The sequence below is a fragment of the Mustela lutreola genome, chromosome 10 (genome assembly GCF_030435805.1).
Source record: "Mustela lutreola isolate mMusLut2 chromosome 10, mMusLut2.pri, whole genome shotgun sequence".
NCBI lineage: Eukaryota > Metazoa > Chordata > Mammalia > Carnivora > Mustelidae > Mustela > Mustela lutreola.
In genome coordinates this window covers 28,759,996-29,041,374 of record NC_081299.1, presented here as the reverse complement: position 1 = coordinate 29,041,374, position 281,379 = coordinate 28,759,996, and the positions used below count along the sequence as shown (strand labels likewise).

The 281,379-nt window shown below is 49.4% G+C and overlaps 9 protein-coding genes, 1 long non-coding RNA gene and 1 other non-coding gene across 21 annotated transcripts; 6 read left to right on the top strand and 5 right to left on the bottom strand.

Annotated features, from left to right (window-relative positions):
* Positions 1–13,027: 13,027 nt before the first annotated feature.
* On the bottom strand, positions 13,028–78,226 carry LOC131810144 (uncharacterized). Of its 2 annotated transcripts, none has more exons than XR_009345441.1 (3): positions 77,583–78,226; positions 18,613–19,007; positions 13,028–13,758 (listed from the first exon to the last, which is right to left on the bottom strand). It is a non-coding gene; the product is annotated as an uncharacterized LOC131810144 (long non-coding RNA). The 2 variants fall into 2 exon arrangements; XR_009345442.1 differs by lacking the exon at positions 77,583–78,226 and adding an exon at positions 27,724–27,805.
* A 214-nt stretch (positions 78,227–78,440) lies between these two features.
* Positions 78,441–81,357, top strand: POU3F1 (POU class 3 homeobox 1). Its single transcript, XM_059137821.1, has one exon. The coding sequence runs from the start codon at positions 78,466–78,468 to the stop codon at positions 79,822–79,824; it is 1,359 nt and encodes a 452-aa protein (XP_058993804.1). The 5' UTR covers positions 78,441–78,465; the 3' UTR covers positions 79,825–81,357.
* A 17,258-nt stretch (positions 81,358–98,615) lies between these two features.
* On the bottom strand, positions 98,616–107,984 carry UTP11 (UTP11 small subunit processome component). Its single transcript, XM_059137062.1, has 8 exons — positions 107,818–107,984; positions 104,615–104,676; positions 103,080–103,182; positions 102,577–102,690; positions 101,989–102,082; positions 101,768–101,898; positions 99,639–99,749; positions 98,616–98,938 (listed from the first exon to the last, which is right to left on the bottom strand). The coding sequence occupies exons 1-8, from the start codon at positions 107,878–107,880 to the stop codon at positions 98,855–98,857; spliced, it is 762 nt and encodes a 253-aa protein (XP_058993045.1). The 5' UTR covers positions 107,881–107,984; the 3' UTR covers positions 98,616–98,854.
* Positions 107,985–112,865: 4,881 nt separating this feature from the next.
* On the top strand, positions 112,866–120,479 carry FHL3 (four and a half LIM domains 3). 2 transcript variants are annotated; one of them, XM_059137222.1, is made up of 6 exons: positions 112,912–113,044; positions 117,691–117,864; positions 117,950–118,124; positions 119,086–119,255; positions 119,352–119,538; positions 119,671–120,479. In XM_059137222.1, exons 2-6 carry the CDS (start codon positions 117,709–117,711, stop codon positions 119,823–119,825), a joined length of 843 nt encoding a protein of 280 aa, XP_058993205.1. In that variant the 5' UTR covers positions 112,912–113,044; positions 117,691–117,708; the 3' UTR covers positions 119,826–120,479. The 2 variants fall into 2 exon arrangements, with proteins under 2 accessions (XP_058993206.1, XP_058993205.1); XM_059137223.1 differs by lacking the exons at positions 117,691–117,864; positions 117,950–118,124 and having other exon boundaries at positions 112,866–113,044.
* A 4,235-nt stretch (positions 120,480–124,714) lies between these two features.
* Positions 124,715–147,397, top strand: SF3A3 (splicing factor 3a subunit 3). Its single transcript, XM_059136586.1, has 17 exons — positions 124,715–124,931; positions 125,218–125,265; positions 126,688–126,740; positions 126,846–126,951; positions 129,450–129,522; positions 129,873–129,964; positions 131,214–131,296; positions 131,953–132,091; positions 132,587–132,655; positions 133,070–133,137; positions 133,292–133,399; positions 134,720–134,789; positions 138,076–138,240; positions 138,330–138,440; positions 139,853–139,943; positions 146,033–146,088; positions 147,091–147,397. Exons 1-17 carry the CDS (start codon positions 124,836–124,838, stop codon positions 147,166–147,168), a joined length of 1,506 nt encoding a protein of 501 aa, XP_058992569.1. The 5' UTR covers positions 124,715–124,835; the 3' UTR covers positions 147,169–147,397.
* An 8,142-nt stretch (positions 147,398–155,539) lies between these two features.
* Positions 155,540–203,843, top strand: INPP5B (inositol polyphosphate-5-phosphatase B). 6 transcript variants are annotated; one of them, XM_059135555.1, is made up of 24 exons: positions 155,540–155,652; positions 156,367–156,449; positions 156,841–156,935; positions 158,033–158,130; positions 158,247–158,276; positions 159,102–159,212; positions 163,964–164,071; positions 182,240–182,336; positions 184,110–184,277; positions 185,154–185,255; positions 187,063–187,177; positions 187,512–187,628; positions 188,606–188,793; positions 190,287–190,398; positions 193,036–193,145; positions 194,294–194,429; positions 195,929–196,039; positions 196,965–197,127; positions 197,964–198,199; positions 199,166–199,279; positions 200,755–200,839; positions 201,201–201,328; positions 202,634–202,745; positions 202,993–203,843. In XM_059135555.1, exons 2-24 carry the CDS (start codon positions 156,393–156,395, stop codon positions 203,106–203,108), a joined length of 2,709 nt encoding a protein of 902 aa, XP_058991538.1. In that variant the 5' UTR covers positions 155,540–155,652; positions 156,367–156,392; the 3' UTR covers positions 203,109–203,843. The 6 variants fall into 6 exon arrangements, with proteins under 6 accessions (XP_058991538.1, XP_058991537.1, XP_058991539.1 ...); XM_059135554.1 differs by having other exon boundaries at positions 163,964–164,104; XM_059135556.1 differs by lacking the exons at positions 155,540–155,652; positions 156,367–156,449 and having other exon boundaries at positions 156,838–156,935; positions 163,964–164,104.
* LOC131810675 (U6 spliceosomal RNA) lies at positions 200,018–200,124 on the bottom strand. The gene has a single exon (XR_009345656.1). It is a non-coding gene; the product is annotated as a U6 spliceosomal RNA (small nuclear RNA).
* A 1,693-nt stretch (positions 203,844–205,536) lies between the features above and the next one.
* On the top strand, positions 205,537–247,361 carry MTF1 (metal regulatory transcription factor 1). 2 transcript variants are annotated; one of them, XM_059135041.1, is made up of 11 exons: positions 205,537–205,617; positions 207,194–207,652; positions 222,096–222,334; positions 223,452–223,583; positions 226,189–226,262; positions 226,731–226,867; positions 231,343–231,417; positions 235,915–236,011; positions 236,737–237,326; positions 240,221–240,281; positions 241,538–247,361. In XM_059135041.1, the coding sequence occupies exons 2-11, from the start codon at positions 207,245–207,247 to the stop codon at positions 241,963–241,965; spliced, it is 2,241 nt and encodes a 746-aa protein (XP_058991024.1). In that variant the 5' UTR covers positions 205,537–205,617; positions 207,194–207,244; the 3' UTR covers positions 241,966–247,361. The 2 variants fall into 2 exon arrangements, with proteins under 2 accessions (XP_058991024.1, XP_058991023.1); XM_059135040.1 differs by having other exon boundaries at positions 240,218–240,281.
* Positions 247,362–247,488: 127 nt separating this feature from the next.
* C10H1orf122 (chromosome 10 C1orf122 homolog) lies at positions 247,489–248,761 on the bottom strand. Of its 2 annotated transcripts, none has more exons than XM_059135047.1 (3): positions 248,628–248,761; positions 248,201–248,402; positions 247,489–247,957 (listed from the first exon to the last, which is right to left on the bottom strand). In XM_059135047.1, exons 2-3 carry the CDS (start codon positions 248,246–248,248, stop codon positions 247,862–247,864), a joined length of 144 nt encoding a protein of 47 aa, XP_058991030.1. In that variant the 5' UTR covers positions 248,249–248,402; positions 248,628–248,761; the 3' UTR covers positions 247,489–247,861. The 2 variants fall into 2 exon arrangements, with proteins under 2 accessions (XP_058991030.1, XP_058991029.1); XM_059135046.1 differs by lacking the exon at positions 248,628–248,761 and adding an exon at positions 248,495–248,624.
* YRDC (yrdC N6-threonylcarbamoyltransferase domain containing) lies at positions 248,754–252,904 on the top strand. Its single transcript, XM_059135045.1, has 5 exons — positions 248,754–249,145; positions 249,702–249,816; positions 249,937–250,056; positions 251,650–251,792; positions 252,103–252,904. Exons 1-5 carry the CDS (start codon positions 248,754–248,756, stop codon positions 252,161–252,163), a joined length of 831 nt encoding a protein of 276 aa, XP_058991028.1. The 3' UTR covers positions 252,164–252,904.
* A 791-nt stretch (positions 252,905–253,695) lies between these two features.
* On the bottom strand, positions 253,696–259,230 carry MANEAL (mannosidase endo-alpha like). Of its 2 annotated transcripts, XM_059135043.1 has the most exons (4): positions 258,572–259,230; positions 257,228–257,337; positions 256,300–256,376; positions 253,696–255,246 (listed from the first exon to the last, which is right to left on the bottom strand). In XM_059135043.1, exons 1-4 carry the CDS (start codon positions 259,119–259,121, stop codon positions 254,610–254,612), a joined length of 1,374 nt encoding a protein of 457 aa, XP_058991026.1. In that variant the 5' UTR covers positions 259,122–259,230; the 3' UTR covers positions 253,696–254,609. The 2 variants fall into 2 exon arrangements, with proteins under 2 accessions (XP_058991026.1, XP_058991027.1); XM_059135044.1 differs by lacking the exons at positions 256,300–256,376; positions 258,572–259,230 and having other exon boundaries at positions 257,228–257,298.
* Positions 259,231–281,379: the final 22,149 nt, after the last annotated feature.

Sequence of the window (281,379 nt, the reverse complement as noted above, 5' to 3'; positions counted from 1 at the left end):
GGCCAGAAACACTCCTCTCCTCTCCCGTCCCGTCCCCGCGGTGGGGGCTGCGGCCGGCCCAGCTCCTCGGGGACCGGAGAGGCAACCCCCCCCCATCGCGGCCCTCCCCACCCCGCCTGGGCCGCCGCCCCCGTCCTGGCCGCGGGGAGCGTGCCTGGGCAGTCCTCGGGGAGCCGGCTCCCGCGTGGGGCCCGCTGACAGCGAGCCCGGTAGAATATTGTATTAGTTGGTTGTGAGCTGTGTTCTCGTCAGGGTATCTGAGTTTCACAGAACAGACGGGGTGAGAGTTTTTGTGCTATATCCAGATTGGCTTAAAATAATGCCGTTTTTGTAGCTTATTAAACCACAGAAACTACACCAAAGTCATCTACGCTGCTGCCAGCAAACTCTCGGAGTTGGGGTTGGGGTAAGAGCTGAGCTCAGCCTGGGGCTCAGGCCCTGCCGCCCAGTTGGGAGACCTGGGGGTGCAGAGGGGAGGAGAAGGGAAGTGGCCATCTTTTCCTGACACTTCCTTTGGGAGCCAGGTTGGGGGGGGTGGTCTGTGGCAACCCTGGGGCAGAACCCCAGAACCCCTCTGGGACATCTGAGAGAGCATGGGGCTGGGGGCCTGTAGGCACAGGGGCCCCTGGGGGCTGAGACACTGCGCTGAGACAAGAGAAGGTAGGTGGAGGAATGGCAGGTCCCAGACCCTATCTAGGCAGGGTGACGGGCACCTGAGTTTCAGCCTCTGTCCCAGGACTGCAGGAGACAGATGGGACCTGGGACACCAGGAAGGGGAAGGGTAAAGCCAAGCAGTAAAGGTTCGTCAGCACCCCTCCCTGGCCAGGAAGACCTCCCCTTTCTTGTCCCCTCTCCCAGACCCCAAAGAAAGCTGTATCCTCTCCCTGTGGAGAAGATGGAAATAAGGGGGAAGAGGTCCTACAAGAAATGCCAAAACAGCCTTGTTCTAGATCATCCTGCCCCAATCTGGGCAATCATAACCAGGGCTTAACTACTGTGAGCTTCACAACAAGCCTATAAGATATATGTCGTCATCATCCCTGATTCTCAGAAGAGGAAACTAAGGCTCAGAGAGGTGGAGTGATTTGCCCACGAACACCCAGCTACAGAGTGGTCCCATCGCAACTTGAATCCCCGAACGAACACAGAAGGAGAGCTCTAACCACTGTGCCCCAGTCCCTGAGCACTTGAGACTTAAAGATGAATCATGATCAGCTCTAGTTCTTGTACATTCCCATGTAACGTGTTTAGAAACGAGCACACCTAAAGACAATGAGAAGTATTTGAGGTGAAACCAACACTCCCCATTTCCCGATGGATGTGTCTGCTGGCCATGCCTCTGACCTCCTGGTTCCTCAGCCTAAAGTGATGGTTAGGAGAGAAAACGGGGCCCATCTGTATCTCTCCAGGGCCCAGGGATGCTCTGGCTACTTCTCACAGGCACCTTGGTCTCGGACCCCTGGGCCACAGGCTGCCCTGCCCTCCAGAGGGACCCATGGGTGTGGCAGGAGCTGCTCTCCCCCCATGCTCTCCCCCATCCCAGATGCCTGCAAACCTATGAGCCAATTCTCAGCAACTCCCCGCCCCCTCCCTCCCCACCAGATATCCAGGCTACCACCAGATAGGACGGCTTTGACCTCCCAGAGAGCAACCCCTTGACTTCCTCCACCACCACCCTATCCTGGTCCAAGCCCCACCGCCCTTTTACGTGGATGGTCACCTCCACTCAGCTCACCGCCCCTACCCCAGCTCCAGTCTTTCTTCTACGTGGTTGCCAGCGTGCCCCATGTAACCACACTACCCTCCCAACATAACGCCCTTCTTGAGGGCTCCCACCACCCACGCTATAGGCCGGAGGTCTTACCCCTCAACCTAGCCTGCCGAGACCCTTCACAAACCACACTACTCACCCCTGTGCCTCCAGTCCTGTGCACCCCCTACACCAACCATGCAGAGTACCCGGCCCCCCAAACCCGAGCTCCTTTGACACCTCCCTGCTGTGGCTCAGTTACAACCCCCTGCCTGATACTCAGGCTTTATAGATTTAACTTCGTATCCACCACCCCCCAAAAAAAAGTCCTGCAGAGAACAAGGAACCTGATACAGAGATAGAAAATCAAAATAGCGGTCCAAAGACTCCCCGTGTGAATCAGAGGCCACACCCTCCAGGTCCAGCAGGCAGTGCCTCTCAGGGGTTCAGATTTGGGCGCAATTCCCAGCCCTAGTATTTGGGCATATCATTTTTTTAAAGTGCCTCAGTTTCCCTATCTGTAAAATGGGGAGGATAATAATACCTAACTCCTCAATTGCTTGTGAAGATTAAAATAGGTGATCTATATAAAGGCTTGAAACAGGCTTCGCATACAGTAAGCATTATGTAAGTGTAGGCTGCCATTATTATTATTATATTATTATTCCCATCATCATCATCACCATCACCTCACATGGCCCATCCGAGCCCCGCTCCTTTTGACTTTGATCTCTGATGACCCTAACAAATTCTCCCTCCCTCTCCTCTCTTCTTCCCTCTCTCTCCCCCCCTCTCCATCTCTTTCACATGCCCACCTTCACACATGTATGTACCCAGATTCATATATTCAGATGTGCACGGGCACACACACGCATGCGTAGAAGCGCCCACATGCTCACACACCACCTCCTCACCCTCCGAACTGTCTTGCACGTTGAGGTCCTCTGCAGCCCCAGCCTCAGGGCCCTGGGCTCTACCTCTCTACGCCTTTGCCACATCCGAATTCAAAGTCAGGAGCTCCCTAAGAGCCCTGCCCAGGCTCTCACTGTGACCCAGAGAATTAGGCACAGCCTATCCCCAACCAGAACCCGGCCAGCTGCACTGCTCCACAGCTGGGGTACAGGTACCTGGTGGACAGGGGAGTAGGGCTGGGGCAGCATGTTCAGCAGGCACGTGGGCAGAGGGGGTCCCCAGGGGGATGTGGTTGCCTCCTTTTTCAGCTCCTGCTCCGGCACATCCCAGCCAGTCCTGCACGTCAAACCCTAGGGCAGGAGGTCCCACCGGAATCAGAAGTGTCTGTTTCCTGGGCAGTTGGCTGTGGTCTGCTCTACAAAGTGCTAAGGGCTTTGGAGACCTTCATTCGTTAGTGGTAGGCAGGACTTCCCTCCCGACCTCACAGAAGCTTCTAGACGAGGCCCTTTCCCACCAGGAACCTTTCATCACACCCAGCTAAGGCTCATTTCTATGCATCCAAGCCTCTCTTTGGGGGTGAGGGGCGGGGGATGGAGGACTTGGAGTGGGGCAGAACTGAGTTCAAACCATAACCTCCCTACTGTGTGATTTCCAGGACACCCCTCCATCTCTCTGAGCCTGTTTCCTCCTGGAGACAAGAATCTGTACGAGGTCTGTTGTGGGGAGTGACAAGGAAAATGAGTAAGAACGTGCCAGAGAATTCTGAAGCACCAGACCATAAAGGTTGTTTACCGTCACCTTGGGCGCTGCACTCGCGTCCTCCGTTTGCTCCCGGCGCGCAGATCCGTCTTCTGCCCTGCTCTGCGCCCCAGGAGCCTCACCAATACGAACGGTGTCACCCAGGACCCCCACCCACTGGCTTCCAGTCCAGACCAGCTAATATTCAGCACCAGCAGGAGATGGGAGGGCAGGAAAAGAGAGAGATAGGGAATGCATCTCTGTTTCTCCCCGGTCTCACCGGATCCCAGCACTGGCTATGATGGTCCATAGCCACGGCTCTGTCAAGTGGTCCCTCTTCTGTTCCTCCTTCTCTTGCCTCACCCCTAAAGGTAGCCACAGCTTCCTCTCCCAATTACTAATGTGCAGATGGTTCACTATCCTTTGTTCTTTCTCTTATACCTGCTCTCCCTCTCGAATCAAACCATCCTTGGCTAAGCCACTTGGGTGTGCCGATTGTCCCCTACCGATCCCAGTTCTGATTGTAACTGGACCTACCAGCATGTACCCTGCTCACTCCAGCTGTTCTATGTCTTAAAGACACCCTGGGCTCACAGCTCTGCCATCTCTGCTTGCTGAGTCTCTGTGGCTTTGGGTCACTGAGGACTCACAGGATAGAGTTAGAGAAGACAGGAAGGGCCTGGAAAAAATTCTAGGGTGGCCGCCCCACTATTCTCTGCAGGGGAAGGAGCTTCCACCATGCCCTTGCTGCCAATGCTGCCTCCAGGCAGAGTGGATAGCCTCTCTGGGTGAAGACCTGCCCAGACCCTGCAGCTCAAGGACAGCCTCTGGGAGACCCGTCCAGGAGAGGCCTTTGTCCCCAACACCTGGAGCTCAGCGTCTGCTTTGCCTGTGCAGGGGAAGCTCTGGTTTAATTAAGGATCTTAGGAGAGAATTCTTTCTTGTTATTTTCTGAATAAATTAAGGAAGTAACTTTGATGCAATATCATTTTCATCTAATCAGGAACATTCCGAAATTACCATATTGTTTTCCATTAGAAACCCCATCAGCCCCCAAATCAGATAACCAGCCTGGAGGTTGCCAAGGCCCCTCTGTCCTGGGGCTGTTGCGTGCTGCGGGGACAAAACAGGACTCGTAGCTCCTGACACAAGCCCTTACTGGGAGCCCGAGACTGCTCAGGCCTCCTGACAAGGCTTCTCAGCCCTGGCCAGGGCTGGGGAGGGGTCCGCCAGGCCGAGGGCAAAGGGGGAGGGGCCTGGGAGCCCTGCAGAGCAGGTTGAGTTGGATCAGAACCTGCCTTCTGATCAGAAGCTGATCAGAACCTGATCAGCTTCCTGGCAGTTGGGCTGGGAAGGAGGAGAGGTCAGGCTGCTAATCTCGGGCTCCCCGTCTCAGCCTGGGCAGCCTCACAGGGACGAGAGGAAGGGAACTTACGGAGTCCCAGCTGGCTGGCACCAAGGGCCAAGAGAAGGGGAACCTGGGGATACAGCTGCTAAGAAAGGGCTGAAGACCGCCCACATGAGGTGGGGCCAGAGGCTGCTGGGGATTTGCGAAATCTCCCCTGCAAAGCTGATTTCCCATCTCTGACAGCTCCCTGAAGGCTCAAGCTGAGGGTGTTGAGGCCACAGCCAGCCAGGGGCCCGTGGAGGGGAGATAGGAGGGTCCCAGGCTGGACTGCGGTCCACAGAGCCTTTGCCCTTCACAGCCGAATGGCAGCTGAGGCCGGCAGGAATCCGGGGCTGACCCCACCCACCTTTCTGAAGCTCCATGCGGTGTGGACAACATCCCAGCATGCACTGAGAAAGACCCAAGCCCACCCTTAAGAGAAGAGGGTGATTTTGTTAGACGTGCCTGGTGACCAGGTCAGAATCTCTTTCTGTTGGTCTGTTCCTCCCTGTGGCTCCTCTCAGTCTCTGTGACTTTCTTGAACTCCTATGTGTCTCTCCCTCCTCTCTCCCTTCCCCTCCCCTCCGTCCCTGTCTCCTCTCTCATTCTTTCCTGTGTCCCTTCCCACCATGCCCCGGGCCTTCCAGAAGCCAAGAAGAACCTTACCCAGAATGCAGTGGGGACACCCCACCATCACCCCCGTCCCACCCCTGCGACCGCCCGCGGGTTCTGCCTGGCTCCTCATCGCCCCGGGGCATTTTCCAAAGCTGGAAAGCGAAGGAAGGGAGAAGCTAGGGAGAGATGGGAGCCTCTCCACAACCCTCCTGATGCTGCCCCAGAACCAAAAAGTGATGTCATGCCAGTGTGAAGGAGGGAGACAAGGGGGTGCTAGAGAATGACAGGGAGGACGAGGGTGGCTGTCATGTGGCGGAGAAAAGTGTGTGTGAGGGCAGATGGGGGTGAACAGGTGGGGGAGGGTCCAGGGAGGATGCAACCCTGGGGCAGACTGGGAGCCTGCCTGAGGGTCTGGCTAAGCCCCAGATGCTCTTTGAAAGTGGTGAGCTATTCTCCTTGCCTCTGGGCCCCGGAGCTCAGCAGAGGGCCAGGCACATGGAAAGCCCAGGAAACACTTGCTGAGCTGAATCAGTAACTCAGAGAATAATACGAACTGCAACACACCATCCCTCATCAGCACGCGGAGGAAGGGGGCTCTGGAGTCTGGACGGCAGCTCTCATCCACGAGGCTGGGGAAGGCAGCCACCAGGAGGCACTGTGGGGAGCAAGGTTGTGGCCTTCGGCACAGGGACAACCATGGTCTGCCCTGCTGGGTTTGGGACTCCGAGCCCTCCGGAACCCAGCATGTCCAGAAAAGGCTAGCCGCTAACAGGTGGATCCATTCATTCGTTGTGCAAAGCTATCTCAAGGTGGCTGTTTGTGCAATGCTCTTGGGTGAGGTCCGCTTGCCTCCCTGTGCGTATGGGCGTGGGTTTGGGGTGTGCACGGAGGTAGTGGGCACAAGTGTAAGTCAGTCGGGAGTGGGCATGGCTGTAGACCAAGTGGGACGAGGAGCATGTGTGGGAAGGACCTGCGTGGGAAGGCTTAAATGGAAACAGCCGAGGGACAGGACAGAGTGGGGACAGTAGAAGGGGTCCGAGGGCAGCCCACAGCACCATGACTCAGGGCCAGCTCCCACAGCCGCTGTTTCGCTCACTTTCTGCTTTAGGCCATCAGAGGTGGGGGCATTTTCTCCTAGAGACCCCCACCGAGAATCTTGCTCGGCCCCCACCGCTCCTGGCGGGGAGGGGCCCCTCCCATCTGAGCCCACAGTTAACCACTTGGCACAAACCGCCCACTTTACCATATGGCCTCTATCCAGAGTTACCAAGAGGTGCTTTAATACATCTGGTTCTATGAATACTTCCCACAGTCTCTTCTGGGCTTCTTCAGCTTTGATTTCCAAATCAGCTCTCGCTAGCCAGCTGCCCGGCTGTCACGCACTGCCAGGAACCATCTTCCTGTTCTTTACCTCCTGCCCAGAGTTGAGCCAGGTCTCTAAGCTCCTTGGCCCCTGGGTAGTAACAACCTTCCTTCTTTCTTGACCCCCTCCCCAGCCTCAAGCCTCCCTCCCTGCTTCTCCAAATGCCCCAGCCCCAGGGAGCCAAAGAAGGTCCCTGGATCCCCTAAGAGACCACAGCATTGGCCCCCAGACAGCCTAGAGGAAGTGCCCAGAGAGGTACCTGGCCTGAGTCCTGGCTGGGACCCAGCCCGGCGCGTAGGGACGCCCTTGCTGTGGCTGGCTGAAGCTTGTTGGCAAAGCCGGCCTGGGGGTGCCTGGGAGCGGGCAGGGAGGGTGGCCTGACAAGGCTCAGAGAGCGGGCACACCCTGGGTGAGGTCATGCCTGCCTCACACCTCTGGTATTCTGGCTGATCGCTATCTCCTCCCCCAGCCCTCGGGGTTACTCTGCTGCCTCTGCCCAGATGGGGCTCCGAAGAGGTGCTGATAGGGCAGAGCCCCGCTGGAAGCCAGGGGGAGCCTCCACAAGCCCTGGCTGCTGGTCTGTGGTTCCCACCGCCACCCCCGCCATTCCTCCCGCCCCGGCAGATGGACAGAGTCAGGGCCGCCAGCCCGTGGGAGAGATGTCTGCTCCCCAGCACACCACCTCCACTATGGTAAACCCCGTCCCCTGGCTGGCTGTTCTCCCTCCCACCGCTCCCCTGGGAAGCCAGGCCGGGAGGAGGGAGCCCCACGGGCCAGGTTGCAGAGGGCTTCTCCCTTGGGAACACACCTAGTCACCTCCCACCCCGCCCTTGAGGCCCCGATCACCTCTACATCAACCAAATAGGGGAACCGTAGGGTTTATCACGTAAACTGGAGAGCGAGAGGGTGAGAATCACCCGCTGAGATCACACGCTGAGCTCGTCAAAGGCAAACTAGGTATGTGACCCACTGTGGGCTGGAGCCCCAAGAAGACACGTGGGCATTCCAGTGATTTGGCTCTGAGCAAACCTGACTCTTTGGCCTGGGGTTCTCGGGAACAAAGACATGTCCAGCTCTGGATCCTTTTTCTTTTAAATTCTTTTATTTTTCTTAATTTATTTTTTTTAAGTATCCCCTATATCCAACGTGGGGTTCAAATTCATGACTCTGAGGGGAAGAGCTGCAGGTTCTACCGACTACATCATCCAGGTGCCCCTTCTTAATTATTTCTTTTTCAGCCCTGGGCCCTTTTTCTTAACAGAATGGTGGGGTCGGGAGGGGGCTCCTTAGGGAACAGAAAGGGAGGACAAATTCCAGCCGCTCTCAGGAAACTCACTTATGCTTCCTGTTCTCTTTACGTTCCTCATCCCTAGACTTGTCCCTGCATCAGGGAAGCTGTGGACCTAAAATGAAGGCAGCCCACATTTTTCCAGGGGGACATGATCTTTCTGGGTGACTGCTGACTTCCCCCTTCCTTCCCACCCTCATACCCCCAACACACACACACCCCTCTACTCGGTCTCCTTCTATCTGCCTCCCTCATACACAACAGGGAAGCCAATGGGTCTCCAAGTGTGGTTCCCGATCAGTTGCGTTAGCATCGTCTGGGAGCTCCCTAGAAAACCAGATTCTTGGGCCCCACCCAGACCTACTAAGCCAGAAGCCTTTCGATCTGCATCAGTTGAGAAGCTCTGCTCTACTCCTCTCAAACTTGAATGGATGCAGAGATCACCTGGGGATCCCACTATAATAGAGATTCTGGAGCGGAGGCAGAATGTGGGACCCAATATTCTGCATTTCTTAGAAGCTCCCAGGTGAGGCAGGTGTTAGTCCACAGATTTCCCCCCACCCCACCCCATCCCAGCTTGGAATAGTAAAGCCCTGGACACCCTAACTCTCAACCCCGGCTGCACTTTCAAACCACCTGGGGCGTCTTTAAAACTTCCGCTGCCTGAGTCTTGTCTCCAGAGATTCTGGTTTCATTGATCTGAAGTGAGACTGAGGCACGGGTAGGTCTTTAAATCTCCACAGGTGATTCTAGTACAATCTGAAGTTCTTAGCCAAGGGCGGTAAGAAGTGCTCAGTGCACAGACACACACACACACCCCCACCCACCTACCGCCCTCACCCTCTGGGTTCCTCCTTCTCTCTCCAGTCTTCCGGATCCCCTTCCACCTCTGCCTGCCCATGTCTGGCAGACACTGGACACACAGAAGCACGTGGACACACAGAGAGATGTGAGGATAGACAGACTCTGCAGCAGAAGCAGCAGGCAGGAGAAGGCTGCAGGCACCGCAGACACAGGTAATCCATCTGTACAGTGTATGTGTTGTAAACCCCTGCAGGTGTGGAGAGAGAGACAGACACACACGGGCAAGCACATGCCTTCAGGAGCACACACCAGCCGCAGGAGAGTCAAAGACCTCCTCCGTCTGTCTCCAGTGCTATGACTCTTGGTCCTGTCATTGCTCCAGAGGAAGGGGCCTGGGTCTGTCCCTAACTATCAGCAAACGGGGGGAGCCCAGGCTTAGGCCCCCTCCTCTCCCTCAACACCACAGAAGTACTGTGGTGCGACCAGAAGTCTCCCAGGGAACCTGTTAGTGGCCGGCTGACTCAGCCTCAGGATCTCCTGGGGGGCTCAGGGGGGCTGATGCATCCTAGAGGCTGTGGGTGCCCTCCGCCCCTCAGCCCAGTGCAGTGCTGCTACGTTGGGGCCCCCTTTGAATTTCCAGTCGTGCGTCCTGCCCCCCACCCCGTGTGCCGGGGGGCGGGGGGGGGCCCGCAGACAGGCCTGATTGATGACTCAGGGGGTCTGTGGCTGCCGCAGGCCTATTTTATGATGTCATTAGGCAGCTCCGGCCGCGGGAAGGAATCCCTCCTGACATCATAAAGGACTTGATATTTCGCTAATGTTATCTTGGCGGCGTGTCGCCCTGACATTTTCTCTCTGCAGCGCTCCCCCCAGGACCGGGACTTGTCTAACTACAGCCTGGAAAAAATGCAAAACAGACAAATGCACCCTCGGGGGACAGCGGGAGAAAGCTAATAGACCAGTCCCCGGCTCCCCACCCACGGAGGTGGTTTAGGTGGGAAGCATGATGTGTTTGTCAAGGGGAACCCGAGGCTGCCTTCCTACGGCGGCGCTCCTGCCTTGGGCCCTGCCTGCTCAGCCGCGGGCGGAAGGCAGGTGCTGCTGCTCCAGGACCAGCTCGGCGGCCCAGAGGCTGTGGGACTTGGGCTAAGCCCTCACCCTCCTGCACCACAGTGGCCCCTTCCACGCCACAGGGGCTTGACCATTTCAGACCATCTTAGAAGGCTCTGGGGAGGGCAGCAGTGCCGCACAGGTACGGAGGGACGACGCCCTAGGCTCTGAGCTGAAACACTAGACACCTGCGGGGAGGCTGGGTGGTTTGGTTTGCAAGCTTCCCCCACCCCCGGGAATGGTTTTGGGGGCCAGACTCAGAATAGCAAGAGGTTTGGGGGACAGACTCAGCAGAAAGTGCCATCTTCTCCTTCCCAGGGTGGCACAGGTGGGTCAGGTCTTGGAAAAGGAGAAAGATCCAACAGCCACAGGTACCCTTCCTAGATCCACCTCCAAAAGGACCCCAGGCTAAATCAACCAAAAATCTTCTCCTACCTGAGCAGCAATCGCCCACAGCACCCAGACCCCAGAATCCCCGGCAGATGGGCCTCCAGCTGACCCTGACCACGCCTGGGGGCAGGGAGCTCATTCCTTCCCCCAGGCAGCCCAGTCATCTCCCTCCCCGTGGCTTCCCACAAAGGGTCCAGATTCTGTTTTGTGGGCATGGTGGGAAGGGGCTGCTCCCTCCACCTCAGGACAGCCCCGCCAAGACAGGCACAAACACCGTGCCCTGGCCCCACCCTCCAAGCGTGCCGGAGAAGCCCGGCTTTGTGCTCTTTTCAAAGACTGGAGTATCTTCAAAGAGCATAACCGACCATTTTAACCTGGGGTCCAGGGTTGGGACTGCAGTTCAATGGAATGAGTTTCTTCTGTAATCCTGTGTATCTTTTGCATTTAAAACACTGTTTGAGAAGGTTCTACAGGCTCCGCCAGACTGCTAAAGAAGTCCATGGCATTTGGGGGGGGAGAGTTAAGTCTGTTCCAGACTCTAGACAAAGCCACTTTTAGCCATGAATGCGTTCTTTGGAGAGCTTGCTCTGGCCTGGGTGTGTGTCTCACCTCTGGAGAAGCCCCGCCACCACCACCCATCTTTGAAGAAACTACTATAAAGAAAAGATGGGTAAGACCAAGACCCACTTCCAGGTGCGACCTTGACGATGGCGCTTTTTCTGTGCCCTCAGGTGACTATGCACTGCCAGATTCCTAGGCTCCTGGATCTGAGTAGGAATCAATGGCACCGCTGAGCACTGTTCAAGATGAGCAGGCAAAGAGGGACCAGACCCAATCCCAGCTTCGGAAATTTCCCACCGGGGAAGTAGGCTTACTCCAGCCACACCCCGCTGCCCACCCTTCCCTAGCACACCGAGGGCTCCCTGCGTGCTCAGCTCTGCGTGCACTGCTGCTCCCTGAGCCTGAGTGCCCATCCTATGCCCTTCTAGTAGCTAACCTTCCCTCAGCCTCCCAGTGCCTGGTTGTATTACTCACTTCACCCTGAGGGCCCATGTCCCAGGGAGAGACCCAGCTGAGCCTCCAAGAAGGACCACCTTGGCCTTGGATGCACTTGTAGCTATGGTGCATGGAGATAGAAGATAGCCAATGCCGGTGTTGACTCACCCATATCCAGGTGAGGCTGCCTGAGAATGGACTGGGGCAACTGGGCAGGGAGGTCCAGTCAGGGAAGCCTGGAATCCAAACCCAAATAGGTGGGGGAGGGCTGGGTCAGGAATCAGCACTTGGGCACTTCCTCCTGAGTTGGTGGCCCCCTACAGGACTGCTGCGGGGCAGAGGAGAGGGGGCAGTTTTCCTCCCAAGGGCCCCACTGCCTTGTTAAGGGAGTCATTCTGAAGCCACGCCCTTCCAGAGCCGCCAAACAAGGATAACCCCTGATTGCCCAAGCCGGTAGATGGCCACTCGACACTCTCCAAAACGATGAGCAGTTCATTCATTCAGCAAAAATGTATTGAGTTCCCATTATTTGCCAGATGATGGAAACGAAGACAAAAATTCTTGTTCTCAAAGAGCTTACATTCTCAGGGCGCCTGGGAGCTCCATCAGTTAAGCATTGACTCTTGATTTCGGCTCAGGTCATGATCTCAGGGTCTGTGTTCAGTGGGAAATCAGCTTGAGATTCTCTCTCTCCCTCTCCCTCTGCCTCTGCCCCCAACTCACATGCTCTCTCTCAAATAAATAAATCTTTTTTTAAAAAGCTTACATTCTCTTGGGAAGACAAGCAACATGGAAAATAAATAGGTAAAAAGTATAGTATGGTATTCCTAGAATGTTATACGAGGTGTAAATAAAACTAAGGAAGAGCAGGGTGTTTGTCAGAGAGAAGGTAACATTTGAATAAAGACCTAAACAGGGTGACAGAGGGAGCCAGGAAGAGATCTGGGGGAAGAGCATTCCAGCAAAGGACACAGCACATACAAAGGTCCTGAGGCAGGGACATGGCTGGCACATTTGGGGAACAGGGATTGTAATGCAGTTAGAGAGAAGTGAAAGGGAGGAAACAGAGACCCTCACACATAGGGAGATTGAGCATGTGAGGCTGGAAAAGCTGCTGTGATGACTTCGACTTTCCTCCACAGGAGGTGGAAGGAGTGAAGGTCCTAAGCAGGCAAGTGATGTGCTAGGACTTGAATGTTAACAGGATCAGCATGGCTGCTGTGAGGTACCAGACCACCGAGGAGCAGGGAGAATACTGATGCAGCCTTCTGCTGGGACAGTGGCGGTGGAGGTGGCGGTGTTCTAAAGGGGGAATACTGAACGCAGGCACTGCTGATGGCTCTGGCATTATTTCTGCACAACCGACCTATGAAGCACGTCATTTGTCCCCATCGTTGAAAAGGACAGAAAAGGAAACTCGGGTCCAGAAAGGTCACACAGCCAGTGAGTGAGTCAACACGGTCTTATCCCAGTCTGAAGCCCAACTTCTTCACACTCCGCTTCGGCGCCTGCCTGGGCAGGCTTCCAGCAAGGAGGACATCTAGCCAAAAGACCCCAAGAGAGGGGAACAAAGTCAGGATACTTACCAGCAGAGAAGTGTCCCTAAAATGTCATCTTACCCAGCTTTCTCTATACATTAAAGCTCGAATGATACTTATTGGTCTTAAGTGCTTTTATTTTCACTCACAGAGTTTCCAACTTTTAATCAATCTTTATTTTAAATTCCATCCAAAACCATCGGTGAAGGGAGAGGACTGTCAGGGGAGGGGAGGCATTTGATGACGGCAAGATAAGAGCTGAGGCACCGGAATGATCCATCACACTCCTGTTCCAGCACATCTGTGAGCTGGGGCTTGGGAGCCTGGGGCAGGTAGGGAAGACAGTCCCTATCCCTGCAGGACAGCCACACGTGCAGGGAACCATATCCAGGTGAGGCTGCCTGGGAATGGACTGAGGCAACTGGGCAGGGAGGTCTAGTCGGGGAAACCTAGAATCCAAACCCAGACAGGGGTCAGGGAGCCCCAAGTCACATCCCAGAAAAGTTCCAGTTGATGGCAGAGGGATCATCAACAAACAGTTGAGCTGGGGCACACATGCTCCAAAGACCAAGCCAACAGATCTTCCAGCAGGTGGTCAGGCCTCCCTTTAGCAGGAAAGAGGGCTGGGAGGGACACCACAAAGGAAAGGAGAAAAGGTCTTCTGATCTCGCTCTCACTGCTGCTGGGGGTGAGGATTAATATGCAGCGGGCGAGATGATAACTTTAAAAGGCCAGGAGCTTGTGTGGCTCTGAGGTTGAGTCCACATGGGAGATGGATGTAGGGAGCCCCCCTCCAGAGGCTGAAGTGGGCTTCCAAGTCTCATCTGTTATCGCCACAGCAGCCTGGGCCAGATCTACAAGAGCGAGCTGCATGAAGGAGAGAAAAGTGGAGAAAGGGAGTTAGGGCAGCTACATGCAAGAGTCCATCCTGCTCACCTTGATGCAGCCATGCCTGCATTCGGAAGTCGATACCAACACCCTCACAGGTAGATGTCCATACCCAGAAATGCACCTGCCGAGGGGCACAGCCAAGGAAGCACTCACTAATGCATGCAAAGGGCAGACTTCTAGATACTGACAATGCACACAGAAGTACAAGGGTCCCGGAGAGGATACACATGCTGAACAGCGATGCTTACATCGATGACAACAGAAAGGTGTGGAGTCATATCCACAGATCCTGGCAGAGGGGGCAGCCGTGCATCAGGACGGACACACAGCTGCACATGCAGTGAAAGATACATACACACAGACACCCGTTCATACAAGTGGATATGTATAAACACACATACACAGAAACTGACAGATGTGTACACGCAAGCTGTTCACCTACACACAGATGTGCAGACACACACACACCCAGACACACAGATGTGCACAACTACCTAGATCTATCTATCCTTATATTGATATGTGATGCATATATGCACATTATTAAGAACACATGTTCCCGGATGTACCCTGGGCTGCGTGCACACACACACAGGCACGCACAAGGACATAGTCAATATGCAGGCACATGCACAGGGGCTCAGCATCCCTGAGCTGACCAGCTTCAAGCCAGGTGCTCCCCTGACCCACCCCTGCCAGCTACCAAGCCCTGGTTGGCTCCTCCAGGTACTCAGGCCCTGCCACATCTCCTGTCCGCCTGCTGGCCCCCCGCCAGGCCCCAGGCTCCTGGAAGGCAATTGCCCCACTCTCCCAGGTGCCGACTCAGCCACATTTCACACCCAGCTGTGGAGCCAGGCCAGTGAAGCTTGCTGGAGCCTGCTTGGGGCAGCAGCGCGGGGGCGGCGGGAGGGAGCCAAGATCCTGTAGTGGCAGAGAGAAGAGCAGCCTCAGCTGCCGTGCAGGCCTGCCTGGCAAGGCTTGCTCCCTCAACTCCAAGTCATCCACCCTCTGTAGGCCTCGGCTTCCCCACCTCTGAAATGGGACAATGTGCCCGTTCCGCTGACGATGTCAAGTGTCCGTATCACGTCCCGGATGAAAGAGAGGTTTTGCTTCACCTTCTCTTGTCTTTGTCTTAAAGTAATTCGGAGACACAGGGCGAACTGCCCCTGTGTTACACTAGGGAGCAGAGCTCTAGAAGGGGAACTGCAGGGAGCAGACAGGACGGTAACCCCGGTGCCCGCTGCAAACTCCAGGTCGTTCCCGGTCAGGAAATACGCAGCGCAGAAGCTGCCGGTCCCATCCCTTGCCCACAGCAGACATCATTAATCGATCACAGTCTCTTCGGGGGAACCCAGACTTGGCCTGGACATCCTTCTCCGTGCACCGCTCCAGGCAGACATGCGTAATTGACCAGAGTTGGCAGCTAGGTTGACATTCGCTGCCGTGCTGTCGCTACCTCTAATTCATCTAATTCCGAGGGCGGATGGGGCAACTGAATGCTTTGGAAGAACATGGGCGGTGTGCCTATCAGAGGCATTTTAGCACTATTTCCAAAGGCTATTGACATCCTAGGTTCCCCCCACCTCCGCGATCTCATGACCTACACTGGGGTGCAGGTTCAGGGACAGGTCCCTGCCGTTGCTCTGTCTCACAGAGGGAGACACCGAAGTTCCGGCGAGTGCATCCAGGGTCACACAGCTAAGAGCCAGAGTGGGAGTGGGATTCAAGCCTCGACTCCTGTCTCAGTGCTCTTGGACCACCCCTGGCCCCCTGCCAGCTGGGCCAGGCCAGAGTGTGTGGGCCTGGGGGAGCCAGTGAAGCGGGGGGCGGGCAAGAGAGGCCAGTCTCCTCCCAGCAGAAAGGAATCTACCCTCCAACTAATTGGTTCAGAGTGCTTCTTTTGACCCTAATTAGCTATTTGTCATGTCCCCATTTGCATACCAGAAAAGATGCAAATTTGCATATTTGTAAATGAGGCTGAGCCTGGATGTGGGTTCTGGAAGAGCTCCGCGGTTGCTGGCAGGCGGGGAGGCAGCTGGCTCTTGCCACTGAAGCATGGGCCGTGGAATGAGGAGATTTGGAAGACAGCTCCTTGGCTTGGGTCTGCAAGGTGCTCTCAGAGGAGGTCAGACAAGATGGCCCGCTTCGCTCCCTCCCCTGGGGCCAAGTGGTGGGCAGGGAGAATGGGTGAGCCCAACGCTGCTATTTTGATTAGATGAAACAAGGAGGGGGGAATATAAAGTAATTTCAGGACGCTCTGTGCTGGGAAGCCTTCTGTTCCCGTCCTTGGATAGAATCTGTAACACTTGCAAAGGGGGGGATGTCTCCCTCCACCTCGCTAGAGAGGATGAGGTTTAGAAGGGAATGGAGGTCAGGGGGAATCGCACCCTTTCTCTCTCTCTCTCTCTCTCTCTCTCTCTCTCACACACACACACACACACACACACACACATACGCATACACACTCTCCCACACTCTCAGATGCACACATACACTTGTACACACATCTACAATTCACTTGGACATGCACGCACACACACCACACCCACAAGCCTCTGCCCCCCAGGAGCACCCTTACACACAACACCCCAGACCCACAGAGATACACACACAACTCTAACTAGAGAGGCACATTCGCACATGCAGACATTCCCAGACTTCCCGCCACATACACATTCACGCCCTTACACATACAGACACACACTCAAACACTTGAACATAGATGTAGGCATACAGACTCACTTAAGCTGTGCATAAATATTTACATACACACACACACACACACACACACAAGATATACACGAGAACATCCTTGCTAAGACCAAATTCCCTGGCAAATTCTGGAAATTCGGAGCCCTTTGCCAGAGCTTCTGATACCTCGATGGGAGACCAGAGAAGCGAGATGGACATCCTTCCTAGAAAGGGAGCAGGTGTAGCCCCAGGGAATCAGACCCCGAGGAGTGACTCGTTCTTTCTCTAGGAAAGCAACGACTAGCAAACGCCCTGGTGCCTTCTGGGTTTTTGTCTAGGGCTCAGAGCAGGGTCTGGGTGGGCCTTGACAAGCAGGAGAGCATGGCAGGGGGCTCGGGGGGAGCAATGCTACAGTGTTGGGGCCTGCTGTGCTTTGAGAAGGAAAGGATCACGCTTCCTCTGATTTCCATGCTGACCTCAGCGGCCAGCGCGGAATGAGGCGGCACAGAGCTGCCACCCCTTCGGGCACGTGGGCACCAAGAGGCCAAGCTCGAAGGGAGCCTCAGACCCATAAAGCTTCCCAGGATTTGGGGCCCGGGTGCTGGACACGGGGACCCAGCAGCCCAGAGTCAGGTACAGAAGGCTTCCACCACTGCTCCCGTCCCCAGCATCTCCTCCCCAATGCCCGCACCCCAAAAGGCAAGCTAAATAGCTCCGTATTTGTAAATTAAATATAGCTGTACTCCAGCTTTCCAAAGAGCTGGGAAGGAGAGAAGGAGAAAGAAAAAGAGAGAGAGGAAGAGAAGAAAAGCTGCCGCCCTCAGGAAAGTCTGGCTGGTACAGATTGCCTGAGTCATGAATATTCATCTGGCGAATGAGGAGAGCGGGAGTCTGCATAACAGCTCCACCCACCCAACTGAAAGAAATGTCACCGCCTTTGCCAATAAAGTGCCAAAGGAAGCCGGTGGAGGCTGCCAGCCAGACGGTGCCAAACTGCTGACTTCCACTCCCAGGCGTGGAGAAAGCACATTGTTTCCGGCCCAAGGAGCCGCCACTCGGGGCTGGGGGAACGGAGCTGGCTGCTCCGAGAGAACCAGGAAGAAAAGTGACACCCGCCACCCACGGGAAGCCTGGTGGGCAGCGCGCCTGGGGCCCAGCCCTCCCCAGCGCCCCTCCAAAGAGGGGCTCAAGCCAATCATTCAAGGGTGACCATTCTGGCCGACCACCGAGGACCCAGCTCCCGGCCGAGAGCTCCGGGAAGGAATCTCAAGAGGGTCTCCTGGATGGTGACCAGAGCCCAGAGGCTGGGGGACAAAATGGGTGTCACTTTGGGGCCTAGAAGTCCACGGTCACCTTGGCTCCATTTTGCAGAAGGGGACACCCCAAATGCAGGTGACTCTCCCCTCTTGGGGTCAATCCTATTATCTCTTCTTTCAGGAGCTCTTCTGTGACCCCTTTCCCTAGGACAGAGTCTGGCTCTCCGTCCCCAGCCTCCCCATCCTGAAAGCTTGCCTGGATGCCAGTCCTTTTCCTGCCCAAGGTTGCTTCCCCGCGCCCCTCCCCAGGGCTGTGAGCTTGGGGGGGTCCGGGGCCTTGGCTGACGAGACAGGCCAGTGTTCCAACCCAGCACAAGATTCAGAGATGGCCTCTTGAGCAGTTTGGCCAACAGAGGCATTCTCCTCCATCCATTCCCCTCCCAGGCCTTTTCCACATCCTGGGGTCCTTTCTGTTGCCCCGACCTTGCTCATCGTGCCCCCAGGAGGTCAGGCCTCCTGTTCCAGCAGCTCAGTCTGGGCCCGTTGAGATGAGGACAAGCGCTGAGTGGCTGGCCTCCTATCCCTAGGCCCTGCGCCCCATGAAGAGAGCAGAGACGTTTCAGCCCCCTCGGCACCCCATCCTCATGGCGGCACCCACTCCGTGGTGTTACACACCGGCCTCGCCTGCCCACCAGTCGGCCACAGCTGGCTCCGTCCCGTAATTGCCTAAATGAATGGAATAAGTGGAGCTGGAGAGAGGACGTTCTCTTAGTACAGAAAAGCAATTAGGGTTGTGGGCGTCTCCAGCTGCTGCTCCGATTATGTAAAGTTTGGGGATGTGTATTTGGGACTTAATGAGAATATTTATGTGTTCGCTTCTTACCTTCACAGAACTGCTCATTTCAAGCACTGCAAGTACTCTTGGGCTGAATACGTAGCAACATGAGCCAGGGGACAGGCTCCAAGGGAGCAGCACCACCTCTGGGGAGCTGCGCTCTCGGGGTTCATGGACCCCCCAGAAATCAAGGAGGACACCCATCTGGAGCCTGGCTCCCTTCTACAGCTTTCCTTGGCAAGTCCGTGTTCTGCTCAAGGTCTCCGGGGACTGAAACTCCTTTTTCGCCTCCTTCATGGTTAAAGTATCAGCAACTGTTGGAAAGTTCTTCCTGGAACTGAACCAAAATCTGCCTCTTCGCCACATGCCTGAATTGGCCCAAACCTCGTCCCTGGGACCGCACAGGACAGGTCACTCCATCTGTCCCAGGTCAACCACGAGTCCTGCAAAAGGTAAATGGGTGTTGAATTGAAAAATTTGCTGTGGTTAAGTAAGTTTGGGGAAATTCTACATCAGTTTCTTTGCTGCAGGACTTCTCTGAGCCATGGGGCCTCTGGGGTTCCTGGGCATCCGCCTTGGGCTCAGGTCATGATCCCAGGGTTCTAGGATCGAGCCCCGCTTCGGGCTCGCTGCTCGTCAGGGAGTCTCCTTCTCCTTCTGCTCCATCCCCCTGTTTGTGCTCCCCACCGCCTCTCTCTCTCAAATAAGTAAATAAAATATTTTTTTTTAAAAAGGACATACCTGAGCCTTTCCTGTGCTCACACGCATAAAGCTGAGGGTTAATGTCTTTGCTCACAGAAGCCTTTTCTGCAGAACAACCTCATCTAAAAAGCATATTTTAGGAAACACGGCTTCGGCACGTTAAGAGCAAACATTTAATTCCTTGGCCTGAGCTCCTTCAACATTTCTCCTCCACTGGGCATGATGCCTGGGCCTCTCCCCACTCTGGTCCCCCGCTACAAGTGAGCTCTGCCATGTGCCCACGTCCCTCCACAACTCCAGACAAGCTCTGGCCACCAACCATCCAGAAGAGCCTTTACCTTCACTCTCCAAGATTCCATTTTCCCACTGATGTGATCAAAACACCACCGGGAGGATAAGCGCTGAACCCCCCTGAGCGTCTCCCCTGAAAGTCCCCCCACAAGCCACAATTGAACCTCAATTCCTTATTCTGCTCTCGGACCCTGCTCTCAGACTCCCTCTATCCCTGCTGTTCCTGCCATGTCTTCCCTGGACAGCGTGATGGTAAGTCATGGTGTGCCCCCAAAATATCTGGGCACCAACTAGTAATTCCCATGCAGTCAGGCTTTTTCACGGCATCACCCAAAGAATACACTTGTCCCAGCATCTAGTCCCCACAGACTCACAGACAGAGCACCCCAGTCATGCTGGGCTCCAAGACCCGGAAGGCTTGCGGGGCCCAGGCCATAGCCCACACCTGCACCAGGGGACCCTGGCTCCACCAGGCCTCCCCTCTCCTGTACCTTTAATCACTCCTTCTGTGCCTGCCTTCTCATCATCCCTCAAGTATGTGTTCAAGCCCAGGCATGGAGAAGAGGCTCATCTCACTGGCCCAGTCCAATAGATTCTAGTGGTTCCCTGGCCTGGCTGTTGGGAAAAAGGCATCGTCGAAACTTCCTCAGGTTCTATAGGCTGGTTAGTGATGCCCGTTAGGGTTGGGGTTAGGGGCACGGCGGTGCCCACGCCGGTTCATGTCATTCCTCCAACAAAGCTCAGTCCCTTTCCCTCCAATCTACTTTCCCGAGCTAGCATGCTCTTTTCTCCCATAACAAACACCCACACATAATACGCCCACGCATGGCCCCATTCTCCCACCCAAACTGCTCCCTCCAAGGTCACCAACAGACTCCTTTTTATCAAGTCCTATACCGGACTTGCCCTGTTGCCAAGTGCCTCTGCAGCATTAGTTATGGTGGACCTTTCTCTGGAAATTCACCCCCCACCCCCGCCCGCCCCGTGGATTTCCAAGGCGATCTGTGTCCCCGGTGGTTCCTCACCTTCCCGACCATTCATACGGCTCTTCTCCCACTTCATCAATGCGGCCATGTTCCGGGCCCCGATTTTCCAGCCTTCTTCTGCTCCTACCGAGGCACACCCTCCCTCTGAGATCTCGTCCACAGCTTGGTCCTTGGTAAAAGCCCCCTGAGCCCCTCACATGTCCTCCTAGGATCAGTCCTGCTGCCTACAGGCCACCGCCAAGAGCCAAAGGTCTGAAAACCCAGCACCTTCTCTCTCCTCCAGAATGGGCTCCCACGCTGGGGTTTCCACAATGCATAATCAGGCTCAAGGATCACATTCCTGGCCTGCGTCTTGACTCCTTAACTGCATCCACGAAACCACCACGTACCAAGTCCTCTTATTTAATATTTATCTAATTTCCAAAATAAAAACATAGCTTTATCATTTATTCTGACTGAAGAACATGATATATCATCAGTATATAAAAAAAAAATCAAACCAATACTTAAAAGTATGAAAAAGAAAGTAAAAATCACTCAAAATCCTACCACCCAGATATAACCACTCCAGCATTTTGGTGAACAGCCTTCCAGACATATCTCTATGCATATATACACACTGAGATCTATGTATATAATTTATAAATGAGGGATTGTATTATACATACTGTTCTCACTGACACCTGCTTTTCTCTCTCAACAATATGTCATAGACATCTTTCTATGTCAATAAATAGAGCTCTACAAAATTATTTTAATTACTTTATAGTATTCCATTGTATGTAGTATCAGACTTTATTTAGCTGGGTCTCTATTGATCCTTTAGAATGTTGTCAAGACTTCATTGTTGTAAACAATATTGTAGTAAATATCCATGCGCTTATCTCTTTGTTTATCTTGTGCAATTACCTCCTTAGGATAAAGTCCTACAAATGAAATTGCTGCGATAAGAGTATGCTATTTCCAGGGTTCCTGAGTGGCTCAGTTGTTGAGTGTCTGCCTTTGTTTCAGGTCATGATCCCATGGTGCTGGAATCAAGTCCTACATCAGGCTCCCTGCTCAGTGGGAAGCCTGCTTTTCCCTCTCCCACTCCCCTGCTTGTGTTCCCTCCCTTAATGTATCTCTGTCAAATAAATGTGTTTTTTTTTTTTAAAGAATATGCTATTTCCAATTATGCCTCTCTGCCCTTTCAGCAAATGTACAACAATGTACTTCTCATTAACACCAGCATGTCTGCCCACACCCTCTCCAGCCCCGGGTTTCGATGTTTGGCCAAATTAGACAGCAAAAGACACTCATTTTTACTGTCTTTCCTTAAATTTTTAGTGAAAGTAAATGAGTATCTTTTCATGGGTTTTGTTGTTTGGGGGTTTTTTTGGTTTGTTTTTGTTTTTGTTTTTGGTCATTTGTAATTATTTTCTTTGTGAATTGCCTGTTCGTGTCTTTTGCCCATTTTTCTAATTAGATATTTATCTTTTTCTTAATGAATGGTAAGAGTTCTTTGCATATTTGAGATCAGATTAAACAATTATCTCTCATATATGCTTTCCCTTTCTTCAGTTTTCTTTTAATGGTCTTTCTGGTACTTAAATTTTTAATCTTCATATATTCAAATTTATCAATCTTTTCTTTTATGATTTCTGAGTATCCCAGCATGTTTAGAAGGAAAGTCCCTAACTTAAGATGACCAAAATAGTCATTCATATTTATTCATTTGTATTCATGAATACTCTGTAGTCTTCAGGGCTTGGTCTTATTGGAGTAAGACAGAAAACCAGCTTGCGTTGTAATGGCTGGCCCATGCCAGCACCATTTATAAAATAGCCTATATTAGGGATGCCTGGGTGGCTTAGTTGGTTAAAATAGCCCATATTTTCCCAACTCGATAGAAATACCATTTTATCATACACAAAATTCCCTTAAATACTTGTATCTTTTCCAAGCTCTGTATTCTGTCCCAGTGATCTATGCTTACATAAGAAGTTTAATTATTGTCCCTTTATAAAACATTTTAATACCTGAGAGGGTAAATATTCATTTTTCTTTTCAAAAATTTCCCTTAGCTACTCTACTTTTTTACTTTTTCAGATTAGCTTTATATTATTTTTGATAAATTTTTAAAAATCCTGTTGGAGTATTGATTGGATTATCTTAATTTTGTACATTCACTTAAGGAGCATGGACAGACTTATGGCATTAAATCTTTTCACCCAAGAACTAGGGATAATTATCCAAGTTTCTTTTCTTTATTTTTTTTTTTAAGATTTTATTTATTTATTCGTCAGAGAGAGAGCGAGAGCGAGCACAGGCAGACAGAGTGGCAGGCAGAGTCAGAGGGAGAAGCAGCCTCCCTGCGGAGCAAGGAGCCCGATGTGGGACTCGATCCCATGATGCTGGGATGATGACCTGAGCTGAAGGCAGCTGCTTAACCAACTGAGCCACCCAGGCGTCCCTCCAAGTTTCTTTTCTATCCCTCAGGAGGTCTTTCTGCTTTTCCTCATGCAAATTCTACATGTTTCTTATAAAGTTTATTTCCAGACATTTTGTGTTATTATTTTCTTCTTCATGGTATGGACAAGGCCTTTTATTTTACCTTCTAGGTAGTCATTTTGTAAATAGAAAAGCTATTAGTTTTTGTATATTGTTTTGTTACTGGCCATTTTACTAAACTTTATTTTTTCTGTCTGTTTTCAGGAAATTGTCTTGGGTTTTCCAGATAAATAATCATCTTATCTGCAAACTAGAATTATTTTCTCTCCTCTTCCAATATGTATCTTTTTTATTTCTTGTCTAATTATAATGCCTAGCAGTTTAGGGAAAGTGTTTTTTAAAATACTGATAACAACAGCTGCTATGGTCTAGTTTCTAACTTTAATAAGAATATATCTAGGGTTTCACCAACCTAATGTCTCCTGTGAATCCTTTCTACTCCTGTGACCACTATCCTGGTCCAGCCTGTATTAATTTGTCATCTGTGTCATCACAAACGGGATGAACAAGGGTACAGGCTTTGAAGTCAGATGACCTGGGTTCAGGTCCTGACGGTCATTTAGCAACCAGACAATCTTGTTAAGTTATTCAAGATCATTGAAATTCCAAAAAAGGAGGGGGGAAGTTGTGAGGACTAAGTTAGATAATCCACACGCTATGTGCAATATCTGTAAATGATGATGTTTTTAGGTCTTTGCCCCCAACTCCTCCTTCCAATCCTACCCCTATTCCATTCTTAGGTTGACCTTCCCAATACCACTGGGCTCATAGCACTCTACCACACCCTCCCCTGCTCACAAGACTGCAATTATCCCTCACTGCCTACAGAATGAAGGCCCAAACTCTAAACTCGTGTCTGAGATCTTCCATTATTCAACTCCAACTATCTTCCAGCCTGACTTCCTATAACCCCATACCACCCCCTCATCACACATCCCTCCCAAACCTTTACTCCATCCTAGATGTTCTCCTCACTAATGGCTGCCTAATACCACACAGGTCCTCACTCTACACTCAGATCCCTGTATCAGCATTTATATGTATCACAAGTACTACAAAATTAAAATCTAAATGGATTTAATAAAGTAGATTTAGCAGCTCACTTAATAGAATAGTCCAGATGCAACAGCCTTCAGGCACAGTTTGATCAGGGCTGGAGCAACATTTTTCTGTGATGTTTCAGGCTCTTCCCACCTCCATATGTTTATAATAGTCTCCGGTTGTGTTCCCAGTCACCAGATGCCTGCCAGGAATTAGATCCACAAGCTACCTCATTCAAATCCAGATAGAGAGATTGGATGTCTTTCTCTAGTCATCTAACAAAAATTCTGGCCTTCATCTCACTGGGCCAATATAAACCAATCCTTGTGACTGTGTGTTGACTGGTGTAGAAACAACCCGTGTGCCAAAAATGGGTCTGGGGGAGAAGGATTATCTTGATTGCCGCCCAGGACTCCCCTCCAGAGCCACACAACCATTGGATATGGGTCAGGGGTCAATGACCTCAACTGCATTACAACCTCTTCTGCCTCACTCTCCTGGGACTCGGGCTTCCTTTAAAGCCCCAGAGTTCTGATAATGTGCCCAATCCCTTTTAGTTCCCAGACTCTCTGCTCAACACATGGTAAGCACGGCCATATAGAATTTATTTATAGAGTCATTTGTCTGTTCTTCCCAATTAGTAATCACAGAACTGATTAATAAAGTCTACAAAACACTTTATACAAGGTAGCCCTTTCGACCTTCACAACAACCCTCTGAGACTCAGAGAGCTTAAGTGACTTGCCCTGTGTCACAAAGCCAGAAATGATGTTGCCCCAAATGCCACTGCAGTAAGCTTGCTCTCCCTCTCTCTCATACAGACATGCACCCCCACACACTCTGTCCTCTAACCACCCACTCAGGCCCAACCCAAAGATGCAAAAACCCAACCCCCTGGCACGACCTCCTTTTTCCCACTTCACCCCAATTTCTAGAGCTCTTAGACTTCCTCCAAAAAGTACAAAGAAAGTTTTCTTGCCAGACAGCAGTTTCTAAGATTTGTGTGACAAGGCTGGGTACAATTCAAATGACTCTGGGTGATTTAATCTGCTTGGGGCTGGGGTGGTAAATCAGTGCAGCCCAGGCTGCCACAGCCGTCCCAGAAACCCATGAGCCGAGCTGCTGGTAGGCGTTTATCTGCAGATCTGCAGGTGAGGGGCCTGGAAGCGTGAACCGCGGCCCAGGGAGTTCCCCTCTGCTGCACTCGGAATACATCTGGAGGGTCCTACGACCCACAGCCTCTTCCCGGCCTACATGTTCCACCAGGAAATAGCTTTCCCAAGGATGCGGCCCCGACTCCTCTTCTCACCTCCCCGCTGCTCCCCTCACCCTGCTGTCAGAACAGCCCCCAGCCCCCGCCCCCAAGTCCAAGCCCCCACTGGGTGTCTCAGGGAAGGAGAGCAGCGTCCTAGGTCAAGCTCCCACTGAAACTGCAGCCTGGCTGCCAGGTCCTCGCGCCCCCACACACACCCATTACCTCATTTCATCTCCACAACAACTTAATGAGCGAGGCATGTCCGTCCTCAGTTTACAGGTGACTTAATTGAGGTTCAGAGCGATTAAATAACTCGCCCAGGGTTATTACACACCGGGCAAGGGGGCAGAGCCAAGATTTAAATCCAGATGCCTCAGACTCCCAAATCCTCCTCCTGGGGCATCCGCCCCTCTGTGGAGGCCAAGGGGAAAGGAGACAGCAGTGTTCCCTGGAACTGTGTCCTTTGAGAAAAGAGCAGACAGTCCCCGACTGAAGGGGAGTTGTTGCTTGGAGTGAAGGAAACGAGAGTTTTTCCCATACACGAGAGATGTCAAAGGAGAAGGTAGGCACACGTAAGAGGCTCCTGCTGTATGCTGAGCAGGTGTGCCCACATGGGAGCCCTGTGCCAGGCATCCGACACCCAGCATCTTCCCCAGGAGTCCGGCAGCAGTGAGAGACGGATCAACATTCCCCAACACGCAGGCTGGAAGACACAAAGAGTCCCCATTTGCAGCATTTGCCCAGTTCTGGGATGTAAGTACTCCCACCATGGCCAGCTTGGAGCCACCCATGGGACGTCCCTGACCACAATGCTGAGAAGAGATCCCTTCGGTCGGTTCTGGAGCCAGCAGGAATGCACGCCAGCACACCACTGCTGTAAGTGAGGTTTATTAAACCCGCTCAACAGATGAGACTCTACAAAAAGGCACTCGGGCCTGAAATCCACTTCTTGGCAACTTTCGAAACCCACGTCTGTCCACAGCCTCATGCTCCCTGAACCAGGGGCAGCACAAAGGGAAGAAGGAGACCAGACAGCCGAAGTCCAGCAGACTGAGGTTCAACATCAGGAAGAACTTTCTGAATGTCCCTCCAGGCTGCCAGGAAGGCAGTGTCTCGCCAAGCCCGGCACGCACTGAATGCTCCAGAAAGAATCAATGAAGAAATGAGTCATCGAATAAATGACAAAGCCATTACATTGACTCTTCAAACTCACCAAATCCAAAACTGAATTCATTCATTTTCTTTCCCCAGAAACCTAACCCCCACCTCCCCCAGTGTTTCCTGTCTCGGTGAGGACCACCAAGCCAGAAACCCTGGGGTCCCTTGACTCTCCTTCTTCTTGCTCCTCACACATAAGCAATCAACAAATCCTATCTCATCCACATCCTGGTTCCTCCTGAACAGATGCTATCTGTAACATACCCGCTCTGTCCCACAGTTCAGACTGTCACCATGTCTCTCTGAGCGGACGCAGTATGCCCTAACTGCCCTCCTGGCACTCCCCCAGGCCTGTACCCACTCCCAGCCTGTGTCAATTGCATCATCAAAGCTGTCCACGTGATCTGTTAAAGTTGGCCCTCTGAGCATGTCCATGGCTCCTCATTACCCAGAGCATGGAATGGAAGTCCCTGGTCCTCCAAGGTCTGACCTCATCTCCCACTCCTATCTGATCCCTTTCCTCTTTGTCTACTACACATTGGTGCTGATTCTGGAACAACACCAGACTACACAGAGTCCTCTACATATCCTCCTGGCCCTGTCCATTTTACACTCCCTCCCCCTCCCACTTCCCTTCTCTTCACCTCGAAAACTCCTTTAAGACTGAAGTAAGATGATCTAGAAGATGATTCCTGGGGGCCTTTCAGACTAATATTTTATGATGACTCTAATGCCAAGTCCTCACAGTCAAAGCCTTCTGGATTTTACAGTCACCACCTCTCTTCGTGGGACCCTACAAGGGTCTTTAGGGGACTTCTAGTTCAAGTCCATCATTTTATAGAAAGAAAATCTCTGGCCCAGAGAGGGAAAGGCATTTGCCCAAGACCACACAGCAAGTCAGCAGTGGCAGAGGCAGGGCAAGGAGCAGGCACCTGCATCTCAGCCCAGGACTCTTTCAGCCACACACTCTCCACCCTGATCCCCTGATGCCAGCACAACCATCCTGACTGCCCCACCCCAACTCACCTCTGCACACCCAAGCTAGATTAGCATCTTTCCTGCCTCTGCTCACACAGCAACAAGGCCATTCCCTCACCCACCTCCATTCAGCTTCCAGGGCATTCCACCTCCAGGAAGCCCACCCTGTTTATCAAGCCAAACCCACCCACCTCCCACATCCTTTCCCAAACCCCCTGTATTGGTCAGAACCCAGCAAGTACAGTTTGACTCACTCACAGTGGTCAGTATCTTGTCCCATCTTGCCAGGTAGGACACACCAATATCTCATCTTCTTATTTTCCTTCTCCTTCTTCTCCTTCTACATCCTCCAGCTGATACCCAACTGTTCAAGATAACAGAGGATAGTGAAAAGAACATCTGAGGTCAGGCCCATGTAGGGTCAGATCCCAGTTTGGTAGATCCCTGACTGCTCAATCTTTATCCGTCTGTGCCTCGACCTTCCTTATCTCTAAAATGGGTCCTATCTCCCAGGGTTGCTCTACAGACTGAATGACGTCACCCATGTTACAGGTCTAGTACTTAGTGGGCTCTCAATAAATGACAGCTCCTTTCCCCACTGCCTTGCTCAGTGAATCCCCAAGACACTTGGAGAGAAAAGCTCCTCTGGGCTGGGAGGTGGGCAGACTTGTGGACATTTTCTCTCCCTCCCATTTCCAACAGGCGATGAGCAGCCTGTGTGCAGAAACACGGGGCGTATCCAACCCCCTTCCCCACCCCTAACAATTTGCTTTAACCTTCCTATCTCAAATGCCTTGTTTATTTTAATAGCACCCGTTTCACTTTTCTGTGCATGCAAAAAAGAAAAAAAAACTTATAAAAACAGATTTAAGAGGAAAAGAAGTATTTCATATCTGCAGCCCTGTTTCTCAGGAAAAAGTGGCTGTGATTCTGGCAGGAGAGAGGGAAGCTCAACAGCTTCACTTCACCGCAGCTGCCAGAAGAAGTGCATTTCAGAGTGGAACAGAACCTCCAAATTAAACAGTATGTCTCCCAGCCAGGCGCTTCCTGTGCCCGATTCAGCTTGGCAGGTGACACCCCAGCTCGAGCAGGGATCCAGCCCCGACATGAGCAACTCGCGAGGCTCTCTGTTCCTGCCCACCTCCAGCGCAGAAGATCTGGCCCGGCCCGGCCCGGCTTTCTGGCAGAATGCTGACCTCCAGGATGAGGCTCCAAGAGGGGAAGGAGACGCTGGAAAGGGAGTGGACATTCCTGGCCAGTGGCCAAGGGGACCAGGACCCCTCCCAGTCCCTGAACATTCAGGGACTGGCCCTTTCCTCTTCCCAGATGAGGGAGGTTTAGCATAAAGATCAGACCCAAGTTCAGGAAATCTGCGGCTATTTCCCCTCCTTCAAAGCTGTCATTTCAGAGGGCTACTCTGGGTGGAATCCAAGGGTCAAACTCCAGAAGGGCTCTGCTCCATCCCCCACAAACTCCCCCTGAAAAGATGAAGAACTGAGAAAGCAGAAAATAGCACTCGGCCTTCAAATATGCACACTCGAGACTACTCCAGGGCAGAAAGCTGGCTGGGCCAGGACAGTGGTCCCCCTCCCTTGTCCCAAACCCCATACCTTTATTAATGTAGCCTAGCGATTCATACTGAACTTACTGTCCTTTGAACTCCTAAATTGCTTTCTCATTTTTTCCAGTAGACAAAATGGGCTCCACATTTATCCCTATGACATTTCATCATGCTAAATTCGCCTTATCACTCTCCATTGTTGAGATCTTCCAGGATCCCGTCTGTGCTCTCTGAGTTTTGCTCTGTCCTTTTTCTCTGTTCTGTCACCTCCTGCTGTGACAGGTCTACACCCTTTATATCTCCTTCTGGGTCCTTGGCCTATACTGGTCAGAACAGGGTGAAGGCAGAGCCCCAAAGCTGCCTCTAAAGGCCTTCACAGACTGACCCAGTGCTCCCTCTCTGAACATCCCCGGGCCGCCATTTAGCCAGATGGGAGCCCCCTCCATGCCCTCACAGCCATCCACTGTGTCCTCGAGAGCTGGAGAGACCCTACGTAGCATCTCAGGAGGCAATGCGATGCTACAGAAAGATCCAGGCTAGAATTGTAGCCCCGTCAATCTTGGGAAAGTCATTTAAATTCCTGGATCCTCCATGCCTCAACTGTACAATGGAGACCATCGCCTCTAGCGCAGGACTTGTGAGATTAAGATCGTGTATGAGAAGTATTTAGCTCACAACCCAATAAATAACCTGTCCCTCTTCACTCCACACGAGCTCATTTCCTCACCCACCAGTCATGCAGCTGTCAAGAACCTGAAAGATTTGCCCGGTCTTAGTGAACCCAAGCTGGCTCTAGCCTTCTTCTGGCTCTGGCCTTCTTCTCTAAGCATCACAGATGCCACCATTCATACGAGCTCCTCATGCTAATCTGAAATCAGCCAAAGCCCTGGATCTGTTTTACTGAAGCTTCCCTTCCTGGACTTGTGTAACTGTTTATTCTTTTTAAAGATTTGTTTATTTGAGAAAGAGAGAGTTCAAGGGTGCACCCACGAGCAGGGGGAGGGACAGAGCGAGAGGGACACAAAGACTCTCAAGCAGACTCCCCATCGAGCACGGAGTCCCATGCCGGGCTTGATCTTACGACCCTGAGATCGTGAACTGAGCCAAAATCAAGAGTCAGACACTTAACTGACTGAGCCACCCAGGAGCCCCTGTGTCATGGTTAAAATAAACCAGTAACAGTAGTGATAACAGTCTAATCCTTCCAATCCCACTATGAAATAAAAAGGATCTCCATCTTACCCATAAAGAAACTAAGGTGCAGAGACCTTTGAAAGATTACGCAGTGGGCAAGAGTGAAAGCTAAGCACAGCTCTATCTGACCCCAAACACCATCCTCTCAATATTAGATCATTTTTCCTAAATGCCAGCCTAAGGGGGTGGAGGGCAGACTTTGTCTCTAACCCTCTTGCATTAGTCTTTTTTGGCCTTGGCCTTGAGTTGGTTGAGCAACTTTGGGTCCTGATATTGTCAGCCATAGGGGTGGGCATGCCTCATGCCCACCTCCCGGCAGCTCTGTGCCCACCACTTTCACATAATAAAAGAGACTGGACTGAGGCGCCAAGCCCATTGCTCCCTGTGACCAGGACAAGTGGGTTCCTTGTCTTGCCCACTGGAGCTGATCTCCACATGTACATCCTAAGCTCCTTGACTCCGTACCCTTAACTCCCCCACAGCCTAAGTACAGAGCCAGGCTGGCCCCTCTTCCCCAGCCCTTCACCAGGACACAACCACCTACCTGCTGCCCAGCCCTGACATCTCTGAACTGACCACTGAATCCCCAGTGGCCAGGATTCCCTCCATCCAAGAGGCACCCCAAGACCCCTCTTCCCAGCCACGTGTCCAGACTCTCCAGATGCCGAGCCCAGCCCCCCAGAATGGCTATCTCCCAGGACGGACCACTAGCCTTTACCCCCTGACTCCTCCTAGCCCAGGGGACAGACTGGTTGCAGGGAAAGGGAATTCCCTGTTTGGGGCCCAGTATGCCTATGGGAAAAGGAGGGAATGGACCCAGGAAGCTGCTAGGGCTGGGGCTCGGGCTAGGGCCACCAAAAGGGCAACCAGTCAAGGAAAGGACTCCTGGAGATCCCAGGGGAAGCTCTAGTGGGTCTGTGGGCAGACCCTTGATCATGTCCGGTCTGGATGCCCAGAATCTGGAGCCTCTCTCAGAAAACTGCCCAACAGTCCTCAGAGGATGGGGCTTTGGAGCAAACCCACGTGCCTCCCAAACACAGCCACCCCACAGTCAAAAACACAGCCCTTCTTCACGCACAACCCGCAAACACTTGCTTTACAAACCCATTCACAAAATACACTGTGAAAATCCACTCAAACAGAAGACCATCAAGTCACTGAGTACACAGGGACCAAGTACATGCCACCTGCCAGGCACCATCCTGGGCATGGGGGACACATCAGTAACCAAACCAGACAAAGGTCCTACCCTTTGAGAGGTCTCTCATTCTCACCGGGACACCAACAGTAAAAAATAAACTTAAATAAGTAAATCACATAGTGTACTGGAAGGTGATAAGGACAGGAGAGAAATTAAAACCAGGCAAGGGGAAACCGGGGGGGCCCTGGAGAGGGTGGGCAGCAATTTTAAGTAGGGTGGTCACGGCCTCATTGCGAAAGGGACACCTGAGAGTTCTTAGCCACAGCTGCACGGCCCGAGGCTTCTGGGTTGACAGCACAGTTCTAGACATTTGCATTCACGTTACCTCCCACAGTCAGGTAGATGTTCCCAGCCACAAACACCAGAAAACCTGTTTAGGGAACCAAACACCACAAACCTGGGCCACTCCCGGCAAGAAGGTTGATAAACGCCACCAAGTCCGTGGGGACGACCACAAGACCCACCTCTTCTGGCTCATGTCTTCTCTTTCTTCCTCCAAGTACTGCCTAAACCCACTGTCTTCACCTCGCCTTCTCCACCTCCCTCCCGGACACCCTGAAGTCTGTTCCTCCGTCCTCGGGGCTCCCTCAGAACCGCTCCTGGAAAGGGAGGCAATACTCTCTTTCGTAAGAAGTACCTTCCCCTCCTGCCTGGCTTTCCACCCTTGATCTGCTCCTTGCTGATGGCACCTGCTACTGGCCCATGCATGGGACTTTATGATTAACAGCATTTTCAGGCAAGGAAAGAAAGGGACACGTAGGAGAACGCTTGAAGGAGACGATAGAGTCATTCATTCATTTGTGCGTTTGTTGCATGAGTATGTATTGAACATTCACAAGGTCACCTGCGCCAGAGATGGTTCTAACGGGGTCGGGGGAGGGAGACACCTGTGAGCAGAGGAGCTGAACAGCATTATGGAGAAGATTCAAGTGGAAAAGGGTAGGGAGGGGACGCAATTTAAAATAAGGATGTCCTCTGACCCCAGGGTCCTGGAATCCGAGCCCTGCATCGGGGCTCTCTGCTCAGCAGGGAGCCTGCTTCCCTTCCTCTCTCTGCCTACCTCTCTGCCTACTTGTGACCCCTGTCTGTCAAATGAATAAATAAAATCTTAAAAAATAAGTAAATAAATAAGACAAAATAAAATAAGGATGTCCTCACTCTCACGAACACTTCCATTAAGCAAAACATACCCACAGATCACTTCTCAAACTCACTGTCTCTCTCACACACACACCCACGCACGCACACACACAAACACACATATAACACACCTCCCCCTAAACAGACACACCAACACACTCAGCACGCACACACAACCCCAAGCCCAGTTTACTCAGAAACACACCCTCAAGGTCACACAGAGACTAGAAAGTCAGAACAGGACCCTCGGTGGCCAGAAAGAAAGGCAGGCCAGCGAGAGACTGCTACTTGCCTGGGGCTAGCAGCGGGCCAGTGACACGCCAGGTATGACTCTGGCTCCAAGTTCTTTCCAATACACCACACTCTCCCCTGTCCATTGGCCACCACCCTCAGCATGTGACAGAGGTTCCCACACTTGTCAAGACGCACAGGGAGGCACACAGGCTTGCATGGGGACACACGCATGCGCACAGACATGCACATTCACACCCAAACGCAAGCCTCATCCCCTTCACGCTCAGCCTCTCCCACTGACCCCGTACATGCCAACTGTCCCCGCCACCACTGCATTTTCCTCCAGCCCGAACCCAGGGCCATGGGTGCCCCGGATGGCATGTGTGTCATACAAAAGCATCATATGTGAACATGTACATGTGTGGTTTGCTAATGCAGTGGACACATTTGTATATACATGCACTGGGGTGGGGGGAGGTTGCAGTGTGTGAGCATTGTATATGCATGTATACGTGTGTGCAGGTGCACGTCTATGCACGTGTGGGCACGCTCTCAGGAAGACAGAGAAATGTATCATCTAAATCTTGCTTCTCCGGGGGATGAAAGCAAAGCAAAGTTCAGGTTTAAATCACACCACCACGGGCAGGAGGGGTTCCCTTGCCTTCCATGATTTTCTGCATGTGGTGTGCAGCGGAATGGGCTGCCAGGCAGGAGGCAGCGAGCGACCTGTCAGCAGGGAGTCATTTGTTGTCTCCAGGCCCTCGGGACCTGCCGTGGCTGCTCCAGGAGCGGGAGACCCGGAGTGCAGGGGCAAGGAGCCCCTGCCTGTCCCAGGTGCTGGGAGATGGGATAGGAAGGGGCTGACATCCAACTCAGGCTTCCTTGTGCTACAGAAAAGCAGAGACCAGGAAAGAACCTCCAGGCCAGAGAGAAGCCCAGGTGCTTCTTGGCCTAGAAGGAGAAGGGGTCCCAGCAAAGGGTAGACCGGGCCCTAGGGCAGCCCTCGCTCCAGGCAACCTCTCCAGGAAGTCAGAGCCAGAGGCGGTTTACCTGACTTTCCTCCCTGGCTCGGCACCTCTTCCCCATCTCTATCTCCATCCCTCTTTGTCTTGGTGGGATTGCTCTTTGTCTCTCCCTATCTCTCAGTCTCTGGGATTCTTTTATCTCCTTGTGTCTGACCGGCCAGGCTTCTCCCTCCATCTGCCTGGCTGGCCCACTTCAAGTTCCTCCATCAGCTCTAACTTCAAGGCTTCCCCCTGTTGACCCCTGTCCCCTGTGGTCATGCTGGGGACACATCACACATCTCCCAGAGCATGTCATCCCCCTCGAGCCTCTCATCATTTGGGGGGACAGGCTGAGAGAGCCAGGACTAGAAATCCCATTGTACAGATGAGGAAACTGAGCCCCCTAAAACTAGGAAGCTTGCCCAACACCACACAGCAGACATGGAATTAAAAATCCAAGTGTGTTTCCTGGGCACTCAGCCTCCCCTAACTCCACACTGCCTGGAAGCATGAGCAGGTCTCCCCAGTACCCCCGCCGCTAAAGCGAAGAGAATTTAAGAACTTGGTGACAAAACAAAACCAAAACCAAAACCAAAAATAAAAACAACTCATCATCAGACCAAGCCTTGAAACTGCCTCCAACTCACTGGAAATTGTAGAAAACGTTAAGTGCCGAGATGGGAGGCACGGGGTGTCTGCATGTCCTCCCACAGACACCGCATCAGCACCCGGCTCTGCCTCCAAGTCCAAAGTGTCCTTATGTCCCACATTCCCTGGGCCCACCTGGAACAGATGGGCTTCCCGCTTCTTGACAAGGTGCCTCCAGAGGTCTCAGTCTCCCCATCTGTACAATGGGAACCGTGGGTCTTGCTCTCACGGCTGAGCCAGGCCCCTGCACCTGAAACAAAGCAGCTCCTCTTCTTCTCTGGGACCCTGGTCCCTAAAAGACCTCTGACTTCAGCCACCTCCAAAGGATCCCTGTGCTCCCGGGGGGGGGGGGGGGGGCTCATGGGCTTTGACCACGTGGCAGCCCGGCAGCGATAGCGAGGCTGCGGGCCCGGAAACCGAGCCCCATCTGCGGCAAGTCCACCAGCCTCCTGAAGCCTCCACCGCCGCCTCCAGCCCCCACCCGAGAGGCGTCAGCACCAACGACCCGCCAGGGCCTGCCCATTTTCCTTTCTTTTCATTGCTGGCTCCGCACACGGTTATAGAAGCAGGTCTCCACAGAGTAATTTACTGGCAGAATCTCTCCCAGAATCCAGCTTGAAACCAAGCTGTAAAAACAGCTTCGAGTGTAAATAATTCATGCAGACAATATGACTTTTTTATGTAAATTCGGTGCATTAACCCTCTATTATAATGATGGACGACAGATAGGGGCGACGTTGCCTTGGTAAGAGCTAATGGATGGCCGCCATAAATTCACAGCACATTTTATTGTGTTGCTGGAAATTGTGCCTTCAGGCAATGCTGTTTACTTTTATGTAAAACTCTAGGTTCCCTAAATATTACAAATATTTTACATCTAGCTCCTCAGCATTTGGGCTCTGCCCACAAATCAAGCTTTCTCCATGTGAGTTGTAATTAAAGGTTTGTTGTTTTTTTTTTTCCTGGGACAATTATCTCCAACTATAAAGAGAAATATTTTTCCCCTTTAGATGTTCCGTCATTGACTTATTAACAAATCCTTTGAAGAAGGAGGTGGGAAGCCACTCGCTGTGGTACTTGGCACGAGTGGATCAGCACAAGAAGGGGCGCTGTGGGTCCAAGAGCTTGGTGGCTGGCTTTTATGTCTGCCTGCCACTCTGGTTTATTTACACATATGATATTCTGGGCCTTCCTCCCACCCCCCCCCCCACTTTCCTTTCTATAATTCATGACCACTTTAGCAGGGTAATTCCTCCAGCCACCTTTGCAAGAGATTGGCCCCTTGCAAGCCCCCTGCCCACGCTCCTCTGGGGGTGTAGACGGCGGGACCTCACGCCTGTAAGGGTCAAAAGCAGAGTCTTCACAGTTGGCTGCCTGTACGCAAGCTGATTCACCCCTTTCTTGCCCCACCCCCACCCCGACCCGCTCACAGGGCCCAGAGTGCCTGGGACGGAAGCTCGGGCTGCCTGCGTTGATTCTCGTCCAGTCCAAAGTGCTGGAGATGCCTTTTTGGCCCTCGGTCCCAGCCCAGGCAGAAGTCATGAGGATGCCATGGAGTCTTGCATGAGGTCTGGGAAGAGGAAGGCCGAGAACCTCAGAAGCTTCTTAATGAAGGGAGGCAACAGCTGGAGCAGCAGCCCTCTTTAAAAATCACCCTCACCCCTGTTTGTTATCGTCATCAATATTAATGGCCACTCTGTTAATATTCATATAGCCACATTAAACATCATCCAGAAGCTCCTGGGATCTCGAAGCCCTTCTAATGGCACGTGGATTCTGCCTCCAGGGCCCCCACCCTCTCTGCCCGTCCCTCCCCACGGGCCTAACACCCATCCAACACCCATCCCAAACCACCCTCCTCTCGGAGCAGCACCTGGCTTCCGAAAGCCAGAGCCACAGGGGATTTGGAGTGATCTTAAAGTCCCAGGGGCTCTGCCGTGAGGATGGCAGGGGAGAGAGACGTTTCCTGCCTCTCCCAGGGGGCACAGGAAGGTTCTGACAAAGGTGGCTCAAGAAAGAAAGATAGTTCATTTCCCCCTAAGGGCTCATTTCCTGCAGAGTCCAAAAAAAAAAAAGCCACGTTGGTAAAAAACAAAGATGAGATATCATTTTTCATCCATTAGATTGGCAAAGATAATTATAATAATAATGGCAACAGCAGCGACCAGCTTGCTTCTTGTACATGGACGCTGTGCTTAACCCTCCGTGCCTGCTCTTAACTGAATCTCGTCACACCTTTACGGACAGCAGGATGTAGTGTGAGATGAAACGGAGACTCTGCTTACCCTCTGACTAGCAAGTCCAGTTTTAGGAATCACCTGCCTGTTCACAGTTGAAACCACCGCTCCCTCTAAGCGAAACCCTCTTGCCGTTCTCTTCCGCGTCCTCCTGTCCTTTCCCTCTCCCTCCCCTGACCCTGTCTCTTGCCCATTCATCTTTGGACCTCCTTGTCACCGCCTCAGAGAAGCCCTCCCTGACTCCCGAGTCTAGGTTACCTTCTCTTGTCTTACTCTCTCCCGGCTTGAACTTTTCTTTCATACTTTGAGCACTTTTCCTTTGTATTCCTTATCACGTGCTTATTGGATCATGATTTGTGTATAAGCGCTCAAGCCATAAGCTCATTGCACAAAACCACTGTCTCCCCTGCCGGCAGGGGCTGGAGGTCCCATCTACTCACTACATCACAAACTCTGTAAAAGCAAGTACTGACTGTGTTGTTTTACTCACCCTTTCGATCCCTAGCCTGGCACTGGATTGGCATGTAGGATGCACTGGATAACATCTGTGGTGGGAATGAACGAATGAATGAATGAGTGAATGAACGAATGAATGAATGAGTGATTGAATGAAAGAATGAATGAATGAACAAATGAATGAGTGAATGAATGAATGAACGAATGAATGAGTGACTGAATGAGTGAATGAAATTCATAAAGATACATGCACATGGAAGTTCATTGCAGGGATATTTGTAAAAGCCAAACAATTGGAGGAGTACACACCACTATTAGCTGGGGACTGGGTCAGTAAAGTGAGGTCCCTCCGTGCACACACGCAGGCATTCAAACTGAGAGGTGGGTCTCCGTGTATTGATATGAACGATGTCCATGACATATTGCTGAGTGGGGGAAAAAAAACAGGTGACAGAACAGCATGTGTCGTCTGATCTCACTCGGGGTAGAGCTGCATACGTAGAATCTATTTGTGTATATTTATGCACAGAGAGAAGTCTGGAAGGACGTTCACCAAAATGTTATGTGGTTATCTCTGGATGGTGAAATCTGAGGTGATTTTTACATTTTTCTTTGAACTTTTCCATATTGTCTGAATTTTTTGCAAGGAGCATATGTATCCTTTTTTACCAAATGATAAGGCTGCTTTCAAAAGAAAAAGTATAGGTACATTGGGTAAGAATGGGGGGTTGCCCTGGGAGGGGCTCCATCAGAGGTCGGGGGGTACCAGAGAGAAGCCGGGGCTAGGGGCTGACTGCCCTCTGGCATGGGCTGGACAACACCCCCCACTGAGGCCCCAACGGGGATGTGGGGGGAGACATTTCAGGCCAGAGCCCACCCCCACCACCCCAGCCCTTCTCCAGGCACACCATGCCTGTCCAGAGTGGAGTTTCTAAATAGGGATTTCCACATTTGATTCTTCTGACATGCTTTACCGCCTCAGAGCTGTTTTGCAAAATTCATAGCGGTTTTCACAGGCTCCGAGCTTCCCGGGACCAATTCCATTTTGAACAATAGTGGAGTGTCTGCTTACGGGCGGGGTCGGCCCACCCCAGAGCAGCCTCCCAGCCTCTGTGAGCTGGGACTATGGGGCTGAGTGTCGAGGCCACAGCATGAAAATACATGAGCTTGCCCTTGTCCTCACCCTCCTCCTGTGGAGGAGAGAGGAGCAGGAAAGCAGCTGCCCCCCTCCCTGCCCTCTGGTGCCGGAGGGGACTCTCCCCCCAGGAGGTAAGCGGAACAAAGCCCTTCCCAACATCCCTCCCTTCTGACGTGGATCACCTCCTGTGGGGGTTTCTTGACCTAAGAACCACCTAAAGCCCTCAGAAGCTAATTGACTTGGCCAAGTCAAGGTCGCAGGGCAAGAAAATGGCAGGGTGCAGGACGGAAACCAGAGCTCCTGCTGTTCGCCCAGTGCAAGCATGCCTTAATTTTAAAAAGGCTTGGTGCCCCATTCCTAAGATCAATCCATGAGGTTCAGCAGCACAGTCATTACCCCCAAACGAAGCCATAAAAGACCCATTCCTGGGCTCCCTGTCCTTAGCCCTGCCTTCCCTCACTCAGTACCCAGGATGATTTCTACACAATGTACTCACCAGCTATTCCTCTGCTTAAAAGGTTTCTATGGCTTCACACTGCCTATTGGTGGGGGGGCTCCTAAGCTTCTTAGCCTGACGCTTAAGGTCTTTTGTGATATGGCCCCAGTAGCACTCCAACCACACCTATCCCCACTCCTCCCCCTGCACCCCTGCTCCAAATGACTTCAAATTCCCCCAGCCTTCCCTGCTGTCCTACCTCCACACCTTAACCCATGTTGCTCCCTCCCTACTTCTCCCAGAAAACTCCTACTCATCCTCTAGGACCTGGGAGTCACCTCATCTGGGAAGTCTTACCTAATTCACCCCTGCTCCCAAGAAGATCCCATCCATCCGTCCCTCCCTCGGCTCCCCAGCCCCCTGTTACTATTCATTCAATTGAGACTTCATTCAACAAGTATTCATTGACTACCTACTATGCACTGGCCCTTCTCACGGCATCCACTACACATAGTGTGTGTTTCTGGAAGTTCCTTAAGGGCAAGAACGCATTACCAAGGTCCAGCCCCGTCCTGTTTCCTAACTATGTGGCAAAGGCACAGACCATCAGCCCCATTTCACAAATCCAAAAATCAGGGATCCCTTGGCAGGCCACGGGCATGGGCAAGAAAAGAAAGGGTTTCCTAAAAGGCAAACTTCACATGGCAACCCCCCGACTGTCAGTGACCCCCCCCTTCCACTGCTATCCCCAAACATGTCACCTGCTCAGCCCACCTCCAGGCCCCTGCAAGGGCAGGCCTGGCTCTTTCCCCTCTCCTACATTCTCCCGTCTTCCTAAGCTTTTCCTCATTTTACCCAGATTCCCCCTCTCTTCCCACTGGGCCTCTGCATCTGATTTTATCCCCATCTATGACACTCTTCTGCCTTGCTCATCTTGGTCTCTCAGATGCCTGATACATAGTGAATGCATGAATAAATGAATTAATGAATGATATCTCATAGGTGTTGCAGCCTCAAGATGTCTAAAACACACCATCTTCCCTCCAAAGAGAACACCTTCCTTCCTCCTTCTGTGTCCACAACCATCCAATCACTGGGGCCACAGATCCGGTGGCACCCCAGCTCTTCCCCTCCCCCCACCCATTATCTAATCAATTTCTGCCTACTATTGATGCTGATTCAGCAACCGTCTCTGAACCCCTCTCCTCCCCTTCATTCCCACTGCCTGGGCTCAGGGTTATCCCCCAGCAGCCCGGCCCCCATGTTTCCCTTCCAGAACTGCCTCCCACTCTAGTCCTCCCTCCCTGCAGAAGCTACAGCCACGCTCCACCCTGCCCCCTCCTTCTTAAAGGCCTTCACTGGCTCCCTATTGCCCTAGGAGGTGCCCCCCGTATGATCTGCTCCAGGTACCCCGACTCCTGCCAGCTCACTCCTGCGGGATCTCCCACCCATCAGAATGGAGCAGACTACTTCGTGTCTGCTCTCCCTCAGCCTGGCTCCTCCTCTGGGCATCAGCTAACCCCTCCTCATCCTCCAACATGTGCTCAACCATTGTCTCCCCAGAGCAGCTTTTCCTAACCCCACCTCTGACCCCACAGCATCTCCTTCTCAGGGCTGAGGGCCCTCCTCTGCGGCCCCCATGAGCCATCACCTATTCATGGGCTCATGTCCCCCACCGTGCTGGGAGCTCCCCGCGGGCAGGATATCTAGTGCCCGGGGAACATGGATCATTGTGGTTTGGGGCACGGGAGGTTTCGTTTCCCAGCTGACAGACAAGGAACTAGAGGGGCACAGTTGGCACCACTTTCCCAGGGCCTCAGAGCTGGCCAGCCGTGGAGCCTCAGCTGGACCCCAGCCGTCACTGTTTGCAGCGGGCTGTTCTTTCCACTGCATTTCACCTCCCTCTGTGAGCTGCCCTAGCAAGCATCACACATGCACACGTGCTCACACACACATGTGCGTGCACACACACACATCTACATGTATATGCGTGCACACGGGCACATCCAAACACTCACAGAGAGCAGACCCGACGGGCACACCTGATGACCCGCACACGGGCGCCTACGTGCAAGCGCCCCCTGATGTCTGCATATGAACGTGAACATACAGACGTGTGCACACAGTACGCGCATGCAGAACCCCCACAGAGGCACCCAGACACACAGACAGACACGCACACCTGCCCGCTCACAAACACTGAAACGCCTGCGGGCACAGCCTGCGGAGATGCATACGCATGCGCCTTCAGAGGTGCACGCGCGTAAACCCACCCACCTGAGACCGGCGCCCCGGCACACACAGACATGGAGACGCCCTCACGTACCCCACGTGGGCCTTCGTCCGTGCTCGGGCCACACGTGCACATGCACGCACACACAAGGACAGATAGGCTTACCCACGGGCCCCATGACAAGGCAGCACGCACATGGGCTGGCGTGCACAGAGAGCGGTTAGTGAACGCTAGTGAACGCTAGTGAAGGGCACGGGTCAATGGAGCTGTCTGCCAGGGGCGGGGGGCCTGTCTGAGGTACCTTGGGGCGCTCTCATTTTTGCAACTCAGGAAGGCAGCTGACATACCAGCCTGGCTGTGATGGTATTTTGCATAAATGCTAATGTATTAATTACCATGTACAGTACACAGAGCTGCCATTTAAAAGAAAAAGTTAAGACTTTTTAATTCAAAAGCCCCATTCGGGGTGGTGGGGGTGGGGGGCCTGCCCCACATGGTGAGTGGAAACAGGCAGGGCAGCCTGGCCCACCCCCACTGTCCCTGCACTCAAGTCCCCACCTGGGGGCTTCTCATCAGACCTCTGCCTCCGGGGGCTTAGTGCTCTTTGGGGGGACCACAATGGTGCCTCTGGAGCCCAGGGTCTGGAAGGGGGTGGTGGAGGGCATGTAATGCCTGAGCTGGCAGAGGTGTGGTCCTGGGGGGGGGGGGGGGGCGCTATTTCCTCCAGTTCATTCTCTGCAGGATAACTGGAGGAACCTTTTAAGCCAATGCAACAGCTTATGTCCTGGCCAGGCTTTAATCCTTTCAAAGGCCTCCCCTGGCTCCTGGAGTCAAGTTCACACTCCCTAGAAGGGCCTTGGGGTGGGGGGGCAGTGCCCAGGGACTATTTCTCTCCTACCTCCTGAGCCCACTGCTACCACACCCTTCTTTCCTCCCCAGACACCTAAGCTGCCAGCCCTCCCCCTCAGCGCCCCCAGGCTTCCGTCTTGGGCCACCATCCTGGGATGCCTCTGGATCACCCCCCAGGAGTCCCCTCTCTTCAGTCTCTCTCCTTACATCACTAGGGGTTCTTGGGACCCGCTTTGTAGGTTTTCCTTGCTCAGCACTACCCAGCGCCCCCACCGCAGAGGGAGTCCTGGGAAGCTGGGTCTCGGCTGTGCTCCCCTCATCTCTATACTGCAGCCCCTTGGACAGGGGTTGGCACTTGGTAGATGTTCCATTAACCACTTGTTAAATGAGGGAAGTTGCTGGAAGGAGAGGGCTGCCCTTTCCAGCCAGCATCCCTCGAGATGAGAGCTCAGGCAGGGGTATCATCTCTACCTGCCTGGCAGGACGGTCCTGGCTCTTCCACCTCCCACAGCGGGCTCACGTCCCAGAGCGGCAGGCATGTCCAGCATCCCGTGACACCTTGGACACCAGGGTCGAGGCCCCTCGACAGTCCCGTGAAGGGAGTGTACCCTCGAGTGGTACTATAAGCAGCGACAACAAGTCGCTCCTCAGCCTCTCCCTCTCCCTTCATAGCCACCGTCTCTCATGAGCCCTGCCAGGGAGGCACCGTTTCCCCAATTTCGAAAGAAATTCGGGCTCCGCGATGTGGGCTCCGAGATGTAGGCAATTCACCCAGAGTCCCACAGCTGGTCAAAGGAGGCAGAACTGAAATCCACGTTCGACGCCCGGCGTGTGGTTCCTCCACTATACCGCTGACCTCTCCCCTGCACCCTGCAGGCTCCTGGCAGCTGGGGCACAACAGCGACAGAAGGCCCTAAACAGGCCCCACACACACCACACCTCCTCCCCAATGGAGCAGGGGGGCCAAAGTGGTCCTGCCAGGCAGGCCAGGAAGGTACCTGGGACCAAGCTGGCTCCCCGGCCAACACAGATTGGAGCCCTCCTTCCCACACCCACTCAGCTGCCAGGATAGCAGCACACTAGCTGCTCCCTCCCTCCCAACCCCAACCTCTCTCCCCTCCATCCATCATCTCTCATTTATACTTCCATGATAGCCTCCGATCCAAACCCTCAGATCTGCCTACCGCCCAAAGCCATCTTCCCTCAGCTCAACTATTTCCCTCTCCGATGACTTCCCCACTCCCCACACCAGCTCCCCCAGTCACTGCCCTTAAAGCGGTTTGTAAATGTGCATCATTGTCTAAGAATGCACACTGGCTCTGCCATGTCCTAGCTGTGCCGCCTTGAGCGAGTCACCCAACCTCTCTGTGCCTCGACTGCCTGATCAATACGATGGGCAAGATCACCTTGTCCTCAGAGGGCTGTTGTAAGGCTAAAACGAGTTAAAATGTATAGAGCACCAAAAGCAGTGCCTAGAATCTAAAAAAAAAAAAAAAAAAAAAATAGATGTAAGAGTTTGTTGTTATTTATAATTGGTTTTCGTGGTATCTGGATTCCCGTCTTTCCCCTCCGTGAAATTATAAACTCTGTGAGGATGGGGCGGCTGTGCAGAATCTTCTTGGAAGCAACTCCAGCCCCTCACTGCCTGTGGCCTTTGTGCTACTCTCCCCCTTCTGCCTGGGTGTGGGCCCAGGGGGAGAAAAGGAGCATGCCCTCAGCAGGAAATGCTGTCAGCCTCAGAGTTCCAGCCCTGATGGGAATGACAGGCGGCAGCCAGAGAGGACGGCTCCCCGTGGAGGGCTGCGTGGAGGACTGCGTAGGGGCTGTACCCTGCAGAGCCCCAAGTTCCCGGGGAGGGCCTGCAGGGCCCCAGCTCCCTTTGTCCGGAGGTCAGGAGCAGCTGGCCAGCTGCAGGGGAGTTCCGCTGCCCTACTCCGGCCAGCGGCCCAGATGTGCGTGTTTGCACAGCCGAGTCCAGGCTCTGAAAGAGCCTTGTTGGGCATCATGAAAGGGGGTTTGTGTGAGGCAGACGGCCTCCGCACCCCAGCCTGCCTGCCTCCAAGACAGCGAGCAGGAATGCAGCCCGCAGGAAGCCCTTCCTACCAGGCTTGCCAAGTGCCTTTCTCATGCCTGAGAGGTCAGGGCCACGGCCAGGATCAGGTATGAGGATCGGGTGCCAATTGCAGACTAGATGCCTGGGTTCCTGTCCTTCCTCAGTTTCCTCTCCTGTAAGCCAGGGGGAGGCTCCAACCTCTCCTTCCACTCAGGGGCGGCGGCGGGGGATGGAGGGAGCATATGGGGAGGATGGGAAGCTTACGGCCTTATATGCAGAATAGCAGCATGACTAAGAGCTCTGGAGTCAGGAAGTCCAGCAAAGAATTTTCCCATCTGTGGACCTCGGTTTTTCACCTGTAAATGAGGATCATAGCTACTACCTCCCCCGGGTTGTCCTAGGGATGAAATGACATAACAGGAAGGGAGGACGGAGCATGTGCTGATGCATAATAGGTCCTCAATAGCTCTGTGTTCTCCTCCTTCTCTCTTCACTGGGCTCCAAAAGGGGGAATCTGAGGTTGTTGAGCGCATTGAGGATGTGGGCTCCTTCCTCCCACTGTTGCAGAAGAAAACCCGTGGCCGGAGGACCCCACACCAGGCACGGTGTCCAGCATCTGGGCAGACTGTGTGCCAGGCATAGGACTATTTCCAGGTAGAAAAGTTTCAGCGTAGTCCCTGGGCACAGGGAGTCCTGGATGCCCAGTTACAGCCCATCCTTGTGGCCAGTCCAGCCTTGGGCAGGGCCAGTCCCGTGTTCAGCTGGTTTGCTGGGCAGTGCTGTCCTTGAACACAGTTGGTCACTGGGCAGTGTTAGTCTCTGGACATAGATGGCCCCTGGAAACAGTCTTTGAGCACAGTCAGACGACATACAGTCAGTCCCTGGGCACAGACATTCTCTGGTATAGTCAGTCCCCGGGTATCAGTGGCCCATGGGTCCAGCCAGCCCTCAGGATGGCAGGGAAGACAGACTGAGTCCCAGGGCAAAGATGAGCTGCACACACCATAAATCCTCCAAGGGTCTCTGAGAGCAGTCATTCCCTTGAGAACAGTTGTTTCTGGGCTCAGTTGGTCCTTGGGCATGGGGTCCCTATGCCTCATCATTCCATAGGCATGGTCAGTCCCTGGAGATGGCTGCTTCCTGGGCCCTGTCGCCCCCCACCCCAGGGCACAGCAATCCCTAGGCATGGGCAGTGGTCAGTCTCTGGACACCATTGCTTCTGGGTTCAGTTGGTCGGAGACAGGTTTTGACCTTAGGACAAACTGGACCCCAACACAGTCCCTTGAGATCCCCCCCCCCTTGATTAACATGCTTAGACCCATCACCCCTCTCCTTTGGGGCCCAATCCCTCTTCTGAGGGCCTGAAGAACTGGGACCCACCACAGGGAGAGGAAGGATCCTCTGGAGTCCCAAGAGCCCTGGCATGGCCTGCTTCATGGCAGGTGGAGGTGGCAGGATAGAGAGTGGTGGAAAGAGAACCAGGCTGGGAGAAGCAGAGAACTAGCTCTCTCAAGCAGTTTGCCTCAATGCAGGAGAGGGGATAGAACACATGGTAGAAAAGGCCCTGGCCTGGAGCTGGAGACCCTCCTTCTCTCTGCCCTGCCCTCTCTGTGTTCTCTAGACATACAGGATGGATCCCACAGGCCTGTGGAAGGAGCACAGCTGGACTGCTACTGAATGTCGGCCTGCCCTTGGGTACAGGTGCTGGACGGGTTCCTTCTAGTTCTGAGGAATTCATTCCCAACCAGGTGGCCATCGCTGTTCAGTCCCCAGCATCTTCATAGCCTTGGGCATGGTACTGAAGGGGATCGGGAGGTGGCCAGACCTGGGTGCTATCAGCTCTGGGCAACCGCCCCTTCTAGCTTTCTGACTCTTCCTGGGTCTGATCAGTCCCGCAGCTCCATCACGACCCACTCCGGCTGGGAACAGAGCAGCAAGCTCCCGGGGTGGGGCTCTAGCCCACATGGAGGCCCTGTCCCCAAGCCCGTGTGGTACTCATTCCCTTCAGCCCCCATTATTCTCTGAAGGGGGCATGGTTTCTGCACGATGATAATGTGATGTGGCATCCCATTAGCCAGCACCTGCCTTTTTCTGCCCACCTTCCTCCCCCAGCCCCCACGCACATCAATGTTTAATTGAATTGCCAGCATAGTGGTGCAAGTCACATCTGTTTCGGGGTCGGGGAATGGAGTGAACGACACTTGCCAGTCCCCCATTACGGGGGGGCAGTACCCCCACACACGAACCCTGCCATCCCAGACAAGCCAGTGCTCGGGGACCATTCTAGATCAGCACACTGGGATCCCCGGGGTTTGCACCCTCAACAAGGAACTGAAGGCAAAGCTGACCTCTAGGACAGGAATGGGTGAGGGGAGAGCACGCGGCAAGGGGATTCTATGCCGATGGAGAAGGGAAATTGACGACAGGGTCAACTCTGGGGGAGTTGGCCCAGCCAGGGCTCCCCAGCTGAGGTCTTCCTGTTGCAGATCCCACAGGGGTGCAAGGGCTGGCCTCTGTAAGGTTAATAATAATCTACTTATACTTTCTCTCTCCCTGGTATCCCAACCAAAGCCATTTGACTGGGAGTCCGGGAGAAGAACCTCCACCAAGAGCCAAAACCCTAAGGCTGAAGAGACAAACGGACCTAAACTAGGTCAATCCAGTTCAGGCTGGTCCCAACTGACTGCAACTAGCTCTGACTGATCCAAGCTGGCTCAAGTCAAACCAGACCTGTCGGGGCCAATTCCAAACACATGGAGCTGGCCAAGACTCGATGAAGTTGAATCAAACTGGTTGTGACCTGCTCGCACCCCCTGGAGCCACGGGAAGACCGGCGATTCAACACCTACTTCTTTTGTGCTGTCTTCTGCGTCCTAGAGCTTTACGTGTCCCTTCCTCGGAAAACCACTGGAATCCTTCTCCTTCTGTGTTCGGTATGATTTGTTTTTATTTTAATTCCAGTATCACTAACATACAGCGTTGTAATGAATGTTTTAATCCAAGCATCACATCACAGTCAGAGGATGTAACACGTTTATCTTCCCTGCTATTAAGGTGATTACTTGGTTAAGTGCAAGAGCTGTCAACAACTTGGGTTGAAGTCCCCACTGCAGTTCCCTGGTGGGGAGATCTTGAGCAAGTTACCTACTCCTGCTTACTCGGTCTCTCGTGTAAAAAACTCAGCTCATTATAGAACTTGCCTCAGAGAGGACAGTTTTGAAAATTAAGATTATATATAGGGACGCTGTGCCTGGTATGTAATAACCAGTCAATACATAGAAGTTATTCATATCTTATTATTATTCCTTGGCTCTGACCTCACATGGCACAGCCTCGGATGACCAAGATTCAGAGTCCTACATGGCCACTACCTCGGTATGTGAACTTGAATAATTCACTTGAGTTCTCTAAAGCCTCAGTTTCCCCAGCTGAAAATGAGAGCACTGGGGCACCTGGGTGGCTGAGTGGGTTAAAGCCTCTGCCTTTGGCCTAGGTCATGATCTCAGGGTCCTGGGATCGAGCCCCACATCAGGCTCTCTGCTCACCAGGGACCCTGCTTCCCCCTCTCTCTCTGCCTGCCTCTCTGCCTACTTGTGATCTGTCTCTCTGTGAAATAAATAAATAAAAATCTTAAAAAAAAAAAAAAAAGAAAGAAAGAAAGAAAAAAAGAAAAGAAAATGAGAGCACTAACACCTGCTCCCCAAGGGTCATTTTGAGGAGGAAATAAAATGAGCAAAGCACTTAGCACCGTGTCTGGGACATGGTAAACACAGTACTCCATATATATTAGCTATTACTATATGAATGAGCAACACTTAAATAATGTTAATTCCACGCTAAATGTTCTATGTATGTTCATTCAATTAATCCTTAGAACAACCCTAAGAGGTAGAAACAATATGATCCCCAATTTCAGCAGAGGAAGCTAAGGTTCAAAACATACCACCATGCCTCATGACTCTGAAATATTTTAGGAAGGAGAGGAAATTGTGCATTTGTCAAGGTGGAGGGCGGTGAGAGATTGAGCAGAGGACAAGTACAAGTCTTGGGAGTCAGATGGTGGTCAAAAAGCAGGCAGGCTTTGAAGTCACATCTTCAACGCAGATAGTTTCTAGGCTCCTCATCTCTCCATGGGAATAATAATCCTTATCGGAGAGAATCGTGAGAATCAAATTAAATACCATCCATAGCTTGCACAGAGTAGGTGCTCTTCTTTCCTTCCACAACAACATTGGGCATTCAAAATGGTGTGCATGTGCACAGTGATATTTATCTGGGGTGACCCCTGGCTAGCACACCATCTTAACAGGACATCTGCCCATGTAAGCTACCCATCTCTAAGGTGGCATCTGACCCAAACTGCCTGTGTCTTACGGCAATAACATCTGGAACACATGGCCCCCAAGTCACCATGACAAGGAAAAAGAGCTGGAATGTCACTCACCAGCTCTCCAGTGTTTCCTTCCACAATGTCACATATAACTTCAGCTCACAGACCACTGGCCAGATCGGTCACATGGTTCTGCGGGGACACAAGGAAGCTGGGAAATACGAGGATCACATGAATTCAACAAGAAGTACATGTCTCTGCTATAAGGATGAAGCTATCCATCCCAGCTGGGCTGCACCATTAAAGGTCTAATATCCAACCTAAAGGAGCTGATGGTTCTGAAAGTTCTACCAGTCTTAAGCCATTTCTAGAGTGCTATATCCAGTTCTAGGTATTGACTTTTCAGAGACCCCCCACATGCATGAGATGCCCAGAAAAAGAGGATACCAAATCAAATATGGGCCTTGAAATCTACCCTTGTGAGGAAGAGTTGTGAAGATGCTTGGCCTGGAAGAGAAGAGGCCTCAGATATCTAGTTTCAGATTCTTTAAAAAGCTGTCATAGGATACAAAAGAATGAAACTACTCTGTGGGTCTCCATAAAGCAGAGCCCAGACCAGTGGAAGTTACATATACATGTCCATGAGGGAAAGTCAGGGCTGAGCACTTTTAAAAGATTAGCACAGGAGAGAGTGAATTCCCTGCCCCCAAGAAAATGCAGAATATACAAACAGAGACCAGAAACCATTTGGTTTGGATGCTGTGGAAGAATTTAGGTATCTAAAGGAGTTGGAATAGACATCCTGTAAGAGTCTTTACAGATAGACTTTAGATGGCAGGGGTTGGAATCACAGTTCATTCAGACTCTAAGCTCAGTCTCACAAGGAACCAGGAAGGATGCCAGACCCCAGAGCCCCTGTTAGGTTAGGCTAGGCTTTGCTACAGGAACAGCACCAAAAACGAAAAACAAAAGTTCTGTGGTTTAACGAATACAGGTTCATCTCTTTGGGGCAGGATGGACTGTCCAGATGCATTGTCCCTGGACTCTTCTCCCATGCCTCTGGTGAGAAGCCCTGATGTCTGGGTGCCTCCCACTCTCAGGGACACTTATGAAGGACACCCAACATGAAAACAAATAAAAGTAAATCACCCCATCAGAGCTATAAGTAATAATCAATAATTCAAAGCCTTGATAAAGTCTTGCTGGAGAGCGCTTCAGAGAGAAGGCACGGGCTGAGTTTCATGGTTAATTCAATGTCAATTAGCTGATTGCTAACTTCCCTCCAGCGAAATCGCATGCAGTGCAGGGGAGAGAAATCAAACGTGCTCTCGCTTTAACAAGCCTGGTGTTTCAATCATTCATCTCTGGCCGCGGGCTCAGAACCAATGCCAACAGACGTTCCTTCACAGTTTTATCAACCATTTCTGTGTGTCACTGTGTTTTCAGCTGCCCTTAATTGTCGCAGGACCATCTCTGGGAACCAAGACTTCTTGAAATCCAAAGTCAGGAGAGGAGCTTTCTACTTTCTGGAAGGTGTGGGACCCCCACAACTCCCGAAACTCAGTTTCCCCAAGATAATCTCTTCTTCCGAGGGATACTGGTATCAGTCTGTGTGACAATACAGGCAAAGTAAAGAGCAGACAGACTGGCACATAGTAGGTGCTCAATTAGGGTAGTTTTCATCTGCACTGACAAATCCTGGGGTGAGTACTTCGCTCACCTCCATACCTCCAAGCCCTTGTAGAGGCCGTGGCCGCCTTCAGCACCATGGCCAGAGTCTCTATCCAGAGGCTAGAGAAGAGAGGGGAGAAGCAGGATGAGAAGATGCTACAAAGCTCAGAGCTGGAGGACCAGGGTAAAAATCAGTGTGATGGGATCCTGGGAATCACTGAGGCATATTGCTTCCCTTTGCATAGGAGAAAACAGGCCAGAGAGGGTGAGGAACTCGCCCAGGTCTCCTGGCTCAGCATTTCCACATCTCATGCTGTTCTATAGATGGAAAGGTCAGGATTCTGAGTCCCCTTATCCTTCCTAGGAATCTCTAGATGGTAGAACCCAGGAGGAGAGTTATTAATGTGCAAAGAGACCTAGGAAAGGGCTGCCTGGGGGAACAGATGGCTTCAGGAGACCAGGGCTCTCCCTGGGGGTTCTGCCCTGGTCTGGAATTCCTGGAAAGTGCCCTTTGCTTATCTCTTCTTCCCACCGTTCTGAGCTGGAGATTTAATTGGTCATTCCCATGCCTAGCACTGTGCACAACACTGCAAAGTAGGTAGGAAGGCTCCTGACACACAGCCAGCACCTTCTCTTGGAAGGCAGATATATATCTCTCACAAATGTGTAGCATGCTGTGATGGTTAGTTTTATGTGTCAACTTGACTGGGCTAACGGATGCCCAGATAGATGGTGAGATATGATTTCTAGATGTGTCTCCCAGAAGAGATTAGCATTTGAATTGGCAGAGTAGAGAAGATCATCCTTACCTAGAAGTCGGAGGGGGGGACATCACCCAACCCACTGAGGGCCTGAATAGAACAAAAAGGCAGAAGAAGGGCAAATTTGCTCTCTGGTGAGCTCAGACATCCATCTTCTCCTGCCCTTGGACATCTGTGCTTCTGACTTTCAGGCCTTCAGACTTGGACTGGGACTTGGCTCTCCCACTTCTCAGGCCTCTGGGTTTGGACTAGAACTACTCCACCAACTTTTCTGGGCCTCCAGTCTCCAGGCGGCAGGCAGGGCATTGGACTTGGCCTCCATAACTGCATGAGCCAACCCGCCTAATGAATCTCTTTCTGTATATCTATATCTATCTATCTATCTATCTATCCATCCTACTCTTCAGTTTCTCCAAAGACCCCGACCAGTACACATGTCCAGACCTTGTGGACTGTGCCCAAGTGTGTAATGACTCAGATATTTTGTCCTGGACAAGACGGAAATGTTCCTTCTATGACACACAGGTCCTTGGGACCCCCATCCTTCCCCAGGGTATGCAGGAAGGCCACCATCCCCAATCTCCTCTCTCCCAGGCTGCCCTTGGGTTTGGATCCTAGCTCCACCATGTACTCGCTGAAGGATGCTGAAAAGCCACTGAATCTTTCAGAGTTCCAGATTCTTCATGTAAAAGGTGCGAATCGTGACAGTACCGAAATCATCAGTTGTTGAGGGGATTAAATGAGATAACTCATGCAACATGCTTACCACGGTACCCAGGAGAAAATATGTGTTTCATAAATAGTAGTGGCCTTTTTTTAAATTAAAGTTTCTCTTGGAAAAATTCCAAGCCTTCAGCATATCCCAGGAGTCTGTCCACAGTAAAATTAGTGTGAAAACACTCAAGGGGCCCCTGGGTCCCTGTACCCGCCCTGGGCCAGACAGTGTCAGGCTCAGTCTGAGGCCACGTTCAGGGGTTAGTGCTGGGCCAGGTTCAGGGCCAGTCTGGGCCTGGGCTAGGGCTCCGTGTAAGGTCAGAGTTCAGGCTCAGTCGGGGCCTAATCAGGAGTCCACTGCTGACTCATAACACAGCCTTGGGAAAGTGTCTTCCCTATTGGCCTCGGTTCCCTCACCGGTAAAATGGAACCACGATCCCAGCCCAGCGTGCCTCACGGAGGTGTCAGGAGGGTGCCATCAGATCATGCATGTGAAGCTTCACGTGCCCTCCGAGATCAGCGTCACTGCTCCGTGTTACCTGTGTTTCTCTGGACCCCAGACCTGCCAGGCAGGAGAGTGCTCTCCTTGTCTCCATGCGTCCCTGGTGGAAGCCATTCCCAGGATCAGATCAAGAAGGCAGAGGACTGGGGTGCAGGGCGGGGAGGCCCCCCAAGGCTCTGCTGCTCTTCCCGGGAGCTGGGAACAGAAGGCTTAGAATTCACGGCACACATATTTGCTGACTTCTCTGCACTCTGCCAGCTTCAGGCATTCACTTCCCAGAAGTTTATTTGAGGAGACGCAGATGAGCCGGATTTGGGTTCAGCAGACCTGCCCAGACAAACAGGCTGAGCCCTTTCTCACTCCCTCTCTCACACACATTATGCCTGGCTCCGTTTCTCTTTGTCTGTCTGTCCCTCCGTGACGACCTGCTCCGCGGTCTCTCTTGCTCCTGCCGCTCTTTATTCTCCATTTGATCCCCTGCTCCAGAGTCAATCCCTGCCCTTCTCAGCCCCGAGTTGTGCCCTGGGAGGCTGACCCCGGCAGACTGCGTGGCCCCGGTGCCCCTTGGTGGGGTTCAGCTAGCGGGAGGCACTGGCAGAGATTACCGGGAGGGGGAGGAGGTCAGGGATTCCGTCCCCACCCTCTCTTTCCCGAGCAACGAGCAACGTTTCTAGCAGTAGCTACGTTTCTCCATGACTACACTTTGCATGAGGCATCTGTGCTCCACAGCACCCGCCCTTGTTGGGCTGTGATAGTGCCCTCTCCCCCACCCCATCCTATCAGCCCTAAAGGTGGTTAGGGCTTCCCACTATTGCCAGCCTCTGGGGCCTCAGCTGCTCCCTAAGCTCCGCCCATGCCTTGTAAATAACCCATCTATTACAGTCTCTACATGTGAACCATTTGAGGTGAAATCTGCTTCCTGCCAGGACCCTAACCAAACACCCCTTCAACCCCATCCACAGTCTTCAGCACCCTCAATATTCCTCACCTTATCTCCGCTCAAGTTCTCCTAAACCCAGGGTGGGAGATATTAAGATTGCTTCTGTCACATGCCTTAGTGGAGGCCACTCCAGGGTGGTCCCTGCCTTAACAAACGTGCGCGTGCGCACACACACATACAGAACCAAGAGCCCCTTCTCTTCTTCCCAGCAGGTCAGGGAAAACTAAGGACAGCTTGGAACCCAGAGTCAGAAGTATTGAGCTCTAGCACCCCCTTTGCCACAAACCAGCTAAAGTATTTAATAACCTCCATCTCCGCCCATAGAACATAAAGAAACGCACACTTCTCAAGCTGTTCAAAGATCTGGTGGGCTGATGAATGTGTATGTGGTTTGCAAACTGTAAGCATGACACAGCAATGAGAAATTATTACTGAGTCACCACAAGGAGCCAACAGGACCACGGCTTCGGGAAGTGAGGCAAAGGACGGCAGACCTACAGGACAGCCGTCACCTGGGGACCACGGCTGCTCCCCACCCCAAGGGTAAAAAGGAACCACAGCTCTCCCAAGGCTAGCGATCTTGGGGTTAAGGTTGGAGCTGGACTAAGCTGAAATGGGGGGGTGAGGCTGTGCTTGAAATTCAGGCTGGGATCAGATTTAGGATGGGGCTGAGGTCTGGTTAGTGAGGCTGAAGTCAGGGCTGGATGTGTATTCTAACTGGGGCTGAGATCTGAGTTGGAGGTGGGTTAGGGGCTGTAGCTAGGACTGGACATTGAGCCAGGTCTGGGGATGAAGAAGCTGAGACCGGCACTGAGCTGGGCCCTGGGCACAAGCTGCCGGAACCCTCCCTACCCATGCAGACCTCCACTGGGCTGTGGAGATGTCGGAATACCGACAGCTCCTCCTCCCCACCCTGGGGTGACTACTTCATTCATTTATTATTTCATTCAATGAAAAATGTATTATTTGTCACCCATTACATGCCAAGTACTGTACCAGATGCTGGAAATGCACCGGTAAAGCCAAGCAGACATGGCCACTACCCTCCGGGAGCTTACATTTTAAAAAGGAAGAAAGAAGAAAGACAATAACCTGACAACCACAGAACCAGATGTGTAATTACAGGTGAGCAAAGAGCTATGAAGCAAAAGCCCAGGGAGCCACGTGTGAGAGATCACAGCAGAAGAAGAACCATGGAAGGCCACTGAATATTGATACGCCCAACATCTTTCAAAGTTCATACAGGGGAACAGATGACAGAGGGATTGACTCCAGCTGATATCTAAGGAAGGCTTCCTGGAAGAGGCGGCATTGTGTTGGGTTCTCCACAGTCTCCTCCATCCATGAAGTTAGGAGGCGTTGGATGCAGTGGCTCTGATGTCAGTAACCCTGGGCTCAAAGCCAGACTATCTAGGTACAAACCAGTTGAGCTGGGGAGCCTTCAACAAAGAACTTGCCCTCTCTGAGCCTCCATCCTACCCCCTACAGTGGAGACAGGAATTCCCACTTTGTGGGCTGTGTGAGGATTCAAGATGATATGTGTGAAGTTCCCAGCACATGTGAGTTGCTCAATGTTACCTCCTTCCCCCTTTCCAAGGCTAAGAGGCTAGCAGGAGCTCAGTGCAAGCAGCAGACCCCCCATAGGCGACCACACGGGGTCCAGATCTTCAGGCTCCAGCCGCCACCCCGACAGGCCCAGGCATGATTTCTCCCCAGAGTTCATGCTCCCCAGAGTGCAGGCATGATTTACACAGCCATCAGGACAACTCCAAATTGGACTAAAACCTAATGACTGGAAACGAGACGAGTAATGAAATTCTACGCAGAAAATTTACAGGGGAGATTTATTAGGTAGGTTTTATTTACGATGCTGAGCACTTAGGGCTCAGGGTGGGGTGTGGCATCAGAAGAATAAATCCAGTCCGCCTACCCCCAGCCCGCATCACCTCTGCTCAGCCATCCTAGACTCTTGATAGGTGGGAGACCTCGCAGCACCCCCTGTACCTACTGAATTCACAACCTCTCCTTGCTGGCCAGGCTCTTTCCTGCTTTACTGCCCCGTCTCTGTCCTGCTAGTCTCCCCAGACCCCAGAATTCTCACTATCTTTGGGAAGACACCTGTATCGTTCTGGGGCAGGCTGGACCTCAGAAATGCAGAGGGGAGTGGCTGGAAGGCAGAAGTTTCAGTGCTTAGTCCCTAATGAGTCTGATCTTGGAACAAGTCCTCCCTGAGGGGTGAGGGGGCAGGCAGAGCAGGCAGCAGAAACCCAAGGATGGTGCCCTTCCAGACTGGCAGTGGGCAGGGCTTTCTTACGATCAGGATGGTGGAGCAGCTTGTAGGAGTCTAGAGGGGAAACAGGCAATTCTGGGCTGCATCTGGGTCTACAAGTTGCCAAAACACCCAGTCAAGACTGCAAGACTGTTTTTAGCTACAGAAAGTGGAGTCCTCTCCTGCTGCCTCCCCTCACATCTGTCCCTCTCCTAAGTAGAGGGCAAAGTCACTGCCCCTCTTCACCCTCTCTGTGCCTCCTCCTCAAAAACTCCCACCAGCCTTTGCTTTCTCCCACCTGCTTCTCTAGGGTCCAATAACTCTAACCTATTTTCCCCTTTATTCACCTTACTCCAAGCACAGTGGCCTCCTTGTTGCTCAAACATGCCCAGTAAAGTTCCTGCCTCAGGACCTTTGCACTGCCCAGAATGCTCTCACTTCTTTCCCAAGAAACAACATAGTGTGCTCCCTCACTTCCCCAAACATCACTTTCTCAGAGAAGGCTGACAGGCTCCCTCACTTCCCCAAACATCACTTTCTCAGAGAAGGCTGACAGGCTCCCTCACTTCCCCAAACATCACTTTCTCAGAGAAGGCTGACAGGCTCCTGACTTACCAAAATTCCAACCTCCTCCTGGACACTCCCCATCCTCCTTCCCTGCTTTATTTTCTTCTCCTTAATATGTATCACTAAATGCTTTATATTTCTTTATCTTGTTCACTGCCTCCCCCATGAGAACACAAGCTCCAAGAGGACAAAGATTTTTGTCTCTTGTGCTTGCCACCATCATCCGCAGCTCCTAACGCAGAGCGTTTATGGAAGGCACCGGTACAAACTTTGCTCGCTGATCACGCCTTGCCTCTAACAACAGTAAGTGCCCCTTAGGGAGTGTACGAATGAGTCTGTGGTGTGCTAAGCACGGTGCCAAGGGGTGCCTGTGACAACTTCCATGAGTGGCTGCTCCAGGGCCGGTACTGGGGGCACTAGATGAATGAGACCCTGGCACAGTGTACGAGGAGCTGTTAATCTGGGTGGGGGCAGGAGAAACCCAGACTGGAGAAAAGCACTTCCATGTACTCAAAGCCCAGCCCCTGGCAGACAACAGTGGAAGCACAGAGCCAGGGAGGGGGCTCAGCTCTGCCATCTGCCAGCCGTGGGACTTCAGAGGCCCCTCCACCTTTCTGTACCTCATCTGTAAAATGGAAATAATACAGGCCAATCGTTGCATGGCTGTGAAGATGAATGGAGGGAGGAAAGCTGTTTGAACAGACCTAGAACATAGGAAGTATACAATAAATGCTAGCCATCATTATTACTACTTTTATTATTGTTAATGAAAATGGACAAAGTAGAAGAGAAAAGAGTTCTAGGGAGCAACCTGGGCAGAGGTTAAAGGCAGAAGTACAGGCACATTCCAGGTGAGAAGAGCCCTTCCATGCCAGCCTCAGGACCGCACTGGTCAAAGTCTACCCACGCACTTGGGGGTGGTGGGGGCCTGATTGTTAACAGGGATCCATTACTGTGGGGTAAATACTCCCACCAAGACCATTTTTAAATTACCAAATGTCATCATGGAAAGGAAGTTGGGAAGAGACGCACAGTGGGGCCCTGCAGGCCCACACAGTGACCTCAGCCTGCAGGAGGCTCAGAAGGACAGCCTCTGTCCACCCCAGCCCACCTCGATCCCTGATAGGGCCAGCACTATCTGTACCGGGCCCTTGGCCCTTGAGTTAGGCTCTAGAAGGGAAAATGATAAGGCTCTGGGGAGGGGGGTGGGAAGAGACCAGCTCCGATGCAGCTTGAGGTCCATGTGTGGCCAGACCTGAGAGGGCCCTGCTCCAGGAAATCTTGGGAACCAGTACCTGCGTGTGTGTGTGTGTGTGTGTGTGTGTGTGCGCGCGCGCGCGCGCGCGCGCGCGTCCTCTCTCTCTGGGACACACACACACACACACACACCGCCCCTGAAGCCTTAGCCCTGAGCCCCACGCCACCTGGATATGAGCACATCTGCCTCGGGGGAGGCCCGGGCGACCGGAGCCCTTGGAATCCTAGAGGAATCAGGGAGGGGTCTTCCCAGAGGCCCACCTCCCACACAAATTCCCCCGCAGAGAGCCCTAGTCTCCCCCTGTGGGCTCAGATCGGGGAAGCTCTGGAAAGCAACTTCAGAGGCTTGGGGCTGGGCCAGCCCCCGCAGAGCAGCTCTACTGACTGGGGAGGGGCCCTGGAGCTCCGGCTTTGCCACCTTGCTCCCTCCCTCCCACCCACCCTCCCCAGCAGGTTATCAGCGTGAAAACAGGAAGGCTGGCAGTGCTATTAATAATACATGAAGCCAGCTCTGCCCCCGATCCTGCGGGCAGGCAGAGGCGGGAGGCAGCTCCAGCCCCCAGGGAGGGAGAGTGCCAGGCTGCTGGGGGCCTGCCTGGCTGGGCCCCGGGGAGCAGGGGTGGGAGGGGGCGGGGGTAGGGGGAGCTGCTCTCTTCCTTCCCCCATTTGCTTTGTGCCTGTCCAACACCCAAGACTGGGCAGGGGCGCTCCCTCCGTTTTATTGACTGTCATTTCCCCTCCTCAGAAACACTGCCTGGGTCCTGTGGAAGCTGAGAACAGTGAAGAAAATCTTCCGGCCTGGGATACAGGAGAGGGTCAGAGGAGTAACACAAGATTTGGTGTCAAACGGATCAGGATCTGAAATCTTGGTCCAAGCCCACCTACTACTGTGTGACTTCAGAGAAATCAGTTTACTTCTCTGAACCTTGGATTCTTCATCCACAAAATCAGAGACTACTAAGGAACTGGTGAGAATAAACAAAAGGATAAGTGTAAAACCACAGTCTCCTGGTAGTTTTTCAGTACATGGCAGATGGGAAGTATTATTTCTGTGACCATGAACTTGAGCAAGTTTCTTTCTTCCCTGAGCCGAGCTCTTCACATCTATAAAATGAGGAGGCTGAACCAGGTGATCTCCAAGAGCCTTCCAAGTGCGGGTGGGATTTCCATGACTATAGGGTGAGAAACCCCAGGCCAGAGATGGGGTTCAGAAGCTCCAGAGACCCCCACAGCCCTCTGGTAGCCCCCTCTCTGAAAATGCTACCCCTCCCCCAGAATGCATCTGCACTAAGACTCAGGATGTCTGGCGTCTGGTCCACTCTGGCCTCCGTTTCCCTAGCTATGATATAGGGACAGCAATCCTGTCTTAGCACTCTGAGGAAGGGGTGAGCAGAGGGCAGGTCCAGGAGGGGAGAGGAAAGAGCCAGAGTGTCCTGGGAAGACTGAGGCAGCCTTGATTCTGAGTCATCAGCAGAGAATCACAGTGAGCTCAGGGTTTAGGGGATCACCAACTCTTTCCACCAGCACTTGCTCATTCATTCCCCAAATACTTCTGGGGCCCCTGAAGGTTTTGGTAGCAGCTCTCTGCCCTGATTCTGCCTCTACCTTCTGTTTACTCTGTAAGACTCCTTCACAAGCTCCCTTTCCTCTAACAGCCCTTTAAAGGAAGGGGTCCCCCGAGTTCTGTTCTTGACCCTTTCCTCTTCCATGCCCACTCCTACCGGACCTTCCTCTTCCCCCACAGACCCATCTCCCCCAACAACCCAGACCTCTTTCCCCAGAGTGGATTTCCCTCCAGCTCCAGACCTGTGGAAGCAACGGCCCCAGGGACTTTCCATGCTCATACTTGACCGGCATCTCAAACTCGGCAAGACCTGAGTCCAGCTCACCCTTGGCCCCAGCCCCTCCCTAATCTGGGACCCGCACTCGCTCTGAGCGAGTGGACTTCAGCCTGAGGACTCCCTTCTGCGCCACCCAGCTCCCCGCAGCTGCCTGCAGACTCACCCGAAGTACTGCCCAGAGAGAAGCAAAGGTCATTTCCGCCCTTGGTCCCGTAACACCAAGGGAACCCAGGCCCTGGAATCAGAAGATAAAGGTTCAAGCCCCAGCTGTGTGCTTACTAGCACCACCACCCAGAGAGCCTCAAAAAGCCTCTGCTTCTGCACATGGGGTGACAACACCCCTGCCTTGTGCTGTGGGGTTCTCGTGAGGATTAAGGGATAGGCTGCAGAGGATGCATTTAGAATGCCCCAAGAACACATCAACAAGCATCAAGTCGATGATGACCGGGGTGGGGGGGGGGGGGTCTGCTCACAACCAAGCCTCAGGCTGGAAACTAAGAAGTAAACACAGACCTAGCCCTTAAGGAGCCTGCAGTCAAGCAGGAGAGGTTGTCACACAAAATAATAATAATAAAAATAACTATAAAGCAAGCAATAAATGCTTACACACTTGTAGGATCAATGAGCCATTTGGGTGCTCAGAGGGTGGGATTAACTCTGCCTGAGAGTCAGGGGCTCTGTACTGGGAGAGGGCGTTTGAGCTGGGACCGCAGGAATAAGGTAACAGTTCCTCAAGCAGAGAAAAGGCAGAGCAGCCTCCCAGACACCAAAGCCCCACGCGTTCTGAACAAGGTGCCCCTTCTAAGGAATACAGAGGATAGAGAAACTAGTCAGAGCCCAGAGAGCACTCTTACCCCCACCCCATGTGGTAGGCAGGCGGGTGGGCCGGTGGGCACAGCCTGACCTGCCCCAGGTACCAAAGCAGCAGAGACCCTTACAGGTGGCTCAGCCAGCAGAGGACTCTGCAATTTGCTCCAAACCCATGTCAAGTTTCTGGGGTTCCTCTCTCCCTTCTGCTGTATTCCCAAATCCAAGGTCTGTCATGGCCACGACCTGCTCCCTGGGCCACTTGCTCGGCCCGACACCATGTGAGTAGTGTCCTAGCCTAGCAGCACCGTGCTCTTGCCTGAGCCCTGGGAAGACCACCCCTCCTTCCCCTCCAGTTTCATCTCCCCCTACCCCCATCCCAGGGTTTCCTAGGGGCCTCAGAGTCTGGATGCACAGGGGAGGGAACAACCAATGGACAGCGAGTCCCTGTGCATGGAACTCTCCAGCACTCAGAAAATCAGATGCCAGTGCTGCCTCCCCACAGCCAGGCCCCCTCTCCCCAACCTGACAACTATATTTCCTGTGACCTTGGGCACAATTTTATCTTTCTGAATCTCAGTGGTGTCATCAGTAACTCAGTCACTCAACCAAGATTCATTGACCATCTATTCTATTCTGGGTCTAATTCTAGGAACAGGGACTTTTTTGGTGAGTAAGACAGACCAAGTTCCAGCTTCATAAGGCTTACATTCTATTTTTTCTTTTTTTTTTTTTTTTCTTTTTTTTTTTAACGAGCAGAGTGAAAAGGAGAAGCAGGTTGCTGGATGAGCAGGGACCCTAAGGGGGTACCCAATCCCAAGACCCCAGGATCACGACCTGAGCCCAAGGCAGAAGCTTAACCAACTGAGTCACCCAGGTGCCTTGACAAGGCTTACATTCTAACTGGGAAAACAAACAATCAAAATGTAACCAATTGAATAGGTAATGTAATATTACATGAGGGTAAATGCTCTGCCCAGGGGATTAGAGAGGAACTGGGAGGCATGTGTTTTCTCGAGGGTGGACAGAAAAGGTCCACCTGAGAAGGAGACACTAGAGAAGAAATCTGAATTGAATGGGGGAGTGAGCATGTGAAGAGCTGGGGAAATCACTCTTGGCAGAGGGGATAGCAAGTGCAAAGGCCCTGAGGTAGGAACGAGCTTAGCCGGTTTAAGGAGTTCCAGGGTGGCCAGTGGGGCAGGAACAAGGGAACAAGGGAGAGAACAGTACGAATGAAGATCTGTAAGGAAGCAAGAGATGGCTCATCCAGGACCCCGAAAGCCATGACAAGCACTCAGGTTTCACATTGTGTGAGATGGGAGCATGCAAAGGTTGCAAGCAGAGGGGGAACATGACCCATCCAAGATTTTAAAGGATCCTTCTGACTATTTTTTCTTTTTTAAGATTTTATTTATTTATTTGACAGAGAGAGACACAGCAAGAGAGGAAACACAAGCAGGGGGAGTGGGAGTGGGAGGAGAAGCAGGCTCCCTGCTGAGCAGGGAGCCTGATGTGGGGCTCAATCCCAGGATCCTGGGACCATGACCTGAGCCAAAGGCAGATGCTTAACAACTGAGCCCTCCAGGCGCCCCAGGATCTTTCCGGCAATTATGTCAACAACAGACCCTGGGGCAGCATTGTCCAATGGAAATACTATGCAAGCACACATGTAATTTATAATTTTCTAACTGCCACTAACCAAAAAAGAAAGAAAGAAACAAGTGAAATTAATTTCAATAATATATTTTATTTTATCCAAAATATTATCATCTTAATATATCACCTATATTAAAAAATTATTAGAGATATCTTAAATTCTTCTTTTTCCTACCAAGTGTCTGACACCCAGTGAGTACTTTGTACTTGCAGCATATCTCCATTTGGACTAGTCACATTCCAAATCACACCAGCGACATGGGGACACTATGAGGGACAACAGAGTTCTAGAGGGTCAGGAGTGAAAACAGGACGGCCAGGTAAAAGGCAACTGCCAGGTGCAGAAAGGCGGGGCTTAGAATTGAGCGCTGACAGGGGAAGGAGCTAGATTCCTGGGCTCAGCGCCAGGGGCTCCTCCTTAGAACCTCATTGACCTCTCCTCTGATCGCTTTGAGACCCAAAGAGGCTAGCCCCTGGCACCCAACGACAAGACTGGGGTCAAGGGTATGATCTTGGAGCAGTTGTCACCTCTGAGATTGTCCCACCCTGAGCGAGCACAGCCCCATTGTCTGCAGATGCCACCAAGGCAGCTGGGACCTGTCTGATCCCCTGGCCCTGGCCCCCAAGATGGGGGGGAAAAGAGACTTGAGCTCAGCCGAGGAACTGGACACCAGAGCCTAGGGGCTCCCTCAGCCTAGGAGCACAGTCTGGCTGTGGGCAAACCCTCCCAGCCTTGTCTGCAAAGTGAGGGGCTAACCCAGTGCGAGGCATGCAGGGCAACACGTGAGACCCCTTGCCGACCCAAGGAAGTAAATGCTCGCCTCATGTGTGTGCGCCTCTTAGATGCGGGCCGTGCCATCTCACCAGCCTGCAGGGGCAAGTGCTCTTCTATGGATAACAAAGTCATACTTAACAACAGCGAACATTCACAGGCTACCGTCAAACAGCCTTTCCAAACCTGCTGAGCTCCTCCCCTGGGGCACGCTGGGGCCCCAGCCCTTTTGAGCTTACCCTCAAGAAACAGGTTTCCTGTGAGTGCTCTCCTGGGGTGGGGAGAGTGCCTGGGACGGACAACACCTCCTGCTCCTTCTTCTCCCAGATCTACACAGACACCCATGTGCCGAATCCAGACCAGAAGGAGGGCAATGAAGGGTCAGATGAAAACAAGGCTATTGGGGAGTGAGGCTGAGCGGTGCCCAGGCTGGGGCCCAATGGTTGGACTTAGTGCCACCACTGAGAGTCCCTGGAAATGCTCAGAGACTGTGAGCTTTTCACGAAGGAGATTTACTGTCCCACACTCTTGGGAACAACAGCAAGACAGGGAAGCAACACTAGGCAAAGGAAGAAATGCCCATGCAATGTATTCACACCCCGGAGCCGGGCTCATGGGCAGCTCTAGACCTGGGACAGCCCTTCCCAAGTGTCCCAGGCTGAAGCCAAAGGACCTGACCTTTGCATACCCCTCACCAACTGACCAGCTGCTCAATGCAGGCTGCCCCCAGGGAGGGGATAGAAGTCTGGGTGACCTGCCCCCTTCCACCAAGTCACTAAAAGCAATTCTTGGAGACAGCAGTCAACAGCTCACATGACTACAGTTAGGCAGCCTGGGGACAGGAGACGGAGGAAGAGAGAAGCCTCCTGATATGGATGGTGTCCTGCTTCTTGGATGAGGAGCCCTAATGTCATGGCGGCAGGAGCCTCAAGCATCAGCCGGCCAAGTCCATAAACGGCCACTGAGCACAGCCAGGAAAGGCTCTGTCCCCAGAGGGACGCAGGCCCAGCTATCCCAGCGGGGAGCTCTGTCTCTAAGTCACTCAGCCCACGGGGCCCCTCGTGCAGGTCCCAGGCCCTGATCCCAGCTCTGCAGCTCCCCTCCCCCACTGCTCCCCACAACAGAATGCGTCCCTGCCCCCATCCGAGTCCGAGTCCGTCTCAGCAGGCTATTGTGGGGCTTGAATGAGCTTAAGCAAGTGGAAAAGTTTTGTTCCTTGTCGCTGCTATCCACATGGGAGGGGCCGTTATTAAGCTCCACACTTCCTGCCTTTGGAAGAGCTGCTCCCCCACCCCCCGGCCCACAGCTTTCCTCCTTTGCCCTGGCCGTTCTCTCCACCCTTCAAATCTTCCTTCCCCCACCTGATGCTGTCTGCATCTTTCTGACTCTCTCTCTCTGCATCTCAATCTCTATATCCCTCTGCCTCTGCGCCTCACGCTGTCCTCCTTCGGATCTTTGTATGTGACCCCTCCTGTCCCCGTTTCACCTCCAACCACAGCAGCTCAGAGCCACCCCAAGATGTATGCCCGGGTCTGGCAGGATTGGGGACGGCGGGGGGGGGATGGGCCTCAACGCTTGGTTCCACAGCAGCTCCCCAGCTTAGAGCTCAGCAGGCCACCTCTCCTGTGTCCCTGCTGCCCCTCTCGGCTCCTGCTCTGCCCCTGGTTTCCCAGCCTGTTTGTTTAACTACAGTAGTGTGGAGAGGCTCCACAGCGACACAACTTTCCCACTCCCAACGCTTCAGGGGCTGGCAAGGGGCCAGCAGCTCCTGCAGCAGCCCAGGCAGGCTGCCAAGCAGCAAGACCCCGCCCTGGAGCAGCGCAGCCTCCTCTAGGCGGGGCCACAGTGAGGGTCCCAAGACTGGCCCAGCAGGGGTAGGAGCAGCTTTCGAGATCCCCCTTCCCCGGGGCCCCAGGGTGCCCACACCTGGCAGCTGCTGACAACCCCACCACCAAGACAGAGCTTTTCCTTTGTGGCTCAATAGAAATGGGAGCCCCACTTCTCAAGGAGCTTCTCTAAGAACCAGGTGGGGAGAGGAATTAACATAAACAGAAGGGTCACGAATGTATAAACACTGAAAAGCTCTCCAACAACATGCACTCAATAAGCATAGCTGAACTAGTGACTATGATAGGCATCCAGTCTGCAGTGTGCCAGGTAGATGGCGGGGGGGATGGGCGGATAGGTGGGTAGATGAGGGGATGGATGGGTGGGTGGGTGGGTGGGTGGGTGGATGGATGGACGGACGGACGAGTGAACAGGGGAATGGGTGGATGGATGGATGGATGGATGGGTAGATGGATGGGTAAGTACCTGGGTAGGTGGATGGATGGAGATAGGTAAGTGGGTGGGTGAGTGGGTGGGTGGATGGATGGATGGATGGATGAACAGGTGGATGGGTGGATGGACAGACAGATGAATAAATGGGGGAATAGGTGGGTGGGTGGGTGGATGGATGGATGGATGGATGGACAGACAGATGGGTGAATGGGGGAATAGGTGGATGGATGGATGGATGGATGGATGGACAGACAGATGGGTGAATGGGGGAATAGGTGGATGGATGGATGGATGGATGGATGGATGGATGGATGGATGTGTGTATGGATGGGTGGATGGAAGAATGGGTAGGTGCCTAGGTAGGTGGACAGATGAATAGGTGGGTGGGTGGGTGGATGGATGGACAGACAGTTGGGTGAATGAGGGAATAGGTGGTTGGATGGATGGGTAGGTGGGTGGGTGGGTGGATAGGTGGATGGGTAGGTGCCTGGGTAGGTGGGTGGGTGGGTGGGCAGGTAGATAGTGGATAGGTAAATGGTTTGCAGGTTAGCAAGCCAATCAGTATCAGACCTCCCTTTTCCTTCGACCCACCCAGAAAACCCCCTTTGCCAGATTTCTTTATTCACCAAAGACTGATTAAAGCACCAGACGCCCCCCTTGGCCTCTGAATTTCAAGCAACTTTTCTAATTCCTCTTCTCTGTCCCTTTTCCAATGGGAGAGAGTGAGGAGCCCAGGTCACAGACACAGGGGGGTGGGTGGTCAGGAACTAAGAGGCCCACAACAGCCAAGGCCTGTACTATACTCTGATTATCTTAAGGAAAGGACAGAGGGAGCCAGGTAGGGTAAGCACCACCCATGCTGCTTCCAGCAGAGTTAGCAAAGCACAGGGAGTGTTTTGGGACAGGGCCATCAGACAGCAGGAATGAAACCTTTTCTTCTCCCTGCCAGGAGGCTCACCCCAAGCTGAGACTGGGCTTACTGAGCAGAGCCCAGAGGACCGAGCTTGAGCTATGCAGGGGGCTGGAGGGCACCAGGACTGAGCAGTGGAGGCTTGGGAGTGGGGGAGTGTACCTGGAAGATGTGGCTGAGAGTCCCAAGGAGAGGAAATTCTGAGGCAGGCCAGGCTGGATGGGATTAACAAAGGCACCTCACCCTCTCTAGCTGTGGTCTGCTGGGAACCTTCCAGAAAGCTCAGGGCCTGACCCTGAGCAAGATCCAGCCAGAACCCAAAATAACTCTGGAGCAGCGATGTTCTCAGGACCACCCTGCCTCACCCATTGTGGCGATCCTGGTCTTTCTGGGTGGCAGAGGCTAGGGGCCCCCATATGGCTGGGAGATGGGAAGAGATTGGAGGAATCAAATGGAGCCCAACTCTCTCCCCAGGCTTCCTCACCACCACCCCTGCCGTGTTTTGCAGAGATTTTAAAAAGTAAGATATGGAAAATGCTTAAGAACAGAGTCTTCACCCAGTAAGTATTCAGCCATCAGTACCTAAGGATGGTACCTGGCACAGCGCAAGCACTAAATATTTGTTGAATTAGTGTATAAATGAATGTAGACCTGGAGGGCATTATGCTAAATAAAATAAATCAGACAGGGAAAAAATATATATGATTTTGCTTATACATGCAATCTAAAAAACAAAGCAAACGGGAGTGCCTGGGTGGCTCAGGTGGTTAAGTGTCTGCCTTCAGTTCAGGTCATGATCCCAGGGTCCTGGGATCCAGCCCCGCATTGGGCTCCCTGCTCAGTGGGGAGTCTGCTTCTCTTTCTCCCTCTGCCTGCCTCTCTGCCTACTTGTGCTCTCTCTGTCAAACAAATAAATAAAATCTTTAAGAATAATTAATTAATTAATTGAAAAATGGAAAACAAAGCAAATGAACAAACAAAACTCATAAACACAGAGAACAAAATAGTGGTTGCCGGGGGTGGCAGTAGGGGGCAGATGAGGTGGGTGACAGGGGTCAAGAGGTATAAGCTCCCAGCTGTAAAATAAGTAAGTCACAGGGATGTCATGTACAGCAGGATGACTACAGTCGATAATATTGGAGTGCATATTTCTAAGTTGCCGAGAGAGTAAAAGTTCTCATCACGAGAAAAAAAAATTGTAACTTTGCATGATAAAGAATGATAACTAGGCTTATTGTGGTGATCATGGCCCAGTGTATGCATATATTGAATCATTATGCTCTCTGAAATTAATATGTTCTATTTAAATTATGTCTCAATAAAATATATCCATATTATATATAGATACAGATATATAGAAATATATAAAGGAAATTTTCTGTACTATCCCCCCAAAAAGTATGAATGAATAAGTAAATCTTGCTCCCACTTAGCTACTCTACTTCAAATATTAGAAGATACAAATCAATATTGTCTCTATAGCTAGCAAGGAAGATGTATACATTAAGCTCATTCCAACCCCAGGGCCTTTGCACTTGTTGTCCCTTCTGCCAGCAGTGATTTCCCGCACATCTTTACAGGGTTCACGCCCTCACTTGACTCCAGTCTCTGCTGCTGGAAATGAGAAAGGGCCCTTATCACTGGTCTGCTCATGGAACTCCCCCTCTCCCCAAAGTTGTCTCTCCTTCCCCAGTCAAGGACTCTCACCAAGCACAAGCGCGCACATGCACATGTGTGTGCGTGCGTGCACACACACACACACATCTAGGCAAGCCTCACTAGACAGTTTCAGTGCCCTTACCCTATCCAGAGCTAGAACTTGAGCCAAAGGAGGTCTGGCCTGGCAGATGATCCCTCCTGTGCGCTGGTGACCATTTGTGTCTATTCATGACAAGGGCTCACTCAACCCACAGAGGAGGTCACGCTCTGTCCTCAATCACTCCTCCCTTCCCAATTAGCCTTCGCAAAAACCATGGTAGCATGCAAACAACAGAGTCCAATGGATCAGGATTTAAGAATCCTTGCTCTACCACTTAAGGAAAAAAAAGTATTTTATTGAGCACTTACTGTGAGCCCGCCTCTATGCTAATCTCCCTACACACCTGAGCTCTTTTAACCCCCATAACAATTAGGCAAGATAGCTGTTATCTTTATTTTACACCTGGCTGAGGCAGAAAAAACTGGCGAAGTGCTGCGGCTCTGGAATGAGGCGGAACTGGGTTCAAATCTGTCCTCCTCCACTTACTTGCTGTGTGGCCTTGGGCAAGTCACTGCAGCTCTCTGAGTCTCTGCTTCCTCCTCTGTAATGAGGAGATAAGATAGTCACTGCCTTTGATCCTGCTGAGGATCAAAGAAGGTAATGGATGAAAGCACCGCACGGTGCCAGTCAGGCAGCCTTCCATCAAGCTCAGGGCCTGCCCTTCCCTCCTTATCTCGCCAGCTCCCCTGCCAGCATTTGCAGGCTGGGACTGGTCTTCCCCAGGGTGCCAGGCACAGGGCTGGGCACAGCCAGCACACAGACTATTCTTGCTGATTGGCAGATTTTCCCAAGGCCTTGATTGCAGAGACCATGGCCTCTCCAGAGTACCCCAGTCAGGTACTCTTGCCCTGGGCAGCACCAGTGGGAGGGACTCTGGAGGGAGGCCCCCTCCTACCTCGGACCCTCTCCCTTGTTTGGAAGACCTTCGTCACCATGCATCCTATCCTGAACCCCGGATCCTACCCTAGTTCCCCGGAGTCTGAGTTCCTACCTAGACAGCTTGGCTGGCAGCTTGGCTTCTCCAAGACAGTGGACCTACAGGCTCACTGGTCACTCACCCCAGGGCTTGGAGCTCTGACCCTGCCCCAGGCCCTCAGCAGGACCCTGCCCTATGCGGACAGATACTCCCACTTCTATCAGCTGTCCAAATCACCCACGCCAGAACCCTGGGCTCTCGTCTGCCTACCACTCAACCCTCTGGCCACCACCCACCTACCCACAGCTGTCACTTTCATCCCACCCATGAGCCCACACGTGCACACCCCGAGCCCACAGCCAGCCTCCAGTAGCCATGCCCTCGCCAGGACCTGGAAGCCCAGCAGAAAAATCACTGAGGCACTTTGACATGCATCAAAGGCGCTCATAAATAAATATGTGTAAATTGCATGCAAACAAAGGTGGGAATTTACATCTTTCATTGCTCGGTCAGCATCTCCCAGTACCAGTGAGGCTGCCTGTGGCTCAGGGGCTTTGGAACAAGAGCCCTTGCATCTAGGGCTCCAAAGAACAATCCCAGATTCTCAAACTTCCGAGTCAAGCGCATCAGCCACCATTGGCTGAGTGCCTACTGCAGGCGTTCCCCCAGACCCGAGCTCCCGCACACACCCACCCAGCCTGTGAAGCGTTTTAGAGTCGCCCTGGGGGCCCAGGAAGCACCTTCCGCATTTGGACGACCATCACTAATCCTGCCTAGGAGCCCCAGTTTCTTCCGAGTGCTTTGGTGAGGCTGCCGTGTATGAACCCAGGTAGGAGCACTTAGCATAGTTCCTGCCCAGAGCGAACACTTGGTAAATCTTCACTATTATTAAAGAGAGTGTGTCTATGCAAACATATTCTGGAAAGACATAGCCAGGAGGAGTAGTTACGAGGGGTGAGGTAGAGAGATGAACGGAGGGCTTCCACTTCCTGTTTCAAGTATTTCTGAGGTAAAGGGTTTTTGCAAAGGAGACTGTATTGCCTTTATCATCAGCAAAAACTATAAAGATGTTCTAGTTTGGTGGAATAAAACACTACCAAGGCACAGATCTGTCCTGAGAACATTCACTTCTCAGCCACCTCCCCACCGTTCTGCACCTCTCCCCACTCTCCTGGGAATCCACATCCCTCTGAACCTGGGGGGTGGGCAGCTAGGTTCGACCAGGGGGAGCAGTTTGCTCTGGACACGACATTTATATTCATAACACGTCACGTGACATCCCCTGTCTGACAGGACAAGCGAACCTCGGAACCCTAGAACTTTTCTGAACACCAGCTCAGCCAGGCCTTGGTTCTCCCACCTGCCATCAAGGACTGCGCCCCGGGCAGAGGACTCCTTGCTCGGATTCAGTCCCAGCCCCACAGTTCACAGAGAGACTGTCACGTCTGGATTCACCTTTGCTGCTCTTGCCCACTCCCATTGGCAGCCACTGTGTAGGACCTTTAGATCCCATATAACTTCACTCTGGTCATGGATAGAGAACGTTGGGCAGGATCAGGCCCTTGCCCCGGGTGCCCTGGGCCTAGTATCCAGCACCCTGTAGCTTGAGTCGGCTCACAGGGACGAATAAGAAGATACACCCTCTTCTCTGAAGCCCACTTCTTCTAAAACTGAAGGCTAGCCTCTACTTCCTCCTGACAATAAAAGCCCGTATCTGCCATTTCCAAGTCCCCCTCCCCCCAATTTACAAAGAGAAGGAAATGAGATCACAGTGGAACAACCACGTGCTCATTCAGCCACATTCTTAACTGGTACCACTACAGACCAGGAACTGGGCTGGGTGCCGAAGAGACAGATGAAACAGAGCCAGCTGCCCCCAGGAGCTCCCGAGCCCATAGGAGAGACAGATGCACAGAAAGGAATGACACAGTGCAGGCCCAGAAATGCTCCCACCGAGGTGGTCTGTGCAATACGGTGTGGGAGCAAGGCCAAGGTCATGATTTCCTGTAGAATTAGAGCAAGAAGACTTCCCAGAGCATGGGACCCTTGAACTTGAACTTGAAGAATGGGGTGAGGGGGCATTCCACAGAGAGGGAACTGCGCGTGCAAAACTAGGATGCCCTCAAGACCCTGTGTTTTTGTGGGAACAGAAACTCCGTGCTGCTGGATTCAGAGGGTAGGCAGAGGCAGGACCCCTGGGGTTATTCACAGTAAAGAGCAATGGAGGCTTCCTGGGAGGCAAGCGACATGTCCAAGTTGTGTCTTGGGGGAGGACTCTGACTTGATTCAACACAAGACCTGGAGGAACAGAGACTCATACCAGACGTCCTCGGCCAGTTACCAGATTTTATGACTTACTCACTCCCCTCACACATTCTTTCAACCTCACTCTCCTGGAGCCACCAGGGTGTAGGCTTTGGCTCTCCCTTGAGGTACCCAGAGCCAACAGGCCAATGGGCCTACAAATAGAGGTAAACTGAGGCACTCTACCGAAGGGTCCTCACCTGGTCGAAAGGAGAGGAGGGCCGTGAGTCTGATGTACGCTCTTTTCTCAGCCAGAGACCAAAGTTGAGACGGAGGGTGATTTTATCTGCGATGACAAGTCCAGCCCCGGGCTCAGACAGGTATTGTTCCGGGCTCGGCAGACATCCCCAAGTCAGACAGATGTCCAGGGCTCAAACAGACATTGCCCCCAGGCCAGGAAGATGTTGCGCCAGGCCCGGGCAGATGCTGTGCCAGGTTCAGACACATGTCCTGGGCCCAGACAGAAGCTGTCCCGGGGCCAGATAATGTGCTGGGCTCAGCCAGGTGTCCCAGCCTCAAACAGATGTTGTCTCTAGCCCAGGCAGATGCTACCCTAAGCTCAGACAGATGCCTGCCACCAGACATACATAAAGATGCTAAGAGGTCCCTGGGAAAATATAATTCCTAAATCCTTCTTGGCCACTTCCACCCTCCACCTGCTACCCTCAAGAAAGCGGAGGACAGCCAGCACCGAGCCCGACCAACTCTCTCCGGAGGCCCCAACTTGTAACAGCCAAGGAACCCTCGTGTCCCTCCCTCAGACTCCAGGCAAGTCCACTACGCAGAGGGGAGGAAGGCACATAGAGCAGGGCAATTAGTGGGGCACACGCGCAGGAGTCCAGGGTATCTGTGCGAGCCTCGGCAAGCGTGCCCAGGCTCCCTGAGCTGACTACAGGCTGGGGCGGGGGGGAGAGGACTACAGTCCCCTGGAGGGGGTTGGGGGACTAAAGGAAGGAGCGGGTGGATGCGAGGACCAGGCCCACTAAGTCTTACCTCTAACCCACACTCTGAGCCTGGCTGGAGGGAAAAGGTCCTGTGACCTCATCCCCATACTCCTATCTCTGCCCAACACCCTAAGAAGATCATTACTTGCTCATTTGAGGGTAATGACTTCCTTCTCCAGAGCTGGGCAGCATGAGGCTAGGGAGAGGGGACCAGGAGGCTGGCCCAGGGTGGACAGAAAATGAGGGACAGGCCCATTCACCAGCAAAGCTGGAAGAATGACCCTCCGTCTCCAAGAGCCTTTACAGGGGCACCCTGGAGACCTTTCTCCTCATGACCACACAGCTCCTGTCAGGAGCTATCGTGGTGCACACTTCAGCTGTGCAGAAGTTGGTGTTCAGGAACCATGGAGTGCTGGATGTTCCTGGTCTATGGGTTGGGCAGGCAACCACTAGAGGTGGGAGGGGAAGAGGTGTTTCAGTGAGAGCCTAAACACCCCATCTGTCCTGGAAGGGGGGTCTGGGGGCAGGGGGGCTGGGGACTCCCTTCAGACTCAGTCACTCCGAGCAAAGCTGGGGACCAAGTGGTTCATGAACATGTAAATTAACCTTGAGCCAACCCCCAGCAGGTGAAGTTGGGACCTTCCTCCTGCTCTCCAGAGCTACCTGGAAGCTGAGAAGGGTCAGGGGTGATCTTTAAAAACCACTCTCAAACAGAAACTCCTGACACAATTACAAATGCTAATGCACACACATTAACACCAACCAAGCACAGGGACCTTAACACAAGCACACCAATACTTTAGGGAAATCCATTAAATACAAACACACGAATTCACAAAAGCCCACCAACATTGAGCCACCACACACACAAACACACTAAGCCCCCCACCCATGACTGTAAACGCTGTACCACACACAAACACAAGGGAACCCCCTTCCTCCTCTGCACCCCACCCAAGCTGCCCACTCCCCACCTTCAGTCAGGGCACAGAGTCAACATGGGGTCCAGGAGGTCACCTCACTCTTCTGATGAAGGTGACAAGGACTTCAATGACCATTCACTGATCTCACTCCACCCGGCGGTGGTGAATTTTGCAGCCACCCCGATGAAAAAGTGTGTTTAAAAAAAAATTTATAAAGAAAGGAAGAAACTCAAACCCAGCCCCAGCCTTTCAGAGTGATTAATCCCCGCTAATGATTTACCGATTTGCAGAGAGCGTGTTCTGCATAACCGGATTGTGGGCATTAACACCAGCTCAGACGCTGCCATTCTGCTAAAAATGAAAGTAAATTTTAAGAGCAATTGACCACCCCTAATTTGAATATTCTACTGATGCACTGGGAGGACCCCACCCCCACCCACATGGCTTAGGGGCTTGGGGGAGGTGGGGGCGGCGGGACACGGAAGCAGCAAGGAAAGGTTCGTCCCTAAGAGATATTTCACCTTCCATCCCTCTCTCCCTTAACCCAGATGGAGAAATAGGGAATCTTAGATTAAACTGAGGAGGCTGCTTCTTCCTCCTCTGCCACAGGCAGCAGAGCCCCTTCTACCCCTCCCCTCCTCTTCACCATCTTGCCATCACAGGCAGGACGGAAGGACAGAAGGGGCAGGTAGGACACCTGGAGGGGTTGAGTACAGAGGGGAAGAGGTGAGGGCTTGACAGCTCGGCAACAGTGATCCTACCCCATGTGGGAGAGCTTTCTGGATGATGGCAGGCATTGTGAATCTGGCACAGAGGAAGCGGATGGACACAGTGACCTCAGTACAGCCCTGGGGCGGGGGGGGCACCTGTGACCCTAGGACCCTGCCAGACTCTTTCAGTCAAAAACACGATCCAGCCCAGGAAGAGCAGGGTGTGGGCGTAGGCACTGCCGACGCCGCTGAGCGAGAACGGGTTGGAGAAGCAGGCAGGTTCCACTCCTGCTCACACAGGCTCTTACTCACCCCAAGCAGCCGGGGAAAAAACCCAGGCCCCACGTCCCAAATTCCCATCGGGGTGATGATCTCATCTCACCTTCACAAGCAACCCACCAGGGACCACCCTGCCCAGTTTACAGATGAGGACACTGAGGCTTAGACCGGTCCAACGTCATCCAGCAGGCCTGAGTTTGAGCCGAGATGGAACCCAGGACCCTTGACACTCTGAAAATGCAGGATCCAAGGCATAAAGAGAAGACTGGCAGAAGGGAAAAGAAGCAGCTGTAAGTGCCAGCCACGTCCTCTTCTCCCCACTCCCAGCTGGGTCTGTCCCCTACTCCCAAAAGCTCAAAGGCCATGCACGCAGGAGGGTATCCTAAGACACCTACTCCCCCAGGAGCCCTCCCCGTGGGCCCAGATCTGCCTCTCCTTAGCTTTTCTTGGCACTCATGACTTACAGTAAGGAATCCAGGGGGAGGGTCCTGGAGCTTGTCTTCCCCCCAAGCAGTGAAAGGCCTTGGATCTCCAGATGCAACCGCTCTCAGCGTTTCCCGAACTCCAAGTGCCCACTGATCGGACTGACAAGACGCAGCACAGGGACTCAGAGGCCAAGGGGGGAGGCAGCCAGACCCAGCTGCCCCCTCTGCCTCCCTCCCAGACCTTGCTCAGTGTGCCGTTGCGTTGGTTTGCCCATCTGGGGCATGTGTCTAGAATATTACAGAGCACAGGCGCTGGTAGGGAGTGTGCTTGTCTTCTAGAGGCCGCATCTGAATCTCTCAAGCAGGAACGTGAATGTAGATCACAGAGTTAGTGTCTGTGACTCAGGCCTTTGCAGAGAGAACACGTGGGGCTGGAGTTCACCCCTGCAGAGCCTCCCCTGCCGCCTGCCCCTCCCGGCAGTGCGACCCCCCACAGGGAGGGCCCCATCTGCTGGAGGCTCGGTGACCTGTGTCAAATGAGCAGGCGCTCGGTCACACTCCAGAGCCCGGAGGAGGCCGCCGGGCTCTGGGAAAGCCCAGGCAGCTCCAGGGCTGGGGGTGGGCTGAGCAGGGGCCCCGCTGGGGAGGGAGGGCCACAAGCTTCTGAGACTGGCGGCAGCCTGGCTGGGAGCTGCCCTCCGCAGACAAGGAAAGTGAAGAAGGAAAAAAAAAAAGGAAAAAAAGAAAGAAATATATATATATATATATATATGAAAAGAAAGGGCTTCCCTGCTTCCGTGGGACCAGCACTGCTGCCATAAGGCAAGGGCCAAACTCTGAGCTGGGCACGGGCCCCCCTCTGCCTTCTGACCCCTTGTGCGGGATATATTAGTTCCATGGTGGGGGGCAGGGAGATACATCTGTGTGTCTCCATGACGCGCAGGGTTGGCCTCTTTGTATCTGAGCACTGGGGGAGACAGTGTGAGTGTGTCTGTGTGTTCACATTTGCGGGTACAAGGGTGTACCTGTGTGTGGGAACTGGCCTGCCAGGTGAGAGCTTCCATGCTTGTAACCCCTGGGCCAGCAGGTCTCCGATATTTCTGTGTCACTGAAGCAATGCCTACTCGAGCCTCCTGCAGCCCGTGTGCACGTTCTGGGCACGTTTCCTTTGGGATGCATGTCTGTATTTATCGTTGTGTGTTGGTTTGTGTTGACTCTGAATTCCATCCTAATGGGATGACTCCATGTGTCCCTACTGTGAATCTGGGTGTTTGTCCCTAGGCTAAATTGCATGTCTATATCTGTGTGTTTTGTGTGTGAATGCATGGCCATCTGCATGCCTAAACCGTTCAGCATCTACATGGGTCAGGTGGTAGTCCGACTGCCATGCCCCAATTTCTCCCCGTCGGCTCTCTGGGGAAGGGGGGGTTCCCCTAGAGAGGGGCTGTTGAACTGTGGGCATCTCTGCCAATAGGTATGTCAGAGCCCCTGGGGTCCTACCCAAACCTCCAGAAGCAGAAGCAAGTTGGATATCAAGACCTCTGGGGGGAGCCCAACTCTCAAATACAAGAAACTGTTAACTCCAGACTAAATCCATGCATTATAGAGGGTCTAAAACTTCCAAAACGGAGAAAGGAATGTTATCCTTCCCTAATCCACACAGCCAGCCCCGAGGGTGCTAACACTGGAGCTTGGGCATCGTCCTGAGAAGCAGGGATTGCTCTCTTATTTTAAGATGACAAAACTGAAGCTAAAACCAGTGAAGCAGACCGGCCAATGTCACAGATGTGCTGGGGGATGGGGGTAGGGGGAACTGGGAAGGAGTCTTGCTGCCTGACAAACTGGTCACCTAGGAGCCAGGCTTTGCTGCAGACACCCCTCAATTCAGTACACACCTGAGAACCCGGCTTCAGAAGCCCCAGCTGACCCTGGTCTGTCCCCACAGAACTACCAGGGATGGGGCTGTGGTTTCTCTCTGCTGCGGCCGCCAAAGCCAGTGCCTCCACTGGCGCCCGCCCCCATCCCATAGCAGTGGGAGCAGGCGTGATGAAGAGTGGGACCTGCAGCCTCAGAGAAGCCCAGTTTCTTAAATTTTTTTTGTTTGTTTATTTATTTGACAGAGATCACAAGTAGGCAAGTAAGCAGAGAGGCAGGCGGGGGGCGGGGGGGGGGGGAGGAAGCAGGCTCCCTGCTGAGCAGAGAGCCCAATGCGGGGCTCATGACCCAAGCCAAAGGCAGAGGCTTAACCCACTGAGCCACCCAGGTGCCCCAACAAGCCCAGTTTCTTCATCTCTACTCCAGGAATAATAATCTCAGGGCCCTTCTACAGGGCTGAGAGGTGCAGATAAAATGTGAATAAATGCAGAAGCACTCGCTAAACCATCGTGCCCATGGGTCACTGTTCTTCAAGTCTCAGTGGCAGTTCAAAGGCTGAACATCATACACCTGACTGCTGTCCAGACACTTCCCTTCCTCTAACAGGAACTGAGAGATTCACAGAATCAGACAGCTACAAGAGCCTGAGAGGTCAGGCGGGCCAAACCTCCACAACCGCACTCTACAGATAAAGAAACGGAGATTTGCAGGGCGCCTGAGTGGCTCAGTGGGTTAAACCCTTTGCCTTTGGCTCAGGTCATGATTCCAAGGTCCTGGGATCGAGCCCCGCATCAGGCTCTCTGCTCAGCAGGGAGCCTGCTTCCTCCTCTCTCTGCCTGCCTCTCTGCCTACCTGTGATCTCTCTCTCTCTCTCTCCTCTCTCTCTCTCTCTGTCAAATAAATAAATAAAATCTAAAAAAAAAAAAAAAAAAAAAAGAGAGAGAGAGAGAGAGAGAAAGAAAGAAACTGAGATTTGCTTAGAAAGGGGGAAGTAACATGCCCATTCACTGGCCTTGCACAATAGAAAAAACCAGAGTAAAAGCCTTTTCTGAGAGCTTTTCACCCCCATTTTCTCAGACTACCCACTGACTCCCCTCAGGAGGCAGGTGGGCTGCCTACAGTACAGTTAGTCCCCATTTACAGGGAGGAAAACCCAGAGCCTCAGACACTGGACCAGAGCTATTCTTGCCCAGAAAGATAGAAGCAGGTCCAGGTTGGAAGCCCAAGCTTCGGGGTCATGCTGGTTGGGTTAGGGCTGGCGTGAGAGGCGCTTTCAATACAGAACTCCCACCTTGGCCCTACCTCCTGGGCTTGAGGAGGGGTCAGGAAGGCAAGTGCTTTATGGTCTTATGAAAGAAAGGTGACTCAAGGTGACCATGTCTTGGGCCAGAGTCCAGGAAAGCCAAGCATCCCCAGCTGGGTTCAGACACCGAGGGTCTAGAGGAGCAGTCTGTACCCAGTACGACCCCTGTCACCATGGACTCTGCCCCAGACACCCTGAGGACCATTCCCACTGCAACTGTTGTCTAAGCCCCCATTACCTTTATTCATTCACTGAGGCTCTATTTACAGTCCTAACTTGCCCAGTAGGGTCTAGCTGGGCCCCCAGCTCAGTTCTATGATCTGGGACCCCAGGGCTCTGGAATCTAGGGCTCCACTGGAGGTAAGACCAGAGGGGGAAAAAGAGTGGGCTGTCAGGTGGAAGCCTCAGAGCAGGAAAGTGGAGGCTACAACTCATTACACTTGGCCTCCAGCCCCGTGTGGGGCTTAGAGGCACGGAGTGGCTGCGTTGAGGTCCAAATCCACTGAGGCTCTTTCAAGGAGCCCTCTCACTGCTGGGGAGATGAGAAGATCCCGGAATTGCACACTCCGCCTTCCTAGCAAGGCTTCCTCCATCTCGGTTCCCTTTTCAGCAGGCCCCAACCAAGTCCGTTAAACTCCAGCTCAGAGCTCCAGCGAGGCTGGACAGCTCCTGGCCTGCATGCAGGATTTCTGAAGTGCCAGCCGCCCTTTCTCAAGTCCACGCCACTCCTCACCTGGAGCAAGTTTCGCGTGCGGGCATGACCCGGTCATGACCTCGGCCAGTGAGTCGGTCACGCAGAGGGAAGGAGCGAGAAGGCGGCAGCCGCGTGGGACAGATACCCAGGGGCGAGTATGTCCACCACCCCCATCGGCGGCGTTTTCCCCAAGCCTAGGTCTCCACCTCGAGGTCCTCTCACTCGGAAAGCCCGGAACGCGGCCTGGTTACGGGAGCTCGCGTCTCCCCGCAGCACCGCAGCATTGCTGCGGTGCGTACCCCCAGCCGCCCACGCAGTTCTCACCTGGTCCGCGTAGCCCGGAGGAAGGGGAACCTGCACCAGGCGGAAAGCCAGAGCCGGTCGGACTCGGCCCGCGCCGGACGCGCTCTCGGGGCCGCCGTACGTTGGCGGAGTTGCGACGCTAGGTCTAGAAGGAGAAGAGGGAAAACGGGACGGGTCCGGGAGGCGGGCAGAGGAGAGCTCCGTGCAGGCTGGAAGCGCGGGAGGCGAGGAGGCCGAGGGGAGCAACGGCGCCGGAACCGAGCCGGGACCCGCGCCGCCTCCCGCTCGCCGCCGCCGAGACCCGCGGGAATCCCGGCCCGCCGGCAGCGGCACTGCAGAGGGAGGAGAGCGGGGCTCCGCTGCTTCTCGGAGCCCTAGCGCCTCCCGGAGCCCGCAATCCCTGCCGCTGCCTCTTGGCCGCCCGGGCAGGAGACGGGCGGGAATTCAGTTCGCGTGGAGTGTGGGACCTGCCGGGCTCCGAGTCTCCTGCTCCGGGGGTAAGCGGGGCCCACGCAGCCAGGACGAGAGGGGGTGCGGTCCCAGTGCCACCCCCGCGCCACTCCCCACGTGGCGGCCGCGCCCCCGGGGCGTGAGTATGTACGCGGACGGTAGGGGGGCCGTGAATGAAGCCCCAGCGGCCAATCAGCACGGCGGGCGCGCGGGACCCCGGGAGCGAGGCCCAATGGCGAGCTCTGGGCGGCCGGGCCGGGCGGCGGGCGGACGCGGGGGGCGGGGGCCGTGGCCGGGGGGCGGGAGGCGGCTCCGCGGGCAGCCAATGGGCGGCGGGTGGGGTGGGGCTCCGGAGCGCCGAGCGGGTCGGGGCTTTAAGCCGGCGGAGCGCGGCGGCGGGGCCCGCAGACGGAGAGGAGCGGCGGCGGCGGCGCGGCGCAGGGCGCGGGGCGGCATGGCCACCACCGCGCAGTACCTGCCGCGGGGCCCCGGTGGCGGAGCCGGGGGCACGGGACCGCTTATGCACCCGGACGCCGCGGCGGCAGCGGCGGCGGCGGCGGCCGCCGAGCGGCTGCACGCGGGAGCCGCGTACCGCGAAGTGCAGAAGCTGATGCACCACGAGTGGCTGGGCGCGGGCGCGGGCCACCCCGTGGGCCTAGCGCACCCCCAGTGGCTACCCACGGGAGGAGGCGGCGGCGGCGACTGGGCCGGGGGCCCGCACCTGGAACACGGCAAGGCGGGCGGTGGCGGCACCGGCCGAGCCGACGACGGCGGCGGCGGAGGAGGAGGTTTCCACGCGCGCCTGGTGCACCAGGGGGCGGCCCACGCGGGCGCTGCATGGGCGCAGGGCGGCACGGCGCACCACTTGGGCCCGGCCATGTCGCCGTCCCCAGGGGCCGGCGGGGGCCACCAGCCCCAGCCGCTCGGGCTGTACGCGCAGGCGGCCTACCCGGGGGGCGGCGGCGGCGGCCTGGCCGGGATGCTGGCAGCAGGCGGCGGCGGTGCGGGACCCGGCCTGCACCACGCGCTGCACGAGGACGGCCACGAGGCGCAGCTGGAGCCGTCGCCTCCGCCGCACCTGGGCGCCCACGGACACGCACACGGACATGCACACGCGGGCGGCCTGCACGCGGCGGCGGCGCACCTGCACCCGGGCGCGGGCGGCGGTGGCTCGTCGGTGGGCGAGCACTCGGACGAGGACGCGCCCAGCTCGGACGACCTGGAGCAGTTCGCCAAGCAGTTCAAGCAGCGGCGCATCAAGCTGGGCTTCACACAGGCCGACGTGGGGCTGGCGCTGGGAACACTGTACGGTAACGTGTTCTCGCAGACCACCATCTGCCGCTTCGAGGCCCTGCAGCTGAGTTTCAAGAACATGTGCAAGCTCAAGCCGCTGCTCAACAAGTGGCTGGAGGAGACCGACTCGTCCAGCGGCAGCCCCACCAACCTGGACAAGATCGCGGCGCAGGGCCGCAAGCGAAAGAAGCGCACGTCCATCGAGGTGGGGGTGAAAGGCGCGCTCGAGAGCCACTTTCTCAAGTGTCCCAAGCCCTCGGCGCACGAGATCACCGGCCTGGCCGACAGCCTGCAGCTGGAGAAGGAGGTGGTGCGCGTCTGGTTCTGCAACCGGCGGCAGAAGGAGAAGCGCATGACCCCGGCGGCCGGCGCCGGCCACCCGCCCATGGACGACGTTTACGCCCCCGGCGAGCTGGGGCCGGGCGGGGGCGGTGCATCGCCGCCCTCGGCGCCCCCGCCGCCCCCGCCGGCCGCGCTGCACCACCACCACCACCACACACTGCCCGGCTCGGTGCAGTGACCCCGCGGGCCGGGCCCCCGCCGGCGCGCAGCGAGGCGCCGCGCGGCCTGAACTCTTTTTGTTCGGTTGCTTTGGATTTTACAAAAAGCCCAGAAACTTTCGAACAAAACCAAACACCCGGACGACCCTCTCTGGCGAGCGGCGAAGACAGCCGATAGGCTGAGTCGCCCGAGCCCCGGGAGAGAGGAGCGAAGATCCGGAACGCGCCAACTCACCCCGGGCATCCTGCCCGCCGCCTGCTCCCTGCCCCCATCCCCTCGACGACCCCCGCCCCTGCCCCACCCCGGGCTGTTCGGGGCCGGATCCCGGCAGCGGCCTCCCCACAGCGACAGGTAACGCGGTACGGGGTTAGGGATCCCCGGGAGAAAGGACGAAGAGAGGAGGGTTCCCTATCCCTCTCCCCGGCGCGGACTCCCAAGCCTGCGGGTCGAGGGTGGGGGACTGTCACTTAATTCGCTCCACGCCTCTTCTCTCCCACAAGGATGCGCCCCATCCCCTTACCCTTCCTCCGGGCTTGGTTTTTTACGGTTTTTATTTATTCATGGAGCCTCCCGGCTCCTGGGGTCCTTCTAACTCCGCCCGCGCCCTTAATTTAAATCGCTGTATACTGTATTTATCGGGGCCCCGGAGGGGAGGCCGCGAGAGCCGCGTCTGTGTATAAAAGCAGGAAATAGCCAAAGCTTTAATCTAGCCTAATTTATTTTTTTCCCTTATCTTCCCCTGCCCTACCCCCCAAAAAGCAAAACAAAAACAACAAAAAAAAAAAAAACTAACAAAAAAAAAAAATTCGAGTGTTCATTTTTCGTTTCGTTTTATCCGAGCTGCGATTCGGTTCCCGGCCACGCGGGAGGGGTCTGCGCTCCCACACATAGCCCACGGGAAGAGGCTCCTGCCCGGCTGCAGACTGACCGCTGCACAGCAGGGCCCCCGCTCCCCGCGGGGCCCTGCCCTCCTGGCCACCGACAAACGAAACTTGAAAAAGTTGGAGATATTTTTTGACCAGCTGTAGAAATAAGCCGTTCCCCTTAGAACCTTCTGCCTGATTCCTTGCAGCTTCCTCTTGCTCCCTTTCCGGCCCCACCTGGGATGCGGGATGCTGGGGCGGCCAGGAGAAAAATTCCCCAAGTTTGGGGTGAGGTGGGAACCATGTAAATATGTGAGATATGTACACACATTTTGTGCTTGGTTTTTATTTTTTGGTTTTTCCGGGCTGCCCTCCATCCCCATCCGAAAGGATTTTGTACACTGAATAATCCGAAAAAAAAAAATATTTTAATATGATTTCCAGATTTCTGACCCATCTCTATTTATTTTCTGGATGTGTTTGGAGCTTCCCCCTTCTCCATTTCTTGTTCTATTTGTTACCGTTTGGATTTAAATTTTGTTATTTTATTTTTCTTATTTTTCAGAACAATGTTTTGGTGCATTCTTTGTATCTTTATTGCAAAAAATAATAATAATAATAATGTAGACTGGGAAGTTCCCTTTATATTTATGTTATAGTAAATATTTTATTACTCACATAAACATGTACCCCAGGGCTGTGTCCTGTCCTTTTTACTGCCAGGGTTGGGTCGGTGTGCGGGTGAAGTGTTGGGATACCCTGGCTAACCTCCCCTGAAGTTCTGGCCACACTATCTGGGACAAAGGTGACCATGCAGACCTTCTTTCAGGCCCCTATGAGGACTGCCTGCTACTTGGGCAACGAGTGAGCGTAGGGGAGATGAAGCTGCCTCGTGTCCCCTCCTGTAAACAGACTATCCTGAGACCAAACCAGGGCCTCCGACACTGTAGACACCACACTGAATCTGGGACAAACAGCCATTCCTCAGGTACAACTCAAGACTGCTTCTCAGCCAAGGAAGAAGACTGCCTCACCTGGACCAGCAGCCTGGCACCTCTGAGTGCCCCGCCGCCCCCAAGACATCAGGCCCTGGCTTCAGTTTCACTTTGTGCTCCACGTGTGGAGTCCAGGCCAGCTCTATCCTTCCAAGTCAGGGGGCTGTTGGAAGCGGGGTCTGGCCACGCCAGTCCGCCCCAGCTGGCTCTCCACCCACAAACACACGATGCCCAAACCTAACCTGGATCCACGGGGAGTCCTAACAGCTTCCACATCGGCCCTGCAGGATGTAAGTGGGCCTGGGAAGGGAGTCCTGCCTGCTTGCTTAGGCAAAAGCCGGTCCCCTTCCTCTGCGAACAAACGGTCTGGCCCAACTTCCCTCTGTGGAGGAATGAGAACACAGACAACTGTGCCCCCACAAAGCCCTCCCATCTCTCCAGGGAGGGATACCCAAGGAACCCCCCAGCCCCAACACTCAGGGAGTGATGCGTATGCCAAAAGGAAGATTCGGCGGTTGTGCAGCCCTGACCTGGGGGTCAGGGGGAGACATAGTCTCAGACATCTCCCCCCTCAAGCTTTCAGCAGCAACGTCTCCCCCCTCCCCAGAATCCTGATGTGTGGAGGTGGATCGGGGTTCCAGGGCCAAAACCCAAGATTTACCTGTGTCCCCATCAAGATCCTCTTTTTCCTTTAAAACAACTTTTAAAGAGACGAATGAATTAGCTCTTCTTGCCTCCTCACTAGACGCAGTTCCTTTCCCTTCTCAGAAGAAACCTCATGAGGTTTCTTTCACTTTTCATGGACACAAAGCCTGAAGCAGCACGACTGCTTGATGGGGGTGGGGGGAGAAAGTTGTGTCCTTAATGAGTGTGTGTGTGTGTGTGTGTGTGTGTGTCCCCCTGCTTCCAGGGAAGCAGCCCAAGCCCAGGGCTGGAAGAGGCCTTGGCTCCAGCCGACGCATCCAGGCACCCAGACAGGTGTTCCCCCGGCCGCCAGCTTGGTGGTCCCCAACCAAACCGAAGCTCTGGGATGATGGCACCAGGCTGAGAGTTCCCAGTGACTTTCTGGGCTCTGACCCTCAGTCTCAGGAGGAACTGTCTCTGCAAGTACAACGGCCGCCAAGATTTTCCAAGGCTCTACTCACCGCTGCTTTCTTTTTCCTCCCTCCTTCTGTCCAGGCTAGTGGGCGCTGAGCCCTGTGATTGGCACCCGTGTCCCAGCCATCACCCACCCTGGCGGGCCAGTGAGAATCCTCAGGCTTACAGATGGGGCCGAGGATGTCACGGCCAGGTGATGGCATGGCCTCCATTTCCTGCTCCACTAAGTACAGAACTTCAAATCAGTCCTGCACTCCCCCACACTGTCTCCTTATTTCTCCATTCCTGGATTTGTCCCAACCTCGGGGCCCTGAAATGGAAGCAAGCGAATCTCAGGGCTCCCTGCTGCCTGCTCCGCCCTGAGCCTCAGCAGGTTTGGAGGTCGGGAAGGCGACAGGGAATACAGGGGCCTTTCACTGGCCTCTGTCTGCAGCTGACACCAATTGACTGATTGATTTCCTAATTGTCTGCTTAATCCCGTACAAGAGGGTGGATTTATTATTTAAGCAAGTCAACTCAAAAAACAGCAAAACAATGTGGCCTCCCAAGAACCAGCGGCAGCTGAGGAGAACAAAAAAATGGGAAGAAAAAAAAAGTGGAAACGAGGATGGAAGAAAAGCTTCCATGCTGTGAAGATTTTTACTTAATGAGACAGCAGCCTAGGACAGCTACCCAAGGACCAAGCCCTTGGTCAGAGAACTCCCCAGGGCTCCTTTCCCCAGTCTCCAGCCTGGGGTGACTATAGGACCCGCAGCACATTTGACTGTGGAAGGAGAAACCAGAGGGAGACAGATTTGGCCCTGGCGTCATCTTCCCTCCCTGGCTCGAGTATGGGTACGGTTTAGGAAAGGTCTCGCCATCCCGCATGGATGCGGAGCCACCGCTCCCAAGAGCCTCCGACTCACCCTCCTTCAAGGGAGGCAGACAGCCCTGGCCTCAGCATACAAGGAAACCCAAGCGTTCCCGAGCACAGAGCGTCCTCTGAGCCCATGTCTCTTCCCTTCTCTCTTGAAGAAAAGTATTGTCTATGATCATGTGGCCACAGATTGTGTTCATTAAGAGAGCATCTCTCTCCCCATAGGAACCTCAGTGTGTTGGTGTGTGAACCACTGTGCCTGCAAATCCAAGCCACTCCCAGAGATCCAGAAAGGAAGACCACACTACGCCACGAATGCTTGGAGCTGGGAGAACACTGCTAGTGTGTGGGGGGGGGTGGCTAAAACGGGAAGAAGGAAGGTGGCCACTGTGGTCACCTGTGCTCCCCAAGGCAAACGCAGAAGGTGCCTGGCCCTAAACCCCAAGGACGTCTGTATTCTCCCCCCCACCACCTCCTGCCCCAGGAGGTTGTGCTGGCTTCTATGTGGCATAGCTCAGGTCCTGTGCAATCACCCCTTGACTCCAGGACCCGACTGGGCACCCACAGGACTCGCTGACTCCCAACCACCGGTACCTACTCCCCAGAGCTGTTTGGAATCCAGTCTCCTCTGATGAGGCTCTGGGCCTGCATGGGAGGGTCAAGATCCCAGTGATGACCCAGGTTCAGGCTTTTCCCAGCAGGGCTTGGGCTCCAGAAAGCTCCAAATACAAGACCCATCTGAGCAAGGGTAGGAGTGAGGGCAGTAGGCTGGTTATCTGGCCCAGCTGCTCCCCTAAGCTTAGCGAACAGGAGTCACCCAGGGCCTCCAACTTAGTTACTGAAGCCAGAGGAGCCGACAGTCTTGTCCCTGGAGCTACTGTTTGGCCCGCCCTTCCGGGGCTCCATGTGGGAGGACTGCCCTCTATTGGTCTCTGAGCTGGGACATGGCCACAGTCACCAGGGCCAAGCTTACAGCTAAGGATCCTCCCGAAGTTCTGCTTCAAGTTGGCTACTCTATGGGGGGTCGGGTGCCAGGTAGAGCAGAGGCAACTGTCACCTCCAAGAAAGCAAGCCTGAGTCACACACACACACACACACACAGGCTTGCCCACACCCTTCCTTCGCCCATCACCCCACCCATTCCCCCAGCCATTCTCAGGAATTCGCCATCACACTGCCTCCTGTCTCTCTCCCACTCACACCCATCCTCAGCCCTCCTCCCCTCAGCCAACTGAAACCCCGAGCCCGCCCTTGCGAGCTTGCCCGCTCACACACTCGCGGTCACACCCGAACCACCGTAATGCTTCCCTGGGACCAACCCTGTGGTCTCCGGCACCGAGCTCTCCAGAGCTACCTGGCACTTGTAAACATTCGATTGAACACACACAACCATGCTTTGCAGCATTGGACCAGGGCCCTTTCTCTCAGAATTTGAAAGCACTTACCCCACAAACTGCTTTCCAATCCCTGCCCATCATTGTCCCCGGCTCCTCCCAGATCTCTCCTGCTCCCTTCAGATAATTAAAGTTAGGCCGTGTGTTTGTATGTATGTGTGATCTTATTTTTTAAACACACACCCCCACACGTACATATGCGTGTATATATACAAACACACACAGCAATTAGATCTATCCTTTCCTGCCGTCGTCCCTCTTGTGCAGCAAAACCTCAGCAATGCACATGTCCCCACATCACCACGCAATGAACCATCCCCTGGTCCTAGGCACCTGATGTCACTCACACACACACACGCACACGCACACGCACTACTCTCACAGTCGCACCCACCCCACAGCTCCCTGGTGTTTCTCCAGGGACACGACCCACCTCCCACCCACCTTCAGGGCATCTGAATGGGCTCCCTTCAGATGAGCTAAGTACCAGGAGGGCTCTGCTTCCACGCCCCCCAAGCACACAGCCAGTGGACATGTCTTTAGCTGAGCCTGACCAGGGTGGGTCTGGGTATTATTAGGCTGCACAGACAGCACGGAGGCATATGGTCTCGTACACAAGAAATAATGTTCATGTTAAATCAGACCTCATGCATAATGCATGGTGCCTGATCTCACATTATTTTGGGTGTTCGTCAAAATCAGTGTTCTTTCTTGTGAGGGCTCCTGAAAAGAAGGGGGAAAGACGTTTGCTAACTGCACCCACAGCCTGGACCCAGGGAGCCCAGAGTGCCCTGGGAGCACCCCTCTGGCCCCACGTCACCCACCGGTGGGGCTCGACCCTCTGTCCCCTCTGTTTTTCCCTGTGGAAGGAGGGGCTGACTGGGGTTTGTAGCAGGCGTGAGGCCCCGTGTTATTTTTATTTCTTTTCTCTCAGCTCTCTGTCCCCGGAGGGTTCTGGGGAATAGCGGTGGCTCCGTCATTCTCACACCCGATTCATTTGCCGTTTTATGAACTCCCCGTTGATTCATCGCCTCCCTAAGTCAATGATTCACTCCTGATGGCTTTTCAGAAATCCTTCTTCAAAGGCTCCAGATTATTCAGCTCTGAACAGGAGCAGACCCAGACCCTGCGCAGCTACTGCTCTCCCTGTTTTGGGTGGGAAATTGTCACGGTGTTTGGCTTTTCCCTGGGACTGGCCACCCTGACGGGAGGGTGTTTCCTCCATGTGGAAGCTGCTAGAGTTGACCCCAGGGAGCTTGTGGGCAGACCTGGCTCTCCAGGAAGACCTCCTCCAACCGTTGTGAGTCACCTGCCTTCTCCCATTGTCATTAAAGTGCCCAGGGAAGCTCTGCATCTTACATCTAATGGCAAGCAGACAGCAGAAGGGCGAAGCACAGGATCTGTAGCACCAGACAGATCGGGTACAAATCCTGGCTCTTCCTCTTTGCAGCTGTGTGACTTCAGGCCAGCTACTTACCCTTTCTGTGCCTTCGTTCCGTGATACCTTGACAAGGACAATTCCTACATCATAGAGCTATTTTGAGAATTAAGTGGGGTGACGCACAGAAAGTGCTTGGCATCAGTAGGTGATGAATGAAAGCTGCATGGGGCCCATGAAGGGCCTTGTACAGAAACAAGTGAACGGGAAAGACAACCAAAATGTAATGAACGTTGACCATGGCCCCCACCCTGCCCAACGCTTTCTGACACAATACTTATCCAGCACTTACTTTGTACTTACTTTCATTATTTCGCATTACTTACTCTTATTTTGCAGATGAGCAAACTGGGACCCAAAGAGTTTTAGTGACCTATTCAAGGCAGCATGACTAGTTAACAATCAAAGCTGCAATAAAACCTACTTTATCTGACACCTCGGTTCTATTTACATTCCCGGCTGGGGCAAAGAGCAGCAGCCAGTGCTTGGGGGCATGTACCCAAAGCAGAGGAGCTTCCAGAACTCAAGACTGGGCCAGAGAGAGAAGCTTGGGGATGAAGCGTGTGGGAGCTAATGGACTAGGATCTGCTCCTGTTCTCCACCACCTTGCCATCAGGTAAGTCCCATGAGGCCCAGGGCAGTTGGATGCCTTGCCTCAGATCACCCAAGAGGTCAGGAAGCCCTCCCGATGCATCCATTCGGAGAGCTGCATACTGAGCAATCACATATAGAGGCAAAGAAGGTGGGCCCTGGTGTCTGCTGCTTTCATTCTGGCTACACCACCTGCTGCCTGTACTGTGGGACCTCAGGCAAGCTGCTTATGCTCTCCATACCTCAGTTTCCCCATCTATCAAAAGAAAATGATAGTACCTGCCTGGCAGGACTGCTGAGAGATATACATAAACACTTCAAAGAGTGCCTGGCATGTTGTAAGTACACATTAAATGTCAGCTATAAAATTAATTTCATATGTACAATATATATTATTATATTAATGCTGGGCTGAATCAGTGTGGAAAAAATGATGCCTAGTGATTCCCCCGCCCCTAGAATTATTGCCCTTATTTCTCAAAACCGCTCTGGGAAGACAAGTACAAGGTCTCCATCCCCACTCCACAGATGAGGAAATAGAGACCCAAAGACATTGAGGGACTTGCCGAAAAGGACCCAGAAACTTAGTAGCAGGTGCAGTCTCCCAACTTATCCCTTACTTCTGCCTCTTCATGGTAACCCCATGTCCCCAAGAATGTGTACTGAGCTCCTTCTAAGGCTCTGTGTAGGATCTGGGGAGATAGCTCCCACATGGTCAGAGAAACCCTCATAGATGGTACCATCAATTAAGCTGGGTCATGAAGAATGAATACAAGTTTGTCTTGGAGCTCCCTGCTCAGGGCTTGATCCCAAGGGGGCAAAACCACTCAGCCCCAGTGCCCTCAAGACCCCACTCATTGCCCCTTCCTGAACTTTATCCTTCTTTCTCCCCTACCCAGGACCCTTCCACTAATGGGCTCTTACCTCCTCCTCCGATCCGAGCACAGAAGACTCAACTCGGGATTAAGGGTCCCCTTGACCCTGGGGAGCCACCTGCTATGAGACTAAGTCTGACTATAGATTCCTTCAGATCCCACCCTACTGAGAGGCTGACCACCAAACTATGCTACAGGGCATCCTTACATCAAAGATAGCATCCAGGTACCTGAGTCCAGGCCTCACTCCATTGTCCATCTTCCATATAACCCAAGTTGGGTCATCCCTGGAGTTCAATATGTGAAGTGGGCATTCCCTCATTTATCTTTCCATCTAGCCAGCCAGCCAGCCAGCCAGCCATCCTACATCCATCCACTAGCTCATCCATTCATCAATCCACCCATCACTCATCCATTCACCCATGAAACCCTCAACCACCTTCAACCAACCATCCATTCATCTACCCAACCATCCATCCACTCATTCAATCATCCAGTTTAACAATCAGGCCCTATGTTGAGCACTGAGAACACAGAGATAAATCAGACCAAGACCCCTGTCCTTAAAACACTCCTGGATTTGCTTCTTCTCCTCCCTACCTCTCAGTCATGTAGTGTAGCATGTGAGGGCCCAAGTGAAACCATTATTTGGGAGGAAACAATAAGGCTATTGTTACATCTATGCATCTTGGGTGTCAAAGCACCAAGAACCTCCACGCTCCATTAATTTCTTCAGGGCCCCATAGAAAATACAGTCAGTATGGCTTCTGTATGGCCCTAGGAGGCCTTAGGCTCTGATTTCTCACTCTAGGGATACAAAGCGCTGATCTGAACTAGAGAGATTTCAAAGGAAGTAGAGGACAGGAAGGCGCTTATGAACATAACTTCTGCTAAGGCCAAAGAGCACAACTGAGTCTCAGTTTTTCTACCAGAAATGGCAGCAGCATCTCAGCACCAGGGACATATGGAGAAATGTTCTGGTCCCAGGCCTGTCACCACCTAGCTGTGTGAATTTAAGTAGTCCCCGCGATTCTCCAGACCTCAATTTCCCCACCAGTGTAATGTGATTGGTGGTCCTCTCAGCTCTGAGGTAGACCCTCTCAATCACTGTTTCCCTTCTAGCCTGGGTGTGCCCGCCCCTCTGACAATGGGGCCTCTCTGAGTGGCCCACACATGAGGAAGGGTGGGAGATGATGTGGTGGGTGTCCACAGCCCAGAGTCCTCTGACTATTCAACATCCGCCACCGCCCACCACCCCCCCGCTGCGGGCACAAACAACCCTTAGTCGCCTCCCCCTCCCACCCCCCAGAATCTGGGCACAGCTGGGGCTTGCTATGCCCTGGCCACCCCATGAATCACCCCTCTATGGTCCCATGGGGGAGTGGTCCAGGGAGCATCCTACGCCCCCCATGGGGTGAGAGCCAGAATCACAGCCCTCAAGTAGGCAGTGTCCACAGGAACAATGGGGGCCTGTGGCTCACAGCAGGAATGCAGCCATTGTCCTGCCCTGGCCCCCAACCCCAGGGCCTCAGGTCCCCAGGCCAGGCAGGCTGGCGTGGGTCGGTGCGTCAGGCACTCGTGTGCCAGGGCCAGGACACATGGCCTGCTGGTTCCCCTCTCTGGGCAGGCGGGTGGGTGGGCCCATGGGCCGGACCCCATCCGCACACCCAGCCTCACAAAGGATCCCGTGCAAAGAGGGAAGAGAAGCAAGAGGGCCCAAAGAAGCCAAGGCAGCCTCCAACCAACCCATCCCTGGGGTACTTGGAGCAGACTCAGAGAAGGGGCCTCGCAGCTCTGAGACCTAAGCTATACATCACAGTGGGGAGGGGCACCACATTAGAATAATGCAGGATTGGAGTGGGGTTGCTATAGCGACGTATTAGGGCAATACATCTAGGGAGCCCCGGCCCCTTGGTGATGTATGACTCTGCTGAGCTGAGGGGAGCAGGGGGAGGGGATCTATCCCGCCCCTCCGAGGGGAGCACAGACACCAAACATTTTCTTCACTGGGGGAGAACATCTGCCTTGGACTCCAAAAATAGGCTTCTCTGAATCCTGTCAAGACTGAAAGAGATGCTCTGCCAACCCAACCTCCAACAACCCCACCTTCGTCCGTGCTCTACTCGGCCTCAACTGCAGATCCTGGCCTCAGCCTCCGCCCCAGCCTCAGCCCGGCTGTGCCCCGTGCCAACCTCAGCCCCAGCCTCCGTCCCAGCCGCCTCCAAGCTCTGTCCTTTCTGCTTCAGTGCGAAGGACCACTCCTGCACGATCTCCCCAGCATCCAGTGGGATTAACAGAACTATATTGGGGGGGGGGGGCAAAAAAAGGAATAGAGGAGGTGGAAATGTCCAGAAATGCTCCTCAGCCAAACCACTCAAAGCTGTTAATTTGAGAGATGCCTAGAGAATAAGTCTGAGGTCACGTATGCTGTCCCTTTCTCACCCACGGGCCTCCTCGTGCTAGTATCTGGGCACCCATCCCCATCTGATCCCAGGTCTGGAAATTTAACTTCCCTCCACATAGCACCAGGGCCACCAAGGGGATGCAGGGTAGACTAGCCCTGAAGAAAAAAAGTTTTACGGGGCTCCCCACAAAGGAGAGCTCATTTAAAAATCTTTGCGTAATGTTCATAATGTTATTTGGCAAAGTCAGGCCTTAGGCTCTCCTTCAAACTGCTGGGTCAAGTCATTCGTAGTGGCTTGCCCCAGCTCAGAGGTCCTGGCCCTCAATCCGCGGGAGACCTCAGGGAAAGACTCTCCTGGGAGAGCCTCCATTGGTACATCTGCCTGAGCATCTCAGTGAGGAAGAGGACAGATAACCCCACATAAGGATCAGAGGTATGCATATGAGCACCCCTGCCTCTATCAGGACTCTCCCTGCGCACACCCTTGTCTGTGGTTAGCTTTTACTGTATACGTGTATGTGTTGGTGCACACGTGTGCACGCACCTTGCCTCCTCACTGAAGAGTAATTTTTCCATTAACTTCATTGATCATGATCATTACACCACCCAAAAGAAGTCTTTTTTCCTTTGGAGAGTGCCCACGGCCCTGTGCCAGAGAGGGCGCTACGGCTCCCCAAGAGGTAGAAGATGCTTGCCAGAGAAGTCGCCCCCTCTCCCACAGATGACACAGGTCACACGGTAAGCCCAGGGAAGGAGCGCTGCTCTCCCCACGGACACACGTGTCCACCCTGCCCAAGAAGACACGTGCATAGACACACACGCATGCCCACTTTGGCCCTATACTGGCGTTGTCCCCACAGCAAAAACTAGGTTCATCCTTGATTGGAAAGAACCCACAAAGCGTGTTTCTCTCACTGTCCTTCATCCTCGGGATGCCTCCTTGCTCACACTCTCACACACATGCTCACACACAGTACACACACACACTCACACACAAATGGAGCAAAGAGAAAGGGAAGAGAGAGACTGAAAGAAGGTAGGTGAAGACAGAGTGTGTGTGCCCAGAGGGCAGTGCCTCGGGCGGGGGCGGCAGGGTGCCCAGGGCACTGAGTGGGCAGGAGAGCTTCATGGCTTCCTCTCTTCCCTAGCCAACGACCAAAGGTCAGCCCTGGCAGCTCAGCCACGTGCAGTCCATCCACCCCCATCAAGTCATGTGAGGCCAGAACCAAGTCCTCATCAACATGCCATTGTCCTACAGGGCCCCAGCCTTGGGCTGAACCGGACCAGCCCCCTCCAGCCCAACTAGTCAGTGCCCCTCCAGAACTGATGGTCTCCACCCAATGGGACCCTCTGAGGGGGGTTCTTTCAGCCCCTATCTTGAGAGTCTTTCAGCCCCTACCTGGGTGATGATCCCCAGAATTCTTTAGGGCTTTCCATCCCCTTCTGAGAAATGGGAAGAAGCCCGCTTTCCATTTGCACTGAGAGTGCCTGAGTGGGAGCCACAGAGTAGGGGGGAGGAAGGGCCCTCTTTCCCGTGTTCCCTCCGAGGGGCACATACACCATCCCATGTCACCCCTCCCTGCCCATTCCCCCAAATGCTCTGGAGGGGAGAGTGAAGCAGAGGGGGTTGAAAAGTTGCCCTGAAGGTCATCTTGAACGTCAGCACTGGGAGGGGCCTCACAGCCCCTTGTGCCCTGGCTCCTAGCCTGGACCACAACACAGGCTCCATTGACTCCTGGGCACCCTTTTTCCCAAGATGCACGCGAAGCTGTGGGCTTGTGGTTCCTGCCCACGGGCCCCTGTGCCCACAGGGCTCCATGGAGCCTGGGCCCACAGGACCCACCCAGGGAAAGAAGCCAGAGCTGGCTGGATGGCTGGCCGTGGGTGGACCCAGCTCCCAAGGGGCTGGCCTTCTTCCGAAGGAGGAAGGGATGGATACCGCACCAGCGCAAGAATCTCTTGGATCTGGGCTGAAGGCCCTCATGGCCAACCTCCAGACCCTGCCCTGGCATGGAACCAAAGATACTGGGAACCTGGCTGGGACAGATTCTTCGCCAGCACCACCTGTACCCATCCTGTATTCCTTGCAAAAACAGGGAACCCCCGGCCCCCATCCCCGAGACTAAACCTGGGGTAAAGCCGCCCTGGCCCACCCTCTGTCTCCTAGAAAGGGAGTCCAGGAGAGAGAAGATGGTGTGTCTGGGGGAGGGGGCTTGGAGGAAAGCTGGGGCAGGAAGGGGAGGGCTGTCCCAGCAGGATGACAGAGAGATGATTAAACCCACAGAGAAGATTGATAAGGGAGCTGAACAGCTGCAGCTCTGCAAGGTGGGATGGGGACAAATCTCATCTTGTCCTGGCAGCACTCAGAGCACTGGGGGGGCTGGGACAGCCAGGATGAGCTCATGACCTCCACAAGCTCCCAGGGCAGGGATTGCAGACGGCGGGAGGGCGGGGGGGGCTCCCACCTTCTTCCTCTCAAAGGCCTCTGATGGTGGCTCCCAGAACCCAGCCCCCATTCCTGCCACCCTCCCCACTTAACACCCCAGTGCACCTGGGCAGTGTGCCCCTTCTCACCGGCGCCCCCTTCACCCACAGCCTCTCACTCTCATTATTATTAGATGTGATTTACAGCGGAAACGCTGAGTCAGACAAACTCAGACTCCCCAGACGGAAGCAGTGGCAGAGGACAGTCCAGGGGAGGCAGCCCTCTCTGGACAACGTCCTCAGAAGCCAGCGAGCAGGTGAGGCTCCAGGAGGGGCTGGAGGTTCACCTCTCCCATTTCTCCTTGTTTGCTCCAGGCCCAAGATCCTCACCTGGGTCTCCTGGGACATCCAGATCCCCTTTCTGACCCCCACCCAGCCTCTTGGTCTATTCCTGTCCACCCAGATCTGCCTTGGCAAGTCTGGGAGAGCAGCCCAGGGATCCCAAAGTCTTAAAATCCGGGTGGTTCTACTGAGCCATTTCCTCAAACCAGGGCCCATGGTTCAGAAGGTAGCCCGATTCCCAGAGATGGAGACAGGCAGGAAAAGTGCACTGTTGGGGTCCCAGCCCCCCACTCTGCAAGCAGCAAACACGGGCACGGTGCGTTCATGTGGGCGTCCAAAGGCACAAGAACGAGCGGGGAGCACGCATTCCTGCTTCCACCTTGCTCAGAAGAGCTCAGTGGGCAGGTCCATCTTCACTCCCTGGGTCTCTGACTCCCTGGCAGGGAGGAACTGGGCATTGTTGCCAAAAATAAACGTTCCCTCTCCCGCTCCCTGGCTCTCAGCTCCCGCTCATTAGGATGCGTGGCGTTTGGCTGCGGTCCCACACCTTGCAGCTCATTATAAATATGCAGTCGCTGCTGGCGCTACCCCAATCATCTCTGCAATCAGAGCTTTTAATTAGGTTAATTAAATTGTATCAAATCTCGCAGGGACGCAGTTCACTGATGCTGATGAGGCAGCCAAAACAGACCCCAGCTCCCCCGCTAATGAAGGCCGCTGCCTGCCTGCGCAGTGAGGGAGCCCGAGCGCATAATAAACGGGCGCGTCCTTTGGGAGGAGCCGCTGCCCAGGCCCAGCTCTGGGGACCTAGCAGGAGGTCTGCCTCAAGCCCACCAGGCTCCAGCTGCAGCAGAGACTCCCATCCTGGGGACCATCCCCTTCACTTGAGAGCTAACTGGGGCAGCTCTGGGAGCCCGGGCAGGTGGGCAGTGTCAGGGCCCCGAGCCACTTCTACACAAGAAACTGGGTGTGCCCCCAAGACCCAATGATCTCATCTGAGGTTCCCTCTTTACCTCTCCCCCAGAATGACCCAACAAGGCCAGGACTCCCATCTCCTAAACACACACACACTTAGCCCTGTCACTTTCCCTCTCAATTGTCTTATTAGCCAGAGAGGCCAGGCTGGGACTGGAAAGCTCACCCAGCCATCGCTGGCCTAGTCTCCATCTGCCATGGAGGCCATCTGCCCCTGTCCGGGGTCAGGCAGGGAGTGGCTTATAATACTACCAGCCAGTAACAGGAGGAGGTGGCCCCCCAGTCTCCATGTGCCAGATGGACCCTGCAGCTTCCCACCTACCACCCCACCTAAAGAGCCCTCTCTGAGGGAGGGACTTGCCCTCGACCTCCTGGGATCAAATTAGCTAAAGATATGAGATGGTTTCCTCCCCTAGCCCCTGCCGCTCCGAACAGACTGGCCCCACCCCTTGGCAATACTACTGGCTCCAGAGCCAGAGGGCTCTGCAAAGGCTCTCCCCTGCCTTTAAGCAGGAAGGCAAATGCTGCCACCTCCAAAGGGGCTGTCCCCAATACTCTACACGCCCTAGCTCCAACCCCCACCTCTTAACCCCTCTGTCACTGGTCTCTGTGGCTGAGCAGATGAGGAGAGGGGATGGGGAAATTTCCAGTGCTCTTGGGACATGTTTCTGCTGTAAAAGCTGGGGGTTTTTGTTTTGTTTTGTTTTGGTTTTGGTTTGGAAAGGGTTTTTTTTCCACTCAGTAATGTAAAAACATGAAACCTGAAACCAACCCTCTACATTTGTCACCTCAAAAGAGAAGCCTTTGGGGTAACTGGGAGAAAGCTAAAAATGAGTCAGGCTGATTCAGGGCAGGGGGGGCGGGGGGCTGCCCAGCTGCCTCCAGGGCACCACAATTTTATTAATACTTATGATCGGAGCATGGCCATCAGGTGACAGATAACAGGAGGAATGGAAGGGCTTCCTTCCCACCCTTAACCCCAAACACAGCAGTCCCCAGATAGATTCCTCTTGCCTAGAAATAGCCAGGTCCAGCTCTGTTCTGGCCCAATGTCTACTACCACCAAAGCAGGGGACTCAGGACTGTACCACAGGCCTGGCACCAAACACTGTGCTCCCCGACACAAGAGAGGAAAGGGCTCTCAGCATTATCAGAGCTATCAAGTGAAGGAGACAAGACTGGTCAGAGACTACTAGGTAAACTTTGGTTACGAGAGATACAGAGGAGACAGAACTCTCCAAATGTAATGATGGTGGATCCAGGAAAGAAGAACACAGAGATTCCATAGAGTCTGAAGAAGCAGGAGAGATTTCTTTTTCTTCCTCTCCAACCGGAGCAGTTTAGGAAAGAACAAGAAGCATAACCTGTGCAGCCTCTTGAGCTTCCACACTCTACAGGGTGGACTTGGGAAAGCCAGCTCTGCCTCTCAGGCTGTCGAAGCTTCTCCCCAATCCTTCCATGCACTTTCTGCTGAGACAGACCCACAGAGCTGGGTGAGAACCCCGCCAACAGGGAGGTCTGGTGATGGGCTCGGTGAGAGAGCGCACACCCTCTGACCCCAGGAGGCAGCCACCCAAGCCCAAGAAACCTGCCGGCTCAGCCCCAATAGTACTCCAGGTCCACCCCCAGTTCCTCCACTCACCTGGGGCTTTGAGCCAAGACTCCCACCCAAGCTTTACACGCACCCACCCCTTGCCCAACACCCTGTGCATGAGGCTGTGAATGGCCACGCTGGGAGAGCTTGAGGAAGGAGGCCGGCACCACACACCCACTTGCCTCACCAGTGCAAGTCTCGACAGGCCCTGGCCTCACCGACCTCTACAGGCAGGCAGAGCAAGTCTGCGTTTGCTGGCTGCCTTCCCTGCTGGAGGACGTGCAGTTCCAATTGTTCACTGCCCCACAGCCAGCGGGGGGGAGAGCCAGACACAAACCCTCACAACTGCACATGGGGAGACCCCTACCATTTCCTGTTGAAACCACCCTCAATGTGGGACTCAACAATAAGCCTCCTCCATAGGCCTCACTAGAAATGAGGGGAAAGCCCTTTCCTGCCCAGGCCTTGTCTTGGGGCCACACTAATCTCAAAGTGGTGAAGCAAGCGTGGAGAATATCTTTTTTGCCAAGAGCTCTCCCCCATGGCATTAAATCCAATAAACAGGCACTGAGCACCAATGGAGCACGGGATGCTTCCAACAGAAGCCAAGAGTGCTAAGAGGGTAGACACCAGCACCCAGACAAATAACCCCAGCAAAGGGGCAGCAGCTCCACCTACTGGGCCTTTTCCTACCCTGTTGCCAATAATCAGTTCCCTCCAGAGTTAAAAAAAGATAAAATCCAAGAATAAAGCTAGGGCCTGACACTCTCCTGCTTGAGTCACAAGGGCTCTAAGAAGTGGCAACAGAGTGGGACTAAGGCAGGACAGCTGGGTTCTCTACTGGGGAGACCCGGGTGTCCCACAGCAGCTAACGTAGCTGACACTCTGGAGACCTCATCTGTACAAGAGACCTGAGCCACACAAGTTCTGACTCAGAGAAATGCTTTCCACCTCCGTAGGCTGCCCACGTTCATTCCCCTTGGCCTAGCCAGAACAGGCTCCACCAAGAGCCCAAAACAGCCGCTGGGCCTGGAGGGGTGGATCCTAAGGAAACAATAGTCTTTCCCCTTCCCAAGCAATGAGCCAGGAATCTGAAGCCCCGCTGAGCACCAAAGCATGAAGTCCTGGCCTGTTTTTAGGACGCATGAGGCTGGAGCATGTCTTGGGTTAGTCACAAGGGAAAGCCACTCTCTCCTAGGGCCTCAGAGACAGCCCTCAATAGAACAGCAGTTCAGGACACCCAGTTTTATCCCCTCACAGTTCTCTGCCTCTAACCTGGCACTTGCAGTACTCCAACTGGCCTGTGCACATACCTCTTCAGGTATCATTGTGTTCCTATGCAACATGTGAGGACCCCGTGTGTCACCTGTGGACGGGAGGCATGTTCGTGTACCAGAGGGTACACAGATGTGCATGCACCTGTGTTTATGAGGTCTGAGCTGCATCCTGTGTGTCAAGTACCTTTGTGTAATGTAAACTCCAACAAAAAGGAATCAGGTATACTCCTTACCTCCTACCCAGCAGAGACAAGTGATAGAGCAGCAGTACCAAGCTGTTCTGTGTCAAGAACAGATTTCTGCTTAGTCTGCCCACCCCTCTGTCCAACACCCATGGGATAAATCCCTTCCCTGGCTCAGAACTCAGTCCCCCAAACCCTTCATGTTTTAAGACCATCAACATGTACTTAGCTCACCACCCCCCAAGAGGGAAACACACAGACTGGGAAGCACTTCCTTCCTTAAGGCAAAAGCTGCTAGCTTCTATTCCCCAGCCCTCTTCCTCTTTTCCAGGGATCCCAGATCTAAATCCCACTGGGTACACCCTGAGGAAACAGGCTTTCATTTTACACTTTGTACAGGAGCCTAGCAGTCATAAGAACATACTGTTTTAACGATGATTTTTTTTCTTTTTCTTTTTTTTTTTTTTTTGACTCTTTAAAATCCAGGCACAGCTGTTCCTCCTCCAGGGGGTGAGGTGTAAGCAAGCCTCCCAGAACCCTGCTCCTCCCACCTTTGCTTTAAGCATGCTCAGCCCTGTCTTGACAGCCTCAGCCTACCTCCCCTCCATGGGCAGGGAGGGGTGAGACTCTGGGAAGAAAGCTGCTACACATGCCCTGGAGTCCCTATCACCAGGGCAAAGGCCTGAACCAAGCCATTTATAGCCTTGGAATCATGAGTTGGCCAGAAGTGCAGAGGGGAGGAACAGAAGGCCCTGTTTGACTGAGCTTCATCAATAAGGAGGTGCCACTGTGGCTTCCTAGTTCCAAGGTTTCTATCTGTAGCTATAAAGTATAAGAGAAAAAAAAAATTCCTCCTTGGCTAATTTATGAAGCCACCTGAACAGCCAATAAACACAGAAGGAAGGAGGGTAAAATTGGTCTACCCACTGGATAGGACATGCAAATAAATAATAAAAATATTTATTTTAATTTTTACTACGGACATATATTATTTTTTAAAAATTTAGTGATGTAACAAAATGGAAGGGCTAATTTAAGTAAAAAAGGTATAAAACTGTTTGCTATAATTATACTTACAGAACACAAAAATAAAGCAAAAAAACCAAAAAAAACAAAAAAAAAAGTACATGCCTTTACAGAAGGGAGAAAATAAAGCAGAACATTCACAATATTGTTCACTTCCAATGCCCTAGCTCCTAGCACTAATAACTATTTGGTGTTCTTCAGTAAGTACTGGGGTTAGAGAGGAATTCATTTTTTTCCAAAATTTGTCATAATGAGATTATAGAACGGTCAGCATGAAGAAAATACATAGGGGGCACCTGGGTGGCTCAGTGGGTTCAAGCCTCTGCCTTCGGCTCAGGTCATGATCCCAGGGTTCTGGGATCAAGCCCCGCATGGGGCTCTCTGCTCAGCGGGGAGCCTGCTTCCTCCTCTCTCTGCCTGCCTCTCCTGCCTACTTGTGATTTCTGTCTCTCAAATAAACGAATAAAATCTTTAAAAAAAAAAAAGAAAATACATAGGTATATAAAGATATATTGGGGCATGATTTCATACCCCAAAAAAAAGTAAGACAAAGGAAAGCGTTTAAATGTTGTTCGCAGAAAGATATCAAATGCCAGATCTGTAATAAATTAAAGTTACAAACAGGAAAAACCATGTCATTCAGACTAATGGAATGTGAAGTTAGGAAAAAAACAATTATTTTCCATGTGGAATGACAAAGCTTATCTCTACCACTTCAACGTTTTCGACGACTTTGGAATTTGTAAATAGCTGGAGAGTTCACAGTTTGTTTCTTCACCTTCACCTTCTGAGTTTTATCCTACAAAAGAGTAAAAAAGTTACCAGTAAACATCAGGAGAGGGTTTTGAAAAACAATTAGGTTAATAAACTACCATTAGAGAGGCCCTAGTTCAGTCCTTCTCAAAGTGCAGAAGAGAAGAAGCCCACCACCCCAAAGTATCCCCAAACACAATGAATCCTTTTCTCCCCCAGGGACCTAGAATGCTACCAGTGTGTAGAAGTTCTTGGAAAAACTGAGAGGAGAGGTACTCAAATTAATTTTTTTGTAGGGCATATTCTCACAGAACCCTAGCTGAGAAAGGCAGATCTGAAGGATCTGACATTTAAAGGAATGGTACGAATATGAACGGGACACCGCATAATCCTTAGTTGTGCTCTTTAACTACACAATGTTGTCTATTTTTAAACACCAGTGAGTGACACGCACTGTTTTGTTAACCTGTTTAAATGTTACACGTAGCTGCTCACAAGCTATAAAGTTCATGTGCTACCTGATCCTACCCTTGGCTGTTCCAGAGCACTGACTAATAAGCCCCTTATTACCCTTCTTAATCAAGGAACATTTCAACACTGTCAGAGTAACAGACACTGGCTCAAACCACTGCCCCTGAGGAGCAGACATTTTCACTGGGGTTGATTTACACACAGCTGAAATCCAGTTTCAGTTAAGACCTTTACAAGAGGAAGGGGGGGGGCGCCCTCAGGCTCTCTCTCCTCACCAGAAGATCTTTTCGTGTTTGAATTTTCTGTGCAATAACAAACAATTTCTTCTCACGTTCAATCCGCTGTGTCAGGCAGTTATACTGCTTTTGTCTTTCTTTAGCTATCCGCTGCGAAAAAAACACACACACATTTTCAATAAAATGAACAAGATATAAATGAATAAAAAACCTGCTTTTTAATCCACTTAAGTCCCAACGCATAAATGGTTTCATCAACTCCCTTCTCACTCAGAAATCAACATAACAAGGGACTATAAAATTGTCCATTTTAGGAACACCACATTCTAGAGCTAAGCAGAACCCTGGAGACTTGCCCAGGGACACGTGGTTCACCTGGAACAGAGTCAGGACTGTCCCGAGAGTCTCAGAGATCCCAGGAATCTTTCCACTACTACACTAAGCTGTTCAACCTCTATGTGAGCATCCCAGTTACCTAAGGCAATACAGGAATGAGCCAGACCTGGAAACCCTACACAATGTGAACAGAGGACAGAAAGGCCACTGGCCAGTGTGCTGATGTCTGAGAACCACAGAACTCAGAGAGAGGGACTTTTCTGGTGAGAGTGACCCAAGAACACTCCCTGCTGAATCCCCTTCAAAGGCCAGGGGTCCTTCAATTTGGGGGAATTATAAGCCCCTGAGAAACTCATGAAAGCTTTGGATTCTTCTTTTTTTTTTCATTCTTTCTTGAAATAAGCATGTATGTGTGTTGGTACAAATCTGTGCAAACATATATACCCATTTACACAAAGTATCAGAGTGGAAAGAGTGTTCACAGACTTCCTGAAGCCCATCCACAGACTGTCCACCCCTCCAAGTTACAGGTTAAAAATTCCCTTGCAATCACCCACCAGCAGACTTAATGAACATATTTTTGCTCTCAACAGAACCACCGAAAGAAACAATACCACTCGACAAAAATGGCAAGATCCAAACCTTCCCAACTTCTCAAAAGGCGTGTTGGTGAACTGTTTGTTCTGTTTGGAGCACTAATCTCTTTAGGGACTACCACAACACTTGAGAAGTGTTAGTGACACAGCTAATTGAAAATACAACTAATTGACAAACAGGGTTATCACGAGAACACTAGTCAGCCGGCTCCTCAGCTGGAAGTGTTATCTTCAAGAGGGGACTATGACTGGGCTTCAGATTTAAACAATTCACCAATTCTAGCACAGTCTCACAGCAGTGGTTTCAGACAGCTTTTGTTTTCACTTTATTACACAGACTGTCAAATTTATGGGATTACCCAATATAGTCAAACTAATTAGGGGTATTTATATTACTACAGCAAGTTTAGCTGCCTCTGAGCTAGAGAAACTGCTGTGAAATTAAACATTGGAAGCAAAGCTGATGCGGTGTAAATGATTCAAATCAAAACAGAACAGCTGTCTGCTTGAAACACATTGACAGCATTTTTTTAAATGAATCAGTCAGAAGTGAGAGTTCAACTCCAGAAGGCTTTGAGAAAAAAGCATGTCTTCTGCACAAATCCAGTTCCAGAGATGGAAGGCACCATAAGGAAAAGTCAATACAAAACTTTGGTTACAGGGCGCCTGGGTGCTCAGTGGGTTAAAGCCTCTGCCTTCGGCTCAGGTCATGATCCCAGGGTCCTGGGATCGAGCCCCACATCAGGCTCTCTGCTCTGCAGGGAGCCTGCTTCCTCCTCTCTCTCTCTGCCTGCCTCTCTGCCTATTTCTGATCTCTGTCTGTCAAATAAATAAATCTTAAACAAAACAAAACAAAACAAAACAAAAACTTTGGTTACAAATGCATAATACGTAAAGACTTTCTGACATATGGTTGGTGCTAAAGGTGCGGTATCAGAATATACCCATCCCTTAATCTTCAGTGTCCCCTCCTCTCTCTGCATCAGTCACAAGCCTTAAAAGCACAAAGCCCAGAGTGAGAGGTGGGATTCAAATGCAAATCTAAAAGCCAGACCCTAAACTACTGACCATTAGGCCACAAGTTCCCCAATCTTAAAAACCAAGGACCCAAAACCAAAAACAAAACCCCAAGGAACCCTCCTCCACTCCCATCCCCAATGCAGTGACAAAAACCAACCAACCAACCAACCCCAGATGCTCCTAAGCTCAGACTCAAAAAACAACAGAGGAAATTACCTTCAGTCGAGTCTGCTGGGTAACCCCCTTCACTTTCTCCTTCTGCAAAGTCTCTAGTGTTGGTCTATTAAAGACTCTGTCAACAAGTTCCGGGGCTGTTCGCAGGTGAGTGGCAACATCAAACTGCTCAACTGAAAGTCAAGACAATTCTTAAGGCACCCTGTAATGCCAAACACAGACCAACACGCTAGAAATCCCAGAAACCCTCATATATTTCATACCTTCCTTTTTGGTGTCCAAAAAAAACACATGCTTATTCTGCTGCTTCCCCTGGAAATCCAGCAGATGGAGCTCTGATTTTAGTCTTTCAATTTTCTAGAATACAGAACATGATCCCATTTTACATTGGGTTCATCAGGGTCTCAGAAATGAACATGCACAAGTTTAAACCATTTCACATCATTATCACGGGCCACCAAAAAATGTGCCTCATTTTTTTAAAGGAAAAGGTAACTAAAATTTACCAAGCACCAACCATATGTCAGGTACTGGGCTACACATTCCACAAAATTCACTTAACATTCCCATGAGATAGAAATAAGGCATCAATCTCTCAAAAAAGTTAATTTGTCCATAATCATGGGGCTAACAAATGGCAAAGCCAGAATTCAAACCTAAATAAGTCTCATTTCCAAACATGAACGCTTTTCACTCCACCATATTGACTATACTTCTAAATCACTACAACTATCAAGAAGCACTTTTAATCTGTAAATGCCAGAAGAAATCAACTTACAATTTGATACCAGTGAATTTTTATTTTTCTTCAATAACAAAAATACACCAGAACAACGGGTTTCAATTATTACCTTAGCTTCCGCAACCCTTTTCATTTCTATATATTTGACATCCTGGGTTCTCATCAGTTTCAGTTGTTCTGGAGTTACTTCCTCCTTAGTCTCCTTAATTACGTGAACTCCATCCTAAAATCCAAATTTAAAACATACATTGCCTATTAGATTAAAATCATGAATAAGTCATTAACACAGCTCATGACTATGAGCTATGGTATTCGGTTGAATACCATATGCAACAGCGGTCCAGTACACAAAGCCCAAGATGCGTGTTCAATTTAGCACCTTGTCATCCACTCTAAGAACAGCTCCAGACATAAAACAACTCAGATTCCGGAGCAGAAATGCATGCTGTCCATGAAGGGGCAATTTGCCTTGGACAGGGACCAAGAACACCTGGACTAACTAGAGAAGGGCTAAGTAAAGGCCAAGGATCCTTCCTCTCCATCTCTTCCCCCATCCTTATTTTCTTTAATGAGGTGGAGCTCGGAATACCAACTGATCCATTAGGCACCCACCTGGAGTTTAACCCGAGTCATTTTGTAGTAGAATTCATCTGGATTTTTTTCAAGAGCCTTCTTCCGGAGAGCTCTGAGGTATTCCTGTTTTTTTCGGTAGTCACTAAAAGGTTAAATGAGGTTCACAACAAAAACAACAAACTCACAATGAGCAAACTTTAGAAGCATCTAAAGTTTACTTAAAATGAAACCCAAAAAAGCCAAAGCAATGACTAGATTTGATCCAGACTCCACAGTCATTGATGTTGAGCTACTGTCTGTGTAGGCTCCTCTCCTATCCCAAAACTCCCTGAGATTAACATCTCACGTATTTTAGTGCCGTTTACCTCCTCACAGGGAAACACCAAACAAAGCACACATCAGAGCTCATTAGACAGGGTTCTCTTTTTTTCCCAAGATTTTATTTATTTGACAAAGAGAGAGAGAAAGAGAGATCACAAGTAGGCAGAGACGCAGGCAGAGGGAGGGGGGAAGCAGGCTCCCCGATGAGCAGAAAGCCTGATGCAGGCTTCAATCCCAGGACCCCAAGACCATGACCCGAGCCAAAGGCAGAGGCCCAACCCACTGAGCCACCCAGGTACCCCTAGACAGGGTTCTAAAGCAAACTTGGGCACCAAGTGACCAAATAAGATTCAGAAACTCCACAGTGCAATACAGCATATGGACTAGAATCATGGACTCTGGAGCCAGACTATTAGGATGAAAATCTGGACTCTACCACTTCTGGCTAAGTAATGTGGGTAAATTAGCTAACCAATCCATATCTCAATTTAATCTATAAAATGGGTATGATAGTAATAGCCTCCCAGAAGGTTACTGGGAGGAATGCATAAGTGTAAAAATTGCAAGTCTTCTAAAACACTGCCTGGTGCAGTAATAGCATTCAGTTATCATTATTAGCCTTAAAAACTCTGGGACGCAGAGCAATCCACTTAATCCATCACCATCTGTACCGGGAGCACAAAAGGACCTCAGCTGACAAGCATGGTTAACAAACAATTATAAAGTATTCTGCAAATAAAGTGCTAAAGGAAAAGAATGGGGGTAATTGTTTTATAAAATGTTTTCAGAGCTCATTATCACCCACGCTCAGTCTTATGAATCCATCTTTCACATCTCTTCATTCCACACCACACACGCAGTGATGTAAGAGACTCAATGACTGGAATTTTAGATTATATCTCGCATTTCAAGAAAAGGGAGAGGGAAAAAAAAGATTCAGCTTTTGGCTCACACACCAAGGCAGGAGCAAATCAAAGCCAATCTGAGAAAACTATCTAGAGCAACATAATTAAAAAAAGAAAAAAGAAAAAAGAAAAAAAAATTTCACAATGCAACTACAGTTAAATAAATTATGCTCTGCCCAACAAAGAGAAAAGGTTAGGGTCACAGACAAGTATGTAACAGGTTGCCAGAGTTTTGGCCATTTTGTCAATGGCAAGAAATTATCCCGTCAGACACTTGAACAATTCAGCTGCAGTGCAGGGAAGCTGTCAGCTTTCTCGGCAGCACCCCCACCAGAAAACTGAACTCACTCTGCACGAAGTTTGTAATCTTTCTTTTTCTCCAACAGGCCCAGATGTTTTCGAAAGCCAGGCTAGAAGACAAAAGGAAAAAAAAAAACTCTTAGTTTCCTCAGCAAAAACATACTGAAATCAACATAACACCTGACAGGAACAAGAGTCTCTGGAGTGCTCAGTAAATCCATGTCCTTGGAGCCAACTTGCTACCCTGTTCCCTCCCCTCCCCCAACTGGGCTCTGCCCAAGGATGAGAGGTACCATACAGCCGCCAGAGAGGTCACAAGCACTGCCATAGTAGGCTTCCTGGCCTATTAAGGACAGAGAGAGAGGCAACAATGACTCGGCACTAAGCAAGTAGTTGCCAGCTGTACTAAAATTACTACAGACTTAATCCAAGGGTTTATAAAATACTATGAAGGGAAAACATAATAACAGGGAGGCAACTGTGGCAAGGGCACTAAATTTAGTTTGGAGAATGAGGTTCAAATCTAAGCTTTACCTCTTAACAACCTGTGACCTTGGGCAAGTCACTTAACTTCTCTGAGCTGCTGGTTCCTAATTATAAAATGAGTAACAGTACCTGCTTCTCATGATTATCATGAGGATTAAATGAGCCTATATGAGTGGGAGTGTCTGCACATGGCCTGGCACAAAGCAGGTACCCAGTATATTACTATTATATCTTTGGTAAGAAATATCAGAGAAAAAGCCAAGTGTGACACAAAATACTTTTTCTTACACAGAACTTGGATAGTATGGAAGGACTGTATCTTGGCACCATCTTTCTACAAGCTATTTGTTGAGCAATTAATACATGTCAGTGTCTGTGCTAGATGTTTCTGCCCACACGGTAACAGGCCACAGTTATTAGACACCAACTCTGTTACAAAACAATCTGCTATGCTTGTTACAATCTCATTTAATCCCCACAACAAACAAGAGAAGTAGATAAAACACACAACTGTTATCCCAATTTTCCAAAAGGGGAATGAGGCTTGCCCAAGAACACAGAATAACTGGCAAAGCTAGAACTGGAACCCGTTCCATATGGGGCCACAGTCTGTGCTCTTCCTCACCACACGAAGACTGCATCTTCTGCTCTGAATAATCTCAACTTTTGAAGAAGTACATAATACCTCTCTCTGTTTAAACTTCTCCAATAATTTAGATGAGATTTTTAGTCACGTCTCTTATCCTTGAAATGAAATAATAAATAACTCAGTAATTAAAATAACACCAACACTAAAAAGAAATAATAGTAACAAACAGAACACAAGAACAGGTGCTGGTGAGGACATGGAGAAAAAGGAACCTTCTTACACTGGTGTTGGGAATGCAAACTGGTGCAGCCACTATGGAAAACAGTATGCAGCTTCCTCAAAAAGTTAAAAATAGAACTACTCTATGATCCAGGAATCACACTACTGGGTATCTATCCAAAAAATACAAAAACACTAATTCAAAGGGATCTGTCTTATAGGAGACCTGGCATTGTGTCATTAATAGCTCCTCTAAGTACACCTATCCCCTCCAATACAAAACACCAGCACCTCAGTAAAGGATCTAGAGAATAAAGTCTAAATTGACCCAAACATGGAGCTCTCTTGTCAACATGCTTACCCACCTCGCCAGCATGGCCTTCTCTTCATCTCTCCCACAAAGTCCCTCTATTCCTACTCAGACATGACCATGTCATGCTTATGGCCAGCCAAAGAAGCCCGGTCTTCTCTGTTAATCCAAATCAACTACTTACAACTGTGACTTTAGACACACTATTCAATCTCTTTAAGCATCAGAGTTCTCATCTGGAAAATGAGGATAATATCCACCTCACAGACATGCTGCAGATTTAAAGAACATGATCCTGTATAACTGTTGGGCTGTACCTAGCATACAGTAAGTGCTCAAAATGCTATTATCGTTGCCTTTCAAGTCCAGCAAGTTCCATCGTGATGATTTCCCTCATCATCTCTACTCTTTGCTTTCAAATTCCTCATTTGGCATTCTTCACGTGTCATCTCTTATAAAGGTGCCTCTTAATTCATCTTTTAGTGGCCTCTGGATTCAAAACATGGGGCCTGATTCCTGGCTTTGCTGCTTGTCAGTACGCACTGTATGTCTTTGGGCAAGTTAACCTATCTGAGCCTTAGCTTCCCCATCTCCATATGTGAGAAAATAGTAATACCTACTTCCACATGGTGTGAGAGTTAAATGAGATAATGACAGTAAAGCATTCTGCACTTTCTCTGGCTCTGGCATACAACAAACATTTTCTATCATTAGCTTTACACAAGTCCACGAATAGGTTCAGACAGGGTGGCAAACAAATTACACTACTGCTCCCAGCACACCACGGAGCACATAGCAAGTGCACAATAAATGTCTGATAAATGCTATTATGCAGGAAGACTGAACTGCAGTCAAGAGGCCTTAGTTCCATCCCATCAGTCAGAAACACAACCTTGCATGAGCCCTTCTCCCTCTTCCCCAACTGCCAAATGAAGCTGGACCAGATATCCCTAAGGGCCCTTCTGGATTGGTTACCATGTGATTTCTAAGCAAAGTGGAATGAATACACTGATTCTTCATATACTAAACGAATTTCTACTCAACCTTCTCAACACAGACACACCCTCCAAAGTCCTACAACTGTTTATCCACCTGAATTTGGTGTTTGTCACTAGGCAAGTCACTTCAGCTCCCTGGACCTCAGCTTGCTCATCTATATAATGGGGCTAGAAAACATCAACGTTACAGTGTGAGACATAAGCAAAAACGAATGTGGCGGAGCTTCACGGACTTTGCACAATGCCCACGCCAAACGGTGATAAAAACATTATCATCACCAACCTCTTGGGTCACAGACCCCCTATGCAGCGGGCAGGGCCCACAGATGGGATTCCAGTTCCAGCCCGTGTGCGCTTTGACCTCACCTTCCCCCCAGTCAAGCGCTTTATACAGTGTCTCACCCAACTCCCTCCCTGAAAACTCGCAAGACAGCCAATGCTCCCCCTAGAACGAGAACGACGACCCCCGACCCCGCCAAGTCGCGAGGCTCCGCCCCAGGCACGCCCGCGTCTTCAGCATACATTTGAGTTTATTTACGTGCCCCCTTGACGTTGGGAAGGTACCGGGGCCCGCAGGTGGAGAGAGGGAGGAGGCGAGGGTAGCACATGAGGCCACGGGCCAGCACTCGTGGGGCTTGTGCAGTCCTACCTGGCTTCGCTCTCGGTGTTCCCGCTGCCGGGATTTAGCCGCCTTCCGAAAAGCCGCCGCCATGTCTGCTCACGCCTGGAAAAACTCGAGTAGACAACGCCTTCCCCGCAAACCCTCGGCGGCCGCGTCCGCCGATCCTACCGGAAATAGGCCGGGGCGCCAGCTGCCTAGAACAGCCCACGTCCTATCCGCAGCCTATCCGGCGCCTGCTTTTCCGGAACTACGTCCTCCAGCGGAGGCGTCCAGCTCCAAGCTGCTTCTGGGAAGTGTAGTTTCCTGGGTCTAGTCCCGTGACTCTGCAAGAGTCTGTTCTCATTCGCCAGAACTTGTGCACGTGTACCGAGATCTCGTTTTCGCGCTCGGCTCCGCGTTGGCTCCTGGGAACACGTGGCTGGCACTGCCCTCGGGCTGAGCAGGGCTTGGGTGTGCGCATGCGCAGTCACCTACCGCTCCGCTCCAATTACCCGATTTATGCCGTGCGTGACAAGGTACGAGTCGTGTGAATTTTTTATCCTGTGCGGGAAAGCGCACCCTATAGACAGGAGAACTTAAAGCCATGTTTGGCTCTGCCATTTACCAGCTGTGTGACTTTTGACAGGTCTTTGATTTTAATGAGCATCATTTTTCTCGTCCATAAAACAAGGATAATAATAGCGTGTTCTGCTTGCTTCACAGGACTGTCGAGAGGCTCACAGCTGAATGCAGGAGTTCTCTCCCGGCGGTAGTTAAAAGCTTTGAGTCCCTCACACCCTGAAGGAATGGCTGGCTGACAGAATGAGTTTCAGAGGTGGTACAATGTAATGATTAGGACCAAAAACCACAGAGGTGTGTTCTGATCCTAACTGCCATCAGCCAAGGCAAAATTAGCTTCAATGAACCTCGATCTCCCCATCTGTAAAATAATAGTAATAATAGTATGTCCACGGAATTGTTGTAAGGATTAAAAGAACTAATACGTTTAAAGTGCTTAATGCTGTGTTCACCCCTTGAACGAGTTCACAATCAATTGGAGCAATGGTTGTTGTTGTTGTTACTAAAGCTACCAGTAAGGCTAGAGAGAGGGTTGGGCACCGTAGGGCACTTCAGAGGTGTTTGGTTTTCTTTTCTATCACATGAAGCTAACCCTCAGTGAGTTCAGCAATTGCACCCATTTGTCGTGACAGAGCTCACGCCTCACACTGAGGCTTTCCGAGGAAATTCTCTCCTCGGTCCCCGGAGGTGCCAGTCCAGCAGACGGGTGGGCATGACAAAGCTGAAAGTAGCTGAGATCTGCCATGTGAAAAGTTTTTTCCTGCCTCTCAATTTGAGCCTTTTGCCCAACTCAGGTCATAGACATTAACAAACTTGCACCGCATTTGTGACTTAATGCTTAACCGTTGAAAGACAAGGCCCTTCGTGATCTGATCCACCATTCCAGCCCCAGCTCCTTTAAGGGACCCAGGAATCAGCCTTGGGTTTGAATCGCACAGCCACTGCTATCAGCTTGGATTTAGGGCACGTGGTCAAATTCTCTGAGCTCCGCCTCCTATCCTATCAGACAGAAATAATAATATAACCAATTCATACCGCTTTTGTGAGAACCGAAGGAGGCAATGACTAACACTTAGCATGGTGCCTTGCTTGTAGAGGGCATTTAACAGGTTAATTCTCCCGCCCCACCCACCCCCAACCCTGCATACTCTTTAGAAGTCACTCACTTCACCCTCTACACCCACAGAGTATTGCGAGGCTTGGGTTCATGAGAATAGTGTTTCTGGGCAATCTGAAAGGGTGTCTGCTAAGCCATGAGGCCAGGCGGGGGCTCCAGGCAGCCCAGTGGGTAAGAGTGGGCAATACGCCCAGAGAAGGAAGGAAGTTTTCTCACTGGGGAAAGAAGGGCTTGTGATCACAAGCATCGGGGAGTGATTCAGCACCCACAGGAAACTAAGAGAGGCCTGTCAGTTGTCACTCAGGGGCTCCTCTTTAAAAAATGCTTCCAAGGTGAGAGAACAGCCAGAAGACCCAGAGTGAGACCTCCTCCAGCATGAGATAAGGAAGGGTGTGTGGGGGCTTCCTGAGGGGCGAAGGGATTGCCAGATCCCACTCACCCAAGGCTAGTCATCCAGCAATCAGGCTCTTCTTCCAGCCCCAGCTCAGACACACCTGTTCCCTAGAGAAGGGGGGGAGGACTGATGGGAAATGGGAACAGGGAGTCCATGTGGCTGATCCCTAGACCTCCCTGGGGCACGTAGTCCTCCTGGGCCAAGGGAAATGTGAGCCCACTGGAGAGCTAGAAATGGGGAGGGGAAAGGACACATAGCCCCTGCCCTCTACCAGTGTCCCTCCCCCAGGCTGGCCCAAGCCAAAAATCTAATTTTCTCTGGCCTCCTGACTCCCAATCCAAGCAGCAGAACCTTAACACTGGACCATGAAAGGGAATGTGTTGGGCCGAGTGAGTCCCACATACTCAATACCTACTGTGTACTCACCTCTAATACTCATGAGAATGCTGGGAGACAGGGAGTCAAGCACTCTTAAGGGATGAGCAAATGAAGCGTAAAGAGGTTGAGTGACAAAAGAGGCTGCAGGGCCTGCCGGTTAAGCCCTTTATAGCATAAGGAGCTCTGACATTTGATTGTGTGGATTTGAATCCAGCCTTTGCCATTATTAGCTCTGTCACCTTTGGCAGGTTACTTATTCTCTCTGTACCTCCATTTTCTCAACCTTAAAATGGGGATAAGAATACACATTTCATACAGTTGTGGGATAATCAAGTACATTAATGTATGCCAAGTGCTGGGGCGCCTGGGTGGCTCAGTCTTTGAGCATCTTCCTTCAGCTCAGGTATTGATCCAGGGTCCTGGGATGGAGCCCGGTGTCAGGCTCCTAACTCAGCAGGAGGCCTGCTTCTCCCTCTCCCACTCCCCCTACTTGTGTTCCTTCCCTCTCTCACTGTATCTCTCTCTGCCAAAAGATATAGATATTTATTTAAAATCTTTTAAATATATATATATGTTTTTTAAGATTTTATTTATTTATTTGACCTACAGAGATCACAAGTAGGCAGAGAGGCAGGCAGAGAGAGAGCAGGGAAGCAGACTCCCTGCTGAGCGGAGAGCCCGACTCGACTGGGGCTTGATCCCAGGAACCTGAGATCATGACCTGAGCCGAAGGCAGAGGCTTTAACCCACTGAGCCACCCAGGTGCCCCTAAAGCCCCTAAATATATATATTTTAAAGTGTATCTTCTAATATATATATATATATATATATATATATATATATATATATATGCAAAGTGTTTAGGCAGGGAGGGACTGGTGCAAAGAACTCAGGACATGCCAACTCTTATTAAGGCTGTTCAGCAGAGGTTCAAGCGTGAGGAAACACCAGAGACTCCAACTCTATCTTTGATCCGTCACCTTCCTTACTCAGTCTTAAGCCCTCCCTCTCTGAAAGCGGCTCATCTTTGCCCTCTCCTTACCCCAGATCAGACCCTGCCTTGTCATCTACTCCAACCAGGCAATCTTCCCTGCCCTCCCCAGGTCTAGGAGTCACCTACACCTTCAAGACAAAGCCCAGAGCAAGGGCCCACCCATGGGCGGGCTGCTTACTCCCTGGACTCTGGTTAGCAGGTACCTGTGGTCCAAACTGAGGTAGAGAGGAGTGCAAACTGAAGCAGTGCCATTCATTCATTCATCAGATATTTATTATGTGCCGACTTCAGAGTAAGTACTGGGAATGGGGTAGTGAACAAGAAGGACCTAGTCCCTGCCCTCATGGCACTTACAGTCCAGGTATCAGGAACAATAATAAAGCAATTAGTTTGATTTTGGAAGGAAACCTGGCCTCAAGGGTGACTTGGGATCCAGGAAGGCAAGCACATGATTCAGAGATGGGAGTGGAAGGAATTCAGGAGCTCCAGCCTGGATGGGAATGAGTCTCTGCTCTGAGAACTTGGCTGGATCCAGCCTGGGGGATGGGAGATCCTCTGTGGGCACCTGAATCTCGACTCTAGATGCTGAGGTTATTTCTAGGGTTGGTTTGTTGTCTCTTGTTTTGCAAACAGCACAGCAGAGCCTCCTCCTCCCTCCCCCACCCTTCTACATCGAGGCTATTTATGCCTAGTGACAAGCCTGAGGATCCCAGGGGAGTTGGCCTCAAGGACCTGGAGGGGCCTTGTGTCCCTGGCAGGCGCCAGTCCTCCCTCCCAGGCACAGGGAGGAAGCCAGAGGATTGGAAACTGTAGAGGTGGGGGAGGAGGGGTTCCCTCCACTTCCCTCCACCAACCCTGCAGTGCCCCATCTGAGCACACGCTTCACACCCCTCCCTGAGAAATCCAAAAACCATGAGGCCAAGGATTAGGGTCTCCCCTGGGCTTCAAAGGTCAAAACTATTCCTGGGCACTGTGGAAACCAAGGCCAAACTTCTCTGTCCCAGGACGCGGCTGGAGGTGAGGAGTTGGTTACTTCTGTTTTTGCCACTCAGAGCCCTGAAATCAAGCGCTTTGAAGGTCAAGGTCCTCTCCGGGGTTAGGGGATCTTCTCTTCACTGCTTGTTGCCAGAGAACACCTTGGTTCCCACTGGTAGGGCCCTGACGACAGAATCAAAACCACCCTCTCTCTCAGGCTCCATTAAGTACTCTTACAAACTCGGTCTAGGTGTGACCCCCGGGGTGGGAGTGGGGGGTAAGCTGGAAGCGGGGGGAGGGGCGCACTCACGAAGAGGCAGGGACTCTTGGTCCCCTAATGGACCTTGGTTTGGTCTGCTGGGTACTGTACCCCTTCCTTGAGATGGAGTAGAGCAGTCTCCCGCTGGCTGCCGGTAAGAGAGGGGAAGGCAGGGGGAGAGTAAGGCGAAAGCGAAGAGAGGACGGGGGCGGGGTCCTGGCCACCCGGGAAGGTTGGGAGAGCCAGGTTAAACTGGGCCAGCCGAGGGGACCTGGAGCGGGCTCCAGCGCAAAAAGGAGATGTGGGCGGGGTCTGGCCCCCAGCTTCTGGGATGCGGGGCCGGGGCGGGGTCCCCACCCCGCGGCCAGGGGCGGCCAGGGGGCGGGGTCCGGGCGGGGCGGGCCCCGCGCGCACTTCCTCGGGGAGGGGTTGGGGCAATGCTCCCACTCGCCCACACAGTCCGTGTGCAGCCGGCAGCCTCGCGGACGCCTTGCTCTGCCCCAGCCCTGCCCGGCCCGCAGGTACGAGCCGGCGAGGGACGCGCGGCCCGGCTTCCCCTCCGCCGCCGCCCGCTTCGAGGTGAGCTCCCCACCGAACCCGGCTCCGAATCCCCGCTCCCTGCCCCAGCCGCCGCCCCCTGCTCCCGACCCGGGTCCGGCCGAGATGACCCGGAGCGCGCTGGGAGCGGGCGGCGCGGGGGCGCTGAGCCCCGGAGGGTGCCTCCCGGATCGCACTGATCCTGGACTCCAAGCGGGGCGGAAGCTGCTCCGAGACTTGGGCGGGGGAGGGGGCCAAGTTTGAAACCGAGAAGCCAGAGTGAAGCGAGCCACCGGGAGGGTTCGAAAAACTGAGGCTCCCAGAAAGCCCGGTGGAGCGCGACCGAGACTGGGACAGGAGAGTCAGGCTTAGACAGGAGGCTGCAGGGATACCCGAGGAAGGGACAGAGGCTTGGCGGTAGAGTCACCGAGAGGCAGACCCGAGGCAGAGGGACCGACCCAGGTTTTGTGGAGCGGAGCATCTGAAGGAGAAGCGTGCATTGCCCCCCGTGGACACGTTGTAGCGACCTTCCCGGGGCTTTGCAGGGTCTTTGGCAAGTGAGGGGCGCTGAAGCCTAAGATTCGTTAGCCTCGTGATAGATTAGCCTCTGTGAGGCCTAGAGAACCCTCCAGAAACTGGAGACAGAGACACTCAGCAACAGAGGTGCTAAGTGAGAGAAGGGGTAGGAACCCCTTAGAGAGACTCAGATACCAAGATTTGGGTATCCAGGGGTAGAAACCCGCGGGGGTGTGCGGGGGCATTGGGAGCTAACCAGCCAGAGAGATAAACGCAAAACAGAAAGACCGCTCAAGTGTGCAGAGGAACTGACTGGCTGAGTGGGGCAGAGCTGGCTTTGATGGGGGCGCATTGACAGCTTCCCAGACAGACCTGTAAAGACTCTGGCCTGAAAGACTGGGAAGCAACAATGTGGGGAAACAGAAACTCTGGGCCAGCCAGACCCCTGTGAGGCAGAGGACCTGAGACAGACTGAGATCAAAAAGGAGCCCCAGGCATATACCAAGACAGCCCAACTTATTTTTAAACTCACATCTTGGAAGGGCTGCTTCAGCCCTGGGGGACTCAGGGTGAATGAACTGTTCCTCTGCTGTCCCCAAGGCAGCTGCTGGATCCTGCTTCCCACCCCCCTTCCCCTACACTCCTTTGACTCCTAGGCCCCATGGGGGGAGGAGAGGAGAGAAGGAAAAGTTTGGGGTTGGTGCCTGATAGCAGGAGGTGAGGGGGTGGGGGGAATTAGGTTTCTCCCCTTAAATCTCCTGTCAGTTCATGGGAGCTGGGGGAGGGGTCTGTTCTGATCCTAACTCACAGCTGTGGGACCTGGCCAGGGTCCTCCTGGACAGTGCATGGTGGAGGGGGGCGAAGGAGTTGAGCGGTTGGCATGGGTAGTTGGAAAGGCTTCTGGGTGTCTTCCAACAGCAGGGTTGGCAGCTGGGGGAGAAGAGTGAGGTTCCTGTGCTGGTGATGTCACCCCGTATCTCCCATACCCCTGCTCTTAAGTGTTGACCACCCCCTTTACTGCCACTGCAGCAATTTTAGGGAGAAAAACAGGAAAGGGCTCCAGGCTGGAAAGCAGGCCTTTCTGAGACCTGAGTGACCTTGGGCCTGGCTTGTCCCTGGTTTCTATGCTCAACTGTAAGATGGGAATGATCCCCTATCCTGCCTGTCTTCTGTGAGATATGGTGAAATGGTGGATAGGATGGCACTTCGTGCAAAGCAGGACATCGTGCAGGTACTTAGACCTGTGTACCTGGGTGACGAGTCTCTCTGGGGTCAGGCTGGTCCCACTGAGCTCCCTGGCCACGTCCTGGGCATCTTTACTTCTCCCAGCAGAACAGGGCTGGGGCAGCGGGGGGGCTCTTTGTTCTATCCGTGGGTCTACCCTGAGAACTTCCAGGTCAAAACCCAGGCCAGCTCCCTGACCCAGGCCTGGCTCAGAAACTTCTCTGACCCCTGGTGTGTGAGGGGCTAATAATAAAAACACCAACGGCTACCATTTTACTGACTACTCACTTTCTGCCAGGTGCTTTCCAAGCACCAACATTTCAGCCTGACAGCAACCGCAGGAGTAGGAGGTAAGCTTAGATAAGGAAACAGGCCCAGGGACCCTAAGTGACTTGCCCAAGATCACCCAGCTAGTAAGCGAAGAAGTCAGGATTCAGATCCACATGCCACATTTGAGCCTCTGTAAGCCAAATGCCTCAGCCATTTATCCAGCCGTTCTGAGCTCTGGAAGGTTCACCAGGATGTGTCAGATGTGTGTGTGTCTGGGTCAGGTGTAGGGGTGTGTGTGTGTTGGTGGAAGCAGGGACTGCAAACCATCTGGCAGACTGAGCAGTCTCCCCTTGCACCCCCCCCATACCCCACTAGCCATGAAGGAATATAAGACTGGCTGTCTTCAGTCCCCTAGCCCTGCCAGGGAAAGTAGGAGGGAGATGGTGAGGGAGGGGGATGGGCAGGGACAGGTGGGCCTTGATTGTGCCCTTCACTCTGTCCTCATTAGCATCCAGCTGGACAGACTAAGAGCCTGGGGGATTCTGGGAAGGAAACAGAAGCCATGCCCATACCCTATTTGGGGTGCCCCTGTTTCAGAGTGGTGACTGCCTCCCAGGGTGTGGCCCCAGGGCTAGCCTGGGCCCGGGAAGGTGATGGCTGCTGTGGGCCACGCCAGGAAGGAAGGAAAAGACTCGGGTCACTCCCGGACAGACCACAGCCACACGCTCCACCTGTGTTGCCCCCTGCTGCCCAGTGGCTGACAGCCCAGGCAACCCTCAGATGCTGGGCCAGAGGAAACCCAGCCTGACTGGTGGGGAGTGGACCAAGAAAGAGGTCTACCCTCTACTGTACAGCATAGCCCTCCTCCAGAATCTGCTCTCTGAAGATCCCAGCCCCTGGAGGCCTCACGGCCTGGCCTGGGGTATGAACTTTGTATTCCCCCCCAACACACACATTGTACAGAAGGGCAGCTTTGAGTTCACAGAACATCCCTTCAAGAGCCAGGCCCTCCAGGCTTGGGCGTTTGCTGGCACCTGGAATCTGAACTCCAAGCCAGAGCAATGCTTCTTGGCCAGAATTTCCCACTGGGGGTGGCCGAGAAAAGGAGCACTTTTCCTTCAGCTTGAGCCTGGGCAGGCTCTGGGGACTGCCAGTTAGTGGTGGCGGGGGGGGGGGGGTAGTGGGTTGGTGGGTTCCTTTGTCCTCTCCAGGCTCCTCTGCAGCTGTGAGAACATCCCCTTCCCATGAATCCTGGTGGTTCCTCTCCACCCAGCCAGGGATCCCAGCCCTTAGAAAGCAAGCTTCATGACGAGGACGCTGGGGGCGGGGAGCTCTGAACCTGGGGCTAGAGACTGGAGTCAGGGGCAGCAGAAGGGACTGGGAACCCCACTTCCCTGCCCCCCCACTCCCTATGCTCCTGTTCCAGAGGCAGCTGTGTGGATGACCTCATCCCGCAAACATGCTTTGTTCCTGAGAAAATGGAAAGTGTCTGAGGTTTAGTGGGGGCTGGGGCTGGGTTCTGCAGCAGCAGCTCTGAGGGCTCCCCCTTGCCTGACTCCCCACCCAAGAGGGGGCCTGATTGGGGAGAAAATGTCTTCTGTGGCTCCCATTCCCTCACCCTCTACTCCCCCTACCCCAAACCCTCAGAAACCAGAAAAGCTGGGGAGACGCTGTTTCTCCCAGAGGCAGGGGGAGGGAAATAATGACCCAGGGGACTGGAAAGATCTGCCAGGAGGGATGCCTGGCTGGAGATGGCAGGGGCATGCTGCGTAATCCCGTCTTCAGTTCCCCGTCCCTCCCCAGGCATCTCACTTCCTTTTTCTTGCCCCTGTTGCTGGACAAACCCGACATCTAGCCATCCTTCTGCCACAGCTGCTGCAGATGTGCAGGCCAAGGCTGCCCAGGCTGGTGTGACCAAGAGACCCAGCAGGGGCTGCATGGGGTGAGGGCAGAGGGTCCAGCTGGGGAAGCTTGGCTGTGTCCAGCTTACAGGATTTCCTTCCTGCTTAAACCTAGCCTGAGCCTCTGAAGTCCTTGCTTGGGCTGATTCTCCCGGACGGAAGGAGGCCCGAGGTGACTTCCACCTCCACCATTCATGGCCCAATATCCCTCTAACATTCCACTGGCTTCTAGACCGGGAGAGGGCGGGCACAGCCCATTCATATCCCTAAGCTCCTCACTCCAGGAGCTCTGAGTGGAGGTTCCTTTTTCCATATCCCTAAGGCCCCTTCCTGGGAGTCAGAAGAGGGCGGGAGTGCTCTTCACTCGCCATAGAGAGTGGGGTGACTCTCTGCCCCTGCTCCTGTCCCTTTGGGGACAGTAGGGACAGTAGAAGCTAAACTCAGGCTGGGGCAGGAAATGAGTCACTGACCCAGGAAAAGCCCCCTCCCCCCAGATCTGCCAAGGCTCAGATAAGAAAACAACTTCTGCTTCCTGATTTTTTCCTGACCCCTTCTCCCCCGCCTCACACGCCGTTAAATACAGAAGTAAACATGCACAACTGGCTTTCCAGAAGCACCCCCATCTTCATCATCTGCTGTTTGGACCCCACATTTCTTAGGCCTGGTCTCTTGGGCTTGTTGTTGTTATAGTTGTTGTTTTTTACACAAAGGGCTTTGGCAAGGGCCTAAGCCACAGCCCGACTGAGTGACCCATGCCCCACCTTTGGCACCTGGCAGGGCTCACTCACAGCCACCATGAGCGAGGCCTTTGACTGTGCAAAATGCAGTGAGAGCCTGTATGGCCGCAAATACATCCAGACGGACGATGGCCCCTACTGTGTGCCCTGCTATGACAGCACCTTTGCCAACACCTGTGCCGAGTGCCAGCAGCTTATCGGGCACGACTCCAGGGTAAGGACTGGACCAGACCGGGCAAGGAGTGGGTGGAGGCTGGCAGAGGGGCACGGGTGCCAGGCCCCTGCCATGCTCCCTGCAGGAGCTGTTCTATGAAGACCGCCACTTCCATGAGGGCTGCTTCCGCTGCTGCCGCTGTAAGCGCTCCCTGGCCGACGAGCCCTTCACCTGCCAGGACAACGAGCTGCTCTGCAATGATTGCTACTGCAGCGCCTTCTCATCACAGTGCTCCGCCTGCGGGGAGACCGTCATGCCCGGTACGTCCCTGGAGGCCCCGCCATGCACCTGCCACCCTGATGCCAGGCTTCTGCGCAGGCTCCGTGCATGGCCAAGGGACGGGCACGTGTACGGTGCATCCCGGGAGGCTTAGTATTACAAAGACCTGCACGCATGGCATCTTTTTGGAAATTGAGCACGTACAGGACCAGTCCTGCCTGTACACTCGTGGGAGATGAGCGTGCCCAGGGACTGGCATGCCCAGGGATACAAATGAGCGCTTAGCATGTGCAGGAACCCACATGCTTGGAATGTTCCTAAAGGTTTAACATGTGCCAGACCTGGTACAAACCTGTGGGCTTACCATGCATGGGCAGACTGACAAGCTTGAAACACACCTGTGTATTTAGTACACTAGGAGCGAGGAGTTCAGTGAGACCATCCTGCTGGGCGCATCAGGGCTTGGTAGAGATGGGTAAACAGGGCCTAACATGTATGGTGACCTTCATTCCTCGTAGATAGGTGAGGGCTGAGGACATGTGGACAATGACATGATTAGTAGATACCAAGGCTTCGCATGTACTGAATCCAGGTGCCCGGTATTAGAATCCAGTAGGGGCAGAGACTCGCTGGCGTAGTGCACCTGGGTCTTTGCAGGTGTGCTAAAGCTATCGTGTCTGGTGTGTAAGGGCTTAGCATGTGCTGAGTCATCGTGCCTGTGACATGGAGGCCTGGTGGATGCTGACGTGGTCCTATCTAGCACATGTGGGGACTTCACACATGCCAGACCCTCGTGTCTAGATTCTGGGGGCCTAGCATGTGTCGTCTTGGGGAGGAGCGGGTCGTGGGTGCCATACGGGTGGTGAGGGTCCTGATGTGTGTGTGTGTGGATGCTACCCAGCTTAGGCTTTGGGAACAGCGGGGTCTCTTCTCGGGGGCAGCAGAGGGCAGCCCTCAGGAGCTTGGGACCCAGCCTCTGAGAGGGACCCCTGTTCCCCACAGGGTCCCGGAAGCTGGAATATGGAGGCCAGACGTGGCACGAGCATTGCTTCCTGTGCAGCGGCTGTGAACAGCCTCTTGGCTCCCGTTCCTTCGTGCCGGACAAGGGTGCTCACTACTGCGTCCCCTGCTATGAGAACAAGTTTGCCCCTCGCTGTGCTCGCTGCAGCAAGGTGGGGGCAGGGCCGGTCGGTGGTGGGGAGTGAGCGAGGCTCTGTCCCAGGGTGGGGATCACCGCTCCCCACTGCTGACCGGTGCTGCCCCCACAGACGCTGACGCAAGGCGGCGTGACCTACCGTGACCAGCCCTGGCATCGAGAATGCCTGGTCTGCACGGGATGCCAGATGCCCCTGGCAGGGCAGCAGTTCACCTCCCGGGATGATGATCCCTACTGCGTGGCCTGTTTTGGAGAACTCTTTGCACCCAAGTGCAGCAGCTGCAAAAGCCCCATCACAGGTGCGACATGGGTCAACGAGCATGGCGGGTAGGGTGCAAGCAAGGGAACGGGATCGGGATCTGGAATGGGGTGAGTCTGAGGGACAGGACTACGCTCTGGATCCTCAGAGCTAACCTCCAGCCTCCCTCCAGGACTCGGCGGAGGCAAGTATGTGTCCTTTGAAGACCGCCACTGGCACCACAGCTGCTTCTCCTGCGCCCGCTGCTCCACCTCCCTGGTGGGCCAAGGCTTTGTGCCGGATGGAGACCAAGTGCTGTGCCAGGGTTGCAGCCAGGCAGGGCCCTGAGCCAGGACTCCGGGGCCCAGGGCCTCCCAAACCAGGGCTCCAAGGACTAAGGCTCCTTTTCCATACCATCTTTGGGACCCAGCCCCTCCTCAAATCAGGGCTCCTCCTGGGCTCCAGGATTTAGCTTCCCCACTCCAACACCCCCATACCGGTACTCCCTGACCCAGGGCCCCCAAACCTGGACCTTTATGGAGCCTCCATGGTTCAAATCCCTTTCGCCAGCCTGGACTTCAGGATTCAGCCCTTTCCCCACAGTCTGGTGCCCAGACCAAGACCTCTCCCCAGATCAGGGCTCTCTATCCAACCCTCCAAACCTGGACTCTGGGACCCAGGCCCCCTTCAATCTAGACTTCTTTCCAGAGACTTTAGGTCTTCTATGGGTGCCTGAGAAGCCCTCAGAAGTGGACTCTTCTCAGGCTTGATCCTCCCCACCCCCAATCCCACCGTATCCCCAGGGCTGGGGCTCTCTAGGCAGCAAATCAGGGGTTCACTGTTTAAGGGGATCCTAGAGCACAGGGTTTTGCCCAGTCCGTGTCTGTCGAGTGTTTTCTCATTTTGTTTGCGCTCCATTTTGCCCAGAGATGGGCAGAGGGGTGGAATTGGTTCATTCCCCCCTCTTCCAGATTCTGCAATAAAGCAGTGTGAGGAAGCAAAGGCCTCTCTGTGTTTGTCCGCGGGTGGTGGGGTGGGGGGTTCCCTCGCAGACCGGGAGACTCAGGCTCTTCCAGACCTCCTCCGTGCAGGGCAGAGGAGGAAGCTGCTGGGCCACGGGGTGGGAAATCTCCTGAGAACTGGGATCCCCGACGCTGCTACCGTCCCTCTCAGGCTTAACCAGCCTCCCCAGTGCTGGCGAAGGGCTTTTTCCTCCGGGTGGGGGTGGGAGGGGTTTGGGGGAGGTCCCGGACTCGAGTGGAGTTGGCGGTGGGTTCCCCGCTGCAGTACAAACCGCCCCCCTCTTTTAGCAGCCCTTCCCAAATCCCGCAGAGCACCCCGTGCGGATTCCCAGTCTGGACCCAGACCCCCAACCCCCTTCCCCCTCTTCCCGAGGATTAGCGGAGGCGGCCCGGGAACCGCTCGCGGCCGCACGTTTTTTGCCAAAAAAGGCAAGGATGCAGCTGCACGCGCCGCGGGAACATCTGGATCCGATTCCCGGCATGAATGGGTCACGGCCCCGCCCCCCCCGTGATTCAGGGGCGGAGGCGGGAATGAGAGAGGGGGGCTGTCCCCCGAAGTGGGGAGATGGGGCGGAGCGCTGCTCCCCTCTGCCGGCGTCCGACGCCGGCGGCCCCTGCCCCGCCCTCGGCCCCGAACGGTCGGTGGCACACTGGTGCGCCCTCGCCGGGCGCGCGGCTTAAGGAGCTCCTGGTCCCGCTCGCCGCCTCCTGGGGTGGGGACCGGCGCCACGGAGGGGCCCACGGGTCCGGCTGACCCGCGTGATCATCTGTATCTCACACTAAATGCTCCCAGAAATCCTGCGGGGCGCGCATTTTTCCACTTCACAGAGGTGGAGACTCCACTCGGCAGTTCCACAAAGTCACCTAGGTAGTCAAAGGTAGATTCCTTTCAGACTGCCTCCCGGGCGGATTCGAATCCTAAACTTTCTGGGGCTGTGGTTGACATGTTCAACAAACCTTTACAAATACCCACCACGCGTGCTTATAATTAATAATTACATGTTTACATTTTTGTCTCTCCCATCGGCTTCTTCGAGAACTGGGCTCGCGCCTGCCTTGCTCGCACTACTGTTCTCAGCTCCTGGTACTTACTACGTGTTCAATAAATACTTGTTGAGGAAGAGTCGTCCGAGCATAGAAAACAGCTGGTGCAAAGAAAGGGCGAGCTGAAAAAACATATGGCGCTTCGGGCAGCAGCAAATAATTTCATTCGGAGGAAGTGCCGAGAGACTAAAATGGCAGGCAGAGGCCAGGTCGCAAAAAATTTAATGCCAAGTGAAACAGACCTCACCCTACGGGTAAAGCAGCCAGTGGAAATGTTTAAGCAGGGGCATAAGTGATCACTCTGGCTACAGCATGAATAATGGATAGCAGGGGTAAGATGAGCAGGCTCTGTTGGAAGCTGGTGCACTGGTGGAGGAGAGAGGTAAAGAGGCATCCGGGTGGAAAAAAAGCAAGACTTGGTGACTGGCTCAAGGCAATGAAGGCTTTAAGGGAAAGAAGGTGAATGCTTTTGCTTAAGTGGTCCACCCCCCTAAGAGGAAAAGATACACAGTTACGGTGTCATTGATTTCAAGAGAAACATTTTTCAGATTTAACATCTTGGAAACCCAGATGCATTGTATAGTAGAAGATGTGACATAGTTTAACAATTTTTTCTTTCTTAGTGGAACATAAAATAATGGTGGAATTAACATTTGATGGCATCTCATATTTGATGAAATATGGTAGATTCCAAACCCTACCAAACACACACACACACACACACACACACACACACACAGATTGTCTTCAGTCTTTTTTTTTTTTTTTTTAAAGATTTTATTTATTTGATAGAGAGAAATCACAAGTAGATGGAGAGGCAGACAGAGAGAGAGAGGGGAAGCAGGCTCCCTGCTGAGCAGAGAGCCCAATGCAGGACTCGACCCCAGGACCCTGAGATCATGACCTGAGCCGAAGGCAGCGGCTTAACCCACTGAGCCACCCAGGTGCCCCTGTCTTCAGTCTTAAATAGAGATTTCCCACCTCTTTGGGGAGGGGTGGGGCACCTCTGGTGAATTTTGCCAGGGGTGCTCTCTTTAAGGTTGAAATCTTGCTTAAATTTTTAGGCATAAATATAACCCTCAAAACACCCCATGAGCCGGCAAGACAAGAGTCATTATCATCCTGTGTTATTTTTCAAACTTTAAAAAACAAAAAGCAACGCATTCCTATTTTAGAAAAATTGGAGACTTACAAAAAGTAAAGAGAATAGGTAAATCACTAATAATTCCTTGATATATTACAGCCTCCTGGTTCTTTTTTGTTAAGCATGCTTACGTACATACATATTTTCATTTTGAGTTTTAAGTTTATTTTTTAAAATGCGAAAGTGGGGTGGGTGGCTCAGACGGTTAAGCAGTTGCCTTCAGCTCAGGTTATGATCCCAGGGTTGGGCTCTCTGCTCAGTGCAGAGCCTGCTTCTCCCTCTCCCTCTGCCATTCCCTCTGCTTGTACTCTCTGGCTCTCTCTCTCTATCTGTGTGTGTGTGTGTGTGTCTGTGTGTGTGTGTGTCAAATAAATAAATAAACATTTTTCAAAAATGTGAAAGTAATACATGTACATGTTAAGAAAAAAACCTTTCATGCTGAGTACACACAAAGAAAAGTTTCCCGCCTGTACCAGATCTTCTGGGATATCTCCTCATAAACAACCATTGTTTACTGTTACTTGGATATCCTCACAGAAATAACCTCTTCATGCATCTATTTTTACACACACTATTAGGTGTCTAGATTTTTTTTCACTTTGTGTGGCCATCTTTCCATTGAGTTCATATAGATTTTTTTAAACAGCTTTATTGAGGGATAAGTTCCATAAAGTCCATAACATAAAATTCACCCGCTTTGAGTGTACAATTCAATTACTTTGAACAAATTTAATAGCATTGTGGAACTCTCTCCACAATCCAATTTTAAAACATATCTATCACCACCAAATTTGCTGTCACTTCCAATCTTATTTCCAGCCACAGACAACCACTCATCTACTTTCTGCCTCCATAAATTTGCCTTTCTGGACATTTCCTCTCAATATATCCTATGTTGTTTTTTGTGTATGGCTTCTTTTTCTTAGTATGATGTTTTCATGGTTCGTTTATATTGTAACATTCCTTTATTGCTGAATACTATCCCACTGTATGGATATACCACATTTTCATTCATCAGCTAATGGATGTTGGAGCTGGGACCAGTTTTGTTGATTATAAATAACACTGCTATGACCGTCTGAAAATATGGACATATCTTTTAATTTCTATACCTAGAAACTTGCTTCATTCTTTTTTTTATGGCTGTATAGCATTTCACTGCGTGAATGTACCATTTTTTTATTTAACCAGACCCCTTGCTTACAATTAGATTTTTCTCCACATGTGAACTTATTATTGTTTTTTAAAATATTTTATTTCAGAGAGAGAGAACGCCCCTGCTGGCGGGCATGGGGGGGAGGCGCGTGGGCAGAGGCAGAAGCAGACTCTTTGCTGAGCAGAGAACCTGATGTGGGGCTCGATCCCAAGACTCTGGGATCACGACCTGAGCCGAAGGCAAATGCTTAACTGACTGAGCTACCCAGGCAGCCCTCCACATGTGAATTTATTGAAGAAAAAAAAAAGAGAGAGATTTTTTTTAAAGATTTCATTTATTTATTTGACAGAGAGAGAGATCACAAGCAGACAGAGCAGCACGCAGAGAGAGAGAGGAGGAAGCAGGCTCCCTGCTGAGCAGAGAGCCCAATGTGGGACTCCATCCCAGGACCTTGAGATCATGACCTGAGCCGAAGGCAGAGGTTTAACCCACTGGGCCACCCAAGTGCTGAGAGAGAGAGAGAGATTATTAACAAGAAGGACCCCGAGGTCTAGAGAAGGAAAAAACGTTAACAGAAGTCACGCTGAAAGCTAAAGACTCAACGTCCGGTCCCCCAACTCCCATACAGGTTCTTCAACTACTCCTCAGTCAGGGAGGTCCCTGCCTGCCCCGCCCGCCTCATAAAAACTCCAGGAAGTCGGCCCCTTAACCTCAGATTCCTGAATTTCTGTACGCCCCCTAGAGGCACCGGGAAATTACTCTGCATCGCTCCACGACACCTCCGGCCAGCAGGGGGCACTGCTGCCACCTCGAGCACACCGGCTATGCTTACCTTGTGATGCTCCCTTTTCTTCGAGTCCCCGAGGCACTTCCGGCGTCCGCGGAACTTTGGTGCGCCCGGACGCTCAGTGTGGGGCGCGGGCGCGCAAAGTAGCAGGAGTCGTTTCCGGCCGTGTCGGTGGTCTGAATCGAGGTGCAGAGGCGGAGGAGAAATGGAGACAATTCTGGAGCAGCAGCGGAGGTATCATGAGGAAAAGGAACGGCTCATGGATGTCATGGCCAAAGAGATGCTCACTAAGAAGTCCACGGTGAGTGGGGCCTGGGCAAAGGCTACGTCGAGGCTGGGCCCCATCCCGGTGTTTAACCTCGGAGGCCTTTCTTTGGCCCCGAGACCCTCCCGCACCCCATCCCCGGCTCCCTCCCGGGCTTCCTCTCCGAGCTCGGGCCGTGGTAACCGCCCCCCGAAGCCCAGCACTCCCCAGGCCTCGGTGGCAGCCGCGGAGACCTGGGCGGTTAAGCTCCGCCCTCGGGCGGCCTTTCCAGCCTCAGAACTCCCGACTAACGGCGCCTGTGTCACCGTTTGCTTTTCTCCAGCTCCGGGACCAGATCAATTCTGACCACCGCACACGGGCCATGCAAGATGTGAGTGCTCCGTTGTCCGCCTCTCTTTGGGTCGGGACGAGCTGCGAAAGTGAGGGAAGGCGGGGTTCGGGGTCTCAGTATGAGACCAGTCCAGCTAAAGGTAGCCAGATGGACCAGTCGAGGGCTGTGTGACTGGAGAAGTCCTCGCGGCTTCCAAACCCGAGAGTGCTGAGCTGTCCTTCCTCACCCCTGAATGGGACCTCCTATTCATACCATCCTGTGCCCAATGATGTACAAAGAATAGTTAGGAGGAGTAAGTGGCCCGGGCACAAAAGGTACCATCCCTACCCCCGCCCCCCTCCCCAGTGTTGGGTATTAGTGTTTTCCTCCCAGAATACCGTTTTTTAAAAAAAAAAAATTATTTATTTGGGCGCCTGGGTGGCTCAGTGGGTTAAGCCACTGCCTTCAGCTCAGGTCATGATCTCAGGGTCCTGGGATCGAGTCCCGCATCGGGCTCTCTGCTCAGCAGGGAGCCTGCTTCCCTCTCTCTCTCTCTCTCTGCCTGCCTCTCCATCTACTTGTGATCTCTCTCTGTCGAATAAATAAATAAAATCTTTTTAAAAAATTATTTATTTATTTGACAGACAGAGATCTCAAGTAGGTGGAGAAGCAGGTAGAGAGAGAGGGGAACGCAGGCTTCCCGCTGAGCAGAGAGCCCTATGCGGGGCTGGATCCCAGGATTCTGAGATCATGACCTGAGCCAAAGGCAGAGGCTTTACCCCACTGAGCCACCCAGGCGCCCCTCCCAGAATACCATTTTGAAATTTTTACCTAGCAAACCAGGTTTGCTTAGTAATAGTTCAATTTTGTGCTTTTAGGAAATGAATCAAAATGTTGATGCTAACTGCTGAGTGATAGGTAAATGAAGGTTCATTATACACAATGTTTTCTATTCTTGCATGTATTTGAAGTCTGTTTAGAAAGGATTGAAAGACCTAATCAGAGTTTCCAATTCGCAGAAGATAATTAGTATTGTTAGCCTCTAGTTCCTTATTTAAATTCCCAAATCCGAAATACTGTGAAAACAAAGATTTTCTTTGTGATTTTGGGGGCGTGGGGGGATGTAATTACTTGGTGGCAACATCTGACTTGATCTCATTTGGCAGCAAAACCCTGACCTTAACAGATAAGCTTTGGATGGTCTTTAGCCCATTTATTAAATAATGCATAATTTTCACTGCAGAATTATTAATAGGTGTTCCAGATTCCAGCAGGGATGTTACATAATATATAATATTTTTCCCAACTTAGAAATTCCAAATTCTGAAGCAAATCTGGTCCCAAAAGTTTTGAAAAAGAGACTAGGAACTTTTAACATCTCTCAGGGTTTCCCTGGGCCTTGACTAGTGAGCTCTGTTGGTCGCTTAGCCCTATAGTTGTACAGATTGCTTTGTTCTGATGAGTTTTGTGTTTATCTTTCAGAGGTACATGGAAGTCAGTGGGAACCTGCGGGATTTGTATGATGATAAGGATGGGTAAGTGATAGTCACTTCTAGTCCAGGAGTTAGCGCCTCTGAAGAGCCATGCTTCAAGGACTGATTTTGTGCACTGTGTTCTTCGAATTTTTTCTGGTATTGCAGATTACGAAAGGAGGAACTCAATGCCATTTCAGGACCCAATGAATTTGCCGAGTTTTATAATAGACTCAAGCAAATAAAGGAATTCCATCGGAAACACCCAAATGAGGTATGATACTCAGAAAGTATTTTTTCCAAACCTGCTTGAAGAGCATACTAAAGGAAAGGCATAAGGAGGATGGAGGTGCACCATTCAGATGTCCCTTCAAAAGAGCTATTTAGGGGCGCCTGGGTGGCTCAGGGGGTTAAAGCCTCTGCCTTCAGTTCAGGTCATGATCTCAGGGTCCTGGGATGGAGCCCCGCATCGGGCTCTCTGCTCAGCAGGGAGCCTGCTTCCCCCCTCTCTCTCTGCCTGCCTCTCTGCCTACTTGTGATCTCTCTGTCAAATAATAAATAAAATCTTTAAAAAAAAAACCATTTAGGTGACATCTTGCAACTCCAGTACTTCCAGTTTCCCCCTCATCTTTAGGCCAAGGCCACACTCTTCCTGGGTAGCCCCAGCCAGGGATAGAGCACAAGTGAAGATACTGTGGCCTGGATATTTCCATTCAGTGCAGGACTCTTGTAATGAGCATTCTTTGCTCCTCAGCTCCCCACTGGGAAGGTAAAGACTTGGTCTGAATCACAGTGTAGGCTATCCCTGCCCAGTCATCCTCTCTCTTGGTTTTTATCTTTCCCAGGCATTACCCCCAATAAACTCCTTGCGCTCCTAACTCTGTCTTGAAATCTGCTAGCTAGGGGATCCATCTAACACAAAGACGCTGTACTTACTTAACAGTGATCATTATACTGTCAGCGTTTAGCCCAGAGGCCAACTTTTTCATGAAGTATATTTCCTTATCCAGTCCTCCCTTGAAATTAATCTTTATGATCTGATTATATTTTATGACAGTGAATGTGTACCTCACTGTATTGAAATAGTATAAGGAACAGGGATTATATCCCAGTTATCTAGAAGTGATTGAACATCTTGAGCAGCTGACCAGAGTTCTAGGGGGAGGAGATTTTTTGTTTTGTTTTGTTTTGTTTTGTTTATTTGACAGAGGCACAGTGAGAGAGGGAACACAAGTGGGGGATGGAGGAGGAAGAACTAGGCTTCCCACTGAGCAGGGAGCCCGATACCAGGCTCTGTCCTAGGACCCCAGGATCAAGACCTGAGCTGAAGGCAGATGCTTAACGAATGGGCCAACCAGGTGCCCCAGGAGAAGGAGTTCTAGGGGGGAAAGGGAGCAAGGCCATGGCTGTAGCAGATGTGGAAAGGGGTTGGTTATGGATTATTCTGAGCTTTCATGACTGTGTAACTGGGAAGTTGTTCCCTTGGGGGAGATAAAGAGGTAATCCACTTGCAGTGGGAATGAATTTTTATATATGTAGCTTTTCAAGTGATGTTATACATTATATAGGTAGACGTGTCCTGTGGGTAGAAGTGACGTGACTGGGGTTAGGCATGAAATAAAAAAAAAAAAAAAAAAAAAAAAAGCTTGTGATTTAGATCTGATAATTAGCTCATAGACTTAATGGTTGAGGTTGACTTGATGGATGAGGGCACTTTCTCACGCCAGCAGAAGTCTTCCCACCCCTTTAAGCATCAAGCGTGAAGCCTTTTGCTAAGAGAGAAGACATGAGTACCATTCCGGTATGTTAACCTTATTCTAGCCTTGGTAGAAAGGTGATGAGAAATAAATGGTTTGGTTTTATTTATTTGTTTGTTTGTTTGTTTGTTTGACGGAGACGGTGAACGAGGGAACACAACCAGGGGGAGCAGCAGAGGGAGAGGGAGAAGCAGGCTTCCCACAGAGCAGGGAGCCTGATGTGGGGCTTGATCCCAGGACCCTGGGATCCAGACACTTAATGACTGAGCCACCCAGGCGCCCCGAAATAGGTGGTTTTTAAAAAGGATTAGAAGGATGCTCAAGATATACTAAGGGGAAAAGGTCCAATTATGTGAAAAAATAAACACCTTACACTTGCCTGTAGGTGCATGTACATATGCATGTATTTAAATATACAGAATAGTGGTTTGCAAATTTTGTAGGATATGTTTAAATCCTTTGGGGATTTTTATATTTTAATTTTTTTTAAGATTTTTTTTTTTTTAAACACTCCCAGGTAATCCTAATGTTGAGCAAAATTTGGAAACAGATGGTATAAAAGGTCTCTTAACAGTGCTAAAGGGGGACTTTGGTTTTTGTGAGCATGTGTTACTTTAGGAGTTCTTAGGCAAATGATACCAAAAAAGGAAAAGAAAAAAGCAAGGTAACTGCGGAATAATAGTAGGCTCCTAATGAAAATCAAGTCTCAAACATCAGAAGTCTAACTTACTATACAGCCCATTTCTGCAGCATCGCAACTTTTTTGTTAAAAATCCACCTGAAGGGGTGCCTGGGTGGCTCAGTGGGTTAAAGCCTCTGCCTTCGGCTCAGGTCATGGTCCCAGGGTCCTGGGATCGAGCCCCCTCGTCAGGCTCTCTGCTCAGCAGGGAGCCTGCTTCCTCCTTTCTCTCTCTGCCTGCCTCTCTGCCTGCTTGTGATCTCTGTCTATCAAATAAATAAATAAAATCTTTAAAAAAAAAAAAAATCCACCTGAATTTTTCTTTCTTCCCTTCAGATCTGTGTGCCAATGTCAGTGGAATTTGAGGAGCTTCTGAAGGCTCGAGAGAATCCAAGTGAAGAAGCCCAAAGTAAGTAGGTTTCAATATTTCTCTCGAGCACTAACAAAAGTGCAGGTTCATGACAGAGCTCAGATTTTCCCTCCAAGCCCTGGAAAACAGAGCCCCAGAGAAATTTATTGCCATGTTCTCAGCTGGATTGACGTCCTAAATTGGACTTGAACAAAATACTCACTTTGTACTACCCTTGCTCAAGTTCACTGGCCTGGAAAACTGAGGTCTGTTGACTTCCTGAGCATAGGGAGGACATTTGGGTGAAGGGGTATGTCGTGTCACAGAGAACTAGCCATCCATTTGAAGAGCCACGTCCAAGAAAGTGGTCTTTAATGTCTGAATCACTGATACATCTTTGATTCTTTCAGACTTGGTCGAGTTCACAGATGAAGAGGGTTATGGTCGTTATCTTGATCTCCATGACTGTTACCTCAAATACATTAACCTAAAGGCCTCAGAGGTAGGGTCAGTGGTGGTGGTGGTCAGGTGTTGGGGACGGGGGACACACGGGATGACAGTGCTTCCGATTCTAGAGGTGGGTCAGGATGGCAGGCTGGGGCTTCTGGACAGAGAGCAATTACACTATCTTGTGTTTTGTAACCATTAGAAAAGACATAATGGGCTTTCTTGGAATGAAACAGTACGTAAAATGAAAGGTTTTTATAGTGGATACAACAGTCTTATTTATAGTTTTTAAATTTTTAAAAGATATATATTTAGAGAGAGAGTGCATGTTTGTGTACATGCACACACAGCGAAGGGACAGAGGCAGAGAATCTTAAGCAGGCTCCCTGCTGAACACTGACACCAGAGTCTGACACAGGCTCCATCTCACAGTCTTGAGATCATGACCTGAGCTAAAACCAAGAGTTGGACACTCAGCCGACTGAGCCACCTCGGTGCCCCTACTTATTTTTATTTTTTTGAGTGAACACTGCAGCCAACATGGGCCTTGACTAAAGACCCTGAGATCAAGAGTCACATGCTCTATAAACTGAGTCAGCCAGGTGCCCCAAGCATACTATTTTATAAACAAATTTTATTGCTTATTGATACATATTTTGCTTTTATAAACATATTTTTTTTTTAACTCACAGTGAGCCCCTGCAATAGACACATGTCTAGGTATGTGAAAAATATGAAAACATAATCTCTGCCTGCAAAAGTGTCTTTTATCACAAGATTTAGGATCCAGTGTGACAATCTCAGAAAGGTCACAAGAAGGTGTATGATTAAGATCCTCATGGAGGTGTGAGGAAATGTCCCGAAAGTTCAGTGACTGTACCTTAAGCTCCAAGAGTTCAGGTCCTATATCTGTCTTGTTCTCATCTGTATCCACGTACTTGGTCCAAAGATGCTCAGTAAGTGACGCTGTGAGTGAACAAATGGCACTTCAGAACCTTAGTTTAGGATGTAGTAGGTGTCAGAGCCTTCGGTTTGCATTCAGTTAGTGTTGGACAAATGTTTCTTTCATTTACTGTTGATTGATTTGATCTTTATTTTTCAGTTAGTTGCATGTCTGATAAGTCTGCTCAGTGCCATGGCATTCACACCCCAGGTCGTGTAGGAATTAAGTCATGGGCAAGCAAAGACCAAGATGAGCTGGTCCTTGTTATTAGACAACACTCAGTTTTGATCTCATTTATTAGAGACTGTAGTGCAACTTGGTGCAAACCCCTAACTGGATCTCTTGTCATTTCTTTTTTCAGAAGTTGGATTATATCACGTATCTCTCCATCTTTGACCAGTTATTTGACATTCCTAAAGAAAGGAAGAATGCTGAATATAAGAGGTAGGCATTGCTAGCCTCTAGGCCTCTCCTGGATTTAATTAGGTTATTTAATGTAAAGATTTGATGGCAGAGTTCTGAATTTTATTGCCTGAAATAAGGACACAAATGGCTTCCAGGTTTATTGAAGGAGCGAGATTTCGAATGCCAGTTTCAACATGTGTCTTACTCTGGCTCTGGAAGAATGTGCATCTGTTGGCACATCTGTGATTTTACACTGAGGCTGTTCTTAAATTTGTTTCATTGTAGAAAGAAGTCTCATTCAGGGATCTGTGTCTTGAGTTTAACAAGAAAAAGATTAGCATTTCTCATTGTGACCGAAGTGAGGTGCATGACTGATGTACAGATGGAAAGTTTTTTTGTGTGTTTTTATGCCCCCAGTTTGTGATCTGTCCTACTGACTTTCTCTCTTCCTCATTTTCTCTTTACCTAACATCTTTTATGTGAGTTAATTAAGATTTTATCATTTGAAATTATGATGATGAAATGAGATCATAAAGGTCAAAATCAAGATGACGTGTTAGGAAAAAATTCAATTGTAAGCTCATTCTAAAAATTAGTATTATTACTTTTAAAAACTGGTATCACTGGAATTTTATTTTACGGGACGTAACAGTATATAAAAAATACTCTGTTTTCTCTGTATTGTTCCTGTATAGATATTTGGAGATGCTGCTTGAGTACCTTCAAGATTACACAGATCGAGTGAAGCCCCTCCAAGATCAGAATGAACTTTTTGGGAAGATTCAGAATGAATTTGAGAAGAAGTGGGAGAATGGTACCTTTCCTGGATGGCCGGTAAGCTTTAGTGGGGTAGGGGAGAGAACATGCAGAGGAATTGGATTAATAGTTTTACTTGAATACTGAGCCTCTGCCTTAGGGCATTAGCTGCTGATCCCTCGGGATAAGTGTGACTGTGAGGTGTCCCCTGCCACATATGTCAGGCGTTCTTGCCTTGTATGCTTTGGAATGAGATTTGTCAGGGCCTCCTTGCCATTGGCCGAGCCTAGCATTTTCACCAGCTATGTCATTACTGCTGTGTGGTTCTTACTGACCCCAAACTGCAAAGATTATGTGCTAGAATTTGCATCATATGTTTTCAGTCCTTGGTGATAAACTTTTCCTGAAGTCTCAGGGAGAGAATGAACGATCTTGTCTTTGGCTCTGCTCTTATGGGAATTCAATTCATAGTCACACATGCATATAAGAAAGAGACCATCTGCCACCTGGTAACGTAGATAGATGGCTCCCTTGTCTTCATTTAAACCTGGATCTTACTGTTGTTCTTGCCAGAAAGAGACAAGCAGTGCCCTGACTCATGCTGGAGCCCATCTTGACCTTTCTGCATTCTCTTCCTGGGAGGTATGTTCTCTTTAGTAACTATACTGGCCCCACATGTTCACTCCTCAGAGAAACCACTCAATCTGTTTCTAATGCCATGGTAAGACACCAGTTCCTAGAACCAGGCATCTACAAAAAATATGGAAAGATAAAGCTAAAAAGAAAAAAGTTTACCCATCTACTTTGAAAAGTATAAACTTTATGAGACTTATAGTGGAGGTAGTCACTACCAGTATGATTGCATATGAACTAGACCACAGACTCAGACTTTGGAGAGTCTGAGCTGAGTGCTAGCTATTGGCTATGGAATGTATGGTCTTGCCACAGCTTCAAGAACACCCACACACCCACCTGTAAAGACCTAAGCTTAAGCATTTGTTGTTTCTCAAAGTCTATTTATATGAAATTGTAACTTGGCTCTTTTTTTTTATGTAGGAGTTGGCCTCCCTGGGTCTGGACAGATTGAAATCTGCACTCTTAGCGTTAGGCTTGAAGTGTGGTGGGTAAGAGACTGCTTTTTCAGAACTGTCCCAGTTTACTGTGTGTTTGCACAATAATGGACTCTGATGCCATTCTTTCTGTTATCCTGCACCGCCGAAGTATGCAGAACCATATGGTAGAGTAACTCTGATATCTTTATCCCTTCTGTCTTCTTAGGACCCTAGAAGAGCGAGCCCAGAGGCTCTTCAGCACCAAAGGAAAGTCCCTGGAGTCACTTGACACCTCCCTGTTTGCCAAAAATCCCAAGTCAAAAGGCACCAAGCGGTGAGTGGCTGGGGTGGCATCTCTGTGGACAGTTCTAAGATGTTATTCCCCGGAGAATTTTTACCGCAGCAACCAGGTTTATCGCCATTATTGATTCAGAGAGATACAGTTTGCCATTTTTCTGTGCAAATGGTAGAGAGCCCCATCATTGTTATACACCAAGAACAGTTTGTACGCCGGTGATTGAGAGTGGGTTAATGTTGAAACAGCTTTAGGTACTTTTTTTTTTTTTTTAAAGATTTTATTTATTTATTTGACAGAGAACACAAGTAGACAGAGAGGGAGAAGCAGGCTTCCTGCTTCCTACGATGACCCTGGGATCACGACCTGAGCCTAACCAACTGAGCCATCCACGTGCCTCTCTAGGTACTTTTTGTTACCTCAGGAGGCTATGGAAGCTAAATAGGTTCCAAAAATATTTTTTTAAGTTTGTTTTTACTAATGGTAATTGATTGAATCTTTTTAAAATCATAGCATAGTTGACACACAGTGTTACATTAGTTTGAGGTGTACAAGGTAGTGATCTGACAACTCTGTATGTTATGCCATGCACAAGCATACCTGCCTTCTGTTGCCACAGAACCTATTGCAGTGCCGTTGGCTGTGTTCCCTGTGCTGTACCTTTCATCCCTGTAGTTGAATCTCTTCTTGAGCCTCATGCTTGTACAGGGTATTTTTTTTTTAGTGTGCACTTTGTAATTCTGAAAAGTAGCTTTTAGGGGCACCTGAGTGACTCAGTGGGTTAAGCCTCTGCCTTCGATTCAGGTTATGATCTCGGGGTCCTGGGATCGAGCCCAGCATGGGACTGTCTGCTCAGCGGGGAGCCTGCTTCCCCCTCTTTCTCTCTGCCTACTTGGGATCTCTGTGTCAAATAAATCAAATCTTTTTTAAAAAAAAAAGAAAGAAAAGTAGCTTTTACCCTGATCTTTTGCAGATACGGACTTAGAAAAGTTAAGGCATATCCCCACTATCTCATAGTTACTAAGTACTAAGGGTCAGGATTTGGGCCTAAGTCTGTCCCAGAGATTGTCTCCTCTGCTACATTTTCTTTGGAGATTATAATGATGGAAATTTAAGTGTCTTGATGTGTTTTATGTCTTCTAAAATGAGATTAGAGAGGCAGCTTCCATGCATTCCAAGAAATAACCTTAATACTTCCATCAGCAAGTCCTGAGCTGAACAGAGCATTTGCTTTCACAGCATAACAGTTGTCACATGCTTGTAGTTTTTAATGCACACTTGGAATAAATGTTCCCAGATATGGGATAAGGCTTTGGGTGAAAGAATCCTTGAGTGATACACCTTTTTTCTTGTTTCCAGAGACACTGAGAGGAACAAAGACATTGCTTTCCTAGAAGCCCAGATCTATGAATATGTAGAGATTCTTGGGGTGAGTAATGGACTCTGCTGAGAGCAGTAAATACTGTAAGGTGTGGGAATCAGATAAATGTGAACTCACAGGATTTTTTTTTTAGGAACGAAAGAAGAAGGGTAGGTTTTAAACTAGTTCAGCAGAAAGTAAGGTTCTCTCAGGTACTTGACCCTTCAGTGAGGTTCCGTTCTCTTCGTAGGTGCCTGTTGTTGGGTGATATTCCCAAGGTTGCTCAGTTGCCATGAAGCCAAGCAGAAAGAACAGACAACCCTCTCAGCATAGTATCCAGAATGGTGCAGGTTCTTTGCATTCCAGAATATACCTAGAAGTTCCTGAATATATCTAGGAGATGGAAGCAGATATTCAAAAGGCATTAAAAGGAAGTCTGCTTAGAGTAGCGTTTCAGGTGTAACTTGCTATGAAAAAACATTACTTACATATTCAGAAGATAACAAGGAATTTGCTAGGGCTAGAATGCTAGTGGTATACAAAGCTTGCTATGAGCTGATTCTTGAATATTCTTTCAAGAAAGAGCCAAGGGTGGGTTGGGAGTGGGAAAAGGCCTCACCAGACAGGACGCTTATCTCAGAGAGAAAGGAAGTGGAATACAAGGGAAATCACTCTTTCAGGGAAGAGAAGATAGAAGAAAGGGCAGCACTCATCCAAAAAAGATGGGCACTATCTCTGGGAGTCCTGTAGAAGAGCAGCCTTTAAGAGTGTCTACAATTTTCAACTGCTCTCAGAGCCTTTCCCTTTATAGATGTTCAGATGGTGTTTTAAGTGATAGTTCTGGCTCAGATAGCTTGTTTACATGTCCCTGTCAGTTGTGTGGGTGTTTTCATTCTGCCTTTGTTTGAGGTATATAATATATATGTGTATAATATACATGCATATATTAGCTATATAACTAGTCACTTGTTGGTTCCCAACTGCTTTCACTAAAGGGCTAGTTAGAATGTTGGACACTAGGGCCACTAATATTCTCCACAGTGAACCTGGCTGTTACTATGGACAGCAGTCTGAGTGGCTAGTCCTCTAAAGATGATTGGGAGGCTAATCTGTACCTATGACCCAAGATGTTCTCTAACTTTTTGTTCTCTCCTTTGAGAGCATTTTGCCTTCCCTGCCAGGAGGTGGCACCACTCTCTAAAGTTTCAGCCAGAATGGTTTTTAGAAGTTGCTCCTGTTATGTACTGATAGGATTTTTACAATTGGCTTACCATTTATTGATGCCTGTTGGTTTCCAGACATTTTGCCCAATCCTTGGATACGATAGTGAATATGACATGCCTCTTGACCTTGAAAAGGCCACTTTGTGGTGGGGGGAGATAAGTGACTGTAGCAGAATAGATGTGTGCTGTGACACATTGAGACTGAGCTTTCTAGGGACACCTGGGTGGCTCAGTTGGTTGGACGACTGCCTTCGGCTCAGGTCATGATCCTGGAGTCCCGGGATTGAGTCCCACATCGGACTCCCAGCTCCACGGGGAGTCTGCTTCTCTCTCTGACCTTCTCCTCGTTCATGCTCTCTCTCACTGTCTCTCTCTCAAGTAAATAAATAAAATCTTAAAAAAAAAAAAAAAAAAAAAAGAAAGAGAGACTGAGCTTTCTAAGTAGAAAGAGGGAAAAAGAATGTTCTAGAAAGAAGAAACAGAAAGGATGAAGGTAAAAACATCATGGAGAGAAAACAGATATTAGGACATAATGAGAAGAAAACCAGTGTGTGTGGAGTGTACCTTGTAAGGGTGGGAGTGGTCAGAGAATAATTTGGACAGTTATGTTGGAGATTTGGACTTTGTTCTTTAAATAGTAGAAAGAGGGCATCTGGGTGGCTCAGGCATTAAGGGTCTGCCTTCTACTCAGGTCATGATCCTGGGGTCCTGGGATCGAGCCCCGAGTCAGGCTTCCTGCTCAGCAGGAGGCCTGCTTCTCCCTCTCCCACTCATCCCACTTATGTTCTCTCTTCCACTGTGTCTATCTCTGTCAAATAAATAAAAATATTTTTATAAATAAAACTGTAGAAAGACAGGAGGCGCCTGGGTGGCTCAGTTGTTAAGTGTCTGCCTTTGGCTCAGGTCATGATCCCAGGGTCCTGGAATTGAGCCCCGAATTGGGCTCCCTGCTCAGCAGGAAGACTGCCTCTCCCTCTCCCACTCCCCCTGCTTGTGTTCCCTCTCTCGCTAGCTATGTCTCTGTCAAATAAATAAAATCTTAAAAAAAAAAAAGGACAAAATGTTTTAAACAAAGTGTAACATTAGATTGGGGTGTTTTTTTTTTTTTAAAGATTTTATTTATTTATTTGACAGAGAGATCACAAATAGGCAGAGAGACAGACAGAGAGAGAGATGAGGAGAAGCAGGCTCCCTGCTGAGCAGAGAGCCCTATGCGGGACTCGATCCCAGGCCCCTGGGATCATGACCTGAGCCGAAGGTAGAGGCTTAACCCACTGAGCCACCCAGGCGCCCCAAGATTGAGGTTTTTTAAAAGTACATAAATTTGGCGGGAAAAATGGAAGTTGGACTGGAATGAGGAGAGACTCAGGGCAAGTTAGAAGGTTGTCTTGGTAAGGAAGGAGAAGAACAAACTGGGTAAGGAAATATTTTTAGAGACAGAGAAGACTTTGTTCTCTGTTGTTCTGCATTAGTCCATGGCCTAAGATGAGTATCTTAGGCAAGTGACCTAAAACTTTTGACTTTTTCCTTCAGGATCAGGGAGAGCCTATTGATAAGGAGTTTTGATAAGAAGGCAAGATTTTCCCTTTATTGTACAAGTATGAAAACCATATCCAGGGCACCTGGGTGGCTCAGTCGGTTAAACGGCTGCCTTCAGCTCAGGTCATGATCCCAGGGTCCTGGGATCAAGTACCTCATCCAGCTCCCTGCTTGGTGGGGAGCCTGCTTCTCCCTCTCCTCCCCCTTCTTGTGCTCGCTCGCTCTTTCTCTCTGTCTGTCAAATGATAAAATCTTTAAAAAAGAAAAAAAAGGGGACGCCTGGGTGGCTCAGTGGGTTAAGCCGCTGCCTTCGGCTCAGGTCATGATCTCAGAGTCCTGGGATCGAGCCCCGCATCGGGCTCTCTGCTCAGCAGGGAGCCTGCTTCCTCCTCTCTCTCTGCCTGCCTCTCTGCCTACTTGTGATCTCTGTCTGTCAAATAAATAAATAAAATCTTAAAAAAAAAAAAAAAAAAAAAAAAAAAGAAAACCATATCTTTGGAAGGTTGAGGGGTCAGCAAGAGTTGTAGAAAATTGCTCTTCTTGTTCTGCACTACTTTTCTCTGACTTCCCTTTCATTTCTGGACCTGACTTAGGAACAGCGACATCTCACTCATGAAAATGTACAACGTAAGCAGGCAAGGACCGGGGAAGAGCGAGAAGAAGAAGAGGAAGAGCAGATAAGTGAGAGTGAAAGTGAAGATGAAGAGAATGAGATCATTTACAACCCCAAGAACCTGCCCCTTGGCTGGGATGGCAAAGTACGTGCCTGCATTACCACCTTCCTTCCCATCGCCCGTTCAGGAAGCGGACAGGAGTCTAATACTGTTTCCTCTCTGATTTCTTTTAGCCTATTCCCTACTGGCTGTACAAGCTTCATGGTCTAAACATCAACTATAACTGTGAGATTTGTGGAAATTACACCTACCGAGGTCCCAAGGCTTTCCAGCGGCATTTTGCTGTAAGGAATTCAGAGCCATTTCTCCTGGAAATTAAAATGTGAAACATGCAGCTTTTAGAGAGGATAGGAACACCCTGAGAGTAGCACTCGTGTCCAGAGCTTAAGAGAAGCAAGGAGTGGATTTAAAGTCAAGCATGTGGCATTTGACCTTTGGCACCCTGCTAGCCTAGAATAATGCCTAAGATGGTTTCTGGAGGCATTCTGGCACTCTGCTATTTGAAATTCATTTCGGTTTGCTTGTGCTTATTATACTTCTCTCATTTTATCTTTCTGCCAGCACCTGAGACCATCCTCTGACTCCTTACTCAGCTCTCTACCCACTGCTAGTACACAGGACCAAAGAAGGGACTGACTGCCTCCTTTTTTGTGTCTTAAGTGGGTGTTTGCCTCTTTGAAAAATAGGAGCTAAGAGGATGACACTTATCAAGCAATTCTTGAGAAAAGGCCTTATCTGGGTAGTACTCCAGAAAGTGGATTCATCCTTATTATGTTTCTGCCTTTGATTCTTCGTACTTGGAAGGAAGTTTTACAAATGGAAAGATTTGCTAGACCCAGGGCAGAGAATGTATATGAACTCCTCGCTTCCTTCCTCAGACATCCATATCACTTGGGTCTTTTCTCTTGAGCCCGAGTCATATCTGAGTTTTTCTCAGTACTCCCTCCAGTACATTAGAATTGGCGGCCAAGATAAAGCCCATGCCATTTGCCATCTGCAAGCCCAAGCTGTCATTGCCTCTCGGTGCTCTCTTGCACATCCCTGCTTATGCCTAATGAGCAGTCTTCGCCCTTACTTACAGAGGTGACCTGCCGTCAGTAGTGCTTACTCACGCTGGTGGTGGGGGCTGTGTGGGAGGCCACTGGTTAATTAGAGTGCTGGTGTTTTGCTGTGGTCTTGACACAGGTTTTGTCTGGACTATTATTAGATCTGGATCTTGGTTTGAGAAACCAGCCCAGTGAAGAGAACAATGCAATGCTGCTTTGAAATAACTGCCCCTTATCAGTCATGGCCAGCTGTTTACAAACGGGAGCCGCAGAAGGAATGCTGCCATTAGGTGGAGTCTTCTTTTTTTTTTTTTTTTTTTTTTTTTTTAAAGATTTTATTTATTTATTTGACAGAGAGAAATCACAAGTAGGCAGAGAGGCAGGCAGAGAGAGAGAGAGAGGAGGAAGCAGGCTCCCTGCTGAGCAGTGAGCCCGATGCGGGACTCGATCCCAGGACCCTGAGATCATGACCTGAGCCGAAGGCAGCGGCTTAACCACTGAGCCACCCAGGCGCCCCAGGTGGAGTCTTCTGCAAAGGGTCAAGTTAAGGTTTATGAATAGAGTGGAGCTCGTGCCCTGTGTTCAGTTATTCCCATTTCACAACCTTTTACTTCTCATTTTCACGTCCTTTCTCTTCTCTCTTCTCCTAGGAGTGGCGTCATGCCCATGGCATGAGGTGTTTGGGCATCCCAAACACGGCCCACTTTGCTAATGTGACACAGATCGAAGATGCTGTCTCCTGTAAGTATGCTTTATTTCCCATTCCCTAGACACCAGATCAGTGGCCAGTCCTACAGCTCACTGCCCCCAGTACCCTGGTGTATCCAGGGCTAGGGGCAGCAGGTTGTGGATCAGTGTATATTTTTATGTCCTGCAATTTGCCTCATTCCTTGAGATTGATATTGATAACATTTTAAGCTTACACTCATGCCAACTGCTAAAACAAAAGTGATACTTTGATTAATTTTGTTTCATGTTTGTTTGTTCCATGGATAGGATCCTTATCATTTTCCCCAAGTCTTATGTTAAATTAAATAGAAGTAGGTGATAGGTCGTTCTTACCTGGCTGGTGTTTTCCAAGAGAATGATGCTTGTTCATCTACACTGATTTTAAGATTGGCTCATGGTTTTATTAATCACATTGCACAAGAGAAAGATTGCACCTTTACCACTCTTTTTTATCGGGCGTTGGATTAAACAGCATTCCTGGATTCTTTCGTATTGGGGGTGGATCCTCTCAATGCGTTATTTATCCTATTAGGATTCTCCTCAGAAGTTTTATATTTGTGTCTGTAAATCAAAGATGTGCTTCTTGTTTTCGTTTGAATCACTTGTCAGGTTTAAGGATCAAAACAGTATTGAGGACATAAAATGGATGGAATTACCGCTACATTCTCTTTTGTCATTTGAAACTATTTGTATTTAAATAGGTTATTTCTTCATACAAAGGGACCAGCATAGAAAGATTTTCCAGTTATAATAACCCATAAATGCCTTGATTCATCATGACAAAGTAGAAACCAAGTGCTTCATTTCTCTTGTGTTTTATATTCTTTTTCCTGCCAATACTTTCTGTAATCTCAGGGATTTTTTATTCCTTTCTTAAGTCTTTAGATGAGAACTTTCTTCTGTTTGTTTCTTTATTATTTTTAATAGAGGCATGTAGAACCAGATGTCATTCTTTCAGAAATCCATTAGGAATATCCATTATTGATATGTTATATTGAGACTTTATTAAAGATGTTATTTCTGACTCTTAAGAAATTATTTAAAAGAGTATTTTTAATTATATAGCTGATTGAGGTAGTAGGTCACCCGCATTTTCAGAAGAGGAAAGTTAGGTAACTTTTTCCAGGTCCCATACCTTGTAAATGGGAAAAACCCAGGGATCAAACCCATGTCCTATGGCAGAGTCTTTTCTCTTTCCACAGTGCTAGACTGCTTCCTTTCACTCACCCTCACCAATTAAAGAGTTCATGGTCAGGGCGCCTGGCTGGCTTCATTGAAAGAGCATGTGACTCTCAGGGTTGTGAATTTGAGCCCCATGTTGGGTGTTGAGATTACTTAAATAAACATAAAATTTTTTTAAAGTTTTTTTTTTTTTTAAGGCTTTATTTATTTATCTGACTGAGACACAGCAAGAGAGGGAACACAACCAGGGGGAGTGGGAGAGGGAGAAGCAGGTCTTCCGCCCAGCAGACGCCAAACGCAGATGCTTAGCAACTGAGACATCCAGGGGCCTCTTAAATAAATAAAATGTTTAAAAAATAAAAATAGTTGGGACACCTGGATCAAGTCCCACATTGGGCTCCTTGCTTACTGGAGAGCCTGCTTCTCCCTCTGTCTGTGCACACGCTCTCTTTATCTCTCTCTCTCTGATAGATAAATATTTTATTTCTTTTTAAGATTTGATTTATTAGGGGGAGGGATGGCGTGTCTGGGTTATGGACATTGGGGAGGGTATGTGCTATGGTGAGTGCTGTGAAATGTGTAAGACTGATGATTCACAGATCTGTACCCCCAAAGCAAATAATACATTATATGTTAATTTAAAGATTTTATTTATTTGAGAGACAGAACATGAGAGGGGGGTGGATCAAAGGGAGAAGCAGACTCCCCACCAAGCAGGGAGCCTGACATAGGGCTTGATCCTGGGACTCCAGGATCATGACCTGAGGCCAAGGCAGTCAGTCACTGAACCAACTGAGCCACCCAGGTGCCCAAATAAAATATTTTTAAAAAATAAATAAATAATAAATAAAAAAACATTAGAATAGTTGATCATTAAATTGATTCCAGGAAGAAATGTCATGGATTCTCTCCTTGGTCTTACCTAGATTTTTAGAAAAACTTATTTTTTTCCAAAACATTGTTGGCAGGCTCATGATTCCACCATCTTTCCATTAGCCAAATTATTTTCAGAATCTACCTCTTCTTTTTTTTTTTTTTTTTTTTTTAAATAGAGAGAGACAGAATGCAAGCTGGGGGCTAGGGCAGGGGCAAAAGGAGAGAGAGAGAATCTTAAGCAGACTCCATGCCCAGTTCGGAACCTCATGATCTCCCAACCCCGAGATCATGACCTGAGCTGAGATCAAGAGTTGGACTTGATCAGCTGAGCCACCCAGACACCTCCAAAATCTGTTCCTTTGATTCAGACGCCTCAATTAATCAGTCCCATACACATTTTTATTACTGCCACTTCTTTGATTTGTTGCAGTATTTCCATCCATCATGACTTTCCTTAATATTTTGTTTCTCTGTATAACATTTATGGTTTTACCTCTATCTCAATATCATTTTGTCCTTTAACTTTTTTACTCCACCCTCAGCAGATCATAGATTTACTATAAATTTATCATCACCTCTCCCCTTCTCATTTCCCCAAGCATTGTTCCTCCGTTTGAGTATCCTGGATTAACTCTCTGGCTTCCTTTCTGACTTTCATAGCAGATCAGTGGTTGTACACATATTCGCTCCCACTAGATGGTGACAGTCTTTATCCCAGATGTCTCACCAGTATTAAGCGATTAATTACTGAATGGAGGTTAATTCTTTCATGATACAGAGTTTCTATAATTATTTATTTATTTGACAGAGAGAGATCACAAGTAGGCAAAGAGACAGGCAGAGAGAGAGAGGAGGAGGCAGACTCCCTGTGGAGCAGAGAGCCCGATGTGGGACTCGATCCCAGGACCCTGAGATCATAACCTGAGCCGAAGGCAGAAGCTTACCCCACTGAGCCACTCAGGCGCCCCTAGAGTTTCTATAATTTTTTTTCATTTCCTGTTGGTGGTAGAATTCTTTCTTATTAAACCTGGATTGTCCTTTTTTTTTTTTTTCTTGAAGATTCCGAAGTAGACATCTTAGAAATGTTTGGTTATAAGGAAGAAAGCATATTAAAACTAACTGCATGCTCTCCACCCTTTTTGCAAGAATATGCTTATTCAGCTGTGCTTCTCTGTATATACACCTTCTCCACTTTCTTGTATCTTTTCACCTGAGTTCACATGCAGGCAACCGTAGCCCTGCTCTGATGCCCTTCCTCAGTTTTCAGAGACTGCTATCGTCCAGCTCCATGTAGGTCTCGGTGTCCCCATTTATAGGACTAGGGGGAGACACAGCTGGTCTAGTGCCATCTGTAGTCCAGTCTGCTGGGTGTCCAGGAGTCGGCAGCACAAGTGGTTACTGCTTCTTCTAGAACACATCAAAAAGATGTGTTCCCTAATAAGGGGGTGGGTAGGGAAGTAACTATTGGCATAGCTTTTATGCTGGATTAACTTGTTGGTCTTTGTTTTAGATTATTCTGGTGAAGTTTTTCTTCTGGAGTTTTTAGCCAGGAGGGAGGGATTTGGCACTCCCATTTAAACTATGGTTATTTGTTTTTGTTTTTGTTTTTTTTTTTAAGATTTTATTTATTTATTTGACAGAGAAATTACAAGTACACTGAGAGGCAGGCAGAGAGAGAGAGAAGGAAGCAGGCTCCCTGCTCCCTGTGATCTCTCTCTGTCAGCAGGCTCCATCGGGCTGAGCAGAGAGCCCGATGCGGGACTCGATCCCAGGACCCTGAGATCATGACCTGAGCCGAAGGCAGCGGCTTAACCCACTGAGCCACCCAGGAGCCCAATGGTTATTTGTTTTTAATCTAACTTTTATTTTTATCATCATCATCAATATTACTGTTTTAGAGAGAGAGGACACACATGCTCACACACAAATGGGTGGGGTGGGGTAGAGGGAGAGGAGCCCAGTGCAGGGCTTGATCTCAAGATCCTGAGATCGACCTGAGGAGAAATCAAAGCCGGACACTTAACCAGCTGAGCCACCCAGGTGCCCCTGTTTTTGTTTTCTTTTTTTAAGTTGTAGAAAAAACAGTTAAGAAAGAGCACTGTGAAATTGCCACCAGAGACCCCCATGATTTAGATGGGTGGTCACCACAGACCAGTATTCACTAGGTACAAATTTATCTAACTGATAAATTTACAGCATCAAGTTCAGTTACCACCATGTTATCTACAGTAATAGCATAAGAAATGTAAATGTTGTAATGAACTCTGGACGTTGCCAGTGAGAGGAATGACTTTGCTAAAATTGTGATATCCTATGTCTCTGGCTTTTTATTGGGTCAGCTAGCTCATCAAAAGCAGGAAAATCAATTCATTCACTTCACTTAGTGAATCCACACTGGCGCCCAAGGTGATCCCATTCTTTTCTAATTGTTTCCGGAACCCTCTGAAGAATAATATCCCCCTTACTGATCCGTAGTTTCCTACACATCCATTTCTTTTCTGAAAGAAAAATCACGACGGCTCCAAAAAAAAAAAAAAAAAAAGACAGTCATAACAGCATTTCCAGTCTCCATTATTATAGTACCACTCTGGACTGGATTCCTGAATGGCCTGGACATAGAATGTGACATGACACTGCCCTGGTTCCTTGTAGCACATGATAAATTTTCTGTTCACTTGTAATGTGTGTATTGCCTGGGCCTGAAGACTTGAGCTCATTTGAAGATTTGAAGCAATGAGCAAGGAAGGAAAGGCTGATGAGGCGAGCATCTGTACACAGAGCCAAGCACTTTCTCATCTGTTGTTTCCCTGTCATGTCCCCTGTGTTAGGATTCAACTTGCTCTCTATGGTATTTTTTCCACTCTTCTCAAGTATTTTTTTTTTAATATTTCAAGTTTTTAGTTAAATTTTAGTTGTTAACACATAGCGTCAAAGTAGTTTCAGGAGTAGAATTTAGTGATTCATCTCTTACACATAACACTCACTGCTTATCACAATATAATCTTGTCAAGTTTAGAGTCACTCTACTTGGTGGGAAATGTGGAAGCAGCTAGGAATCAATATTCCTAATACTGGTAATATTTAACCTCTCTCCCTCAGTGGGCCTGTCCTAGCTGTTCTGTGTGGATCTCTCTTCTGGGAGTGCACCTGTCCTCACCAGTCTATCAGAGTTAGGTCTCTCTTTCCTGGTTCAGTACCTGTCCTGCCTTGTGTATGTGTGCTTCCTCCCTTTGAATCTGTGGTCATTTCTGGACGTATCTGGTCCCTTTCCTCTTCATCGGAATACTTTTACTGAACTGTCAGTGTTCTCGTTTTAATATTTTAAATATTAGTGTTTGCTGAGCTATCTTATCTTTCGGATTTTTTGGTCATGATATTTCATCTTTTATTTTCCTCCTCTGAAGCTTTTGAAATCTACACACCAGGCTTTAAAAAAACATATTTGACCCAGCCTGGTGTTCCCTTTCTCTTCTGTAATGAACTTTAAGACCTTAAGGTCAGTTTGTCCCATAATTCCTGTAGGTTGTACACACTAACTTCTTTGAGGGCATATCAGTTCTGTGTTCTTTTTTTTTTTTTTTTTTTTTTTTTTTTTTTAATATTTTATTTATTTATTTGACAGAGAGAGATCACAAGTAGGCAGAGAGGCAGGCAGAGAGAGAGAGGAGGAAGCAGGCTCTCCGCTGAGCAAAGAGCCCGATGCGGGACTCGATCCCAGGACCCTGAGATCATGACCTGAGCCGAAGGCAGCGGCTTAACCCACTGAGCCACCCAGGAACCCTCAGTTCTGTGTTCTAAGAGGTCTTTGGTTATATTTGGTCCAACTTTTCTTTTACAGCAAAGCATAGATTGTGGTAAGAGTTGCCGTGGAGGGGGTTTTGTCTGTGGGTGGGCCAGAACTGAAATTCCAGTCCGGGGCAGGCAAAAGTCTCAAGCACAGTGTCATCCAGGAGAACTTTAATGGGGACAGGGATGTTGTAACCCCTGTCTGCCTGATGGATACTCAGTCCAGTCTTGACTGCTGCTCATTTCTCATCCTGCAGTGTGGGCCAAGCTGAAACTACAGAAGGCGTCAGAACGATGGCAGCCTGACACCGAGGTGGGTGCTAACGTAGCATTGGGAGAGTGTCAAGTGACCGCTCCCTCACCCTGTAGAAGGGAGGAGAAAGGCAGTCACAGTAGTGGCGAGTACTCTGTGCCAGTATCTGTAAATTGGCTCTTGACTTGTAAGCCTAGTTTATTTGTGATATTCACATGTGTCAGACTTGAAATGTGTGTCTTAAGACAGACTGTATTCTGCTCTTAAAATGTTGAAGTGGCAAGCAGGAGTACCCAATGCCTTGCCCTGCCACGAGGATTCACAGGCTAAGAAGTTGTGAATCCATATCATAGGTTAGGTCTCCTTTGAGGAAAGCACCCAGAGAGAGATGAGCCTGTCTCATGAGGTGGGGAAGCATCCTTGTTTCCTCGTTGGTCCTGAGATAGTCATCCCACAGAGCAGATTTCAGAGGTGAGGAATGATGTGTATGTGAGGTGTGGCAGCTGTTCCTTTTTTTGTTTTTTTTGTTTTTTTAGGTCAGTGATTTCCAATATTCCTTTTTCTTTTCTTTTTTTTTTTTAAAGCAGCGAAGTCATTTACAAACTAATGTAGAATTCTAGTATATAAAATAAAGGAGAATTATACTTGAAATGAGGAAGCTCAGCCTTCTCGGCCTCCCTTTCAACCCTTCAATGGTCTCGGGTAGAAAGGGCAGAAACCTAGGGTCTTGGGAGTAATTAGAGAACTGTTGCCTTTGGTCACCCTTTCTCAACCAGCGTTCATCATCTTAGATACAGAGAGTGATATGAACAGACTATTTTCTCGGGTATCCCAAAGGTAGGTCATAAATGGTAGCACGCTAGATGCCTCGGATATGTTAGATCATGGCGCGCGGTGGATGCCTGGAGCAGTCGGGTTGGATTCTCCGGCACACCCCTGTTGAGTAAGGCTGTCTTAGATGCATACCATGAGATCAAGCCAGGATGAGCTCAGGTACCCAGAGGCTGGTTCCAGACATTTCTCCCAGGAGACAAGGCTAATAGTGTGCCCCTTTCCTTCCAGGAGGAGTATGAAGACTCCAGTGGGAATGTTGTGAATAAGAAGACCTATGAGGATCTGAAAAGACAAGGACTGCTGTAGTGTTCAGGGACGAATCTCAGCTTTGGGTCTTGCCCAGACTTCCCTGGAATCTGCTTTTTCTATTTCTCCCAACCAAATGCTCCTAAAGACTCTGCTACTTAGTCTTAAGGTCTAGCGTGCTTCTTGTAAAGAACAAGGCGTGCTGGCAGATGGCAGGGTTGAGATGTGTTTTATCTTTGTTTTATATTAAAAGATTCCGTCAGAAAATAAACCCAGCCCTTCTTCGGAATGTGTCTTGTACTAAAGCCCAGGATCGTGGACTAACGCAATCCTTTAGTTCTTAACACTCCCTACCTCTTTCTCATCAATTTAAGTGGCAACTAAGGTTTGAAGAGCACTGGTTATGTTACATTTATTCTCTTAGGTAGATCTGACTTAACTTTGTTCCCCAGGCCCATTTTCTGTGCTATCCCCTAAGGTGCATCACCCCAGGATACGCCCTGCCCTAGTTGAGTCAGCCAGTTCTGCAGGTATTAGACAAAGATGGGGAGGGCAAGCCAGGGCCTCTGCTAAGGACAAGATTGTGGCACCAGGATTTGCCAGGAAGGAGTTGAGCTGTCCTGGAATGGGCCCGCAGCCCTGCGCTTGCCCCAGCCCCACACCTCAAGCGGCCTGGCACACAGTGGCTCTAAGACCAGCTGTGAATTCACCGGCTTGCTAGTTCAGTACAAGTCTTTGGTATCCTGTCTGTCTGTCTCTTCTGCAAGATCCCTACTTGACTAAGAAGTGGCTAATATGCTTGTGTACTCCAACCCCAAGTAACCAAGATTCGGGTGGCTTGAGCAGTTGCCCTGACATCTGAATCTGGTATCCCACATGGAAGGACCTAGAGGAGCCAAGGAGGCAGTGATCTGCCCACAGGCATGATTTTCTGAAGCCCAGAGCCTGCTCCAGAACAGGATTTCTCCAGAGGCCTCCTTTGGCCCTCAGCACTCAGACCTTCAGTTTGTCTGTCTGTACTTTTTTTTTTTTTTTTTAAATATTTTATTTTATTTATTTGAAAGAGACACAGCGAGAAAAGGAACACAAGCAGGGGGTAGTGGGAGAGGGAGAAGCAGGCTCTCTGCTAAAGCAGCGAGCTTGATGAGGGACTTGATCCTAGGACCCGGGGATTATGACCTGAGCAGAAGCAGATGCTTAACTGAGCCACCCAGGCGCCCCTGTCTGTAATCCATCTGCTTAAAAGTCCCAGCTCCGGAACTGGCACTCTTCCTCACGCTCCCATGTTGCCCTGGGGTCACCTCCACGGCAGTAAGGTCTCACCACCCCTGCTCTTGTGGCACGTCACTCTGGACTGCTGTTTCCCTCCTGGTTTAACCATCTCTTTCGGCACCTCCTCACCTGTTTCTGCTTTGACTCCTCCTGTTGCTTAAAACCCCAGTTGGACAAGCTCCCCAGGGACTGAGCTCCTGAAGCGCAGTGAGTGGATAATTAAATCTAATTGAGCAACTGGAAGCACTGAATACCAAAAACTGGCCTCCAGCGCAAGGAGACCCTGCCATGTGGGAAGAGAGCTGAACGAAGCCCTGGAAGTGGGAAACAGGAGAGCGCGTCCTCCAGCCTTCCTCCTGGCACACTGGGGCTCCCCTAGGATGTACCTGCTGCTTCCCAACTGTTACGGCCCTTGGAACCTCCTCTGTGGGAGTGGGTACCTGGATTCCAGGGTCAGTGCAAGGACCGGTCTTCTACTGCGGGGAGGGGAGGCAGATCAGGTTCTGAGGAGTCCCGCCATCACCCTTGCCCAGGTAACCACTGCCCTGCGAACTGGGCACCACAGCAGCCTCGGAGAAACCCCAGGGTCCTTCCCTGTGGCAGCTATGGATCCTTTTCTTCTTTGTTACATTCATCCAAATATTTTTTAGTGCCTTCTGTGTCCCGGCTTGTTTTACAAACCTTGAGAATTAGGTGGAGGTGAGATGGTGAGTGGGGGCAGAAGCAAGGGTCTGGAGGCCCAGTGCCAAGCTGGGCAGGGAGAAAGCCCCCTGGCCAACTGCATCAGGCCCAGGGGGCATGGAGCTATCAGCAGAGGCGAGCGAGCGTGTGCGTGGGCAGACTGGCAGAACCGGTTCTCACAGAGGGGACTCTTTGAAATCTGGACTTCAGGACTCTGCCATAGCAAAAACAGGGTGCACGCTCAGCGCCCTGACTGGCTTAGTGCCCTGACTGGCGGGATGGTTCTTCCCTGGCTTACAGCAGTAATCCTTCATCTTTCTGGGATCCTAGATTTCTTTGGAAAATACAAAGATGAGGACACCTGGGTGGCTCCACTGGGTGTCTGCCTTTGGCTCGGGTCATGATCTCAGGGTCCTGGGATTAAGCCCCTCATCAGGCTCTCTGATCAGCAAGGAGTCTGCTTCCTCTGCCTGCTCCTCTCCCAGCTTCTGTGTGCTCTCTCTCTGACAAATAAAATCTTAAAAAAAAAAAGAGGAAATACAAAGATAAAAATTGTGTGGATTTTCTCCCCAGGAAAATACATGTGCATAGGTACTATGCAGTCCATTTTTAAGGTTCACAAATGCCCTGAAATCCATTCTTGGTTCCTGAGTCTTACAGGACTCTCTCCCTTAGATGTGGAGTCTGAACCTCCACCTCCTGGTGGAGACCAGGGTGCTTCCTGCTGAGAACAGGTGACTCCGCTCCCTCTTCAAGAAGAAAGGCTGCTCATCAGAGAAGGAAGGCTGGCAGGAAACTGAACCCAGAGGCTGGTCCTGGGATGAAACTCCCAGAAATAGGAGTCTTCTTGGTCCCACCCCTGAGAGGAAAGCCCATTCATCTGTGTCAAGACCCAACTGGCCATCCCGTTTCTCCACTTTCCTTCTGATCTCTTCCTGGGGGTCAACTTGAGCTGGCGGGCTTCACAAGGAAGAGTACCATAAACGTAACCAATGTGCTGGGGAAGTGAGCAGGATTCCGCCATGTTTCCCCTCCCTCTGCATTACGTTATCCTTGGGACGATGGCTACCCCTCATTGTTTGGATCCTACCAGCAGCCTCACCCCAGAGTTCTCATGGTAGGAATGGACCTGTGGTCTCTCCCCGCACACCACCCTTTCGACCACCAGCCAGCCCAAGTTCTCCCATTCCAGGTGGGTTCTGGACAAACACGGCCTCCCCACCCTTCTGTCACTCCTGAGAGTCCTCTCTCCCCACCAGGCTTCTGATCTACACAAACAGGCATGTCCCAGTGGGACTCTGCGATGTGGGTCCTTCAATCTGCCAGTGCTGCCAACTGGCTTTAATTCCTCCATCTGGCTACGGTCTGGACATCCTACTGTGGCCCCCATGGCTCCAGTGGCGGCAATGTGGGAAGGAAGTCCCGGAGCTGACAAGTGATTCCAGCGGCTGCAGCATGCACACATAGCCTCAGGTGTGCAAGTAGGTCAATGGCGAGGGGAGTGGTATGGCACGGGGAATATTGAGAATGTGCTCTCTATGCATGGAGAGGTGCGCAATCTAAAGTAGATGGGCAAGAGCCAAAAGTAAGGCAGCTGAGCTAACCAGCCAGGTTTTCTGATTCTGCTGAGTGCCTGGCCCCCTCACAATCGAGCTGTCCCTCCAGCCTTATCTACCCAAACCAGGGAGGAGGAAAAGAGCCTTATGTGGGAAGCCCTTCCTTTCACATGGACACAGGCATCCGGAGAGCCTCTGGGCCTTTCTCTTGACCTATTCACTTTAGGAAACAGTTCCCCTTGGACAGGTGTTGATGTGAGAGCTGCCTCTTGCTTGTGGTGTTGGAGGGGAGGGGAGCAGCAGAGAGACTGAGGCGCCGGGTGGTAAGAAGAGGTGAAAGGGGCACCTGGCTGGCTTAGTACCTAGAGCGTGTGACTTTTGATCTCAGGGTCGTGAGTTCAAACCCCATGTTGGGAGTAGAGATTACTTAACAAAAGAAAAATAAAATTAGAAAGGGTGAAAGTAGAGAGTGACGTGGCCTCTCCGGCCAAGCCTCACGTCAGCACCTTGGACCCCAAGCACTGCCTCCGCCCCTCGTGTGTGTAGCCCTCAGCTGGGTCTTTCACTCTCTGGCTCCAGCAGCACCTCGACAGAAGATGCCTGTGGCCAGCAGTAGCCATTCGGCTGCTTTGCTCAGAAGTAGCTGTCCTCAGCCCAGAGAACCCAGCCCTTCCTGGACTCTGTGACCAACCCTAACTCATGACTGTTGCTGGACCTGGAACTGCCCCTCCTTTTCCCTGACCTCATGACTTCTTTCACTTGACCTTTCCTTGACTTGTGACCCTTGAACTGGCTGCCCCCTGCAGTGGTCTCCCCTCTCCTTCTCCTCCTCTCCTGCAGGTCTTAACTGGTAGCCCAGAACCTGGGGTGAAGCCAGCTGACCCCTGCTCCTGTCCAGGAGGAGACAGCCTCCTGATGCCTTCATCCCATGGGAATGGAGCCACAGGGTTCAAGCCTGTCCGCAGATATGCACAGCTCTGGAGGGCTACCAGGGCTACCAGGAGGCAAAGTTCAAGGGAACAGAGCGCAGGGAGCATCGTTGCTGGGAGGTGAGGGGCGGGGCTGCGCTGCTGCTGACCCTGCATGCAGTGGTAAGGCGATGGGAGAGAGATGCTGACGGGAAGAGGAGGAGTCGGTTGCTGGGGTTGGTGCAGGGGGTTGAGCTTGGTCCAGGACTGGGGATGGGGCAGGGGGTTGAGCTTGGTCCAGGACTAGCCATCCCTATTCCTCCCAGAATCCCCACACTCTATTCCTCCAGCTGATTCGACTCAGTGCTGCTCAATACATAGGCAGCCCAGTGCAACCTCAGTTATGGGGGAAATGAAACCAGTCCTAGCCCTTGCCTGCTGGGCCAACAGCAGGCTGCCAGCCCAGGCCCTTGCTGTGTGGGGCCACCGTGGCAGCCCACAGGGGACGGTACTTTCTGAGCCAGCCTCAGTAGAGCAGCCCCACCAGCCTGGGGCCAGAGCCATCGCCCCTGCTCTGACTTCTCCCATTGACCCCTTGAGCTCTGAGCCTTGCCCACCTACAAGCCCCCAACTCTGAACCCCACTCTTTGAAAAGCCGTTGAATCTGAGCTCAGTTTTCACCAACCCTCAGCCTCTAGCAACACCCTAACCTCTGAGCCTGGCCAGGCTGACCCTTCCTTACCTTTGGAATCTACTATCCTCACCACTCCCCAAGTTTGAGCTTTATACCTTTGGGGCTCCACCCCCCCTCCAGCTTCCCCCTCCCAGCCCCTCCTTCCCCCTCTCCCCACCAGCACTCCCCTTCCCACAAGCTCCGTGGAAGCTGGTCCAAGCTGGCAGCACAGTGGGGAGTTTCCGGTTGTGACTGCCCCCCTCCCAAATGTAAGCCATTTCTGGGGTGGGGGCTGGGACTTCCAAGAGCAGTTACCACCATACTCCCTTGCAGGAGTTACCACCATACTTCCCTAGGCCGCCCTGCTGGGCTTCCAGACCTAGGCCACTTGACCATTCCAGGGACAAGCTGCTTCCTACTAGGGAAGGGAGCCCCCTTCACACCTGCCTGCTCTGGGAGGCAGAGGCCAGGAAAAGAGTGGGGGCTTGGACCAACAGACAGACACATGAGTCTCCTTGCTTCTGGCAACATTCACGCCCTGTTCAGCCTGAACGGACTTCCCAGCCCCTCAGCCTGCCTTCACCTTCTCTTGCAGGGGAAAACCTATGCCACCTTCTCTTGCAAGGGAGGGACTTCTTCGAAGGGCAGAAAGCTGTGATCCTGGGCCCTGAGGGCTTGGATGGTTGTGCCATGAGCACTGGGAGTACTCCAAAGATTGCAGGGCTGTCCTCCCTCAGAACTGTGCCCTTTCTCCTCCTGCTTGCACAGAGGAGGTCAGCAGCTCAAGAATCTGGCTGGAGATAGACCTGCTGGGGGCTAGGCTGCCTGGGGTCCAGCATGCTTGTCCCTCTCAGCTCTGAGTTATACTAAATCCAGGGCAGCATCTGGGATTTTCCAAGTCTCCATGGTAGGCTTCCTTGTTTCTGCTCACCCTGTATGTTCTCTGGGGCCTGGCTGGTTGACCTTGTGGGGAGGGAGCTGGGGGACCAGGGAGGTTCAGCTCCACGCATGACCCACTTAGCACTTTCTGCCTCGGTGAGTGGGGGTCAGGGGCAAGTGGAGTATAAATGGTCCCATCTTTTCTTACAGCTCAACTGGTTCAGTTCAAGCCATACTGTGGGCTGCAGCCAAACCTGCATGGCAGGGACCCCTGGGGGGGTGGTCACAGGGCTGTGGCTCAGCCCTGCTAGGAGGGGTGCTGCCAAGCCTCAACCCCAGGCAACTGCCTCCAACTGGATGGGAATCTTCACTAGGAGCCCCCTGCGCTGGGCCATGGCTGGGTCCATGCTGCTGCTCCTCCACTCTGCCTTGCTCCCTTCCCACTCCTCTAGCTGGACCCAGCAGAGCCCGGGAGCAGCAGCTAAAAAGACCCCATAGTCCCTGCAAGCCCCCAGTCCCACCCCAGCTCGGATAACTGCAGCTATATCTTTAGTGAAAAGGACTGATGGAGTCCACAGCCTGGGTTCCAGGATCCTCACTTCTCCCTCCCAGGGCCTGGGCCTGAACTTGGTGTACTCCAAGGGGGCAGGACCTCAGCACCAGTTCCAGGGAGAGGCTGGGGTTTCTTCTGGAAAAACAGAACCTCTCTCCTGACCCCCATCAAATGGGAGGACACCAAAGTCTGGCCCCATCCACCTTTCCCAGACTTTCTTCCCTAGCTTTTGTCATTAAGAGTGGGGAGGAATTGGGGTTCCCGTACTTTCCTGGTGACCCCAACCGCTTTATCCCTAAGGGTCTGAATCAATTCACTTTCTCCTCATCCCCCACATAACTTTGAAATCAAATTCAAATAAACCTGAGGTCCATTTGAGTTGTGGATTTCTGGCAAAAGGAGACTGGGAAGAAGGCACCATCTGTTTCTGGAAGCTGTTTCCATGTGTAGAATTGGACTGGCCATTAGGGCAGCAACTCCCAGCTTAGTGAAAGAGAAGGGGCACTGGTTTGAGGTTACAGTGGCCACTCCTTCCCCAGGACTGACCCTTTCGTTTGGTGGGTCAAAGCTTAAGAGAAGATGTATTCATTCGGACAATTCATTAATTCCCTGACTCAGGAAACACAGTCTGCGGGCCAACTGTGCCAGAAACCGTACTGGGTGATATGGAAAAGACATAGCCCTCTCCTCAGGGAGCTTTCAGCTTACAGGGACATAGCCAACAGGGTGAGAGTCTCGTCCTGGACTCCCATATCGGAGCTGGCCCCTTTTTTCCATCTGGGGGAAACTCCTTATCCTAGATGCAGAAATCAAGGCCCAAAAGGAGAAAGTGCATACATCAGGGGAGGAGGCTTGAGAGTAATAGGCTGTTTTGAGAGCTGAGGGACTCCCTTCCAAGTCCTCTCTCCTCCCAGAGGTGGGGGAGAGGGAGAAGGAGAAGGAGGAGGATTGGGTCTCTGGGTCTCTTCCTGGCAGTGCCCAGAAACAGGGTAACCCCTTTACAAAGCACACTCACATCCATGGTCTTCCAGCAGTCCCACGAGGCAGGCAGGACCAGGTGCTCCCGTCACGCACACATCACGCACAGACACACAGACGTCACGCACACAGAAAGGAGGAAAGGTGGCAGTGTGTGGCAGGGTCAATCCATGGAAGCTGGAGCGAGACTTTAGCTGAGCCCAGTTTTGCCACTTGCTAGCTGCAGGGCTTTGGTCACGCCGTTTAACCTCTCTGATCTTCAGTTTCTCCACCTGGGAAACTGAGGCGATGGTTCTTCAACAGTGCTGTTCGTCAAGCTAGGACAAGGTAGTTCTGTGGGGAGAAAGCGTTCCAGTCGAGGCCCTGGCCAGGGGGGAAGAGAGGAATTAAGGACGTAATAGAGGAGAAAGAGAAAATGCATTCTTTTTTTCCCTTAAGGAAGACGTGGCTGTCTTCCTTCCCGGCCCTGGGCGGGGAGCTCTGGCCCCAAGACTTAGAGGGCCGGGATAGAGGTTGGAGCAGTCATTAAGAAAACCTTCCGAGGGCGCCTGGGTGGCTCAGTGGGTTGGGCCGCTGCCTTCGGCTCGGGTCATGGTCTCGGGGTCCTGGGATCGAGTCCCGCATCGGGCTCTCTGCTCAGCGGGAAGCCTGCTTCCTCCTCTCTCTCTCTCTGCCTGCCTCTCTGCCTACTTGTGATCTCTGTCTGTCAAATAAATAAATAAATAAATAAATAAATAAAAATCTTAAAAAAAAAAAAAAAAAAAAAAAAAAGAAAACCTTCCGAAACCGGGAACCAAGCGTAGCCCAGGACCTAAGGAGTTAATGGGGGTGGGGAGTGGAGAGGGGGTGCGGGAGGAGTGGAGAAGGTGGGGAGTGGAGGTGGGGGGGAGCCTTCCCCCCCACCAGCACCCCTGTGATTGGTGCGGGCATGCTGGGACTTGCAGGCTGGCTGACCATCTTGTGGCGCAAAGGCTACTGGGAAACGTAGTCCCTCGCCAGCCAGGGCCGCAGTGTCCCACGTACCCAGCGGTGACAACTCGGGAGGTAGGTGACAATGGTTGGGGGCTGGGAGCAGGTGCGGAGGGGGGAAGCCAGGGCAGAGCGGGGCAGGAGGGAGTGGGCAAACTGAGGGCTGAGACCCTTGTCCTGTGGCTGTCACTACTGGACACCCCCCTGGCCTGTGGCTGATGCAATGAGGCCTGCTGGGCGGGCGGGAGGACCAAGGAGCAATGGGATGTTTTTTCCTGTCTCCAACGAAAGAGGAACAGGACTGGGATCCTTGTCCAGGATGAGACACCTCCCTTCCTGGGAATAGGACATTTCCCCCAAACCCATGCAGACACACCATGGACACCTCCCAGAGAGGTGCCTCCCAGAGAGGACCACTACTGCTCCCCACAAAGGGAGACAGAGCCCTATCCACAGAGGCAGTGGGACTGTGTCTCCCTCTCCAGTAAGGGGACGAGGCGCCCACCTTCCAACTAGTTGACAGGACCCCACTCAGAAACAACTGAATGCCCTTCCAGACAAAGGGTGGTACAACAAATTGTACATCCCTCCAGGGCCAAAGAGATGGCTCCTCCCCCGGCAACTAAAAAGCCCATCTAAGGAGGAGGAAGAGGATGGTCAGGCCTCCTCTACCCTTTCCATTTACAAGGGCACCTCTTAGGGAAGGCTGCCCCCCAGCCTTCTGCAGCAGCTGCATCACCTCCTGGATAACATGTTGACCAAAGGGGGCTCCTATCTGCTGCTCTCCAGGGTGTGTCTGCCCAGCAGGGCCCAGCATGGACCAGTCTGTGGCGATCCAGGAGACCTTGGCTGAGGGGGAATACTGCATCATCATATCCTTCCCAGCATGGAGCTCCCAGCCCCAGCACCCACCCTGACCCTGGGCAGTGGAACGGACCTGTCTATGTATCTGTCTGCTCTCCTCCCTCTCTCTGCCATCCGGGAGAAGGAAACCAGTATTTACTAAGTACTTGCTCAGTCCTGGACTCTGCCCTATGCTTTAAATACTCTGTTATCCTCCCAACCTACTATTAATTGGGGGTTATCAGTCCCCATGTCACAGATGAGGAAGAATCAGAGAAGTGAAGTGACTCACCCAAGGTCACACAGTGAATCTGGGTGAGCGATGGAAAGGCAGGGAAGGTGGGCTGGGCTGGGCTGGGCTGGGCTGGCAGAGGCCTGGCCTCGGGTTTTGTTTTGGTTTCCCTTGACCCTACGCAGCAGGCACTACAAGGTGTGCTGTGTGAGGGAGACAGCAGACAGAGCCGCCTCCTGGGACTCGTGCGTCACCGCCTGAAACAAGGTGGCCAGGAACATGCGTAAGTGAGGGGTTTGGTCCTTGCCTGTCAGGCCTCAGGGTTATCCTTCACCATACCCTCCAGCTGGACTTCAGCCATCCCTGTGGGGCCCAGTGTTAAGTCTTAGAGATTAATTATACTAATGATATTTAAATACTTTGAACGTTATATTCTAAGCCCTTCATGTGTATTAGCTTATAAAATCCTCAACAGTCCGATGAAGGAACGCCTCACGCACAGATGACTTCATGTACTTGCCCGGATCTTGAGCTGCATGGTCTTTCTGCCTGGATTCAAATTCAGGTTTTATTACTTCTGAGCCACGTGACTTTTTTTTCTTTTTGTTTTAGGGAGAGAGCATGAGAGCCAGTGGGGTGGGAGAGGGGCAGAGGGAGAGGGCAAGAGAGCATCTCAAACAGGCTCCACAACATGGAGCCCCACTCAGGGTTCTATCTCTGAGAGTGTGACCTGAGTGTGGCTCAGGGTCACAACATCAAGAGTCGGACACTTAATCGAATGAGCCACCCATGCCCCTGAGCCCCATGATCTGGAGCAAGCAAACTCTGTCCCTCAGTTTGTCCAGATTAAAGATTAGAGTGGGTTAGTACACGTAACATGTCTCAGACCCTGTGAAGGACACAGAAAGTACCCAGTAAATGTTGCTACTAATGCCTACATATTACACAGAAGCAGAGAGAGAATGAAGACTTCTTATCAAAGGTCTCAGAGCCAGAAAGTGAGCCTCACGGTCTCAGAGCCAGGAGGGAGAGGCATGAGACATTTTCTAATCTACCACCCTCGCTTTGCAGATAGCAAAATTGTGGTCAGAGAGGGAAGGGGGCGGCTGAAGTTGTACTGTTGCTGTCACAGGCAATGGCTAGATCACGCATGTGTTTTACACACAAAGCAGGGATGTCCCCCAGATGAGACATGTTCAGCTTTGAGGACCTATCCATAGAATGGTGGTCTCTGATGGGTACCATGGACAGAGAGGCATGAGGACTATGCATCGGTGGGCACCACCAGCACGACCCTAGGGACCAAGGAGGGAATGTGAGCACGTAAGGCTTAAGGGACAGCTAGGGAGCCCCGTCTTCACTGCTGCTTCCTGCCCTTAGTCTCTTCCTGTATACGCACCGGAGGATGGCCATTACGGGGGACGATGTCTCTTTGGACCAGATAGTGCCAGTCTCACGGGATTTTACGCTGGAAGAAGGTGCTACAGGGGCTGGGCGGTATGAGTCCCTCTCCTCTGGGTCCTTGGGTCATGTCTGCCCTTGCAGGGGCTAGGGTGCTCCATGACTAAGGGCTTTTGCCTTTCCCTCCCCACAGTGTCCCCAGAAGGCGAACTCTACATTCTTGGTGAGTGGTCCTTTCAGCGTGAGTCCCAGCTGGGACAGGGGGTAGAGGAGCTGCAGAGAGAAGAATGGTGTAAAGTAAGAGCATGGAGATGTCCTTCCTGTGGCAAGCAGGACGCTGCAGGATCAGGCCCGCCCACCTCTCTGGCCTGGGTTCCACCATTTTCCTCCTCCTTGCTGTGCTTGGAATCCTCTGGATGGCTTCCATCACCTCGAACATGACACGCTCCCCGCCCCCTCCACCCCCCACCCCACCCCCACCAAGCCCCTGCCCATGCTGTTCCCTCCTCCTGAAAGACGCCACACCTGCTTTCGCTTAGCCTACTCATCCTTTGGGGCTTCAGTCCACACTGGGCTTTTTCCAGGAAGGTTGAGTTGAGCCCCCTGAAATTGTCTGAGCCTCACGCATACCCATTCCTTTTTCTCATCTTCGCCGGTCTGTGGCACTCACGGTGATTTAATTATCGCTGGTGAATCTGTTTAATGCTCATCTCCTTGGCTAGATTGCAGTAGTGGGGGCAGTGGTAAGAACAACAGGAATGAACATCTAATCCTTGGTTTTCTTGTGCCAGGCACTGTGCTAGGAGCTTCACAGGCATCATAGGCTGCTTTCCTCACAACTCTGTGAGGTTATTACTGTTGTCATCCCTAGTTTATGGACGAGGTAATGGAGGCCGAGAGAAATTAAGTAACTTCATATGGGTGAACTACTTACAGGCCAAAGGAGATTTGGGATCTAGGGGGACTGATTCTCTTCCATTTTGGGACCTCCAGCCTTAGCCCTTGGTTCCTGGAGGCCAAGGACTCAATTCCCACCTCCCCTGTGTAGGCTCAGATGTGACCGTCCAGCTGGACACGACGGAGCTCAGCCTCGTGTTCCTGCTGCCCTTCGGTTCGCACACCAGGATGTTTCTCCAAGAAGTTGCCAGGGCCTGTCCAGGTAGGTAAGACCCCAGGTTCTCTGGGGTGGGGTGGGGGCGTTGGCTGGGCACTGACCTACTTGCTGCCAGTTGACTTTCCACCCTTTGGCCCCATACTCCACAGTTTCTGTGCCTTCTCAAAGCTGCTGGCAGGAGGCCAGAGTGCCCTCAGGCCACGAACCAAACATGTGTTTGCATTTCTGGTTTCCCATTTCCAGACCCGAGTTTTACATCCAGCACAGTCCTCTTTGTCCTCCTGGCTCTGGGCAGGGCTGCACAGGGAAGGCTGTGGTTCTGATGCAGAATCTCTTACAAGTTGGCAGTTCAGAAGCTTGTAGAGACCCATCTTCCCTCTCTCTGGCAACCACAGCTGGAACCAAGAGAGGTTGGGTACATGGGCTCTTCTGCCCTTGAACCCTGCTCTCTCTCCCACTGCAGCGGAGGAACGAGTCTAGCTTTGGCTTAGCAATGAGAGGTTCATGGCTTCTGGGGAAAAATTTGTTTAGAGCAGGATTTCAGCCAGGCAGGGAAAGGAGAGTTTGTACAGAACAGAGGATTAGTCACAGAACATGCAAATTCCAGCCACCAGGTGCTGGCCTTAGGTGTTACCCAATACTGTTACTTGTTTCCTTTCCAGCCAACACCTTGTCTCTGTGGGAATAGGGTGGGGGACGCCTTCCTTCCATCATGGTCTCACCACAGACACTGAGCGTCCAGGGGGTTCCAACTTAACTACATGGTACGCCAGGAAGGAGACTGGCTTTTATTTATTTATTTTTTTAAAAAGATTTTATTTATTTATTTGACAGAGAGAGAGATCACAAGTAGGCAGAGAGGCAGGCAGGGGCCGGGGGTAGGGGAAGCAGGCTCCCTGCTGAGAAGAGAGCCCAATGTGGAGCTCTATCCCAGGACCTTGAGATCATGACCTGAGCAGAAGGCAGAGGCTCAACCCATTGAGCCACCCAGGTGCCCCAGGAGACTGGCTTTGGGTGCAACCTGGCATACGTGGGAAAAGGAAGTGGAAACAAAATTATGAGCCTTGAATGCCTGGTTAAGGGTTTTGTTGTTGTTGTTGTTGTTGTTTTAAAGATTTTATTTACTTATTTGATAGAGACCACAAGTAGGCAGAGAGGCAGGCACAGAGGGAGGAGGAAGCAGGCTCCCCACTGAGCAGAGAGCCCAATGTGGGGCTCAATCCCAGGACCCTGGGACCATGACCCAACCCGAAGGCAGAGGCCTCAACCCACTGAGCCACCCAGGCGCCCCCCTGGTTAAGGGGTTTAAAGTTTACCCTATGAGCAGGGTGAAATTTGTCTCCAAAGCTTCAACTAATATGGATAACTCATGGTTATCAGTAGTAGATGTAGGAGAGGTAATAGAAGTCCAGTCCGCTATCTGTTGTGCTATGGAGCCTGTAGGAGGGGTCATAATAGTTAATAGCAAAAAGCACGGACCTTGAAGCTACAGAGCCCCTTGCCTTTGAAACCTATCTTTGCGGATCCCTAGCTGTGTGTGACTTGGGGCAAACCACCTTACCTGTCTGAACCTTGACTTGTAGACTTGTGTATGTCAAGAATAGCTCCCTCATGAAGTATGAGAATTAAATAGCATAACACATGTGAGAGTGCCCAGCACACAGTAGGCCTCAGAAACCGGTTCATCCTTCTGTACGAGAGGGTCCATAACTTAGCCAACATTCACTGTTGACGCATGTGTTCGAGCCTTTTCATGCATTACACCATTTTCCTTACCACCGCTTCCAAGGTAGGGGTTAGCAATGCCTCCATTTTACAGATTGGGCACCTGAGGCTCAGAGAGGTGTCTTAGGTCACAGCTGGTAAACCATGGAGCCAGGATTAGACAGGACTAGATAGTCTTCTCCAGAGCTTGAGCTCTTTATGGGTTTTGTTTGCTTGTTGTCAGTATTTTATTTATTTGAGAGAGAGAGAGACAGAAAGAGAACACGAGCAGGGGGAAAGGAGGAGCAGAGGTAGAGACACAAGGGGCAGCTGACTCCCCATGGAGCACAAAGCCTGATGCAGGGCTCCACGTGGGGCTCAATCCCATGGCCCTGACATCATGACCCAAGTCAGATACTTAACGTACTGAGCCACCCAGGTGCCCCGAGCTCTTGTGATTTGATGCAGAATCTTTCACGAGTACTTCCTAAGCTCACGCCACTGTATCCCATATGAACGGCTCCATGAAGAAAAACTTTGTTCGGGGAGGTGATGTGTAAGCTGAGAGCGGAAAGATGAATGAGGTTTTTCCAGGCAGGCAACAAGGGGGAAAGGGCTGTCTGAGGGAAGAGAAGGTTGTTGGGTGGGATCCAATGTGGGGTAGGAGGGTGTGGAGGAAGCTGAGCCAGGAGAGGCCAGCGCAGACAGCTCAGGGAAGGGTTTTGACTAACCAGTAAAGACCCTTGGACTTTGCCCTACAGCTTGTGGGGATCTGTAGGAGTCTGAAACAAAGGAATGGCAAGGTAGGATTTGCATGTAGGAAAATGTGCCCATTTCCTGGAAAACTGGTGCTGAAGGGGAGAGCAGGGAGGTCAATGGAAGTGTATTGCAGGGGTTCAGGAGTAAAAAACTTAGGCTGGGAGGGGCGCTTGATAGCTCGGTCACTTGGTTTCAACTCTGGTCATGATCTCGGGGCTGGGGGATCAAGCCCCATGTTGGGCTCCACGCTCAGCAGGGAGACTGCTTAAGATTCTCTCTCCCTCTTTCTCTCCTCCCCCCCATAAATAAATCTTAAAAGAAAAAAACCCAAACAAACAAAACTGAGGCTTAGGCTAGGGCCTGGTAATGGGGACAGGGAGCAAAGTGTGCACCGGAGAGTTCAAACTGAAAGGAATGAAGGTTCCCCCCAGGGGGAGTGAGTTCGAGTTGTGTTCACAAATTTACCCCCAGTGTTTGGAACAGTGCTTGGCACTTGGTAGATCCTTCATGGATATATGTTGAATGCAAGAACAGAAATTGAGGCCGGCGTGAAGATGGAGAGAGAGGAGTCGAGGACGACTTCCCTCTTTAAGGCTTAAGTGTGTGTCTATCCACTGTCTTCCCTGTTCTGCCTTCTGGGGCCCACACTTGGGACAACCAGCAGGAACCTGCACTGAATCAATTTCTTCTCTGAGCAGTCAACCCATGTGGACTTCCTCAGGGAGGGGCCCAGAGAAGAGGGGACTCTCACTGCTGAAAGCTCTTGGGTGTCGTCTACAAGCCCAGCCCTTGCATTTTACAGATAACGGGACTGGAGTCCAGGATGAGGTCTGAGGTGAAAGGTGAAAGGAGATAGGTTTTCTCCACCCAGTCCTTGGTGGATAATGGGCAGCACAAAAGGCCAGGGAGTGGAACTACCTTGGTCAAGAAACCACAGCTAGGGAAAAGAAGCAGCTGATGAAATGAACACCTACTATGTCCCGGATATTTTCCTAGACATCTAGACAACGCACACCAACCATGTTCTCCTGTTCTTTCTTTTGAGCAATGCTGAAGAGTAGATACCCTGTTTTACAGATGAGTAAACTGACATAGAGAAGGTAAATAACTTACCTAAGCTCATTAATCGATGGAAGTACTATGATGAGATTTGCAACCCCAGGTTCTAACTCATGCCCACGGGGTCCAGAAATTTCAGTTCGGATCCCAGCTCCGCTACTTCCTAGTCATGAATGTGAACAGTATGTTTTATTTCTTTAGGCCTTGACTTTATCATTTGTACAGTGGAGATATGAACCTCCCTTCCCTACTATTCCAAGAGTTTTGTGAGGATCAGATGAGGCGCAGGATGGGTTAACAGTATGTAAATGCTGAAAAGAATTTAAAAGCTGTGTCTGGCAGTGCCACACTGGGACCTGGAACCCAAATGTCTTCAATTATCATGTTCTTGCAAATCCAATTCAGTTCGATCAGGTATGTGCAGTTTTACAAGACCAGGCAAAAGCGCATAGAAGACCAAAAGCATTTGGGGCTGAGACAGAACTGGGTTTGAGTGAGAGGCAGAAACATTCAAGACTTTCTAGGAAGGAGTGGCAGTCTGATTAAGCGGGAACCAGAAGGCTTGTCATTGAGAGGCCTTGTCTTGAAGGCATGTCCCAGAGTAAGCTCGCTGCTTTCACTTAGAGTGTGTGTTTATTTGGAGTAGTTTACAAGTCGCTGAGGGAGATTATGGGCCATTAAAGCACCCTACCCGCTCCCTACTACTGACAGATATTTGAATTCCCTCTGCCTGACCTTAGACTTAAGGTCTCCGAGTTCAGCTGCCATGGCGTAATTGTTCCCTACCTCCTGAAGTTAGTTGTGAGGATAAGGAGTAACACAAAGGGAAGCGCAGGCATTGGCACATAGTGGTGCGGATCTAGCCTGGAAGGTTTCTTTCTTTTTTTTTTTTTTTTTTAAAGATTTTATTTATTTATTTGACAGAGAGAAATCACAAGTAGATGGAGAGGCAGGCAGAGAGAGAGAGAGGGAAGCAGGCTCTCCGCTGAGCAGAGAGCCCGATGTGGGACTCGATCCCAGGACTCTGAGATCATGACCTGAGCCGAAGGCAGCGGCTTAACCCACTGAGCCACCCAGGCGCCCTAGCCTGGAAGGTTTCTTGTGTTTTCACATTTATTATTGCATTTGAATCTGAAACGCCCCGCGTCTGCCGGGAAGCGGGCTTAGGGACCCTCCCGGGAGGCTGAGCGACTTGCTCACCGGCATAGTCATGCAGAGGTGGAACAGGCCCTTCAAGCCCATGGCTCAGCATTCCCTCCATATTCCCGCCACAGGTTTCGACCCTGCGACTCCAGATCCTGAGTTCCTGTGGCTGTCTGCATACAGGTGCACCCGGCCGGAGCTCGAGCCGCCCACGCCTTTCGGTTGGAACTCGCCTCCAGGTACCGCGCCGCGGTTCGCCGGAATTGGCGGAGGCAGGTATCCGTCTCGAAACGGCTGGTAGGGATTGGAGGAGATGCGGCTACGGGGGCGGGCACTTTTTCTGTTTAGGGGCGGGGATATGGAAAAGATCGGCCTTCGATTGGCGGAGGTGACAAGCGGGGTGGGCCCCTCTGAGGGCGGAGCGGGTGGGGCGGTGCGGGCGGCGGGATGAAGAGCTTGAAGAAGCAGGCAGGGAAATGTCCGCCGCCGCCGGCTCTCGAGACTGCGACTCTGCAGGTCTTTGGCGGGCTGTGGGTAGCTGGGCTGGGGCTCGGGGCGGGGAGGGGCGACGGGCCCGGGCCTCGCGCCTCGGGCGCGCACGGTCTGCGGTTTGGCCGGTGGACGCACGGGGCAAAGACCAAGGTCCTGGCCCTTCGGAGGCGGGGACGCTGGGACTGAAGTTCCGTGGGGATATTATTCTTCGCCGGCGTGGTTGAGGGCAGGCGGATGGCTGTGTGGTGCTCAGGGATCCGGAGGCTGGGGTTGTAGTAAAGCTCCGTTCCTGACTCGCTGTGTGACCTGGGGCCGGTCGCTGCCCCTCTCTGAGCCTCGATTTCTCCATTCTGACCTTGCGTGTTTGGCTTGTGTTGGTGGTGCGCTCGCCATGACGGAGCTTTCCTTTGGGCGAGGAAGGGTATGTGTATTGGGGCTTCCCGGCTCTCTTGTCGGTCTTCGGCTCGCCCGAAGATAGATGGGGGTGATCGATGGGGGTGTGCACAGATCTGGAGTCCGAGAGAGCCCTGCCTACCCTGGGACTGGAGGCCAGGATGAGATTACAGGTGAAAGGGACTAGGTTCTTTAAACCGAGCCCTTACTGGGGAATGTTGTGCAGCACAAAAGGCCAATTGTTGAGCAGGAGGTAGTCTTTTGGAAAGCGAGAGGCCCAGGGCTGAAGTGTGGGTCAGTCTGGTGCTTTGGGAGGACCTGCAGACCTGGATTTTCTGTCCAGCTCCTGGATTTTCTGCAAGGGCCCTCTGGTATGTTTTTCTCCTGGGTGTGCCCATGCGGCACCAGTTACGTGTGAGCTCTGGCATGACCACTGGTACCCATTCGTGCCCCTTTTCTCAGCCATTTGCGAAAGATGAAGAGCCTGTCAAGTAGCTGTATAAGTGTGGCCAGCACTCCACTTGCTCTTATAAGGCTTGGAAACTATGAGGGGCTGGGTGGGGATAGCATGTTGCACAAAGTTTGTAAAATGAGAGGAAATTGGGTGAGCAAAGGACTTCCTTAGTGCTTATGCTTTTCCTTCATTGCAGCTGCTACCAGGCGCAGTTGAGGCACCTGAGGGTGCCGACAGTTTGCATCTTTCTTGGGCTTATCTCGTCTCACTTGAACTACTGCTCTTGAGAGGGCTGTTGCTTCAGTTCCCATGACATTCTGGGCTGTGGTGCTGGGGCTGGTGAGAGCCTACAACTGAGAACAGGCCCAGTGGCCACGGAAGGGGGTGGGTCGTGTGTTCTTGGCCAGCACCAGGTTGCTGGAGTTCTTCATTCCCTAAGTGGAGAGAGGTCTTCTAGAAGTCCGGACAGCTCTGAAGGCAGCTTGTCCGCCCATGGGTGATAAATGTGCAGGGATCTCAGAATCTTTCGTTTCCATTCACAGAACAAAACCTAGTCACATGCTGGTGAGGAATTATTGTCAAGGTTTTGGTTTTATTTTTGGTTTAAAATGACTTGGCCCCATCTTTGTACCTACAGTAAGTAGGGTTATGCGATTAATTGCTAAGTTGCTCATGGTAAGATTGGTAAGAGAACACCAAGCCCCTAGTTCTATCTCTCATCTCTGTTTCCAGAGTTGCTCTGGCCTCAGAGGAGAGTCCCTCTTTGGGCCTCCTCTGGATGTTCTGGATAGCCAGGGGCCCCAAGGGAAACAGGTAGTGGATTGGATTCTTCCGATATGCATATGATCAAAATATCCACTTCCTGATAGCCTGAGGAACCAACTCGAGGCAAAAGGCTGCTTTAAAAATGCTACTCAGGAGGCACTTCAGAAGAAACAGGGCTCCCTCAAGGAGCTGACGGTCTAACAGAGGGGTCTGACAGATGTGTTGCTGAAATGTGGGCTGCAGGTGGAGTGGTAGCCTGTTCATCTGATTCTCTTGGGCTAAGAAATTGCACTGGCCTCAGACAAGTAGCCCTCACAGGTGGGGACTTTTCTGCTTCACTTATTTGTTCTTCTTGATGAAGCTTTTTCATAAAAAGGAATAAGGACAAATGCCTTCTTAGTCCTATCCAGCAAGTGAAGGTGCTTTTATCCAGAAAGCTCCTTGGGGTATCCTGCATAGGCCTCTGCACTCATCACTGTCCTTCTGTAAAACATTCACCTGCATTTCATCCTGGGCACATGCAAAGACCTGGAGCTATGTTCTGGAAGATTCTAAGGTATGCGCTAGAAAGGGAAAGAACTACTCAGAAGTGCCATAGGGGCTCTTCTGGGCTGATTTAACAAAGTGGTAATAACAAACAAATTTTGGTCTTTTGAAGTGGTTTTCTTATTTCCATGGTTGATTCAAAATGAGGCAGCTTTGTAGTAACTCAGATTGCAAATGAGATGTGCTGTGAGTATTTTTTCCCCTGGACCCAGGAAACAAAGCATTAAAGTCTGTCTGGCCTGAGAAAGGAAATGAATGCTATTTATATCTCAGGGCAAGCCTAAAGGGTAACCTAGATCACTAGGGTAGAAGCCAGAGAGAATGTTGGAAAAATAACCCCTGGGATGGTCAGTTCCCTCACCCCATCCCCTCTCAGTAAGTGAAATCTCTGGGACCAACCTATCCTTTTAGCATGGAGAAAAGGAATTCTCTTAGATGTTTCTGCAGGTGGGAATATTGCCCATCCTCTCTCTCTGTGCCTTTGTGGGAAGCTCCACTGGCTTCTAAGCAAATGAGTTTGAATCACCTTGTTTCTTTAAACAAAGAGAACTGTGCTCTTTTTTCTTCCTTCTTTTGTTGTTCCCTTCTCTATTTTCCCTCTTTGTCCCATTTAACCTCATGTTCCTTTCCAGAACAGGAGAGCCCCCCCCACCCCTACTTTTCTTTCCCTCAGAAAACAGTTTCTGTTGGAATTCTACAGTGGGAGTCTAGAGCAAGAGAAGTGACCCACAAACATTCACTTAGAAGTAGAGCTCTGCACAGAAAATTCCTCAGGGACTGAAGGTTCAGGAAGAGAGGCATCAATATTTATTAGAGGGAAGACAGTGTTGGAACATAAAAGTTAGCTGACTTGCATGTTTTCTTTGCTGCTTAAAATATACTGTAACAAATTTGTAGGCTTTACCAGTGATGATGCTTAGGCTAGCTGGCAGAAGCTGGATGAATGATGAGGATTTGAACAAACTGTGTGGCTAAGTGGCCTGGATATTTTAATTTTTATTTTCCTTATATCACCTTGGTATAATATTAGCTGTGTCTCTTGATTTTCCTTTCTTCCATCTATACAAGGAGAGTAAATGTTTGTCTCTTAAAAGGTTACCTCTGAATTATTTAGTTAATTTATTTAAAGATTTTGTTTATTTATTTGACACAGAGAGAGCATGAGCAGGGGAGCAGCAGGCAGAGGGAGAGGGAGAAGCAGACTCCCTGTTGAGTAGAGAGCCTGATGCAGGGCTCAATCCCGGGACCCCGAGATCATGACCTGAGCCAAAGTTAGATGCCTTACCGACTGAGACACTCAGGCGTCCCTTTGTTTATTTACTTATAAATATTTATTTATTTGAGGAGAGGGTCAGAGGAAGAGGGAGGGAGAGAAACTCTGAATTATTTAGAGGTGCTTCCTTTTGGGAAACACATTCAGGAATTGCAAATGCGTACTTCCCAGAGCTTAGAAACTGGCTGCTCTCTTCAGGGCCTATCCTAGGCTGGTTTCTTCCAGGTAACCCCTCATCATCTTTCTTCTGCTCTCCCTCCTGTTTCCTTTCTGTTAATACAGTCACTAAAAAACCTCAGTCATCCTGGACTCTTCCCTCTCCTCTCCTAATAACCACATTCTATCCATTCTTTTTCTGCAATTAAAATTTTTTGAAAAATTAAAAAAAAATTTTTAATCCCATAATTCATATAAGTAGCCTCTTACCTGAATGAACCCAGTGGCTTCCCTACAAGCCTTCCTAACCTTAAGCCTTCTCCGTAGGGATCTCCTTAGACTCTAACTTTTATCTTACCCTACTATTTTGTATGTGAACTTGAGTGTTTTGCCACTTCCTCGTGTCCACATGGCTGTTCAAGTCCTGCACAGCCTGGCTTCAGCCCCCTGCTATCTTATCTCGTCTTATCTGCCCCAGCTCACCTTCATTTCCTCTTCTTCAAACTTGACTGCTGGTAATTTTTGGATAAAGCCCTTTGCGTTTTCATCTTTGTTGACTGATCGTTCAGCTACATTTTGACAAGCTTGAACTTGCTGTCTTAGCATTTTTGCATCCTCTCCCTCCCTCCCCCAAATGCCAGCCAGATTCAGCCTTGCACATCATAGGTACTCAAAAAATGCCTGTGACTTTGAGCTATAGCGACCCAGGCAGTTCATCCCTTGAAGTGCTTAGTCACGTGAGCAGCTCCTGCCCCCTTCCTCTCTGAGCATGCTCTGAACTCCTCTTCCCTCCCGTCCTGGTTTGGTCTTGCCACTTCTCTTTTAGCTGTATGGCCAGACGCAGTCAGTTCACAGAAGGTCCAGCGAAGGGAGAGTCTGGAGGGAAAAAGTTACGTCATCTGTCCAGTGGTCTGTTACCACTATAACCTACTGCTGTGAAGTGGTTGCACTGGAGTCTTCCTCCTTGAAAGCTGAACTGGGGGGCGCCTGGGTGGCTCAGTCGGTTAGGCATCTGCCTTTGGCTCAGGTCATGATCCCAAGGTCTTGGGATCGAGCTCCCTGCTCAGTGGGAAGCCTGCTTCTCTCTCTCCCTCTGCCTGTGGCTCTGCCTACTTGTGCTATCTCTCTGTCAAATAAATAAATAAAATATTTAAAAAAAAAAGAAAAGAAAGAAAGAAAGCTCAACTGGTCATGGTTAGCCCTTGCCAACCCAAGTCGGATTTGCACAGGGTACAGATTGGAGCTTGAAGCCAGGGCTTATCGGTTTGTAGGAAACAGGATATGTTTTTAGAGATCTCTAAAGGAAGAAAAGAAAAGAAGAGAAAATGAAAAAGCATAGTTATTCAACTTTTTTTTTTTTTTCTAAAGATTTTATTTATTTATTTGATAGACAGAGATCACAGTAGGCAGAGAGGCAGGCAGACAGCCTGATGCGGGGCTTTATCCCAGGACCCCAGGATCATGACCTGAGCTGAAGACCCACTGAGCCACCCAGGCGCCCCTAGTTATTCAACTTTTAATAAAGTAACCGAACTGTTTGGGTGGTGGTTAGGCTGAAATAGGAAAAATTGATTCTTTCCGTTGTTTGTAATGCTGGGTGCCCTGTGTTACAGGCTTTTCTCCAGGATTTCCTGCTTTGTGCGCTATTTACATAGCTCCTCCCACTTTTTTTTTTTTTTTTTAAATAGACTCCATGCCCCACATGAGGCTCAAACTCAGGACCCCAAGATCAGGAGTCGCCTGCTCTTCCTACAGCCAGCCAGGCGTCCCCTAGCTCCCGTTTATCATAGAGTAAAATCCAAGCTCTATATGGCATTCAAAGTCTTAACACCTTGGCTATATATTACTAGTATATATGTATTACTAACAAATCCTTTAAAATAAAAATTTGTTTATAAAAATGTATGTGAACTATTATTATTTTCAGTTACCACTTATTAAGTGCTTACTATGGGTCTGTGGGTCTCACATGTGCCATAAAAGTACAGTAAGAGGATATTCATTTCTCAGATGGATAGATTGAGGCTCAGAGAGGGTAGGTAACATGCCTGTGATCACTCACTGGTCAGTGACAGACTTGAGAACAGAACTGCAGCTGTCAGTTTGAATATAATGCTTGAGCCCTCATCCTTTCATCTCCCCTAATGCTTCTGAAACAAAATTTTTCCTTCCTACTTGTTTATCCTACTTATTATTCCTTTTTTCTGAGGATACCATAATGCCATATCATTGTACTGAAATTGTTTCTTTTGCTAGAAATGTTTTCTGAACTTCACGTTTTTCTGATAGTTAATATAGTTTACTGGTTAAAAGCACAAGCCCTGGACCCAGATTCCCTGGGTTTGACTCCTGGCTGTGCCATTTATTATTTCTGTGTTCTGGGGCAAGTTACTGAAGATCTTTGTATTTACTTTCTGGTCTGTAAAGTGCAGATAATAATAGCACTTACTGCTGGAGTAGCTGTGAAGATTAAATAAATGGAGAGCATTTAAAGCCATGCCTGGCATGTAGGAAGCCCTGAGTATTTGCTATTAATATCATTCACGATGTGGTTCTATCACTGTCATCATTAACACAGCCTTGACTTGGATTCTGGGTAGTTGGATCTGGATCTGTTTATCTTCCTGTCAGTTGAGCGTATCTCTCTCTCTCTCTCTCTCTTTTTTAAGATTTTATTTATTTATTAGACAGGAGAGAGATCACAAGTAGGCAGCGAGGCAGGCGGGGGACACAGGCTCCCTGCTCAGCAGGGCTCAATCCAGGACCCTGAGACCACCACCTGAGCCGAACGCAGAGGCTTAACCTACTGAGCCACCCAGGCACCCCAGCTGAGTGTATCCCTTGCCACTATGTGTTGCTGTTGTAGGCTGCGACAGTGCACAGTGTGGCCCCCTGTGTACGCAGTGCAGTGTCACTGATAAGCACTGAACCAGCTCACTCACTGCTGACAGTTTGAATTGTGAGGTATTTTTCTCCCATGGTTTTGCCGGTTCTTCTAGTGTGCTGGAAAAGGAATGCGAAGGCCAGTAGCTGAGAAGATAGGAAGGGTCCTCCCAGACCTGTCTGGTAGATGTTCAGCAAGGGTAGGGCATGGCCTCCATCCAGCACTAACAGCCACACACCCACACACCCGGTGGACGGTGGACACCATAGTAGTACTTTTGCTTTGTTATCCAGACAGACTCATAGAGAACTCACCTCTGCAAGTTGACAGTTTCATCGAAGATGTTGTGCTCGTGCTTGCAGAGGGGGAGACTGTGGAGGCAGGCAGATCTGGGCTTTAATGTCACTTGTGCCATTTACTGGCTTTGTTCTGTGTCCTTGGGTGCGTCTGCTCTCTGCTGTGGGCCTCAGTATCCTTATTTGCAAAAAGAAGCCAATAATTGGAAATAACAGAGAAGCACTTAGGAGAATCCATGGCAATTAGAGGGTACTTGATAAATGGTAGGCTTTATGATCAGGGCAGTGGGGGGTGAGGAGTGTTGTGGGGGCAAGTGGGAGAGGGAAAAGCACTAACTGTTTCTGCTGGTCTGCTGTGTACCAAGCATTGTGCTAGGCTCTTGACCCAGTTAGATTTCATTTGGTTATTCCTTTGGCTTCTCTGTAAGTTCGGTGGTCTCATCTGCATTTTGCAAATAAGGAAACAAATTAAGTAACTTGCTTGAGGTTTCATACAAGGTTATGAATGGAGTCAGTGACAAAGCCAGGGCTGTTTTATTCTAAAGCCCAAGACTTCTTTCCCCAAACACTCTAATTTCTCTTAGAAGGCCACACAAGTTCTATGGACAAGAAGGTCTCAAGATGTCGGAGAAATGAGACCGGGGACTAGGGGAGTGGGCCTTGTGAGGGAGAGGGGCTTCCCCCTAGAGGCAGGTGTGAGGGTGGCTTACACAATGAACCTGGCCGGATAACCTGGCCGCTGTGGCTGTTTTGATGGGGCTATTTCTAAGTGGTGGAGCTGAGAGCTGGGGAGGAGGGCCAGTTTGCAAAGGGCCTCATCTGCTAGTCCAACCAGTTTGCATCTTAACCTGCAGGCAGCAGTGCAGTGCTGAAAGCTTTGGAGCAGGGAGATAGGAAACCAGAATTCAGTCTGGCCACCTCCAGACACAAAGCTGGGTAGGGAGAAGGGAGAAGATCCTGTAGTGGGAGACTCTTGCGGTGACAAGTTGAGGAGAGGTTGGCCTGGGAGAAGGCAGCCTTAGGAACGAGGCCATCAGCTCTGGGGGCCCAGTGAGAGGGTTGAGCGAGGGGGTTGAGTGGATGGCAGGATTGTATCCCCACTGGGCTGGCAGGCACAGGGCAGGTGCAGGTGACAAGGGATAGCTCAGGGAGAGAGCGTCGAGCAGTCCAATGACCGCTTTCCCTGGGACGGATCAACATAGGACGGCGAGTGGAGGTGTAGACGGTGACAGGACTGCGCTCAGGCAGAGCTGGACAGCTCCGTTTGGAGTGGACTGTGATGATTGAGGATTCTCGTGGAAGAGAAGGAGTGCGACCATCTGCACGACTTTCTCTGGCAGCCACACGTGGCTATTTACATTTCATTTAGGTAAATAAGATAAAAATCCAGTTTCTCATTCGCTCTCTGAACATTTCAAGTGTTTCAGTGTGGCTAGTGGCTATTGTTTCAGGCAGTGAAGTTGCAGAACATTCCTGCCATCACGGGAAGTTCTGTCGGACTGTGCTGGTCTAGATCTTGGGGAGTACCTCCAGATAACTAGGGGACTTGTAGGAGGCAATGGAGCAAGAGGGTGTGATAGAAGGGGCAACCGAATTAAGAAATAATGTTGCTGGGGAAAAAGAAAAAAGAAAGAATGTTGCTGCCTCACAGACAATTCTGGAAAGAAGTCTGATACTTGGATTTGGGTTTGAATTTACTGTTTTTTCCTCCTGTGATGTCCTGTTTGAGAAAAAAGCCCCCTCTCCAGGTCAGTGATAGGCCTGGCCACAAGACATTGGCATTGAGACCTTGCCTCCTGTCTTGGTTTTGAAGATTGGGCCTTCAGTAGGTCTGGTTTGGCTTCCAGAGCTCCTTTTGGCCTTGCAGGGAGGGAGAGGCTCTCGTTAACCATAGGAAGAGAAGATGGCAACCATAGAGGGCAGATTCACTGTTATCTCTGGTCAGTGGAGGAGCCTAAGCTTAGAGAAGTTAGTGACTAGAAGTTAGTGACTTGCCCATAGTCATAGAGCTAATGACTGGCAGAGTCCAAAATGGAATCTGGGTCTTCGATTTCAAAGCCTGTGATAGATGTATATAAATAAAATACACATTGTAGCTAACTTTGAAAGTGCCTATAAGCAAAAAGCGAACGAAGTCCTACCTCGGAGAAATGACAACTCTCGACCCTTTGGTTTCTCCCCTTCCAGGCTCTCCAATGTGTGTACGTATATGTCTGTAAAATGTATGGGTATATTTATAAGCCTGTTTTATATGTGCACATACATATACTCTATTCCTTTCTGATGTGTGTAGCTTTGTCAGGCCATGCCCTTAACTACCATCTTCATTCCCTTATCAGCAGTTCTGAAGTCCTGAGAGCGTCAAAGACTGAAATTTTTTTTTTGCAAGTTTGGCCCAAGCTCAGTTTGGCAATAAGGCTTGCTTGGACTGACATGAGGCTATTTATAGGCTTTCTTTATCCCACCTCGTATGACTACTCCTAGGTTGCATTGTGGAATTAAAGTGCTTGATTCCTTGGTGTCGCCTCAGACTCTGCTGGGGGTGTTGTATTATAGGCAGCGTAGGGAACATATTAGTTTTCCAAAGTCCCCCAAATGATGGTGCACCAGGCTGGCTCATTCGGTTGAGCATCTGCCTTCGGCTCAGGTCATGATCCCAGGATCCTGGGATCGCATCCTGCATTGGGTTCCCTGCTCCATGAGGAACCTGCTTTTCCTTCTCCCTGCCCCCAACTAGTGCACCCTCTCTGTCTCTTTTTCTCTCTCTGTGTCAAATAAGTAAGTAAAAAATCTAAAATAAATAAATTAATAAAATCCCCCGAGTTTTGAATTCCAAGGTCACCTGGAATTTGGGTTTCAGATCAGGAATTGGGGGATCTGTTTTAGGCTCTGTTGCTGCTTGGGCTAAGGAAGGGGCCTCCAGGGGCATTGTCATCTGTTTAGCCACGCTTGGGAGAGGGGGTGTGGTCTCTAAGCTGTGCAGTGCAATGCACAGAATTTGCAAGAACAACACTTCTGCAGTTTTATACACCAGATCAAGCTGTTACTATGGTTGACCTACTTCCTCCATAGTCTCTTCAGGGACATGGTGTCACTTGTAGGTGTGAAAGATGGTCATCAGGAAAGCACCCAGAGGGCACCTGGGTGGCTCGGTTAAGTGTCTGCTGCCTTTGCCTCAGGTCACGATCGCAGGGTCCTGGGATTGAGACCCAGTCGGGCTCCCTGCTCAGGGGGGAGTCTGCTTCTCCCTCTCCCTCTGCCTGCCACTGTGTTCTCTCTCTCACTCTGCTCTCCCTCTCAAACAAATAGAAATCTTTAATTAAAAACAAAATTGAATTTAAATAAAAATAAATAAATAAACAAATAACCAGAAATAATGCTGCACTTGCTCTCTGCCCTGTGGCTGTTTGTTCAACGTGTGTCTACTGGCTGCCTGATATGTTCCATAAATTGTGGTGAGCCGAGGGCCACAGAGAAAAAGCAACTCCTGCTCCCGGGAAGCTTGTGGTCTAGCTAAAGAAGGGAGGCAGAAGGAGTTAAACAGTTTTGGTTCCGTTATGACAAATCCCTTGCCAGGGAAAACCCTGGGTGTGTGAAGATACGAGGGCCAGAGAAGACCTTTTGAAGGAGGTGAATCCCGAGCCGAGTCTGTAAGGATGACTGAAACCCACCCCATGGAGGTGGGATTGGGGGGTGGTTAGGGTCAGGGGTGTGGGTGAGGAGGCAGCGTGCAAAGAGAGAAGTCGTTTTGCTGTGACTCGTTTTGGGGAGGGTGGCAGGAGATGGGGCTGGAAAGGGAGTCTGGGCTGATTACAAAGGTCTTTGTATGTAATACCCTGAGGTTTGGGGTATATTGCACGGGTGATAGAAGTTATTGTGGGATTTGAGGCACAGGAATGACCTGCTCAGATTTGGGTTTTCTTCAAGATGGTGGCAGAATGGACTGGAGAGGGGAGATAGTGGAGGTGGGGAAGTCACTGAATGTGCTTTCCAGAAACAGTAAGAGCCTAACCTAAGGCATGACCGTAGGGATAGGGAAGAGGGTCAGATATAAAAATATTCAAGAGAGAGGATTTATAGAACTTGGACAAACATGGGAAGAAAGGAAAAACCCAGATGTCAGCTGTTAGATTGGCTGACAAAGAAATGGAGGTCTGAGGTCGGAAAAAGGGCAGAGTGGGAGTAGGGAAGCAGGAGAGGAGGAAGGACAGGAAGCTGTGGTCAAGAAGGAACCATGGGGCTACATGATGGTAAATTTGGCAAAGAGCCGCTGACAGCCAGCTTCCGTGCTAGATTCAGGGGAGAAGAGATTCCGAGAAGACTGCCTTGTGGCTGGAAATCCCCCAAATCATGCCTTAAAGTTTCCATGCACGGAGTGAGGAATGAAGATGTTCTTGTTCTTGCTGGACTGGGTCCTGCGGCAGACACAGTGATGTCGATCTGCAGAGCGATTTTCAAGTCCGCTCATGGACAGCAGCTGAATCCATCGGGACACACCACTTGTCCCCAGGAGATGTCCTTTCAATCTGGCTTTTGGTAGGAACCTCCCCCTCAAAACAAGATCCATAGGAAGCACATGCGGGAACAGAGCTCTAACCCTTAGTCCTTAATTTGCCTTGGCCCATCATAAAGCCCCTGAAGTTCCTACTTTGTAGACGAAGAAACTGAGACCCAAAGAAGGAACTTGTCACACAGGAAGATAATGCCACAACTAGGCTTCAGCTTACGTTTCCTGATACTTGTTTGCATTTAACACTGTAGTAGTTACTAAGCCAGGCGCTGATCCAGATACCTGGGAAAGAGCATGAGGACAAGGCCCCTGCCTTCCAGAGCTTACCTTTCAGGGGGCATAGCCTCCAATAAGCTGAGGAATACTTACGAGATATGATATCAAATGGTATTAGTACTAAGAGGAATGCGGTAACAGGATTGTGGTTCCCAGATAGTATGCTGTGGCTCCCCGGCGCTGTGAGGGAATTCACAGTGCGACACGTCAGAGTTGGGACACGGTGTGGGACACATCCCACCGTGGGACATGACAGAGATACCTGTCGTGTCTGCCGTGTCGTGACCTTCTAGCTCAAAGTAGTTCACAGCTTCAACATTAGATGATGCTGTGTTTCTTTTGGTGACACGGTATCTTTGCGAAGCTGGGTTGGGTGGTTGCTGGGATCACAGGCAAATACCAGGCACAAATAAATGTGGCACATCATAAGCGGTGTCCCCTTGGATTCCAAGGTTTGAGAGGGTATGCAGTGCCCAACCTGCATAGCCACCTCCTTAGTCGGTAATTCTGATTATTTCAAAGGAAATAGAAATAGTATCTTTTCCTCCTATTTATGGGTATTCATTTTCAAAGTGCTACTTAAGTTGTTAGAGAAGTTAAATAATCAGCAATTTTATTTTGGTCCTAACTACTTGAACAGCACTGGTCAGTACTTCTTTTGGCCTGTAGGCTCTTTGAAAAAAATCTTTGTGGCAGTAAGGGTGCTGTGGACAGAGGAATCTGGAAGCTCTGGAGTAAGGGGATAGAGTGTCGTGGAGTTGGTGGGGTGCTGTTTAGATAGGGTGGCATGGCCTCTGAGATCTGAGCAGAGCCCTGAATGAAATGCAGAGCCACGCAGAGATCTGAAGGAAAAGCATTCCAGGCAGAGGGATCCGCAAGAGCAAAGTCTCTGAGTTAGGAGTGAGCTCAACATGCCCAGGAATAGCAGGAAAGGAGATGTGGCCAGAGAAGACTTGAGTGAGGGAGAGCGCAGTGGATGGGGCCAGCGGGGTGTGGGGGCCAGCTTCGGGAGGGCCTTCTCAACTCTCTCAGGGGACCAGATTTTATTCTGAGGTGTGGGAAGTGTCTTGAAAGTCGTAAGCACCTTCTTTTCACTCTGGCCGCTGTCTAGAAAACTAACGGCAGGAGTGTGTAAGGGTGGAAGTCAAGAACAGTTAGGAAGCTGCTGTGGTGAGAGATTCCAGGTATGTTTCTGAAGGTAGACCTTGGCTGAATTGCTGATGAATTAGCTGTGGGAATCAGGTGAAGAAAGAGGAGTCTCAAGCAAGTCTCAGGTTTCTGTTCCGCGCAGCTGGTCCGGTGATGGTTCTGTCTACCGAGGTGAAAAAGCCTAAGGGGGGCAGCAGCGCAGAACAGTCTGGAGCTCAGGTGAAAGGCTGGAGCATGGGGACTGGGAATGGTCAGCATGGAGGTGGTGTTTAAAACTGTGAGACTGGGGCGCCTGGGTGGCTCAGTGGGTTAAAGCCTCTGCCTTTGGCTCAGGTCATGATCTCAGGGTCCTGGGATCGAGTCCTGCATCGGGCTCTCTGCTCAGCGGGGAGCCTGCTTCCCCCCACCCGCCCCCGGCGGCGCCTGCCTCTCTACCTACTTGTGATCTCTGTCAAATAATAAAATCTTTAAAACTGTGAGACTAAGTGAGATCACCTAGCTGGGAAAGAGTGTAGCTGGAGAAGCCGTCTCCGGCCAGGGCTTTGCCGGACCATTGGAGTTCTTACTGGCTCTTATGTCCCTTTGACATACCTTATCCTTGTGGGTGTTTTTATTTTTGGAGTTTTTTAAAGTATTTTCTTGTTTTCTGACACTGGAAGATGCTCCGTCTTGTATATTGCCTACCCCAGTCCTAAAATAACCATATCTCAAGGAGCCACTATTCCTTTTACTGGAGAATGGTGTTGGAAACTAAGATTGGGCATTAAAGATTGGTCCTTGCTACTGGTGTGTTCTTGCTTCTAGGCTGTCTTAGCAGATAGCACAAGGAAATGTACATGTGTATACTTAAATATGTGTATCTCTATATTTCTACATGTAACCGTATGTATCTATATTAGGTAGACATGAACTCATGCTGATATCTCCAATTTTAACCCATTACCACATTCTAGCCTCTTCCCCTTGTTTATCTGGAACCTCCCACTCCAGCAATGAGAAACCTGGCTCCCACAATCCACTCTCCATTTTTTTTTTAAGATTTTTTTATTTGACAGAGAGAGATCCCAAGTAAGCAGACAAGCAGGCTCCCCACTGAGCAGAGAGCCCAATATGGGGCTTGGTCCCAAGACCCTGGGATCATGACCTGGGCTGAGGGAAGAGGCTTTAACCCACTGAGCCACCCAGGCGCCCCAACTCGCTCCATTTTCTTAAGTGTTAAATTCCAGGATCCATGTATAGCGGCTTTAGAATTGTTAACCCATGTCTCTGTGGGAGACAGCGTTATCACTTAGAGTAGAGTGCTTAGGAACAGTTCATTTTGCCTTTAGTCTTACAGATTCCACTCATTTCCAAAGCTATTAAAGTCAGCACTTTTTTCCTCTGTCCCCCCTCAGTGAGGCTGTTTCATACATTTGTAATATAGTTAGATTCTTTTGTCATTTTCCACATATCACTCCAGTATCCTTTGATTTTCAAAATGGTTTTTTAAGAATTTGCATACATTACTGTGTGCTATAAAGTTCTGTGGGTTTTGAAGCCTATGGATAGTGTCATGTATCCACCCTTACAGCTTCTCACAGAATAGTTTCACTGCCCTAAAAAGTCCCCTGTGTGTCACTTACTTAATCCTTACCCACCCACTGCTTACCATCTCTAGAGTTTTGCTTTACCGTAGGTTGTGTGATTGGAGTCCTGCAGCGTGGAGCCTCTTCACAATGACTTCTTTCACCTCACATGATGCATTTAAGATTCATTCATGCCTTTTTGTGACTTGGTGGCTCATTTTTTATTGCTGAATAATATTTTATTGTATAGATAAACCATAGTTTGTTTATCCAGTCATTTATTGAAGGACATCTTGGTTGCTTTCAGTTTTTGTGAGTATGAATAAAGCCACTGTAGGGGCTCCTGGGTGGCTCAGTCAGTTAAGCATCTAACTCAGGTTGTCATGTCAGGGTCCTGGGATCCAGCCCTGCACTGGGCTGTGCGCTTAGTGGGGAGTCTGCTTGTTCCTCTCCCTCTTCCTTTGCCCTTCTCCCCCCTCATGCTCACTCTCTCTCTCAAATAAATAAAATATTTTTTAAAAAATATTTTATTTATTTATTTGACAGAGATCACAAGTAGGCAGAGAGGTAGGCAGAGAGAGGAAGGGAAGCAGGCTCCCCACCAAGCAGAGAGCCTGACTTGGGGCTCGATCCCAGGACCCTGGGATCATGACCTGAGCTGAAGGCAGAGACTTTTTTTTTTTTTTTTAAAGATTTTATTTATTTATTTGACAGAGAGAGATCACAGTAGACAGAGAGGCAGGCAGAGAGAGAGAGAGAGGGAAGCAGGCTCCCTGCTGAGCAGAGAGTCCGATGCGGGACTCGATCCCAGGACCCTGAGATCATGACCTGAGCCGAAGGCAGCGGCTTAACCCACTGAGCCACCCAGGCACCCAAGGCAGAGACTTTAACCCACTGAGCCACCCAGGCGCCCCATAAAATCTTTTTATTTTTTATTTTTTTAAGTTATGTGCTGGTTTTTATATGGACATAAACCTTCAAATAAAATATCTAGCAGTGTGATTGCTGGATCCTATGGTAAGGCTGTGTTTAGCTTTGTAAGAAACTACTAAACTGCTTGCAAAGTGGCCATTTTCCATTCTTACAGTCAATAAATGAGAATTACTGTTGCTTCACATCCTTGCCAGCAATGGGTATTGTCATCTTTTTGGATTTCAGCCATTTTTAAAGATTTCCCAGTATGCCATACATTAACTCTGGTCCCTTGGTTCTCTAAGCTTTAGAGTTCAGTGAGAGTAAAGCAAGAGAGGTAGAATACAGCTGGGGATTTAGTTCTCAGAAATCAGTTGGTGAACCATGGAGTTGTAGAATTCCAGAAACCCTGCCTTTCTTATTTTTGTTGTATGCTGAAGACAATAGGAAGATGACCTGAGACATTCCAAAAGAAGGCTACAGACTTGAGCTTAGATGTTACATATTTATATAAGACACATAAGGAATCCATGTGCATCCAATATTTTCTTTTAAAAAAAAAAAGATTTTATTCATTTATTTGACAGAACACAAGTAGGTAGAGAGGCAGGGAGAGGGAGAAACAGGCTCTCCACTGAGCTGAGAGCCCGACGTGGGGCTCGATCCCAGGACCCTGGGATCATGACCTGAGCTGAAGGCAGCCACTTAACCGACTGAGCCACCCAGGTGCCCCGCATCCAGTATTTTCTGTTGAATTGTTGAATGATTGAACTGCTTTTTATGTGCTGGGTTATGGAGATGCAGTGATGAATAAATCAGACATAGTTTGTCCTCAGTGAGCTTCCAGTCTAACTGGGGGATGAACATGATAATACGCAGCAGTTGAGGCTCTAATGAGACGTGCAGGGAGCTGTGGGACACCAGTGGCAGGGTATCTGGCCTGATCTAGGGGGAGTTAGAGATGGCATCTTCGAAGACGTGACCCCCGACATGTGGTCTATAGCAGGACTCGGCTAAGTACAGTCCATGAGCCAAGTCCAGCTCACTGCCTGCTTTTTTTTTTTTTTTTTTTTTTTTTTTTTACAGCATGGGAGCTAAGAATAGTTTTTATAGTTTTCAATGTTTGAAAAGAATTAAAAGAGATTCATATTTTGTGACATGTAAAAATTATGTAATCTTCAGATTTCAGTGTCCATAAATAAAGTTTTCCTGGAACAAAGCCATGCTTGTGGCTTCTTTTCGCTGTGACAACAGGGTCAGATCGTTGTGATGGAGACGGTTTGGCCTGCAGAGCCTCAGACATTTATGCTCCGGCCTTTTGCAGAGAAGTTTGCTCACCCCTGGCCCCGGGATGGGTAGGAGTTAGCCGTGTAAAGCAAAATGAAAGAAGGAAGTGGGTTTCTGATGGGATTGTGGTGTAACTGCAGTAACTTTAATAGACTATGGCATTCAAGGGGATGGGAGGCAGAGGACTATGGTGAGACATGCAAGAGGGCAGGTGGGATCTGGACTGAAGGGAGACTTGGCAGCCATACTGGGAGGTTTAAGTTTATTCAATGGGAGGCTTTTTAAAAGGTCTTAAGTGATGTGATTAGCCTTCCTTTTTCAAAAAATCCTTTGGCCACAGTGTAGAAATTGGGTCAGAGATGGTGGGGTAAGAAGGGAGGCCTGGAGATCAGTTTGAAGTCATTCCAGGGAGATGTTGGTAACATGGGTCATAGGGTCACATTGGCCTGTATTGATTTGAGTGGCATTCAGGAAACAAAATTGAAAGGCCTTGGTGATTGGCATTTTGAAATGTCATTATTTTCACATTTCAAATTTGTGTGTGTGTGTGTGTATGTGTGTGTTCTGGTTCCTGTGAATGCATGGTCGAAAAATCCATGTTTAGTAATAGTCTTCAGGGCAGAATTCTTTCGTGATGGCTCATGCCTGCAGTGCTCCTTTTAACTTGTATGTTGAAGCAGCCCGGTTCTGTGGCCTCTCCATTCTGTTTTCTGTGGACAAGAGATTTGGCTTTTAAGGAGCAAAGAAGCTATTGGCAGATTACTTTTCCTTTCCAGGTTTATCTTGGTTTAACAACTGTCCCAAAGTATTTATATATTAAAAGTCCTTGGTTTGCTCTTTTGTTTTTGAGGCAATTTATTAACAATGATAGGCTATTCTCTAACACTTTAGACCCTCCCTTTCCAGCGTCATATCTCTGACCATTGGCTCTCTTCTCCTTGAACTTGAAGTTCCACTTGGAGTAAATGGAAATGAGATCACTATCTTATATTTCATAATATGCCGTGTTGCCTCCAAAATGCTTACTCACGTGTCAACTATTTGATCCCAGCAATAAACCTGTGAGAAGGGCAGGGCATGTCAAGTCACTGAGACTGAGAGAGGTTGGATGACTTGCTTGAAGTCAGAAGGTCAGTAAATAGTAGAGCCAGTAAAGGAACTTAGGCCTGCAGCTTGCATAGTTTTTATCCTTTCTGTAAGGCATTCCGTCTCTAGGAAAAGGGAGTCGGACCAGCTGAGAGTTACATTTTCAGAAGTTAAGATCTCTGGATGAAATGCTTGTTTTTTTCACCCTCTCTCTTGTGCTCCACAAGGTACCACCATCTACCTTACCTATGCTTTCAAGCATTATGTGTACAACCAGTGATTCGTAGACAACAATTAGAGAAGCTGTGGTCTCTATGTTCAAGTCTGTGTAAGCCTGTTTTCATTCCTTCCCCTTCCCTTTAGGTGCTTCTGACTTTGATGATTCACGGTCAGATAAGAGAGGCCTGCTTGTGCACCCAAGCTCTTGCGCTCAGGATACACCAGACAGCTTACTCACAAGGTAATGCAGCTGTCCATTCATTTGTACGTCCTAGGGCCACAGTTCTCCTCAACAGAGAACTGAGACCATTGCTGTGCGTGATGTAAGTTGTCCCAGGGTAGCTGGTTTAAGAAATGTTGGATATTCATTGAGCATTTACTATGTATGCAGGCTCCATGCTCTTACCTGGATTATCTTATTTTGACCTAAAAGATAAGTACTATGTCTACTCTGTTCTACCGCTGCAGGTGAAAAGACTTTATATCATTTACACAAGATCCAGAACTAGCAAGTAGCCCATCTAGGATTTGAAACTGGCAATCTAACTCTACCTTAGACATCTATAAGATTAGAAACATTTTTATTTCTCCCTCACATTCTCTTAGGAGTTTCCTTACTCTGAAGATAATTCTTCTTTTTTTAAAAATTTTTTTTAAAAAATATTTTATTTATTTGAGAGAGAGAGACAGTGAGAGAGAGCGCGAGAGGGGAGAAGGTCAGAAGTAGAAGCAAGCTCCCTGTGGAGCTGGGAGCCCAATACGGGACTGGATCCCAGGACTCCAGGACCATGACCCAAGCGGAAGGCGGTTGTCCAACCAACTGAGCCACCCAGGCGCCTGATACTTCTTTTTTTCTGTTTTTATTTATTTTTCTTTTTCCTGATGTGCTCTTATATTTAGTCTGTACACCAGTGCCCCCTGCTGCTCATAGCTAGAAACAGCTGGTCAAGATAAAAAAAACTTGATTGTGTCCGTATTTTTATGCACTTAAGCAGAAAGGAACAATCCCTGAACTTTAAGTGTAGCTGGATCTGTCCTGCTCAGTTCACTTGGAGCCTTTTTGGTTACATAGATACATTTTTACATGGCCGTAATTAGTATGGACTTGATAATATGATATCAGATACTTCTGTGGCCAGAAGTTGTTGCAAGTGCTCTATATCTCAATTCATTAAATAATGTTCGGCAAAAGTTTCTTGCACTTTTATTGGGCTTCAGTTAGGTAAATATGTCAATTTTAAAATTTTGCTTGACTTTAAATGTTGGCATTTGAATAATTGTCAGTTTGGTTATTAAAACTACATAAATAATCGTGAAATACGAACTTTCATTGCTCCTCTTTTATTCCGGATTATTCCTGTGTGAAAGAGTTACAGTAGAATTTTCAAGTCAAAGGGTCTGGGTAGTTTTATAGACTCGTTACATGAGGCAGTAGGGTCTAGAAAGAGTACTGTCACATCTGGGTTCTAGTCCATACTCTGCTGCCATCCAGCTGGGTGGATGGTGCTAGATATTATTTTTCCTATTTGGGAAAGGAAGGGATTAGATCAGAATGTCTTTAAGGCCCCTCCGATCTGAGATCTCTATCAGAAAATCTCCAGATCAGGGGCACCTGGGTGACTCAATGGGTTGAACCTCTGCCTTCAGCTCAGGTCATGATCTCAGGGTCCTGGGATCAAGCCCCGCTTCGGGCTCTCTGCTCAGCGGGGAGCCTGCTTACCAACCTCTCTCTGCCTGCCTCTCTGCCTACTCTGTCAAATAAATAAATAAAATCTTAAAAAAAAAAAGAAAATCTCTGGACCAATGTGCTATACATTCAACAACACACAAATTTATTTAATTACATACAGATGTAGTGAGTTTGTTTTTGTTTGTTTGTTTTAGTAAATACATTTGACTTTGTCTTCTGTGACTCAGACAATTTGTGTGTGGAAACTTCTAGCTTCATGTTCATGTATTTTGTCATGGGGAATTCATCAGAATGTGATAAAGTTTTGTCTGTTTGTTTTTCTAGACAGAATAAATCCAAGAGTGAAATCACCGACCTGGTCCGCTCCTCCACTATCATGGTATCAGACAAGGCTCACATGTTATCCATGCAGAAGTTTGGGCTACGAGATACAATAGTGAAATCACGTCTCGTGCAGAAAGAAGAGGATTATACCTATATCCAGAACTTCAGGTAGATAACTGGGCAGACTGTTTTCAAAGCAAAATGATCATTCAGCTCTGAAATTTCAGCACTTCACTCCCTACGCTGGATTTGGAAACAGATCCTTCTGCAGGATCTCACCCGGCATTCTCAACATGATCATTTCCTTTCACTCTTCGTGAGCAGCCATTTATTCTGTCTTTTCTGGCCAGGCATGGTGGTAGGTGTGGTATAGCGGAGTCACACAGCTTGCAGATAATTATGGCAGTATTTGAAGAGGTATAAAGGACAGAAGAAGGAACGATATCCTGATATTTGTGTATCTCTTGGTCATTCCGGGCCTTTGAAGGAAGTCATTTAAACTGAAGTTAGTGAAATGAAATTGGTGTTTGGTAATCTTTTTAGACAGGACTACCAAAAGTTAAATGAATAGAGGCTGCAGGATTCTGCTAAATCTTTTTAAATCCGTGCACGGGGCCTGTAATACCAAGTGACATTGCTTCCAGGCATACAAACCATCCCTTACAGTGAGCACTGCAGTTGCTTTCCTTCTGAAGATAATTACCAAGGTACTTTTCATTTTTCTTTCATTTCCCCAGCACACACAGGCTGAGGAATCATTCTGTGGATTATGGGTCTAATGGCTGCCAAGGCTAAATAGCAATGTTCACAGTAGGCCCATACTATTCGAAGTTACCACAAAAGCAACAACTATCATGACAGACTGCAAGTCACCCTTCAGTGTCACAGTCCTTGGTCGATGTCTGGGGTGACATTGCTCAATGTCTGGAAACGTCTTAAAATTTGTTTCCAGAGAGCCGGAAACTGGGCGGAGTCAGTGTAGGATGCTTTCCCCGTCACATCCATTGTCCTCCCAAGGGACTGATCCGTTCTCTTTGCTGACAGGTTTTTTGTGGGAACATACAACGTGAATGGCCAGTCCCCCAAAGAAGGCCTCCGGCCCTGGCTAAGCCACAGCATTCCGGCCCCAGATGTATACTGTGTGGGGTGAGTGCTTCTCTTCTCAGTTCTGCCTCTCCAGCTCCAGAAAATATAGCTGAGGGGAAGGGACAAGGACATGAATGTGTAACTGAGTTCTCACGGCAGGTAAAGGAATTGAAAAATGACCATGTGCTGAATAACAGCTGCTTCTCTGTTTGATGTTCTTCCTGGAATTAAACAAATTTCTGGCACCATTAAAGCGATGTGCTTGGCATTTAAATGCTGTTATTTTGTGCAGCCCTCTGTTAAAATCGCTACACTCAAACTGACTTATATCACTTAGATGTTCGGGACTTTATTGGTCACAAGGCAAAAATAGCTTTTGCCAGGGAAGTAAGGTTAGCTTTGTTTGTTTATTTATTTATTTATTTGACAGACAGAGATCACAAGTAGGCAGAGAGGCAGGCAGAGAGAGAGGAAGGGAAGCAGGCTCCCTGCTGAGCAGAGCCTGATGTGGGACTTGATCCCAGGACCCTGAGATCATGACCTGAGCCGAAGGCAGCGGCTTAACCCACTCAGCCACCCAGGTGCCCCTATTTATTTATTTTTAAGATCTTATTTATTGGGACGCCTGGGTGGCTCAGTGGGTTAAGCAGCTGCCTTCGGCTCAGGTCATGATCCCAGCGTCCTGGGATCGAGTCCCACATCGGGCTACTTGCTCCGCAGGGAGCCTGCTTCTCCCTCTGACTCTGCCTTCCACTCTGTCTGCCTGTGCTCGCTCTCACTCTCTCTCTCTCTTACAAATAAATAAATAAAATCTTTAAAAAAAAAAAAAGATAGACAAACCATAAGTGACTCTTAATCTCACAAAACAAACTGAGGGTTGCTGGGGGGAGGGGGTTTTGGAGAAGGGGGTGGTATTATGGACATTGGGGAGGGTATATGTTTTGGTGAGTGCTGTGAAGTGTGTAAACCTGGTGATTCACAGACCTGTACCCCTGGGGATAAAAATATATGTTTATAAAAAATAAAAAATTATATTAAAAAAAAAAGATCTTATTTATTTATTTGACAGAGAGAAAGAGCAGAAACAGAAGGGAGGGGCAGAGGGAAAGGGAGAAACAGGCTCCCCGCTGAGCAGGGAGCCTGATGTGGGGCTCCATCTCAGGATCCCGGGATCGTGACCAGAACTGAAGGCAGATGCTTAACCGACTGAGCCACCCAGGCGCCCAAGCTTTATTTATTTTTTTGTTTCAATTTTGTTGAGAGAGAGAGAGAGAGAGAGTGCACAAGTAGGGAGAGGCAGAGGGAGAGAGAGAACCCTAAGCAGGTTCCATGCCTAGCGTGGAGTCTGATGCGAGGCTTGATCTCAGGATCATGACCTGAGGCGAAATCAAGAGTCAGACACTTAACTGACTGGCTTTTTTTTTTTAAGGCTCCATCAGTCAGTCATTTTTTCTTCGGTACATATTATCCTGCTAGCCCTGTCCTGGGCACGGTGAATGGGGAGGGGGCAACTAAGGGGCCTATATAGTAAAGTGAGAAGGGCCTAGAATTTGGAATTGATCTAGATGTAGGCATGGCCCCCAGTTTGTCATTTGCTGCTTTTGTGAATCAGGGGTCTCAGGGGTACAATGGAGACACTTCTGACCGCTTCCCAGGCTGGTTATGGAGAGGAAGTGGGTGACAGCTCGTCAAAGCGCTGGTAGCTCCTTAGCATTTAGTCCCTTGGTTCCACATATTTATTTCTCTCCCCTCGAGGGCCCTGCGGTTTAGCTGGAGAGCGAGGACACACATAGCTAACCCAATCTGAGGACATGCTGTCTTGCACTTGACTCTTCTCGACTGTCTGACTGCTTGCTACTTATTATAGGTTCCAGGAGCTTGATCTGAGTAAGGAAGCCTTTTTCTTCCATGATACCCCGAAGGAGGAAGAGTGGTTTAAAGCTGTGTCAGAAGGTCTTCACCCAGATGCCAAGTATGCGAAGGTAAGCGAGGGGTCAGTGACCCTTAATTGTATGTTGCTATGCAAGGAAATTCTGAGACCTGTTATCATAAGCCCATCCTAATTCTTCAATTCCAAGTCCCCCAGAAGAGGCGCTCTAGGTAGGAGAGATGCAGGTCTGGGCAGCGGTAGGCTATTTGGGTTATCACAGAGCGTGCTTGGTGAGCTGCACAGGTGAGTTCCCTGTGTCCTGCTGTGGAGAAGGAAAACATTGGCGTCATCGGCCGGCTTCGAGACCACTTTTCCTCTGGGATGTATCTTCCTGTTTTCGGTTTCGGGTTCATGCTGTGACGGGAATGTCTGGCTCTGTTGTCCAGGTGAAGCTCGTCCGACTGGTGGGGATTATGCTGCTGTTGTATGTCAAACAGGAACATGCAGCGCACATCTCCGAGGTGGAAGCCGAGACCGTGGGGACCGGAATCATGGGCAGGATGGTGAGTTTGGGGGGTATGCTTGATCCCTAAGGTTTCGACCCTGCCTCTCACGACACTGTGACTGGTGTGTCCCAGTTCGAGGGGACTGGTGTGACAAGATGAATGGTGCCCTTACACAGGGTGAGACAGAGCAGACCACTTAGAAGTAGTAATTTCGTGAGCTGCTGGCTAGTTTGGCACACATCCCTGTCTGCGCCACACCAGAGCCTCCAGCTGATCATGAAATGGTCATTTCACCCATGAAATACATTGCAGAAAACCAAGATAAAGAATGCCGATAATAGGTTTGCAATTTCCTATTCTCGAGGCTCCTGAAGTCCTGCCTTTTTTTTTTTTTTTTTAAGATTTTGTTTACTTATTTGACAGATAGAGATCACAAGAAGGCAGAGAGGCAGGCAGAGAGAGAGGAAGGGAAGCAGGCTTCCTGCTGAGTAGAGAGCCCGATGTGGGGCTCAATCCCACGACCCTGGGATCATGACCTGAGCCAAAGGCAGAGGCTTTAACCCACTGAGCCACCCAGGCACCCTGAAGTCCTGCTTTTAGGTTCTCCTGCAAGAACTTAGTTTCCTGCAGAGAAGGCCAAGCATGTGGTTTGCCTGTGATATAGTGAAAAGTGGACTCAGCTTTGCCACTGGCTGGTCACTCTGCTTTCTTGGATTTGTTTACCTAGCTGTTAAAATAGACAGTAGGGGTCCTTGGGTGGCTCCATTGCTTAAGCGTCCAATTTTCTATTTCAGCTCCGGTCACAACCCAGGGTCGTGAGATCCAGCGCTGTGTTGGGTTCTGCACTCAGCGGGGAGTCTGCTGGAGATAGTCTCTCTCCCTCTCTCCCTCTAAAAAAAAATTAAATGAAAATACAAACTGCTTCACTTAGCTGTCAGGATGATATTGAAGAGAAAATATGTTGAAAGCATGCAGATTTAAATGGCAGCCATGTTGACATTGTGAATTGCGTTCTTCCGGGCTCTTTCCCGTAGGGTAACAAAGGAGGTGTGGCCATCAGATTCCAGTTCCACAACACCAGCATCTGCGTAGTGAATTCTCACTTGGCAGCCCACACAGAAGAGTATGAGAGGAGGAACCAGGACTATAAAGACATCTGTTCTCGAATGCAGTTTTGTCAGATTGACCCAGGCCTTCCCCCTCTCACCATCAGCAAACACGAGTGAGTCTGGGCTCAGACCCCAAGTAGTTCACTGCTCCGATGTTGTGGAATTGGGGCCTCTCTGTTTTGTCATGGAGGTGCTTGGGGGAGGCTTTCCACTCCCAGAGTGGGGACTCTAGCCATCACTCGCTTACATGTGGGTTATGTCTCGTGGGAATGTCCCGTGTCCTAACATACCATCAGGCAGACCTCTAGACTCTTCTTACACATCATTTGTCCCCAGAACACGTATAAGATTTATTTTAATGTGGGTCTGCCTCGGATTAAACCCCACGAGGAAAGCCACCAGACAGCGAGCGTCTCAAGTCCGGGTTTCAGAAGTAGGCTTCAGGATAGTATGGGTCTTTTCTTTCCAAAAGCACATGTAATTGAGATTTGCACTGCAGTGGTCCGCCTTCCCTCTCGAGCCAGCTTTACAAAGCTGCCGTGATAGCTGCTTAGAGCATCTTGTGCTAATCTTTGTTTTCTTTATCTCTAAGATGTTCTATATGTCTCAAGTCAAGGCATATTAGAATTTCAGACTTGACAGTAACACTCGAAGTGTGTGCCACTTCTTTTAGACAAAGGAAGAAGCCCCTGAGGCCATGGTGTCGGCCGGGGAGTCCCCAGATGCAAGCCTCGCATCCCGCCTGCTGTGGTGGTGGAACGGTCTTGGGCTCACTGGTGTTCTGGAAGCTGACAGGATGGCTTTCCTTCTCCGGGGAACCTAGCAGGGAGTGTGTCTTCCATTCTGCTGGACTCCCAGCGCCCTAGTTTGGGAGGTGGCCACTCGCATGTCAGTTTGTCCGCTTTGAGCTTGTGGATGCTTTTGTTTTAGTGCGTGTGTCCTGCTGCGCGGGTTCTTTAATGACCTGGCTGCTGGCTTCGGATGGTGCCATATTGGACCTGGCAGGCTGTGCGCTGTCATTCGGGGATGTCCGGGTTACCCTTCTCCCGAAGCAGCGGCTGTGACAAACCACCTGTCCCACTTTGCAGAAAGAGCCAACCAATGATACAGTGGGGGTTAAACCCAGACTCCACTGTACAGGTTGAACTTTGTTTCAGAGGACCTCAGTTCTAGAAACAAAGGCTGAGAGTGTATTTGTGGACTGTCATGTGCATGGAGGCGACATCATGGCATCCTCTGGTTTGGAGTCCCCGAGCAACTGACCTGACTCCCAATATTTGATCTTTTGTGCCTCTTCCCAGGAATGAGGTAAATGGTTGTCTTGCTTTTAGATCTTATTAGACTATCTTTCCAACCACACAGCGTAAAACAGTCCAGGACAACTCAAGGCTGTTTCTGATGAACCTGGAACAAAAGGTCCCTGAGTAAGCAGCATGTTAGCCGTGACGTGAAATGGGGTGGCAAGAGAAAAGATTTCCCGAACAGCAGAGTCAATGCCCTCCCAGCTCCCAAGAAGCTGGCCTCAAAGGCCTTCCTTCAGAAGCACACCGGCTAGGATGGGTAAAGTCCCTCCCCAACCTGTGACCTTTGTGTTCTGTCCTCACAGTGTGATCTTGTGGCTGGGGGACCTCAACTACAGGATAGAAGAGCTGGACGTGGAGACGGTGAAGAACCTCATCGAGGAGAAGGACTTTCAAACCCTATATGCGTATGATCAGGTACACGTGGCCTCCTGGGCCTTCTTTGGCAGCTGTCCCCCCACTGTGAGCTCGCAGGAAGGCCTGGCTTCCCCACCCTCAGCCTCTTCTTCCTTGATGGGGTTGGCTTCCCCAAGGAGTTGCTGACCAGCCTTGTCCCTGGCTGTTCCCCCACCTTCCCCGCACCCCCACCCCACTGGCTCTTCTCTTCAGGTGCCTCATCCCCCCTGGGGGTGGCAAGAGCATGTGTGTTCTCTGTCTCAGTCTCTCTCTCTCTCTCTCTCTCAACCCCTTTCCCCAGTGCCCATTTATTGATTCATTCTGGTAGGGGCGAAGGGGTACCAAGCTTCTCCTAAAGACACTTGGGATGTTTAAGACAATTTAATTGTTTCTGAGTGAGTCTGCCTTGCCCCCTCCTGCTCTCACCAGACTTGTCTGGTGTAAATGACCACTCTTCTTCCTGAACCGCTTTCCTCACGTCCCGCAGGAACCAGTTCGGTAAGCTGCGGTTCTCTGCCGCGGTTGGGGTCAGTGTTTCTTGCTCGGAGCATTAGCCATTTCACAGGACAAGAGCCACCTGAGTCTCGCTGATTTTTGTCAGGCTCCTCTTCTCTGTGGGTTTCAAGACTGTTCAAATGGTCAGGGTCGTTCAGAACGTTAAAGTCCCTTTTCATTTTAGTCTGTAGCCCCCTTCTTATTGTCATCAGTCTGGATCTTTCTGTTAACCCTTTTGTCCCCTGGTGCACATCAGTCAAAGGGGAAAAAATATCAACCTTGTTTTATTTTTCTTTATGGAATAATCTTTTTGGGGCCATTTTTCTTGCCAGTTTCTTTCCTTGGTAAATTACCTTTTTTCCCTCTTTATTTTATTTTTTAAGATTTTTTATTTATTTATTTGACAGAGAGAAATCACAAGTAGTCAGAGAGGCAGGCAGAGAGAGAGAGAGGGAAGCAGGCTTCCTGCTGAGCAGAGAGCCCGATGCGGGACTCGATCCCAGGACCCTGAGATCATGACCTGAGCTGAAGGCAGCGGCTTAACCCACTGAGCCACCCAGGTGCCCCCTTTTTTCCCTCTTTAATCCCTATTTCAGCATTAATCCGGTCTACTCTGTAACTGAGTTTACTGCATCTGTATTCCTGAGTGAGGCATTCTAACTTCCCTGGTGGTTTCATGCCCACTGCCTCTTGGCCTTCTTTTCTATTTCCCCCCTCCCCCAGGTTCATTTATTGATTTATTTATTTTTAAATTTTTATTTATTATTTTTTCCTGGACTTTCTTCAGGTAACAGTACCTGTTCCATGTGTTCTCTACTTCCCAGATGGTTTTAAGGTCTATGTATACTGATTTAAGAATCATCCTACATTAATATCTCCATTTTTATTATTTCTGTGGGTTTTCCCTTAGGAGTTTTTTTTTTTTAGGAATTCATGTTTTGGGGAATTTGGCAACTGTTGTTCCCTGAGTAGCTGCCTCCTGTCTCCAGTGTTAGCTGAAAGTTCTTCATCAGTCCTCATAGGGCCGCGCTTGGTCCTCCAGGGAGGACACAGGAACACCTGTGGTTGTTAATCTTGCTGCGAGTGTGATCTGGAGGAAGTCCCTAAAATGAGTATAGTGGGAGGAATGCTGGCTGTTCTCAGAATGTTCCAGACGCCCTTCTAAGTTGACAGTTCTTTCCAACAGTCCTGAGTGGCAGATTCTGTTACAAATCCACAATTTGTGAATGGGGGAAGTCAAGGCACAGAGCTTCCCCTAGTTTGTGTAACTTGTTTGATAAACTCCTTTAGAAGATTGTTTAAATTTAATTCATACATGTTTTGGTATACTTCTGCTATTTATTTTTATTTATTTTTATTTTTTTAAGATTTTATTTATTTATTTGAGAGAGAGAGAGGTCACAGGTAGGCAGAGAGGCAGGCAGAGAGAGAGGGGGAAACAGGCTCCCCACTGAGCAGAGAGCCTGATGGGGCCCTCGATCCCAGACCCTGAGATCATGACCTGAGCTGAAGGCAGAGGCTTAACCCACTGAGCCACCCAGGTGCCCGTTCTGCTATTTATTTTTAGATACCTGGAAGTTCCCCTTTGCTTTTTGGGTAGTATCTTCCCAGACCTTTTTCTGTTGGTACCTGATCCTCTTAGGGACATCTCAGCAAGATGGTACTCGGGCCCCCTGGATACAAATATCCTCTTATAAAAGAGCCTTAAAAATGGTACAACAGGGGCCCCTGGGTGGCTCAGTGGGTTAAGCCTCTGCCTGCGGCCTAGGTCATGATCTCAGGGTCTTGGGATCAAGCCTCGCATAGGGCTCTCTGCTCAGCAGGGAGCCTGCTTTCTCTCTCTCTCTCTCTCTCTCTCTCTCTCTCTGCCTGCCTCTCTGCCTACTTGTGATCTCTGTCTGTCAAATAAATAAATAAAATCTTAAAAAATAATAACAACACACACACACACACACACACACGGTACAACAGGCAAAGGAATGGTCAGCTCGCTCCCCTTCCTAGGATTTAGCTCTCAAGATCTTACAGGATAGCTTTCTCCTGGGCCTTTCCCTTTGGGTTAGGGTTCAGATTCCAGATTGATTTCCTTTCCTCTGCTAATTCAAGGTTTGACTTTTTTATTCTGAGATGATTTTTTTTTCCCCCTTCCATCTCTTCTTGTAGCTGAAAACTCAGATGGCTACCAAGGCTGTCTTTGAAGGCTTCGTTGAAGGCGAGCTTACGTTCCAGCCTACCTATAAGTATGATACTGGCTCCGATGACTGGGATACCAGGTAGGTAGGGGGCTGCTTCTGGGGGGCTGAGCAAATGGAAACCCCCAAATTCAGGGAAGCACTTGTCCCCATTGGCCTACAGAAGGTGATAGGATTCCCGTGACTTCCCCGTGTTTTGTGCTCTGGTCAGACATTTTCTTTGACAGAGAGAGAGAGAGCACAAGTAGACAGAGAGGCAGGTAGACAGAGAGAGAGGGGAAGCAGGCTCCCCACTGAGCAGAGAGCCTGACTCGGGGCTCAATCCAGGACCCGGAGATCATGACCTGAGCCGAAGGCAGAGGCTTAACGCACTGAGCCACCCAGGTGCCCCTGGTCAGACATTTTCTAGCAGCATCTGCTCATTCAGCAGCTCTGTCTTCCTGCATGTTTTCTTTTTGAGTGCCTTAGCCTTTGTTCCCTACTAATTTACTTTCCAGCTATGCTTAGGGGGATAGGATGACTCCAGCCCACTTAGCTTATACTTGGTCATTACATAGGAGTTTATCACTTTTCGTTAGTGCTTCTGATATGCTTCACATTATTTCATGCACTTGACTTCTGTGACCTCACTTAGTCTTCATCTACCAGCTGAAAGAGGTGTGATTTATCATCGTCAGCTTCTAGATTGGGGAACTGAGGCAGGCAAAAAGTAAAGAGCCTTCCAAGGGGCACCTGGCTGGCTCAGGCAGCTCTTGAGCCACTCTTGATCTTGGGGTCATGAGTTCAAGCCCCACATTGGGTGTAGCAATTACTTAAAAATAAAATTGTAAAAGAAGAGAAAAAAAGTAAGGTAAAGAGCCTCCCAAGCAGGCTAGCCTAGAACCAGGATTATAACTGAGGCAGTAAGAATTGAGAGGCTGTGTCAAGCACCATGTTTTAAGGACCACGAAGTACTTACTTCCAGATTGCTTCTTTTCATCTCCTCCCCATAGGAAGGTAAAGAACAGAGATTCATTCTGAACAACATTTGGCTTGGAGCCCTCACGGCTGTCTTGGGTGATGGGATATGCTATCTCCTGGTGGGCCCGAATCTCTGTGCCTTCTTGGGACCGTGGGGTCACCTGGACTTGAAGGCCCTGCCCGGTCATTCCCCAGCTGCCCCAGGGTACTGGCCAGGCAGTGGGTGTGCTTGCCTGTGTGGGGGCCCCAGTGCGGACTTTGCATTTCAGTGAGAAGTGTCGTGCTCCTGCCTGGTGTGACCGGGTCCTCTGGAAAGGGAAGAACATCACTCAGCTGAGTTACCAGAGCCACATGGGCCTGAAGACCAGTGACCACAAGCCTGTCAGCTCAGTGTTTGACATTGGGGTAGGTGGGCAGCCGACACCCGTCCTGAGCACCCCTATGGGGAATTGGTTCCTATAACGAAGACCACTTTTGTCGTTCTGGTCTCCTCCTCCACCCTGTGTGAGAAAGCTTTTAAAAATTATTTTTAGGGGCACCTGGCTGCCTTAGTCTCTGGAGGATGCAACTCTTGATCTTGGGGTTGTGAGTTCGAGCGTCACGTTGGGCATAGAGATTACTTAAAAATAAAAAAACCAAAAGAGTTGTTCATATTTAAATTTTAGTCATAATTATTTTGGTATACGTCTATATATTTCTATGTCTGTGCAAGTTCCGCTTTGCTTTTTGGTCTGCATTTTTCCAGGAGTTTTTCTGTGCATTTATAAACAGGGCAGTATTGTATATACAACATAGAGGCTATTTTTTCTTTTCATAAAAGAGATCAGATTATACATATTGTTCTTTTTTTTTTTTTTTTAAAGATTTCATTTATTTATTTGACAGACAGAGATCACAAGTAGGCAGAGAGGCAGGCAGAGAGAGAAAGGAGAAAGCAGGCTCCCTGACGAGCAGAGAGCCCGATGCTGGGCTCGATCTCAAGACCGTGGGATCATGACTTGAGCTGAAGGCAGAGGCTTTAACCCACTGAGCCACCCAGGCACCTCTATACATATTGTTCTGAGAGAATATCTTTTTTTTCTCCTACTGACTATGTCTTAGCAGATCTTTCCATGTCAGTAAAGGTAGAGCTTCCTCCTCCTCCCCTGTCTGCCAACTCTGTATGAGCTTATTTCCCCCACCCTGGCTAATATTGGAGTTTAGTCATCTTAAATTTCTGCCAACCCAGTGAGCTAAAAGAAAGAGATCTTTCATTATTCTAAATCACATTTGTTTGATTTTGCTGGTGAGGTTGAACATCTTCGTTCTTACTATCTCTTCTCCTGTGATTTGTTCCTTTACGTTATCCACTCTCAAGGGTTCGGGTAGAGGCATATCGGAATCTGTGAAGGTGTGAGTAGTTTGAAAAAGGGCCTAATGAATGTTACAGAGTTTTTGTATTGGAAAGTGACAACAATTGTGTTTATGACTCAGAATACAGAAGGGAAAGCCTGACGAAATCTTGGCCATTGGAGCATAGGTTACAAAAACTTGAGAGATGCCATTTGAAATTAAACCCTAGCAGTTTCTCACCACAGGCTGGTGGATAGCAGCAAGTGAATTAGAGCTAGTCACTGGGCATTTTTCTGCCCTAGGGCTGTGAGCCGGAAAGCTGTCCACGAGGCTTCCACCTCTGTATCTTCTCCCTGCTCATCAGGAAGCAGTTGACTTCCTCACAAGATCGGCCTCTGGAGGACCCCTCCTGAGTCTGTTGTTAATTGGGTTCTTGGTTAATTAATTAAATCTATTCAGTCTTCACTTTCTGCGTGGCCGCCAACTGTTCTTGCCCGGTGCTGTGCATGTCCTCTTTCCTGAAAAGGAGGAAATGGGCAGAAGGCACTCAGGCTCCAATATTTGCCTCCCAGGTGAAGGTGGTCAACGAAGAACGTTACCGGAAGACTCTGGAGGAGATCGTTCGCTCCCTGGACAAGATGGAAAATGCCAACATTCCTTCCGTGTCCCTTTCTAAGCGAGAGGTAGGAAGGACATGTTAACAATATTGGCAACAGGCTCCTCTATTTATAGAACTTAAATCTCGTCTGTGAGGTTTCAGTATCCAGGAGCCACCTGTCCGACCCCCGGACTCCACAGTCTTTTTGACGTGTGGCCTCTGGTTCCAGGGAGCTGGTTGCTGAGAGGAGTGGGGTTGTTGGTTTAGATTATGTTCTTCTGATCTTCTGAATCAGAAGACTTTAACCTTCGTGGCTCATAGGTTTCACCCACACATGGGCCATTCGTGATTTAAGTGTTGGCGCAGAGGAGCCAAAAGGTGTTTTGTTTGGTTTTAGCTGGTCTGTGTTCTTGCAAGGAATGTCTTCCTCCTGATATTTTGCTTTGACCAAGATTAAGTTGAGTCAGAGTTTCTTGGGTACACACAGAGGCAATGGGGGGAGGGCAGGCAGTGTAGACAAGGGATCTGTGGTGGGGGATGTCAAGTTAGGGCAGAAGATTGTTCATGGAAGAGCTACAGCATAGATCATTCTGGATGGACAATACCTGGAAGTCAAGCAAATGGAGATTTATGGTGTGGGTATTTTTTTAGTGCCCTGGGTGTCCAGCTACTTGGAAGGATGTGCTTGGTCTTCAAGTTTGGAGGTGAAATTTATAAAGGGTATTTTGAAAATGGTCTTTGGGCACAGAAGATAGAAGGTTTGAACTTTGATTCCTTTAGGAAATTTATTTATTAAACAACCTAAGTTTTTGGGTTTTGGGGTTAAACACAGACTGCGGGTCTTTCATGGGGCTGTGGCCTTCTAGGGAAATACTTAAAGCAGAAACATGATTTGAAAGAGGCGGTCCTTCATTGTCTTTCCAGAAAGGGCAGAGATTGCCCATTTGGGGTGGCTGGGCAGGTCGCCGAGAAAAGGGCACTGATCCGACTGGTCCCGGGCCTGTTCCCAGTTCTGTTTTCAGAATGTGAAGTACATGCAGTTGCAAGTACAGTCCTTTACAATTCATAATGGACAAGTTCCCTGTCAGTTTGAATTCATCAACAAGCCTGATGAGAAGTCGTACTGTAAGCAGTGGCTGAACGCCAACCCCAGCCGAGGTTTCCTCCTGCCAGGTGAGGCCTCCGTTCCCAGGCTCCCGGCTGCTGGTTTGGGGACTGCTCTACCCCGACTGCTTATTTTTCTCCAGTAAGCTCTTTCGGTTTCTGAGTGTTTGCTGTCTGATCTAAACTTCTAAAAGCCCTGTGGGGGAGCCATCCGTACTTAAGGTATAAAACAGGAAGGGGCACGAGGTCAGCCTGGAAAGCTTTCTCAGCCGTGTGTGTGTTCCGTAATTTCACAGAAAGAGAAGACAGAAGATGGCGGGGAAGCAGGTGCTGCTCTTGAAGGACTCATTTTCACTGTCTGCCCCACTATAATCAGCTCCCAGCGTCCGCTCTTGTAGGGAAAGATAACGGGGTGGTAATCCAGAAATTCCCTCTGGTCCTGGAATGTACCATTCGTGTCTTTCCCCTAACTTCTTTGCACTCTGTGTTGTGCTGTGTGGCAGAGGGATGAAGCCTCTTTTGTGGACGATTCACAGGCTGCTTCTTGCATTGTATTTTCTCCTGGATCAGGTGTCTTCATCTGACCTGTCCCAGGGCAAGCTCTTTGACCCATGCCTTCTGATTGTATTAATAATTCTGACTTGAGCTGTGCTCCTTTGTCCTTGAATTTCATAGCAGTTGCCTCTTCCCATGTTTTTGTGTGTTGTTTTCATGTCCCCACTTGAACTATAAACGCCTTGTCCATGTGTCCTTGGCGTGCCGAGCACATACATACCTGCTGGTTAGCTGATTCCTCTGAATCCCTTTCCCAGCCCTTTGTGCCTGAGCCTTGTGCCTGCTGTCCTCTTTCCCCCTTTCTTCCTGGCCTCCCACCAGCCAACATTACTTTAAATGTTTTTCTTCAGATTCTGCTGTTGAGATTGAATTGGAGCTATTTGTAAATAAGACCACGGCTACAAAGCTCAACTCAGGTGAAGACAAAATCGAAGACATTCTGGTTTTGCACTTGGACAGGGGGAAGGATTACTTCTTGTCTGTGTCTGGGAACTACCTGCCCAGCTGTTTTGGATCTCCCATTCATACACTGTGCTACATGAGGGAACCGATCTTGGAACTGCCACTGGAAACAATTAGAGAGCTGGTAAGTTACATGACGTATGGAAGCATCTAGAACTGTAGCAGCCGAGCCAGTGAAGCAAGATATTCTCAATTTTTTCACATAGAGTACATTAGAGAAACTCAGCCATGGATAGTAAGATATGAAGTTTCCCAGGCCTGTGATTTTATTCCTTTTTTTGCTTTAATCATGACTTCCTCATCATCCTGAACTAAATTTTCTGAGATGCAAAGGACTTCTGTGGAGACAGTTTGAATCCAAGGGCTCTACTTCAGAACAGATTTATAGTAATATGCATATCCCACCCCCTGCCCCGTTCCAATGGACTTTTTAACTTAGGGACTCTTGGCTTCTATCCTCTCCCTTATATAAGATGAAAACAGAGGCCCAGTAAGGAGAGTGATTGGTCGCAGGTCACGCGGTGAGTTAGCAGTGGACCTGGCTCCTACATTAGAGTTTTTGGACTCCCAAGTCTCTGCCCTTACCGCACCAGACCACACTATCTCCCTGTTTCTGACAGTGAAATGCTGTTGGCAGGATGTTTTTTCAAAGATCATGATGCATATTTCACCTGATTTATTGAAACTGCTTGTCATAACCCACTCCTAATTCTCAAAAATCACCTTCTGGTACCTTGATTGTGTCACCTAGTTTTGTTTGTTTTGCCTGTAGCATGTTTGCTTAGGGGATTGAAGTGCATCCCTTCCTCTGCAGGTTTGCTGTACCCATTATTGGAGCCAGCCCATCAGAAGGTCCATGGGCGGGCCTTCGTGTTATGCTTTTTCTTTTTTTTTTTTTTAAAAGCTTTTGTTTATTTAGTTGACAGAGGGAGACACAGGGAGAGAGGGAACACAAGCAGGGGGAGAGGGAGAAGCAGGCTTCCTACTGAGCAGGGAGTCTGATGCGGGGCTCAATCCCAGGACACAGGGACTGTGACCGGAGCTGAACGCCTGAGCCACCCAGGCGCCTATGCTTTTTATTTCTTTTCAGACTCTGATGCCCCTACAGACTGAAGATGATGGGGTCCAGTTGGAGAACCCCTTGGGAATTCCCAAAGAGCTCTGGATGATGGTTGATTACCTGTACCAAAATGCTATCCAGCAGGTAGGTGGTAGTTAAGCAATCGAACTGATTGAAGCCAGATTGCCTTGGGGAAGAACATCAACCCCAAGAACTTCGGGTGTAAGAAGATTTTACCCCAACAAATCCGTGGAAAGCTGTCGCTTTCCCAGGGAGTGAGTGGGGTATGTTTCACACTCCCAGGAGACCTTGCTATTACATAGACCACTTGATTACTCCCCCAAGGGAAGCAGCCTGGCATAGGATGGCCTTCACGGCACAACATGTACCCTTCCCTGGCCTCTGGGGTCCTCCCAGTATAAAGCCATCTGGAGCCTTCTCAGGACATCAGCCTATCCTTTTGAGGAACTCGTGACAGTTTCTGGAAATGGGAGGGGCTAACTCCTTGTTAAGCCAGACAGAGGCAGGAGACCAGATGGAGCCCCCAGGCCATGAGTCATGAGTCCTGATTTCTAGAGTGATTTGAGCCAGCTTCATGAGATCAAATCAGTCTGTATCACTGACTCATTCGTATAGGGAGACTAGTAGAAACTGTAGTCTACCACAGCTCTACCGCTTGGGAGCAACATACATTCTTAATGACATGTCTTTTTACTCTACCCTTGCCCACACTTCTTATTACAGTGTCCCCAAATACTATTCTAAGTATTTAACAGCATTGGCTTAGTTTGTTCTCCCGATAGCTCTCAGATGAAGAACTGAGGTCCAGAAGGCTCTGTAACTTGGTCAGGATCCCAAAGCTGATAACTGGGCAAGATGGGGATTTGAACCCAGGGAGTCTAGCTGTAAGGTTACAATCTCACACAGGAGCCATGCTAATCTTCTCTGTGTTGTCCTAATTTTAGTGTATGTGCTGCCAAAGAGAGCACAGAAGTTACATTCTTTTCTTTTTTTTTTTTTTTAAGATTTTATTTATTTATTTGACAGAGAGACAGAGAGGGAACACAAGCAGGGGGGAGTAGGAGAGGGACAAGCAGGTCTCCTGCTGAGCAGGGAGCCTGATGTGGGATTCCACCCCAGGACCCTGGGATCATGACCTGAGCGAAGGCAGAGGCTTAACGCAGAGCCACCCAGGGGCCCCTGGAAATACTTTTATTGCCGTAATCTTTTTTTTACAAAGCGAGGTGGTGTCTTTTTAACTTTCTCCATCTTATAAATGATATATTTTCTTCACATTTTTCTTTTTCTGGTTAATTCTTCCACAACACTGCAGGAAACCGTTTTCAGTTTTCCCTTGCTGTTGTGAGTAGTATTCCCTACCTATTGTTTTATAATAGATGTTTTATCACTTTAAAGACCTGTCCTGGGAGCATGCTTAGGAAGGCCACCAGGATGAGCTCGTCACATCAGCCCTAACTTTTCCAGATTGTTTACCAGTTGATTCATAGGCCTCACTTCACTGCCCCTTTTTTGCACCTTGGTGGGGATCATATTTCTAGGTCAGGAGATCATGGCTGATTTTCTGAGAATGTAATTATTTGGTGACTTTCTTTTTGCAGGAAGATCTGTTCCAGCAGCCAGGCCTGAGGTCGGAATTCGAGCATATCAGGGACTGTTTGGATACTGGAATGATTGAAAGCCTTTGTATCCTCAGACATTTGTGCGTGCGTGCATGTGTATGTGTGAATATGATTAAGAGGTGAGAGAAAAGAAGGAGTATGATTTTAAGGCTTGAAATCCTATCTTGTGTCCTCAGCTGTCATATTTTTCTTACTTAAAGTTTGCATAGAGAAGACTTCACAACTTTAATCCACCAATATAGCAGGAACTCAGGAGGGCCCAGCTAAGCTGACAAGCAGCTTGGCCCCTTCACCATGTCAGGCTGGCATCCTAGCTCTGAGCAGAGAGCCTTCCTGGGCAGGCAGCACGTCTGGCATGTGCTCACTCCTGGGCCTTTTCCTAACCACGGCATGGCATCGCCAGTTCCTTAACGATGGGCCAAAAGCCGCCAGCAATCATTCCGTAGCTGAAGCCTTGCTGCTTTTCCTGGAGAGCCTGCCAGAGCCTGTCATCTGCTACAGCACCTACCATAGCTGCCTGGAATGTTCTGGCAACTACACCGCGAGTAAACAGGTGAGGGGAAGCATTGAGCGTTCACGTACGGCAGCCCTGGGCTTCACAGGGCCAGAGGGAACAGAGTGGGCGCCGTTCCTCAAATACAGTGTCCTAGCAGCTCAGCTTCATAGCTCTCCTTCCCGAACCTGTTCTTCTCACGTCCCCTTTTCTTTTAGTGGCTTCACCCTGAATTCCAGTGACTCATCCCAGAAACCTGAGTCATTCCTGAGTTGTCCTCTGCTCACCTCCCCCATGCCCAGTTCCCTTGATCTGTCACCTGTCTTCCATTCTCATCCACTCACCTTGGTTCTAAGCTCTGCGTTCTGGCTCTCCCTCTGCTCAATTGTTTTTCATACCGCAATCAGACCACATGCTCTAAAGCTCTCATCACATCACTCTTGGTCAAAAATCACACTTGGCTCTCCATTGCCAATGAATGATTTTCTTTTTCTTTTTCTTTTTTTTTTTTTAACATTTTTATTTATTTATTTGACAGACAGAGATCACAAGCAGGCAGAGAGGCAGGCAGAGAGAGAGAGAGGAGGAAGCGGGCTCCCCGCCAAGCAGAGAGCCCGATGCGGGACTCGATCCTAGGACCCCGAGATCATGACCTGAGCCGAAGGCAGCGGCTTAACCCACTGAGCCACCCAGGCGCCCCTCAATGAATGATTTTCTTAAACAAATAGGCAAGACTTTTAACCGTCTGGCCTAATGGTTCACACATGTAACAGGCCATGTTGGAATAATCTAGAAAACTTGCTAATAATACAGGTTCCAGAGCCTCACCCCACATCCACTGAATTGGAATCTCTTTTGGAATATATCTTGTACAAGCCTCCTAAGTGATAATGATGATACACAGATAGTTGGAGTATTCATTGAGTTCTAGCCTGATCCATCCCTCCAGACTTAGCACCTGTTCAAGGGGTGTCCTGCTAAAAATTGACTTCTCTGTGTATTCTCTCTCCTTATCTCACTGTGTTCCTTCTCTTGCATTTTTTTATACTTTCTTTTGCCCCAAATGCCCTAGTCCTTACCTCTGCAGGTCCAATTTTGTCTTATATTCAAGACCCAGCTTATAACGTCTTCTATTCCCATAAACCTTTTGAGAGCACATAGTTCAGCTATTGAGCTCTAAATTCACAAAGCACTTGATCTGTGCTTCTCTTTTGACTCTTGTGCCAAGTGGTAAGTGATCGGAGTTTCCTGTGCACAGTCTTACTCATGTCCCTTGGATCATGTACTCAGCTCCTGGAACACAGCATGTCTGACAAATGATTGAATGAATGAATAAAAGACAAATCCCCGTTCTCCCTCTTTCAGGTCATTTCTACCCTCCCCACATTCCACCAAAATGTCTTCAACTACTTGATGGCATTTCTGCGAGAACTGCTGAAAAAATCAGCAAAAAATCACTTGGATGAAAATATTCTAGGTAAGTAGTCAAGTCTCTGTGGGAAAGATCTCTGTATATTGAGAGACTAATTATGAGAAGTGTGCTGGAGGAAGGTCCAAGACCACTGCAGTGGAACTAAAATCTCTAGCTCTGGGCCGAGTTTACCCTCACACAGTTTTTTTCCCAGCAGAAAATAATGCTTTCAGGTACTCCTCCCAACTCAACAACACAAGAATTAGTAGCGTTTCTTTTACTGAATCATTTGTCTTCTGTGTGTTTCATGCAGCTAGTGTATTTGGCAGCTTACTGCTTCGAAACCCAGCTGGTCACCGAAAGCCTGACATGGCAGAGAAGAAGAAGGCTCAAGAATTTATTCACCTGTTCCTCTGCAACTCACCCTGAGCCTATCTCCTCTCCTCTTTTACTCGAAGCAGTCAATTACCAGCCCCACCTGTTTAAGATCAAGAACTACCACAACAAGATGTGAGGCGTCTTGGAAGCAAAAGCGGCAACTGCCTATTTCCTGAGCCCTGACACCACCCCCGCCCCACCATGGCTGTCACAGTCCTGTCACTCTGAGTTCTGAAGACATGGGGGAAATCCGCCACAATAAAACCGACTGTCAATGTTCAACTTCAGTTATTTAACACAGATTTATTTTTTTAAACTTTAAAGATTTTAAATAACTCTGTTTCTTGTGCTCACTCACTGAAGCCTGCCTTCAGGACATAGTCAGTGCCTTCCCTGTAGCTTGAGCTGGGCTCCCCTTGAACAGATATTTGAACAAACTTTGGGGTCCTAAAGAGAGAATGAATTGGACAGCAAGAATGCGAGTGGAATCTGCTGGATAAACAGATCACAGTCACCCAGATGCTTCCAGGGCTCTAAGGACATGTGTATATATATGTATATAAAAACCCTACCCCCTTTACTACTCAGATGTGGCTAAACAACTCTGGGGCTGGCCACTCAGCCTCTGAGGGCAATACAGTGGCTTAAAAATGAAGGTACCGAAGAAAGTGGTGTTTGGGGAAACAAATGGAATTTTCTGGGTCAATAATCCTCCAAACTGTATATGATGCATCCCCTCTCTCATATATGTAATATATTTTAATGATAAATGTATTTTTAACAGTGGTTGTTTGTATGTTTTAATCTTTTTTTTTAAAGATTTTGAGAGAGAGAGACAGAGATAGTGACAGAGTATGAGTGGGGAGGAGAGGGAGAATTGAACTGCCCACTGAGTGGAATGCCCTACTCAGGGTTGGATTCCCCGACTGGGGGGATCATGACCTGAGCCAAAGACAGATGCTTAACTGACTGAGCTGCCAGGTGCCCTGTTTCTGTCTCTTAAGAGATGGCTGCTGGACCTTTTGTGGCTTAAGCATTGGGGCAACTGGTCAGGGGACCAAAGAGGCAGTTGTCTGGTGGGTAACAATCACCATTCATAGCTTTCAAGCAAAAGATGTACAGGCATGACCTGAACACCTTAACTCTAATCTAGTTTCAGAGTTGTCCCACTCTGAATATTCTAGAGAAGTAGCTTATGGGAAAATCAGGCAGTGGCTACTGGGAGGTTCTAACAGATGTAACAGGCATTGAAAAAAGATAGGAGAGGGGCGCCTGGGTGGCACAGTTGGTTGAACATCTGACTTTTTTTTTTAAGATTTTATTTATTTATTTGACAGAGAGAGAGATATCACAAGTAGGCAGGGAGGCAGGCAGAGAGAGGAGGAAGCAAGCCCTCCGCGGAGCAGAGAGCCCGATGTGGGGCTCAATCCCAGGACTCTGGGATCATGACCTGAGCCGAAGGCAGAGGCTTTAACCTGAGCCACCCAGGCGCCCCTGACTTTTGGTTTTGGCTCAGATCGTGATCTCAGGGTCATGGGATCGAGCCCCACATCCCACTTGTCACTCCTTGCTCATGGCAGAGTCGGTTTGAGATTCCCATCTCCTTCTGCCTCTCCCACTCATGTTCCTTCTCTAAAATTTAAAAAAAAAATTAATTAATTTTAAAAATAAAGACTAAGGAAGGCACGTACGTGCAAAGTCCTTTCTTGGGCTCTGGGACACCAACACTCCTTGGCAGAGTGAAATTTGACTCAGATGCAGGCTGAATGGTCAAAATTTTAAAAAGGGAATGGGAAATAGGTGACGCCGACTGGCCCGGGCGGGAGTCCTGTGGAAGCCGGCAGTCCTCAGCAGGGAAAAAGTTGGAACCAACAGTGAGAGTGAAGGAGTGGGGCGTCCGGTGATAGCGAGTGGGGGGAGGGCATGGTGGGAGGGGGGAGAAGCAGCGGCGTCCTCTGGCTGAGTTTGGTTCTGCCATTTGGATCCCATCTTCCTTTCTTGACCCCACCCGCTACGTTAACGTTGGTTAGTCCCAGCTTCCCCTCAACACTAGAGGTAGAAAGCCGGGAAGGTCACAGCATCGCAGGCTCCCCTTTAGGGTTCGAACTGGCATTAGGAGGGCTAACTGGGGTCCTTCCCGTTACAGGTGGGACTGCCAGGGGTAGGGCGGCAGGCGCAAGCCGGGCTGACGCTACTTTTCCCCTAGTGGTTGTGGAGATTTGACCCCCTTTCCTCGCGTCTGGCGCCACAACGCGGACGCATCCGCACCCTGTAGACAGCGAACACGGCGGTACTGCTGAGCGCGGGACGAACTTAAGGCCCCACGATCTCTCCGCGGCACCCCGCCCCGCCCCGCCCTTTCTACTCGCCAATTGGAGGCTCGGGCTCCGCCCCCACACCTCCTAAACCAATTAGAAGCGCCAAGGAGAGGCGGGGCCAATATCTCCTCCTTCCTCCGGAAAGCGGAAGCGGAAGTGACGTTCAGGGAAGGTGGGGGCAATCATGGTGCCGCTGGGGAGGGGAGAAGCTGCCGCTGCCGCCGTTGCCGGGAGCCGCGGAGGTAAAAGGCGAAACTAGACGCGGCCTGGGCTGGGGGCTTCCCGGGGGGGGGCGGGACTTAGGCTCCCTCCTGAAGCATTTCTCAGTAGAGACCCCCGTCTGGTCACCATAGGGACCCCACCCCTCCTCCGTTTCCATAGGGATGGGTATCCAGCCCCCCTTCCCTGTTTCCATGGAGACCCGGACCCTGCCCCTCTTCGCCCGGCTTGGAGACCCCCAGCCTGTCTTCAGATTTTTCTGTGTAGCCCCGTCTGGGGGCTGTACCAGTCAGTTTCCTTTGCCCAGCCTTCTCTCAAGGGTGCTCCGTTTGTACTCGTATGCCACCCTCAGACCTCCTGGTCTTGTTTGTTCCGGACAGTTGGTCTCCGCTTAGCCGCTGATGGTGCCAGGGAAGCCCTGTGGGGCCTCCGGTGCTCTTATCTCTCCTCAGATGCAGCGAAATGTGCATCTACCGGGTTGCGTAAGCCAGAGCAAGGGGTCGGGCTGGTTCCTCCCAGATCTGATCCCTTGGCCTGTCTCTGCTAAATACCTCTCTGTCTCGCCGCCCCACTACGTAAAGGTTCACTTTCTAACTCAGGGCAGAAGAGAAAAAGTGCAAAGCCAGACTGAACACTAAAAGTGATGTGCTGATTATTATTTTTCAGTTCTGTTCTGCCTGCCAAAACCTGTATGTTTGCAGCTAAAGGAAAGAGAACTAATCCAGAACAGGAAAGCTTCAGAAAATGTATCTTTCCAAGAGAGTGTGTCTTCCCAAGAGAGTATATCTGCAGGTCTTTAATTCACTTAGCTGACATCTCCTGAACTCTTAGTGTCATTGTATTGTGCTAGGGGCAATAGAAACGAAAATAAGATTCACCATTCCCTCACTGCAGAGAGCACACTACACAGGCATAGGTTCTAGTGGATACCACATTGTTTTAGAAGGTTAACAGATAAAATGATCTTCATTGAATATGCCTGACTAGGGATCTGCCCTCCTACCCAGAAGCTGAAACATCTGTTCTAGGAAGGAGGGAATGAATTCACACTTGTTTTCCCTATAATAATCAGACATCGTGCCTTAACATACATTATCTCTTTCACTCTGCGTAATAACTTTGCGAGAAGTAACTAGCAGTTCCACCTTACTTATAAGAAAAATGGGACACAGAAAAGTTACTCAAGTAGTAAGTGGCAAAGCTGGGATTTGTGGGTAGATGATCCTGCCTCCAAAATTCTACTTCTGCAATAGACTGCACTGCCCCAGGGTCTAATCTGAAGGATATGTGACTGGAGTTTCTTACTTTAAGACTTAAAACAACTCAGCCTTGAAGTGGTATGCCGTTTATCCCCTTCAGGAATTGTTTGGTAGTAAGGCAGATTTGGAGGGTCTTAAGAACTGCTACTTACTTCTTCAGTGTTTTGTTTTGTTTTAAGGCATTGCTTATCCTTTAAAATGACTTGATGCTTTCAAAGTTAAATTTAAAAAAAAAATTATTCCCAGGGAAGATGATTTTCATTTACTTTGACCTGTTCTTCATGTGAGAGGAAAAATGAGTCTTGGGTTTGACTCTAACTCTGGCTTTGTCCTATTGCAGACAAGTCATTATCTTTCCATTTCTCACAATTGGGCTGAGCACGTTTGAACCATGGGGGAACACAGTCCAGACGACAACATCATCTATTTTGAAGCAGAGGAAGATGAGCTGACCCCCGATGACAAGATGCTCAGGTTTGTGGACAAAAACGGACTGGTGCCTTCCTCATCTGGAACTGTTTATGATAGGACAACTGTTCTTATTGAGCAGGACCCTGGCACTTTGGAGGATGAAGATGACGATGGACAGTGTGGAGAACACTTGCCTTTTCTAGTAGGGGGTGAAGAGGGCTTTCACCTAATAGATCATGAAGCAATGTCCCAGGGTTATGTGCAACACATTATCTCACCAGATCAGATTCATTTAACAATAAACCCTGGTTCCACGCCCATGCCAAGAAATATCGAAGGTGCAACTCTCACTCTGCAGTCGGAATGTCCAGAAACGAAACGTAAAGAAGTAAGTAAAACAGTGGGTGAGGGCCCAGTTTAGGTTTGGAGAAAAGTTCTTACCCAACTTGTGTTGGCAGTTTTAGCTGGGGAATAAAGGAGTCCCCGGAATGAGGACCTGCAGTGGCTTTACTTGTCAGCAACACATGTGCTTCATGTTTTGTTCTGACTGCTTTCTGGAACTTTTTAGTTTGTATGGCCACATTGAAATTTGGGAAAGCTAAATTACAATGTTTCAAATTTTCCTTCCCAGATCATAAATAAAATATAAATAAAATCTCACTGAGGTAAGTCCATGTTTTTGATGCTGAAATAACTAGATTTGGCTTATTTCTGGGGTGTGGATAAATGGTTTGTTTTGGAGATGAGTATCTGCCTAGAGTATGCTTTATTTTCATAGTGAATATTTGATGAATAATAAGGCCTCGCTGTCTTCTGTAAGAAATTCAGGCAAGAGACAGTAAATGAGAGTAGGTTATCTAAAATAAGTGTTCATGCTCGTACTTAGCAACAGTGAGTAAGGCAATGTATGTCACGATGGTTGGAAAACTATAAAGCCTTGTACAAATTGTACCGGTGTGGTGATCATTAGCAGAATGAAAGATACGGTTTAAAGGTAGTGATAGACATTATTTAGGAACTGATTACAAGTCCATTAGAAAAAAACAGATAACTGGTAGTCGCAGCGTCAGGGACTCAATGTAAGATGTTACCAGACAGACATAGGGTAAATCATTGAGCAAAGTATTTTTCTCTTATGCTGTAATTAAGGTCTTGGAATTGGAGAATTTTATTATTCGTGCCATATGGCTTTTCCACTGCTAGCCATAGAATCTCAGAGTTGGAAGCAGCCTGAGAGAAACCATCTCGTCCTACCTCCCACCTCAGGCAGGAATTTCTCTACAGCATCTCTGCCATGAGTTCATCCAGGCTTTGCTTGAACACTTGCAGAATGACGAGAGCACGATGTTTCACCACTCAGCCTCCTGCATTTGTTGGCCAGCTCTGATTGTTAGAAAGCTTTTACTTGTATAGAGCCAAAAACCTGCCTTCCTGCAGCCGCTGCCCACCGGTTCTACCTTCCTGAACTACAGCAAGTTAAACCTTCCTGTGACAGGATAACAGATATTTAAAGATCATGGCTTTCTCTTTATCCTGTCTTGTACAGGCTGATCGCCTTGATTTACTTAAATATTCCTCTGTGACATTCTTCACTAGTTTCTCCTCAGTCTGGTCACCTTGGCTTATGTGAATTCTAGTTATCCAAAGGCTTCTTAAAATTCACCGTTGAGCACATTCTCCCAAATGTGAGGCAACCAGCACTGAATACTGTGTGATTCTTACCTCCTAATCTGGACACTCTCCTACAGTTGCAGTATAGTTTGTATTTTATTAGCAGTGACATCATACTTACTCTTAGCTTGTACTTGGAAATCTCTAGAATAGTGGTTCTTAACTGAGGGCATTTTTGTTCCCCAAAAGACATTTAATAATGTGTGGAGCCATTTTTGGTCGTCACACTGGGGAAGTGCCACTGGAATCCAGTGGGTGGAGGCCAGTGATCCTATTAAACATTCAGCAATGTACAGGACAGCCTCCTGCCACCAAGAATGATCTGGCTCAAAATGTTGATTGGGTGTTTTCCAATAAAACTTCATTTACAAAACAGGCAGTGGGCTAGAGTTGACCCACTGGCTGGAGTGCGCCTACTCCTGGACTAGAACACAGGGCTTAGGGAGTATTGAAAATAAGGATGGAAGGGTAGCAGAGATCCAGATATGTGAGGCAGTGATAACATGCTAAGGGGTTTGGACTGTGTTCTGGAAATAGTGGGAAACCATTGAATGTGTCCGAGCTAAGGAGTGATGTGGTTAGAGTAGCACCTTATGAAATACTACTCTTGTAGCAGTGGTAGCTTGATTGCCCAGTTAGGAGGTAGTTGTAGTTTAGAATAGAGTTTCATTTGGGTGTGATGAAGGATAATGGTCTTGTAAGTGAAAAGAATCCAGAGCTTTTGTTGAACTGCAAGATAACTTTATATATTATTGGCGTTTGAAGAATGAGCCATGAATTGGGTACGATTCAGTGGATTCATCCATTTTTCCAAGTATGTCGGGTTTCTTCTCTGTCTTAGCTCAGGGGCCACACAGAGGATTGTTGGAGCTTCAAGACTTGGATGTTGAGTAGCTAGAGTAAACCGTGGTAGGTGCATGAACAGAGGCCATTCGACTGCCATGTCAGGCTGAGGAGAAAGTGGCAGACTCCACTGCTCGCCTCACCATCTGGAAATAGATCATGAGAGGAATCAGGAAGAGGAGGAAGTTTGGTGGGCGACTGATGAGCTTCTTTGGAGTATAGTGAATGTATAGTCCTTGAGGAAAAGTAAAGTGAACAGGTTGAGAAGCCCATTGAAAATGTGGATCTGAAGTTGAAAACTAGGTCAGGATTCCCAAAGGGTTCAATCCATGCATGGGCGGTTTACTCAAGGGAGGAGTCAGAGTTGGTCTGCAAATGTAAAGGCTAAAAAGATAAAGAGGAACCAAAGATCACGTAGTCAAAGAGATGGGTAGAATTGGAATACAGTGTTGTAGAAGGCGAGGGAAGACTCTCAGGGAATGGGGCTGTTCCTCTGTGACCCTGTAGAGGGATTGACAGAAGCCATTGGTTCTGCTCTCTCGCACCATGAGAAGACTTTCTGTAGAGCACTGGGGGCTGAAGCCAGATTTCCAGTGATGGAGAAGTGAGTGGGTGGTGAGGAAACCGGAGGCAGGAAGTGTTGTGTGTGTGTGTGTGTGTGTGTGTGTGTGTGTGTGTGTATGTGTATGTTTTACTATGGTATTTGGAGGAAGAGTGATGAAGTAGTAGCAACTCAAGGGGGATTGAATCATTTCTTTAGCACAGAATATGTGAACATGGCTTAGAGCCTAAACTTGAAGCCATCCTCAGTTAATGATTACTATGTGAAAGTCTTTAAGAACAAATGTTTGGGAAACATTAAGTTAAATCGAGATAGAGGCTTATTACAGAATTTCTCAGAGCTTTTGGTGTGTTAATAACTGTGAAGGAAGGAAATGCGGACTTCTCCAAATACTTTGAACTTGGGAAACCATTTTCAGGTGTCATTTCCAGGGTCGGTATTTTTGTGGAACGCATTTTGGGAAATGCTGATCTAGGCAGGAAAGGAGAAGATGGTAGGGAGGGAATGATATTATGCAATCACTTATATGAGCTGTTACTTTCTCACTCCGGGCTCCAGATCTTCCTTGACTCATGGTTTGGTTATGTTTCAATAAACCAATCAGCAGTTGAAAATATCATGGAAAGTGTGTTGTAGACACCTAACCTGTTGCTCTCATAGCTTAGCCTAGCCTACCTGAAGCGTGCTTAGAACTCTTACATTAGCCTGTAGTTGGGCAGAGTCATCTAACATGGCCAATTTTGTAATACAGTGTTGACCCGCTTATGTAATTGATTGAATACTGTACTGAAAGTGACAAACAATGGCTGTATTGGTACAGAATGGCTAGAAGTATATTGGTTGTTTACCCTCATGATGTTGGGACTGACAGGGAACCACAGCTCACTGCTAGTGCCCAGCAGAAAGTACCCTGCCTCATACTGCTAGACTGGGAGGAATCCAGATTCACAATCTGAAGTACAGTTTCCCCTGGATGTGTATTGCTTCCTCACCACTGTGTGGTTGAACCGTTATAGTTTGGGGACTGTACTTGCAAGACTGGTTTACCATCCATTGATGGCTTTAGGTCTTGAACATCATGTTGAGTAGATAAGGTGAAGGATACCATGAACACTTTGTTCAATCTACTATGGATTTAGCTTGCTGTACTTTCATCCCACCATATTGTTCCAGTCTGTTTGTGAAACCTACATGGAAGAGTCTAGAAACTTTAAAAAAATCAGTTGATACAGAGTTTGTTGGAGATGGAGGGCGCCGCATCAGTGGCTTTTAGTCTTTGAAAATGTTACTGAATGACCAGGCCTTCAGGAGACTTGCCTTCCTGAGGCACCATCTTACCTTAGCTTTTGCTTCAACAGTGGTGGGGGTGGGGGTGGGGAGGCACTTAAATCCTTTTAATTGGCCTAAAGAGGGCAATGTTTATGACTGCTTGATAATACTTCTCATGATTTCTGTACCTCCTCTTTTCCCCTTTTTTAAAACCCGGTGTTTTCCTTCCATCTCCATGTCCAGGTGTTACTCTTGAGAAATCAGATTATTTGATAACTAGTCTTCTTGGCTTCCCAAGCAGCTTATTTTCTGAGTCAGATTTTAGCCTGATTTTCCTGTTTACCCTGGATTGTTCTTTTGTTTCCTGTAGTGTGTAGTTGGCTTACCTGTTACTTCACTTTTCCCCTTTTGCTTGTCTTGCGTAAAAATAAACCAACCAGAACTCGGCTGCAGATACTGTCTTCTCCTCCTTCCACAGGCCCACTGGTCATTCTGACTCTAATTTCTTGTGTCTTCTTCTCATACTTGTCTTAACCACCATCCACCTGCGGGTATCTTTGAGAAGTTTCCGATCAAAATATGTCATTCTACACAAGTCAGCATTCTAAAGGGGGTTGCTCCTTTAATGCCCTGCTCTGGGTTTCTGAGCAGCTGTGTTTCCTTTCGCTGGTTCAGGTAGCCCATGATTTCCCAAACTTTCTTGCATCCCTCCCTTTGCGAGAACCTGCCAGGACTCTCCAGTTACCTGTTCATCCACCTCTGTACGAACCATACTGGTAAACATAATGTACCCCTGTGGCTAGCTGACCCTGCCACTTTTCTGCTCGATAGCTGGCCAGGAAGTATGAAGAAAGCCGGGAACCCCATACCAGTTATTTCTTCACGAGGTGCCAAAGTATTCCGGTGTGTTGACTGGAAAAGAATATCTTTTTTTTTCTACCAAGAAGCCCAGTTACAGAGATGTTTTGTGAATTAGGCTGCTTGCTATATTAGTCAGGGACACTCCAAGAGGAGTTTTGTGGGGTTTTTTCCTCTTTAGTGTGACAAATTTTAAGTATAAGAATAAAGGGCGGGGCGCCTGGGTGGCTCAGTGGGTTAAGCCGCTGCCTTCAGCTCAGGTCATGATCTCAGGGTCCTGGGATCGAGCCCCGCATCGGGCTCTCTGCTCAGCAGGGAGCCTGCTTCCTCCTCTCTCTCTCTGCCTGCCTCTCTGCCTGCTTGTGATCTCTGTCTGTCAAATAAAAAAAAAAAAAAAAAAAAAAAGAATAAAGGGAGAATTTTGACTGTGGTGTTTTGCAATCGCCCTTTACTTTGGGAGACCTAGTTCCAATTTCATTCCTCATTATCAGCCCCTCAGGCAGTGGAAGGATCCACTCTGACAAACCTGGATATTGCTGACTCTCCCAGAGGGGAGCTACTTGCTTTTAGTCTTCGCATACTGTGATTACATTTCTTCCTAGGCTCCATTCTGAACTCCCACAGAACTGCCATTCAGAACTGGGACTGTTGCTGCTTGAAATTTTGGTGTTAAGGAGCCATTCACTCTTTCCACAAGCTTTTACGTATGGAGTCCCTACTTTTGTCCCAGATCAGGAAGGACAGAGAAATAGTTCCTGCCCTGAAGGGCTGGGACTCTAGCAGGGAGACTGCCAGAGGCTGTTATGTGCAGGGTTGGGGGGGAGGGATGTAGGAACCCGGGGCAGGAAGCATTTTCCATTTACCACGGGGAGAAGCCATCTCTGCACTTCCCTGCAAGTCTGTATGTGTGGTGGTAGCTCTCCATAGCCGTGGGCACTTGCGTCATTGAAGCCCCCTGGCCTGGAAGAGGGACAGAGTGGTTTTGTGTACATAGTGGTTTTATAGCATGGTGCTTCAGGAATAAACAGGTCTCAAATTGACATTTTATATAAGCTGTACCTCTTGGTTATTGCTAACATTTTGGTAGTGTAGGACATTGGAGAAAAAGCCTGAATTTTAATGTTTTTCTCATTTGAAAATCAAGCCTATTCTTGAAATTATTTCTTCTGTGATGTGCAAAGGGATAATTTAGACTTAGGTTCCATCTTTGCTCTGCTTTATTCTGTGTGGCATTGGGCAAGCTGCTCTGTTTCCTCTTTTGTAAAATTGAAATAAAAATATCCCAGTTGCATTTTGTGAAGATTAGATGAGATTTATTCATATATAAATATACAGCAGTATGTGCATAAAACATTGAGCCCAGTGTCTGGTTCACCGTGGTGGTTCAGTGAATGCTCATTTACTCTCTGTTCCTCATGGGCCCACGGGTTCTTAAAGGAGGTTCACAGGTAATCTCCTGTTTAAGAAGAGGTTAAAATGGCCTTTGTTAGGAACTCTTTGGGAAGCATTTTTTTTTTCTGAAAACAAGGAGACAGCCTGCAGAATTCCCAGTAACCTCTGATTAGCTGAGCTGTTGTATTAATATCGCTGTGGAATGTGAACCTCTGTTTATAATCAGAAGTTTGTAGTCCTTCTGTGGGGTTCTGTGTGCACCAGCCCTTGCCACAGGTATTCCGCCACCTTTGTAATTGCGAGATAATTGACATGTAACATTTTATTAGTTTCAGATATACAACATAGTGATTCAGTATTTGTGCACACTGAAATGATCCCCACAGTAAGTCTTGTCACCACACATAGTTGCATTTTTTTTTTTTTTACGGTGAGAACCTTTTTGTTTTTTTTTTAAATATTTATTTATTTGACAGAGAGAGAGAGATCACAAGTAAGCAGAGAGGCAGGCAGAGAGAGAGGAGAAGCAGGCTCCCCACTGAGCAGAGACCTCGATGTGGGGCTTGATCCCAAGACCCTGAGACCATGACCTGAGCTGAAGGCAGAGGCTTAAACCTCTGAGCCACCCAGGCGCCCCTCGGTGAGAACTTTTAAGAACTGTTCTCTCAGCAGCTTTCAGGTGGCACCGTATGATACCATTACCTGCAGTCATCCTGCCGTGTGCTGCATCCCCATGACTTACTTGTTTTATAAGCTGAGGGCCCCTAGAGCTGAGGATCGAGGACTCCAGATATGCCGGCTGTGGTGAGAGGGCCAGACAGCCAGCATCCGCGGACTGCCTGCGCAGGGGCTTCAGCATGGCTTGTATGTGATCTTCATAAGAATTTATGAAATAGGTACCGTAGCCCTCATTTTACAGATGAAGAAGACACGCTTAGTGTAGCAGGTGATAAGACATGAGGTTTGAACCGAGGATGTTCTGGATGCCAGAGCCTGTGCTGCTCTAACATAACACACCACCTTTGTAAGGACAGAGGGGAGACTGAGCCACCGAAGCCTGTTAGCCCTGAAACGGGGCAGCAGGAAGGCATTATTAGTTCTGCGAGTGTAAAAGGCTGAGGTGTGGGAAGTATTGTGTGACTCCAGCTCTGGTGGTAGGCAATGGGAGGCCTGTTGAAGAAATGAGGTCAGTCAAAGCTCTTGAATTTCCACTTTGAGGGGTGCCTCGGTGGCTCAGTGGGTTAAAGCCTCTGCCTTTGGCTCGGGTCATGATTCCAGGGTCCTGGGATCAAGCCTTGCTTTGGGCTCTCTGCTCAGCAGGGAGCCTGCTTCCTCCTCTCTGCCTACTTGTGATCTCTGTCTGTCAAATAAATAAAATCTTTAAAAAAAAAATTTCCACTTTGAGCTCTGTGGTTGCACATTGTACAGTAGAAGAAATGAGATCAGTGACAGCCTGGGAACAGAGTTGGTATCTGGGAGGTGGGTAGGTAGTCTCCAGGGTTGGGGAGGAGGAATGGGCAGCTCCAACAGCCATCAGGATCAGGCCAGTTGTTGATTTGTGAGAATGTTTGTGCACTGGATGCTCAGGACCAGAGACTCCTCGAGTATGGGGCTGGTGAGGAGGGTCACATCTAGTTCTCTAGATCTCTCATTTCTTTTTCCTCCAGCAGAAACCCAGCCTTTTTATCTTTCTGAAAATTTTTAAGCTTTTGTCTCTTGGAGTCTAGTTTTTAATTTTCTCATTTTTGCTTGTCTCATTTACCTTTCCTTCTCTGATTCTGTTGACTTAACCAGGCAGTCATCTTTGTTAAATATTTCTATATTCTAGAACTACTCAGAACACCTGAGTAGTATCAGTTCTCTGAAAGCTCATGCTTCTTGCCCATTATAACATTAGACCCCGTCCTCAGTGAGCCTACCCTGTGCACCCCCACCCCCAGCTCTTTAGCTTAATAATCAACAAGTGTTAGAGGTCATACAGGAAAGTTAAGGTGATGGCAAGTCTTCAGCTCTTTTAAAGAAATGCAGTCTTTATTATCCAGTGGAATCGTCAGTGACATTAGGTCCATATTATAGACAATGCTAGTTAATTTTGAAGGTGAATTATGTGTCACCTCTTTCTTTAGATTCAGCTTGAGCATAACTTCTTTTGAGAAACCTTTCTCAGTGGCCCCCATGTCTAAGTTAGATTCTTTCCCCCTGTACTTCTGTTCTCACATCCATTATCAGCCCAACTTCTCATACCATATTGGTCTTGTCTCTCTGTTTGATTCTCCTTCTGACATTGAGCTTGAGAGCATGGACTGGTTTTGCTGTATGCTTAGAACCCTGGACAATATAATCCCTGCGACATTTTTTGAAAGCATGATAAACCTTACTTGTATTTAAATATACCGTATGTTGCAATACCTCTTCTCTGTAACTGTGAAAACTTACATGTTTTTTGCAACTTCCTGTTCCGATCCAGTTTGAGGAGGTTTAGTTTTCCCTTTTGTGAAATTTGGTGCTATTTAAAAATGATTCTGAAAGACCCAGAATAATGACTTTCATTTATAGCCTCCCTCCTGATGGGGTAAGAGATTACTTGTCTGTTCAGCACATTAGCAGGGAGCAGGCATTGGCTTTGTCAGTGGGCCCATCTCCCCAACCTTGAAACACAAATACCTTTCCCAGTCTGTATCCTCTCCCAACTCTCTCCCCTCTCTCTCTCCTCAGCCAGGTTCCTTGAAAGAGTGGTTATATTCATGGTCTTTAGTTCCTTGCTTTCCCCCAACTGTTCAGCCTGTTACATTTTGGCTTCTGGTCCCACTCCTCCAGTGAAGCTAATCTTGCTGGGGGGGCGCTTATGATCTAGTGAGTTAGGCGAACCCAAAAAATGCTTCAGTAGTCATCTCTGCTACATTTGACCTAGTTGACCATCCTTCTTTTGTCATTTGTCACTCTCTGTCACTACTTTCCTCAGCATTAAGTCTTGCTGGTTTGTGTTTGTGTTTGTGTTATCATTCCTTCATTCATTCAACAAATGTGAATGTGTGCCACTCCTCCACAAGGCCAGCCCCTGAGGCTGTGACCAACACCATAAAGGCCCTGCTCTCATGGAGCCTGCAGTCCACCACGCGAGTAGCCATTCCTGCATTTAACTCAACAAGTGGTTATTTAGAGCCTCATGTTCTCCACCTACTGCTGTGCCCAGCAACTAAAGAGGTAATGATGTCAAGCAGCAGTTCCTTGAGGAAGGAACTTTTAATGGAAGCTTGAGGTGGCCAAGTGGAAATCCTGGACAGGAGTAGGGGTGGTTAATGATTGATTGATTGCACAGCTCTTATAAAGTGATCAGTGCAGTCTATCGTAGGAATGAGAGTCTGCTCTCACCGGCCGCCATCGTTGATGCGCTCCAATGGAGACACACTACTCCTTTATTGCAGCTTCTCCTTCCTGGTCGGTGACTATTTTGAAATCTCTGCCTGGCAGAACTAGAGAGGTTTTCAGTCTTGATGGGAAATTAGGATATAGGCATGAGAGAATAGTTAATAATACAGGCTAAGTGCCACAAGGGAGGTGTAGTTTAATATGATTAGAATTCAGAGAAGGGCACTGTCACTTCCACGTGTGTTGATCCTGGAGCACCTTGGAGGTAGTGAGGCCTGAATGGAAGGGAGAGAGAGACTCAGAAAAGCAGAGAAGGAAGCAGGCCTTTTCAGCAGAGAGAACGGGGAGAGAGCAGAGGCAGTGAGTGGGGATTCATAGAGGGTCCTGTTGCCTCTAGGCTCAGATAGAGCCTCCTGCTGGGCTAATGGTGGAGTCACGTGGGGTTATGTGTGGGAAAGCGGAAGAGGACCTGTGGAGGGGTGACTTGACTATCAGGCAAAGGGACTTTAGCATCTGAGCATAGAGGTGGCATGTGGAGAATACACATTCTGGGAATGTGTATTCTTTTTAGAACAAATAGAACAAATCTGGGAACGATTGGCGTCAGACCTAGGCACTGAGACATGAGAACACCTGGACTGGTAGGTCAGTCATTCAGTTTAGCAAATGTTGCTGGAGCACCTCCTGTGTAGCAGCGGGAAGGCTGCCGAACAGAAAATGAGCGGGCACTTGTGCAAGATTGTGTTGGGGGTTGGACAGATGAGCCAGGGAGTGGGAGGGGAGCTGGGAGGAGTTAGGGCTCCTCCTTTCCCCACACGCACAGGTTTTAGGGTTTGGCAGACTGTGGCCCATGGGCCAAATTGTCCGGATGCCTGTGTGTGTAGAATGGTTTTTACATTTTTAAATGATTTGTTTTAAATCAGAAGGAGAATGGTATTTCGTGATATATGAAAACTATATGAAATTCAAATCCCCCTGTCCGTAAATAAAGTTTTTCTGGAGCACAGCCTGGCTTGTCCATTCAGACATTGTTTATGGCTACTTTCACGTAGTAGCAGCAGGGTCGAGTGGTTGGAACAGAGTCTGCATGGCCCACAAAGCCTTAAATATGTACCACTTGGCCCTTTATAGAAACCTTGTACGCCCTTGAACATACCTGTCCTTACCTCAGTCCCTCTCGGTTCTCAAGCTACCTGTGCCTCTTCCCATCTGAGGCTTTTCCCTCCACCAGCCTTTTTTAAATATTCTCTTCTTTATATTCCTCTCAGGTCCTCAGCTTCTCTTTTTTCCCAGGACCTACCTTCTTCCAAATGTGCTCAGGACCTACCCTACTCAAAAAAAAGAAAAAAGAAAGAAGGAAAAGAAGGAAGGAAATGGGCATCAGCTCAGAAGCCCACTCTTGCTCCTGCTGTCCGTCTGTCATGTCTGCCTCCCGTTAACCTTCGATTTATTTACTTTCTTCCAGACCTGGGGCCCCAGTAGTCCATGAAAACTAGACTTGCTAAGCCATTAGTGATTCCTAGTGCTGGATCCAGGATTTCCTCAGTCGCATCTTCCTTACTTTCTCGGACATTTCATGTTTTGATCATTCTTTGTCCCTGAGATCCTTTTTCTGTTGGCTTCTGTGCCATCGTTCTCCTTGGCGACTCTTCCTGTTTTCCCCGCCCCTCTCCCCACTCACCCAGAGTGGCTTCTCTTTTACCAGCACCTTACGCATTGGTGACTTAGCGAGGTCTAGCCTTTGTCCTCTTACAAGAGCTGTTATTTTATTGTATGCCTATGATATGCCTGTCACTATATTTAAATGCTTTATGCAAATTATTCCTGATCCTTACAACAGACCTAAAAAGATAGGTTTTGTTTCCTTCATGTTATAAATAGGGAAAGTGAGGCTTGGTATGCTTAAGTAATTTTCCCAAGATTACACAATAAGTGGCAGAACCCGAGCCTGCTTTGGTATATAGGTAAAGTCAGCTATGTGTACCGATGACTCCTGCCATAGGCTTTCCTTTCAGCTTCCAGCCTGTATGTCTATCTACTAGAAATTTCTACCTGGAAGTCCTGGCAGCACTTTACAGCCAACTCATCATCTCTTCTCCACTCTCCATCCATCCCCAACTTGGTGGCATGACCATCTGTTTAGTCATCCAGGCCATTCTCTTGACTTCGACTTTGCCTCCCCCTCACCCCTTCCGCTCTTCAGTACCCAGTTGCTGCTACGGCCAGTTATTCCTACCCCTTTTTTTGTTCTTTTACCCTTCCAGTCCATCTTCCACTAGGCTGCCAGAAGGATATCTCATAAACCGCAGATCTGATATGTTGCTCTCTTGGTTGAAATCCGTTGTTCTACTCTTCTACTCCAGGGCTTGACTAAGGAGAACTCACCTTATTTTTCTAGATCCTTCTCCTTCCAGCCTCTTACATGCTACAGGTATGTTTGTGGTTCCCTGTACCAGCACACCTATTCCTCTTTCCATGCAGTTCCCAAGGTGTCGCCTCTTTTTTTTTAAATCTGAGAGGGGGTTGCAGATGGAGAGGGAGAAGCAGACTCCTTGCCGAGCAGCAAGCCCAATGTAGGACTCAATCTCACATCCCTGAGATCATGACTTGAGCTGAAGTCAGATGCGTAACCTACTGAGCCACCCAGGTGCCCTGTGTCCCCGTGCTTTCTAGAATGCCCTTCTCTTCCTGGTTTATCTGCAGAACATGTTTTCAGTTTATCCCTAAAACAAACTGGCAACTGAAAAAAAAAAAAACACTTCAAAGAGAGGACCTCAGCTTCTGAGCCTTTACCACTTCCAGTCTTTCCAAGAAGGGTTAGGTTTCCCCTTTTTATATTCCCCAGCCCCCTTGGGCAAATATCTGTTGTCCGGTTCAGCACAGTTTGTAATAATTTGTGCACATCAACCTCCTAAAAATTGGCACTCCTTAAAAGCAGCGAATTTTGTCTGGTTCCTTTGTTTATCTCATATGGTATCTAGCTTGTTGCCTGGGACCTGCTAGTTCAGTAATTGTGCAAGGAATACTAACGGTGTAGCTGGAGATGTGGACTGAGGCTTTGGAGCAAGGTCAGGTCAAAGAATGGAGATGTTGGCAAAAGCTGAAGAGTAGAATGTGCTATCACCCTGGTGTGTACGGCGTCACGTCTACCGCGGGTTCTCTCAAATGTTTGATCTCATTTCGTTCCGCTCCACAGCACCGTGAGACAGGCGGGTCACACATCGTTTGAGGGGCGCCTGGGTGGCTTAGTGGGTTAAAGCTTCTGCCTTCGGCTCAGGTTATGATCTCCGGGTCCTGGGATCGAGCCCCGCTCCCTCCACCCCCCCCCCCTCTGCCTACTTGTGATCTCTCTCTCTGTCAAATAAATAAATAAAATCTTTAAAAAAAATACTCATTTGAGAAATAAAGAACTGAGGCTCAGTGAAGCAAAATGACCTGTGGAATGTCTGGAACATAAAAGTGCAGGAAATTCAGTCTCCTCCAGCTGCTATGAGGCTGCTGCCCACTGCATGGGGGCAGGCAGGGGAGGGTCTGGGAGGGGAGTGGTAAGTTCCAGAATAAACCTACACATCACTGGGAAGGGAAAGGCGTGGCTCAGAGGAGGAGAAGAAGATAAAGAGAGCCTGGTGGAACTGCTGTGCTGTGAAGGACAGGTTTTCAGGAGGGGAGGGTGATGGGAGAGGTTTGCAAATAAGGGAAGGCAAATGGCGAAGGATGGAAGGGTCTGGCCACTGGGAAGTGCAAGAGAATAATTTCATGCAGTGAAAGCAGCTTGCCAAGTTGTTAAGGAGTATGTGGGCCTCGAGGGAGATGGAGGCGCACATGTATGCCACCCTCTCAAGAAGTTTGGCGGTGAAAGTGAAACCGAGAGGCTGGCATTTTGAGAAATGTCATATACCAGCAAATACTCTTGAGAAATTCATACAGTATTTTCATTTCGTGGACTTGAAACTTTGCAGTGGAAGCTATGCTAGGGAAATACTGCTTGATGACTGAGTATATCAGTGTCAGGGTGGTTTAGACCCAGTCTAACATTGGTCAGTTCCCGTCAAGGTGGGCTGCCATAAGGCAGGGTTTGTTGTTTTTTTTTTTTTTAATTATTCTATTTATTTATTTGGCAGACAGAGATCACAAGCAGGCAGAGAGGTAGGCAGAGAGAGAGGAGGAAGCAGGCTCCCCACGGAGCAGAGCCCGACGTGGGTCTCCATCCCAGGACCCTGGGATCATGACCGAGCAGAAGGCAGAGGCTTTAACCCACTGAGCCATCCATGCGCCCCAAGGCAGGGTTGTTTAATCAAGCCTGAAAACAAAGCCAAGGGATGCCTGGGGGGTGCAGTCAATCAAGCATCCATCTCAGCCCTTGTTTTCGGCTCAGGTCCTGATCTCAGGGTCATGTGATCTCAGGGTCAGGAGATGGAGCCCTGTAGCAGTCTCAGTGCTCTGCGTGGAGTCTTGCTTAAGACTCTCTCTGTCCCCACCCCCTGCACACACAGTCTGAGTCTCTCTTTTTCTTTCTAAAATAAAGAAATCTTTAAAAAAAAAAAAAGGCTAAATGTTATTTTGCTGTAGGTGATTGTGACAGTATGGACCCACCTTTAGATGCCGGACGTGTACTAGAGTTGGAAAACCCCTTTCTTATATTCATTTAGAATATTCATCTGCCTATAGGCTTCTCTCATCCTTATGACTTACTCTTTGTTCTGGCGTGATTCGATCAAGGGAAAGATTCCCTTGCTTTGTTGCTAGAGGTGGTTTTCTGATAGGAGCCTCAGTGTGTTATCCACATTTCTTGGGAGACAGACTCTGGGAGGAGTTAGGCCTTGGGCAGCTCTTTTGTCCTGTTGATGAGGTGTCCTTTGTCTGCCAGGTAAAGCGGTACCAGTGCACCTTTGAGGGCTGTCCCCGCACCTACAGCACAGCAGGCAACCTGCGCACCCATCAGAAGACTCACCGAGGAGAGTACACGTTTGTCTGCAATCAGGAGGGCTGCGGCAAGGCCTTCCTCACCTCCTACAGCCTCAGGATCCATGTGCGAGTGCACACGAAGGAGAAGCCATTTGAGTGTGACGTGCAGGGCTGTGAGAAGGCGTTCAACACGCTGTATAGGTCGGCCTCTTCTCCAGCCCCTGCCCCTGCCCTTGTGATTACAGAGTCCTCTCCTTGCCCAGTGCAGATGGGCACTTCCAGCGCTCGAAAGGGCGCGGCTGGGGGGGCACCTGGGGGCTCAGTCCATTAAGCATCCAACTCTTGGTCTCAGCTAAGATCTTGATCACGGGTCAGTGAGTTGAAGCCCTGTGCTGGGCTTTGTGCTGGGTGTAGCACCTACTTAAAAATAAAATGAAATGCACAGCTGTGCTCTCCCAACTGTTTAAAATTCTCTGGAGGAACTTGTTACTTAAAGATTGACCTATATGGAGTTGGTTAAAAAGGATAGTACATTTTATATTCAGATTTGCCTCTCCTGGAGTGACATACGGACCTGGGGATTTTATTTATTTATTTATTTATTTGATTTTATTTTTTCATTGACAGAGATCACAAGTAGGCAGAGAGGCAGGCAGAGAGAGATTTAGAAGCAGGCTCCCTGCTGAGCAGAGAGCCCTATGTGGGGCTCAATTCCAGGACCCTGGGATCACGACCTGAGCTGAAGGCAGGGGCTTTAACCCACTGAGCAACCCAGGCGCCCCTGACCTGGGGATTTTAATACTTGCACTGTTGTTTTCCCTTGGCTCAGGATCTTGTTCAAAGGCTTCTGTCATTTTCTTTCCTTCATCACCTTGAAGTTAACTTTTTTCTACCACACTTTGGCCAGTTCTCTTTTACACTATTTGTATCAGGAGGCTCCTGTTAGTCTTCAACTTTGGCAAGATCTAACACTTAGGAAGCACTCACCCTGCGCTAAGCGCTGTTCTGAGTGCGAATCCTCATAGCACTGATAGTAAGAAGTGGAGAGGTTTTGTAACTGGTTGAAGGGCTCTACCCAGTAGGAAGTGGGACCAGGATTTGAGTCCTAGGCAGTTTGGCTGCACAGTCACACTCCTACCACTAGGCTACATACGTCTCTGAATTTCTTTTCAAGCAAGAAAACTGGGGATACTAATATATTAAGGATGTAGGGTTCCCACGCCCTGGATCCTGAAGCACATTAAGCTAACGGGGGGTGGGGCTCTGTCCTACATTATGCAAATGCCGGAGGGACTTTGTCTCTTGGGCTGTCTCTTAGGCTGAAAGCACATCAGAGGCTTCACACAGGGAAAACGTTTAACTGTGAATCTGAAGGCTGCAGCAAGTACTTCACCACACTCAGCGATCTGAGGAAGCACATCCGAACACATACAGGAGAAAAGCCATTTCGGTGAGTCGAACTGCTCTCTGTTTGTCGCTGACCAGGTTGCAGCTGGATGTCTCCATGGGCCCTGACATTTTTCGAAGCAGAAAGAAAATTCCCTCTGCTAGTTCTTTGGCGGCCACAACCCACTCCTGCATACAGGAGGGGGTGGTGATGGGTTCTAAGAGCATCCTTACTTGGGACCCTAGTGATGGCCTTTCTGCCTCAGGTTTTCCCTTTCTCAACAGGCATTTGTTGAAACTCACTTAAGATGAGAGGCACTTTTATTGGTGCTAGAGAAATACTAAGACACATGCTCTTCTCTTGGGAACGTAGTCTGGTGAGAAAGTACTAAGTAACAGACAGTATGAGAACAAGGTGCATAGATGACTTCAAGCACAGCGGAAGGGAGAGCTGCCTAAAGATCTAGGTGGGTAGGGGAGGAGGTGAGAGGGGAGATGAAGAGTAAGAATGCAGGGTTTTTATTTTGTTGCATGTTGAGTTGTTGCCTTGTAATTCATCTGTGTATACAGATACATAGAGAAGCAACCATTTTTGTTTGTATTTCAGTCTGTATATACCTGTGCCCATGTGTATATTGAACACATCCACGTGTAAATGTGTATGTAACCTTGAAGGAAGGACGTGTATCATCTCCCTTCTTCTCCGCTCACAGCATAGGGTCTGGTTCTGGGCATTCAGTGGGGATTCAAAAACATTTTGAACAAATGTTCAAATTTTGAACAAATGATCATATGACATTTTTAAAATAAGATAATCAGCTTGTAAGGATTCTGCCTAAATACAGTATAAATGTATTACTGAAAATTGTTCATAAACATTGTCTCTGAAGTGTGGCAGGAGAGACTTTACATACATGGCGTCGCAATGCTACCTTTCCCCTCTCAAGTCACTCATCTCATCAGGATCCTTAGACTTTGCCCTTGTCTTCAGGGGCAGCCAACTATTTTTTTTTTTTTTTTTCAGATTTTATTTATTTACTTGACAGAGCAAGAGAGTACGGACAGGGGGAACAGCAGAGAGAGAGGGAGAAGCAGACTCCCTACCAAGCAGGGAGCCCAGTGCGGGATTCGATGCCAGGACCTTGAGACATGACCTGAGCCGAAGGCAGACACCCAACCATCTGAGCCACCCAGGCACCGCATGATTCTTAAACATCAACTGAATGGAATTGTGTTTTAAAATTTAAGTTTCAGGACGCCTGGGTGGCTCAGTTGGTTAAGCAGCTGCCTTTGGCTCAGGTCATGATCCCAGTGTCCTGGGATCTAGTCCCACATCGGGCTCCTTGCTTGGCAGGGAGCCTGCTTCTCCCTCTGCCTCTACCTCTGCCTGCCTCTCTGTCTGCCTATGCTCGCTCGCTCTCTCTCTCTCTATCCCTAACAAATAAATAAAATCTTTAAAAAAAAAAATTTTTTTTAAATAAATAAATAAAATAAAATTGAAGTTTCATTCCTGAGCATAGCCCCTCTAACGGCAAGAGTATTTATTTATTTATTTATTTATTTAGTAAGTAAGTAAATAAGCTATATGCCCAACATGGGGCTTGAACTCACAACCCCGAGATCAAGAGTTGCATGCTCTACCGATTGAGCCAGCCAGGCACCCCTAAAAGCAAGAGTATTTAGATTCTAGTTGGTTACTCTCCAGATTCTGGGAAGCTTGGGTTACTTTTTCCCCCATAGGGCTGTTGAGGGGACTCTTAATTTTTATTCAGTCACATGCATTTTTGTGATGATTGAAACTGCTAATTTTTCTTGAATATTAGATGGGAATTTAGACACATGATTATATATAATTAAGAAGTAAAACGCTCCAGAGAAGCTTTCTATTTAAAGAAAGAAAATATTTTGGCTTACAAGAAAATGCATTCATTCATATAAATAGTTACTGAATGCCTGCTGTGTGGAAGAACTACAGCAGAGAGAAAGGACTACTTGGACCCTGCCCTCAAAGAGTTTCTAATCTAGAACAGATAACGAATGTATACCCTTAAAGATAAAATAAGATTGGAAAGGACAGGTGCGTAAAAGAAACAACAGAGATAAGTGCCTCAGGAGTTCTCAGGAGGTAGAGATTACTTATAGCTCTGGTTATCAAGAAAGTAAAAGAGAAAAGTAGATCTTGACACTGAAGATTATAAGTAAGTCATTAATGGCCATTATACATTACATATTATGTGGTCAGTGTAGTTGGGACTGATTGTGTTTTCGTGTTATATTTTAGGCTTCCTGCCTATGTGAGAGCTTCTGTACCCACTATTGACATTCCTACTATTCCACTGGCAGTAGATTTTCTGTATCAGCTCTGATCGTCAATAGAATTCTGTTAAGTAATTCATCAAAAGGCTTTCATTGTCAGAGCTCTCAACATGTGACTTACTTGTAGGACAAGAAATATTTATCCTGGACCATCAGTTCCCTCTGTTCCCAGATCTGTCACTTTTTCCAGCGACCTGTCTTCATTTCCCATTTCTAAAATCAATTTTCTCGATCAGATCTCTGTGTTCTGAACATGTGTTTTAGTTTGAACTTGTATTTATAAGAGATGTTGAAGATAGAAGACGTATTTCCCATATGACTGCTGTTTCTTTTTGCTTAAACAACTTCCTTAGGTGTGATCATGATGGCTGTGGGAAAGCATTTGCAGCAAGCCACCACCTTAAAACTCACGTCCGTACACATACTGGTGAGTTTAGGCTGATTTGTAATTTTTCTTTTAACCTTCATCAAGCCGGTAAATATCTGTGTTTCTCTTGGGACTTGTAGAGCTTCCTGGGTGGAGCAAACCTAATCAGCTTAGCCTTCACCTGTAATGTTTGAGTTTCTTTCAGAGTGAAAAAGATCTAAAGGTTGGACTCAGGAATCCAGCCTTAGGTGAAATCAGTGCAGAGATTCTCAGAAGAACCTATAGTGGGGGCGGTGGGGGGGTGGTGGTGGGGAAATGAATCTTTTCTTTAAACTTGCCAGGGGCAAGCTATGTTTACTCTACATTCAGTTTTAGGACTGGGATGGTAAAGATGTAATTTGTCCAACTTGTAACAACTGTTACCTGAACCTTCACAGGAATATTTACTTCTCTCTCTTAGGGAAAAGTAGATGTCTGAATCGAGTGAAATGACTATGGAAATATTAACACTATTTGTCATTCTTGCAGGTGAAAGACCCTTTTTCTGCCCCAGTAATGGCTGTGAGAAAACATTCAGCACTCAGTACAGTCTCAAAAGTCACATGAAAGGTCACGACAATAAAGGACACTCATACAATGCACTTCCAAATCACAATGGATCAGAGGTGCGTGGTGTTTTGTCTCTTGTTTTGACACAACACAGAACAGCAACAGTTGTTTGTGTATCAAAATAAAAGGTCAAAACGTCTTCTCTGTGCATCCGACAGTGAGAGGGAAGAAGTCAGGGTCAAGATCTGTGTCTTTGTGTTGGGATGGTTGTGTCTTTGTGTTGGGATGGTGCAAGCCGGCAATTTCACCAGGCGCCCTGTGCTTCAGCTTTTGATTTGGCTCTGCCACCTTCCCATCAGATATGGTGCAAGAGACACCTTGTAACCAGAGGTCTCACATGGGTCAGCCAGATGCTCTACAAGTCTTATTTTCTCACTTGTGTTTGTGAAACATCTGTACTTGAGTTTGAAACGCAAATTAAAGCTTTGCTTCAGGGACGCCTGGGTGGCTCAGTTGGTTAAGCAGCTGCCTTCGGCTCAGATCATGATCCCAGCGTCCTGGGATCGAGTCCCGCATCGGGCTCCTTGCTCGGCAGGGAGCCTGCTTCTCCCTCTGCCTGCCATTCTGTCTGCCTGTGCTCTCTCTCTCCCCCTCTCTCTCTCTGATAAATAAATAAAATCTTTAAAAAAAAAAAAATAAATAAAGCTTTGCTTCATACATCTGTTTAATCTGTCACTGGAGAACCACGCAGAATCTGGAAAGTTTCTTGCCCTTTTGAATTGTCTGTAGGCCAGAAGGTTTGAGAGCCACTGATGGGAGGTACTGAACTGCAGAGCTTTCTTCTGCAGAGTTTTAGACAGTTGGTCTGTTCTTTGCCAAGCCCATCTACTGTATTTTCTTCTCTGCAGCTTCATTCTGGAGAGGTCCTGGGAGAAATTTGCTGTTTTTACTTCTTCTTCTTCTTATTTTTTTTTAAAAGATTTTATTTATTTATCTGACAGAGATCACAGGTAGGCAGAGAGGCAGGCAGAGAGAGAGAGAGAGAGAAAGGAAGGGAAGCAGGCTTCCTGCCAAGCAGAGAGCCCAATGCGGGGCTCGATCCCAGAACCCCAGGATCACGATCCGAGCCGAAGGCAGAGGCTTTAACCCACTGAGCCACCCAGGCGCCCCTTCTTCTTCTTCTTCTTCTTTTTTTCTTTTTTTTTTAAGATTTATTTATTTATTTGCGGGGGAGAGAGAGAGAACAAGTACATGGGGAGATGGAGAGAAGCAAACTCCAGTGAGTGTGGAGCCTGACACGGGGCTCAGTCTCACAACCCTGAGATCACGACCCGAGCCAAAATCAAGAGTCAGATGTTTAACTGACCAAGCCACCCAGGCACCCCTACTGTTTTTACTTCTAACATATTGGGCACTTAATGTATATCTGTTAAACCTAGGAAGTAAGTATTATTATTATCTTACTATTTCATAGATAGGGGAACTGAACCACACTGACCTCCTTTTGAAAAATGAGGTTTCTACTTAAAATAGGTAATATCTTTTGGTTTGGGGAGAGACCACATAAATTCTGTGGTTTCCAATTTTTAAACAGCAAAGGATCCCTTCAAACCTATTCTGCCCCTGTATCTTATTAGTAATAATAACTAGCATTTACTGAGTGTTTACCTTGTGCTGCATTCAGTGCTGAGTGCTTTTACATGGATGGTCTCACTCACAAGCTCTGCAAGGTCAGTACTGTTATTAGCCCCACATTACCGATAATGAAGCTTTTGAGGCAAGGAGAAATTAAATGACTTGGTGAGTATCCAAAGCTTGTAATTATTCTGATTTAACAGGCAGTCTGATTCCAGAGCCTGGTTCTTGACCCCTGTGTGGTGAGAGGCAAAATCACATTAGCTGTCAAGGCTGTGGCCTATGGAGCTCAGCTGCCTGAATTCAGATCCAAGCTCTGCTACTGATCAGATGGACACCCTTAGGCATATGGCTTTTTTGTGCCTCAGTTTCTTCTTCTGGAAAACCAGATAAAAATATTAAGATCTGAGAGTCTTTGTCTACTAAGCTGCCTGTATTAAGTCGTGATCAATCTTCTTGTTCATGTGACAGTCAGAGGACAGTTTAATTGGTGACAGCCCCTAAGCACTGGGACCCCCTGCCCAAACCCCCCCAGTGCATGGTGCTCAGGTCTTGTTTTCTCTGGGTTGCAGCTCATTCCCCAGTAGAGGGAAGCTCCTCTTGTCCCAGGCTTTCAGAGCCATCTAGATTGCCCTGAGTCCTAAATAAAGACCTCCAGCCTGGATCTCTTCCTGAACTCTAGACTGGTACAGACAGTCCCCACTTAGGATGGTTTGATTTTATGGTGTAAAAGTCATACGCATTCAGTACAAACCGTACTTTGAAACTCGATTTGACTCTTGTCCCTCTAACAGTAGGCTAGGCTGTATGATCCTGTATGATCCACAGCCCCCTGTCAGCCTGCGATCATCAGGGTAACCAGCTGGTAACGCTTCCAGCTGTTCCAGACCCATTCAGCCGGTCTGTTTGTTTTTCCCGTTCAGTACAGTATCTAGTCGGTTACAGGAGCTAGTCAACACTGTTATAAAATCAGCTTTGTGTTAAATTATTTTGCCTGACTATAGGCTAGCGTAAGTGTTCTGAGCCTGTTTCAGGTAGGTTAGGCTAAGCTGTGATGTTTGGAAGATTAGGTGTTCAGTGCATTTTCAACTTAGGCTGGGTTTATCAGGATATAGCTACACTGTAAGTTGAGAAAGATCAATATTTTCAGCCTCCCTCCTCAACCCAGAAAACATCAGTCTTCTCAAATTTCATATGTCCAAACCTCTTCCACCCATAGGTCCCCACCTTAGTAAATGGTACCTCTGTGTTTTTAGTGACATAGGCTGAAAGTCTTGGAGTCGTTCTTGATACCTCTTTTTTTCCCCTCAGATCCCACACCTGCCAGCAAAATGTCAGCTCTACCATGCGAATAGACATAGAATCTGATCACTTCTGATAACTTGGTTCAGGCCACTGTCATCTTTTGTCTCAATTACTACAGTAACCACTAAATGATCTTCCTCACACCTTTCCCCTTCTCCCCACTCCCACTCTGCCCTGACACAGACTGGATTACATATGTCACCCAGAGCAATCTCTCTAAACCATAAAGCAAATAATGTCTGTCCTCTGTTCATAACTCTGCAGTAGCTTCTTGCGTCACTTAGAGCAAAAGTCAGTCAGAATCTTACAGTGGCTTACGGAGTCATTTCTCTTGGTCACTTCTCTGGCCTCATTTGCTTCTCTTCCTCTCACTTTAGCTCTCCTGTCCTCTTTGTAGAGAAGAGGGAAGCCCATTCCTGCCTCCGGGCCTCTGTACTTACTATACCCGCTGCTTGGAACACTTTTCCCAGATACGTGCCTGGCTCGTGCTGTCTTTCCTTCAGTATTTGCCCAAATGCCAGCTTATCTAAGAGGCCTCCCTTGATTTAATAAGAGGGCATCTCCTGCCCCGGCATTCCCTGTTCCCTTTATCCTCCATAAACTTAGCATCATCTTCCGGGATTTTGTCACACACCCCCACCACAACCCCCAAATGTAAGCTCTCTGGTGGCGGGGACTTGTTTTGTTCAGTATCGTAGCCCTGGGCCTGGAACAGTGCCTCATACGTAGTAGACGCTCAGTGACTATTTGTTGATTGTATGTATGAATGGAAATATTTGACCCACGAGGTAAGCAGGGTTCCCACTCAAAGTATGTGAATCGCAGCTGGCATTCTAGGAATCCAGAGTTCAGAGTTAGCCTCGGCCGCTGTATTTGGAAGTAAATCTTCAGCACTACTGAGTAAGAATCCCTGAGATGCTGGGAACACAGTGATACAGAGGAAGATGGCGTTCCCCTCAGAAGCCCTGGGTTTGTGTTCTGCTAATGAGCTGTGTGATTTTGGACAGTTCACTGCCAGTCTTAGCATTGATTTTCTCATACTTAAGATGGGAATACTTGTTCATATGAATAGCAAATCAGGCCATGTGAAATTGCTTTATAAATGAGAAGACCAATTACACAAATACTATTAATTTCATATTATTACAGCTTTTGTTCCTCTGGAGCCTGAGTCATGAGATAATTCTTAAACTCATCTATTAACCACCTTTAAGAAATATAAGACAGTCTTCTAAGAATATCAGGATTTTAAAAATTAAAATAATTCACATAGCCCTTTCTTCGAATGGTTTTTACCTTTCCAAGAAACAAATCTTTTTATTTTTTTTATTTTTAAAGATTTTTATTTATTTATTTGACAGACAGAGATCACAAGTAGGCAGAGAGGCAGGCAGAGAGAGAGAGAGGAGAAAGCAGGCTCCCTTCTTGAGCAGAGAGCCTGATGCGGGGCTCGATCCCAGGACTCTGAGATCATGACCTGAGCTGAAAGCAGAGGCTTTAACCCACTGAGCCACCCAGGTGCCCCCCAAGTAACAAATCTTGACATTTGCAATCATAGGGACATTGTGATCAAGTGTTTTATACATGCTATGCTACTATAAATCTTAATTTTTTTTGTTGTTACTTAATAAGAACTTTTTGTCTTTCACAGGATACAAATCACTCACTTTGTCTGAGTGATTTGAGCCTTCTGTCCACAGATTCTGAACTGCGAGAAAATTCTACAGTAAGTGTACCTGTGATACGGGTATGAGAAAAATAAGTGCAAGAATTGAGCACACCCCTTTGGTGGGAAAATTAAGGGAGGCCAGCCTTTGGAGTCTTCCAGATTTGGTTGCATCCAGTTGGTTGAGGGCTGTTTTGATTTTATTTCCTGATAGAGCCCTCATGGGAAAGGTTGTACTCTCTGATGTCTAATGTCTTTTGACCCATGTCACTCACTCGATAACCTCTGGCTCCAGAAAATGTCTTTCTTTTATTCACTTAGCAGATACTTACTGAGTGCCCAGTCCATCAGGTAGTGTGCTGGTATGAGCTTGTAGGGGTAAAAAAGTAAGTGTGGTCTGTCCTTGAGGAGTTTAAAATTAGTTCTATATAAGGGGAGAGGCAGAATGCACCAGAACTCCAGTTTGCAGGCTTTCTCAAGCCCTGCTGATGTAACTGGAGTCTGTCTTTGTCTTTCTTTGAGCTCACTCACTGCATTGAGGTCCTGAGGGAGCCTTCTTTCTGAGCCTCTTTTAAAGGACAACCGCACTGTCTCTTGATCTGGTGCCTTCAGTTGACTCTGTGTGGAATTTCCCTGCCATTCCCGTGGCTTGGTGATGTGCCTTGCAGGCCACTGTATGAAGGCCGAGCTTATCTCCATGAGGATCTGTGCTTTGCTGTGTCACCAACTGGGTTGTTACGGATGCATTGTTTGACGTTTTAGTATGGTAAATAAACATAGCTTAAGTTAGATTTTCTATGAGTATTTGCCTAAGTAAGAAGGAATCAACATGACGGGAGGTATTTGAGCAGAAACGGAAAGACTCGGGAGTGCCGTCAGAGTGTGTCAGTGGGGTCCTCTGCGCTTCTGATGCCGGGCTTCTTGGGCCACACCCCAAGCCTACTTCATCAGTATCCTCTGGGAGTGGCATCTGACACTGCGTTTTTTAATCTAAGCACCCCAAGGCTTGGGTTCTTCTGGTGATGGCGGAGTTGCTCTTATCAGACCAACCCCCCATGGAAAACAGATGATCAGGAACAGCTACTTGAAGGCATCAAAGGGCAGCCCCTAAACAAGCAGAGGTGAAAGCTCGGAAAAAGGAGCCACACGGACAATGAATGGCAAAGGCCCTAGATATGTTCTCAAGTTTTACAGCTGATCAGCCTCAGGGCAAGCCCCAGGTGACACCAAACAAGATGGCTAAAACTCCGTAAACATGCAGTCTCACTGGCTTGATAACCAGAGGACAGAGCTCAGAGCTACCACAGCAGCACCTGGAAGATGAAGGGGGGATTAGCCTGGAAAGTAAAGAGCCACAAAGTGGGAACCCCAAGCTCTTGTGTATAAACTGGTCACATCTCTAGTTGACACCCGAACTGGGCATGTGTGAGACAGACCCTCCGCAGCCCAGCTGGGGCTGAAGAACTGGACGAAGAGATGGCTGCTCTCCGCCACAGGGAAGACCGAGTTTGCCATTGGAGCACAGCCGGATCCACAGAATGAATAGTCAAGCCAACAGTCTCTACAACATACCGTTTACAGTGCCCTGGGTAATCCCAAATTAGTACACGTAAGAAAGAGGAAAACATTTTTTTTTAAATAATTCATTTCTTTAAGCAGTCTCTTCACCCAACATGGGGCTTAATCTCATGACCCCAAGATCAAGAGCCACAGGCTCCACTTACCGAGCTAGCCAGGTGCCCCAGTAAACAAGGCTTTCTGAGTAGCTCCTTCATGCTCAAGGGCGTAAAGGAACATGCTTGTAATAATTGAATAAACAGGAAATTCAGCAGAGAAATCGAAACTATAAAAAGTGCACCAAATGGAAATTCTGGAACTGAAAATGTATCTGAAACAAAAAATGTACTGGATGGGCTTAACAGCAGATTGGAAATGACAGAAGAGAGAACCAGTTAAATTGAAGACAGAGCAATAGAAATGAACCAATCTGAAGAAGAAAGACACTAAATAAGCGATTCATGTGATTTTTATGCCTCTTTGCATTTCAGAGTTAATAGTTTAAGATGAAATTTCTATATCAGAGGCCTCGATGCCCTCTGAGTTGGGGAACCTAAGATTTTGGGGTATAATAGCACTTTAATCTCAGAGGTTGTATTAAATGATTTGTTTAGGAGTCTACTCCCTGACCAAGGCCATGATCTAGGATTAAAGAGCTTTCTGGAGCCCTGGGGTCATCAGGTGAGGAATCCTGGTATGGAGGAACATTAAGTACTTGTTAAAAAGAAAAAAAGCCTTTTCTACCACAGTTGACATTGGCAAGACAGAGGCTCTGTCCCTTGGGGTCAAATTACATAGTGTGCCCTCACCACCCATCATTTATTCCAGAATTGGAAATAGTCTCATTTTTAGTCTTTCATTCTAAGGCCACAATTCTTAAAGAAATAGAATTAATTTGCCTTTTTAAAAAATTAATTTGCTTTGTTCTGCTTTAAAAAAATGATGAATTGTTAATACCAAATGACACATTTTTTTTTTTTAAGATTTTATTTATTTATTTGACAGAGAGAGATCACAAGTAGATGGAGAGGCAGGTAGAGAGAGAGAGAGGGAAGCAAGCTCCCTGCTGAGCAGAGAGCCCGATGCGGGACTCGATCCCAGGACCCTGAGATCATGACCTGAGCCGAAGGCAGCGGCTTAACCCACTGAGCCACCCAGGCACCCCCCAAATGACACATTTTGATGAAGTCCTTCTTTCCTTGGTTTCTGGACAGCCATATGTGTATGTGGGTCCCCGACGTGAGCTTCGATTTGCTTGGATCTTTCGTTAAAGGAGGGTTGAAGTGCCTAGGGAACGGTGCTCTGGACCTCTTAGATCTAGAGCTTCAGGCTCCATCCTGGTCCTAGACAGCTCCCAGGGTTCTTTGTCTCTCTGAGCCAGGCCCCAGAGGCTCAGACTATTCTGGTCTCCTCCACTTCGGGGAGCTGCTCGAACTCACTCTGTCCCCTGGGTTTGTATCCTGAAGCCTGGCAGTGGCTGAGTCACAGGCACTTAAGCACTTTTTTTTTTTTTTTTTAATTTAAAATAGTTTTTTATTGAAGTGTAGTATACATACAGAAAAGTACACCAATCACAAATACGCAGCTTAATGAATGCTCACAATTCATCACACGGATGTAACCAGCACCCAAATCAAGAAATAGAACATTCTCAGCATTCCTGAAGCCTCCCAGCCTCATGCCCGCTAACAGCTCTTACCTCTCCCTAAGGATAACCACTATCCCAACTCGGCCCCTCTTGGCTCACGTGGGTGGTTCCATCCGGAGGATCTCTAGGCTGCTGGACAGTTCCGCTCACCACACTTGCCCAGGCCCAGAGTGATCCTTCCCCCTCCCAGAAGTAGAGTTGTTACAAAATGACCTTTAAACATGAGTTTGGCACAGACGCAAAACATGGCCCGAAGTTTGTTTGGCTGTACAGTGCTTTGTTTTCAGTTACTTGCTTTTAATGACAAATCAGTAGATTTCACATGAAAATCCACCTTTCAGACCATTTTTGAGCTCTGGAAGTCCCCAGTCTGCACTTCATAGGGCAGCGTTCCTCCGAAGCCCTTGAGCTGCCGGGGGGTACACGCTCCCCAGTTTGCCCCAACCTCCTGTCCCTGCCGCCCTGGTTTCATGACTTCTGTTACCTGCCTGCTTTTGTGGAGGCACTTGCCTCTGTCCCTCCTGCCCTACCAGCTGTGGGGCGGAGGCGGACTGGAGGGAGAAGAATGCTGTCCCCTCCCCCTCACCACAGAGAAGACTGGAGGTGGCCATTTTATTTGGTGCCTATCAGGAATCAGACCCTTAGGGCATTTTATGTTTTTTGCCCCCCCCATTTTATCTTTTTTAAAAATGCCTCTGACGTCTTCTTAATTCTTAATTACAAACAGTGACAAACAATAGTGAGTATAAGGTGATAACTACTGTCTCTCATGAAAGGTTTCTTTTATTGCCTGATAAGGTGCCACGCATACCTGTTAGACTTTCATAGGGATTATGTAATGATCTTAAAGGATCTTCACAGTACATTATTATTACATGAGAAGAGCAGGTTGCAGGTAATAGATATTATACAATCCCATTTTTAGGTAGGATTTGGTCTTCTTTTAGGGCAGGGGTCAGGAAGCTCCTTTTTTGGAAAGGGCTGGATAGTAAATATTTTTAGCTCTGTGGACCACAGAGTCTCTGACAAAAGTCAGCTGTGCCGTCAGAGCATGAAAGGAGCATGGAAATAAATGAGCAAGCATGCATCATTCCAGTAAAACTTTATTTCCCAAAACGGACACGCAGCCTACAAGTCATAGTTTGTGGGCTCCTGTTTGAGATTATCTTAGGACCCAAATCGCCAGTGTCTGAAGTTTAGGGAACTAGATGTCACCTTGGAAAGGGAGAAGTTGGAAAAAAGAAACATATCAAAAAGATCATTCTAGTTCTGCTTCTGTGTGTTCTGTCCCAGTGAAGAATTGCCTCAGGGTGACAAGCCTCACGTCTCTGTCTGTCTCTTGTCAATCACAGGGCCAGGACCTCAGCACAATTTCACCAGCAATCATCTTCGAATCTATGTTCCAGAATTCCGAAGACACGGCAATTCAGGAAAATCCTCAACAGACAGGTTTGTGCCACAGTCTCTCTTCCTGCTCACGTCTCGGCACCGGGCAAGGGAGTCCCCCTCGGTGACACACCGCGGCAGGCGCCGTGAAGTAGATTTCAGTTCCCTTGAACAACACATGCATTTGGTGAGGGGTCCAGGAAGTATGAGCCTTTTGTTTGGTTCCATCTTTTTCTCTCCTTCCCTCAGCAAGAGTCTCCTTGAGGGCCTACTTTCCCTAGCCCTTCAAAAGAAGAGGGTCTTCTTCAAAAGCTCTTGTTGGCTTTCAGAAGCAGGAGGAGCTGTGAGCTCGCACTTCTGAAGCGATACTGTGCTCGTGAGTGGGCAGGATCCTCAAACAGCATCAGATGCCTAGATCCTTCTGTGTTTGAATGGAAATCTGTCCCTGAAGCTTCACAGCAGTCAGAAAGTGTGTTCGCTGGTTATGCCAAAAGGGGATGTCTAGTCTCTTTAACAGAAAAGCCTTAGAATAATTTTTTTTTTTTTTTTTTTTTTGACGGTGAAGCCCATACTAGCTCTTCACATGTAGAAAGCGAGGTTGGTCGTGAAGCCTGGTGCTTCGGCTGGAGGGGTCATTAAAGGGAACGCAGGAGGCCAGCCTTCTAGGAACGAAGCTCTTGGCTCTAACGGACTTCAGCTATCTTTGGTGTCACCATGATGACTGTGTTTTTGTGGCTCCTGTAAGGCTTGGGATATGTATATATATTTCTATTTCTTTTTCTTGCCAGCTGCCTTGATTGAAAGTTTTAATGGTGATGCAGAGTCAGTCAGTGATGTTCCGCCATCCACAGGAAATTCAGCATCTTTATCTCTCCCGCTTGTACTGCAGCCTGGCATGTCCGAGCCACCCCAGCCTCTGCTACCAGCCTCAGCACCGTCTGCTCCTCCGCCTGCTCCTTCCCTAGGAACTGGTTCCCGGCAAGCTGCATTTGGCAACCCCTCTGCTCTCTTCCAACCTCCAGAAGTGCCTGTCCCCCACAGCACACAGTTTGCTGCTAATCGTCAAGAGTTTCTCCCGCACCCTCAGGCCCCGCAGCCCGTCGTACCGGGACTCTCTGTTGTTGCCGGGGCTGCGGCAGCGGCAGCACCACCAGCCGTGGCAGCACCGCCCCAGTCCCAAAGTACTACTGAGCCCCTGCCGGCCATGGTCCAGACTCTGCCCCTGGGCGCCAACTCTGTCCTGACTCACAACCCCACGATCACCATCACCCCGACGCCCAGCACAGCCATCCTGCAGTCCAGCCTGGTCATGGGAGAACAGAACCTACAGTGGATCTTAAATGGTGCCACCAGTTCACCACAAAACCAGGAACAAATTGTAAGTACTCTGTCTGAACGGATCTGGTGGGGTGAAGTGTCTATACGTAGAGGACATGTTCCCAGGTTTCGCTTCAGAAAGGAACACGGTTATTGTATTGGCCCTGAAACCTGTGATTTGACCTCTTGGCCTTGTCCCCATGAACAAGTGGTAGAAATCCGGAGAATGCCATGATGCAGACCCGCAGTAGGGAAGCAGAGGACAAGCCCTCCTGTGCAGCAGGCTCATGAATGAAGATCCCATCTGCAGTGTCACGGCATCCTCTAGGAGAGCAGAGCAGTCAGCAGACTGCAGAGGCCCAAGAACGACTTAGGAAACTGGGTTCTTCTCCAAGGCGGAGTCAGACTTATGTGCAGGGATGGTCAGACCCCATCAGGTGGAAAGCACAGCTGTGGCCAGGTCAGACAGAGAATCTGTGCTCCCAGGGCCTCCTTGAGAGCCGGTTTCTACAGTAGTATTCTGTTTCGATGACGAAGGAAATGACTTGGTCACTCAAATATATTTTTGAGGGCCGGATTTTTTTTTTTTTTAATTGTATTTATTTATTTGAAGGAGTGATAAGAGGGAGAGCGAGTGAGCACAGGAGCATGGGCAGAGGGACAGGGAGGGCGAGAAGCAGGCTCCCCTACTGAGCGGGGGCTCCATCCCAGAACCCCGGGATCGTAACTGGAACCAAAGGCAGACACTTAACTGACTGAGCCCCCCGGGAGCCCCGAGGGCCTGGTATTTACCAGGTACCATGCATGATACTTTTGGGGATACAGAAGAGTGGAAACCATGATCTCTTTTTCACGAAAACTTAACATTTTAGTTAAAGAGGCTAAAATACCTCAAAGTTAACATTACCAGTAGGGGAAGGGCCAAATAATAAAAACGGTAATAAAAAAATAGCAGTGATTTATCGAACCCTTACTATGTATAAGGGCTCCCTGTGCTGATTAAGCACTTTTTGAAACTGAAGGTCTGACATGTGCCAGTTGTTACCTTATGTACATTATTCTTAGATTACCTTTTTTTTAGATTTTATTGAACAGGTGGTACAGAGAATTTCTGTGTACTCTCTGGCCATTGGCTCTCGTCCACCACCACCCAGTTTGCTATGCTAGTGACATCTTGCATTAGTCTGGCACATTTGTTACAACTGGTGAATCAGTATCAATATATTACTACTATCCAAAGTCCATCGTTTACATTAGGGCCTACTCTGTGTGTGCACTGATCTGTGGATTTTGACAAACGCATGATGTCACGTGTCTCCCATTACTGTATTCAGAGTAGATTCACCACCTTAAAAGTCCCTATTCTTCACTTATTTATCCCGTCCCCCTCTCCCTTAGCACCCACTGATAATTTCAGTCTCTAGATGTCTGTATGTCTGAATGTCACCCACTGTGCTAACTAAGCACTTTTCAGTGCATTGCTCATTTAATCACAGTAATCCTAGGAGGTGGGTATGATTTTACCAATGGAGAGCTGAAGCCCAGAGAAGTTAAGTGACTAGCTCAAGGTCACACACCTCATAAGTGGGAAGGCTGCGATTTGAGCATAGACAGCTTGGTCTCAGAGCCCGTGCTCCTGACTACTTGTTGGGTAGCCATCCAGGGCATGTGAGCCTTGAGTTAAGAGGAGGAAATAGATGGAGAAAACGACATACTAAGTCGGAGAATGCTAGGGTGGATGTATGACACCGTTAAACTGGAAGGGTAGTCTGGGGCTAAACAGCGAGACCAGAGTGTTCGGATTCCATCGATCAGGTGCCAGGCCCCAGAGGCCACCTGATGCCATGTTTAGAGTGCCAGAGTCACTGGAGAGGCCTTTTTGTTGGTGTCGTAATCCAATCTGCTCCATGTCATTTTTACTTTTTTTTTTTTTTTTTCCTGCATCTGCCCTGGGGAGCTGCATGGGGCCAGTATCATTCCTTTTCCATACAATTCATTTTTATGTATTTAAATATTGGTCTCATTTTTCCACCATTATTTTAGTGTCCGCTCCTATAACTTAGCCAGAAGCTCTCACATTCCTCCTAGAGTCAGCCTAGAGGGACCCTTTCGCCCCCACAAAAGGAGTAAAGTACAAAGCCTTTTTAAGGTAACTACTAGAAGAAAGCAGCCAGTGTAACAGGAAGTGTTACCACAGTGGAAGGGGTGGCCTCTGGGCCTGACTCTGTGGTCCGCCTCATAGAATGTAAATCGCTCATGTTTGCTGTGGGCTCACCACGTCCTGCAGGCTTCACACGCCTCCTCTCATTTCACCTTCATGGGGGCCCTCTGGGAGGTCCTTTGGTTATTATTCCCGTTTTACAGATGAGGAAACTGAGACTCTAAGAAAAATCATTTGCCTTCCCTCAATAACTAAGAGGTGGTGGGACTTGAACTTGAGGCCAGAGCCCTCCTTGGAGCTGCTACCCTGTGCAGCTTACAGCACACCTCACGGGGCTCTTCTACCAGTGAGAGGACACCTTAGCCGGTCCTTAGCATGCACGTTGATCCTTGATGAGACAAAAGAACTCCAGCCTCACAGAAGTATTGGGGTGTGGCGGCAGTGGAGGCCTTGTAGGGAAGCTAGCCCTGGGGTTCCCTGTGAGAAGACCCCAGCGTAAGCAAAGCAACCTTGGCGGAGCCTTTGGGTGGACAGAACCTACTAGATTGGGTAGCTGGGAGACAGCCAAGTAGTAGGAGACAAAGCCGGCTGCACCATCAGCACTGAATGTCAAACAGTGCAGTGACCTCATGTCAGAGCACAAACAAAACATCACTCAGTGCAAAAATCCTTGAACACTGAGGGTTTTCTGTCCTCTTGGATGACCAATACAATCAGGCAGGCTTCAGGTCCTTGGAGATTTGCCATACATGAGTGGCCGTAAATGTGATTTTTTTTTTCTTCCTCCCCAGCAGCAAGCATCTAAAGTCGAGAAGGTGTTTTTTACCACGGCAGTACCAGTAGCCAGTAGCACAGGTATGTAACTGTGTGGGGGCTTTAAAAGCACGTCAGCTCTCGGGGCCCCTTTGAGGCAGATTTCACTGTTGCTTTGCCCCAGTTTTTAAAACCTCACATTTGTCAGATTGTATTGTTCATAAGTTAGCACACTTACGGCGTAAATAACCACACTTAACATTCCTTAGGGAGTAGTGGTTCTCTGCCTCTCAGATACAGCTTTTAAGAGTAACCAGAAGAAAGTGTGACTCACAGTTAATGCCGAAGAGGGCAGCTGTTAATTCACTGGATTCTTTTCTAATTACAGTAATGAAGAAATAGCATCTGGGCCAGAGACTCATACAGAGTGAAAAGTTCCTTTTTTTTTTTTTTTTTTTCCAAACTATCTTATAGATTAAGAAATGGGGCCCTGAAAGATGAATTGACTCCTCTGGAGTCCTAAGAGAGTTTGTGGCCAGAGTCAGGGCCCTGGTTCTCAGGCTCCTGACTTCTATTTTCTTCTCCTGCCTCCCTGGTCTCTCTTTTTTTGAGACACACACAGCCTGATTTCGGAGTGTGCGTGTGCAGAGCACATAGACACCCACAAAAGAGCGGGCGCATACGTGAGCGCAAGGCTGGCAGTGTACAGGGGGACCCCCCACACACACACTGTGTGTGTAAGACTGGGATGCAAGAGTGAGCAAGAGGCTGTCCAGGAGCTTGGTCCTAGACAAGGAGGACTCAGGCCACACATCTCACGCAGTGTTGCGAGAAGTGCGAAGGGAGGCAGGAGCTCCTGGCACACAGACAGGAAGTTGGTGGGCCGGCTGCCCTGGGCCAGCCCTACGTGGGAGCCTGCGGGCATCCCAGCCTGGCAGCCTCAGGAAAGAGGATGAGCTGGGTCTTCAGGAAGAAGAAGAGTAAGTTCTCCAGAAAAGCAGCCCTGTGTGGGGAGTTTAGGCAGAAGGAAGAGCCCAGAGTCCTAGAGGTATGAAGAACATGTCAGGAAAAGGGAGGCATCTGCTGTGGCTGGCATGGAGGGTACCAGGGAGAATGGCCAGAAACAAAGCTGGAGGTACAGGGTCATCTAGATGGTGTAAGTGGCTTTCTGAGGAAAAGGGACTTTGCCTTGGAGGGGATGGGGAGTGTCAGACAGAACGAAGCCTGCAGCGTGGCATCATCCCTCCCCACGGTTCTTGCCTCTGTGGCCCTCGGCGCTCACCTAGTCTGTACCCCCCCATCCCTCACGCCCCTGCCTGCGGCTACTTGAGGAGCAGTGTCTCTTGCCTCTCTCACAGGGAACTCTGTACAGCAGATTGGCCTCAGTGTTCCTGTGATCATCATCAAACAAGAGGAGGCATGTCAGTGTCAGTGCGCGTGCCGGGACTCTGCCAAGGAGCGGGCGGCGGGCAGGAGGAAGGGCTGTTCTTCCCCACCCCCTGCAGAACCGAGCCCCCAGCCTCCTGACGGGCCCAGCCTGAAGCTACCACCACAGACTTTTTCCTCGCCCCCTGACCCCCTGTCGACATCCTCCGCTGTACCCTCTTCCTGTGAGCAAAGCAGACAAGCTGAGACTCCTTCAGACCCTCAGACAGAAACGTTAAGTGCCATGGATGTGTCAGAGTTTTTGTCCCTCCAGAGCCTGGACACCCCGTCCAATCTGATTCCCATTGAAGCACTACTGCAGGGGGAGGAGGAGATGGGCCTGACCAGCTTCTCCAAGTGAAAGGGCCACTTGCGCTCACCTCCAGGAAAGGAGGAGCGAGCGGGAGGCGGAAGGGCCGGCGTCTGCCTCACTGGGGGTGGGTCAGCAGTTCAAAGGATGAAGAAATCTACTGTTTGAAATCCTCACCTTTCAGACGTATTTTCTTTAGTCATATCCCAGGAGCATCCATTTTAAGGAACTGATCTTTGGAAAAAAAAAAAAAAACCAACAAAAAAAAAACAAAACAAAAAAAGCTAAGTTATAAATGAACTGTTTGGCTGCACTGTATGTCACTTTTGCTTATTGTCATGTGAACTTGGAAACTAAGGTTACTCGTATGCATAAACATTCGAAATGAAAGGGTGTGGCTTCCATCAGTCTGATGCTGCCCATCACTTGCACTGGGGTCTCTGTGGTTTGGGCAGTGGAGTTCAGTGGGTCGAGTGTTGCTCCTCCCTCCCTGTGCGTCTTTTGAGTCTGAGGCCACAGCTGGCCTGGGAGGCCAGAGCCTGGCTTCATCAGAGGGGGCGATGCCAAGGCAGGTCAGACAGCCGTGAGCCAGACAGGGACTGGGTAAGGTGGTTTTGTTGTTTGCTGTTGGTGTCGGTGGAGCTCAGGGTGGCTGTGGCAGGTGTCACCCAGCAGTGGGTTGCGAAAAGCCTGGCCCGAGGCTGTGTGGGGGATCAGGTTCTTCGGGGGGCCCTGGACGAGCTGTTGACTGCGGTCTGTCAGTGCGTGTGCAGAGCAGGCTCTAGCCACGCCATCCCAGTCTTTGCCTTCCTGGTACTTTGCCTCTCTCGGTTGGCGGCCAGGGCTTGCGGACCGCAGTGAATTTTTCTTGGGGAACCTCCCTGTTTCGTCCTAGAGTGGACATGTGGCTTATGGCCAGTGGCTGGGTGGTGGTCTGCTTGCCTTTAATGGTATTTTCTTCCTCAGAGCAGAAGAGCTGCATTTTGCTTATCGGGAAAAAGTGCAGCTTTAAGGGAGTTTGTTGTTGTTTTGTTTTCTCTTTTAGGTGGCATGTAATTGGCAGGCCAGGTGTCCTGGTTCCAGGTTCTAGCCAGGCTTTTGGTTGCCCCTCCCATCTCTGCCTCTCACCCCTCTGGATTTTGCATACAGTCTAGTGCAGTGCAAAGAAGGATATGACTTGCTTGGCTTAGTCATGTGATTTCTAAACAAACAAACAAAAAACAAAAACCACAAAACGATGATCTTCTACTCAGGGTAAAACAAAACAAAAATCCCCCTTCCACCAAAAAGCCTGAAATGTTGCAATAAGTTATCTCATTTGGAATGTTTCATTAAGTTGTGTTATAGGAAAAAAAATTTTTTTTGATTTGTGTATAGAATTATATCCATCTGTCTGCCTTTGGCTCTAAGTCATTGCCTCTTTAAAATAAAACCTAAAATCCAGTTCACACTAAAATGGAAGGTTTCTCTCAACTGGCTATATTAACATAGTCATGAGTGCTCACCAAGCTCACTGAGCTCAGAAATGAGGCCTGGCCCAGGGTGTAGACTAGGCCTCTGCCTCCAAGAGACCGTTCCCTGCCTTGAGCAAGAAAAAGGGGTCCACGAACACAGCTGCTCTCCTGAGTCAACAGTGTCAGGCAGAACACAGCCATAATTTTGTTGTCTTTTCCCATTCCCTAACGTACAGAGATCTGCATGTGTCACTCTTGTGTTCTCTGAGCTATTACTCAGGGCCAGCCAAGACAGTATCCAGAGCTGATCATTTACCTGGGGGCCCAGAGGCCCTGCCTTTGACAGAATTTCAGGGATGGAGTTGGACGGGAAGGCAGACGTAGTAAATGTTGTTACTGCCATGAGAAAAGGACTTTCCCTCAGGCAGCTGATGGTTTCTCATTCCAGGAGTCTAGTCCAGAGAATCCATTTCTTCTTGACTTTCTGCACTCCCCTCCCCCAAAGGCTGGTGGGTTCTGGTGACCACTGACTTCAGCAGAAGTTGATAAGGGGGAAGGAATCTTCTCTTACCACAGTGGCTTAGTCTTTCTGGAAAATTAGTTGCTGAGTGTGGGTTATCCATGGCTGTCTCTGGGTCTTGTACCCATAGGAAGCTTTTAGGCTGTTTTCGCTACAACTTCAGACAGAGCAAAGCGACAGGGTCCCAAAGATAGCTCATATCTGAGGTTACAAATGACCTCCCCACATACCCAGTCTGGGGGCACCTGGGAGTCGGTTCCCTGGGAGCTGAGGTGGGAAACCTCCCTGGGAGCCCAGGGAAGGTCATTGGAAGTATCCGTGGTTTCATGATTGCTTCTTTCTAGCTAGCCAGAGCTGTGCTCCTCTTGGGCCTAGCAAGGCCATTGGCTTTTCTGCTCTCCAAAGATTGGGGGTGATGAAGAAGCATCTTTAAACAGTATTTAGGCTGACAGATTTATCTAGTTGAAGTATCTGCCTTTTGAGGGTGACTCAAAATTACAGGGGGACTATCAGAGCCAATTAGCTTTTGAAAAATCAGGAATGTGCTTAAAATGCTAGTGAGCAATTGTGAAGAGCAGGTTTTTTCCACGGGACAGGCAGTCTTTCCTTCCTCTTCCAGAGCTTTCTCCCTCCTATCGCCTCCTGCAAAGCCTGGCCTCTAGTGCCAGGAACCTTCCGGGGGGAGCAGGCTACTGGCTACAGTGGAGCTAGAACGAGCCTTCATGGAGAATGTGCTGTCCCCAAACCCAGGAATGACCCTGTGGTGAAGTTAGGGAAGAGCTGCAGACTTCGGGCAGGTAAAATCAAGCCTTTTTTCTAACCATGGTAACCTTAGCCATTTCCACCTGGTTGGTGTATGCTTCCAGCCCCCGCTGGCATCTCCAGCTCCACCACCCCTTTACAGGGTGTCGTCAGCACCAGGGACTGGAGTTCATGGACTTAGGAAGGGGTAGGAGACCGGCTGGCACCCTCAAGCTGCCTTAGTGATGTGGGCCCTTCCCCAGGAGGTGGCTGGGACATCGAGGGAGCATGGCCCTGCCTATCCTTGGGGGGTGGGCAGTGGTGGGGAGAGGAATCTGGTCAGCCTCAAGGGGGCATCGCTTGTTTGGTGACAAGAGTCGGTGTCATTTATTAAATTCCACTCCTTTCCCCTTAGAAGGAGATCATGGTACAAAGCCCAGGAGGGGCCTTAAGGCGTGATGACCTCTCTGTGTAGAAGCCAGGGACTTCTCTCCACCAGCTCTGGGAAAGTCAGTAGATGGGAGTTTCACCTTCAGGGTCAAGGCAGTGGGCTGATGGGGATCGTGGGAGGGTATGGGTGGGTTTTCCTGAGAGACTTTGTATAGTATAATGCTGAATGTGTCCAGAGGGATGAGTTTGCAGAACCTCATATTGGTATATTAAAGAAATAATAAAATAAAAAAGCACTTTAGGTTATTTTATCTTTAACCCAATTGCTGCAATTTCTTTTGTGTATATATATACATATATATACTTTCCACAAAGTTTTATTTTTTGCTCAGAATAAAAATTTAAATTGAGGTGTGAAAAGAAAAGCACTTACCTTGGTGCAATATGTGTAGCTTGACGGTCGTTGTCCCATGTGGCCCTGGCCTGGCCGCCTTTTTCCACTCTGATCAGCCCTGTGCTGGGAGGCTGTCCATAGGGAAACACTATTATGCATTCTCAGCAACTGCTTCAATCTATGCAAGCCTTCCCTGTGTGCCCGAGGGCGCCCCCTCAGGCTCTCTGAAGAACTGCTGCGGGTCCTGTTTTCTTCTGCTGACTGTTGAGGCCCTTTCTCATCACTTCTTGGTCCCTTGCCATCTTGCCCCACCTTCACCATTACAAAGTGATGCCTGAAAGGAAGGAACAGGTTGTTCCTAGTAGAAACCTGGCACCTTCTAGACTTTTCTATTTGTAATCACGTTCATTGTCCTTAATCTTAAAGACTTCTCCAGAGTCACTGAAACCATTGATTTGTGGAACTGCAACAGTATTGCTAGAGTTACATTTTCCTCCACCACCAATCAGAAACATGTCTGGGAGGTTGTGGTGGTAGTGGGGGAGCGGGCAACATGAGCCATTTTCCTACTGCTCCCCTCACCACCCGTGTTGATTCTTGAAGAAAAAAGGTCTCCAGCCTTCCTTAAATCCAGTAAACAAAGCTGTTAATAATCTTTTTTTACTTTCTTCCTTCCCCCATATTTCCCTTTTGTCTGGGGGGGGAGTACCCCTCCCATTTTATCTTCAATTCTCAGGCTACAGTAGAATAGAGAAGTTTTGACATAACACTTCAGCCAAAGCAGAAGGATTTCCACAGATCAATATGCAAATAGGCCTGCTGTAACATAGATGGGAAGTTGTCCATTCCCTAATATTAGGGTGGGGGCGGGGGGAGGCAACAAAATGGAATTTTGCATATTTCTGGTTGGTAGTCAGTTTAGCCTGTTTCCTCTTGCAGAGTTTTGGGGGACAGGGAGAGTCCCGTATTTCCTCTCATGCCCCTTGGGGGAAGCGGACGATCACTGTTGGGGCATTTCTCACTGTTATTCCTGTTCCAGAGGGCTTCTCAGTCTGCACTGAAAAATGCAAATTAAACTGGATCTTACGTCAATGTGTACATAGTACAAGCTTTTTTTACTGGAAGCAAAGTTTAAAACCACACACTGCCCTTTTGGTGGTGTGCCTGCTGGCCAAAAATTGGGTGATAATGTAGTGTCACTTTCTCAGCGCAATGCAGTTTCTACTCTTTTTCTTATGGGAAAATTTTTCATAAAACCTTTTTTCACCAAAACCCAGGGGTGTTTTTTGCAATATCCTTGTTATCCTTGTAGTGGTGCCAAGTCAGAGGCCTCTCTTGCCCTTCTCCCACGTCCTTAGGCCTCCCTGAGGCGCCTTTGGTTCAACAGTCTACATCCTTTGTTGTGTTTTGGAGAATGTGGGGGTGGAGAGTCAGAGCTCAAGGTGGCTGTTACCTTTCCCTGTCAACTCTTCCAAGTCCCTTTTTGGGGAAGGTGGCTGGAAACAGGATTTTGCTGAATCCCTGGCTTGCATCTGGCCAGGAAAGGCAAGACCCACAGAGAGCCTTCTTTTTTTGACACACACTAGTAGTCATTGGCCGGAGGTCTTGGTGACAGTTTTTTAAATCTCCAATGGTTTTATTTGGATTATGTGAAAGCCTATCAAAGTTATTGAAGTGTGAAACATGGGAACAACGGACTTCCACCGAGCGATATGAAAACGTTACAGGTTCAGTACTTCCAAAGGAAGAAACCTCCAAACCCAAAAAAGAGTAAATATGAATTTGTATTTTTGAAGAATGTGAAATAATGGTGTTTGCTTAATTGCTCATTTTGTATAAACTTAATATTGTACTTTAAAATATCTGCTAAGAAGTGAAAATTTAACTTTTTGGAATTGAAAAAGCAATATTAAATACTAATGAAATCCTAATTAAATGCTTATTTAAATCTGGTAGTATCTGTGGCATTTCTTCCCAAACCTACCCATGGCTGATGATTTTCCTCTACTTACCACCCCCTCCCCTCCCCAGCTGAGTCTTGGGGGACAGAAAGGAAAGGTCGGTCACCAGGAAAGTCTGCAGGTTTCCTTTTAATCAAGGCTCTGCTAAAAGTGTGTTGTGGGGCTAGGAGCCCCCAAAGCATGAAATGGACATGTAACAACACCTGGATCCCCCAAAGCAGGCCAGACCACTCTGGAGAGCACTGCTGGTCTGTCCAAATCCGGGTAATCAGACAGGGTATTCGTTGGCTACATTTCAAAGCTCAGCACTGCCTTCAGCCAGGATGAAGTGGGAGTGAACCCAGCTGCTAGCAGAGCTGCCACCCCAGGCTGAGAGCCAAGTACCAGCCACTGCCAGTGAAGACTGGCCCCTTTATTGAAGGGAGTTGTTCAGAGTTCAGCCACCAGCCCCGGGAGGGAGAGAAGTCAGGGTGCCCATCAGGGATGCTCAGGGCTCCGCAGCTCCATCGCCAGCATCCTTTGCAAAGCCACCTCTGGCGGAGACAGCTGGCTGGGGAGGTGCTCCGGGTTTGGCTGAGACGTTCTGGTTGGAACAGAAAGGAAAAGTGAGGCTGGGAGGAAAGGCCTTGGGATTAGGCCCCGCAAGGACATGGCCACTTGGCATTTGGATAGCACAACTTTTTCAAAGCCTCTTGCCCAGATGAAAGGAGGTTCAGGGGTAAGGCGGTGGGAACACTCTTCCACCCTCCAGGGGAAGCTAGGGCTTAGCAAGTCCAGCCACAGGGCAGTTCCCACCTCCCAGGCCCAGCCCGGGGTGGGCACTGACCCCGCCACCAGCCGGCTCCGGGCGCCGGCGGCCCAGCTGCCGCAGCATCTCCTCGCAGGCGGCGATGGTGTCCAGGAGCTGCCGCTGCCGCTGCTCCACCGCGTCCAGCAGCTGCTGGGCGCGCTCATCCCGGGGCGGCTGCGGGGGTGGCCTCCCGCCGAGCCCCAGCCCCGCCTTCCCACGGTCCACGCCGGCAGCCTCCCTGCCCGGGAGAGAGCGAGAGACACAGGGTCAGGGCCGGCGCTCGCGCGGGGTCCGAGCCCCTTCCCCCCGCCCCGACGGGCCCCCTCTCACCCCCGTGACCAGTCTGAGCCCGGGCCCCATTCCATCTCCGCCTGCGCGGCCCGACCACCGCCCCCCTTTCGGCCGCCCCCCTCCCCAGCGCAGCGCTTGGGCTCCGCAAAGCTGCGCCCCGCCCCGTCCCCACCGGTCTCCTTCAATCCTCCTGGGGGTCGCGGTCCCTTTAAGTTGCCCGGCGCGGAGGTGGGGCCGAGCCTCCCCGGCCGGAAGCTGACTGGGCGCGTCACTTCCTCCCGGAAGCGGGCCCTGGCGGATGTCTCCGGCGCGTCCGTGCAGGGGGCTGAGGGCCGCGGTGGCTGCCAGCGTGGGGTTGAGCGAGGGGCCGGCGGGCTCCGCCCGGAGGGGCCGCCTCCTCCGCCCGCCGAGCCCCGCTCCGGCGGCGCCGGGGGCCCGGCTGTTCCGGCTCCCAGGGAGCGGGGCCGTGCGGGCCGCAAGCCCGGAGCGCGCCGGCTGGACCGAGGCGCTGCGGGCCGCCGTGGCCGAGCTGCGCGCCGGCGCCGTGGTGGCCGTCCCCACCGACACGCTGTACGGCCTGGCCTGCTCGGCGAGCTGCTCTGCGGCACTGGGCGCTGTGTACCGCCTCAAGGGCCGCAGCGAGGCCAAGCCGCTGGCCGTCTGCCTGGGCCGCGTGGCCGACGTCTACAGGTGAGGCCGCCCCGACCCGGCCCCGCTGGGGGCGGCACCGCGGGAGGGGCTTCCGGTGACAGGCTTGGGAGACTGAGGCGCAGAGAGCGGGAGGGGCTTGTCCAGGCTCACCCAGGAATCCGGAACTGGAAGTGTGTATCGAGCACTTAACGTCTTCCAGTCCCTGAGAGGGGTGCTGGGGCGCAGCGATGAACGAGGCAGGCAGGGTCCCTATCCTCCCGGCGATTTTGTGATGATGAGGGGTGGGGGTCGGGACTCCCGCGGTTTAAAAATGGCAACAAAGGAAACAAACGCTCTGGGGATACCTGGGAGAAAATGAAACACGGAGCGTGATAACGGTGCAGCTGTTGTAGTCCCGGAGACCAGAGGCATGTGGGCTCCAAGCCGTGGGTGTTCCTCTGGAGCACTGCCTTCTCAAACTCTTAGGGAGGTGAAGAGGGAAGACCGATCCCATTGTAGTCCCAGGTTCCCCTTTTCTAGATCTGTCTACCGTCTGGAATAGGACCAGCAGAGACCCTTCATTCTTGGGTAGATCTGTGCCATCTCTGTTTTTCAGGTACTGCCATGTGAGAGTACCTGAGGGACTCCTGAAGGACTTACTACCAGGACCAGTGACTCTGGTGTTGGAACGCTCAGAGGAGCTCAATAAGGACCTGAATCCCTTTACTCCTGTGAGTCAGAGTTTCTCCTGTGTCCCCAGACTTCTGCCATCTGGCTTTCACTAGGATCCAGGAGAGAGCCATTCCCTACCGCTTCCAGCCTTTCTGACTATCTTGTCCCTTGCCTCATAGCTTGTAGGCATCCGGATTCCTGATCATGCCTTCATACAGGATTTGGTCCAGGTGTTTGGGGGACCACTCGCTCTCACCAGTGCCAACCTGAGCTCCCAGGCCAGTTCTCTGAATGTCGAGGTAAGTTACCCAGCCCTCCCTGCAGAAACACCACCAGGCCAGACACAGTTTCCTCTGAGTCAGTTGGGCTGATGGTTCACCGGAACGCCTTGCAGTAGTTCATCCATTTAGTCTGATGGTGGGAGGTCTGTCCAGTTGGCAGGGGTGGGGTAGCATGGTGGGGGGATCCAAATTAAAGAATCTTGGAAAGGTTTAATTGAAAAGCTTGAGAGGTGAGGGGAAGAATTGGTGTTTTCTTCTTGTTGTCTTTTTAATAATAAGGAACGGCATGGTGAATCTAATTCTTTTGTTCTTTTTGTGGTGGTAGCCGTTGGAAAATATAGTCAGGTACTAAGTCTTTACAACAGTGCTGTAAAGACAGTTAAGGCTCCAGAAAGTTAAATCACTTGGCCCAGGGACTCCTGACCCTGTTCTCTTCTCTGGCCACTAGCCAGGTCAAAGAATCCATCCTAATTCTGTCTTGACTGCATAGCTTGGAATGAATGACAACACAAAGAAATGACAGTTACAGGGGTGCCTGGTGGCTCAACTGGTTTCTCAGTGCCCTGCCTTTGGCTCAGGTTCTGATCCCAGGGTCCTGGGATCTAGCCCCACATCAGGCTCCCTTTTGGGGAGCCTCCTTCTCCCTCTCCCTCTGCTTGCCACTATCCCTGCTGTGTGCACGTGAGCTCTCTCTCTCAAATAAATAAATAAAATCTTTTAAAAAAAAAAAAGATGTCACTTACCACTTTTCTTCTTCCTGAACTAAAATGTAAAACACAGCACAGTGGTGGGGTTCTCCATGTCCAGACCTAGAGAGTGGCTTCAGGGGCCTTAGAAACTGAGAGTCCAGCATCCTGTCTTATTCTGGGACTGCAGGCTTTACCTGGTGGCTATGCTTGAGACAATGGGGATGGGAGTGGGGGTATTCTTGTCAGCACACAGTTGACCTGTCCAGTACAGAAACTGGTGGTTACGCTCCTCCATCCCAAATGCCCAGGCTTAGCCACCACTGCAGGGTTTTTGTGAGTGGTGGTGGCAGGGAGAGTGGGTGATGCTCTAAGCCAGTTAACAGTTCAGACCACGGATTTCGGAGGGGCTATCCTTCCCACAACCCAAGGACTGAGAGCTGGTGTCATGCATGTGCAGAATGCACCCTGCCTTCCTCTCCCTGACCTTACCCAGAGTTCTCCTGAGAGCCAGGAGATGCACTGGATGACGTAACTTGCATGCACTGACTCAAAAATTTGGGCGAAAGTTCAGGGTAAAAGCCTACATCTTTGGACATCCACCTAGACCTCCAGTCATCGGACCTGTATGTCTCTAACAGAAGCCCTGTGTGCAAGCTCCTCTTGGCACAGTGAGGTTTTTTTTTTTAAAGCTCTAGATAGATGTTCCTTGAAGTGCTAACCTGGGGCAGCTCCGAACCCCATAGGATGCCATGTCCTAGATGCTGACAAACCTTAACTGAAGGAGGTTCCTTCCCTGCTTAGAGGAAGATGCCTCTTGTTTTAGACGTGTGCTGGCTTTGTCTCCTTGTACACGTTGCGTGCACAGTGACATCATTGTGGATGCCAGAGTTGGTGTCCATGATCTTCCTCTCCCTCTTCTCAGGAGTTCCAGGACCTCTGGCCTCAGTTGTCCCTGGTCATTGATGGGGGACCAATTGGGAACGGCCAGAGCCCTGAGTATCGCCTGGGCTCAACTGTGGTTGATTTGTCTGTACCTGGAAAGTTTGGCATCATTCGTCCAGGCTGGTGAGTCTGCTGTGGCACGGGGAAAGAATTTGAGGAAGGTTGGAAGGTGGGAAAAAAAAAAGGGCCTTAATAAAATAAGGATTGGCACTCCTACCTTGTCCTGGGTGGGGTGGGCAGGTTTGGAGAAGTGGTGGATGGACTGGGTTTGCTGGCATTTGCTGGCTGTTTGGGGATTCAAAGGATTCATCACGGGTTTGGTGATGAGAACATATTTAAGACCTGAGGGTTTAGAGGTCACTGATCAGCAGACTCTGGTGGGCTCGGAGCTTTGAGAAGTCAGACTTTAACTGCCTCCATTTTTTTTTCTCAGTGCCCTGGAGAGTACTACAGCCATCCTCCAACAGAAGTATGGGCTCCTCCCCTCACACTGATCCTGCTTTTTGCATCTTGGGTAGGGGGAAGGCCCAAGGACTGGTGCTGGACACTATGTGTCTGTCCACTGGGGACTGGCACGGCCTCATTGAGAGAGGCCACTGGGGCTGCAGCATCACTAGTCCTGACTCTTGAAGGCACTGTGTCTTTCTGAATACTGCACACCAAGTCCCAGAAGCTGCTGGTTTCGTCTGACACCTGGTGGGGGAGGTCCTATTTATTATCTGTGATTTCATGTATCAGCCAAAAGCTGACTTAGAGATTTTGTTTGAGAACATTTCTTGGATGGCCTTGTTCTGATAAGTTTCTTTTTAAAAAAAATTTTTTTTGAGAAGTAATTTGAGGAACAGATACGGAATCCAGTCAGAGCCCCCTCTCTGGCAGGTAGTGGCATTTAAGGTCCAAATCAGCCAGAGCACCAGCTGGTTAAGTCTCCAGTGACCAAAGACATGTACTTAGGCACCTGAAGCTGGACCTAGAGAAGGATAAAGACTGTTGAGCCACAGGCCCAACACTGTTTTCTCCAAACCGGAGAGGCCGGTGGTGTGGTGTGCCTTAAGGCCTGGTGGAGAGTCAGCATTCTGGACTAATGGTGGGAAGTAAGCTCACTTGGCAGGGGGTGGGGCTGAGGAAGGCCAAATCAAAAGAATATGGGAAAACATATCTTCACTACTCTTTTCAGCCAGTGGCTTTTTTCCTTATTTATTCATAAAATAAATTATAATGAGTTATGCCTACAATACCTTTATTGAATCCGGTATGTACTCAGAGCCTTTATTCACACGTATGCCAAGTGTTAAACAGAATTACTCTTGGTTATTTGAACCATGTTTTTCTTTAATAGAAAACGTTTTGTAAATAGTTTATTTTTCTTCTTTTGAATTACTTCCTCAGGGATTAGGATTATAGGGTTAAAGTGTATGAACATCTTTATGGCTCTCATTACAGATTAGCCTTTGAAAGAACTGACCAGGCTGTCATGAATGAGAATTACTGCTCCTGACCCTGAGCTTGCCATATTTTTAGTATTTTTCAAACCGTGTGTGTGTGAAATGAAGCCTTAGTGTGTCTTGTTTCTGTGAAGTATTGCGGGGCGCCGTGCAGCCCTGTGCTCCTGTCCTGATCTGCCCTGTCCACCATGGCATCCAGTGCCCATTACCTCACGGGAGCTGGGGGTCCCATGGTAATCCATAGGCCCCACTTCCTCCCCTCCTGCCTTGCACCCTGGTCCCACAAGTGGGATTCAAGCTTGAGCCCATAAAGTAATGCACATATTTCCAAGTAGCTCCTAAACCTTGCCAAGAAGGTGTTCCAGGACCTGCCCTGAGGGCCCCTACAATGAGTAGATTCATTTATTTGTAAATAAGCACTGTTAAATGTCCCCTCTAAACATCTTCTTTATACTCCTGGTTTCTTAAGCAAACTCACTCTTCATTGTGCTGACACTGGCCAGCCCATCTCGTGTCTGTCACAGCATTTGAGGGAGGGCTCAGAGTTCAGGAAGGCCTGAAGAGAGTGAAGGAATGCTTACTTGAGAAGATCATGTTATATTTAATTACTACAAATCACAGTAGCACTGAAAATGGCCCCACCGAGTGGGTCTCATTCGGTTTAGGCAGCCGGAGGGAGGGAGGATGTCCTGGTCCTCTCCCTGGAGCTAGATGGTCATCTGGGGAAATCTGGGCTCGGGGGCACAGAGGTATCTTCTTAGAGGAGGAAAAAACTGAACTCCCAGCACTGGAGAAAACGGCAAAAAAAGAAAAACTGCTCAGGTACTAGCTACAAGGCCACGCCAAATAAGGAAAGCTGGATCCTGTAAGCTTCTGGAAGAAAAGAACCTTCCCGTATGAAGTCTCTCCACAGTGCCTAGCACATAGTAGGTGCTCCATTAGTATGTGTTGGATGAATGTACAAATGCTCAGGGTTATTTCCTGATTGTTGTGTTCAGGGGTCTACTGTGGGGCTTCAACCTAAAATTCCCATTTTGGGAAGTCTCAGATATGGTTCCCTCACTTGGAGAAGACAGATGCTACGGGAAGGCCAGAGAGGAAGCAGGGCACCTGCTTGCCCAGAGCCTTGAACCCTCCTGACAGCAGTGACCTGGGGACTGCTATGCGCCACCAACCTGCTGAGTTCCAAGCTCAAAGGGATAATTCTAAAGTGTTTCTCCAGGTTGTGGAATGGCCCTGGGCTGAGTCCAGTCACCTGCCAGCCTCTCTGGGTCCCTCTTGGGAGCCCCGCCTTACTTCCCATCCTTACAAAGCACCCCAGTGCCACATGCCTGAGGAGGAAGCTCCGGTCCCCACTGGCCCAGGCTCAATGGGCCACCCAGAGGCGCCCCGCTGCTAACTTGGGAGGCCAGCGAGTGTCTCCCACCACAGCTGAGCCCCACACGGTGACACCTTCCGGGGAGGCCAGGACATCGGCACCTCGTGGCCAGGCTCCTCACATCAGCCACTGCTCCTTCTCTTTGATGAAGTGCTCTGCCCAGCGGCGAGTCAGCTCCAGGTACAGGCTGGGCTGGTGAGGCAGGTAGTCCAGGTACAGACGTGTTGGCGTCTTCTTCGGGATGGCCTTCTCGATCTGGGTGCCCTCGTGCCACTCATTGAAAGACGTGATGGAGACAATCTCGGGCCTCACGGTCAGGGCTGCCTGCAGGGCTGTCTCGTAGTACTTGCCATTGACCCTGTTCCGAGTATTGTGGTTGTTCCAGGGCCGGATGCTGGTGTCAATGTAGCCAGGCCCCACGCTGGGGATGAACATGAGGTTGTTGGCATCACAAAAGCTCTTCACAGCCTTCCAGTTCTGATGGGAGGAGCCGAAGGAGAAACCGTTGGAGGCGAAGTAGGTGTACATGCCGTCAAACCCGGCTGCCAGGATGTCGTGGGTGTGGCCCTCTTCCACCAGCAGCGCGATGAAGACCCCATCATAAGGGGTGTTGCGGACGGAGTGGGGCCCGTTGGGAGTCAGGAGGTGGGCCCAGGCCTCAGGGGATGTCAGGTAGGAGTCATAGATATAAAAGAGTGGAAGGCTCTTACCCATGCTGTTCTTAAAGCGGTAAAACGCACCATGGGAGCCATACCTGAGGAGCAGGAGGGAGAACAACCTGAGCTGGTGGCCTAGGAGGGGGGCAAGCCACGGATCAGGTCCTTCCTGATGCCCAAGTGTGATTCGGGATCCAGCCCTTCCCCGTGCTTGCACTCTTCGTGCCTCATAGCAAGAACTGAGTTCCCACTCTCCTCTCCCCAGCCTCAACCTCCCTCCATTAAAGCCTCACTTCCAGTCCCACACCACACCAACCCCCTCTCCCATTGGGACTGCAGAGGCAGCCAGCCACTGGGTCTCCAGGCTCCCACTTCTGGTTCCCTATAACCCACTCTCTTTCTAAGGCATGAACCCAAACCGACCGCTCCTGACGGAGACGGGCAAGGCCCATCCTACTTGATCTGGCCCTCCCCACCTCCATCCCTGCATTACCCCATCTCCACATCAGCTACACAGCCTCTTATTCTGCCGTCAAGCTTGTCTCATTATGGGCCGCAGATCTTTGCAGAGCTAACTCCCTTCAGGTGTTAGCTCACACATTCCTCTCCTCAGGCTCCCTTGCCCACCTGTTCTAAAGTCTAGCACCCATTCTCAGGCATGCTGTTAACACAGTTCCCTGCTCTATTCTTTACTATCACTTTCTCATAGCATGGGTCACTATGTGATTTTTCATGTGTAACTACTGTGTGCCTCACTGCAGCAACACGCTAGAACATCACCTTTGCTAACCCTACCCATGACCGTACGGCCAGGGCTCAGGACAGAGCCCGGACACCGGAAGGCACTCAAAATATTTTTTGAATGAATGGATGAAACTGCAAGCACTGTACAAGGCACTTTCACATATTTTAACTCCTGTAACTCTCATGAGACTCAAAGGTTAAGAGGCTTGCATCAGATCACAGATTGGAGGCTGCAGAACTGGAATTCAAACCCAGGTTGCTGACTCCAAGCCTAGTACTGTATTACTGGGAAGGAGCTGCTGAGGACACAGACATTCTTCCCTGGTGTCTTTCGACCTAACCCTCTAAGTCTATCCCCGTCCCCCTTTTTGATCCCCATCAAGATCCAGACTCCATAGCAGCCTTACGTGTCAATGATGTACTTGATGTTGTCATGCAGAGTGATGTCATCCCGGCCCTTGTAGGGTTGGATATGGAAGGCCACCTGGCACAAACAGAGGAGGTACTGGTCAGGTGAGTATCTGCCCACAAGCCACAACCCATAATAAGGCTCATGCTCCACTGGGGCTTAAAGGAGGAGGCTTGGCAACAGTGGGCATAACAGAGATAAAAGCAGCCACTGCCCTTAGGGTCGGAAAAAGAGGGGCAAGAAGCCTGGCCACCTCCCACAGCAGGGCATCTGGGAATCATTCCCATGGGATGGCTAATTGGTTTAGCCATCACTGGATGGCTAATTGGTTTAAGCTTACATGCCAGCTCTATATGATTGGCACTAGCTATCTGAAACCACGGGAACAAGTGTGCTGAAGCTGTCCGGCGAAGGTGCTCTGATCTGTTAACATGTCAGTGATGGGCTCAGGAACAGGGATGGGGCTCTGCTCTGCTGTTTCTCTTCCTTCACCCCAGGAGAGGGGAATAACTTATTTGGTTCATTTGGGGAAAATAAGTGGACATGTTTAGCTCCACCCCATCATCTTGAAAGTGCACCTGCCTGTCTATACTCCCCTCCTTGAGGCCCAGCACTGCCTCCTACTAGCGATCTGAGATGTTTGGCGATTGCCTGCCATCTATCCAGAGTCAGGGTCTCCACCCTAACCTCTATCACAGTGATACTTATGAAGTCTTCCCATTTCTCCTATATTTAGTTTTCCCAGTTTCCCCCCCAAAATTCAAGAGAATAAGAGGGACAGGTGCTATTTATTAGAACCGCACCAATACCACACTTGCTGTGTATCTGCCATATGTGGGCTAAAGCCCCAAACTAACCCTAAGGGCAAAGAAGGGGAAATCTCCAGAATGGGCCAAAGAGCACCTGACGTATTTTTGGACACTCACCTGGATGTTGTACTGATGGGCGGTGTCGAGAATGGCGGGTACCAGGTCATCTGAGGGTTCCCCGTTATCATCAGCCATACCAGGTGGGTACCAGGACAAGACCAGGACGCCTGAGTCACAACATAGAAGCTACTTCAGAGACACACAGTACCCCCGCAACAGAGATGCATTTCCTCCCAGACTGTCTCCAACTGCAAAATGGTTTCTGAATGAAACCTTGAGCAAGGCTCCTGCCAGCTTCCTGCGGATCGAATCCCAGAATCTAGCCTCCCGGAGCTGTCCACGCCCACGGTGCTGAAGCACAGCGCCAGCGGGAACCTTTGCACATCAGGCAGGGAAGGAGCCTGAGAAAAGTCCGGAGGACGCGGGCTTCCGCTTGCAATGGCAAGCAGTAGAACAAAAGGAAATGAGTGGATAATGCCACACCCATCTGGAAGCCACAGTACTCTCTCTGGAGAAGAAGGACACCTCTAAGTTCCCGCAGGGAGAGGAGCCCCATGCAGAAGTCATCTCATGCCTTCTGAGGGAAATAACATTTGTCTTGACGGCCTCTTCAGACTGTAAAATCCTGAGGAATAGCCTCTGTGGTATTTCTCTGTGAATACCTCCCACCATTGTCTCTGTCATTCAAACACACCGCCCCCCTTCACTAACCATCTCTAGATAAATTGAAATGTGTTCTAAAATCCAGGAGAATTCAGTGACACGGTCTGAAAGAAGTGAGCTTCCCCACCCAAGCCTGCCTACAAGAGTCTCCCAGGGACCTCTTTGCAACCACAATACTTGAAGAAAAGCTCCTGCCGCCCCCCACCCTACCCCCCAATGCAAACAGCTGGGTTCATCATGCAATACGGGCAAACTTTGTTTCTGCAGCCAGCAAGAACTGGAAGGGTTGCTGCCCTCTCCTGTATCTGGTGTGAAAGCATTGCCATCCTAGGCATGGCTCCTCTGAACCCCATTCCTACAGAGTCAGAATGCCCAGTCCTCACTTACCCAAGCCTAGAAACCCAAGAGATGAAGACTTTCTCCCTCTCCTTGCTGTCCCTACTTGGGACAGCTCGGAGCAAATGCCTTCTTCCACTGGCCCTCCAGGCAGCTCCGCCCTATGAAAGGGCCCAGCTGTGAGGGGTCAGATGGCAGAGATGGAGGAGTCTTAATACTAGAAGGGGGGAGGGCGCCGCGTGGTAAGTGCTGAATGAAAATAGAAGGGAGGGAGTAAGAAGCCAGGCTGAAGGGTGAGTGGGACCAGAGGCCCAGTGACAGGACCAGCGGGAGTTGGGGTGTGAAAACTGAGGAAGGGTGAGACTGGAGAACAGGGCTTCCCGGGGGGTGGGGGGAACTCACCGATGGCGGCTTCCTTGAGCTGGGTCATGTGCTCCCGCAGCACCTCGGGGTCCCGGGAGCTGTAGGGCCCCAGCTCCGGGTAGAAGCTGGAGCCCAAGTCGTCTGGGGGACTATGGCGGCCGCGGGGATAGCTGGCCGAGATCTTGGGGTCCCAGTGCGGCACCATGACGTGGTCCCAGTGAATGTAGTGGCCCTCACGCCGCGGGCTCCCGTACCACGAGTAGTAGAAGGCGTGCAGGTCCGAGTAGACGCGCAGACTCTGCCCGGGGGCGGGCTCGGCCTCCGCGGGGGCCGGGCCCGGGGGACTGCCCGGGCCAGCGGTGCGGGGCGGCGGCGGCGGCGGGGGCGGCGCGGCGGGGGCGGCCGGGGCCCGGGCGGCGGGCGCGGGGGCTCCCTCCGGGCGTCGCTCAAAGGGCGCCAGCTCCAGGCCGGGGCCCAGCGCCGGCAGTCCGTCCGGAGCCTTGAGCGTGCGCAGGCCCATGAGGGTGCCGAAGGCGAAGAGCAGCACCAGGAACAGCGCGATGCAGGCGCGGCGCCGCCGCCGGGCCATGGCGGCCCCTGCGCTCCCCGCGGCCCGCCCGGCTACCTCCCCGCCCGCCACGCCATGGCTGCCCGCCCGGCTCCCGCGCGCCGCGCCGCCCGCGCGCGTCCCAGGGAGACGGCGACGCCGAGCGCCAAGCGCGGAGCGCGGCGTGGGCGGCTCCCCGCCTCTCCCCCGCAGTGCGGGCGGGCCCGGCACACTGCGAATGCAGATGGCGCAGACCAAGTGGTCAGGAGCCGAGGGGGGAGTGGACGAGAGGAGAGGCAAAGAGCAGTAGAGCTGCGAGTTCCCGGAGCCAAAGGAGCAGGGGCCTGGTCTAGATGCGCGGCTCGCGGAGCACTTGTCGCCTTTGGGCCCGGGACAGTGGCGTAGAGGCACGCAGTGGGGAAGGCGAATGCCCTCCCTCCGGGGCCCAGGAGAAGGTCGCGGCGGCGGCGCCGGAGGGCGTGGGAGCAGGGCCTGGATGGGGAAGAATGCGACTGTCCGTGCCCGTCTCTCTCTCCAGGGATCTCCTTGCCGGCTCTTCCCTCCTCACTGACCACTGACCGCCTCGGTACTGATCTCAGGGACCTCCCTTCTTTGCATTCGGCATCCCCCATCCCTCGGACCCTGTCTCACACCCCAGGCACCCTCTGAAGCTTGCGGCGCCAGGGAAACCCAGGGGTCAGACGTTTCAAACACTGGGCTAGTGCGTGGAAAGACGAGGGAGACGGTGATTTGCACAAAGTCACATGCACCCGACCTAAGCCCAAGGGTCGGGACTGGCTGGAGGGAGATTTTGTCACTGCCCAGACCGCTGGTCCGAGGCCCGTTGTCCAGAGCTGTTTGTCCTCGGACAAACTCCTAGAATCGGTGAGCACTAAATGAGAGTTACCCAAAGGCCATTTATACAGGGCCCGACAAAGTGAGCACTCAGCCCATGTTGGCATTCTTTCTGGACTCGGCTCCAGAGGGCAGGCCCTGGGTCGTTATTTACCCTTCTAGATTCCTAGACGGCGGCTGCAAGAGCCAGGGTCTGACCCTCAGGTCCCAGGGCTGTGTGCTGCCTGACCACCAGTCTCTGGTCTGATAGTCTATAGGCAGTGGTAACTTTTTCACTCGACACTGAGTTCCTACTGTGCATTATTCCTTATTTCATTTATTCAGAAAATAGTTTTGCTTATTGCCTGCCTCCTGCACTGGTCATGAGAACAGCAATCTTGTTTCAGCCGCTGCTCTGGCCCCAGCGTCTACAGCAGAGTTTGGCATAATAGTAAGCACCTGCTTCTTTCTTATGCGAAAGAATTGTAGGAAAACCAGGAAGAGGAGGAGCAAAGTTGGGAAATGTGGGTAGGTCTGGAGCCCAGGAAAGTGAGTTTGAGAGAATTCATAGTAGTAAGTGTGAATTAAGTAGGATGCCTACATTGCCAAGCAGGAGACACCTGATTCAGACTGGCTTATGCAATATGGAAATGTATCATCTCACAGTGCAGGAAATCCAACGGTAGTGCAGGGTGAGAGGATTTCCCGGTTCAACAATGTCATTAGGAACCTGAGACACTTCCGTCTTGCTGTTCTGCTGTGCCAGCCATTGACTTCATACCGAAGCTGGGTCCCCTCATGTCGCAGAATGACTGCAGGGACAACTGAGGCAGCATTCTCCCCTTTCCTATCCAACAGGCAACAGTAAGACTGATTTCTCTTTCCCAGAAGTCCTAAGCAAGCTTCTCCTTAAATCTCACCAGTTTGATCTGATTGAGGCCTGTTCCTCCCAAACGAATTGTTGCCAAGGGGGATGAAACTACCATAACTAGTTTAGATTAAATGTTTGGGGAGGTTTAAATGTTGGGGAGAAGACCATGACGTCTGCCATGGAATTAGATGACTCTGGAAATGAATAAGAATGGGAAGAGAAAAAGAGTAAGGATGGAACTTTCAGGAACCCCAACATTTATGCATTGGGCAGAGGAGAGAGAGCATGTGAGGGAAGCTGAGAAGAATCAGGAAAAAGGAAGCAATGATGTAGTTTTTGGTTTGGGGGGGAATGTTGTTGTGCGTTGATGAGGTCCGGAGCTGATGGCCAAGAAGGAATTCTTGACATGTCTTTGGAGCAAAATGGTGGTTTTATTAAAGCACAGGGACAGGACCCATGGGCAGAAAGAGCTGCTCCCTGCTGCCCCGGGAATGTGAGGGGCAGTGATTATATACCTTGGAGTTGGGAAAGTAAAACTAAGGGAAGTTCCAAAAGGACTTTCATATGCTGAAGGAGACTTGCAGGATGCTGGAGGAATATTATAATCTGTCTATTTCAAGTATTTGTCAATGGGCTGCAGGTTATAAGGACATTTAATTAATCTACATATCCTTCTGCCTTTGTTCCCCACATCAGTAAGAGAAGTGAGAGTGGATGCTAAAGGATTTAGAAAATGAGTGGAGCTTTCCCCATCTCTCAGTCCTTCCCCCGTTTCTGGTAATACCCCGCAATATAATGGTGGCCCTGGAGGCCCTGACACATAACCCAGCTGTATGGTTTGATCCAGGACTAGAACCCTGACCCACAAGGAACCAGTGAGTGTGCCCTGTTTCCCACTGTACCAATCATGGACACCAACCCAAGGGTCATCAATTACAATCCTTCTCTGGGACTTTTCTCTCTGGTGTTGAGGGTAGATTCCATATTTCTCTCTAAAAATACCTTTAGGGAAGGAACAAGAAACAGAGAGGAACTTAGTGGTATTGGATTTGCAATTTCGGTTTTCCTTGAGGCCTGGTTTCAATGTGAAACAGTGAAATAATCTTCCAGTAAATTAACCTTTCGTTCTGAGCAAGATGAATTCATGGAGTCGACTTTGCCGGTTGCCCGTCAGTTTCAAGCAGAGATTGATAAAGGGACTTAGGAACAGGGTGGGCATTTGGAAGGTAATCGTAGGAAACAAGACAAGGATTTGAGGAGAATGGGACAAAAAGAAAGAAAAGTCAAACAAGGGAAGTGTGCATTACAGAGGTTGCTGCTACAGCTAATGGGGCTTTGAGTCTGCTTTCTAAGAAGTGTACAAAAGCCTCCCAGAATTGAAAGCTTACAGCTAAAGCAATTATCTACTGGCCCCCGTCATCCACGGGGTGAGTGTTTTCCTCAGGGCTTTTAACTTCCTTGCCCTTCTGGTCTCCTTTGTGCCAAGTAGGCTCCCGTGATGTCAGAGAAGGTCCCGAAGGCAGGCATAGAGACAGGCAGACATATCGTAGGCTTGAAAGGGGATGTTGCCAGGTAGAGGTAAGTCCGGGCTTAGCACACCTGTCTGGTCCAGAAAAAAGGACTAGACACTTAGCAGCTTCAAACAGCAGGAAAGTGTACTATCTCACAGTTTCTGGAAGTCAGAAGACCAGGCACAGTGTAGCTCAGCTGGTTTTCTACTTAGTCTCCCAAGACCAGAATCAAAGTGTTGGCAGGACTCTGCTCCTTTGTGGAGGTTTTAGGAATGGATCCGCATCCCAGATGGTTGGCACAGAAGCTCAGTTCTGTGGAATTGTAGAACTCAAGTTCCCACTTCCTTGCTGGCTGTCAGGTGGGGGGTCTTTCTCACCTTCAAGAGTCTGCCTGCATTTCCTGATTTGTGGCTGCCTTCTTCCATTGTCAAAGCCAGCAGCGTCAGGCTCAGCCCTCACACACTCAATCTCTCTGACTTCCTCTTCTACTTGTAAGAGCTCCTGTGACACATCAGGCCCCGTTGGATACGCCAGGATAATGTCTCTGTTTTAAGGCCAACTGATTAGTAGCCTTAATCCCAGCTGCAAAGTCCCTTCCTAGCATTAACTATACTAGTATTTGGAGGAAGAGCCCAAGGACAAGAATCTCAGGAGCAGGGACATCAGAATTCTTCTTACCTCGGAAACTGTCGCTGGATTCAAAGCTAGCCAAGGCTCTGTGACTTGTGGCTTCAAGGTTGTCAGCTATACTCACTCTTTCAGAATGAGTTGGGCTGTAAATAAGAAGAGAGATAGCTAAATATGGCTGAAAGCAGTGCTTCTCCAACTTGAACATCATGTCAGTCCTTGGGGGATTTTCTTAAAATGCAGATCCTGATTCAGTGGGTCAGGAATGAGGCCCGAGACTCTGCATTTCTAATAAGATCTCAGTTGGTGCTGATTCTGGTAGTCTCAGACTACATTTTCATCCTTAAAGTATAGTGAGCTTATGACCCCACATTTTTAAAAAAGATTTTATTTATTTATTTGACAGACAGAGATCACAAGTAGGCGGAGAGGCAGGCAGAGAGAGAGAGGGGGAAGCAGGCCCCCGGCTGAGCAGAGAGCCTGATGTGGGGCTTGATCCCAGGACCCCGGGATCATGACCTGAGCTGAAGGCACAGACTTTAACCCACTGAGCCACCCAGGCACCCCATGACCCCACATTTTGAAGAGTCTTTAGATAGGGTGGTTTTTGAGATGGTTAACCCAGTGTTTCAAAGACACTGGGGCATCACATTGTCTTCTCTAGGTTTCCTTGGCCTTCCCCTCGTGGTTGAAAAAGGAGGGAAGCAAGTCCAAGCATCACATTCCCACCTGACAATATCCAGATGCAGAAGAGGAAATGGCTGTCTTATTTTTTCTTTTAGGAAAAGAGGTGACATACCCCAAGGATGTGGAATTAGAATAGCACTGGGAGCAAGAAGACAGGGGAGAGTTGCCTCCAAACTTCTGAGGGGAAATAGCTTTGAACCTAGAATTCTATAACCAATTTAACAAGTGTGAAGGGAGAATAAAGACATTTTTAGGTATCCAAGGTCTCCGGTTCCCCCCCCCCCCATGCTCTCTTTCCTAGGAAACCACCAAAAGATATAATAAGAAGATAAATTTTAAAAGGTAAGGAGAAACTTGGTATCTAGCAAAAGGGAAATCTAGGGGGCGCCTGGGTGGCTCAGTGGGTTAAATCCTCTTCCTTCGGCTCAGGTCATGATCCCAGGGTTCTGGGATCAAGCCCCGCATTGGGCTCTCTGCTCAGCAGGGAGCCTGCTTCCTCCTCTCTCTCTGCCTGCCTCTCTGCCTACTTGTGATCTCTGCCTGTCAAATAAATAAATAAAATCTAAGACAGAAGAAAAACATGGGGGGAGCCCCAGGTTGACAGCTGGGCAAGTGCAAAAAGCAGTCTGCCCCTATAGGAGTGGAAAGATTCCCCAGGGCAGGTGTGTCCAGGGAATGCCTGAAATTGATAGACATCCTGGGATACAACCCAGTCCCAACTTTCTTCTGTGGCTGTATCATTATTTTAGGTCAAATCACGAGTAGATACATTATATTCAATAATACTTTCCACTATTGAACCAAATGTGAACTATGATTATACTTCCTTTCTTGTATAATTTTTGTTCTCCTGGAATTAATAATTCTTCTTTTCCCCATTATTTGTTTTATATGTCTTTATTAGTTATTTTTCCTAAACTCTTCAACACACTTATAGAAATCCTTTGAATACTGTCTTCTACACAGTTCCCATATGAAGATGTCTGTCAATCAGTGACAAAGACAGGGTGGTCAAATGATGATAAGGGCTGTAGAGGAAAGTGAGACATGTACATACGGGGGGAGGAGGCCCAGGGTAGAGAGATTATGTAAATTTTGTAGGCTGATCAGGGAAGACCTCCCTACGAGGGTGACCTGAAGGGAGAGACGAAGGAAACTATGCAGGCATTGGGAGAAAGAGAGTTCCGGAAAGAGAGAGCAGCAAGTTCAAAGTCCTGGCATCGTTCTAGGTACTGAACATACAACAGTGGACGAGGCAGGTCAGATTCATGCTTTGATGAAGTTTGCATATAATACCGCGGTGACCAGAGCAGCTACCGGGGCAGAGGAGGCCTCTGGCAAGTAGAGGTATCTCCATTTCCTCCTGCCCAGTCTGGTGCAAGGGAATTAAATAAAAGACAGGAATTGGAATGCTTGCTCCTTTACACACACACACACACACACACACACACACCCCTGCTTAAATGACCATTTTGTTCCCCTGATCATGGCTTTGGGTCAGTCACAGACCTTTGAACCAAGTTAGACCATCAGATTCCTTCCCCAAGAATTCACCAAAATTGGCTATAGGGGGGCAAGCGAAAAGGCCATGTAGGCTTAGGGACACAGCAGAAGCCAGAGTAGACATGAGAAGCTAGGTAGACCATGAAAAGCCAACATCATGGGGAGACCAGAGTTTAAGAGCAGATGCCGTGAGGAGGCTGAGGTGAGCAGTTTGTCTACAAAAAGGAAAATGCAGTAACTATGCCCCAAGAAGAAGAAATCAGAGATAATTCGACCTCAGGAGGAAAGAGGAAGAGAGAGCAAGCAAAAGGCCTTTGAAAGAAATCAGCTGCCTCATCTGGCAGCTTTCAGACCTGCTTCGTTTGCCACCAGATCATCCAGTTCATTCTTTGTATGTATTTCCATCACCTGATAAGTCCTCTCTCCTTCACTTGAGTAGATTTAAATATTTCTGTCTGAGGCAGATAGACCGTAGCATGATCCCCATGATTCCTGTTCCCTGGTGTACATGTCTTTCTGAAATCCCCGCCCCCTGCGTGTGGGTGGGACATGTGACTTGCTGCTAACCAGTAGAATAGAGCAAAAGTGAGAAATTCTGTAGATATAATTAATGTTTCAAATCAGGGAGTCTGAGTTCACTGAAAGGGAGATTATTCTGACTTAATCTTGAGAAAGGCCCTTAACACAAGGACTGGGTGCCCCTGAGGTGATAAGAGTCTTGTACGCTTGAGGAAGTGAGCAGCCACTTTGGGAAGCGCCTATGGCAGGGAGCTTTGGGCAGCCTCCAACCAACAGCGAGCAAAAATCCAGCCTCCTCAGTCCTACAGTCATAAGGACTCATACACTTTGCCCACAAAGTGAAAGAGCTTGGAAGCGAACACTTCCCTAGATGAGCCTCTGATGAGAATGCACCTTCCCAAAACCTTGATTGCCTGCTGTGAGACCCCCGAGCAAAGGACCCACCTAGGCTGTGCTCAGAAGTGCCCCGTGGAAAATGTGAGATATTACTATACATATTCTTTTAAGCTGCCAAGTTTGTGGTAATTTGTTAGTACAGCGTAGGAAAGTAATACACTGTCATTCCAGCCAACTTTGAGCACACAAATGGGCTTAAAAGTTTTAATCAGAAGGTCCAGTTTCTAATTTAAGCTTTGCAGCAGTTTACTTGGACCCAGGCAAATGTCTTTCCCTCTCTGGGCCTCAGGTTCCTCATCTGTACAAAGGGCAAGTAGACTCGTGGAGCTCTGATGTCCCTTTCAGATGCAATGTGTTGGATGTCGTCCCTGACCACTGTCCACTTGTGGAGTGGTGTATGTTGACTTCATTTTTCTTCTCAGAGGGCTCCAAAGCAAAATTACTGCCCCCATCAGGGGGTGTAAATCCTAACTCATTGTTTGATCTCCCAGTTTACCCACAGTCCTTTTGTGAAACCATGCAGCCTCCCCCTGCTGGGCGGATTAATATAAATGTTGGGGGGCGGGTAAGGAGTGAGGAAGGGACTGTATTTGAATCGTTGTCTATGGTCTATAGTCGGAACCGCATTGTATGAAGGGATACAACTCTTTCTTTTAACCCTGGATCACCATAGGACCTCTTCCAGGAGTTGTTTTTCTATTTTTATTTTTTCCTTCCAGGAGTTTTGAAGGAGCTAAGGAAGATGTTATGTAGGAGAGAAGGGAAAGAAGAGAGCAAAGGAGAGAGACAGAGCCAGAAAGAGACACACAGGAAGAGAGAAATGGATAGATGCTATTTTGTTTTATTTTCATTTTAAGATCTTATTTTAAAAAAATAGTCTCTATACCCAACATGGAGCTTGAACTCACAACCACTAGATCAAGAGTCACAGGCTTTACAGACTGAGCCAGCCAGGTGCCCCCAGACAGATGCGATTTTAAAGATACAACAACTGAGAAATTACTGGGAAGGTAGAAAAAGAATTTTTTTAAAAAAATCTAACTTAAAAAAAAGATTTTATTTATTTGAGAACGAGAGAGAGAGAGCATAAGAAGGGGATGGTCAGAGGGAGAAGCAGACCCCCCCCCCCCATGTGGGACTCAATCCCAGGACTCCAGGATCATGACCTGAGCCACAGGCAGTTGCATAACCAACTGAGCCACCCAGGCACCCTAGAAAAAGAATTCGTTACACAATTGTCAAGTAATGTCATACATTAATAAAAGACATACAGTTGACTCTTGAACGACACAATTTGAGCTGCATAGGTCTACTTATTCACGGATTTTTTTTTTCCCCTAATAAATACACTAGAAAACTTTTTGGAGATTTGTGTCCATTTGAAAAAAAAACTCACAGACAAACCGCATAGCTTAGACATATCAAAAAAATTAAAAGTTGGGTATGTCATGTATTCAGAAAACATATGTAGATATTAGTGTATTTTATCATTTACTACCATAAGATATACACACACTTATTATAAAAGTTAAAACTGGGGCATGTGGGTGGCTCAGTGGGTTAAAGCCTCTGCCTTCAGCTCAGGTCATGATCTCAGGGTCCTGGGATCGAGCCCCCCATCAGGCTCTCTGCTCAGCGAGGAGCCTGCTTCCTCCTCTCTCTCTGCCTGCTTGTGATCTCTGTCTGTCAAATAAGTAAGTAAAAATCTTAAAAAAAAAAAGTTAAAACTTGGGGTGCCTTGGTGGTTCAACAGATGGGTGACTGACTCTTGGTTTTAGCCCAGGTCATGACCTCAGGGTTGAGTCTACTTGGGAGTCTTTCTTTCTTTTTGAAAGATTTATTTATTTATCTTACAGAGAAAGAGAGAATGCAAATGGGAGGAAGGGCAGAGGGAGAGACTCTCAGGCAGATTCTCCCGAGCATGGAGCCCATCATGGGACTTGATCTCAGGACACTGAGATCATGACCTGAGCTGAAATCCAGAGTTGGCCACTTAACGTACTGAGCCACCCAGGCTCCCCATATGCTTGAGACTTTCTTCCCCTTTTCTCTCCCTCTGCTCCTCCCCCTGTTTGTGGGCTCTCTCTCTCTCTCAAATGAATAAACAAAATCTTTTTTAAAAATTAAAACTAATCAGGGGCGCCTGGGTAGCTCAGTGGGTTAAGCTACTGCCTTCGGCTCAGGTCATGATCTCAGGATCCTGGGATCGAGTCCCACATCGGGCTCTCTGCTCGGCAGGGAGCCTGCTTCCCTCTCTCTCTCTCTCTCTGCCAGCCTCTCTACCTACCTGTGATCTCTGTCAAATAAATAAATAAAATCTTTTTAAAAAAATTAAAACTAATCAAAACTCACACAAACACTTACAAACCATTTGTGACACCAGAGAAATGTAAACAAAGATAAAGACACAGTATAAATCATAACTGCATAAAATTAACTGTATGCATGCTGTACCACCCCAATAATTTTGTAGCTGCCTCCTGTCGCAGTGAGCTCAAGTGTTTCAAGTATCTCCTTAAAACAGCATGTGATCGTAGAATAAACTCGTGCTTGCCCAAGGAGAAAGAGGGGTGGGGATGGGTAAAATGTGTAAAGGGGAGTGGGAGACAGAAGCTTCCAGGTATGCAACGAATAAGTCAAAGGGATGAAAGATACAGTATAGGGAATTAGAGTCAATAGTATTGTATTAACATTGTATGGTGATGGGTAGTAGCTACCATTGTGGTGAGCACAGCATCACTATAGAGTTGTGGAACTGCTATGTTGTACACCTGAAACATATGTAACATTGTGTGTCAACTCTACTTCAAGTTTTAAAAAGCAACATGTGATTGATGCTAATCATCTCGGAGTAAGAAATTGGTCTCTCCGGTGGATTGGGTATTGCAGTAGAAAGTGATCTCTGATGGTTCTTGTGTATTTCTTCTATTTAGGGCAATACTGTAAACTTTGAATATCACCAGGGGACCCAGCCACTAGTGATGCTGGGAGAGCTCCCCAGAAGAAAAGTCATGACATTACAAGAAAAAAGTTGAATTGTTTGATATGTACCGTAGATTGAGGTCTGCCGCTATGGTTGCCCTCCATTTCAAGATAAATGAATCCACTGTAAATACTATTGTTAAAAAAAAAAAAAAGGAAAGGGAATTTGTGGAACAGTCACTGTAGCTGTGCCAGCAAGCCCCCAAACCTTGCATTTCTTGCGAAGTAGCTTTTTATCTCATATTGAAAAATGCAGCTTTTATGTGAGTGCAGGATTGCTATAAGAAAGTTGTACCTGTAGAGTCTAATATGATTTGAAAAAAGTGAAGTCATTAAATGACAACTTGAAGCAAAAGAAAGATAAAGGATCTTAAGTTGCAGAATTTAATGCCAGCAAAGGATGGTTTGATAATTTTAGGAAGAGGTTTGGCTTTAAAAATGTCAAGATAAAAGGAGAAGCAGCGTCTGCCAACCAAGAGGCAGCAGACAGGTTCCCAGATGCCATTAGGAAAACCATTGAGAAGAAACGGTATCTGTCTGAACAGGTTTTTAATGTAGATGAAAGCGCCCTATTCTGGGGGGTGGGGAAATCCACGAAGGACATTTATTAGTAAGAAAGAGAAGCAAGCGCCAGGACTTGAGGCAGAAAGGGATAGGTCAACTCTACTGTTTTGTGCAAATGCAGTTAGGTTTGTGATCAGGACTGCCTTCCTATATAAAGCTGCTAACCCCTGAGCCTTGAAGGAAAAAGATAAACTGTGGTTGCTAGTCTTTTGATTGTACAGTAAGAAGGCATGGGCAATGAGAACACTTTTTCTGGATTGGTTTCATTGATGTATTGTCGGGAAGTGTCTTGCCAGTAGGACTGCCTTTTGAAGTTCTTTTGATATTGGACAATGCCCTGGCCACCCCAAATCCTTTGCGTTCAATGCCAAAGGCATCTAAGGGGTGTACTTGCCCCCAAACACAACATCTTGAATTCAGCCTCTACATCAGGAGTCATAAGGACCTTTAAAGCTCATTACACATAGTACCCTACAGAAAGAATTGTTAGTGCTGTGGAAGAGAACCCCAAGGAAGAGAATGTCATGAAAGTCTGGAAGGGGTTACACCACTACAGGTGCCATCCCTGTTATTGAAAAACTGTGAAAGCCATCAAACCCGAAACAATAAATTCCTGGGGGAGAAAACTGTGTCCAGATGTTTTATATAACTTCACAGATTTACAAGAGAGCCAGTCAAGGAAATCATGAAAAAGATTGTGAACATGGCACGGGAGCCTGGGTGGCTCAGTAGGTTAAGCATCTGCCTTTGACTCAGGTCAGGATCCCGGGGTCCACGGATCAAGCCCTGCATCAGGCTCCCTGCTCAGCAGGAAGTCTGCTTCTCCCTCTCTCCTCTCCCCCTGCTTGTGCTCTCTCTCAGTCTCTCTTTCAAGTAAATAAATAAAATCTTTAAAAAATATATATTGTGAATATGACAAAAAAGGTGATGTGCGAAGGATTTAAACATATGGATCTTGGAGAAATTCAAGACACCACACCAGAAGAACTAACAGAAGATGACTTGATCCGGATCAATACTTCCAAACCAGGTCCAGACAATGGGGAAGACATAGAAGAAGCAGTACCAAAGACAACAGACAGTAGACAACCTGGCAGAAGGGCTCGATTATCCAAGACAGCTTTTGACTTCTTTCATGACATGGATTCTTCTATAATCCCAGCACTGGAACCAAAGCGAATGGTGGAAGAAGGATTAGTGCCCTTCAGAAACATTTTTAGAGACATAAAAAGGCAAAAAAGGGCTAGACAGAAATTACTATGTATTTCCACAAAGTTGCATGGAGTACACCCATCTCTCCTGCATGCCATTCCACTTCCTCCACCTCTTCCACTTCTGCCGCCTCTGAGAAGCAAGACCAAGCCCTCCTCCTCTCCTGCCTACTCAACATGAAGACCATGAGGATGAAGAGCTTTATGATGACTCACTTCCACTTCATAAATAACAAATAACCACCATGCTATATAGTTAATAAGCTGATCTGTTGTGTGCGTGTGTGTGTCTTTGTGTGAATAACTATTAACTATAAGACAGGAGAGTCTTTTCTCTCCCCTTATCATAGACGTTTTTGGAATGGAGTCATATGCTTGATTTTTGTGTCATTGTCACCATCATCACCTAAGTATCTGTCACATAGAATTCTGCGTGCAAGATTTGTATGGAAGTGGATAGCCTATCCTTATAGAGTCGTATGACCAGTGATGTTTAATATACAATTAATAACGTGTTCATTTTCCTCATTGTTTTATAACTTTGCTTTCAAAGAATTACATTATTGTACTTCTAATAATATTGTATTTCTGCTCTTATAACTGGAAAAACTGAGTATCAGCTTATCATAGGTATGTGGGTTTTAAAAAAATGTAACAGTGTGTCTAATACTGTCTTATAAATATGACCCTGATACCGTATGCCATAAAAATTTTATAATGATGTATTCATTAGTGTACAGACTAGGCTACCGTGAAGCAATCATATTGATTACACTAGACTACCATAAAACAATCATATTGCTGCTTCTTCATTATCAATGCATGAATCATTATACCCGTAAATAAATCTGAATGTCTTTTTCACATTATCTTTTCATGTCTAATGTTAGTAAAACATATCACATCTACAGTGTTTATGTCATATAATAGGATATGGCTGCAGATACTGACAGACGATTCATCTTGTAAACAGACAACATAAACTTACAGTATCAATAAATACAGTACAGTTCTATAAATGTATTTTTTCTTTCTTATGATTTTCTTAATAACATTTCTTTCCTCTAGCTTCTTGTATTGAAAAAATACAGTATATAATACATATAACATACAAAATATGTGTTAATCAACAGTTTGTGTTAGGGCCTCTGGGTGGTGCAGTTGGTTAAGTATCTGACTCTTGGTTTTGACTCAGGTCCTGATCTCAGGGTAGTGGGTTCAAGCCCTACAATGGGCTCCACGCTCAATGAGGAGTCAGCTTGGGACTCTTTCTCTATTTCCCTCTGCCCCTCCTTCCTCTCTAAAATAAATAAATAAATCTTTAAAAAATACAGTTTGTGTTATTGGTAAGGCTTCTGGTCAATAGGAGGCTCTTAAGTTTCTGGTCAAAAGTTATACACAGATTTTCAGTGGTACAGGGGATGGCATCCCTTATGCCAGTATGTTCAAGGGGTGACTGTATTTTCCTCTAAGGAGCTGGGGAATTCCTGTAACAAATAGTGTGCCCACCAAATATTCCTTGTGTTCCCCTACATTTCCCATTCTCTTTGAAATAGGAACAGAACCATGTGAATGGGCCCAGCCAATGATCTTTGAGCAGAAATGACTTGTGTTACTACTGAGCTGAGAGAGTTAAGAATTCTGAGTGTCTTGGGCCACCTGGGTGGTTTAGTCAGTTAAGCGTCTGCCTTCAGCTCAGGTCATGATTCCAGGGTCCTGGGATTGAGCCCTGCATCGCGCAGCCTGCCCAGCAAGAAGCCTGCTTCTCACTCTCCCACTCCTCCTACTTGTGCTCTGTGTCAAATATATAAATAAAACATTTTTAAAGATTTTTAAAAATGTATTTGACAGAGAGAGATCACAAGTATGCAGAGGCAGGCAGAGAGAGGTGGCGGCGTTGGGGGGAGGGGCGGGGGAGCAGGCCCCCCGCTGAGCAGAAAGCCCAATGTGGGCCTCGATCCCAGGACCTGAGATCATGACCTGAGCTGATGACAGAAGTTTTAACCCACTGAGCCACCCAGGCACCCTAAATAAAACATTAAAAAAAAAAAAAAAAAGAATTTTGTGGGGCGTCTGGGTGGCTCAGTGGGTTAAAGCCTTTGCATTTGGCTCAGGTCATGATCCCAGGGTCTTGGGATTGAGCCCCGCATTGGGCTCTCTGGTCAGCGAGGAGCCTGCTTCTCTTCCTCTCTCTCTCTGTCTGCCTCACGACCTGCTTGTGCTCTCTCTCTGTCAAATAAAAAAATAAATAATCTTAAAAAAAACAAAATTTGTGTGTCTTATACACCTTCCTCTTCCCCCATCACATGTCCTGATTTTACAGGGTCAACATGTTAAAGTTTCTGTCAGTTTCTTCCCCCTGAGGACTGGGAATGAAACAGAATCCCCACTAAGATACACTGAATATGTAATGAAAGCTAAAAATAAATTTGTTGAATTAGGTCATTGGAATTTGGGGGGATTTATCTGTTGCAGCAGCAAGCAGTTAATTACACCAAGCGATATTCTTTTCTTTCTTTCTTTCTTTCTTTCTTTCTTTCTTTCTTTTTACTATTTATCTTTATCTTTATTTTTATTTTATTTTTTAATTTATTTTTTAATTTAAATTTTAGGTAGTTAACATACAGTGCAATATTGTTTTCTGGAGTAGAATTCAGTGATTCATTACTTACATACAACACCCAGTGTTCCCCACAATAAGTGCCCTCCTTAATCCCCAACACCCATCTAGCCCATCCCTCACCCACCTTCCTCCATCAACCATCAGTTTGTTCTTTATCATTAAGAGCTGCTTACGGTTTATTTCTCTCTCTCCTTTTCCTCTCCCCTGCCTTCCAGTAAGTTCATCTGTTTTCTTTCTTAAAGTCCACATATGAGTGATAACATATTTGTCTTTCTCTGACTGACTTATTTAGCTTAAATAATACACTCAACCTCTAACCACATTGTTGCAAAGGGCAAGATTTCATTCTTTTTGATGGCCGAGTAATATTCCGTTGTAGATATACAGCATCTTCTTTTCATCAGTTGATGGACATTTGGGCTATTGTTGATAATGCCGAGTGATACTCTTGTGCTATGTTCATATCACTGGGTACACCTTTTCTACAATGTTCATTCTTTTGCCCTAATTCTCTTTTCTTGGATTCCCAAGAATCAGTTTTATACTGCAGATGTGGAGTGTGGTGTGATGTGCTTTCATATACTTTAAGGCTATGTTACTAGGTGTAAACAAATTTATAATTGTTATATCTTCCTAGTTTATTGACATTTTGTTCATTACATAGCATCTAATAATGCTTTTTGCCTTAAAGTCTAATTTGTATATTAGTTTTGCTTCACTGATTGTCTTTTAGTTACCATTTGTATAATACATCTTTTCTTTAAAATATCCAAATCCTTATATGTAAGAGGTTTTTAAATATTTGTTTGTTTTTGAGTTTTGTTTGTTTGTTTTAGAGTTTATTTAGAGAGGTGGTTGTTTAGGGGCAGAGGGAGAGGGAGAGAGAGACTCTTAAACAGGCTCCATGCCCCACATGGAGCTCAACACTCGATCTCATGATCTTTAGATCATGACCAAAGCCAAAATCAAGAGTCCAATGCCCAACCAACTCAGCCACCCAGGAACCCCTATATATACAATTTTTTTAATAGCAGTATAGAGTTGTTTCCTAAAAAACAATTTGACAATTTTTGTTTTTTATAGGGGTATTTACTTCACTTACATTTAATAGCAATTTATATGTTTGAGTTTCAAGATATTACAGTATTTGTTTTCTTTTCCTCCCACATGTTCTATGTTCCTTTTTCCTCTCATCTTTTAAACCTCTCATCTTTTTTAGGTGGCTCAGTTGGTTAAGTGTTTGCCTTTGGCTCAGGTCATGATCCCAAGGTCTTGGGATTGAGCCCTGAATCCCATCCAGCTCCTTGCTTGGCAGGGACCCTGTTTCTCCCTCTTCCTCTGTTTGCTGTTCCCCCTGCTTGAGCTTTTTCTCTCTCTCTCAAATAAATAAATAAAGTCTTTTAAAAAACTTTTTTGGATTGGTTTTATTATTCCATTATTTTCCTACAGTAGCTTGTTAGTGATATATATATTTATTATTTTTCCATGATTATCATGGTGATTATAGCATGCATTCTTGACTTGTTAAAGTTTAATTTAAATTAATTCTTAAACCATTTCCTGAACAATGCAAGGATCTTAAAATGCTTTAACTCTATTCACCTGTTTGCCCAGTGTGTACTATTTCTGTGGTGTGGTTCAATTTTACATATGCTTAAAATTCTGCAAGACATTCTTGCTTTATACAGTCATTGCTCATTTACTTTTACCCATATATTTATCTTTTTTTGTTGCTCTTTGTTTCTTCCTGCAGAATCATGCTTCCTTTTGGTGTATTTTCATTCTGCTTGAAAATGTCCCCTTAGTATTTCTTTTAGTGTAGCTCTATGGAGGAATTTTTTTTCCTCAGGTTTTGATTGTTTGAAAACATACATCTTTCTTTCATTTTTGAAGGATATTTTCACTGGGTATAGAATTTTAGATTAACCATATTTTCTTTCAGCACTTTAAAGATACTACCCCATCATTTTCTTGATTTTATTATTTATGCTGGGGAGTCAGTTGTTAGTCTTAATAGTCTTCCTTTGAAGGTAATGTGTATTTTTTTCTCACTCAAGCTACTTTTAGGTTTTATTTTCTTTGTCTTTGTTTTTTTTTTTTTTTTTTTTTTTTAGCAGTTTTATTATGAGGTGTTTAGGTGTTATTTTCTTTGCATTAATCCTGCTTGGGACTGATGACACTTCTTGCATATATGTCTTGATGTCTTTCATCAGTTTTAGAAATTTTTCAATTATCATCTCTTCAGATATTGCTTCTTTCCTATTCTCTCTTCTGTCTTTCTAATTCCATATATTTAAGCTTATTCAGCATGTCCCGTACGTCTCCTAGACTCTTACCTATAATTTTCTATTCTTTTCTCTCTCTATGCACTTCACTATGGATATTTTATACTGACCCATCTTCTAGTTCATTAACTCTAGAATTAGTTCTGTCTAATATTACGTTAGATCCACCTATTGGGTTACATACAGTTACTGTATTTTTTTAGTTCTAGGATCTTAACTGCATTCCTTTTTAGAATAACAAATTTGGCGATTAGCTGATATTCTACCACAATCCCAAGCTAATCATTGCTCTTGTATGCAGATCAACCTCATTCAGTTACTCTAATAAAATAGAGTAAATAAAACTAATAAAATATCATTTTTGTTTAAGCCAGTTTGGGTTAGATTTCCAACTACATACAACTGAAAAATCTTAAAAAAAAAAAAAAGATATTCTTTATTTATTTATTTGACAGGGAGAGAGAGAGATCACAAGCAGGCAGAGAGGCAGGCAGAGAGAGAGGAGGAAGCAGGCTCCCCGCTGAGCAGAGAGCCCGATGGAGGGCTTGATCCCAGGACCCTGGGATCATGACCTGAGCTGAAGGCAGAGGCTTTATCCCACTGAGCCACCGAGGCGCCCCACAACTGAAAAATCTTACCAAAGTATGGAGATCTCTCTCTTCACCATGTCAAGATGGCTGCTGCAACATCAGGTGTCAGATGCAGACATGACATACGGAAAAGTGAGTTGTTGCCTGTTATGCAATTAAGAAAAAAAGATTTCTTATTTACTTTTTTGAGAGAGAGAGAGGGTGTGAGAGAGGGGAGAGTCAGGGGGAGAAGCAGACTCCCCACGGAGCAGGGGCCCGATGTGGGGCCAGGACTCCTGGGTCATGACCCCAGCCAAAGGCAGTCACTTAACCAATTGAACCTCCCAGGTGCCCCTATGCAATTCTTTTTATTAGAGAGGAAACCTTTTCTAGAATCCCTAATTCAGAAGGCCAGGGTTATATCACATACCCATGCCTATGCTAACTCTGACAAATGGAATGGGATGACAACGATTAGCCAATAACAATCTTTATTCATCGAACTTGGAAAGAGGCTCATCTTCTCTGAGCAAAGGACTATGAACATCCAAACAAAATTGGGGTTTCTCAGCAATGAAAAATATGAAAGGGAAAAGATATTGGGTAATCAACAGTGTTTACCTCACTAATGACTATATTCATTTTCTGTAAAATTGTGTGTGTATGTGTGTGTGTGTGTGTGTGTGTGTGTGTGCTTATAGAAAGGATCAGGAAGGGTATATATCAATCTGTTAACAGGTTTAAAATTTGAAATGGGATTATGTGGGGGTGGTATATCTTTACTTTTGGATATCTTTATGGATATCTTTAGTTTTTACTTATAAAATTTCTTAAAACAACTTCATTTTTATAAAGCCCAATTTTTTAAAAGATTTTCTTTCTTTCTTTATTTGACAGAAAGAGAGATAACAAGTAGGCAGAGAGGCAGAGAGAGAGGAGGAAGCAGGATCCCCGCTGAGCAGAGAGCCTGATGCGGGACTCCATCCCAGGACCCTGAGATCATGACCTGAGCCAAAGGCAGAGGCTTAACCCACTGAGCTACCCAGGCACCCTTACTTATAAAATTTTTATGAGTTTATTCTGGTCATTTAAATTTAAAAGGGCTGTTTCGATCTTAAAATGGGCTCATCAGAAATGAAATTAAGATTTTAAAATAAGCCAGAGAAACGTATGTTGACAGATCCCATTCCAAGCCCTGGCCCTTAGTACAGTCACTGAGGTGCCCCTTGCAGGTTTATCCCTACTGGGAATTTGGAGGCACAAGGCTACCAGAGCCTGATGCCATCAAATATTTAAACCATCCAACTGCCTCCCCTTAAACTCTCAAAGCAGCCTTCACATCATAAACTGGCTTCCTGTGCAAATTTTTTCCTACAAGGGAAGAATTTTCTGGACATGGCAATGTAAGAATTCTGACTCTCTTGCAGTTCCATTTCTTATTGCGTATTAATTCATTGGGTCTTTGGCTCAGATAGCAGGATCAGAGCTGAGTTAGTTACGATCTACTTTCCAACCCTCCAACACATAGGTTCTTTCTTAATGCTGTTAAAGTCAAGTTTACGATCCTGGACCATGATTAATTCACCAAGGTAAGTGTCACCTCTGAGGCCACTTGGCAGCTGGCCAGCCAGCCTTCCCTCATGACACTCCTGTCTCCTCAAGCACATTGCTTTCAGGCTCTTGTGCTTCCTAACCACATTCATCTCAACAGCCTGTCTCCTTCTTTATCCTTCATTATTTTCCCCTATGACTGTCTCCCTAATTCTACCTCTCTTTCCTCCTATCTCACCACCTAACCTTCCTTTATCCTTTCCTTTTTTCTTTCTGTTTTTCACCTTAATTAACCATGAGATTAAATAATAAAATATACCAGAACTATGTGCCACATGCCACATGCTGGGCCATACAAATAAATTATATTCTGACTTTGCAATAATTCTGAAATGTGTTCATTCTTATTTCACAGAGGAGAAAGTAGAGTATCATAAAGTCTAAATGGTTGTATTTGATAATGAAATGTTTCTGCTGCTTAATTTTCAAAGTCAATAAATTAAATGTTTTATCTTTCCTTTATCTTAGAAAAATACAATTCAAACATTTGTATATAACTTCCATCTTATTTTTGCCTGTGAGTGTATTGTCCTAGAAAATAATTCACCTTGGGTGAATTATTAAGCTTTTCTCAAGCTTGGAAAAAGGTGATAGAATGGAAGAGGAAAGAGACAAATTAGAAATGTCCCTTTGAGCAGTAGTGAGTAGTGCTCACCAGTGCTCTTTGCTCCCTCTTTGTCTTCTTTGTCGAGGACAGGAATTGACCCTGATTTCTCTGAAGAAATCTTAGTCTTCTCCATGGAGGAGATGACCTTTTCTGTTCAGCCAGGATGGATGTACTTTCTGGATTTGTGCAAAAAGAAGAGATAAAATGTTCAGCCCTTTAATTTGTAACCTCCAGTAGCTTGGAGATGCTGTAAAATTGGATCTGCTCCTTGGAAGATCACTTCAACTATTTGGATGTTGAATGAACCTGCTCAACTCCAGCAGATAGTGAAGTAGAAAAAGAGAGAAGGATTCTTTCTCTACTACCTCATATGGGGTTTGGGAGGAGAGGAAGAGAAAATAGGAGTCTCCAGATGGGTTCCAGGTCCCTCCACTCCTACTCCATGGAGTAAAGCTGCTTGTCTTCTGGAGGCTCACATGGTTGGATCTGGGTTATAGGCTGGAGCAACACACAGCAAGCCCTGGACTGAGGATTGGAGCAGGGTAGCGGACAGGTCCCAGGTCCGGTTAAAATGGAGGGTCCAGACTTTAGTGGGTTTGGTACCATGGACAGAAAATTTGAAAGGCTGAAGCTGGCCACTGTCTCACAGTTCAGCGCTCCGCTAGAACACCACCCCCCCCCCCGACTCCCGACCTCACTATTCCAGGAAAGGATCTAACTTAGCTCTTGGTGGACTGGACCCCAGCATTTAAAGTTAGTAGTAAAACCATGGCTTAGTTTCCTTCTAAGGCCCTTTTGAATATCTTCACATAGGTGTTTATTCCACTGTCACCTAGTAGAGAGTCTGCCTTGGAGTATCTCTTAAAGTTTTGCTGATTCGCATACATCCTCGTACATTGAGGCTTCTCCATTCTGGTTTTATTATAAATGAATTGCTCAAAGGAAGAAACAAAAGAATTGTTCCAATTCTTCTTTTCCTCTTCTTTCCCCCATTGCTGGGCTCTTGATCTGGCAAATTCCCCAAGGCGCAAGGAGCTTGCATGTATGTGTGGTGGAGGTGGTGGTGGTGGTGGGGCCAAACTCCTGGCAGCCAGAGATTTGTTGGGGCATTCTATATGGCTTTCCCCCAGATAATTTCCCCCATATGCTTGGCTCCTGGAAGATCCTTTCGAGGCTCACGAGGAGTTTGCATTTTGTATTAGCACATACGGGTCAGAAGCTCCGGTTTGAAGTCCCTGATGCTCGGGTAAGAAGCCATGACTGGTGCCTTAAGACTGCATAGGGGATGGGGCCTTGTTTTGAAGAAAAGGGTGAGGGGTAGTGGAGTGAGGACTCATTTTGAAATGAAAGGAGTCCTGGGTCTCTAAGCAGCTTCTAAAAATACCAACTCCCAACGCTGGGGGGTAGAGGGGGAGGGGAAAACCAATCGTGAGAAGAATGAAGATGGAAAGAGGTGGGGGTGTGAGAGCCTTCTTCAGGTAGATCGATTTCAAAGACCCCGCCTGCATCCAAGAACCTGCTGGACGCCACACCTCCTTCTGCTTCCTCAGCCGGCTTGGGGGCTTGGGTCTCGGTGCGGTTTCCGAGCCCCAGCCTCTCCTGATAACCTTTCTTTCTACCTACAAAGGAGTCCAACGCCTCCCAGCCACTCCTATTGGGGCTGTCCAGCAAGTATGTCTGTGAGTGAACAAGTGTTCGTATACACATACTAGACGCGCATGTGTAGGCACACACACACACACACACACACAGAAATGACACACGAAAGCGGCTTGTAAGTGAATAGAATTCCACGATGCCACGTGGAATTAGATGCCACGAATTTTCATAATTTTCTGTGCTCAAGGAGGTATGGACTGTGGCAGAGACAGAGATTCACCCAGATATTTTCAGCACAGAGCATGGCACTCAGGGAGTCTTGGTTGGGAGGGTAGGGAACACACATATACAAAACGCACAGTCAAGCCACGCAGGTCATGGAGACACAGCACTCAATGATTTTCAAGGGTTTTCCAGGTACTTTAGCTTCCAAAAGCAGAGGGGCTGGGTCCCCCAAGAAAAGAGCACTGAAAAGCTACAGGGTGGGTGGAGCTTTGTCTGCTCAAGTTCAGCCCAGATGGTGGCGCTCAATAGCCGCCTCCTTCGTCCTGGAGGGCTTCAGCCCTTCCCACCACCAACGCCTTAAACCCTCAGCTTGCACATAAATGACCTTCACTAGATAGAGGTCGTGTTCCACGTTTTCTTGCAGCTTCTCCAGCGCCGGTTGAACTCTGTGAGGCTTGGTCCGCCTGTCTCGCAGGCGCCTCGGAATCTCGGCCACTGAGCTCTTCACCAGTACCCTGGGATGGGCGGAGAGGGATTGTCAAAGGCGGGGGGGTGGGGGGGTGGGGGGGAACTCCAGGCTCCGAGCAGACCCGGGAAATGGGTAGTTGTGCAGAGTGCTGCCTGTGTGCTGGCAGCAAGACCAAGAACCCGAGGAACCAAACGTTCATGCAGTATCTACCACCAACCCCATCCAGGCGTCCACATGTTTTCCCAACCTTGGAAGCGCTGCTGGTAGGGTGGGACTCCGTCTCCCACTTTGCTCTCCTTTCTCGAGTAGCTCCCAGGGTCGGGCTTGGCCCCTTCCTGCAGCCGTGTGTGTGTGTGTGTGTGTGTGTGTGTGTGTGTGTGTGTGTGTGTAGGGAGGGGAGAGAAGGGGGCGGGACCGAGCCGGGGGACGCCAGGAGCCGCAGACGTAGGAAGAAGCCAAGAAGCCAAGAGCTGGGAGATTGAGGAACTCCCCTGAGCTTGGGGTCAGGACATTAGGCTTCAAAATCCCTTGCAAGTCCTGGGAACAAGGGAGCTTCCAGGCTAGCTTAGAGGCTGCAAGTGTCGCTGCCTCCCCGAGGTTCACCCGT

Coding starts and splice junctions, on each gene's coding strand:
- POU3F1 (XM_059137821.1), top strand. CDS start 78,466: ATGGCCACCACCGCGCAGTACCTGCCGCGGGGCCCCGGTGGCGGAGCC.
- UTP11 (XM_059137062.1), bottom strand. CDS start 107,880: ATGGCGGCGGCTTTTCGGAAGGCGGCTAAATCCCGGCAGCGGGAACAC. Junction 104,677..107,817: donor AACACCGAGAGCGAAGCCAG/GTAGGACTGCAC, acceptor TTTGTCTTCTAG/CCTGGCTTTCGAAAACATCT. Junction 102,691..103,079: donor TGACTCGGGTTAAACTCCAG/GTGGGTGCCTAA, acceptor TTTGGATTTTAG/GATGGAGTTCACGTAATTAA.
- FHL3 (XM_059137222.1), top strand. CDS start 117,709: ATGAGCGAGGCCTTTGACTGTGCAAAATGCAGTGAGAGCCTGTATGGC. Junction 117,865..117,949: donor TTATCGGGCACGACTCCAGG/GTAAGGACTGGA, acceptor TGCTCCCTGCAG/GAGCTGTTCTATGAAGACCG. Junction 119,256..119,351: donor GCTGTGCTCGCTGCAGCAAG/GTGGGGGCAGGG, acceptor CTGCCCCCACAG/ACGCTGACGCAAGGCGGCGT.
- SF3A3 (XM_059136586.1), top strand. CDS start 124,836: ATGGAGACAATTCTGGAGCAGCAGCGGAGGTATCATGAGGAAAAGGAA. Junction 131,297..131,952: donor AAGAATGCTGAATATAAGAG/GTAGGCATTGCT, acceptor GTTCCTGTATAG/ATATTTGGAGATGCTGCTTG. Junction 146,089..147,090: donor GATGGCAGCCTGACACCGAG/GTGGGTGCTAAC, acceptor CTTTCCTTCCAG/GAGGAGTATGAAGACTCCAG.
- INPP5B (XM_059135554.1), top strand. CDS start 156,393: ATGGACCAGTCTGTGGCGATCCAGGAGACCTTGGCTGAGGGGGAATAC. Junction 164,105..182,239: donor GTTCGCCGGAATTGGCGGAG/GCAGGTATCCGT, acceptor CCTTCCCTTTAG/GTGCTTCTGACTTTGATGAT. Junction 202,746..202,992: donor CTTGGATGAAAATATTCTAG/GTAAGTAGTCAA, acceptor TGTTTCATGCAG/CTAGTGTATTTGGCAGCTTA.
- MTF1 (XM_059135040.1), top strand. CDS start 207,245: ATGGGGGAACACAGTCCAGACGACAACATCATCTATTTTGAAGCAGAG. Junction 223,584..226,188: donor ACAGGAGAAAAGCCATTTCG/GTGAGTCGAACT, acceptor CAACTTCCTTAG/GTGTGATCATGATGGCTGTG. Junction 226,868..231,342: donor CAAATCACAATGGATCAGAG/GTGCGTGGTGTT, acceptor TGTCTTTCACAG/GATACAAATCACTCACTTTG.
- C10H1orf122 (XM_059135046.1), bottom strand. CDS start 248,529: ATGGAATGGGGCCCGGGCTCAGACTGGTCACGGGG. Junction 248,403..248,494: donor GGCTCAGACTGGTCACGGGG/GTGAGAGGGGGC, acceptor TCTCCCGGGCAG/GGAGGCTGCCGGCGTGGACC. Junction 247,958..248,200: donor CGGAGCCGGCTGGTGGCGGG/GTCAGTGCCCAC, acceptor TGTTCCAACCAG/AACGTCTCAGCCAAACCCGG.
- YRDC (XM_059135045.1), top strand. CDS start 248,754: ATGTCTCCGGCGCGTCCGTGCAGGGGGCTGAGGGCCGCGGTGGCTGCC. Junction 249,146..249,701: donor CGCGTGGCCGACGTCTACAG/GTGAGGCCGCCC, acceptor TCTGTTTTTCAG/GTACTGCCATGTGAGAGTAC. Junction 249,817..249,936: donor ACCTGAATCCCTTTACTCCT/GTGAGTCAGAGT, acceptor CTTGCCTCATAG/CTTGTAGGCATCCGGATTCC.
- MANEAL (XM_059135043.1), bottom strand. CDS start 259,121: ATGGCCCGGCGGCGGCGCCGCGCCTGCATCGCGCTGTTCCTGGTGCTG. Junction 257,338..258,571: donor GCTCAAGGAAGCCGCCATCG/GTGAGTTCCCCC, acceptor GTTGTGACTCAG/GCGTCCTGGTCTTGTCCTGG. Junction 255,247..256,299: donor ATCAAGTACATCATTGACAC/GTAAGGCTGCTA, acceptor CCTGCTCCTCAG/GTATGGCTCCCATGGTGCGT.